This window comes from Diadema antillarum, unplaced genomic scaffold, assembly GCF_040938485.1.
Source record: "Diadema antillarum isolate AM-2024a unplaced genomic scaffold, OU_Dant_1.0 scf00000152, whole genome shotgun sequence".
In the NCBI taxonomy this organism is placed as follows: Eukaryota; Metazoa; Echinodermata; class Echinoidea; order Diadematoida; family Diadematidae; genus Diadema; species Diadema antillarum.
This window is the reverse complement of record NW_027271041.1, coordinates 585,731-833,177: the sequence shown is the minus strand read 5'-3', so window position 1 is coordinate 833,177 and position 247,447 is coordinate 585,731. Positions and strand designations below refer to the sequence as shown.

Sequence of the window (247,447 nt, the reverse complement as noted above, 5' to 3'; positions counted from 1 at the left end):
GTTAAAAACCTAATTCTCATATCCACCAATACTATATAATCCTTTTAAGATAAATGGTAAATCCTATCTATAGTTTTAAAAATCTATATAATATCAGCTCTATATGCAAGTGAAGGCATGCAATTCTAAGTGATTTATAAATCTTGCTTCATAACTCAGGGGTCGGAGTGGACGTATACATATATTTAGATCAGTCTGGGAGTTCGATGCTATACTTTTCCATTTAGTTTTACAGCATACTTCTGTCAATGTGGATGCCACACAGGCCCGGAGAGTATTCAACGTAGGTATTGTATACGATAGACTTGTACACTTGAATAAACCCTTTCTCATCAAGGATAGAAAATGTACGGTTGGGGCTGATAATTTCAACTTTACGATTTGCTGTAGCACAGGTAGTGTCCTTGTGGTGGGTGAAATCTAACCTCTTGTCAAAATTCACTCCGAGATATATTATATATAGACTCATAGTAGCTGCAGGAACGCCGCTTTACAACAGATACAAGCACGGATTATTCCTTCTATCAACTTAACACTGTTCCTAATTAAAAGGAAGCTATCACTTTCTTTTTGACCATGCAATCAGTCTGATTAAATCAGCTTTCAGATTCCTTCCGTTCCTAATTAAAAGGAAGCTATCATGCACTTTCTTTTTGACCATGCAATCAGTCTGATTAAATCAGCTTGCAGATTCAGGGCATCATTATTATCATATTACTTATCTGCTGATACAATTTAGTAGACCTAAGTCGTCCACAAAGGACTTTCACATCTAATATTCCACTGGGAAGGTCAACATATACCCACCACAGAAGTTAACATGTGCCCAGTATAAACTTGGGGAACTCCGCTGGTAACTTTTGATTGTGAAGATGAGACACCATGATTGACGACCATTTTGTTGTGTTCTGTGACTATATAGTTCAAGAGATTTCCTGTGATCCCATAAACCGATAAACTTCTTGATCAATGATCGCGCGTGGGGTACACATTAGCAAATACATTATGTTATATATAGTCTATAAAACAGCATGGCTTATAATTTTATTTGTGGATGATAACATATATCAACTTACATTATAGTCAGACAGCTAGTGCTGTTTGGTTTCTTTCTTCTTATCTCCTCTCTCTGACAAATCATAGCGTTCTCCCTAATGCATAAATTCGATTTACACCGGTACGTCTGATCCAGTTTCATATAATGACTTCTTTAACAAGTTGTTCAGTAAACTTGACTATAAGCTATCTGTTTGTGCACCATGGATCCTGGATTCTAAAACTAAGAACACTAAATATGTCTACATTCTTAATAACAGAAGCAAAAAGAGAAATGTAAAAAGTGTCCTATACTGTTTTATTTGATTTCAATTTGATTCATTTCTGCATTCAATCAAATGCAAATTGAATACCAAATTTCAAAAGCACAAAGACAAAGAATTATAAGTGAAGTGATATAAAACGATAAGAAACATAACACAAAATAGATACACATATATAAGCAGTTGCAATGAACAGTACTACAAAAAACATAAAATAAGATATATGGTATTTTTTAATAAAAATAACAGAGATAATCGCATGCAGGAAACCGCAATCGCAAGCGATTCAGCTCACGACGGCGGTGTCTGCCTTTTCTGCTATTCCTCTGTTTAGGTTTCTCTCCAACTCCCAAAATTGACTCAAATTTGGCTTTACTTTCACATACCTCCATAAACTCTTTCGGTTACAACTCTATAATTTTAGATTTCAGTTTACATTCAAAATTCTTTTTTGCTTCATATACTAATCTACAAAATTGCTTCATTACTTATTGCTTTTCTTGAGCCGCTTTGTGTCCTGTATAATGACTTCTGGACGTTTGATAACGATTCCTCTCCCCCCCCTCTCTCTCTCTCTGTTTGTTAAAAGCACAATCCTCTTCTCTACCAATACAATACTATCCCTCGTGTGCGAAATCGTTTATATGATATCTGCCCCTTGTACAGCAAAGTTCTCCCGATCAATATGCCTATTTGGTAACTTAAAATCACTCAAGGTAAGCAAACTCTTATATGCGACTTCTCTACTTCTTGAAAAAAAAATGTATAGAAGAGCTGTATCATTATAGCTATTTGGGCTTCTGTAAATACAACCAAACAGTAACTCTTCATGGTCATGCATACACAGAACTCCACACACTTTCTTTGAAATAAGAAAACACGTTTCCATTGAAGATTCTTTCTGCAATAAAGTTACATCTATATACGACACTTGGCAGGAAAAAACAATTTTTCACTTTCATGCAGTTTTAATTAACGCTTTCATCTATGATCAATCTATATGCATGGGGCTTATCTCTATATTCTATGCATAAGTTCAAGATAATATACATCAAGTGAAATCACTATATAGATAGAATTTCTTCTCTTTTATTTGCCTGATAATATTACCTCAAGGTCAATCACTAGTTTCCAGTCATCTTTTCACATTTATCACCGCTTTCGGGGAATACGGACCATGGACACTCAGGCTGGGGACACGCAGCCCCCTTTTTTCCGTGCCAAAAATATATTTTCTTTGCCCAATTACTTGAACCAGCAGCATTGACATGCGGTTGTTATTAGGGTAAGTGTGTGATCTGTGATTTGGTGCATGATACTGTTATTCAGACAAATCAGTCTCATAGACTATCTCCTCGTTATACGTAAGGACTTTATTGTTTATTTCTGAAATTTTATATGACAGCGGCATTTTCTTGCTGCAAAAATGAAGAACAAAATCAAGCTGGTAGCACATGTTTGCGTTCAAAACCCCTCGCCCCGGTCTTGCACCAATGCATCAACACATCGACAGTAATTATGTTATGATCTATTTTTGTATCAGGGCTATAAAGATAAAGCTGAGTTTACTCGGAGTCTCGATAATACCCAGGCCCGTACATTCAATGGATGTACATTTTCACCTGTCACAAGCTTGTAAACATCCCAGTCAACACAGATCAAACAGACGGCTTGCCGCCCTACAGCCAATCACGTTCGAGGGATTCGATATTTGCATACATAGTAAACAAGATTACAATAGCCATTCATATCATGGCGTCCCTTCCCGTGCCGAGGTTGCAGATAGCTGATAGGTGAGGAAAAACAACTCCCCAGTTTACGATTTAATCTCCGTTAAGCCACCCAACAGGATTCATTAGGTGAGTGTAACGATGTGACAGTAATATGTGAAGGTGAATAGCTAAATTTAATGTTATTTAGCTGGGGATTCGTGATGTTATAGAACACTTTGATGTTATTTTGATCCAGGTCATTCATTCCCTGGACTTGGCTGTGGATCAGCTGGCTGTGTGTGGGCAGGCCGTACACAGATGATCGCCTGTACTGAGTCTGTAGTGTGCATACACATAGCATTGCGTGTTTGTGTCTGTGGTGTGGGTGTACGTGAGCAAGAGCTGAGGTGCGATTGCAATGCCATCGACATCTGTGTGTACTGCACTCGTTAGAGGGATTACTTTCGTCCCAATAAACCCCAATGATTTACATAGCTTAATATAGCAGTATAATGAAGCACTGATGATTGAGTAGTAATGCATAAAATTAATTGAGAACAACATTTTATAGAATGCTACACCCAAAATGTAATCAATTTTAATATCATTTCTACTGGCTGCTCCAATCAGTTTCATTTGACGTAAATCCATCATATCCTTATCATACATACAATTAAAGACAAAAATCAATCTACAGTGTAGGTCTACAGCTCTTCAGTAAAGCGAGTAACTTAAAGGTGTAGGCATATACAGATTTAGACAACGACCCAACTTTGGCATGCATTTCAATATTGATAGCTCAGATGTATAAGCGCATGTATGATGTACCAGGGCCTGCAGTTGACCGAAAGATCGGTCTGTATCTGGTCGTCGGGGAATGTTCCATGGAGACTGCGTCTGGCTTCACGGATCCCCTCTGAAGGAGAGCGATAGGTAACGTCAAAAAAAATAAAAGACTCCTCCAGACAGACAGATCTATCTGTCTAGGCCTGCAGTATACAACTTTATTACAAGCCAACCCAAGTTGAATGAAATGGCATAGCTGTTCATTATAGACTATCCTCCGTCGTCCATCTCTGAGTGATGATGCAATGCCGTGCAGTGATGTCAGATCCTGAACCATAGCCAATGTCCATCTCCTGTGCTGATGTTAGAGAGCCAAAACTAAAATAATAGCCAATTTACTCCTAAATATTGATGAACTATGTACTGTAAAAGTGAAATTTTCGCAGTGTTGAAATTTTCATGCATTTCACGCAACCATACTTACAAATTGTAACGAGCGCAAGAATAAAAGCATGTGAATATTTTTGCTTGCCTTATGTGTATGTTCCAGTAGTTGATGTCATGATTCTTTGGAATTTAAAACACGCGAAACTCTTCTTACCATGCCGAATGCGAAAATTTTGTTGAGCAAAAATATCCACATTTACAGTTGTGCTTAAATAGGATGTAGGGCATGGATACATGCTTTTATCTGTTCTATTCTCTATTATGTCATGAAAGATGCACTTCATTTGAATGTATTGCTTGATACAGATATGTCTCAATTTAAACTTGAAACACAATGTATTACCCCTTTTCAATGTTTCTTTGTTCTATAGTATTGTCTTGTAAAATTCAGTGTAAAAAATATATCATTTAGATCCTAGGTCAATCATGACATGTAGACCTATTGTCACAGGAGTTTTAAGTTGTGTTGATAACCTTTACTGCATGGATATGTAAGGTTTAATTGATACTAAATGCAGACATTGCAATATGTATTTGTACTCTACACTGTAGGTGCATTCAATTCCAGAATTTGTTTATTTGAGTTTCTTTTTTTTTCTTTTTTCTTTTTTACTTTGATTCCATCAAGTTGATTAATGTAAAGTGCATACAATGTACATTGTACAAATATACACTGTACATGTCTCATGATGTGAACTGAACAGTACAAATATAATCCATCATGTACACCGTACATTGTGTACATGGATTAACAAAAGTGGAACTGTGAAGAAACATACTTTGTGTCAACATTATGTCATGGCATGACATTGTTAACTACACTGTAGCATGAGCATGTATCTTAGTGCAGACTGATTGGACATTTGAATAGTAGAAATTTTAATTGACTCATTTTGTGATGATTATTACACACAGAGATCGCCTGACTAAAACAGGATGATGGATGACAAGGAGTTGATTTCACACCCCCAGCTTCCCTCACTGGATCACAATGCAAATGGTAGGCCATTGTACTCATTGCAATGTGGTGGTAATAATTGTAATGACTTTTACTAATGTTCTAAACAAATGAAACTTCTAAAATTGCAGAGAAGGGTAATTCTCATGAATTGCATATACACTGATAATCTCTAAATTGAAAGTGTTTGTTAACCTAAGTGTACAATCTTCTCATTTTGTCAATTTTATAGGCATTAAGTTTGAGTGTGTTAGGATTGATTTGATGTTTCTTGAAATAACAAACATGCACATACACTGTATACATGGAGAGGAATGTATGTAAAGGGGATGGCTAGTAACTGCAGGGTGGTCCACAACTTGAAATTTTAGCATGTTGCAAGCTCAGAATCTGAGAATATTGCAGAAATTGAATATGCGCGGAGAGCACACGATGAGTACGTAGTACGCAATATTTTGCTGCTTACATGTATCTCTCTTTGTGCTGCTTACATTCAATGTTCTCTCTCATGTTTTGCACACAAATATCTAAAGTACCTGGTAGTTTGATGTTTCTTATGTTATGCACATGTTTTGCACATTATTGAATACTTTTACTTTGAACTTGTTGCAAATTCTTAAGGATGTTGCATAGCATGTTGCTGGCTTTTTAGGATGTTGCACAAGAATTTTAGCATGTTGCAGCGACATGCTAAAACCCCTCGTGGACCACCCTGAACTGATCAGTGGGAATGCTGGGGATGATTGTTCCAATCCTTGTGGGATTCATTTAAGAGTACATTATATATTTATTGTTGTGTGAAAATTATTTGCTTCAGAATGGTCTCATATTCAAGTAATGTGCAGTTCAATGTTTCCAGGTTAGAATGCCTGTACAGTGTCGGGGTGATCGTTAACGATCGCCCCTTTAAAGGCACTCAATCGTGGCGAGTGGTTTGTGCGGCACGGAGACGAACGCAACACGCTGCCTCCCCCATTCTGTATCAAATGTAGTGACCCCGAATGAGAATAGCGCTGGCTCAATGGGTCAGCGAACAACACGCTAACCTACAAGAGCTCAATGCTACAAATCTCCTAACCCAAAATGGCTGTCCGAGCGAGCCACAAGAGCTTCCGAATGGACGCACACTCTCAGTGCGCATGCGCATGAAGAGAGGCCAAAAGAGCCACGCGTCTTCTGGCCTCTCTCCTCCAATCACTGCAGCTCGCGGTGACAATGTTTGTGTATGATGCGTACACACACACGCACACACACACGTGTCTCAGTGGCAGCATTGTCCCACACGTTTATGGATATAGCACCGAGTCTGGCATTGCGCAATTGCATGCACAAACTTCGGTCGTTCGGAGTTTACGTACCATAAGGGATGGCGATCGGCTGCCTTTAAACCATTGTGCAAAATGAAGATATGACACGTGTGCATAGTGTAATGTACTGTATGTACAATGTATAATTTCTAACAAACTGTGTATAGACTTACAATGTAAGTCTCATATAGCTTCTTCTTGAAATCCCTTTGTAATATGAATGATAACAATTTACTAGTTTTATGTCATGTATTAATAATTACAATGTATTACTCTGATAGTTTGAAAATTGTTACCATCACTGCAATTGCCACTGCTATCTCCGTGATTTCTCATTAGGCCTACTATAATATAATAATTATGTCTAAGAGTATCTGTACACCTCTTCATGCATTTGTGCTATTCAGAGCCAAGCCCATCCCAGTGTCATGAAAGTAAGAGTAAAAGCATCCTGGCTAGTTCCAGTGGAGGTGAAACCACCATCACTGGCTCATCTGTGGACCAGTGTGATGGAGGCGGAGGGCAGCACTCCACCCTTGACTGGCTTACAGAGTTGGCCATCATTGCTACCGGTCCTCAGAGCCCACTGATGGAGTCCAGAAGGAGTGGATCCACCAGTGGCAAACAGAGACAAAGGCATCACTCAGAGGGGAGTGTCCTCCACAAGCAAACCAGGTCAGAGTGGTGATAATTGTACCATTATCATGTAATATTTCATATTAATATTTCTTTTTTTTTTAATACATTATTGCAATGTGATACTGACATTATGATAAAATTGCAACAAATGTTTGTAGTTACAATGTATATAAATTTCATTCATCCTTATGTTTTGGGGGGTTTTTTTTGTGTCGATTACATGTAAAACCAGTAATGCATCAACAAATGGTGAAAGCAAGAACCCGTGCAGTATCAGTTTGCTGAGTGAGGATAGGAATTGCGCACAAGTTTGCAAAAAAAAAAAAGAAGATGATCTCAGTTTCATATTTCAAGACTGATGTTAATCTTAAGATTGATGCAATTCAAAAAAGTTTTCCTCGATCTGCTGAAAACCTTGTGGTTGAAATCGTGCATTATGAAACAGATTTATGATCAATATTGTTGGATTCACTGTGTTATGCTTGATAAATTGAATGTAAGACCAATCATAAATCTTAAGGAAATTGGCCTCAGGTGTTGTGTCAGCACATTTGAAGAGCTTGGGTGTGGATAAAATCAACTTTTTTGTGTATTTTCAGTTTTATAAAAATTTCATCTGTTCTCTGAATCAGTAACAAGTGCAATGCCATCAGACAGAAGTGTAATATCTGGAAACCAATTTTCCTCTCAAAATTTACAAAAGTGTGTAATAATTGTAACATATGTCATCAATTAGCTGTATACTTTGATCATTTTTTTGATTTACACCTTACGTGAAGGGTGTAGGCTGAATACTATTGATTTCACAGCCAGGGTGAGAAAACCTTACTAAACTCTTATCAATATCACATGTGACTTTGCTTTGTTTTGTGAAGTTGTTTTTCTTTTTACCTGTTGTGATTCTGTATCTGTATTTCTAAATTTATTTTGTATAGTATTACATGTATATGTGTGTATTTGTGTGTAATACCTAGTGTGACAAGATATTTCTTGATTTAGTCTGGTTTCCAGACCCTTTGTCTTGTGTAGCCCTTCCACAAAATGCATCCTCTGTGGTGACTCAGCGCCTTTGCCAAAGGACCAGCCAGCTCACCCAGTTACGCCTTCTCTCGTTAGAGGACATTGATATTTTTGGAGGCAAAACTAGTCCTGTTTAGATGCACATAGATGGTCTGGAAGCAAGACTTGTCCAATGTCCCTGAAGATGCACAATCTTTTTCAAACAAGCTTGAATGTGTGTGATGTGATAAGTGCATGTACATGTACAAGTGCATACATTCTAATTGTTGTGCATCTACTTTTGTGTGTCAGACTGTCAGCAGCAGTGAACTCCCTGAACCGTGCTATCCATACCTACGCCAAGCCTCCACGAAGGACCCCATCTCCCCCACCTCTCATCTCCTCCTCCTCCAATGCTCATCCTCAGGAGGAGGATGACATCATCGATCCCATCGGCTCCTGGGCACCTGAAAGTGATGCCAGGATCACGTCCTCCTCACCATTTCCAGCTTCGCCAAAAGAGGCGGAGTCAGCGGGAGGCACTTGGTCACACCCTTGGCCCACGGCTGTGTGGAAGTGCTTCCTCAAAGGTAACCCTGAATATTTAACCCTACATTCCAATCTCATTCCTGTTCCATTTCATATTTCATATATCACATGTATATGATTGCATCAGCTCTGGTTCAGTTTTTCCTCATTTGCAGGATGACCTACCTTTTACAATTATGCAGAATTTGAATAAGTCACTACATACAAATACGGGTAGATGATTTTTTATATCAATTCATATCCATGGTGGGACCAGTATAAAAGTATCGACAATTGTTTACAACATGCCTCATGCAGTCATCTTAGGCTAGTTTTAGCCACAGGGTGGATTTGTATTTTTCCTCTACACCTTGAGTTATGGAATGTGAGAAGGTGATAGTTTATCTGTTGTATAAGCCTGTGACGAGATGACACATTGTGAATTCCTATTAGGGAACCTGATACGTTTCACCTCTGGTCCCCGTACCGAGTGGCGACTGGCCGAAGAGATTGGAAGCACCGAATTTCTGGCAGCTCAAGCCAATCTCCAGCAAGATGTCAACGGGCGTGGTCAGTCACCCAAGGCAGGTTTTGCCCCTCTTGGCTTGAGGTTGGTCAAGATTGAGGACCTCAAGCCCAGTGACCCCAAGCCAGCCAGGACAAACAGCGAGTCATATGATCAGATGAAGTTAACCTTTAACCCTGATGTGACGAATCAGCCATGCTTGGAAGCAATCTGTTCCACAGACCATCCCTTCTTTGTCAGAGACAAAGGTATGACATTCCTGTGTTTCATTTGTAATGCTGTATAATTGCTATAGTCGCTACCACGACTAGCCGGTCGGAGTAAATTGCCTGTGCGAACAAGCCCTGGAGTATCTATGACCTTACAAACCTTATACGACCTAGGTAAAACTTCCGGAGTCAAATGCGAGTGCATGTGCGCGTACAGTACAAAACCTAGTCGATCGTGACGGAGAAACTAGCGCTCAGAAATTCTCATCAACAAGAATGGAGAAGATAAATGCCGCTCGTAAAAAAACAATGGTATGGTCGACCTGCGCGGCGCTACCACTTCCAGAAGTTACAACGACCCTCCACGGTGATCTCCACGAAGGTCATGGTAAATTGGTCAGAGTTTCTTCCCGTCTGTGGACACAGGGTCGTGGTAAGATAAGCATAAATTTTCATTCTAATTGCTGCGCGATAAAATTTTATTCCGACTACAAATACATCTGAACATGGCTATAAACAGGCTGAATTCTGTGTCATTCTCCAATTTGTGTGATCCTGAAAGCATTCTAGCTACCATGCAACGATCAAATCACAAACCACGAAACAGTAACAATTAGCTTTTTAATGAAGCATTTCTTTTTCTTGCTTTCTGCTGTTACCACTGCACTTCTAGTGTATTAGATGTGGACTTATGCATACAAACAAAGAAAATCTTGGTTTTATTTAGCGGTTTATGAGTAAATTCATCTGAAGTCACCACACAGTCAGTGAAAATGAAACATAATTTATTGTGAGGTTCATTGATGTATCACTGCTATCCAAAAGAGGCATGTTGAATGAGTCTTATGTACAATCAATCAAATACTGCCTTCTCTACAGGTTGGTCATCATATATTCCTTGCCAAACTGTGGTGCGATATGGAATCCCATGCTCTGAGCTAGAGAGTGGTGATGTATGCCTGCCTCCATCTCATCCTGATGCCATCAGCTTCAAGGAGTCAGAAGTCCTTGAAAGCTTCAAGAGGTGAGTGCTACAAAAGTGTAAAACCTAATTGAGCAGACCTTTGCATGACTACAACATCTCTCTAGTCCCTTACATCTTTGTAAGCCTCAAGAAAGCCATGTGCAGCCATAGCTATACAATGCACGCTTTTCTCCACTACTTAGGTAAATATATTTTGTTTTCTTTTCAATTTCAAGCTATTTAATGTTTTTTTTACATCTTTAAAATTTGTGTTTCCAGCCTAGACTTTACTCCGCTGGACTCCTCTGCAGTTCTGGCCCTGAGCAGCATGGCCAAACACCGCAAGGACTTTGAGAAGAGCCCCACCCGCCCCATCATCTCATCCTCCTCCCACACCTCCCTGCCCCCATTCATCTTGTCACCATCAGGGGGCAGTGCCAGCGCCCCCTCCTCCCCCTCAAAGGGAATGAAGAAACTGCAGCTGGGTGATCAAGGCAAGGGGAAGAGACCCATGAATGCTTTCATGCTGTTTGCCAAGAAGTTCAGACTTGAGTACACTCAGCTGTACCCTGACAAGGATAACAGGTACTTACTGCCAACTTAGATCATTCCTGACTTTTCTTAAGCTCATCTGACATCAGAATCTTATTCATACTTAACTTTATTCATTCACCATGTCTCATCTTAAATGAAAGACAGTTTAGTGTACAAATTTTCTCAGAGGGAGAGACAGGCAGACTTTCAATTATCTATCTTTTCGTTTGAACAACACATAGTACAATGTATTTAACATCTGAAGTGATGTTATGCTAAATTTGTGATACTCATTGATACTTACGACAGTTAAATATTGGAAAGTCTCGAAACAACAATGATCCTGGGCATCATTTGATTTATTTTGCTGAGAATCTGTGAATAAATGAGTGAATGATTTACAAATGTACAAGCATGTGTTGTTCCATACACAGATATTTCAGCATGATCATGGATGACACAATGTAATACACAGGGCTCTATCAGTTATGCTGTGAATGAATGAACTGGTGAATGAATGACATCAATTATGTATCATGTTTGTCTTTACACAGAGCCATCAGCGTTATTCTGGGCAACAAGTGGAAGAAGATGAAGTTGGAGGAGAGACGTGTCTTCTCTCAGGAGGCCAAGCAGCTGGCAGAGGAACACAAGAAAATCCACCCAGACTGCTGGAAGAGAAAGCGGGCACACTCAACCAGCTCGGTGGTAAACCTCACTCTCCTATGATCATACTCATACTCTCGGTATTGTACTCAGCTATCCCTTTAAGGAGATTGGGGGGGGGGGGGGTATACACGGTAGATGAGTTGTAGTAATTGTGAATATAGTTTATTTGATCAATGTCTTTGTGCTATTTACTATTTACACGTACAATAGAGGAGTATGGTATAATATTTCTGTGTAATCCAACTTCATATTTCTTGATTACATGTCTATTTACAAATATGCTTTTTATCTTATCTCCACCACTGGAAAAACATGAAAAATTGTCACAGATGAAATTAGTGAAGAAATCATGCTGATAGATAGATTGATAATGCTATAATGTAATTTGTAAATTAGTTTTATGAGGTTTTTGAAAAGCAGGAAAGTCTATATTTCATCTATGTTATGCCAGTATTAGCCATGGAGCAGCATGTTATGTGTATTGTGTGTTGCAGAGATGCCATTCTACCAGTGGATATCACAGCCGTACATAGAAGACTGTCCATCAGTGCTCAGCTATACCTTTGAGCATTACTTTTCTTGAATGATTACAATGGTTGCATATATCTCACAGTATCTGACTCGAGAGTTTCATAACAGTATAACAATGGACAATCTTTTAGTGATTGCAAGTCATTTAGTTAAGGCAACAGCTGAAATGCTTACAGCTTCTGTGCTGATGCTAAGCTATTGTTGAGGTGGCTGCTCAAACCACTCTTGTGATTTTGACTGCCCCTGTCCCTTTCCTGTATCAGTGCCCATTCTGAAAAATCCTTTCTTTTTTGTCCCCCCCCCCCCCCCCCCCCTGACAGCAGCACTCATGACGCTTGGCCTGATCCACCCTCATGCAGCACACCAACCAATGGTGCCTCACTGAAGCAGCTACAGAACAGAAATAGCTTTCCTCAGGTCATCTAGCCTTCTTCGCGACAGAGGGCTCGTCAACCCTGCTGAATTTTGTATGTTCATCCGCCATCGTTCTTTGCCCGTGGTAATGACTCTCTGTTGCTTGTTGATTTTTTACGTAGTATTTTCATTGCTGTATCCCAAAGAAAGGTCGATGTCATGTAACCCAGTAATATAATGAGTAACTGCAACACATCGTCGGCTGAGAATGATAAGGGCGTTAAGTTGCCTCTAAACCCATAGTGTTCACGACCACTTAACGCCCTTCTCATTCTCAACAGACGACATGTAGTTTGTGTATTCAAGATGATAGGGAGCATATGATGAATATTCTTATATAAGTCATGCTAGTCTGGCTCTGCCTTGTTTTATTTTTTAACCTTGTTCATATTATGGAAACACACAGTATTGTCTGTAGTGCTGATATGATGTACCACAGTCTGGTATTCACAGATTTATTTTTGCCTCATAAATTCCCTTAATTATGGGTTTTGCATTCAAATCTACTTCATCATGTATAGAACACACTCTACAATGTCTTGTTGTCAGGTTTTGTTTTGTTTTTGTTTTTGTTTTTGTTTTTGTTTTTTATGTTTTTTTTTTTTTTTAAGAGTTCTGCTGCATGCAGGAAGACACATCATTTGTGTGCAGTACAAACATATTAAAGGCGTCATTCTGATTTCTCAGTCTTTGAGTCTCATCAGTCTTTATGCCTTATGTCATGATATGTATGACTTGTGAAAGACACTGACTAGCTTTCACAGAGAGTACTTTCTTTTTTTTCTCCTTTAAAGCAAACTATCTTTTCTTGTGAAAATTTTCAGAGAGGGAGGAAAGAGAGTTATAAATAGGTGTGACAAAATTACTTTTTTTTTTCCATCGTACATATATCTAGGTCTATGCATTGTGTGTCAAACTATTGCTTTTTCTTGACTGTAGAGTTAAATGGTATTTGCAGTGTAGAGATGTCTTGCCAACAGTTTCTTAACTCATATCAGACAAGATGCCATGCATTTGTTGTCTTGAAATATTTCTGTTATGCCACATTCGAGGAAATATTCATTATTTATTTCTTTTATTGTTGGTAAGGTCATGGATTGTTTCTTTTGTTGACTGTCATTAATTCAAAGCATCTTTAATACTGCAATATGTTGAGCCATGATTTAAACTGAGTCACTTTAATAGAAAAGGAAAAAGTACTGCTGAAGTTTCACATTTTTCATTCTGATTTTGTGAAATTTATTCATTAAAAGAATCCAGCAGCTGACAGCATTCAACATACAGTTCATGGATAATTTGGATGTTTAGTGCCTGTAGTAGATGTGAGAAATACTGTTTTTACTCCATCCCATTTATAAGTGGATAATCTGCCGTGAAGATAAGAGTCCTTCCCCTAATTAGACCTTCTGTTTAGAATTTCATGAGTTTGAGTTGAATTGGTAGTCTTTGTATTTCAGCCCTCATTCTTATCATGAAGTGGCAACTCACTTAGAAATGCCAAAACTGAGGCCAAAATCCTGAAGTTATACGCCTTTTTTTTTTTGAGTGATTTTTGGTTAGGGTACAGTATCTGTTTAGAGTTGCAGATTTGATTATTTATGGTTTTATCTCCCATCACTTCCCTGTCAAATCTGAGACATACTTTTCTCCACAGTTCATCATCTAGATACATTCACACAATATGCAGCAAATAAAAAGCAAAACAATACTTTCATGTGCATGCATTCTTTTCTTTCTTCTGCTGTAAGTACTATTTGACACCTTGATGTTTGTTTGGGCCATGTGACTAACAGAATCCTGATATTGGTTTTGGTTGGAACTCATTTAAATTCACTTGGAATAGACGAATTTCATTACAATCAGACGTGAAATAAGAATGTTTTGGAATTTTCACATTTCACATGTCTTCTCAAAACAGGGCAACCACATTTTCATGTAGATGAGATGGTGGCGTAATCACCTCACATAACTTTTTTCTAGACCTGTGCACAAATCCATACTAATTTTACCTTGTTTGACATGATATTAAGAAGGTTATGCTGTGGCATAAGGTCCATATGCTGTTATGACCATTATGTCCTTCTGCTCCTCCCTTCTAGGAGCTCTGTAGAGACCCTGCGTCATGATCATGATGGGTAAATTCTTTATCACTGGCGACTCTGTTATAAGTCCTCGGAAATGGCAGTTTTCTGACATTATATCAAAATTTTGTTATATCCGAACAAATAAAGTATATAAAGATAATAATTTTGGAACCTGGATTTTTACTCTGTTGGAACAGAACTTTGTCATGACTGTGTTCGTTTTAACAGGAACACTCTGTACAATCATCTGTTATGTTCACATTTCCTATCCTTCAGTAAGAGGCAAAGTGGTATGCACAGGTTGGGAGGGAGGGGGGGGGGGTGGGGGAAGGCAGGTTAGATTGAAATTATTCAAGTGCTGAAGCCACCGTTGCTAACTCAATGACACATCATGAGTGAAGTCATTTTCCTCTTTAATGATGTACATATGGTATCAATGTTCTTCTCCTGTTAGCTGATGTGATCAGAGGTTTGTGTTCACGTCTACATTTGTCTTATTTATGTGTTCACACATGGCAGCTCATCTTAACACAGATGTACAGATATTTTGCTTCCCCTTAAATATTTTTCATCCCGTCTTGAAACTAGAGATATTTTTCTTTATAAATGTTTTGTTTGCATATGCTGATTAAAAGTAAATGAATATTTCAGACATGTAACAGTAAATTGATTGTGGTTACTATTCATGTAAGTAGACTGAACTGTATTGTTTAACATCTAGTTACTAGTCTGTTTAATATGAGGGGGTTTAGAGAACAGTTGCTCATCATAAATCACAATAAAATGTATTATAATCACCATTAAAAACAAAAACCATAGACATGAATGTAATCTTTATAAAGAGAGTGTGTGCTTTCAGTATTGTCATTCTTTGATTGATTAGTTCTTTTAAAATTAGGAACTTCAGTATTTCAAAATAGATTATTTCTCTAGCACATGTTAGTTTGCATTATGATAGTCTTTTTTATATAATGAAAGTTCAGAGACTGTATTGGTTTGTTGGATTGCGATGATCTGTTTACAAAATCATACTTATGACTGTTCCCAATTGTAAATATAGAACTAGTGTATATTGCCCTGATCAGTGAGTTTCTTCAATGTAATCAGTGATTTTATATCACCAGCAAAGAGGGACAATCTACAGAAATAACATTGAACAGATAAGGGGATTGCATAATCCTTTTTTGGTCCTTCCCAAATGCAGATGCATGTATTTGCATCCGAGGCACCGTTCATGTGTGGAAATTTAATACACACATTTTTGCAGAATTTGGACAAATGACATCTACAGACTAATAAACAATGTTTACAAATCTTCTGCCAAAGCAGGTCTGTACACATCAAATTTTTGTGTGACATCTAACCGAATTCAGACATCAAAGTACATTTTCGAATTTGTAATCATCAGTAATATGATTGCCACTATTCATTTAGCAAAGGAGGAAGTAAAGAGAAAAAGACTTTATTGTTTCTTAGATATTCATTATACATTGTACATGTATATTGCAAGGATATATATTAGGAGGAGAGAGTGACCCAATGTGTAAAGTTTTATAGTCAAGATGTTTTTGGATGTTAGTATAATATTCCATGTTGCTCCTGTTGTTTTGGAATCATTATTTTGGCTGACTTTGCTAACATGGTTTATCATGATACGTATTGTACTTGTAAGTGGTTGATAGGTTTTGCGTGTTAAAATATGATTTATGAAGGACTGCATCAGCATTTCAGTTTATCAGTGCTAATACAGATCTGTGCAGGGATTTTAGTGTTCAGTAGCATATTGTTAACTGAATACAATATGTGACCCTGCACCTCAAAACAAACAAAAAGTCGCCAGACATGAATTTTTAGTTAAGATCATATTCTGAAAGAGCAGACTTTAAGCTTTAAAATGATGTATAACTCAATCAAATGGACTCTCCTAACCTATCTAAATATTGGAAAGAAAGCACAAACTCAGGAAAAGTGTGAACTGAGAAAAAAGGCTCTGAAGTACAATGTCTATTCAAGCGCTTAATCTTTACCAAACCGTGCTGGCTGTGCGATGAATGGGACAAAAAACAGGAAGTAAACCAGCAGAGTAACAACAATGAAGGGATTATTAGATTAAACTGAAATTAAGCATGCCTCATTAACACATTCTGTCCATAAATAATGCCAACTTTCAAAGCAGTAGCACTATCCTTTCAAAAGTTATTAGAGTTGAAAGTGAAGAGTGTGGACAAGGTTTTTCAGAAATGAAAAAGGGATTCCAAAGACACACCTAATCACACTATTCTACCAAAAATGTTCGAGATAAACTGCTAAAAAAACACACTTTCCTGCCCGTTTTATGACACCAAATTTTAGCATAATGTAAAAGAAGACCTGCTCTTTCAGAAAATATGAAAAAGTCAAGTTCGGCTGGGTTGACCCATTTTACTTATTTTCAGTCCTCACGCAAAATCAGTGTGTGCGACTTTATGTTCGTTTTGAGGTGCACAGTCACATATATTATACAGATAAATTTGTTAATGTAAGTCCATGAACTATTCCAACCATTGAGGGACGTGTTATGAATAAATGCCATGTAATTATTTTGAGCCACCATTGATAGGGCCATGTCATTCAAAGTACTATCAATAGTCACAGTATTATCTCAAAAACGTATTGTGCAAGCATCTTTTCCTTGGAATTCCCATGACAAATGAGGATGACTGTTTGGAGTTCATAGAAACTTCTTCTTCACAGTCCATGGATAGTTTCATGTAGACTAAATGGTGCGGTCAGCTACCAGTATTCACATTTTATTGGGAACTCCTGTACAGCAGGTGATTATTACATACACATCTTATTCAGTATGTACTGTATCAGTGATAATATGATACATGATATGGTCCTATTTTTTTTTTTTAATGTAAAGGATGTGTGTCTGTACATATGTGTTCATGCATGTATGTATGTGTGAATGTTTATGAGTGTGTGTGTGTGTGTGTTTGTTTGTTTGTTTGTTTGTTTTGTGTGGGGGATTTTCAGAAGAGGTGCAAGTTGTTTCAAAGATGTTTTCCATGTTTCACTAGTCAAAGAATTTACACTTTACAGTTCATTTCACATGTATTGTTTTTGTGGTGTTTTATCTTATTTAGTGTCCTTTCTCATGTTTTGTGATGTGAAAGTTGGAAAGAAATAATGCTTTTATAAAACATTTTATAAAGAGTTTATATATTTGTAAATATGTGATGTGCTTATTTCAAAGCATAGAATAAAACGGTCATTGCATAGCAATGTCATTTTTCACACAAACACCAAATAAGAATTTTCTTCTTTTGAGTGTGTATATGTCAAATTCCGTTTTGATGATATACTTAGTAGTACATTGTATTTGTGGTTTTTTTTTAATTTCATTGCTGCATTTTTTCATCATTCACTGAAAATATAGATGTAATATATATCTTCACAGTGTGTATATATATATATATATAGATACATATATATATATATATATATATGTATGTATATATATATATATATATATATATATATATATATATATATACATAATTATACATATATACTATTCTTTTTCCTTCTGTACTCATGCGCGTGTAAGGTATATAGATGTAATATATATCTTCACAGTGTATATATATATATATGTATATATATATATATACACATGTATGTATATATATACACATACACATATATATATTCTATTCTTTTTCCTTCTGTACTCATGCGCGTATAAGGTATAAGAAGTGTGCTTGAAGATCTGCATGAATTCATGGTGTGTATATTGTTTGTGGAACAGTGTGTGTTTCTATATCGGAAGACAAGTTCACTCTACGCGGTAAGATTTGATTAGATCGACTCGTTTCTACTATATATGAATTACAGTGGTGGATCCAGGGGGGAGCACACCGGCACCCCCCTTTATTTTTCGCCAAAAAAAAAAACAAAACAAAAGAAAACAATGGGGGGGCATGTACGCCCCCTTTAATTTTGTAAAGGCACCCCCTCTGTATGGAATTCCTGGATCTGCCCCTGTATAACCTGATGCCACTGGCCTTTGTGCACACAGGAATGCACACATGCACAGTCAGTGGATCACTCGATCAATCGATCCATAAATAAAACCAATCAATCAACCGATTAATCAAATATCAGTGTACATTTAGTAGCATATTCTATACAAATGAAGCATTTTGTTGTTATTGGATAAATGTGTCAGCATGTATCGTAGCGTAGACATACATCAACTTGATTCGCGGTGCATGAGCAGACTAGACTAGCGCCACCTATTGATCAACAGAAAGAATAATTACGCATGTGCACGCTAAAACAGACTACTTAGTATGTGTATATATATATATATATATATATATATATATATATATATATATATATATATATATATATATATATGTATTTATATATAAAATAATATATTATATTATATATGTATATATATATATATATATATATATATATATATATATATATATATATATATTTATATATAAAATAATATATTATATTATGTATGTATATATATTTATGTTCATCTTGGAATTTTCGACGTGTTGGACTTCGAATGTTGTAATTATCAAGTACGCCATGGATCCAACGATTACAATTTATATATATATATATATATATATATATATATATATATATATAATATTAATAATAATAATAATAATTCCAGAGACATCTCTCCGATCGAATTAAGACAACACAATTCACTATACGTATTTGTTTTTATAGACTCTTCTTGTGCTGTGCAGGTTATAACTTTTCTGCACAAGCAATATTTATATTAAATTATTTGTATAGCAATGGCTGTTAAACAACGAGGAAAAAGTTACATAAGCGTTCAACGCAGGGTCGGGCTTGCAGCGCGAACTCAGCCTCCCCCCCCCCCCCCCCCACCAACAAAACAACAACAACAACAACAACAACAACAACAACAACAACAACAGCAGCAGCAGCAGCAACAACAACAACAACAACAACCAAAACACGTAGCTTACACACACACCATGGAGCTACAAACGTTTGTAGCTCCATGCACACACCCACATCGCTCACGCAAAGCACACAAAGAATAATGTCAAGATAATAGCAACTAGGGAAAAAACATACATTTTGGTGAGGTTACTATTCCTTCTTTTTTTTTCAGTTTTTTGTTACATCATTAGGCTGTATTTTGTGACCGAAACCGCCATCGAGCAACACTGATAACGACAATTCACTTTTCCTTCTCGTTTTTCAGACCCACGGCGATCTTTCTAGATGCTTATTCATCTACCACCTGCGAGATCACGATTGTCCATATGTCCACCATACATCCACCATTCATGGTTATACCAGTAAACGTGAACATCAAAAGATGCGGTCCCACGAGCACACGTTCACACAAACGCACACATTAACACGCACTCAATCACACAAACAGTAACAGTGTCAATACAAAGAAAAAGAAAAGCAAAAGCCGGCAAATGCCCTGAGAGAAAATTGCTTTTCAACACCAGGTAAGAAAATACAGAAAAGGACAAGCCAGAGAGAAATAGAAAACGCACACACAAAATCAAATGAGCACACGAAAATTGGTTGCACAGATTACACTCAAGGCTTTCATCGTTCGTTTATCAGCAAGATGAGATAAGCACGGTGTCTATATTATAGCCATTTATCGCTTATATGCCTGTTTCTTTAATTATGAATTCTTTGAAAAGATGAAAGATAATTTTGTGCGTGTGTGCGTGTGTATGTTTGTGTGTGTAACCACTCGCGCGTATTGCTCGAAACTACTTTTCGCTCTCATGCAAAAAGGATGTCCAGACTCACAAAATGGTGGATTAGGCCTACTCATTATTGGTACCCTAATACTTCACCATCTTAGGAGAGTCTTATGATTTTATTATGCTGTTTTAAGAGCTACATTAAGTACTTGAAACACGGATAAAATAAAACTGGATTCTTGAAGGATGTTTAAGACAATTAGTATTACGTGCACACAAAAGCATGGTGTGTTTATCATGTTTGACAGTCTGTACGTCAAAGACTAGAAAATTGCAAAGTTGATGAAAAGGAGCATATTATACAGAAAAAAATGTATATATGATCACTCTAAAGATCATCATCTTATTCACTGCAATAACGAACAGTACTCAAAAATGCGTATACATGTCAAATATTATGTATAAGAATATATGCACATTTACATATATATGATATATATCAACTTAGTGGATTTACCTGTATAATTTCATAGACTTTTTAAGGATACTTAGTCCACATCTTATCAAGATCAAGAAACAGTAAAATCAACGAAGTAATTACACATTTTATTCAAATGTTATATGATGATGGTATACTGATAGCATTTTATGCCCCTACTCCTTTGCTTCAGATCATAAAAGATATCATAAGCTTTATAAACGAATGCTTCTGCATTGGGGAAAACCCTATTGATGACGACACTGAAAGAAAATTAACACAATGGCAAGTGAAATACATAGAATTAAGCTCTGTTTAAGACACGAATCATTCAAGAATTAAATAGTTATCATCAAAACAAGTGGAGAAATATATAAATTAACTTTGGAATGTGAGAACAAATTTATCAATGAAATTAAGCACAATTTCACATTGACAGTACTTTTCCTTATCTTAAATAGATAATCACTGTTTCTATATATACGTTTCTCTGCTAATAAGGATTATCATCTCGAAAATGTTAAGAAACATCATTCACATGCGATCATACCGCTGATATCGCCTTTCCTACAAAGAATGTGTTCCTTACTACATCTAAGTCTATGTCAAGTTTATATAAGTAGCCTACTTCGAGAATTGAGGTTATTCGTTGGGGGTGGCGCTGTGGCATCGTGGAGTGGGGGCGCTGTGGCATAGTGGATAAGACTTCCGACTCCCGAACGGAGGATCGTGAGTTCGAATCCCGCCCAGTGCTTACATCCTTGGACAAGATGTTTTTACCCACAATGTCCCTCTCGACCCAGGTGTATAAATGGGTACCTGGCAACGCTAGGGTAATAATAATAGCAGGGCCCTCTGGTAGAGCAGTGGCAACACTGAAGAGGCTACCCTGGGTAAATAAGACCGTATTATTATTATTATTATTATTATTATTATTATTATTATTATTATTATTATTATTATTATTATTCGTTAGGGATTACTTCACCGTCCTGGGAATTCCCAGGATCATGAAACATTTGTGTTAATATGTCCCCCAGTAAGACATTCAAAATGTTCTTACTGTGACTTATATGAGTGATAGTTTCTTATAACCATGTCCTTAGAACATCGTCGTATCGTTACATGTGACAATATGTTGTTTTCGTTGTATGATTATCGTTTTCTGATTTTTGATAGCTACCAATATTAGATTTGTGTTATCATCATATCATCTTAATCACAAAATTCTGTCTTTGCCATTATCAATATTAACATTATCTTTATCATTATCATAAGCATGAGCATAATCAGTATCATTGTTCGAATGATAATTACCTCAGATACATGTATCATCATTACCACTTTCCTTTCCATCATTATGATGGTACTACTAGCAATCTCGAACTTTCAATCATAGTCAGCATGCAACATTGTAAACACAATCATCGATAGGCTGACCTGTGATGAGAAGCTATTTCCAGTTTACTTGATTTCTCTTTATATCAATGCGCCACGTCTCATATTATGACCACTGTGGTAATACACACTCTTTCGCGAGTCATCATAATCGCTTACATGCACCACCACGGCGTTTCAGCTTAGCAACGGGGCATTTTGCCCTTTTTGCGCTATAATCAATCTTCAACTGCTTCCTCTCACACCACAAATATTATTTCCGTTGCCTGGTGCGGGTCGGGCTCGTCTGGGAGAAAACCCACCTGCCTCTTCTCTGTGTCACCATGACAACAACTCACAAACTGCTCTGACTATGTGGAGACACAAATTGAGGATTCTCCCCCTCCCCCGGATAACAATGAGTTTGGATTGGATTACAGCCAAACCAGCGGCTATACACAAGCCGACACTACCGAGAATTGGCAAAGACCAAGTTAACCGTACTTCTAAGATAACTACGGTCAAAGGAGACAGTTGCGTTTTCCGCCGAGAAATACACGAACATACGTCACCCTTTGGCCCCCTGGGTAGAGCGCCAAACACGCTCTGAGGTAAATCAATATCGTCTGTTTGCCGGCTCTGGGGAATTCAAGAACATGGACGCAGAGCTATTGAAACGAGAACCATCATTATAGCCTGTCTAACTATGTCCTTGTATCGCAAGTTAAGAAACCTTGATGGAAGGAGAAAAGGGAAATGGAAGCTTCGTTTTGAAGGAAATCAAAATAGAAATATTCCTTGGTCTTAAACCTCTGGACATATACACTCATATACACGCACACGCATACAAACACACGCAACTATATATTGGCAGCAAAACTTGCACAGAGACGTGGCTGATGTTGGGTTGCACCCCTTTAATTAAGCTTTCGCTTTCGGGCGAATTACCCTTCTTCAGAATCTACAATGACAACAACATATAAACAATGCGTTTGGCCCGAAAGCTAAATTAAAGGGATGCAAACCAACATCAGCCATGTCTCTGTGCAAGTTTTGCTGCCAATATATCTAACTGTCCTTGCACCGCCCCGCCGTGTTCTGGTTCAGTCCATTGCTGTCACTAATATATATATATATATATATATATATATATATATATATATATATATATACATATATATATCATATAATATATCTATATACATATTTTTGTGTGTACTTGCGATTTTCTATATATATATTTTTTTTTTTTACTAGCCGGGTGACATAAGGCATAATTATACATCAAGCTGTTTGTTAGATAAGTCATATTGTAAACTATCCCCTACAAACTCACATGTAAACAAAACATGATTTTTTTCAACGAAACACATGCAGGAGAAGAGGCAACTTAGCGCGATATTAACATACATTATCCGCAAAACTAGTAAATATTTCGTTTATCTCTTCTGTACATCAAAACCTCTTGATTACAGATAATTATATAGTAGAGACCTATTATGTGTCTTAAGAATTTTGATCGTATGAGGTTACATTACGGTCATTGATACAAACAAATAGCACACACTCAGATGCAGTTTACACAATTACACACACACACCCACAAACATACACACACATATATGTATATATATATATATATATATATATATATATATATATATATATGAGGAGTTTGTTCGCAAAAACCGATAAGTCCATTTTTGAAGATTTTGAAGTACTGTCTCTGTCATAAAGGACAATACCTTTTAAATTATATATTGGTCACTACATATAAAGGTACATTTTTGAAGTAATGGTCAAAAGAAGCAAAAACAAACTCTTCATACATGTATACGCACATACAAATACTCAGTATCCGAATGCACACAATTCTATACTTATGTGTGTGTATATTTGTGTGTACCATTGCTAGAGCGAGAAACGATTTACTGATACGTGCGATATTTAGCTTTATTGAAAGTTTCGATCTTATGTGTTTGCTAGAGAGAAAATTATTTGGCATTCAAGCTATGGAGGTCGCGGTCACATGTGGTAGGTTCTCACAAAATACGTTAAATGCGCTAAATTTACCACAGAGACAAGCACATTTCATGTGATTTGGTTCAAACGCCATCTACTACAGTACACAAATTCACAACGCATGTGCTTGGTTAATTTGAAAATCCATCCCAATTTTCCTTCGCAAGGTATTTTGACTGAGTTCCCTAAGATACGGGTGAAACAGACGGTGACATTATTCCGTATAGAGGCAACGTAGAACAATTCAAAATACAAATCTAGATGTGCATATTTTGCATGTGAATTTATTATGATTCATTACATGTATAATGTCATTATTCTCTAACTGATTAACTGACTAACTAAAACAATTATTATGGTGCAGCAATGGTATATACAATAAAAGTGACATTCAGTCCGTTGATCCTTCACTGAAAATTTGGAAATTATTTCAGAAATGCAGAATCGCAAGTCAAAAAGTTGCACTAAAATATTCAAAATAAGATTTTACACTTAAAGGGATAGTACAGTATTGGTGGAGATGAGAATTGGGCTTTTAATTTTTTGCGAGATACCAAGAAAACACTTATGATATAGTACAGAGCACACCATTTTAAGAGGAATTCAAAGTTTATTTGATGAAAATCGGGTTTGGAATGAATGAAACATCCAAAAACAAAGTAAAACAAAGCGATCGTAATAAAGTGTGGGTCCCACACTTTATTAAAATCGCCCTTTTTTTGGATATCTCAGCCATTTCAAAACCAATTTTCATCAAATAGACGTTGAATTCCTCATAGAATTACATGCTCTTTCATATTTCATAAGAAGTTTCTCATTATCTCACCAAAAAATGTTAGAAACCTGAAATTATGTCTCAACCAAAACTGTACGATCCCTTTAAAATCGCAAAATTCTCAATTGTAAATCATAACATAACATATTCTGAAAAGCGCAAAGTCAATACTGCAGTGTACACTTGGCATCTTTTCATAGTCAATTTCTACACAATCAGTATGCTTATGATATATGGAGTGCATACTAAGTGTCACCCCCTTTAAGTCTGTTGACATTATGTCCCAATAAGCGGCGCCCTCACTCACATCTGACACGTAGCTACCCGTGTTCCAGTTTGCATGAATGGGCGTCTCTTTTGCTGCAGAGCGCACGACGGGAAAGAAGGGTTGCAGGTGGCTTGAGCGATCCGCCGGTGACAATTCTGATGTGCCTTGCTTTTCATCCTCGCCTGTGTATCTCCTCTCGTTTCTACGGCGATATTGGATCTTCCCAGGCGCATTATTTCGGATAGTATGCAGTCGGGTCGTCACTGTTGATTCGTCAAGATCTGCCTGTGCCGCATTCCGGCATATTTTGGGGGATTTATTCGGAATGCCATCAATTTCCTCTTAACATTTATGAGAGCATCTTCGGGTTCTCACATTTTAGTTATAGTGCATTGTCTTTGAGGAAAAAAAGAAGAAATGTTTTGATATTGACATTTTCTGGCGCCAAAGCACTAAATCATGTATCTTGACGACAAGGAACTTCTGAAACAGACTGAAAATGGGTCGCAGTGGTGGAATGTTGGACTTTTGACACTCATTTTCTGATTTACGAGTCATCTGGAAAATAGAATCATGAATACAGCTTCCCAGGACGACGGGACGGTTTTCTCCAGAGCGACGACTCTTCACGATATAAAAGTAAGGAACGTAATACGTTCTTTTTCAGTAGCATACACTGCTCATTATTTCATAAAAAGTTGTATCACCCTTCAATCATCAATCATATTGCATCTATTCTATTCTTTCGGGATTATGTCGTATCATATCCACTGCAATATTTCTATCAAAACATTTCCCCTCTCTTTGTTTGCACGCACTTATATATAATGTATATAATTATACTTGAAGCAATTCAACTTTGACTGGAGGAACAATCAGATATACATATCGCAACATTACTATATGGTTTCGCAGGGCATCTAATTAGAACTCCTCTTTTTCCATCTAAAAAATGTGATCATCCTTAACTCTCCGCACGATAACTATGTAAATTAATTCGAAGCTACTCCCTTCATTTAATGCATAAATCTTTACATACATTTATGTGGAACACTTGTATAGCATCATGCCACATTAATTTTTCATAATAAGGATTATGTATTGAGATCATTAGATCACAACTACGCAGTAAATAAATAATCATATCTTTGCGATATATGATATCAATACCATTATAGTCATTATTATCATATAAATCTAACCTTAATACCACTGTTGAAACACTAGCGAATTACGAATATCATAAGTATGAGTCAAATTGCGACTATTAAATCATGAAAACATTTCAATCATAATGTGTTATGTCGTTTCTGTTAAGAGATTGGATATAATGTCCGTAGCAGGCAGTGACAGGAAGAGTGGAGGGCACAAGCCTAATTAGCGGAAAACTATAGGAACTAATGACTTCACAATGCAGACGGCTGACGCTTCTGGGCCCCATTTCATTGAAAAAAAAGAAGAAGAATTGACATGATTGCAACTCTTGCTGGAATGTCAGTTGTCATGGTAATGACAAGAATCCAGCGCCCTAATTGGCATGTTGATATGGGAAGTTGACGTTCCAGCAAGAGTTGCTATCCTAGCATCCTTTATGAAATGGGACCTGCTGTCTTCTTGAGATATGAAAATGTTCCATTATCGATCTGTAAAGTACTGTGACGACATCAAGATAAAGCTGAAGTTATGATAGCATGGTCTTGGTCTGGAAACGTTTTTAAGAAAATAGAGAACTCGAAGAGAATTTTGTAAGAGTGCCTTCATTCTTCCTTGTCAATTAATGCGCAGATTACTATCAACGCAATCAATTTCTGCTAATATGAAGTGTTTTGCATGCAAGTAGGCCTTATATTTTAGGTGGTACTATATCGTATATGATTTTTTTCTGCTGATACCACATTATCTTATCATGTGCTACATGGGGAAATGGGTTGTTTAAGATGAAGTCCTAACCTATCTCCGAAAATACAACACACTCGCTTTCACACTTTTTCCTTTCGATAATTCCACAATGTATAGACTATGCATGACACACATACATGTTTACTATGTGCATAAAATGTAACTTAACTTGCAACTTGTAAACATTACGTTCTATCAGCGAAGAAGCAAGACAATACGTAAACATTGATAACATATAGAAGCAAAACATAGGCATTTGTTTACTCACGGAACATTGTAATAATATGCAATGTAAAACACGTTTTAAAAGTGCAAAACTGAAAAAAGTAGTGTCATTCTTGGAGGAAGATGATAGAAGTGTCAGTGATGATAATTACGATAATTGTTATTATTATGAAACCGATTGAAGAGAGTGATTAGCGTTTCTTTGATTAACACAATTGTGAAAGTTGAATTATAAGGATGCCTCTTTGATTATCATGACTAGCATAGTATCATAATGACCACAAACACCGAAGCCAAATTATATTCCAGATGTAGCATGATTACACAAAGCATTGTCAAACGTAAAGCATGCATACATGCAGGACAAAACTAGAGAAAAGGATGCTAGCAACTTACGCCCTGTGCGCGCAATCACCTCTCCATAGGTGCACCTGTTCAGGAAATGGTGGCATCTCCGTGCCGGGGGAGTGCCATTAGGCCGATGGCAGTATATCATGTGACACGCCATAATGGGTGAGGCCCTTTACTAAGGATATACCCATCTCCCCCTTGTCGTGAGTTGATATTCGTTCAAATGGGATGGTAGCTGCATGCTTCTTAGATCTTACAGGATGCATCACACCTCCTTTCAACAATTATCCCCACCCATGAGTGGTACACCGGCCAGTGGCGTCATTTAATGTTTTCTTGTGAGAATATAATTATTATTATGGGTAATCCCATTCAGAACCATACAGGCCTACAAAAATAGGCGGCATATATTTATACGTTATAGAAAAACAAAACTAGAATAAAAATATATAAGAGTCTTACTTAGGCATTAAATCATGTCAAAGTAGTTGCATCAAACACAAATAATAATCCAGATTTTAGACATTCCACAGTAGATTATGTGTTATGCACTATAGGCTGCGTGATGGAAAGGGTGATGAAGTCAAAACGTATTGACTGATATCATTTGAAACGTTTCTCAGAGTTTTTATTGTGTGGGAACTTAAACGAACTGACGTAATTTAATTCTTAACCTTAAGAAGGAAACACACTAACGAACACCACGTTTTTAACGTGATAATTACTATTCCATTCTATTCAATTCAAATGAAATGTTATATCCAATAGCACTTTTTCCCCACTAAACACAGTTAAAAATTATTAAACTCAAAAGTGAATGAAGTGCCAGCTTTGGTCGATTAACAACTGAAACGAATTGTTTGCCATGGTAATTATTCGAACGTTAAGAATAACTTCATCTGTGCTCAGTGGCAACTATAAAGCCTGCCTGAGGTTCCTTAAGGGTGCCCCATGTATAGCAATTCTGACCATGATGGAAAAATATTGAACAAAATAGCATGATAAGAATCGATCCTTCTGCTTTGGCATTGGGTCAGACAAAGCAAAGGATTTTGAAGGATTCTATTACTCTGCTTATTCCTTTATGAAGCTGCTGACGTTTGCAACTAAAACAGGTGTTTTTGTGACTTGCGTCCCCGTGTATCATGTCATGTATCTTTTAGACGTGGATGTGAGTTGTGACAAATTTAGCCACAAATGTAAAGGACGAACGGTAATTATTTTTCATCGTTCGCGTTGGATTTGTAATAATAGGCTGTCTCTACACTTTGCAATCCACCTGTCGGCGAGGGATTGTATACGGCTTATACCATCTGCATCCATCTATAATAAGATTCAGTCAAGTGTAGCCCTTGTAAGGGTATAGCGCGTTCTCCCCCGCCATTGTATGCCAATCCAAGCGTTATCAATGCTTGTATGTGCATTTCGTTGAAATATCTGTTTCGCGGTTGTTCATGTGGAATGTTTTATAAGACCTTGTCATTACAGAATGGACATAACAGCATAATGTAATATTACAGTTCATACAGTAATAGAGTTTTACCCCCAAGCTCAGACATATATGTCCCCTAAGGAACCTTTGATAATTCTATAGTGTAAAGCTGTCCTTGATAAAAGCTATTGCTAGTATACGCCAATTTTCCCTGTATACGGCACATTTTTCTCAAGTTCATTTCCGGTGAGATGAAGCTAAAATTAACGATAGCAATAACATTGAGTATACTGCACCCTAGACAAACTACTACAATCCCTATCTACTGTGTTATTTACACAAATATAAAATGTCACTTTCTTCCTATGACTTCATCACGTATAAAAGACTTTGTGATGTTTCTGTTTTGTAACACAAACTTGAACCGTTTATGAATAACACCAGTACATTATTCTTGGCATCGTAGCCATTCTTTAGACTGAAGATACATGTACTGTTTAAGTCATTATCATTTTCTTTAACGGGCTCCAAACTAAGCTGCTCTTCACAACAAGATGTGTCATCACTATAGCACCATTTCACCAAAATACAGCACCGCAGTGGTTATCAATTACATTCAAACTTCTATGCAAAGACAATGGAACCTTTGTGGGCCAAACGTTTATTCGTGTTTCACAATTAGAATAATGAGTGATCATTTTTTAAGTAACTTGCATCAGTTTTGTAGGGAAATGCAACATATGGGTCTGACAATGATTAACGGTTACCCCGAAGGTTTGACTCTATTAACCTTGAGTAATCTTTTATCTATCACATTGCAAAACAATTTTGAGATTTATGGCAAATAATCTGCTCATAATAATGTCATCTATTCATTTCTCAATTACAAATAGCTTTCAACGAAATTGCTCAGCGTCCTCCAGTAGATCCAACAATTCTCTTGTATGCAAATTCATATTCCCTAAGTGCAAAGTCAGTCCATAATCTAGGTGACTTTCACTTATGCTTATATTAAAGAAGAAGAAGAAAAACAGAAATACACAAAGAAACAGGACCTTCATACAAGCCTACATGATATATCTTGTTTACAATTAAATCAACAAGAGTAGAATGCTTACTCCGTATCAAATTATTGTTGAGTTGTAAAAACTTAGCAATGATGACTTTCAAAGAGAGGGGTTTGTACCTCAAAGCGAGAGTTGTGAGGTGATAGAGTCATTTCTTCATCCGATTTGTATATTTAGTTGGCTCAATGACATTAATATATCCAGCAATTTATATAAGTACAAGTACCATGCGATCGATTTGAAAATACTGGAGACACACCTCTAGAAGCACCAGAACTTGTGATGAGTATATGCCCCTCAACACGAATGATATTACATCTCATAATATGCAGTATCATGGTAAATAGAACAGAAAAACCGAGGTAAGGACAAAGAGAGAGACAGAGACAGAGACAGAGGCAACAACAGAAACAAATACAGGGACACTGACATTGACTGGGACATCAATTTTGACCTGAATAGCACTAGTGATAATAGGGACATGGAACCCAACAGTTCAGTTCAGTTTCAGTTTAGTTTTATTCACCATCAATTTACGAGTATACAATGAGAAAGATACACAAAGATACATAATTATATAAAAAGTAAACAAAAACAAAGCAGAAACAATTAAACTTGATGGTGGGAACCCCAGGAGAAGCAGTGCTTATAAATAGGGGCCCCAGTAATGTTTAAATATTAATATACATGTAAAACAAACAAGCAAAAGAATTAATATACATTTCAAGGTTGTACATCGTGGGAATGGGAAAGCGAGCCAGAACAAATGTGTAATACAGAAGGGATTTTCGAGGGTGTTTGGGAAATGGAGCCTTTTATCATAGAGAATGGAACCTTGAGACCTTTCTGAAAAGGCTTTTTACTTTAGAATTGTGTAACTATCCGGTTTTATGATGGATTTTGGTGAAGATTTCACCGAATCTGTTCCATTGCTTTTATCCTGATTCTAAGAGTCGCTCCGAGCCTCCTGTGACACTTCATGTTAAATTCAAATCGTAAATATAATTATATTAGCTACGTGCAAAACTTTACATTGAAGAAAATTGCATAAAAACGTAAATCATCATCTTAACGAAATAGAAAAAAAAAATCGAAAATATGATTCGACCAAGGAGGATGACGATGATATGAAAAGATAAATGAATGACACAAGAATGCAATGGCTTCAAAAAAATATATGCCTCACGTGAATGTACGATGGTATTATTGAAACCGTAACCACTTTCAAAAATGGGCGTTCATCTCGAAATTCACACCGTCAGAAATGAGATAATGAGGGACATTAGTGATCAACGTCACGAGCTAATGGACAATCAAGCATATGAAGTATTATCACGATGATATAGCGTCCATTAACCAATCTTGACGTCACATCAGTGTTGGGACTGCGAAAATAAATTGGAAAGATTAGTCATTGCGGGCGATTTTAATTCCCAACATGACATGGCGTATCATGCGTCGCATAAGTGTCTTTAATCTGCGTTCTAATTGCTCCCTGTGTATGTTTTGTCGTTTTTTCCTCACCTAGGAAACGCTTCGGGCAAAGCCCTCAATTCTTCGCGTGGAGTTCGAGCACTGCGCGTGCGTCAACGAGGATGCAATCAGGGATTTGGTCGCCATTCTCAACCCGCGGTTAATGAGTCTTCGCGTGACGAGTATCCCGGAGTTTACAAACAATGCGGTGGCAATCCTCTCCGAACGGTGCCGTGATTTGCAGCACGTTCGTTTCGAATCGTGTCCGAGACTCGACCGCACGGCCTTGGTTCTTCTAGGTACCAACTGCAAGAACTTGAAATCGGTGACCTTCGCCAGGGGAGATGGTGTCGAGTGGAAGTTGGTAGACAATGCCGTGGACGCCTTGACCGAGCACTGCAAAGCTGCTCTTGAGGTGGCAAGTTTCATCAGTTTCGCGCGAATAACGGACAACGGACTTCGGTCCCTGAGCAAACAGTATTGCGCGAGTTTAAACACGGTCAATTTCAGCGAATGTGAGGCCATTAGCGATGATGGCCTTTATGCGCTCGCCGCTAATTGTACAAAACTAAAACACTTAGCCTTAAACAGGACTAGTATTTCCGACAAAGGTTTGGCGTATCTGGCGGAAAAACGGCGAGATTTGCTTGGCTTGGAGGTAGGACATTGCATTCGCGTTACAGATGCAGGAATCCGCAGTCTGGCTCGCTTCTGCCTCTCTCTGGAATCAATTAACGTGGAACATTGCCTGCAAATTACTGATGAGGCGCTAACAGCTCTCGCCCACGGCTGCTTCCAGCTCCAAACTCTAAACTTCAGTCGCACGGGTCTGACTTGCGTGCCCAGTTCCATCATCAGCCTCGGTAAGCTCAGGAAAATCGAAGTCCACATGTGCAAGGAGTTGAGTTCGCCGCCGCAGGAGATCATCGAACGCGAGGTCGATGGATTGGTGGATTACTTCTGTGAGAGGAATCTCGGCTATCGTCTGCGGATGATGGTGTTCGGGCCAGGCAGCGGCGGGAAGAGCAGCCTTGTGAAATCTATGTGCTCGGGCGTGGCTCAGAGGGTGGACACACCCACCGATGGGATGGAGATGACAATCTGGTGGCCGTTCCGGGGAACCAGCAATGGTAAACTACTAAGCATTCAAGTTTGTGCTGGCGTTAATCAAGTTTGTATTTTTTTTTTTTGCCATATCAATTTTTGATGTTGCTGCTTTGATTATCATCAGTGTTATCATTATTACCATCATCACATAAACATTGCTGTTACCAATGCTTCAACATTTTCTTACTTGTTTTTCGGTCAATCTTTTCTTTGATATGGTTATCATTGGCAGCAACAGTATTTAATTTCAGAGACGCCACATCCTTTGCACTATCGTCACACTCCCTTTGGTCTACCGTAGACATAGATGTACTAAAGCCCCAAGTCAGCACATAACCGCTTGGTATATGATTGATCAATATACTGATTCGTTTGTCGTATCAGTGAGCTGGTTATAAAACCCAACTCATCGTCATTTTCCGTAGTCATTACTGGTTCATGTTAACATTACTGTAACCATTGTCATTCAATCTCTTATGATGATTCATTTCAACTTGCTACTGTTGTGCTTATGTTATTTCATCCTTTTACACATCCACTTCTAAACATACGCGAAGAACTGCAGTGAACAAAGTTAGTTTTACTACATTGTCTCGTGTAATCATGGGCACACCACCGTTCTATTCTTTTATTTCGTCATCCTACAAGCTGTAAACGCCGCACTCACCATTAAACACACATACACGGCACACTTGTATACACATTTATGACAGCAACACACAGTATACACCCACAATTGCAATATCTCGATCCATGTATATGTAGAGTTAATTGACTTTAATACAACACGGTAAACGAGGTCACGCACGCCTTTGAGTATTTGAGACATGATGACATCATTGGCTCAATTTACTTCACCATTCGAGGAGGAGGGTGAGGTGGGACAATGTTTACCTGCAATCGATTCTGAGCGATGTCTTTTAATTAAGCACAGGAAAGGAGAGAGAGTGTCCGCTGTCCTTAGATCGCCGCCGGCAACGGGCATTATGAGGGTCGCCGCCGTGAATCGATCAGTTCTGAAATGCGCCATTTCTTAAACGATGAATTCAAAGTCCTCTTTTTAGGTGTCACAGCCAAATACCATTGACTTATGATATTTCAACAAAACTTGTATGATTATAAGGCGAAGCGTATAAAGACACTCAATAGCACTTAAAAGTTTTGATACAATGATGTCATTTTGGAAATGAATGCAATGAATATTTGTTTGTCTCAACACAAATTACAGTCATATAGATGAAATCATAACCTACGTAGATGTATTCATGCACATACATATCTATCTATCTTTGAACATCTATCTATATATCTTAATATTTTTATCAATTAATTCATTCATCTATTTATTCAATTATTCATTGGTTAATTCATTGGCATTGATTAATTTGTTCATAGCACATGTATAGCCCTTTTAACATAGTACATATTGAGTGCTTGTGTGTAAAGCGTGTTTGTGTATGATAAACAATAAAGTGTGTGTGCAACAGTTCTGTGGTAAGTCCGTAAATAGAGGCTTATCGGGAAATGTTCATGAAGCATATTTTTTCTTGTTTTTGCCATTATTTTGTGGCACAAGTGATATATCTTTCTCTCACTTTCTTCCTAAGACACCTTGCTGGATCGTAAGCTGACGGCTGGGGAAAGAAGTCTAGCGGTGGAAGTATGGGACCTCTCTGGGAGACCGGTAAATATCGACCAAACTGTGTTAATTTCAACATTTGTAAACGCCTATGTGTTCATGCATACGCATAACACACACTCAGATACACACACACACACGCACACATATACATGCATATCTACTTATGATCATATTTGTTAGTGTGTATTTACAGCACTCCACGATCAGCGTACGACTATTTTCAAGTTATTTAACCCATTGAGGACGAGTCCCGAGTATACTCGGGCAAGTGTCTATGGGAAGTACGTGTTGTAGCAAAATCAGTCAGTCCTCAACGGGTTAATACACAATTAAAAGAGCATGGTTATCAACCGATCATTGTACATCGTAACACGTAATTGGTACACATTTGTTTCCCCTTCGACCGCTTTAACAATACTAGCTATTTGGTTGCGATTGTACGGGATTATTAAACGGAGATAAAACATCTTTATTTGGAACTGATTTCATTTCTCCAAAGATTGAAGTAACCGTTCGTCGACATTAACACGAAGCTCACCTCCCCACTTACCCACCCCCGTGAATAAACAACCTCATTCAAAATGAACTTGTCTGTCAAACAATTTTTCTACGATGATCATTTCTTCTCAGGTTTGCTTTCTTGAAAGATCTAGAGAGGTTCAATTACAGACGACATGGTTAAAAAGATATTTGTAATAACGTTAATGTTGGCGTAAAACAAAGCAAGATGTAGATTCTCGAATGTCTTTGAAATTGTCATTTCCTTTGACCTCATCATCGAAAATTATGGTAATATACCATTATTAGAACAAACGGGAATAATATTGACGTCTGAAACAGTTTGAAACCTTCATTGCCAGAGATGGTCTTTTTATTTTCACTCCCATCTTGTGGCCATGATAAAAAAAAGGCCCTCGAAGTCATCACCGGAGCAGGTAGTTTCTCAGTTTGTTGAAGGAGAGTAATCATTTCGGATTAAAAACTGAGAAGCTTTAGACATTCCCTTGTCACAAGGCAAGACAAGATAAGATCGTAAAAGGACCTTCTTTTTCCTTCTCCCTCCTGAAGAGGAGGGCAAAGATTTAATCAGTGTTCGGGCGGCAGCAGCAGAATGAGAAATTGTAGAAGACGAGAGAAATACTAGTACACAAGTACAACAATCAGTGAGAAAATAAAATAAATCAGTATGCCTGGAAGTGGTTTCCTTCATAAGATGTACATTCAGCTTGGGGTGATTTTACTAATACAGCAGAGAGAACAATGCTGTGAAAACAGACAAAGACGTGGCTAGAAAATGAAACCCTGTTTTATGTGACTCCAAAAGAAAAGTATCTTTATTAAAGTTTGTATAATTCATCGGTGTCTAATCAAGCAGGTCATCGTATAATGTAACAAAGAAACTTTGAGACTAAAGATTAGATATAAAGGTCACCTGTGGTAGAAGAGATTGATATACATTTTAAGAGTCTGCAAAAGATTGAAAAAGATTTCTTTGTTTTTCCGGTTTTCATTTCATGATTAATAACATCTTGTTGGAGCGAGTCTTGACAAGAAATTTTACCTCGTTACATGAGTAAAGAAAATACGATATATATTTTTTTCTCCGACAGCTCAGCAAAAAAGGTTCAATACTATAATGGCTTTTAAGGCATCAACAAGCTTAAAAAATTCTTTCTTGCATCCCCAACTTACTTGTTGAGTGGGAAAATGTTACTATTTCTTTTCAGAGAACTCCGTCTTGGGAAATGTATCTCTCCTTGAAAGAGAGAATTGCTGTATAGGGTGATTCAAGATATCAATTTTGTATGCAAAAAAGAAGAAGAAGGAAAATGGTCTTTCTCTATACGCATATAAAAGTGTTCAATAATATAAGGAGCTCATTTAGTACAAAAATTGATGTGCGGGGAAGAGTTGATCATGTTGATTCAAAAGTGACTTAGCTGAACAGTCTGTTTCGGCCCAAGACTCATCAGCAACTATGTAATACATCAATGTACCTAATTGAATATAGGCTTGCATGCATATATTTATTGTATCAATATGTAAATAAAATGATGAATGGCATAAGGCATAATGTAACACAATGGCAATGATCGGTCTCTGTGTTGTAAGCAACCACCTAAACTATGGAAACAACAACAGCAGCATGTTCAGGGTGGTGTGGTCCTAATTATGACGAACTCCGGAAAGTGCGTCATTCGAATTTTGTATATAGTCGATACCATGTGTAGTATGCTTTAACTGTCATCAGGGCTGTTCTTGGCGCCATTCCCAAATTGATTCCGTGTTTTTCTTCTGCCGTTACCTAGCTCGCCGATTACAGGGTGTTAAGCAAATGACCTTTCTTTCCTTGAAAGCTTACGTTAAAAGACAGTGATGTACTCCTTCCCCCACCGTGTCGATGTGGGTTTTACCGTGACTACACGTCATTCCAAATAGACAACTGATGTAATCATGTTTCCTCTCGTTTAACAATGTTTACATGAGGAGAGCGAAAGTGGACACTATTCTGGATGTAGAGATCAGATAAATGTTAAATTTCTTCAGTATAGGGAGTAAACTAAATTGCCTGCTATGGAAAAATAAAAACCGAAGAAACATTATTGCAGTCTCTCAGAAAATAGCTACTGTAAAACCGGCAGACATATTCGTTTTGATTGCAGCAATCCAACGACAAACAATAAAGTAACCGGCTTGAAAAAAAAAAAAAGAAGAATTCCTCTTTTTTTTTTGGGAGAATACACCCCTGATTATTTCCTATCTAACATCAGGGCAGCGGTATCCAATATCAATTAAGTTTTTTTTTTCAGTATTATAGATATGAATACATGCTTGTTCGTTGTTCCGAAGGTAAAAGATAATTTGAATATGGACCTCTTCCCTATATGCTGAGGAAAGAGTAATTTCTAGATAGCAAACCATTCATACAGTTAGATAAGGGAGTTAAGTTGCCACTAAACCCACAGTGTTCGAGACAACTTAAAGCCCTTCTCATTCTCAACAAACGATATTATGCATCATGACTGTACATTATGCATAACATAGAAATATTTACCGACCTGTAGTACTTCAGGTGGATATTAGCGTATACACTCTGTGTATGATTTATTGCGTCATTCATCTTTGTTTACATCCTTGTACACGCCCACTAACAACACAACAACACCCAGGACCAGACCAATTAAACTCCGAGTGGCATCCGTAACGTAGCAACTATCCATTAAGTCAGTGTCGTCTGTTTACTATTTGGAATATGGCTTAACCGCAACCACTATCTTACTGATAAACCAAAGAATGAACTGTATACGTTGGACTTGCTCATTCACAACTGATCATAGCAAAACCCCTCAATCAAGTCTTTAATTAACGTCAAGTGATATGTAATAACTTTTCTTTTTATTATTCGCACAAGGGTATGATTAAATGGTGTTGGAATCTCTCAAAAATAAAGAAAAATGGACAGATATTACCATAGACAGTTATTCCTTTTAATCTGCTGACACGTGGTAGAATCTTGGCGTCCCGGAGTTCCCTTTGCGGGAAAATTTAAGGATACACGTCTTCTTATACGCTTCGGCGATAAATCCGTCTACGGTAAAGTGTTTGCCAACATTTTGGATAGACCGACCGTTAAGCACATTCAACACGCCATTGATACCCCCTGAACAAATAGTGACATATCTTGTACTCAGTTGCCATGCTTCTTATCCGTTCCGATGGGATGAAATCAGAGATGAAGCGATTTTTTTTTTCTTCTGGCATACAAAATGCCCCTGTGAATAAGTCACTTCGTATAAACCGAAGGCTGCTACACCTCCCATTTATAATATCTGGGAAATAATTTGAAGGTCTATTTAAGCGTATGAAGGGAAATAATATTGATTATTGAAGATGAAAATGCAACAAGATACAGAAACACTGGATATTTAGTTTGAAAACAATATGATTCTCATTTTGATGTCTATGCGATGGTATTGTCTAGTATCAAAAATAAAAGAGTGGAAAAGGATGGTAAAGGGCGGGAGAGAAATAGACTATCTTCTATCGATTTTATTCGAATGATGTCATTATTAAAGACATCGCCGTTTTACAAATATATGTGTGTACCATTGTTGCGAACTTTTTCAGGTTTGACACATCTTGTCTTAACATGAAGAGAATGTTGTCACGTGGAATTCGCTTATTTTCATGTTTACAGGAAATTGCAAGGAATGTGAATGGAACATCATTTCAAAGGTCTTCGCTTATAACTGTTTTTTATGTCCGTTTTCTCATCATCCGTCTCTGTATATTTAGATTCTGTCAACTCGCTTTGGTAAAGGAATGGGCTGCAAAATATTAGAAAATGATACGAACCTGAGTGTGGAATAACATTGTTATGAGATAGCAAGAAGCCGGAACACAGAGCAGTATACTTGTTTGTAATATTCGTGTGTAATGTGTATAAATGACTAAGGTTACCATGGTTACCTGACCTTCTGGAAGATGAAGTAGCATCATTAGAAGAGGGTGTGGCACCTTCATCGATAATACATCTTTCAAACAATTCTGTTCTTGTGAAATAGGCGTGTGTCTAAAATGCATTGATAGAAATTGACAAACATTTTCCGTCCTTGACGCTGTTCTAATACTGTGTTCTATTACTCTTTAAGGTATCACTGTTTGCTCATTATTGTACAGTAAGTTCTAAAGCAATGCCGTTCATCACAGCCAACGTCACACAGAGAAACCTTGGATTCAACTATCTTTTTTCCTCTATATGGGTGTTTGTTTGTGTGTGTTTGTGTGTGAGTGTCTCTCTCTCTCTCTCTCTCTCTCTCTCTTTTATCTATCTATCTATCTATCTATCTATCTCCGTCTATCACTCTTTCTGCCAACTCTGTCTTTCTACCAAATAGGTTTGTCAAAGATGCCTTCACATGTTCATCACCCCGGCAACCCTTCCACTTCTCGTCTTCAACCTGGCTGACTCGGAGAGTTGTGACGCTGTCGTGCAGTACGCAGACTTCATTCATAGCAGGGTGAGTTCGATTTTCCCTTCCTTCTCTTCTTTTCCTTTTTTTCTCCTTGCTCGTGATTCGATGTCGATCGTTGAATCGTAGTCATCACGCGCCAATTAATTTTGAGCGGGCAACTGAGGCGCGGTAAACAAAGTGCGGACGAAGAGGCAATCTTACCGTCAAACGTTTCCGTGGGAAGTTCATTCAGCCCTCCTCCTCGCTTTGGACAGGAATACACCTGCCACATCAGTGTGGTGACAAACATGAGAGAATGCTGAAAATGTTTTACCGAGGCAACACCATCGTTTAGCGAATAGCAGATTAATCTCACGAAAGATGTGCTTTCTTGGGATTTCCCCCTGCGATATTGCAATAACAATAGACTGAACCCCATCATGCTGCAGCTTTCTAAAGATTAAATAAAAAATCCTCACGTGAAGTTCAGTTCATTTTCACAAACAGAGTACAATCGAAGCAGCAGTATGGCTATAGCTTAATTAAAATGGGACAGAAAAAAGAGAGAAAGATAGTAAATTTGATCGTTTGATTATAATTCCTTGAAAGAGTAGTGATGAAAACAAGAGATTATACAAATTTCATTTATACAGATGGAGATGAATGAAATATTGAAGAAAACTCATACCCCAAGAATAGTAAAGCTGGAAACAGTCACATAGTTAAATTAGACAATTATTAGATAATTAGATAAGGTGTTATGGCCTCATGTGTCTCTCTGACAAATCTTCACTAACTATCCTAATTTTGACGAGATGAAATCAAGTAGAATATATCATATCCGTCACCTAGTGTTGTAATATGTAAGCATTCCTACCACAAGTAGCATTTTTATAGAGAGATTAGATAGTGGGAAAGAAGCAACATTATTGTGTTTCAAGAGATGGGATGCTTGTGAGACGATAGTATTATCGGTTTTTGTAACTTGCACATGCGATTCTGATGTGTAATTTCTACATTCTATAATTCCTTAAGTTTCGTCTTTCTTTTTAAATAAGAATAAACATTTCAATTTGTCAATTAGACAATTTGAGTCCGTAACTCTGTAACTTTGTTTCCCTTAAGAAGCCCGAGTGAACTCATCATGACTTTTAACCATAACTAAAATTTACTCCAACTCAAAGATCAAACTATTGTGTTCTCCAGATCACTCCAATACTATCACGACTATTGGGAAGAAAGGTCTTCGGGAGTAGACTAAGCAGGGAAGACTTGTACCCCTCCCACTAGTCATATCTTACCTAGAGTACAATGATAGGATGCACACTGTCCCTTCTTCAATGCTGACATAATCTATTTTGCTTTCTGCCCAAGTGCCCTCGCTGCTATGTCTCGCACTCTCCTACCTGTTCAAATACAACCTGTGTGATGTGCTTGGTACAATGCATTTTTTTTTGGCTTTGATTTGATTTATTCTTCCCTTTCATCAAATCCAGGGATCAAAATAGAGATCATAATTCATAAAGTGCTTTATAACTCACCTCTTGAATCAAATTTACGCCGGGTTTTTCTTTGGTTTCTATTTTCCAGTTTCACAGCATTATAAAATCAGCTTAAGTAAGTGTAAAACGTTCGAAACGTTTGAATTGAAGGTTGTACTATTGAAGTCATAATCATATCGAATGAATTAGGTGTGCTTAACTGATTTCATTTTCCTCCTAGAAAATATAGGATGACATAACTGAAAAAACTTGCTGTCTTCGTCAGTAATCCTATAACCGTTGTAAACTTAATCGTTGCCACCGGGAAGTACACTGCATGTCATGGGCCTTCAGAATTACTATTATAACGATTGTCAAAGATAATATTAGAAATTTGCATTTATCAATCTTTATTTCAGTTAATGAATAAGAGAGTCAGTGTGATATTGTGGATGAGGGCTTAATGAAGATGGTTGGAAGGCCGATGTCTCATTCAGAAAATATTTAGAATCATTGTCATGAAAGTATTGATTGCTTTGATCATTGGTGATTAACACATTTTGGTTGTAAAGTGATCTCTGCTAATGCATAGGCCTACTTACAAAGTATTATTTTAGACTCATGCACGAATACCCAAAACGCATATGCACACAGATACGTCTGCATGCATACATTATAGCGTATCATTATGTGTGCATGTATTTTCGCTTATAAACATTATTTTTCTCGAATGACAACAGCACTGCTGAAAAACAAAACTAAACACAATATTCTCAGAACATACATCGTGACAAAATAATGTCAAACTCAGCGCAGCAGGTAGAAACCATAGTTAGATTTTTGAGAGTCGTGTTGCGTATAAAAACTCAAATTATCATGAGTTTTTTGTCTTCTCATTGTATTCTTTGAACTGCTATGCTTGCACAGACTACGTGCGTTAAAAAAAAAAAAGTGGGGCACTAGCAGAACATTTGGCTCAGATGCAACCTAAATTTGTGTAAACCTGAGCCCGCCAAATACATTATGTAAAGTTCTGGCCTACAGGGATGCCTGTGTGTCGCTCATGGGCGTAAGACGAAGCGATATCAGGCGTGTGTTGTGTGTAGTGTTTTCGCCCTAACAGCATTCATCATACACTCCGCTTCGCGCTTTTCGAATATAGGCTTGCATGCATATATTTATTGTATCAATATGTAAATAAAATGATGAATGGCATAAGGCATAATGTAACACAATGGCAATGATCGGTCTCTGTGTTGTAAGCAACCACCTAAACTATGGAAACAACAACAGCAGCATGTTCAGGGTGGTGTGGTCCTAATTATGACGAACTCCGGAAAGTGCGTCATTCGAATTTTGTATATAGTCGATACCATGTGTAGTATGCTTTAACTGTCATCAGGGCTGTTCTTGGCGCCATTCCCAAATTGATTCCGTGTTTTTCTTCTGCCGTTACCTAGCTCGCCGATTACAGGGTGTTAAGCAAATGACCTTTCTTTCCTTGAAAGCTTACGTTAAAAGACAGTGATGTACTCTTTCCCCCACCGTGTCGATGTGGGTTTTACCGTGACTACACGTCATTCCAAATAGACAACTGATGTAATCATGTTTCCTCTCGTTTAACAATGTTTACATGAGGAGAGCGAAAGTGGACACTATTCTGGATGTAGAGATCAGATAAATGTTAAATTTCTTCAGTATAGGGAGTAAACTAAATTGCCTGCTAAGGAAAAATAAAAACCGAAGAAACATTATTGCAGTCTCTCAGAAAATAGCTACTGTAAAACCGGCAGACATATTCGTTTTGATTGCAGCAATCCAACGACAAACAATAAAGTAACCGGCTTGAAAAAAAAAAAAAGAAGAATTCCTCTTTTTTTTTTGGGAGAATACACCCCTGATTGTTTCCTATCTAACATCAGGGCAGCGGTATCCAATATCAATTAAGTTTTTTTTTTCAGTATTATAGATATGAATACATGCTTGTTCGTTGTTCCGAAGGTAAAAGATAATTTGAATATGGACCTCTTCCCTATATGCTGAGGAAAGAGTAATTTCTAGATAGCAAACCATTCATACAGTTAGATAAGGGAGTTAAGTTGCCACTAAACCCATAGTGTTCGAGACAACTTAAAGCCCTTCTCATTCTCAACAAACGATATTATGCATCATGACTGTACATTATGCATAACATAGAAATATTTACCGACCTGTAGTACTTCAGGTGGATATTAGCGTATACATTCTGTGTATGATTTATTGCGTCATTCGCCTTTGTTTACATCCTTGTACACGCCCACTAACAACACAACAACACCCAGGACCAGACCAATTAAACTCCGAGTGGCATCCGTAACGTAGCAACTATCCATTAAGTCAGTGTCGTCTGTTTACTATTTGGAATATGGCTTAACCGCAACCACTATCTTACTGATAAACCAAAGAATGAACTGTATACGTTGGACTTGCTCATTCACAACTGATCATAGCAAAACCCCTCAATCAAGTCTTTAATTAACGTCAAGTGATATGTAATAACTTTTCTTTTTATTATTCGCACAAGGGTATGATTAAATGGTGTTGGAATCTCTCAAAAATAAAGAAAAATGGACAGATATTACCATAGACAGTTATTCCTTTTAATCTGCTGACACGTGGTAGAATCTTGGCGTCCCGGAGTTTCCCTTTGCGGGGAAATTTAAGGATACACGTCTTCTTATACGCTTCGGCGATAAATCCGTCTACGGTAAAGTGTTTGCCAACATTTTGGATAGACCGACCGTTAAGCACATTCAACACGCCATTGATACCCCCTGAACAAATAGTGACATATCTTGTACTCAGTTGCCATGCTTCTTATCCGTTCCGATGGGATGAAATCAGAGATGAAGCGATTTTTTTTTTCTTCTGGCATACAAAATGCCCCTGTGAATAAGTCACTTCGTATAAACCGAATGCTGCTACACCTCCCATTTATAATATCTGGGAAATAATTTGAAGGTCTATTTAAGCGTATGAAGGGAAATAATACTGATTATTGAAGATGAAAATGCAACAAGATACAGAAGCACTGGATATTTAGTTTGAAAACAATATGATTCTCATTTTGATGTCTATGCGATGGTATTGTCTAGTATCAAAAATAAAAGAGTGGAAAAGGATGGTAAAGGGCGGGAGTAAAATAGACTATCTTCTGTCGATTTTATTCGAATGATGTCATTATTAAAGACATCGCCATTTTACAAATAGATGTGTGTACCATTGTTGCGAACTTTTTCAGGTTTGACACTTCTTGTCTTAATATAAAGAGAATGTTGTCACGTGGAATTCGCTTATTTTCATGTTTACAGGAAATTGCAAGGAATGTGAATGGAACATCATTTCAAAGGTCTTCGTTTATAACTGTTTTTTATGTCCGTTTTCTCATCATCCGTCTCTGTATATTTAGATTCTGTCAACTCGCTTTGGTAAAGGAATGGGCTGCAAAATATTAGAAAATGATACGAACCTGAGTGTGGAATAACATTGTTATGAGATAGCAAGAAGCCGGAACACAGAGCAGTATACTTGTTTGTAATATTCGTGTGTAATGTGTATAAATGACTAAGGTTACCATGGTTACCTGACCTTCTGGAAGATGAAGTAGCATCATTAGAAGAGGGTGTGGCACCTTCATCGATAATACATCTTTCAAACAATTCTGTTCTTGTGAAATAAGCGTGTGTCTAAAATGCATTGATAGAAATTGACAAACATTTTCCGTCCTTGACGCTGTTCTAATACTGTGTTCTATTACTCTTTAAGGTATCACTGTTTGCTCATTATTGTACAGTAAGTTCTAAAGCAATGCCGTTCATCACAGCCAACGTCACACAGAGAAACCTTGGATTCAACTATCTTTTTTCCTCTATATGGGTGTTTGTTTGTGTGTGTTTGTGTGTGAGTGTCTCTCTCTCTCTCTCTCTCTCTCTCTCTCTATCTATCTATCTATCTATCTATCTATCTATCTCCGTCTATCACTCTTTCTGCCAACTCTGTCTTTCTACCAAATAGGTTTGTCAAAGATGCCTTCACATGTTCATCACCCCGGCAACCCTTCCACTTCTCGTCTTCAACCTGGCTGACTCGGAGAGTTGTGACGCTGTCGTGCAGTACGCAGACTTCATTCATAGCAGGGTGAGTTCGATTTTCCCTTCCTTCTCTTCTTTTCCTTTTTTTCTCCTTGCTCGTGATTCGATGTCGATCGTTGAATCGTAGTCATCACGCGCCAATTAATTTTGAGCGGGCAACTGAGGCGCGGTAAACAAAGTGCGGACGAAGAGGCAATCTTACCGTCAAACGTTTCCGTGGGAAGTTCATTCAGCCCTCCTCCTCGCTTTGGACAGGAATACACCTGCCACATCAGTGTGGTGACAAACATGAGAGAATGCCGAAAATGTTTTACCGAGGCAACACCATCGTTTAGCGAATAGCAGATTAATCTCACGAAAGATGTGCTTTCTTGGGATTTCCCCCTGCGATATTGCAATAACAATAGACTGAACCCCATCATGCTGCAGCTTTCTAAAGATTAAATAAAAAATCCTCACGTGAAGTTCAGTTCATTTTCACAAACAGAGTACAATCGAAGCAGCAGTATGGCTATAGCTTAATTAAAATGGGACAGAAAAAAGAGAGAAAGATAGTAAATTTGATCGTTTGATTATAATTCCTTGAAAGAGTAGTGATGAAAACAAGAGATTATACAAATTTCATTTATACAGATGGAGATGAATGAAATATTGAAGAAAACTCATACCCCAAGAATAGTAAAGCTGGAAACAGTCACATAGTTAAATTAGATAATTATTAGATAATTAAATAAGGTGTTATGGCCTCATGTGTCTCTCTCACAAATCTTCACTAACTATCCTGATTTTGACGAGATGAAATCAAGTAGAATATATCACATCCGTCACCTAGTGTTGTAATATGTAAGCATTCCTACCACAAGTAGTATTTTCATAGAGAGATTAGATATTTGATCAATCATTGGGAAAGAAGCAACATTATTGTGTTTCAAGAGATGGGATGCTTGTGAGATGATAGTATTATCGGTTTTTGTAACTTGCACATGCGATTCTGATGTGTAATTTCTACATTCTATAATTCCTTAAGTTTCGTCTTTCTTTTTGAATAAGAATAAACATTTCAATTTGCCAATTAGACAATATTGAGTCCGTAACTCTGTAACTTTGTTTCTCTTAAGAAGCCTGAGTGAACTCATCATGACTTTTTACCATAACTAAAATTTACTCCAACTCAAAGATCCAACTATTGTGTTCTCCAGATCACTCCAATACTATCACGACTATTTGAAAGAAAGGTCTTCGGGAGTAGACTAAGCAGGAAAGACTTGTACCCCTCCCACTAGTCATATCTTACTTAGAGTACAATGATAGGATGCACACTGTCCCTTCTTCAATGCTGACATAATCTATTTTGGTTTCTGCCCAAGTGCCCGCGCTGCTATGTCTTGCTCTATCCTACCTGTTCAAATACAACCTGTGTGATGTGCGTGGTACAATGCATTTTTTTTTTTTTTTGGGGGGGGGGGGGCTTTGATTCGATTTATTCTTCCCTTTCATCAAATCCAGGGATCAAAATAGAGATCATAATTCATAAAGTGCTTTATAACTCACCTCTTGAATCAAATTTACGCCGGGTTTTTCTTTGGTTTCTATTTTCCAGTTTCACAGCATTATAAAATCAGCTTAAGTAAGTGTAAAACGTTCGAAACATTTAAATTGAGGGTTGTACTATTGAAGTCATATATCGAATGAATTAGGTGTGCTTAACTGATTTCATTTTCCTCCTAGAAAATATAAGATGACATAACTGAAAAAACTTGCTGTCTTCGTCAGTAATCCTATAACCTTGGTAAACTTAATCGTTGCCACCGGGAAGTACACTGCATGTCATGGGCCTTCAGAATGACTATCATAACGATTGTCAAAGATAATATTAGAAATTTGCATTTATTAATCTTTATTTCAGTTAATGAATAAGGCAGTCAGTGTGATATTGTGGATGAGGGCTTAATGAAGATGGTTGGAAGGCCGATGTCTCATTCAGAAAATATTTAGAATCATTATCATGAAAGTTTTGATTGCTTTGATCATTGGTGATTAACAAATTTTGGTTGTGAAGTGATCTCTGCTAATGCATATGCCTACTTACAAAGTATTATTTTAGACTCATGCATGAATACCCAAAACGCGTATGCACACAGACATCTGCATGCATACATTATAGCGTATCATTATGTGTGCATGTATTTTCGCTTATAAACATTATTTTTCTTGAATGACAACAGCACTGCTGAAAAACAAAACTAAACACAATATTCTCAGAACGTACATCGTGACAAAATATTGTCAAACTCAGCGCAGCAGGTAGAAACCATATTTAGATTTTTGAGAGAGTCGCGTTGCGTATAAAAACTCAAATTATCATGAGTTTTATGTCTTCTCATTGTATTCTTTGAACTGCTATGCTTGCACAGACTACGTGCGCAAAAAAAAAAAAAGAAGTGGGGCACTAGCAGAACATTTGGCTCAGATGCAACCTAAATTTGTGTAAACCTGAGCCCGCCAAATACATTATGTAAAGTTCTGGCCTACAGGGATGCCTGTGTGTCGCTCATGGGCGTAAGACGAAGCGATATCAGGCGTGTGTTGTGTGTAGTGTTTTCGCCCTAACAGCATTCATCATACACTCCGCTTCGCGCTTTTCAATGGGACGGTATAAAAAGCATGAAAAAACAACAACAACAAAGAGCTTAATCAAAACACCAATTTACAGGCGCCGCTAGTTCTTTCGCGTGGCAGAGGATCAGTGTAAAATAAATAGACTTCTAATGCAGTGATCTGTACAGAATACATTTGTATTTTCATTCACTCATTTGTATATTTTCTTTCTTAGCGTATCGCTCGCAAGTCCTCCCCCCGCCAAACACAATATACAAAATATATAAATGAAATATGTGTTTATATCCCTGCTTGCATGAAATTTGTCTGATACAAAATAAGTAATGTATGAATCCATAATATAATTAGATTATTTAGTTAAACGAGAGAAACAAGCAGAATTCAAGAGATACAATTATCACACACACAATATATATATATATATATATATATATATATATATATATACATATATATGTATATATATATATATATATATATATATAGATAGATAGATAGATAATACACACACACACACACACACACACACACACATATATATATATATATATATATATATATATATATATATATATATGTGTGTGTGTGTGTGTGTGTGTGTGACTCTGGATATGTATGTGCCTATGCGTGAATGTGCCATCATGTATATGATATTCTTTTGATTTGAATTCATAAGTGTGATCAGAGCTAGCAGTGCGTAGAATATTTCCCTTCCATCAACCACATCTTTGCAAATGCTGATAGCAAGTTGAAATGCGTCATACTTTGTCCATTGTGACAAAGGGTTTATTTATCGGCTCGAGCATCTATTCCTGATTGTAATCTCACCTTTTGAATGTGGAATATTGAAGGTCAATGCCATACCGTTAAAGGTGTGCCTTCCTGAATTTTCTTTTCCCTGCGCCTTGAAGTGAGAGAGCTGACTTTATGAAAGCATTCGTTGAATTCCTTGTTTTTTGTGGGTTTTTTTTTCCCAGTGGAAATTGAATGCATACACGCCACGGCAAACAGTGGGAAAATGAGGAATCCAGTGAAAGATAGATCATACACTTTTATAGTGATGTATACCTGAATTTCGTTCGATATCAGCATCATATTCACAATGATAGGAATATAAACACATAAGTAGCTATATTTTTCGAACTTGTGCTACTAAATCATATTTTTTTTTGTGTTAAAGTGCAGAGAAATATTTTATGCAAATTCATTGCATGAATACAAAAGTGATATAAAATTCTACACACACACACACACATACACACACATACACACACACACACACACACACACACACACACACATATATATATATATATATATATATATATATATATATGCGTGCCTGTGTTTTGGTGCCTTGTCTGCTATCGGTGGTTTCACGCTCTGCTGTACAGCATTGAACACTTTGCAATTCTCAATAAACTATATATTCCCGACGGATATATACCCAACGGATATGCATATATACGTATATATATGAATATATACGCATATATATATGAATATTTTGTTGGCCGAACATGTGAAATATCTATCTATTATTACAGAAGATACTTTCGCCAAAAGAGTCAAAGACATGAATGTCTGTCTTATTCCTGTTCTCACGCCCCTTCATTTCCTTGCTTTTCTCCTTTCAGACGCTACAATCACTTTTTTCCCCTCCACAACCATTATCTGTTTCTCTTGATACGCTTCTGTCGAAGATCGCTGTCTCTGTTGTGCATTTTCGTTTGCTATTTCATCTTCTATTTGTTCATCGTTTCCATTCCGTTTTGTCCCGTACAGCCTTTTCTTCAGTAGTTGTTTTGCTGTCTAGTCTTGTTTCATGTTTGTTCGCGTCTGTTAGTCTTGTCCATCCCGTTTTGTCCCGTACAGCCTTTTCTCCAGCAGTTGTTTTGTTGTCTAGTCTTGTCCTATGTTGTTCACGTCTATAATAGTAAGTGTATTTATCTGTGAATCTAGTTCTCAGTGGGCTTCCAGACTTCTTCCTCTTTTTTTTCCCCTCTCCTTTTGTATTTATGATGCTTCAATTAATCTTTCCATTGATGTTATTATTCCAGAGGGGCCCACATTCTACAAGCTCTGTCTTTTTAGTGGGTCTCTCCATTTTCGCACTTTAAGCAAAGTTATACATTATTGTACTTTATTTCGATCACTTCTGTTTTTTTTACTACATGTACAATGTATAATTACTATAAGGTCCTCCTCAATTGTTTTACATTCTTTTCGATACATAATGTTCTGTTTACCTTATTCTCTGTTGTCAAAAGAAGTGTAACTTATATGTTTTGTCGAAAAATGAAATAAACTTTGAATTGAATTGAATTGATTTGCAATTGACAGGAATGGCATCAGCTTATATTCATTGCATACAGTTCGTTGTATCATAAAAGATACCTTATATACAATTTCAGTAAGGAGTGTATTTCTGCGTTTTCAGGAAATAATAACTGATAGTTTACAGCATTTTACAACATGACGTTCTGCAAAGGAGAAAAATGTAGTAAGGTACAGAAATGACAAACAAAACAAAAATGAATAAATGTATTTTGAGGGCACATGGATATTGGTAATAACAGCAAAACAAAATGCAGATTGCCGCCATAAATGAGCATAATTTGACCTTGGCCTTTACCGGCTCACTGGGAACCATGTGATAAATACACTATCATTATTAGCTTATTGTGGAAAGTGGTGTATGCTGAGTCTGCTTTACCAGCTTGACTCGAATTTTACTTTATTCGAGCTTACTGCATACAGTGGCATATTACTCTCCGAATGCCGAAATAACCCATATCATGTAACTCTTCACTTCCGGCTATGACCGCGGGAAAACACACACACTTACAGATCTGTACGTACACACACACACACACACACGCACACACACATACACACATACATACACACACACACACACACACACACACACACAAAACATTCCTTACGAAAATAAATTCTTAACTGATTTTTGTCTGTAACGTACTGACTCCTCTGCAGGGCCTCGGCCTACATGTTTGCGTGTCCCCATACACCCATAATGTGGGTGTATGTGTGTATGTAAATCATCACTGTGCTCTAACACTCTGTATTTACACATTTATGCATGTATATTATAAATCGCGTCATATTTTCATGAGAGTCCATTTATCGGCAATAAAACGTCAAGGCTCCTCCTCCTCCTCCAACAACAACAACATCTTTACGAGTATTGTAGTGGCAAAAACAAAGAAACAAACAGACTTAAAGCCATGCGTCAATAAAACCCAAGGTTTGTTGTTTTGTTCCTTTACGAAAATATGAATCCAGTGTTTGTCAACGTCGTGCAGAAAGTGAAGTATGATAGGCAAGGACGAATGTAGGTAATGGAGTGCGTGCAGAACAAATTGCATTGCATTCTAAAGAGATACATGCGCTCTGTATAAATTTAATGTATAAAGAGGCATCCGCTATATGTCTCCTCTTGCAAAACCTGTCAAAAAGCATGAAATTGAGCGTCATCAGAATTTTTTTCAAGCGTTGCTGAGAGTGGCACAAGGCATGAAAGGCTAGACCCTTCAATCGCCTTAAATTCACGAAAGCTCGAGTCAACAGTGAATGAACGATTATGTACAGTACGTCAAAAACCCATCTTGTTGAGTTGTTTCATGCAACGCCTGAATAGACACTCGAATGGTCTTACAGAAGAGAAATACGGGACCTAGTGTTCCATGTCTTGCATCTGCAGGGAATTATTTTCTTCATTTGGCAGCAGTAAAAAAGCAACCTTTTTTTTCGATTCATCACACTGTCTTCTTACAATTTTTCTCAAGGAATCTCAAGGTACACGATGAAGATATAGTTATGCACATTTATACGTGTCGCGACAACGTTGAATTTGTGTTTACGCGGGGCTAACTCGACACTTCTATCATGCTATGGTGGCGCGTTTTGGCCACTAAAATGCATGTATATGAAATTTGGTGGCTTCCCCCCCCCCCCCAAAAAAAAGAGAGAAATGTAGAGTGGCCCCAAAAATTGAGTTAAAAGGACATAAACCTAGAATATTTCGAATTTTAGTTGCCCAATCGGACCACCAAACGACGGCCTTATTGGAAATTTGGTGGTGCGACATCAAGTTTTAGTGGCCCAGGGCCACAGAGCCACCGCTTTGTTTGTCGAGCATTGGTTTATGTATATAGTATAATACTCTTACTAAATTTGATATATTCCTGTTCCTTTCTCCTCATCTCCCTTTTTAAAATCTCTTTCTCTCTTTTTGCTTTGGTGTAAAGCGCCTTGAGCACTAATCAGAATGGAAAATGGCGTTATAGAAATGAGGCATATGCATGCAAGTTTATATATTCTTATATGTATGTATATATATATGTATATATATGTATATATATATATGTATATGTATATATATATATATATATATATATATATATATATGTATACATATATATATGTGTGTGTGTGTGTGTGTGTGTGTGTGTGTGTGTATCAGGGCTCGACACTAACTTTTTTGTTTGGTGCCCCGATGGGGCCACCAAAATCCTAAATTTCAAATTTTTGGTGGCCCGAGAGAAAAATTTGGTGTCCCGAAAAAAAACAATAAAAAACATTAAAAGTCCTTTTTTTTTAATGAGTCAAATATTTAAGTTTTATGATAGTAAGAATTAGAAGTTGGACATATCTTCTCATAAATAAACTTCAACAAACTTGCAACACTCACTCTCAGGCACTCATTCAGTCCTTTTCATCCATCCTTTAAACAAATTTAACTGCTAATTTCCGGCGCAAAAAGCTACGAATTTATTGACGTACTTTTCAAAAAATTTTGGTGGCCCGAGGCGGGCATATATATATATATTTGTGTGTGTTTATTTATCTGTTTGTTTCATTTCAATATTGCTCTAAAAAACGCTGTTAGTCTCAGGGCTTTTTTCAGTGAGTATACATACGCATATCGGTTTACAACATTAAAAACAATACATACATTACAAAATTATAACATTGTATATCATATTATCATATTATTGCCAACAAGAGAAGAACACATTGCCATGTTAAAGAAACAACAGAGATTAAGTTCAAATAAAAGAAAGCGTATCTACAGAAACAAAAAGCAAAAAGACTGGGAGTATACTTGCAATTATAGTCTGTTATTACTATTTATTATGTTACAAAAAATCATAATATTGAGCAAACAGAGTACAAAATTTGATATGTGATGCATGTAGGCCTACGTATATATGCATGATTAAATATGTGGGTATATACATGATATAACTTGATTATCATGAATAAACATTCAATTTATTTCCGGTCAATCTGCTTTCTGTGCATTCACAATAATGTTATGAATACAACTGAAAGGTTCATTCATAAATCTTTTTACAACTCCTTATGGCAAATTATTATCATTTTCCTGTTGATATCCTGAAATTGTGATTACGATGCAACTTCTGCACTTGATCTAATTCGTTTGTTAGTATTATTGTTATTGTTATTATTATTATTATTATAGGCCTATTATTATTATTATTATTATTATTATTATTATTATTATTATTATCATTATTATCATTATTATTATTATTATTATTATTATTATTATTATTGTTATTATTATCATCATCATTATCATCATTTGTGTTCCAGATTCCTGGGATGCCATTCATGCTGGTAGGAACCCATCTGGATGAGCTGTATGACGAAGAGAAGCGGAATGCCCAGTCCAGGCGGGTCCTGGAAGCTATGAGTACCAGGACCTCGCAGTACTCCAAAGTCTTCAGAGAAGAAATGGGCAACATCGAGTAAGAGTCCTTTTTCCTATACCGTATGTCCCCCCCCCCAAAAAAAAAAAAAAAAATACAACGGTACCCTCTGCAACAATAACTTTAAAGATAGTGAATCAATCCAAATACAATATCAGGATGTGAAACTATAACTCATTGCCCACATTTACAGAAAACCCCATTAGATTTGCTTCAATATAGTCCAAAAGAAATGATGAATTTTGTAGAGCATGGCAGGAACCTCTTCCCTCAAAGTTCTGTCTATAATTGTGTTCACACATAGATATGCAGTTCCAAGAGTATCCAAGTGCTAAACTTGGAAGAATCAGACTCATGACATGCTTTACAACAATCCACATTTCTCCGTGACTGCTTGACAAAATTTAATGGGATTTTCTGCAAAATAGAGCTAAGATCTTATGTTTTAGGACCCTGAAGTAGCATTTAGACAGCTTAATCATATTGGGTGTTATCAGTGCGAAAATCTGATTGTATTTTTTTAGGACACAATGTAGATGGGAGGGAGGATGTGGCACAAATCGGTAGAGAGAGGGATTTTACTACCCTGCAGCAATTCTTGTTGGACAACATATGTTATCAGAATTACGGGCTTCTTTTGTCTTTATTGACATTTTGTATATATTACATAATAGCAAAATATCTAAAAAGAATTAAGCCATCAATTCTGGTACAGATGTTCGTACAAGCGTGATTCTACCTCGAACGTAATAGATTGTCCTTTCCGATCTCTATTTTGATATGAAATGTAAACAGTTTTAGGGTAGATTTTATACCATTCCTCTTTATGCATAATTTTTATATACACAAAATTATATTTATATTAACATCCGTTGATTATACCCACAAGTAATTAAGATTGATATGATATCATCAAATGATATCAAAATATGTATATAAGTAGTCCACTTGTATTTAATTTATATCCATTTGGCTTCACCATGGTCATTTTGTGACTTTTTAAAAATTATTTTGAGACATTCTGCAAACTTTTGACCACTTGGAAATATGTCATGTATATACTCTGATAAACAGCTATCTACAAAGTTGTATGGTGCCTAATTTGTATCAACTCTTAATAAAAACGTATTTTGTTTTTTATTTAGTCCGTGCGTGCCTTAACCTCGTCTTGACAATACCGTCTCTTAAATAAGTAAATATCGTTTCTTTTTGTTGCACTGGGGGGGGGGGGGGATTACTGAGGTGATTTGTGTCCAAACTATTTGCTGAACGGGCCTCTTCTTTCATATATCATGTAACCGTCCAATGGTCCATGTACCCCTGTGAGTAATATCCACGTGACCTGAAAAGACATCGGCTTCTCATGCCTCACTAAATTTACTGAAATGTCCTCATTTTTACAACCACGTCGTCCAACTCCAGGGTTCGTCATGACTCCATTTGCCCACATGGTTTTAATACTGTCTAACTTGGTAATTTGCCATGCACACGTACATAATCATCCGTCATTCTAATACAGGCGCGGACGTACAGAAATACACTGTATCAAATAGACGTTGGGAAAGAGTATTGTTGTGTTCTAACGATGTGTCGTACCGTGATGTCAGGCTTCGCTAAACATTGAAATGGCGTTGTTAGTGTGTCTCAAACTGCCGAGCTGTATATACTAGACAGGCGTGGCTAATGAAAATTGATTTGTTTCGGCGCGAAGTCGCCAAGAATGGAGACAATGACGCATTTCCTGAAAGCTTAAGTCTTCTATTATCGAAGAGGCCGATCGAACAATGTAAACTGCATATAAATCTGCCGTACGTATCGCACTTAGAATTTGCTTTTGCGTAAACTATTATTCAATAGCAAAATGACCGAGAGACGGATTGCCATTAAAAATTCATCGTCAATTTATTTTTGCTTAAAGGGGAATGAAACCAAAATGCATGTAAATGTATAATAGATTGAGTAAATGCCTTAATACTAGTAGAACGAATCAGTGATCTCTGGAGAAAATCGGACAGCCAATTAAAAAAATATGAATTTTTAAAGTTTCGGTGTCGCCATACCTGAATGAGGAGAGTACATCCTACACTTCGTGACGTCATGCATGGACAACGACGTGAATATATTGTTAAAAGAATTCCTCAAGTATCATTTCTCAACGAAAAGCAGGCCTACACGTTCCCAGCTTTTGTTTCTGAAATCTTAACTGGTAATGTAATCCCCTCTATATTCTAAAGGAGGTAAGATAAAGTGCTTTTTCATTACGCTAGAAAAGTGGAAATATGTTGAATCTTCTTTATAGTTATTTTTCTCTGTACTTGGTTGTCTATGCGTGACGCCACAAAATGTATATAGGCAGTCTTCTCATCTTCTCATTCATGGAGCAACCGAAACTTAAAAACTCATAACATTGCCTGATTGTTCTCAAAACTACACATTTTGTGTTGTACTCGTATTGCTGCATATACTTAATCCACACGTAGCCCTATATACGGGTTTCATTCCTCTTCAATAATTTTGGATGACTTTGCCGATACCAGCTTTTCCGATACTTAACGACGTACATCGTTCATCAAAGTCCTTGATGTGCATGCACGAAATGCAAATCCATTGGAGGGATTGGTGCTTCAGATTATTAGTCCATCATTTTACGGTTGTATGAGCTTAAAAAATGGTTGACACCCATAGTGACAAATCATATTCAAAGGTACGCATTATTCTTGTATGCAGGCTTGTACGTAGCACATCTTCCCCGAAACACCTTCCCAGAAACCATTGTTCTAGTTGTCATTTGTATTGTTTTGTATCTATTGTGTTGTGATATTATGGTCTTATCGATGTTATTTTCTCCTCAGAAAATTGGCTGGAAAACAACAGCAGCATTCTAAAGATCGTCTCAGATATCTCAAGAAATGTTTGGAGAAACTTCCTAAAGGTCCCCCGCAGCTCATCTCCGTCAGTACTCTCACATCAAAGGTAACAAATTACTACACTTCCATTCATCGAGTGTAAGATTGTTGTACATGTAATACTTTCAAAGAATTTTAATGTTTGTATAGATTGAAGACAAAAATTAAAAACATCATTTACACAAAGAATATCCTCCATTTATACAGAATGCCTTGGAAGTTTCAGAAAAAGCCATACGCGATTTCCTTCATACAGAGACGTTACTGAATTTAAATATGTTTATGTATCTATGTTTGCATGTCATAATCATCGTATTCGAAACAATAAATTCATTTTGAATAACAATGTCATAATGAAGTCCGTCTGAATCACTTCCGCCCTGTTGAACGCTGGCCTCGCAATCGAGGCAATTAATGGAGAAACAAAAACACCCACAACCAAAGAGTAAGGCTTACACGTCTTTCTGTGTACGGGATGTATGCTTGATACAGGGGCTGGACGAGGCAAAGAAAGCGATCCTTTCCAAGATTCTGGAGAAGAAAAATTTCCCTCACCTCTCCCATGAGATCCGTCCAGAGACCACCAAAGTCTTCGAGGAGATCCTCACGTTGAGGAAGAAGAACGTCCTGCTGGTACCCAAGCACGAACTCGACGCCATCTTCAAACAAAATGGCGTATCGACGGCGTCGGAAGACACCAAAGAACACACGAAGTTCCTACAGGATGCTGTGAGTTCTGCTACTTTGAATAAATCAAAAATATTATTGCTTATCTGCTTTTACTTTTCAAACTTCATTTGTATTTCTTCCAAACGTCATTAACTATAGCTTATGAAATGGAACGATGGCGATCCACTACAATGACGTTCAGCAGCAAACAAAATCAAAGTTTTCTAAAGTGATTCGTTGATTTGTACCGTGAAACAATATGAAACAAAACAAATGATACCAGGTGATATAAGGCACGATCAAGACACTGGTGACACCCCAGCGACCAAGTATCGTGTTTTTATTCTCATTCTCAAATACTTAGCCAACAAAAAAACCAGGTCACAAATTTGTTTTATCTGCTGGTTTCATTATTTTGCCAAAACAATTTCAGCTGTCTGTATATTTGCCTTATTGTTAGTATAAATGCTAATATAAATATTGAGATTTTCCACAGGGTTAAATTTGTTCTGACAGCAAGTGCAAACTCATTACAGATACAATATATCTCAACATTGTTTGATTTCACCGGTTGTTGAATTTACGTAATATTAATGTGACGTTTAGTGGCATTCACGAATTCCACTGATGTACAGTAGCAATCTCGGTTGTTTCCCGTGTTGCACTGGCAATCTGCAGGGCGCGCTCTATCCATTTGCCTTCCCCAATTCGCGAGGCTCCGCCTACAGCGCTGACGTCATCTGCGTGAACCCGCCGTCATTGGCCCAGGCCATTCATTCCATCCACCTAGACAGCAACAACAAGGCCTTCCGCTTCGAGTCGAAGCGATTCTGGCCGAAGAGCGTGACGGCGAAGAAACCGACTCCGTCCGTCCTGGTGAAGGCGCTGGAAGAGGTGTGCACGCAGGGTCGTGTCAGGGAGTGTCTACTTCCGTTGCTGTGTCAGGTAAGATATATTAAAGGTATAATTTACCATTTGCAGATAAAACAAAAACCCAGCGTTAGTGCTTCAAAATAGTTCTAAAATGTGAGTTAGGGATAGAAACAACCAATGTAAAAATTTGAACCAGTGTAATCGATGTAAAGTATTGTTGAACGTACAAAATGTGAACAATAGTTATAATGAATATGCTTCCAGACTAAACCGTCTACAGTTATGGTTTAATGAGAAAAATGGTGATATCTCCTTATATTTTAGGCTTTATTGCAAAAATCTTATATTGCAGGATGTTTTGTAATACAACTGACCTACACATACGAATCAAAAGTGATATCTTGAATATTTTCTAAATCACTGCTCCCAAAGGTAAACAGGACCTTTAAATTCCCTAAATGTACCCGGGAACAACTCGTCACATTGCATACCTATCTGCAAATTCAAATTCTGATAAAATTTTACTTCCAATACCACAGTTTTACCCGATGCAATTGAAAAAAAAAAGAAGAATCAGTGTGAAATAGAAATATATGAACATAATTTGTATACAATGAAACTATTTGTTCGAAACCATTGTATTATTGGAAATAGAAGCACACATAAAAAGAAAGCACATAATACCTCGTTGATTCAGGACCTAAAAGTAAAATTGAGTCCAAGAGATTCTTGTTAGGTATGGCAAACCTTATTTAAATATTCAGAGTTCAATCATAACACTTCACTTTCTTTTACTTTTGATTACACGGAACAATACATGACGTCGTCCTCGTCACATCATTTTCTCCTTTTTTCCTTCCTAACTGTTTTTTTTTTTGCTTTGAATTTAATTTCATCATTATGATCACCAGCATCAACGTCATTATCATCCCCATCATCATCACTGTAATCTATAAGCAAGCACAGGGTATCGCCACTGTCATGTAATGATGGTATACCAATCTACAGAGTCGCCAGGGAAAACATTAGACAGAACCAACACTTAACACACTGTGTGAATTTTACGGAAAATCGGTCAGATTCAATAGACGAGGGCACATTGTAAGGTATAGTAGCCTTAGACTTGAAAATGTCATTGACACTGTCTATCAGGGCGTCTATTGTTCACACTTCAAAGACGTACTTACGTAAGCGAACTCTTAAATGGTTTAAGCGTTACTTACACGATATAGGCACCAGTGCACCGTTGTCAATGGTGTTACTTCATCAATGAAGGAGGTGGATCAGGGTATCCCATTGGGAAGTAATCTAGGGCCGCTTTTCTTCTTTCTATACATCGATGACCTTACGAAGTGCACGAAGAAGTCTCGCTCTACGTTGATGACGCGTGCATTTATTTCTCAGACAAAAACCCGCCCACTATAATTAACACTTTAAATGAAGATCTCAATTCAATGAATCTGTTATTGACCCAAAGTAAACTTGATCTGAATACAAAGAAATGTAAGTCTCTGCAGACTCTGCTAACAGGATCTAGAATAAGAATAAAAAGACGTTGTTATCTCTGATGTTACTATCAGATAAAACACAATAATAACCTGTTAGGAGAGTGAAATACGTGGGAAATACGTGGGAAATGCGTTTACAAGAAGGGGCACTTCTTGCTACTTATCGATGATCTATGCATAAACTTGTACTTGTTTGTTTTTGTAAACAGTCCTGGCTTATGTCAATGCTGTGAATAGAATGAGTGAATGGATGGATGGATGGATGAATGAATAAATGAATGAATGAATGAATGAATGAATGAATGAAAGCAATCAATGGATTAATGAATGAATGAGTGAATATATATTTTTGTTTCATCTCTACAGTCCCTACAACTAGACGAATCTCAAACCATTCACCTCACCGAACTGCTCACCAAACTTGGCATTCTCCTGAAAGAGAGTAAGAACTCTACCGAAGAGGAGTTTGGGTGCCTGGAGTTACCTAGCTACAAATCCCTATCTACCCAGATCGTCTACCAACTGCCTCTACTAGGTCTTGTGCCTCAAAATGGCCCGGTAAGCTTCTGCCATACAATCCCGTCGTGGCCTCGATTTGAGTTACCATGGGCTGGAAGTAAAAACTGTCAGTTCGGTTTTAACATTCAAATCAACTTTATTTCCGTTTTCGACAGTAACATAATGTAAATGTACATCTCACTTTCTTTAGTGACAGAAATCATGTAAACAAAACAATGTGGAATGAACAGAGTAAATGATAATAATGTAAAGTTACAAACGATGCATTTTAATGAGACTGAAGTAAAAAATAATGAAATAAAGTTATGAGCGTGGCATCGTCATCATTGTGATTATCATCATCATTATCAATTTTTTCAATTTCAGTTTATTTTCATACTTCTCAATGAAGGAATGTACAGCAAATATAATAAAAAACATAGTGAATCATAATATCCGGCTTGGATGTACAGTAAATTAATGTAAGAATATAAAACATATAGTGGTCAATCATCGTACGTTTGGTTCTATGTATAACGCTAAAGAAATATGACGGAACCTACTTAAAAGCGAGCTTGTTAAGCGTATCGTCGTCGCCATCATCATCGTCATCATCGTCGTCATCATTATCAGATATCATCATCATTATCAGTTACTATCATCATCATTATCATCATCATTATCGTCGTCATCGTCATCATCATCATCATCATCATTATCATTATCTTTAAATTCAAAACTTTTCTCGCCTTTATCCGATTAACAACATCTCCGTCATCTCATGCTATAAACTACACTGAACCTTCACTAAACTACCTACATATCCAATAATGCGCTTAGATGTGAAACGAAAACTGTTGTGTGGAATGATAAGTGATGACGGGTGAATGTTGATTACAAATTAATAACATGACATTGTCGCCGTAGTGGTAGTAACAACGATGACAGACCATCCAATGCATCTAGATGGGATTACAGTGCCACTTTACCCATAGGCTGTCTTTCCACACGATGAGCGCTTCTGAGCCAAGACTACTGCAGACACTGGAGATACTTGATCTTAAGTACTAGTACTCTTCTGATGGCTTGTACAGTTTTTTCACTTTCATTGGAGAAGTAGTAGGGTGTAGTTTCTGCAATGCAATGACTTCCTAAATTTCCAAGGGCTTTTTGGGAGCTTCTTTTACAAAATCATTCACCAAACAAGAATCGATCAAAGAGGGGACTACGTTGCAAATTAAAACAATAAACTGGTTTAATTCCTGGTGATATTGGTGGTGAGGCTGAAGTTCAATCACGAACCTACCCGTGACGTGTAGAACCACATAGTGAAATCAGTGTTTTAGTGGGTTTTTTTCCAAGGGAAATATCAATCTAGTACAGCCATGACTTAGATTTTGATCTTCTTACAGCACCTCTCATAGAGACACGTTTCCTAATTACCAACGCTAGCCTGCTTACCTTAATCTTGCTTCGTTCACTTACCCCCTTTTCTTAGTTGTTCTTACTCGGTATAATTCTACGTCTTTCTGGCAGACACTAAATTGGACGCCAAAGCCGTTCCGGGGTGATGTGCAGCTCGGTTGGAGGTACAGATTTCAGTTGGGCACACCGCCGGGACTGGTGGCTCAGCTTCTGGCGTTTTGCCGCTCAAGAGTCCGCCAGACTTCCTACCAACACCAGTGGCGATCGGGCCTCCTTCTCAAGTTAGGACAGGTGGGTCGGAAAGAGGTTTAAAGGGAGAATTCACCTCACGTTGACTGCAATAACTACAGTGTATATTTCGAATTCTGGTATTCATGATATCAAACTTGTCGATATTAGAATTCAGGAACGTTTATGGCTGCACAGCATAGTGATAATCTAAAAGTCACGTATAATTTGCTTACACATTCTCCTCCCCCCTCTGCCGTATTTGATAGATGCTGTACGTCGGGTAAACTGTAATGGAGGCTTGTGGACGGAAAAATGTTGATTTTGATGGCCCTTATGATTTATATAATTAGTGGTTTACGTTTTTGTTTACAATATTACTGTACAAGCCTAATGCGAAAGCGGCAAATTCTAAATCATTTGCGGTGACTTTCAGTGACACCATTTGACACTTCTCGGTACTTTGAGTAGTATTAGCTGCTTTTTTTCGCGCAATGATCTTGAAGATCGCTATAACGTTACATTCCGAAAATTTCACTTCGGTCATCACCGCACAGGCTCTCGTGAACGTCAACGAGCCCGAGGTCACCGAGTTCTGTCCCTGTCTGGACGTGGTTGGCCGAGTGACGTCGGACGAGGAAGGGGAGCACCGAGCGACGGAGATCATCTGGGGAGCCATTGCTAGGGTCCTCCTCATCACTGAGCAGTTTCTTCAGGAATGGCCTGGCTTCTACAGAATGGTAAGATAATGGTATGCTGATGGTTGCCCTATTCACGAGGAAAATGATAGTCAAATAACATATTATCATATTTAACTACCTGCCTTGTCAGCCTTGGACTACTCACATAACAATGTGGAAATTTCGTAGCTTGGGTATTTGTTCCAAGTTCATCGTGTAACTGCCGACAACCAGGGATAGCCTGGTGGTAGTGTCGCTGCCCGGAAAGCAGTAGGTGACAGGTTCGAGTCCTGTGGTTCCTTTTTTCCCCCGACATGTTTGTTAAATTACAGATCAGCAGTTGTGATCTTACAAATTTCATTTGTGGAGGGATACAAATTTAAGAAAATTCACACCTCAATTAGCTACTTCTTGTCACTAATCCCAGACCACCATTATGGGATGCAGTAAGTGTACCGAGATGCTCCTTGTACCAAAGAAGGTCGTTTACACAGACAAAGAAAAACAGATAAGAAGAGAAGGGAGGGAGAGAGATGAGATGTGTATTATAAACCTCTTTGTATTTAGGTGTAATTGAATATTGTCTCTACACATTTTACCGGTTATCTTTTCTCTCCCAGGTCACCATAACACCGTTCAGCACGTTCTACACTTGCAGCAGCTCGGAGATTGACTTGGCGCCAGAAATCCCGTTACAGCTGTGTCTGCACACGCTGCACGCGGGACACACGTCCATCAATCTGGCCCAGAACGGGGCTAGCTACGACATTAACCTGGGGCTCATGTTCCCTACAATTGGTAAGAACATTCGCAAGTTCCGTTCAAGTGGATGTTTGCATTTCGTGTATTAGTAATTATAATCATAATAACCATTATGCCCATTTTTTACACCTAATCAAGAAGGTACTTACTAGAGAAGACTTACTGTAAAATGTTTAGAATGACACCACACTGTTCAAATACAAAATGGCAAATTGATTTCGTGCTCCTCACATTGTAGGGGACCCGTCGCAATCGGTGAATGATTGGCTAGAATCGATGGCGCAATCGACGAGTAGCGACAACGATGCATGTCCGAGTCCAGTATCCGAAACGCCCTCTACGTTGCCCGACGCAACCAGGCTGTCGGACGAAGTCGCTGAGAGCTCGAACTCGACGCCAGAAAAGGTGAGTTATAGTTGATGGGATTTGTTTTATTACTCTTTCATCCAGTATAAGTGTCTCCCGAATCAATGTGAATTTCAAGATTTGAAAGACATGAAGACTATCACTATCCTTTCAAAATATGAATCTTGCAGGATGTTCGTCTGTGCTGGCAAAAAAAAAGCAGTGTTCAAATCGAATTAAGTCGAGGACATATCCTGTGAATTGCTATTTTGTGTGTTGTAACTGCATAAATTGAGAAATCTTGCACTCACCCCCAAATTACGGACTTTTCAATTGACAATTTGACGTTTCAGATACATTGTGACTGTTGTGGAATGTTTGGTAAAGTGCAGAGCAAAGCGTTATTTACCAACCCCATATCTTCCGTCCCATATAGGAAAAGCAGTCATCTAACGCTGATATGAACATGTTGACGAATATTATACTTCATTTTATTGCATATATTTCCATAATCTGATAAGACACATGTATATAGAGCAGAACTGATCAAAAAACTCAGCAAAATAAAAGAAAAAAGACCGAACATAAACTATGCACTCACTAAAACAGTCAAGAGAGTGGTGGAATCGACGGTATACATAAGTCTACTTTGCATAACCAAAATTCTTGGCGGAAACTACTGGATGTAACCAGGAATGTTGTGTAATAACTCACTGAATTGTTTTTCAATCGCACGTACACACCCACACATCTAATATCTTTGATAAAAAATTGTATCTATTATGGTTATTTTATGATAAAAGATTGTATCTATTATGGTTATGATATTATCCTGTTTATATTAATGTATAGTTTGTGTATGTCTGTGTAATTCGACATTTAGTCGCCCACTCAGATTTTTTGAATAAAAACCTGTCAATCAATCAATAAACTCAATCAATCAATCAATCAATCAATCAATCAATCAATCAATCAATCAATCAATCAATCAATCAATCAATCAATAATTGATTATTATCGACTCGATATTGTATTGTTAAAGGCTGGCGGAGGCGTAGAAGCCGAGACATACAAATCGTCGCCAATGGCGAAGGACAAGAAAGTAGCCAAGAAGAAGGCAGTGGAAATCAAATGGGATCTCACGGAAGAAACGACGACGAAAATCAGCAGCGAGGATGAACTCAAAGAGGCCAAAAAGGTACGAATCACTTCCGGGGCAGTTGGAAAATATGCGATGAAAATTGCGAGTGTAATGTGATTTCCGGTGAATTTCTAAAATAAAACACCCCACTCTAAGTTACAAATATTAATTATTACCTTGCATTTGATTTTTTTTGTTTCTCAGTAAAACGTGCGTTTACTTTAGAGCCGAATGCACAATGCCTTTATGATTTTACTCAATTGATTTTGATGAGTATAAAATCAAATTTCTTTCAACTCCATCGTGAGTATGCGACTCGTTGGAACTTGTCTTGGATCAATTCAATTGAATATTATTCTCTGGTACCAATTAAACCTCCAAGCTTGTGTTAGGGATTGATGTATGTTTGAATAGAGACAGGTCATTGAAAATTGACAGGTACGTTAAGGGAAGTGGCTCCCAGCTCAATGTACTTAGTATCCATTTTTTTAGACGCTTGATATGTTTGGTGAAGGTCACGGCGTTAGGCCTTTTCATAATGGGTGGCTACACTGGATCCATAAATTCACATTCTTGGCTAAATTAATTAAGTATGTAGGCCTACTCATGAACAGTGTCGTGAGATGAACCATAATTAACTTGTTTGTGTGTGTGTGATTATCAGATATAGTTTACTTGTTTGTTTCACGAGAGATTTGTAAATATGTCATAAATCGTTATCATCTATCTGACTCTTGTCCAGGTTGCCAAGGCTTTCGTAGCAGTGGTGCTAGCCGAAGCAATGGCTCGGTACATCGCACAGAGCGAGGTGACCACCAATGGACATGCGGGCAACAAGTCCGATGCCCGCCATGCCGCCGCGAGGGCTTCCGCTCAGGCAGCCCGGGCCGCACAGAGCGGGGACCCGGAGGCTGCGGCTAAGGCAGTCATCGCAGCAGTGAAGGCGGTTGAAGATGTCACGAACCCTAAGAAGAGCAGGACAAGGATTCGAAGCCCAGTCAAGAGCAAAATGTGCACTGTAATTTAGCATGGCCTAGTGTCAAATGGAATGTCATGGCTAGAGGCATATAGACTACACAACACTGCAAACGAGCCTACTGCAGATCTAGCCCTTGTATATATGATTACGTCAAGGATACAAACCACGGTTCTTTCGAAAGCAAAATAGCAAGAAACGTTGTAGTGTCCTTCTTGATTGTGAAGTAAATCAAAGGAAATGCGTTTCAATTCAAGATACGACTATTATGACATATAAAAGTCTGTTTGAAAATGTATTTTGCAATAGTAACATGCATGTCCGATCACTTGAATGACACATACTGGTTGTATATAATCATAAAGGTATGTACGTATTATAGTTATGTAGGCCCTATGTTTGGTTGTCATGTATGCATCCATGAACGTGCATGATTATACTAGTACATGTCTATATGATTGTATGTGTACATATAGGGCCTGCTATAAAGAGTTTGTCTACATAATGGGTCAGGCGCCAATCTTAAACATTTTTTTAAAAGTCCATCATCAGATAGTAGGGTCTACAAAATAAAACGTTTCCTATTAATGATACGTCGCTTGACGCATAACGAGTAATATTCTTATGGTGACAAAACTATTCCGTATGTTCTTATGAATACATTTTGTTGTTTTTTCAGCATGCAGATTTCATCGCAAGCCGAGATCTAAAATTGACATGAATGGAGTTAAGTCGTTTTGCGACCAAACTCTGTGTACATGTACACTGATATACATACACATAGATGTATACATGCAGACAGACATTACAATATTGTACCACTATGGGACTTCTTTATTTACCAGTAGATACATTTTTCATAGTTGTTGGACTGCTAGTGGCTTCATTTAAATGATAATTATATTATCAAGTCATGTTTTATGATGAAACAAAGAGTGTCACTGCAGCGTTTGCTGAGAACAGACCAAAACAACGTTTTCGTAAGAATGTATCTATTTCTTACTGTGCATCCCTTTGGGTCGTAATGGCTTTAGTGCAGATGAACGCGGTATAACAATCGTTTAAAAGTGAAAGCAATAATATAACTGTCAAAATTATCTGTAACTTTCGGTAGTATTTGTAAATTTAAAGGGAAATTTGGATGATTCAGATGTGAGAAAATATAAGGTAACATCTATCCCTTGATGTCTCAAAAATATACCACAAAATCTACAAAGATGTGGATGAATTTTGTAAGAGTATTTTTTCTGCGCTTTCGTGTTTGTACAATGTATAGGGGAATAAAAAAATGGGCGATTCATAGTTACGTGCGTGTGTGTTTGTGGGTGTTTGTGTGTGTGCGTTTGTTTGTGTAACTGTTTGCGCTCGTACCTTCTTAATTTGAACAGTTGAGTAATAATGAAATTATAGCGTCATGTGGTTGGCAATACAATTGCGTTTATCAGCATCGGCGAATTATCATCGTCCATTTCCCATGAAGTTTGTAATCACCGAAATAGTTTCTTTTACAATAAAACTGTTTCCTTTGTGTGTTTGTTTCAAAGCTAAAAAGCTTTGTATACATACACCGCGCATTAAAATGTAAATATTGTACATAAGGATTCATTTATATTTTATCAACGTCAATAGAATGCTATCTTAAATGAAACTTGAGTAAACCTTTTCATTGTCGGCAATGAAAGGAACTTTTCAATGATGTTTTTAATATGCGACGCTTTATCACTAGACAGTGATTACGAGATGAAATTAATGTTGCATTAACCTTGGTCTTTATGATAAATGATGATATTGCGTCATCTTATTTAGTTGCACTTTTCTTAGTTATATTCATGAACAGCAAAAATATAGTGTTAAATCAGCGTTTGTCCGAAAGGCAAAACTGCATTGAATGAAAATAGCCAAATAAGTGCAACAGGCCGGTTACAATTTGAGGGAAATGGGACAAATTATGATTGGGACTGTGGAATACCATGCAATGTCAGTTGGGTACAATGCACGGCACCCTGTAGGCAAATCAAGAGGATGTCTTGGTCACATGACTGAGGTCTCGTGGTTTTGCGAATTCATGTATCGTGTATATTTCTTTACACCACTGCCGAAATTTATAGTAGTCATTTTCCTTTCTCGTATATTTGCGGTAAGAAATTACTTTCACAGGGAAGAGAGGACATAAAGTTCGTGTCTCTGACAATAATTTTATTATGATGAAAAGATGTGGGATTTTGTTTTGCTTTTTTTTCCGGGGGGGGGGGGGGAGGTAAATTAGGTGAAACTTGAGTGAAATTTCGTGTCTCGTAAGAAATGGAACACCTAGCCACTGTTCATGTTGAACGTGGCCAAGATAATACTACATCTTATACTCACGGAATGCCTATATTTTTTGTTTATTCTGGCAAGTTTGGTGTGTATTCAAATGTAGTGACTATCGATAAACTGGTTAGATTCAATTTCATTATTTTTTATATCTGTTTCTGTTAAGATATTATTCTATTGTAAAATGTCCGTTTGGGGATAAACCCTTTCCGTGTCAGGGACTTGAAAGCGTGTACAAGACTGTAAGGTTTTTCTATGCCAGTAGGCACTCAAGGCACGCAGAAGACTAAATTCCTTGGACGAGTGACATTCTTCCGCAAACCTCAACATATCAAATATTCCCGACACTTCTGAGATTTTCTTTTTTTTATTAATATTTTTATTATTTTCTTTTTTTTTTGTTGGTTATGAGTAGTTCATAATGTAATCAATCTGAAGTACACAAGTGACTTCAAGCCGAATTGCAAGACACATGTAGAACATGGTGTAAAACAAAACAAAGGATTTATGTGTGTGTTTCACTCTCCAATGCTAATTTGGTCGAGAGTTAAAGAAGGAAGAACAGGCCCGGGGTTGAAAGGATTAGGGTGTCGACGTTGAATGATAATTATTGTTCTGATGAGAATGATATTGATATTTTGCAGTGGCAGGCAGTTGATATAAAGTACTCAGTAGCCCATTCTCCAAATAGTGCATGTATATGCATTAACAAAAAAGTTATGCCAAAGTTGCATTCTTAACAGAGTGTAGGTACGTGAGTACCAATCGCATCAAAATAAATTTCTTCGCACCTTACAACACCAATTCTTATTCCTCTCTAAACAACAGACCTAATATAAGATAAACTTCTAACTACACCCTATTTACCTATTCAAAAACACTACATCGTCAGATATTTTGAATATGAAGTTTGTCTCGGACATCAATTTCTCTATTTCTTTCTTTTTACTATTTTTTGGGGTGTAAAACAAGGAAAAGTATTGAGTTAGACGTCATTTCCCTTCACGTAAACGAGATTATTTTCTAACATAATTCTATGACTCCAATAAAAAAATCCTTCACAGTACAGCAGTGTCGTTTGAACTATTTAGCAGTGTGTTATGGTTGTTAGCTTTTGATGTTTCTGAGTGTCTCTGAGTGGTTACCTCTAATGACTCAAAAGGAAACATGAAAAACAAAATAAAACAAAAACAGTTCCTCTCTTACCAGTGGACACGAATCCGTGTATATTGATATCAAAGTTAATCTTTGTACCACAATCACTGTATGATAGCTATTATGCCTATATAATATGCATACATACACGTAATACATACAATATGTATCTACATACGCAGTAAATACTGTCATGTAATAAATTATTGTTAGGTTGTATATAAGAACATATATATATATATATATATATATATATATATATATATATACAGTGTGGATATATATATATTCATATATGTACATATTATCTATATATTCATATATGTATATATATTGTCTATATATTCATATGCACACACTTTTTTTGGTTTTTCAATAATTTTGATTTCTACAATTTCACATGACAAAAAATTCATCTTGAACGTATACACATAACACACACACACGCACGCACATATATACACACACATACATCTATATGTTTCATATACATACAAAGAGAGAGAGAGAGAGAGAGAGAGAAAGAGAGAGAGAGAGAGAGAGAAAGGGGGGGGGGGGAGATGATGACCCGAGCACCCCAGACTTGAGACCTACATTCCAAGGTTGACAAGATACAAAGTGTGGGAGAAAAGAAAATATGTAGACGGTGAAGCAACTGCATAGTAAATGAAAATATGGCATGACACATTCAATTTATTCTTGGCAAGGTTTATATTCTTTTATTAGATGTCTTTAAAATATATACAGTTTCTTTCAACAAATTTTTCTTCTTTCTCAAATCTAACAAATTGCTGACTAATCTATCAGAGAAAATATATTCCAAGGCTATGTATGAATTATGAAAAGCGGAGAGAGACATGAAGTGCCACATCAGAAAATTAATATTGCAATATTCATTTCAAATCTTGCTCATGAAACACAATTCTTTCAAAAGATATGTACATACCACTTCTTATCAATGAAAAACTGGACTGTAAAATATAAGAGGGAATAGGTGGGTATGAGGGTACTGCTGGCACCTATAGACATCTCCTTTTCAGATATTACCATTTGTTTCTTGCAATCTTGGGCAAGCATGAGGGAGGTCTGGGCTGTTGGCAGTATTTCGGAATAGAGACGCTCAGTTTGGTTTCCATGGAAACATGCAAGCATTTGTCCCTAACATGGGATAGAATCTTGATTATAATATACAGTCAAACCTGTCTTAGAGGCCACCTGTCTACAGTGGCCACCTGCTGTATACGGCCACTAGAAACAATTTCCCCCAGAGAAAAGCCATGTTAACAACCCTGTCTATAGCACGCACCCGTCTATAACTGCCACTTTTCTTTTCGTCTCAATTGGGTGGCCGCTATAGACAGGTTTGACTGCACATGGATTTGACTACGCTGGAATCTTGCCAGGCAAATTGAAAACAAAACTTCACTTTTATCACACATTAGCTCAACATCTCAAATGGAAAATATATAAAGGCAGAAAAACCACCTTCTGGTGCCAAACCCTGTTCTTTTCCATGGAAGCACATTGAACAACACGAACTGCACTGTTAGTCTGGTTTACTCAGCAAGGTGTATGCAATGAAGAACTTTGCTGTGTCCTTCACAGACTGTAGTCATAATCACTGATTCAGAGTGATAATAATCTTTAACCAATTTCTTATATTTCTTTCTCTTTGACATATCAAATACCAGGGAACCTGAATTTGAATTTTCAAACCAGAGGATCCATTCTGTAAAGCACCAATTTGTCTTCAAACTATGACCTCCCACAAAAAAGAAGAAATTCAGGACAAATGCTTTCTTTACATAAAAATTGACTGAATTTTTCATAACATTCCAGTGTGTAAAATTTCATAATTGGTGAAATGTTGACAAAGTATCACAATGGATGTTCACTTTGTATTCATTCTTAATTTTTTTTTTAATTGAAAAATTCTCATCGTAAAGTAAGGTGATATCAGAATTTATGCTTTCAGAATGAACAAAAGACAAATATTCTGTCCTATGATAAGAGTATCTATCTGCAAATTTTTCCTTTGACAAACATTTTTGAAATCTTTCTGAGACAGATATTTCTATCAACATAATGAATAAAATAGTCAGAGGCATACAGTAAAAAACAAAGACTGCATATCTCTTCAATTTCACATTGTGACATGCATGTTGCGCAGTGAGTGTTAACATTTCAACAATATTTCAGTGAAGGCTTACTTGGAGGCTCTCTCTTCTTGAAGTTGGCTAGTTAAGCTTCCCTATGAAGGATAAGAAAAATGACCACTATCCTATCAATCAAATACTACGCTTGTTTCTAAATTTCCAACAAAGTACACAGTCTTCCAGTATACTCCTTTATGCTAATCATGTCATAGCTTTAAATCAAATAAGGAAAGTCATATAAATGTGGTCTCTGTGCTGAATGACAGCTACCATGTGTGCTCGCTAAACCTTCACTCACAATGATTCATTTACTGTCAACACCGTGAAACAGAAAGGCCCATATATGAAAATTAATATGTAGCACCTATGAAATAGGAAGAAAATAATACATGGAAACCATATTCTATCAATTTGTGTGGAATGTTACATATACATTTATGTCTTAAAAGTACAGAGAATATATCAAGTATACATGTACATGAAAGTAAAGCATTTATTGAAAATGAAATTAATGCACACTTATTTCAAACCAACACCGAAGTTAGATTGTAAAACGACTTATGAAATTTCTTGTCAAGCTAATTACCTGACATAGCATATCAGGCAGGAACACAAGAATAGTTGATTGAATTGAGAAAATACTGAGTTCTGATACTCTTTCACGATATTTCACTGCACTTAAAGTAAAAAGAAGTACATAAACCTATCTAAGCTCAGTGAAAAGATAATATATCATGGGCTTTGCAAAATACAGGGTGGTTTTATCCTCTGAAAGTCAAACCTAATGGTCCAAGTTTACTGTTGAGTTCTAATATTCTTCTATTGTTACAAGATTGCTCAAATGTTCTGTGAGACACGGAAACACATTTCTGCATATATACAGATACATATTCTGCCAGATTATACATAATAAACCTAAGTACACATATTTGGACAAAAATGGATACATGTATATTCATAAAAACAAAAGAATAAACAAAACAAAGTCATATGACATTCTAGTTAAGGGCAGTGATATCTCCAAAATTAACCCTTTAGATTGTGAAATAGTCCTGGTCAAATGCTCTCATATGAAATAATTTAACTATTCTTGTCTTTTCTTACCATTTCTAATAAATTATTTGTTTTGGATTTACTGTTTATTCTTGTAGTTTTAAATATCTCAGAAAATATCAAAAACATTCGTTGACGGCATTCCGTTTTACCACTGTTTTCTCATATTCAAATGAATATAGAAATAGGCTGATTTCATCTGATTTGAAGGTGTACTAAATATCAACGTAAGAGGGATTCTGATTTGTCTTGACCCATGCCAGGTTGAGTGAAATTTGCCACTTCTCACATACCAAAGGGTAATAATCAGAAGGCAAATTCATGTGGCATGATAAAACACATAAAGCGGTAAATATTCAGGGTGATTAATAGCAGCATTTCGATGTCTGCATGTGATGTCCTCACAACACACCACTGTTAGTACCACTGTAGTTGAATTTAGGGATGTTTCTTTTGTAAATAGCCTGTAATGAGCTATTCATGCCCTAATTCCCTTGCATCTCTTAATTCTTTGTATGGAACAGGGATTTGGTTGTTTTCCCCAATCTGGAAACTATGCACAAAATTTGAATGCTATCTACTGATATGGCATAGAGTATACTATTTAAATGCCTACCTACAGATCATATTATGCACAGATTTGAATACATCAACAAACTGGTCTGTTGATAGCAAAAGTTTTACGGAACCTGCATGAGTCAATAGGAAAATATTCGCTAACCCTCTGCGTGCTACATTAATTATCTGTCCATAGGTTTGTATGTGAAATTTGACTAGCTGGTACAGAAAGGATTAAACACTGTTTTAATCAGATAAGATCACGCTGGTCAATCAATGGATGCTGCTCTGACCATTTCACAGGATCAGTGGTAATGAATGATTCTCATTACCAGACAAAAAGTTATTTCCTCTTTATCACAGCAAACCAGATTAATCCTACTATGCTCATCTTGGACATCACATGAAAATCAAGTAAAGTACATACAGATAGAAAGAGCAACTTTATTCGCCTCCCAAATGTCAAGGCTGGCAAAATGCATTGATTCCCTGCAAGCATTTCTCAACTGCTGTATTAGCATTGATAAGCACATCTTCATTGCATAATGGTGGGCAATTAATTGCAAAGATATTAAAATTTAAGCATACATAGTTTGGGACACGTTACACATTAAGTACTCAAAACAATCAGGACTCTGAACCAACAGGCCATTGCTAATATCTGGATTTACACACTTTTGGAAACATAATCTTCCGGCTGCACAAACAAATGCTGGCAAAATATTGAAAATAGAATGATTCAAAGAACTTTCCTTGAGAAAACACACTTTTTGCAACTGATTGACAAATTGACCTACATCGATGTCAATAAGCACTGAATTGATCAGTGTTTTAGTAGCCATGATAAAAAAATGTAGGGCAATTTGTCATCAGTTGAATGAAAACATCTCGACGGAAGAATTTCACGAATTTGAACGCATTTCTTGGACTGAAAAATATATATAACATGCATCATTCTTATGAAAGACAGTTACATCATGTGAAATTTATAATTGCTTGTGGCACTTCTGTATTCCCTTTATCCTAGAAGCAAGGTGAATATTGCTGATAAAGTAATTTTCAATAACACGATGCATTCTGCAGAAGTGACTGGGAACGTACACAACATAACTGGCCACACGGTTTTCTAAAACTGGGACATTGAAAGGTACTAAAGAGAGAGAGAGAGAGAGTTAAAAGGTGTTAAAAGGCATTCTTGCTTGTGTACAAAACTACAGTTAAACCTCTGCCTCACATTTGTATGATATTCTTTCAAGCTTTAACTGTCCATCACATGATAACAAAGTAATTGCTCTTTAACAATTTTAAAGAGCTGAATTCTCTTGTTACATTGCTTACACTTGCTTATACTTTGTAGGGTACTGTAAAAGTGGATATTTCCGCACGAGTAATTTTTCACGCCTCTGCCAGTTAAGATGAATTTTGCATGTTTTTAATTCCATGGAATTAAAACATTACATAGTGGTACATATAGTATCAAGCAAAAATATTCACATGGCCTTACATTCACGCCAGTTTCTGGTCGCGTGAAATGTGTAAAAATTTCTACACCCCGAAAATTTCAACTTTTACAGTAGTTGTCCACTCCAGCCAGTTTACCTAGGACTCATTATCTTTTTGTCACAAAGGTGATTTATACTACACCCAGTATGCCTGGGAAGTATTCCTTGTTTGACGCGAAGGTGGTTCTTATACTGCAGCCAACTTACAGAAGAAGTATTGTCTTTTTGATATGAGGGTGATTCAGACTATGGCTACATGAGAGTTGAATGAGAAAAAATTGACCTTTCCCTCTAGACTTCAGACAATACAATCCTTTGCCACCAGTGGCAAAACATCAACTTACAACTATGACATAATATGACATAAAGAAAGAAAGAAAGACGAAGCATGCATCTAGTATAATAAAAAAATTAGAAATCTTAATGCTGTAAAGCAATTCACGGATGGACTGAAACAGCCATTTCTCGCACTTCTAATCTTGAAATTGTGGTTCTATATGAAATCTGTGTGTTTGGCAATATTGGCTGTTGCTGAGCTGTTCAAGTTGGACAAATCGGAACCAAGCTTTTTGGGCTGTCATGGATAAACTTGGATAAGGAAGCATGGACTTGTGACTACATCACACGAGGGTGCTCTATCTGGAAAGACTCACTATGCCGGAATCTGGCTTCGAAGGCTACATGTATAACTGTGTAGTGGTGACTAGAAAGAAGGTAACCCTTTTAAATCGTATCCGGGCAATAACCCCCAGAGGGCAATTACCCCCCCCCCCCCCCCCCCCCCCCCCCCCCCCCTGGCTAAATACTGGTTAGTGGTAAGGTTAGAGTTAAGATTAGGGTTATGGTTAGGTTTAGTGTTAGGAGTTTGTGTAAGGGTTAGGATTAGGTTCAGGATTAGGATTAGGATTAGGGCCAGGGGAAGGGTCCGGGGTAATTGCCCAGGGGGTAATTGCCCTAGACCCGTCTGCAGGCACTAATTGCTTAACCTGTTCCTTACGGGAATGTGGTATACCAGTTTCCCATCGTGTCAACTGATAAACGGGAACCTGGCATACCAGTTTCCCAAAATGTAGACGAAGGTGTCTGCATTTATGGCCTTATTTTCATATTCATTTTTGTTATGTTGATGAGAAAAATGACTTTGATCGAAAGATTAGAGTTTCTTCAATCAATATCTGTTCTCTTTCTGTATCATAGCTATGTGAATTTTTGAATAATTTATCTTTTTCCAACAAAGTAGTGCATTTCTTTTGCTATAAAACTTGTATGAAGACAAACATAGCTTTCAAGGCTGAGCTCACCCGATTTTGACTTTCGCTTACCCTATTCAGGTGCCCTTACAGTGTATACCTAAAGCAATCGTGAGCTCATCAGCACATGCTCTGTTCATACCTTGTAATACATTCCAATCAATATTTTGCATTGTTTGATGGCACATGCAGTTGACCGTGGAAAGGGGATACAAGTACCTCTTTACTGCTTTCACACATATGGATTACAAACCTGTCTGTTCTCTGTCTACCTGCAAAAAGAATCTTGTTTGGGGGCATTGAAGGCTCTTGAAGAATTGTGGAAGAAACGTGTAAACTTGCCAAGCTCTTTCATCAGCAATCAGTAATCCTCCAAACTTGACCTCATTGTAAAATCAGCAAAGCTCACTCATGCGCAGCAATGTGCCTCAGGCCAACAGGAAGGCCATGACGCCTCAATGGGATTAGGGTAATTGGGATCTTTGTTCTCTTGACATCTAGCTTCCAGACATCTGTTTCAATTGGCAAAGAAAGCACTCCAGCATATGTGCCAATCCAAAGAGCACACTAAGGGTTAAACAACGGCCGTGGGCAGGCTACCTGTTCAGCTCCACGTAGCATGTGTCGCACACTCTCACTGGCTTCTTGGAGGAGGCCACTGTGGCCTGCTTTGAGGAGCAGTCGTTGCAGAAGATGTCGCCACAGTTTCTGCAGTGATGCTGTGAAGGTGGATTGTAGAGATACGAGGGAAAGGATGAAATTAATGGGGTGAAAACACGCACAGTATAACTGAAGAAAACTTGTAGAAGAATACAAGAGGATTATCTCTTCAAGTAGATCTCGGTTAACATCACTACTATAGTCATTAACGTTAATGTGCCATATTGCCGAATTGCATTTTATTGTTGTGTCAGAAGTTTGTGCCACTAGGGTGCCAAGACATGAATGACATAACTAAAACAAATACCATGTCAACTTGTCATCAGAAAATATTTCATCATCTTCAAACTGCACGTTTAAAACACAGCACATAGTGAATAAAGAACACTCATACTTTTGACACGATGTACTACGTAAGTATAATATTTTGTGAATTGGGACCAGTGATATAATTATGCATGTATTTTCATGCATAATCAAGTACTGCGGGGATGGAATGAGAAACTAGAAAAGCACTCAGAGAGTGCAGACCTCTGCCAAGCAGCTCATTTGTACCCACACATGTATGCTGAAAATCACTCAATTTCCCAATGATAAAGAAGCGTTGTGTTTACCTCATCAGCTTCTTGCTATGCCGCGCGCGGCGCACCATGCAGAGCTCGCTCTTTAGTGCGCATATGCAAACTTCAAATGCGCGCATCTTGAACTCCAAAGTTCACTGACCCTATTTGCCAAAAGACAAAAGAAAATCCTTCAAAAATTCATAAAAATTCCTGGATCACTACCAAAATTGAAACATCTGTTTCATGTGTCATTATCAACATTTCCTGCTTTAGTGTGTTCTGAAAAAATGTGGCCCTTCATCTATTTCATATCTTTGAAGTTTGGAAGCATAAAATTAAGTATGGGACATGCTTTTAGCAGTTTTTGTAGACCCAGTTTTTTCTCTTACCAATGTAAACGTTACCCAACCCCCCTCCCCCCCCCCCCAAAAAAAAAAAAAATATGGGAAAAATATTGGAAACAACTGCACTGGTTAATGCAGTCGTAGTGAGCCAGTAGAGTTATTTTTCTTCATTTTCTGCCTATAAGTATGTACAACTGATGACAAAACCCCTACAGACACCTTAAAGGTAGTCAGGGTAGCTTGAACATTCAAACATACAGTAATCATCAAAAATAGAAATGTTTCGAGCATGTCAAGCTTCACATCATTCTGACAATTCTGTCACCGTGGTTACCATAGAGTATCAAATCTCCAATCTATTCAACACACGATGAAGGGTGGGCAAAGACTCTCCACTTCCAAGCTGCTTTTATCCAAAGGACTATGGATTTTCCATCATTTGTTCTAATGGGTTAGGAACATCCAACCTTGATGAGATGCATGTCATTTTAAAACTGAGAATCTCCTTGTTCAGAATTAGACCTTATCATTACACACAGAAATTTAATCGGAGACTTTTCTTGGCTTTGTGACTCAAGGTCACATTTGTCCTTGTATATCATTTCATATTGTATATCACAGGTTATTTAGCAGTTTATTTGGGGGTAAGGAGGTCCAAGGGCCCAGTTAGGGATAGGGGTCAGAGGATAGTCCCAGGGATTACCTTGCGATTGGTGACAGAGAAGGCCTTGTTGCAGGACATGCAGTTGAGGACCTCCTTGTCGTCGGTCCACTTTCTGCTCTGGTTCTTGGTCTGGGTGATCTGCAGCGACTGGTTCTCCCGGCCAAGCTCATGCATGGCAGCCACGGCATTGTCCAGCTTCCGGCGTAGCTCGGCGTTGGTCGACTGCAACTTCTCAACATCCTTCTCATTGGCTAGACACCTGGAGGTTTAGGAAGATAAGTGGGGGAAGGGGACATGAGATTTGTAGGGGTGGTTAAAGTTACATTTCTTTCTGAATATTGCCCTCTGGAACTTATGCAACATGGCAAGTATTGTTCATTATTGATCATTGTTGATATTATACAGTGTAAAACCAACAGGTCAATATAACAAATGAGATATGTAATGCAACTAAAAAATTCCAAACATTTCATGAAAAATACCTCATCACATACCATAACAAAACTAAATATAACAGAGCAAAAATCTGCAAATATTTTTCCAACATTAGATTCTCTATTAGATCTTCAATACCAAAAGATATATTATATGATAGATTTCAATATAAACTGTGATATGAATACAAGCATATTCTAAACTTGTAGTTCTAGGTATCAAAGCACACCATGCATATTCCATGAATGATGTCCAAAGAACAGGTTAAGTCATTTATTGTGATACAGGATTTTGTGTTTTGATTTTGACTTACCTCTCTAGTAGAGCTCTCCTTTCATCCTGGCTATTTTGCAAGGTGGCCTCCATTACTGGCATCAAGAAAGAGAATATCAGTTTTATTTGTCTATTTCACTTCTGCACATTTCAAACCCAACAAAAGGAAAATAAACACAGATGCTCATATGCTCTAAGTTGTAGATCCATGTACATGTGTACTAGTGAAGGAAAAAATTGATGAACCATGTATCGCAGGATGTACATGTACAACCCATCTGTATGATGGCACTGTCAAAATAGTTTGTAGGCACAAACCCTTGTCGGTCATAAAGGAGTCTGCGCCAAAAAGACTACACACTGTACATGCACCACTGGCACTGTTCCATAGGACATGTACATTGTACTATAGTTGCTCGCAATTGAGCAGTTACAGTGGAGGGAATATAAAAGATGTTTTGGCACAGACTTCTCTATGACTGACAAGGGTTTGTGCTTACAAACTACTGTCAAAATACGGAGACAACCCATTCCTCATCAGATTGTAAACCCCCAAAAGCCTTTGTACAGATCCAACCAAGTTCATGCCGGCACTGAGTTAATTACATGTTTCTTCATACTGATCAATTCATAACTATAAGCTTTTGGCTGTATGATTACTTGCATAGCACCAAACCCAAAAACAACATGCTAATACACTTCTTGAATTATCCTCCAGGTTGCTGAATGGTAGTGAAAGACAAAGTATTCTATTACAAGAGAAAAAAGGGTGTCAGAATACATGGAGGATGATGATAGAAGTCTTCTGTCATAAAAATGAGATCCATGAGAAGAGAAGAAAACCCGTTGCAACCATAACCCTTGTAACCCTTTCTGTGCCAGAGACTTTGAACAGTGTGTATAAAGCTATGGAATGACATCTGTTCTGTGCCAGTCAGCACTCAAAGCACGAAAAGGGTTAAAGCTCTTACCGTGTTTCTCCCCCGTCAGGTTATCCACCGTCTTCTCAAGCTCCTTGCAGCGAGTGTCCGCCTGGATCATGTCGCTGCGCAGCGTGCCCAGGTTCTCGTTGAGGGCACTGAGCTGCATGTTGTAACGTTGCTCCTGTTGCTCTTTCTCACGTTCCATTTCGCCCTTGGCTTGCGTCTCCGCTGCCTGTATTTGGCATATGTAAATAATGTCCTCAATACGACTTGTACATTTCATACCCCCATTCCACAGAGATTTTTCCTCGTCGGTTACTCATTGGAAGCAAGACTGTTGTTTCCAGCCACCCACCGAAGTGTATTGGATCACACTCTGATGAATCCGACTTGGTTGGTCGAGTATCAGATGATTGTCAGACATGCCGCCTGTGACCCTCATCAGAAGATCTTGCTTAATTGGATCACCGCCCGACATGTCTGACATTGACCTGATAGTCCACCGACACAAGTCAGATCCATCGGACTGTGATTCTATACACTTCAGTGGGTGGCCACAAGCGATAAACTTAGCTTCTGATGAGAGAAATCTCTGTGGAATTGGGGTATAACCAACAAACCTGCCTTTGTATATGCAAGTTTGATACTAGACTTTGGCATAAGTACATCTGTGGTTTGTTGTAATCAAAACTCCATTCTATACTTTAAATTCAATCTACCAAGATAACAGTAGTTACGGCAGAACTAATGCCTGATTAGGTTGCCCATGCTTACCGCTACAAATACAACAACTACAAAATCAGAAGGCCACCCAAATGCTTGCTCAACTAAGCAGCTACCAAATGCATGCTAACCATTTTCGTAGGATTGAAATGCATTTAGTAGGAACAAACAGGGTCACAAACATTACCCTATCAAAATCAGAGGTTCCTCAGAGCAATCAAGGAGGTACATTGTACTTGTGTGTCACATTCATCAAAATAGGCAAAAATAAAGTTTTAGTCCCCATTCAGGGTGATTTTTATATTCTCTTATCCAGACACAAAGAGATATCTATGTTTCAGGAAGCCCCCAGCAGAATACAGGGTGGCGAGGTGGCTCAGTTAGTAGTGTACCTGCCTTTCCATGGAATGACTCGGGTTTGGGCGAGGATTTGAATCCAAAGGAGTCTTACTGAGTACTGTTGTGTGTAATCATGCCGTTCCCTCCAGTATGCAGAGGCAAAACACTTTGTCCCTTGGATAGGACACAAAATGGAGGTGTTGTGTGTGACAGAGTCACAACCCATGGAAGTAAAAGATCCTGCCTCATTCACTAAACGTAAAGAGCAGGGTGCAAAACCCTGTGAAGTGGTTCGCCCCAGCACTCAGAAGTGGACCCCACCGAAGAACAAGTTGTGCAGCTAAAAATAAGCTATCTCGCCACTTTGTCAGATGGAAAATGAAAAAGAAATCAAGAGAGATGTGGCAATTCTGGGGATAGGTGAATGACATGGCTTATGAATATGTCCCACAAACAAGTTCTGTATAAATTTGAATATATTAGTAAACCCATCCAGCCCACACTCACCAGCTTGGACTGCAAGGCGTCGTTCTCGTCCCGCAGCATGGTCTGCACCTTCTTGGACACCTCCTTGGTCTCCTCGTGGTCAGCCAGGGCCTTGGTCAGCTCATTCTCCTTGTCGGTCAGCTGCGACTGCAGTCCCAGCTTCTGGCTGATCAGTAGCTGCCTGGCTTCCTGCAGGGTGGCAACCTCCTGTAAAGGGGAGCAGCAGCGCAAAGAGCTAGCCTCGTATCAAGACTGATTTCACACTATGACAGTCATACATATTCTTCCCTTTGGAGGCAGAGCAGTCTCCCTAAAATTCCATCTGAAGATTGCATTTCACGTATCTTGATTTTCCATTTCAATTCACACACAGCACACACACACACACACACACACACAAAATCACAAAGAAAATGTCTTCGAAAGAATACCTTCGCTCGCTCATTTTTGTCAGTCTGCAATGTCTTCTGTGTTTCTTCCAACTCTGTCTGAAGATTATTCTTCCGTTCTCTCAGCTCTGCCGATTCTGCCTTCTCCTTTTCAAGCTCAGACGTAAGACTAGCCTGTGAATCAAGAAAAACAGGAAATATCCTTGCAATTCCAACTCCTCTTCAGAACTGGAAGTGACACTCCCTTCCGATTGAGATTTATGGCTTTAATCTTACTATCTCAACTCCTTCTCACTACTGGAAGTAAGACTACTCCATGATGAATTTGAGGAAGAAAACATGAAACCTAGAGATAGAAAACCAGCATATGAACAGCCTTGCTCAAATAATTCCTAACCTATTAAATTATCTTCTTCCTCACTTCAGCATATCTGAGTTGAAACAATGATGGGAAATGGGACAAAATTTCCACTAAACCTCCTGCCCCTTACTTAAAAATGTGCATCTCTTGGCATCTACTAGGTCTGAACTTATCCTGTCTATTTTCCAGAGAAACAGAGCCTCTGTGTAAAAGGGATAAATCTGTGTAATTGGAGCTTGTGTTATGTGAAGAACCAAACGCATCATAGATCAGAGACATTTGATAGCATGAAAGTCACAACAACATCAGAAGACTGAAGGGGGCAGAATCCAATTCCTATATAATGTGTCTGATCTTAGCACACAAATCATAAGGTTTCAGTAACTCAGACATAAGAAAGGATAATTTCTAGCTGATGAACAAAAGACAAAAATGAAGCCATCTCTTGAAAGCTGGTAATATATTAGGTATGCTTCATCAAACATGGTGCTTTCTATCACTTCTGACATTTAACTTTATGAAGCAGATTTGTACATGAAAAATGGTTGTTAAAGACAGTAAAATGATTTGCTTTCTCTTACCTTTTCTGCACTGAATGTTCTTTTGCTTGTTTCTAAAGATTCCTCCAAGGTCTCAACCTTTTTGTTTAGAGATGTCTTAATCTGAAAAAAAGAGAGGATATGATAAAATGGTGAAGCACCTAATTGCCACAAGAAATTGAAGAACACACACACTTACCATTTGATGAAATTCAATTATTGATTCACAATTAAGTCTGCATTTTTTTCTTGTGCGTGAATTTCAGGTTTAAGGTGTCCTCATGCTGACAGGAGAGGTAGGCAGGAATTACGTTGCCAATGAGGTGAAAAGTATGAAAGAGCTTTGGAATACGAGGCACGTGGTACCAGATAACTACTCTCCCGTTTAGTCCATGTGTGTCAACTGATGGCTCAGTCATGAGTTATAAGGCTTACTGGATTGTCCATTGGAATAGCCCCTTTATCCTTGGTGTGCTCTGAGTGCTAATTGGCACAGAACACTTCACATCATTGCACACACTGTCCTAAGACCCTGGCATAGAAAGTGTTTAACTGTCTAGTGGGCAGAGAAGTCAGATCTAGCAGCTGTCCAAGGTAGTTTAGACTAGTAATGAGGATTCCCACATTTGTTTTCCTGCACTTGCACTCTCATGAACTGAATATCAGTCATCAATTCAATTGATCTTTTATTAGAATCTGTCATTCATATTGGTTGGCAAATAGATCGCTCCTTGCCCATGTAGCAGCACTGAGTAATTTTGAAAGCACATAATATTTCTGTTGAATGTTTCATTGTATCTGCTAAGCATATTGATATTTTCTAGGGTCATGGAATGTCCCTATATCAAACTTTAGCACTATTATCATCTTTATCACCATTCTCTTGTGAGTGGACTGTCAACCAAAGCCACCATACCTCCTGCAAACCCTTGACACTGCTCATGAGAGATGCCTCGCTCCCCGACACTCTCTCCAGATCGGCTTCCGTCTTGGTCAGTGTGGCGTGGAGACTCTCCACCTCCCCCTGAAGGGCGGACGATTTGTCTCCCAGCTCCTGCAAGGCAGAAATCAAATGATAGAATCCATGGTATTGCATGTTGCGTAACGAAGGTATCAAAGTTTGGGCTCTCACCATTTCCTACTTTTTAAAGACCAAGTAGCGTGGAAATGCGTTGAATAGGAAGGCTAGCAATTTGGATATACAGTGCACTCCCATTATAAAGAACACGATTATACAAAAATTTTTGTCACAACGAAGTAAACGTTCAGGTCCCCAAATGATCATCTATATATCTTTCTATACTTTATTGTTCGGCTATAATGAAAGAAAACCGCCGGTCCAAACGACTACCTTATAACGGGAGTGTACTTTATTTGAGAATCCCTGTAAAAAATTGTGTGTAGCTTCATCACTGATCTCTATGCTACAGTACACGCACACCCGAAGGATCTCAACTGGAGTTGAATGACAGTGATGAGCATATGCTTCAATGCACATATTCGTCGATGGGTTTTTCTATTTTAACAGGCTACATTAGTCATGGATTTCAAATGTACCCTGGTGAGCAGCGAATAAAGATGGATCTATTTGGGCCACCCATTTCTCCCAATGCTACAGGGTCTTTAAGAGAGAAAGATTGCACATGGGATCAAATGAATCAAATATTATACACTCTCACCATTACATGATGCAAAACTTGTCCTCAATCATAATAACTAGAAAAGCACTCTGAGAGCGCAGACCTCCGCCAAGTATGCAGCTTATTTCCACCACTGATCTTGTTCTTCCATAGAGATATCATATGTACACACAGTATCGGTGCTGAAAGTCGCCCGATTTCCCAATATAGAAGCCTTTGTTACGTCATAAACCCTCAGCTGCACGGCGCGCCTCGACCCAGCAGAAACTAGAGCACGCACTTTAGTGCGCGCAGGCAAACCTCAGCATACGCGCAGCCTGAACTCCCAAGTTCATTGACCCTACCTGGCAAAATATCAAAAATCCTTCATAAATTCCCCCAAATTCTCGGACCATTACCAGAAGTTAATCGTTTGTTACTTGTGTCATTCTCAACCTTTCTTGCAAGTTTCATTTCAATCCGTTAACTACTTTTTGAGTTATTTTGCACACGGACAAACTAACTAACAAACTAACTATCTAACGAACGAACGAACAAACAAACCAACGGTAACGAAAACATAACCTCCTCTCTTGGCGGAGGTAATAATGTTCTTACTTCTGTCAGTCAAAATACTTTATTCAAATACTATGATCTCCTTGTGGAAACATAAAACAAGGTGCATTTGGAATCTTTTCAATTTGCAGTAAAGGACACATTCTAAACAGTACAGGGAAGGCTTGAGTGACAAGGAAGGTGTCAGACTGTTGCTAGCTTGCCTACCCTGATATTGGCCTCCAGTTTGATGACCTGGGACTCATAGTTCCTGCACAGTTCACGTTCCTTTGCCAATTCCTTCTCCAAAACCTGAAAAAAAAAAAACAAACACAAATTCATGAATATCAATATAAAGGAACATTGGTCTATGAAAATGATGCAGGAATGCACTGTAAAATCAAACATACACAGAATCAACAATGCACATAAATTGTGATATCAAAGTTATAAATTCATCTTTTTATTTTCAAGTTGAATCAACACAAAAAACCCTGCCAGCATGTAAGATATTAATTAAATCAATGGCACTAATCAAGGAACACAAGGAAAATGTAAGCTGAAATAATCTAATGAGTGACAAATAGGTGGACAGCAACTAGTCTTCTCAAAATAAAAAAGCACAATGTCATTTGTAATATTTTATACCACTTGGAAAAAATATACAAAACATGAACTCTGACACCCATCATTTACACTTACTTTTATCTTACAGCGTTGATTTAAACTGTAAGCTTGCAGGAAGACAAACCTACATGAGTGTGTGCATGAGAGTATGTGTATTTTCAAGCAATACTGATATTTCATGAGCAGAACAAGCTCATAAAAATGCTGAAAGAAGAAAGAATGACATGCCCCTTACCGCTATTCTCTGCTGCAGGTCTTTCTGGACACTCTCCTTAGACTGAAGCTGCTGCTCTAGCTGTTCAGACTTTGCAATCTATGGTGCAATAATTCAGATAAGGTTATTGTATCAAAGAATGGTGGGATAACTGACTCGCATCATTTGACAACTTCAGAGAAAGTCCTTTCATTGATGAACAGAAACATGTCAAATGAGGTACAGTGTATGTGTGATTCCCTTTGAAGCTTTGGTTCAGGACAGTATTTGAAAAGATAGTGTTTAGACTTGATTTGGATACTTGATTAGCTGGTGAATATGCATCACAACACACAAATACAGCACCATACAGATTCATATCAGTATACAAGCTGATGCAGAATATCACATAAAACTCAAAGAAGATGAAGTCGTTTAAAATTTGATTTTTCAACTGCTCTGATTAAATGGAAATTTCACAACTAATTTTGTAATCTTTACCAGATATTCCTCAATTCATCTTTCTTACAGTATCTCCTTGAAAGAAGAGAGAGAAGAAGGAGAATAGGAAAAGAAGAGAAAGAAAGAAGAAAAAGAATGAAGAAAAAGAAAGAAGAAAAAGAAAGAAGAAATGAAAGAAGACAAAGAAGAAGAGAGGAGGAGGAGGAGGAGGAGGAGGAGGAGGAGTAGGATTGGACAAAAAGAAGATGAAGAAAGAACTCACACTCTGAGCAATGGCTGCGTCCTGATCCTCTGCCTGCCTCCGGAGTCGTGACACCGTCTCTCTCTCCGCTGTCAGCGCCGCCTGGATGGAAATCCTGCTAGCCTCCAGTTCAGACACCCGGTCTGTGAGAGTCAGCTCCGACTGGGTCTTCTCAGCCAAGCCAGACTGCAGAAACCCATCCAACATAATAATAGTTCTTAAAAGAATGATCAACATTCCCATACCTACCTAATCACACGCTGGAAATGTTTTGCCTAATGCAGTCACACTTATGCATACTTATGTTCCCAGCAAGATTCATGTATAGGATGAAAAAAAGGGGAAAAGGTGGAATATGCATACCAATAATGTAAACTTTGAAAAGTTTGAAAAAGGAAAGGGGCTTTGTGGCTGTGTATGTATGTATATATATATATATATATATATATATGTATATATATATATATATATATATATATATATATATATATATATATATATCTTCAAGAAAAACTATAAAACATGCCTCTTTGGAGCAAGACTATGATCATCCACACGCTTGCTTTTACTAATACAGCCAATGATTCAACAAATTACCTTTGCCTCCACAAGTTGGAGTTGTGTAGCCTCCATGGCTGTCAATAATTCCTTAGACTTGGCTTCTTCTACAGATAGCTTGGCCTTCATCTGTTCTGTCAACTTTGCCTGTAATGAAGAGATGAGAAAATGCAGATATGCAGGATGCAGATAAACGTTTAAATGAAAATGTCATATATTAATTCACAGATAAATGAAAGGATTGTTGAGAACACATACAGGTACCATAGGGTGTTTAAGGTGCACAAACATTGAGAAAACGATCATTTTGTATACAGGAGTATGCAAACACCCTGAAAGTCATGACGACGATGATGACACGTAAATGCTAGCTTCTGATTCTAGGTTTTTAGCCAGGAATTGTTCCAAGATAATAGGACAGTTGCAGCAACATATAAAGCAGGAATCAAAGCAATCCTGGTCACTATGGCAACACCATACATTGATGTATGCTAACACGCAACCGAAAATAACATGTGAGACTAGGAATAAATATCACACACATGATGGAAATAATCTTTCAATGGATTGTACCTGTTCCTGAGTGTGTTTTTCGCCTTGTTGCTTGATGTATTCTTCCTTTTGTTGCAGCGAGGCTTGAGTTGTGTTCAAGGATTCCACAAGCTTTGTCTTTTCTCCTGTCAATGTGTCAACCTGGTGTAAGGTGTCAAAGTACAAGGAAAAAATGTTCATCTTCCCCTCGGAATGGAAATCTTCTTATGATGGTGTAGTAAAGTTTGCCTGACAATAATACATGATTATTTTGGACGAATTAAATCAGTATCACACAAACTATACAATTAGTTCACCACACTCATCATCAAACAATGTAACGAATTCAAAGACTGCACTTGCATTAAATACAGTGAGTGATATACAGCATGGTAGATGATCCTGAAAGAAACATACATTTCAAAATTGTTCTTACAAAATATTTGACAACACAAGAATTTGGAGGACTTATTAAAGTCTGCTGTGTCATTGGATTTACTGTGCAATTTAGAGAACACTTATATTTGGCAGAATATCTTTATAAACAGTGTTTTCAAGAATTAATTTCTTGTGAAAAATATTCTCCTGCTAGGTAACACATGCACAGCAGTCAATGAGCGTTATGGAAATTCTTCTGAGCAAGCTGGCAAAAAGTAGAGGACTTATTGAAAATTGAAAAAAGTAAATACAAAAAGAGTGTCGATGTTGAGACTCAAAGTTGAGTTGAAACATGAACTTAGATACATCCATGTCAGTTGTGTGATGAGGAATAAACAGGGATCAGGGATTGGGAAGGGGATGATGGGGGGGGGGGGGGGGGGAGGAGGAGGATTAGTGGAAGGGACAATGGGGGAGGATGTTGGAGAGGACTAAAATGATACCTTAGCTTCCAACTGCACTTTTACTTGAGAGAGTAATGCCTCCACTTCCTCCTTTTCCTTCTGCAACCTTGAAATTGTTGTCAAATTCTCTTGGTTTGACTGAAAAAGACAGAACAGTGCAGTCAAAACATTTTGAATAAAAAAACAAAAACAAAATCTCTCCTTGAAGAATGACATACTTCGACTTGCAATCATTCACATTTGACTGTAAATCTCGGATAGCTAAACAGTCCGATAAAACTTTGTATCATATAAGAGCTTAAAGACCAACACCTTGCAACATGCATCAAAATTTTTTTAAGATCCCATACGTTTACAGAAAACCTGTATATCATCTGATATGACAAAATCATCATTTATTATAGCTTCAGATATAATGCAGTATCAGTTTATGCGAAGATTAAATGCTGTCACTACAGTAACATTACATTTACAATTGGAAATGTTTATCTAGATATTCTACGACTACCTTTGTGCATAAGAAGTAGAAACTGGGTGAACTTAATGAGAGATAAGCACACACACACACACACACACACACACACTCGATGAATCACTCACTTTCTCGCTACTTGCTCGGAATTCATCAGCCTCCCTAGTCTTGGTGTCCAGGCTGTCTCTGGTGGACTGTAAGTCCTCCTCCAATTTCTCCAGTTGCCTGGTAGTGGAGGCTAGCTGGTCCTGACTGTTTTGGAGGGATAGCTCAGAGTGAGCCAGCTTCGTCTGTGAGCTCGTCAGGTCCTCTGAAGTCTGTAGAAAGAAGACAAGTGGCCAGATGATTATAACCATGTTTGACTTGAAGGGCAATTCTGGACCAGTTAAATGTTAGTCTAAAAAAAACGGGGAAAAATGAGATATTTCATCAGTGCAACAGTGGAAATGTGATCAAAATTGGATAAAAATGAAGGAAATTATGAAGCTGTCAATTTTTGGAATTTTTTACAAAACAGTTCTCCAAGTTGCTATGAATATGTGGATGAGTGAGCTGATGATGTCATCACCTCACAGTTTTCAACTGATTGTGTACAAAAAACTAAAAAACTAAAAAAAAAATCATTTTTCTGCTATAATAGTGTAAAAGCATAATGTCATTCCTGGTTGAGAACTTCAAAATAATTATCAGTCAGATATGTTAGGTTTGATGCTGGGGCATAATTGTGTTTAGAGTGCTGAACTTCAGTAAAGTGCTAAATGCTAATAAAAAGTGTTGTCACATCAAAAATCGCCACTGGATCCATTTTCATTTTTCTCAAGAAACTTCGGAGTGAATAGATGGATTGAGATTTAGAGTTAAGATTTAGGGGCCAATAAACCTCACAGTATGTACCAGAGATATATGACACTAAAATTGTCTGTATAAGGCCAACAAATTTCACAGAATGAAGTGAATCTAGTGCTCACAATATAAACATAAGAAATGAATTTCTCTGATCAACTCAGCTCAACTCTATTGATAGACTGTGGATGAATTTCTCTTTTACCATTCCGCAACATTCCAGCATCATACATTCATATTGATATTCCTTTTTACCCACAAATTTCTGCCCCTCACCTTCTGAAACTGGAGAGTGATTTGCTCCAAAGATGTCTGTCTGGCCGTCAGATCAGCCTGAAGGTTCTTAATCCTCTCCTCCTGCTCTGCCACCTGGGCAGCTTTCGTGGCTTCCAGGGTCGACAGCTGATTGGCCTTGAGTGCGGAAAGCAAAAGTTTTGATGCAAATGATGAAAGTCAGAGGTCAATAAAAGAAATGGAAACGCTTTTTTTCAGATTAAATTCAGATTCAGATTTATTCAACACTTTCAGTAAAAAACAAACAAACAGGAGAATACAGAAAATTGACAACACCATAATAACGAGAAAAGAATAATCACAATATTTAAAGCATCAGTACGAAAATGCAATACATTTGAAAGTGTTCGGAGACAGACAGAAAGGCTATGCCTCATATGAAAGTCCTGTCCCCATACTATTTCATTCATAAAATATTTAAGTATTAAATGAATACATTTCTTTATGAGTTAATACACACATACATACGCGCGCACACACACACACTGGCATATTTTACAAGAAAAAAGTTTATCACACTTTTATCAAAAATCAGAACTCTCAAAGCTTCATACTTATCTAGATATGGCTTGAGACGAAATCCTGACATATATGAGCACTACAATCTTATCAATATTACATAAGGTTGTAAACCAACAAGAGCAATATACTTGCAGCTAAAAAAATAAATAAATGTGTTTCACAATGAGGGGTGCAGTTCACCATTCAAAGCATTAGATAAGAGCAGAACACTCACACTGGATGATATCTTTGGAGTAAATGCTTTTCTAGTTCTTCCCTAATGGGATATCAAAGAATCAAAGATGAAATGTCATGCTTGCTGTAAGTATGATATTTCCATAAGTAACCTAGCACCAATCAGCAATAGCTGAGATAACCATGAAAGAATCTTCTTTTAACATCAACACTTACCTTGTTCTTTAGGTCTGTTTGTAGTAGAGAAAACTGGTGTTGACTGTTGGCTAGATCATCTTTGGCCTCTTGACCTTGACTCTCAAGAGTTCTGATCTGTTCTTTGGTTGCCGAGAGTTCATCTTTTGTCTGACAAAAAACAGAAAACACACTGTCAGTATATACATAATTTAGGCAGCAACCTCCTACACTTTCACTAAAACTGCTTAATATACATTTATCACATTATTATAAATGACATGCAGTGTGCAAGCTTTCAAGGATGTCTATCATGACTTTTGTGTGTGTGTGTGTGTGTGTGTGTGTGTGTGTGTGTGTGTGTGTGTGTGTGTGTGTGTGAAAAGGATAAAAGGAATATTTTTTCCGTCAATGCATGTCACAAATACGTAGAATATTTAATATTATCTTACTGTTGTTCTCTGCTGCCAAGTTACACTGGTTCTGTATGTGCACAAACACATACATTTGTACACACACACACACACACACACATAAAAAACAAAAAAACCAAAAAAAAAAAAACCAAAAAAAAAAATAACACTGGAAAGGTATGTGACATAAAGGCTCTTGCATGTACTCATATGCTCCAGCAACCAAGGAGGAACTCAGGCAAGAAACGAAAATATACAGACTGTGTATTTACCTGTTGGAGGAGTTCCTGAAGCTTGTCCATATCCTTCTGTTTGTCCTCCAGGGCGGTCTGAGACGTCCTAAGATGGCTCTCTAGGTCAGTTCTTTGTGTGGCAAGGGAAGCCTCCGCAGCCATCAGTAATTCATTCTAATAGGATTCATACACAAAAATTGCCTCTCCTTGTTAAATTACTAAAAATTCTATCCACAAGATTCTTTCATTCCCATTAAAAACTCCACACAAGCTTCATCTTCCTCCATCCCTTCATAGTTCAAAGTTAGATATTTTACAGCCTCCACACAGAAAACTCCCTTACTTTAAAATATATTCCACAAAAAGGCACTCACCTTAATTTTCTCCTCTCTTATCTAACTTACAATATACTGTTCACTACAAAATAAATCCAACAGTATAAAGATCTCAAAGCCGCGTTGGAATATCACTGCATTTCTCTATTCTATCTCAATCAAAGGCATCATGATCTGCATTAGTATATGGAAAGTTTCCCTGGTTTAAAAATACATTGCTCCACTTCAGTTGACATGGATAACCACAAACATAACCACTCAGCTTCAAACAGTGTCTACATTACCTTATCATATCAAAAATTTTCAAGAATACATACATACCAGTAGTTAATCTCTGTGACTTCCACAACAATGATCTACATCAACATCTACACTCATAACAAATCTCATCTTCATAACAATATCAATCTTTTCATCTTCTATCTAGTGATCGACACTAATACATACTCACACACCCGAGTGTGTGTATATGTGTGTGTATGAGCGTGTGTGAAACATTATTACTGTCACCCTTAAAATCCAACCTCTGTCTTCTATGAAAGGCATAAGTTGAAACTGCTCTTTTAAATCTTGTGTTCTGTCATCATTACTATTATTAACACTCATCTCACCTTAGCCTTGGCCTCCGCTTCCGAAGCCACAATCCTCTCCTGGGCAGTGGTCAGTTTACTGGTTGTGTCGGTCAGACTGGCATCTGTCCTCTCTAGGCGGGCCTTCTCAGTCTCCACTTGGCTCTTGGACTAATTGCAGAATGACCACAACAAGATAAATAAATCAATTACTAATAATCTTTTACCACTATGGGTCTGTGTATCACAAAGGGAAGAAGGGTGATATAGAATTGGTGGAAATGAGGATTGGGCTTTTAACTTTTTGCAAAATACCAGGAAACCACTTATGAAATAGTACAGAGCGTACCATTCTAAGAGGGATTAAAAGTTTATTTGATGAAAATCGGTTTTGGAATGACTGAAACATACAAAAACAAAGTAAAACAAAGCAATCTTTGTAAAAGGTGGGTCCAACCTTTTATTACGATCGCTCTGTTTTGGATATCTCAGCAATTTCAAAACCGATTTTCATCAAATAAATGTTGAATTCCTCTTGGAATTACGTGCTCTTTCATATTTCCTGAAAGGTTTTTCATTATCTCACCGAAAAATGTTTAAACTAGATATATCGCTACGGCTACTGATATGCCTCCGCCATAATGCATGGTTCTGGTCTATAGTACAATGTCTTGACAATGTGTGATGACAGTTTCACACAATTGGCAAAATATTAAAATGACAGGTTTGACACAAATGTGCTGAATGTTCACTTTCCTAGAACTAGGTTCAATTGGATGAATGATTAAAATGTCAGAGTGCAGGTATTTGGGGAACTGATGATTTTTACTTGACTTTTGACCCTTTTATAAGTTTATGCATTGAGTAATTTTCAAGGTATTGAGAAAAAGTATAATTTCAGTGTCAAATGGGAAAATAGCATTATCTAAACCTGGCCTTTCACCTTTGACCTCACAGTTCCAAAGAGAATCACTGTTAGGTTGAACATGCATGAATATGTAAGTTTCATGATGATACCTCGAGTTACTTTCGAGATATGGAGGAAAAAGTACAATTTAGCACTTTCACTTGACCTTTGACCTTTTGACCTTTGACCTTTTGGCAAGAAACTTCCCCAAAAATATACATTGGGTAATACATGCCATACATCAAGTTTAAAAAAAAAAAAATCTTCAGGCATATTGCATTTTAAGGAAAGTAGTGATATTTTGAGGAGTTGACCTTGATCTTTGACCCCCCTGACCTTTGACCCATGACCCCCAACTTCCCTAGATAATCACTGCCCATCGGTACAAGCATATATACTAAGTTCCATGAAGATACCTTGAACCATTTGCGAGATATGGAGAAAAACATGAAATTTCAATTTTTTTTTCACAAAATAACCTGTGACCTTTGACCTTTGACCCTGTGACCCTAAAATCCACACAAAGTATCATCCCCCAAGGATATACCCTCATACCAAGTTTGATGTAAAACCACCACACGGTTCTTGAGATATTGACAAAAACAAAACGGGACGGACGGACGTACGGACGTACGGACGTACGGACGTACGGCCATACGGACGGACGGACGGACGGACGGACGGACGGACGACCCGAAAACATAATGCCTCCGGCCACTTCGTTGCGGAGGCATAAAAAAGCGAAGTTAGGTCTCGACCAAAACTTTACGATCCCATTTAAAGATATGAGGGTATACTTGTAACCAATATTGAGACTTCAGCTACAGGAAAAGCACAATCACTGGCTAGATTCGGGTTGACGCTTGGTAGTCTAGTAGATGTGACACATGCCTAGTAATCAGGAGGTTGTGGGTTCAAATCCCACTGGAGAATGCATACCCATGATTTTCTTTTTTTTTTTTTTTAAATCATGGCTACCACTCAGACACTGAATGCAGGTGTTCATCTACACTGATGAAGTGCAACTGTCAATCAGTTGCAAGAAAAGCACATCTTTATTCTCCAAGGCATAAAAGACATTTGACAAAACTTGTACGCTCTGAATGATATCACTCTTCAACTGGGAGTGAAGATTGTTCCTTTGTTTCTTTCTTTTTTGCTTACTTCTTGTAGCTGCTTGTAAAGGAGCTCAGTTTTCTGGTGATGTTCCTCGGCCTGTGCTTCCTGTCTTGTCTTAAGGTCATTGACCTCCTTCTGGTAATCATCCTGAAAAGAGGGGCAGAGAAGTTACAAATTTTAATCATTTCTGGAGAGAAATTACCAATATTAATCATTTCTGGGGAAAAGCTATCAATATCTATAATTTCTGGGGAGAAGTTACCTATACTAATCATTTCTAAGAGAAGTTAAGAAATATCAATAATTTCCCAGGAAGAGTTAACAATTCTAATCATTTCTGGGGATGGGATATCAATTTTAATCACTTCTATGGAGAACTATCAAATTCAAACATTTCTTAGCAAAAAGAGTGGCAAAGTAGGTACAGAGATATTTTAATCCAATTATGAAAGGATTACTTTGAAGTAGGCATGTAATAGACACTGTACGAATCTTGAAGAAAACAATATCCCCCAGCAATATACGAGCCAACATATCACTTTGTAATATGGGCAAATGACAGCATACTAGTACATAGTCTGTTAGCAGACCTTCTGGTAGGCACACCACATTTGTGATGGATGTCTGTAAAGTTAAGTTCTTGACTAGCAACCAAAACTTTTTGTTCCACCTCACAAAAACAACAACAACACTAAAACACGAACAAACAGTATATGATATCCTATGAATCACAACTCTTTTGCACATTATCTTTAGACTATATGTGACCTCAAAACGAACATAAAGTCGCACACACTGATTTTGCGTGAGGACTGAAAATAAGTGAAATGGGTCAACCTAGCCGAACTTGACTTTTTCATATTTTCTGAAAGAACGGGTCTTCTTTTACATTATGCTAAAATTTGGTATCATAAAATGGGCAGGAAAGTGTGTTTTTTAGCAGTTTATCTCGAACATTTTTGGTAGAATAGTGTGATTAGGTGTGTCTTTAGAATCCCTTTTTCATTTCTGAAAAACCTTGTCCACACTCTTCACTTTCAGCTCTAATGAATTTTGAAAGGATAGTGCTACTGCTTTGAAAGTTGGCATTAATTATGGACAGAATGTGTTAATGAGGCATGCTTAATTTCAGTTTAATCTGATAATCCCTTCATTGTTGTTACTCTGGTGGTTTACTTCCTGTTTTTTGTCCCATTCATCGCACAGCCAGCACGGTTTGGTAAAGATGAAGCGCTTGAATAGGCACTGTACTTCAGAGCCTCTTTTCTCAGTTCACACTTTTCCTGAGTTTGTGCTTTCTTTCCAATATTTAGATAGGTTAAGCGAGTCCATTTGATTTGAGTTATACATCATTTTAAAGCTTAAAGTCTGCTCTTTCAAAATATGGTCTTAACTAAAAAATCACGTCTGGCGACTTTTTGTTTGTTTTGAGGGTGCAGAGTCACATATGTATGATATGACCTCCAACCCCTGCCTACCCTCTTCCCCCCAGAAAAAGAGACAAAAACAAAATCCAAACACATACCACATCCTGCTTGAGTTGTTGGATGGCAGTCTCTGCTCCTTCGCCAGCTTGGATCTGATAATTGAGAAGAAAGAGACATGCAGTTTTAATATGCCAGGGATATTTGACAATGATGTCTCATTCAGTTCAACGTTCCTTTTCTGTGGATATCAAAGACCTTATTAACCAGAAACTTGTTTGACAATCATTTCCAGGTTGTCTGTAGAATTTGCCAAAATGCTATATCTATTTCTTCAAGTTCAACTACAAAGTACTGCAAACATTTAAATTCAACTGCCCTGCTCGGGGGGATAATATAAATTATGTCTGTTTTAATACACACCTGTTCTCTTGATATGTAGTATATGATGGTCTGAGTCACAATATTTCATTGTCTGTTTTTCAAAGTACTTTGTTTGAAATATTATGATGTATTATGTGTTTAGATGAATAATTATATGTTTGATGCAGAATAATAAATATCCCAGTGGAAAAAGAAGAAGAAGAAGTCAGAATGATTATCAAGCCTGAGTCTGGATAATGCTGCAAGAGTCAGAGTCAAATGTAATATGATCTTAGTGAAGGCAACTCCCCCCCCCCCCCCCCCCCCCCCCCCAGTAATCACCCTGTGAAAAGATCATCCAATATACTGAGTTATGGCAGATATTATCCAGTTGTTCCAAATGAAAAAACAAACAAACAAACAAACAAACAAACAAAAAAGAAAACAAACAAACGAAACCCCACCACGAAACAATTAAACATGGTGCCCACGTGTATGAAATTGATTGCTGTATAATACAACAGGTGATCATAATATCTCATGATTTTGTCTTTTGTCCATTCTTTTTTCTCCTTGCCGTTACCTGAGAGATCAAGTCAGCTTTCTCTGCCTCTAACCTGTCGTGTGCCTCAGTCTGTCTCTGAACAGCGCCCTCTAGCTCCGATATCTTACTGTCCCTGAGGATGAATGCGTGAGCAACACATGTGACAATTAATTTCTCATTTTAACAGAGAGCAAATCTTAGTTCACAGATAATAAATACCTGTAAAGGCGGAGCGTAAACACTCACATAGGCTTTCTGTAGCAAAGAACTCTATATTATCTGAATAAAACACAGACATAAAAATGTTATATCCCAGAAATTGTACTGCACAACCTCTCCAAGGAGGAACTGCATATTCCAATTTACAAATACCACAAAAAAAAAAGAAAGAAAAGAAAAGTAATACGGTTACTATTTATCTATTTCACAAAAATGTCTATCACTTCACCAGAAGGGTTGCCAGCTTTTCCCTAACCAGTAAACCCTAGCTCTTACACCTTTTTAGATGGGTAATCCCAGTCTTTCTGCAGTTTACTCATCAATGTCTGGGACAATCTTCCTTTTGACAAGTTCTTGCACATGTTTCTAAGATCAAATACACACACACAAGAGCTTTTGCGATCTTGATAATAAAGTAAGTCTTTTTAGTTTCAAAAAAATCTTAGATCTCAGCCTACCTCAACTGATAAAGGATAATTTCTCATAATGACAAATTATACTGACAACATTCCACAGTTTTCATAACTAAGGTTAGAATTTTCGCAACCTTGCAATAATCATACCAGCGTACACAGTATTGCACAGCAAAAACAGTAATGCATAGGTTTCATCTGACAAAAAAAGAGAGAAAAAGATAATACCTGGTACTCACAGTGAAAAGGTTATATCCCACATACCTATCAGTCAGTAATCTGGATTGCTCCTCTAGCTGTGCCTGCTTCTCTCTCAGCTGTGACCCGAGGTCATCGCTATGGCGACTCTCCTGTTCATACTGCTGCTTGGCTGCATCCAGCTGCTGCTGTAGATTACTCACTGCACTCTTTTCCTCCCTCAGAGTTTCTTCCATCTGTTGTAGCAAGATTTCGTTATTAAAAAAGAAATCAATTTTGACCACCAGTACGTGACATTAAACACTTGTAGTACACGATGTTTGTCATACTGTGGTCATTTTCAAGACAGAATACTAAATTGTCAGAAAGTGCCTAATTTGAATGTCATCTCTTTGCTATGTGATAGAGGGTAAAGTTTTTGAAAAGAAATGAGCATGAAAGACAGTCCTCTCATTTGTATCAAGCATTTTCTTTTAAAAGACACAGCAATGGTAACAAGCCTTGAATGAGTACTGTGCTGAGCAGAAGTGGATGGAATCGAATGTAATTTTCTTATCTAGTTTGAGAGAGTTTTATCCATCTGTTGTCTTTCTAACACATGTATTCCCTTAATAGGAAGTTTTATGAGCATTTACAGACACTAATTAATCGCATGATCCGGACTTTGTTTGATAGAGACTTGTGTCTTGATCCAAGGGTTCATTTTTTTAAACACTTTACAACATCAACTTACATAAGCAAAAGTTACTGTATATGGCAGCAGCTAGGCCTCAACCAATCAGCTGCAAGGATAGTAAGTGTTACTATGGTGACTCAACGGGGTGATAATTACAAGTTTTTTTTTTTTTTTTTCTCTTAACAGTATCTGGGAACAGCCAAATTTTGGTGACCGATGCATTGGTCAGAGGGGTGAGGTGACCCACAAGGAGTTACTGACCTTGCTGTGCTCCAACCTGAGAGCTGTAAGTCTCTGGTCAGTCTGTCTGACCTGGTCCTCACTGGTCAAGCGAGATTCAGACAAGTCCTTCCTCATCTTCTCCACTTCCTGTTCCCTGTCCTGGACTACAGACTGGAGCTGAAAGGTCACAAGGAAAGGAGCCAATTCACATTTAGTACAACAACCCCAAACAACCATGGATCTTTAAAAAAGAATAGTCTATATCAGCTCTTTTTGTTTTAATCATGCTCCAACACAGAGGTGTTCCAAGAACTGCTTCTGCACCTACCTACCAGGTATACCGTATGAACAGAGGTTTTCATTTGCACATCTTCAGTGTACAGGTGTACATGTGCGCCATACCTACTGTAACAGGCATCAATACAGACTTGATGAAAATTCAGGCCACTTTTGAAATGGAAAGCTAGATTAATGCCTTGTCATGAAAATGCTTAGGCATTCATCTTACAATCCAAGAGACAAAATCAAACATCCATATACTGTAAAACACTATATTTTCGCTGCACGAAAATTTCGCGAATTGGAGCTGACGGTCTTTTTCGCAGCATGAAATTTTCGCCACCTGTCACTGGCATCCAATGCATATTGTGTAGGCAAGAACTTTCGGGTGCATTTTAATTTCGTGAATGTTGCCTTTCGCGATATTGGCGAAATTAAAATGCATGCAAACATTCCTCGTTTTACAGTACATCTGTTTGCATAGATCTGATCATAACTATATACCTTTTGGCTCATCTTGGTCATCTGACAGGGAAGAAAAAAGGTGCTCAATTGTCAACTGGTATCGCTTCTTGTTAGTATGGTTGGTTACCTTGGTGACTTGTTGCTCCAGTTCAGAGTTCTGGTTCTCTTTGCTTGTCAGCTGGTGTTGATGCTGCTGCTTGCTGAACTCAAATTCCTGCTTTAGCTTCTGGTAGGCCACCTCCAACTCCTGCATCTTGTCATTGGCCTACATCAGAGAAACAATAATTTGAAAATAAACCCACTGCAATGACTGCAGAACTCCTGTCTGTTGGAAGAAACTGTGACCAACCTTATCAAATGAACAACAGCAACAAACGATCCATTTCATACAATTTGGAAACTGTGTAACACACATTATCATCAGAGTCTTTATCAACTTTAACCCATTGAGGACAAGTCCCGAGTATACTAGGGCAAGTGTCTATGGGAAATGCGTGTTGTAGGAAAACCAGCCTGTTCTCAACAGGTTAATACTGACAGACAAAACCTTTTGAAAAGGTTACACTGTTTGCTACAATTAGTAGATGCATATGGGATTTCTCCTTTTAGTGGTTTGCAAAATGTGGTTTGGCACCATAATGCATGTCTGAAATAATCTAGGCTAGGGGCAAATTGGATTTTAGGCAATATTTAGTATGCTTTGCTCCGATGTCCTACGCAGGTGTGAGAGTTAGAAATCTGGCTGTGACCTCACCTTTGACATTTGAACCTGAAGGTCTGAGCTATGAGACTCCTTGGAACTAATGTCCCTTTGAAACTGCTGGCGTGTGAAGTCTAGCTCTTGCTGGATCTTTTCTTTCAAGACCTCAGATTCTCGGAACTGCCCTTGGACCTGAAAATAACACACGAAACATTAATATGAACTTCATTAAATAGAATATAAAATTTTCTTTTACTAAAAGAGGAAAAGAAAATGCTTTAAATAGAGGTGCCTTAAATACAGTCTTGATAGGCATACTCACAGAAAAGACTTTTGCCATACATCTGTAAAATGTTCTCTAAAAACATTAGTCCATTTGTGAATTAAATAAATCAATTTATAGTCAATGTATGAGACAGATTCAATGAAATCATATTTATCACTAAAAAAGGAAAACCTTCCTTTACCAATGACTTAAATATTCCCTCTGCCACAATAATATCATTACGATTCACACTTCAGATAATCTTTTAACGTGGTGCATTTCTGAAATGATAAAAAGAACACACATCGCTGCACAGTGCTAAGCCAAAAATATTCCTTCGCAAATGCACCACAATGAGGATAATAAGAATGAAAGCATGTGTCATCATTGTTGGTTGATTTCACTGTTGGAGTTCTTTCACCAGTCAGAACAATAACATACCAAATACAATGTATGCAGTGTATGAGTTGGTGTAAGTTTAAATTCCTATGGTACAAAGGTGCAGGTGCTAGAGTATGGGAATTTGGTAACATAGCACACCTACCATTAGGGCTTGGGAGAGGGGTGCAGGGGTTACTATTGTATAATCAAGAACAGTAACAGCTTCATCTCTAAGGTGATTGGTCAGTGCTATGGAGCTGCTTGGCTATCATTTTGTGTATTCAGCCTAATTAGTCATGCACATACATGAAAGAGTGTCTCCTCTAATTCACAGTCTTAGATCTAGCAGCTTATTCCTGTCTGCTTCATTTTTTTTTTTTTTTTTTGGGGGGGGGGGGGGGAGGGAGGGGGATTTTGTATCGTCCTCCTGTTAATTGAGCCCATACCTCAGTGAGTTTGAGCTGGAGTGCATTAGACTTCTCTGTGGCGTCTTTAAGTTGCTGCTGTAGGGCCTGGCTACTGGTGGAGGTTTCACTGATGCTAGCCTGGAGTCTGGGTGGGGCGATAGAGGGGTGCACCAGGAGTTGATGGGGGGGGGGGGGGGGGGGGTGGGTAGACAGTTGCAAGGGGAATTAATGGGAGTGAAAAGAAATGTGATAGTGGGGTGCATGGGATGTTGATCAGGAAGGACATAGGGGTAATAGAAGGGTGCACAGGAAGTTGATGGGAGGAAAAGAGGGGTAATAGAGGAGTGCACAGGAAGTTGATGGGAGGAAAAGAGGGGTAATAGAGGGGTGCATGGGGAGATGATGGGAGGGAACAGATGAGTGATAGAGGGGTACATTGCATAATGGATATAAAAGGGAGCAAATGGGATGACAAAGAAAGGAGCAGATTGGAGATAAGGTTTGGTGAGAGCGGATGTAAAGAGTTAAGGGAGGCAAAAAATGGGGAGAGGTAGGAGGGGAGGGAAAGGTCAAAGAAAGGGAGAGAAAAAAGACAAGGGGAAAAGCAAGGAATGCAAGTGTGGGGTGAGGGCAAAGGGAGGGGGAATGAAAGGGAGGGGAGCATGTAACAAAGGGGGAGGTGGAAATGGGGAAAAGGTGGTAAATACATATGCAAAGACATCGGTGGTGGGTGAAAGTCACATAGAGACTCATAAATACTTCTTCCAACCACACACACCACTCAGTAGATGATGATCTATGGCACTTACTAATTGTCAAAAATCGTACCATACAGTACCGGTACTTGATGCAGTTTGAAAGACTTACAAAAGAAAGTAGTGTTACCTGAAAGATAAGACATTAATACTTTTTTTTTTTTTTTTCATTTCCCTGACAGGTGATTGATTCAAATCTATTATGAGGTTTTGGAGGAAACTGTTAAATGAAAACACGCGTCTACTTTATTTTGTACCGAGATTCAGATAGCTCTGGGCATCTAAGTGCCATTAAAATGCCTGTGATGTTGCTGGAATATAATATCCTGCAAGAATTAAGAGAAAATATACATCAAGGTACAGGAAGGTAAATTCCTCTACAAACAAGATGAATTTCTTTTCATCACAGAATATCCACCACATTGACTAATGGCTTTAAACACTCACTTCTGCACTTCTTCTTTCTTGGGGGCACTCTGGAGCTGGTCTTGCAAATCCTTGATTTGAATTTCAGCTCTAAAGACACCATACAGAAGAAATAAAAAGGGCATATTGGAAACATTACTGATGCATCCATTACAAATTTGCATACAATATTTCAGTTTGTTACATGATTTTTACAGTATCCTGCTTCCAGAAGACTAGTTGAACCGTCTTTTCTGAACATTATTATTCATTTTAATACAAAAGGACGAAAAAAACAAAAACAGTCAGAACAATGATTTACATACTTGTCAACATGATAACTCCCTTTACATATTCACATCTACCACTAAAACTTCTAATGATACTCTGGGAATTCAACATGAAAATAGAAAATTTGTAGTTCTGGGGGAAATCACAGCAAAGTTTGGCATCAAATTATGGTTGGGCTGCAGTAATTTTTGTTACAATACATATGTCAGAGAAGCCCAGGACAAGCATTGGGCTAGCTTTCTGATCATAAGGAATAAGGTTTGCTAAAAAGATATCCTGGTAATGCATACAACAAAAATTTCATGTTGGTTGACTGGTTTATCGCATCATTTATTTGCCAGGTGCATGATGTCTGATACATTCTAATCATTCCAGTGAATGGAGCATGAATCCTGAGAGTCCAGACAGGGGAAGGAAGAAAGGAAGAAGGAAAGGAAAAAAGGAAAATAGAATCGAAGGTGAATATATAGAGCTACCAGATACAAATTGTAACCAAATGAACCTGAAAATGACACTGTCAGTGCAATGTTTGGCTGCTAATATAAGATCCACAACCCCCATCAGAGAAAAAAGAAAAGCAAATCATGTTTACAGTGTAGTTCATAGCAACACCTCCAGATTGGAGAGGTTAAAACTTATACAATTCAAATATGATTTATGCATCATTCATAGTGAGTGACACTGTCTGTGTTTGGTGGTAAAACTAAGTTCCATGATACACACAAGAAAAAAATAGTATTTAAAGTGCACTCAACAATTATTTGTAGTCAGCTAAACATATTTCTTCCATCACGTGCTTGTCTACAATGTAGCTTTAATAGATTCCCTATTTTTCTCTCTCCCCTTCCTGTTCTCTCTTACTTTGTCTTTCCTTTGTTAAGTGAATAATGCTATTGCATAATTATAGCCTACACTTAGTCATTCATTGATATAATGGTGCAAATACTAAAAAAAAAAAGTATAATAATAATTGTATTATTGTATAATTGTTTTTCCATTGTTGATGTTGAACTTTTACCGCTTGTCAGAGGGACTTTTCCACACAAGCTCTGGTTTTCCAAGGTTTCCTAGTCTTCCTTTTCTCATCAATATGTACAAAACATCGTAACTGTTGTACTGTTTGAAAGTAGATGCATGAATTTTATTGAATTGAGTTAAATGTCATTATTTCCAAATGGAAGTTGATCACAATTATAGAATTAAGCCATGATCTATGGGTCATTTATGGCAAGTGATGCTGTTTGCATATGGCTGCTATTAAAATGAATGCCATGACATGATAATCGGGTTTAGTGTTCATACAATTACAACATCATCAGACTACATCGGATCATGTTTGCAGAAGTCAAACACACATCAGGTATCCTTTGCAAGATTTATTTCATGAACTTAAGCTACAAATACTCGGCATATCTTAACCAATTAACCAATCCTTAACCCTATTCTAACGGGGGGTCAAACTGACCCCCCCCCCTCGACATTTCGCACCACAATTCTGCAACGCACAGAGATTTTGCCGCTTCGTATCATGACTTTTTTCATTGAAGTCTCCCGCATATTTTGAGACCAAATTTGCGACGTCCGGGTACACCGTTCTGAAGTTATGCAATGTTTTGCAGATGCATGTCAACCCGAAAACAGCTCAAATTCATGATATCGTGTGCACATCCAATGCAAATTGTGTTTTTTTGTTAAATTGATATAAATTAGATTATTTCAACTTTTAACCATTGAAATTAATCTATTCTAATGTAGATAAGCTTGAAAAAGTGCCTGCAACAAATTTTGGCAAAAAAGCAATAGAAAACAAATGGTCGAAAAAAACAGTAAAATACATAAGAAATTAACAAAACAATAAAAAACAAAAGAAACTGATTTTGAATGTACTATTTTTTTTACAAGAAAACTGTTTGATGTGTCTTGAGGAACTCTGACACAAAAATTTAGCAAATCCTTCAGTCTTTTTAATGGAGTTATAGGTGAAAATATGATTTCATGCGTAAATTTGCATAATTAATTTACGAAAAATAGAAAGCCAATATTTTTCTGTTGTATGACCATGTAATCTTTTAGTTGACATCCGGCTCTATATTCAGGCAAAATTTTGTGCCAATTTGTGCAATCAGCGGCCGAGATCTGAAGGGGGGGGTCAAGGGTCAAATTGACCCCCCCCCCGTAAAAACTTGGTCTCTAACTTAGCCCAGTTAAAATAGGGTTAAACTGGGCATGTGGACTCATCTTAATACATTACCTCCCCACCCATATGCAATTAAACAAAAAAAGAAGAAAAGAGAATCTAAAAAGAAAAATTGTCAGAAAATCAGAATGTGACCTACTCCTGGTTCTTGTTCTTGAGTTCCTGGCACTCCTTCTCCAGTGCGATCTTCTCCGCCTCAGCTTGGAGGCTCATCTGATCCATCAGGGTCTGAATAGTGACCAGCTCCTTCTTCAGGACAATGATGTCATCATCGCTTCTGCATAAGACAGACAAGTTAAAAGTGACTTTAGAACATTAAAGGAATGGTACAGTTTTGGTTGAGATTGGGTGTGAGGTTTCCAACATTTTTAATGAGGATTTTTTCAAATAATGAGACACCTTTTATCAAATATGAAAGAACATAAGATTCTAAAGAGGAATTCAAAGTTCATTTGATGAAAATTGGCTTTGAAATGGCCGAGATATCCAAAACAAAGTGATCATATTAAATAAAAGGTGGGACCCACCTTTTATTAGGAGCGCTTTGTTTCACTTTGCTTTGGGATATCTCAGCCATTTCAAAACCGATTTTCATCAAATAAAAATTGAATTCCATTTAGAATTGTATGCTTTTTAGCATTCTATAAAGTGGTTTCGAAGTATCTCGCAAAAAGTTAAAAGCTAAATTTTCACCTCAAGCAATACTGTGCCACCCCTTTAAGGCACCTCTGACATTTGTAACACTATCCCTCTACACTGGGGCAAATTGCCTCACTATTAACACTGTAGAAAGCACCTCGGAACATGATTATTTATTTCATACTGCTGGGTATCAACCGTCAGTTCTCTTAAAAACTGCAAAGCGAAATACTTGGTGATTACATCAACAATGCACAGCTCACAATCTGCTGACATAGAGTGTGTATTAACTTGAATTTGAGGATCATCAGATTGTGGCTTCATACAAAACATAACTAACATCACACAAAGTCCACCTTGATAAAGTTTTATAACCAAGACCTGGGATTGATGAAATCACCAGTGTATAGTATAAATCATGAAAGTTACATTGGATAAATTCTGCAGTACCACAATGTACACCTTCAACTGAAATACTTGTGTGACACGGTTGTCCATAACTTATCCACTCTTTTTTTTTTTTTGGACCAACAGCACAGAAACTAACTTTGCACTCTTAAGTCTTAAACTAATGCAGACTGTCAGTCTCCATAGGAGGTTCTTCTAACATTTGAACAGTATTCTCATTAATCATTCGACCATATAAAGAACATATTCATATCATAAACATTACAAAAAAACCCCAACAAAACAAAAACTAGAGTGAACATTAATACATTACAAGATGCAGCATGATTATTCACAAACACTGACATGAAATACAAGTCTCCCTCATTCAAATTTTTTTTTTTTTCAATCTATACAGTCACGTAACTGAAACTAACTGTCATAAAAATTCTTCAAAGTTGCAGGACAGAAATTATACATGCATACCTGTCTATGGCTCAATGTCCCGGAATGTTTACAGATGGATCTTATGTGTATGTTAAATTGCTGTATTAAAGTGTTTCATTGCACTAGCTTACCACAAAGGGAGTGAGCAATTTAGGGAATTGTACGTAAAGTCTACTACATGATCATATGTTCACACCCACAGAGAAGTAAATTTCGAAAAGTACATCTTTATAAGCATTAAAGCTGATACAATTCACTCCCTAGTATGAATATATACTAATATATATATAAATACTAATATCACTCTCACCTTTGCAGTGACTGTGATTCCATGACTTTGAGCTGGTTTTCTCGGTCCCTGAGTTCAAACTGCAAAATGACACAAAATTGAGGATGGAAATATACGATATGCTTTCTTTTGAAAGGAAAAACATCACTGTAAATCAATGAAGCATTACATGTTGAACCTCTAAGGAATGAAATACACTCAAAGTAAATTAAAGACTGCAACACCAAACATATCAATTGGTATGATGAATACATCACACATTGTAAATCACTAACTACCATGTAGAGCAGATTGAGCCAATAGCCCATTCATATCACACCGTGCCTGATTGAGGGATATTGAATAGAGGTCCTGTATGTGAGCGAGCCATAACTCATGTGTGCAAAAGATCCCATATTCATTGCAAAGAATAGGGAGTTAGTTCAGTGAAGTGGTCCACTCATCTATCCACGCCAGTAAATGGGTGAATGAAACCGAACCCTCATGGTTTACCCAAGGTAACTACCAAGTCAGTAAACATTATCAATTAGGCACATTGTGCCATACAAAGAAGATCGCTCTGGGAAACACCAAAAATTCTTAGCAACAGTAATGCTAATTTACTTTCACCATCACTCATCAACAAAATTAGGGCCTGTGTCTTCAAAACTGAACTGTAATAAAGTTATACAGAGACAGGATCTTCCCTAAAAGCTCAGCCCCCATGAAAAAAAAAGAAGAGAAACCACAGACAAAGAGAGAACAAAGTGCTGCAAAACCAGACATTTTTGCAGGCATGAAACTTCAGTGAATTTTGTGAGAAGCCAAGATTTGTTAAAGTAAAATGCTAGTGAAAGGTCTTGTCTTCCAGGTACCCAATGCATTGAATGCCAGTGGCTTTTTGCAAAAGTTTCATGCAGTGAATGATTCTGGTTTTACAGTACTGTAAAACGAGGAATGTTCGCGCGCATTTTAATTTTGCAAATTTCGCAGGTGCCAAGATTCTCGAAATCAAAATGCACGCGAAAGTTTTTGTCTACACTGTATGCATTGAACGCCAGTGGCAATTCGCGAAAAATTTATGCTGCAAAAAAGGCCATCGGCTCCAATTCGCGAAAATTTCATGCCGCGAATATATCATGTTTTACAGTATGCTACAGGGTAACTCCACAGTGTGTTGGTAAACTCACCTGGGTCTGTTCCAAGGTTTCTTCGAGAGCCTTCCGATGTCCTTTCTCTTCATCCAGCTCTGCTCTGACGGCTGCCATATCGCCGGCCTTAGCAATGACAAAATGAGGCACAAGTTTCAATTTCAAGCTTAAAATTCTCAAAAATTAAACCCTCACAAATATAACAGCTTCTACAGTAGTACAGAAGTTCCCTCTGATGACAAATGTAGAAATTCACTTGTTTCTTTCCTTTTCCTGTCTATGGTGTATCTCCTTTTCATCTTAATATTTCTATAAATTATACATGTGTCCATAAATCGTGCAGCCTTACGGCAAATTAGAGTAGCACCAGCCACTGCAAACATGATGAAATCTAAACGTCAGATTACACACTGAACTGCCGTGAATACCGGGAAGCTACATGCAGTGCCTAGGAGATTAACCATGTATTTATCTTTACCCAAGACGAATTGCTTCTGACTTACAAGAGTCGCTGCTTTTTGTTCCATGGCATCCTTGACAGTCTTGTAGGCATTTGCGTTTGCTTTGGCCTCCGCGAGGTCCTGCCTCAAGAGAACGATCTCGGAAGAAACTGTCACGGAGGTGGAGGATGTAAAGGAAGAGAGAATGAGTAGAAGTTTGGAGGTACGTTACCATGGCAACTCACTTTGGCAAAGTGCTGACTGTTGGTGAATCAGCCACGGAGGAGGAAATATACCAGGTTTGACTAACATGCATGCAACTACCATGACATCATATACTTACTCAGTAATTTTTCTTCCTTTCTCTTTGTTCATAGCACATACACGTAGTGATCACTTAACATTGTTATCTACCACATAAACGTATATAAAGCTTTGATGGGTATTCACATACTTCATTATAATTCAGAGAGTACACATAAGTTTCATTCGATTTTCTGATAGCCAGTGTCATATTTGTGAGAATAATACAAGAAAACATACAGGTAGATTTCCACTGATTCAAATAAAATGAATGTCTGTAATTTTTTTTTTTTCAGTTAAAAACAAATTAAAATCCCTACATTTACATCTCAAATTCTAGTTGAATAATTCTGCAGGATGTCTCTCAAAGTCGTCTTACAAAAATCCATCTGTAGTTTCAGCTCAGCTGTAGCAGTCAATGAAATCATGGACAAGTGATAGATAAAATTTAACTTTCTCAATTCCTCAGACTCAAACACTGAATGAACAAAAAATGGATAACGTGAAGCAAGATTGTTCAAGCAACTTACGGAGCGACCTGTTTTCCTCCGATTTTTTCAGCTGCTCCTTGAATACATCAGAATCATCCTAAAAACATGGCGGGAAGAGAGGAATACGATCAAGTTCTGTTAGATCCACACTGATTGCTCATCTACTGGAGCACCACCTGTTCAGTGATTGGCTTTAACTGTATTTACTAACGGCAACTCACCTTGGCTGAAAATATCATTTCATGAAATATCATTCCATGAAGTGCAAATTATTCACAAATTTCCTTGTTTCTGCTATTACGTGTAGCTCACAAGGGCCAAGAAATATTTTGGGAGGTATTGCAACGAGTTATATCATATAGAAGTACTTTCACGTGGAAAATTATGAACATGTAAATGCACAGACATTTGCCTTGCCTGGCTTTAGAATTAACAGTACAAAGGTTCCCATTTTTACAGTAATCGTGCCAATTTCTCAGTGTCAGCTAATATAAATAACTGCTGTCAACATACCAACACACAGCGTAAAAATGACAATGTTCTAAAGCACACGACGGTGGTGCTGTTCTTTGAAACAATAAGCCATGTCACCGTCACAATCTGTGCATGTTGATATAAAGTCAATTGCATTCTTTGCTTTAAATTTACCTGTAACTGAGGTATTTTAAAAACTGGATAAGTATAAGTCTTCATGAAAACTATCCCCGTTCCATATGGGAACCTGGTGGCCTGCGTGTTATGTTTATGGGCATTTCAGAATTCAGTATGGAACGGGCTATAGTCTGGGTGCCAAAGGCTGAACCTTGTTTTACCGTCCACCCAATGCTTTTTGATGGTTTTACCCTATTTCGGGGGTGCTGAATCCGAATCTGCATGATGCAACTTTTGCATCCTTGAGGGTTTTGAGATATTCAAGATGACCACCAAAATGGCCGCCCAAACCGGAAATTCCCATGTATTTCCTTCTAAATGGTGAGAAATTGAAAACAATTGGTGGTTTTACCCTATTTCGAGGGTGCTGAATCCGAATCTGGCTGATGAGACTCTTGCATCCTTGACGATATTGAGATATTCAAGATGGCCGCCAAAATGGCCGCCAAAACCCGGAAATTCCTATGTATTTCCTTCTAAATGGTGAGAAGTTCAAAACAATTGATGGTTCTAAGCTATTTCGAGGGTGCTGAATCCGAATCTGGCTGATGCGACTCTTGCATCCTTGAGGGTTTTGTGATATTCAAGATGGCCGCCAAAATGGCCGCCCAAACCGGAAATTCCTATGTATTTCCTTCTTAATGGTGAGTAATTGAAAACAGTTGATAGTTCGAAGCTGTTTCGACAGTGGTGAATCCGAATCAGGATGATGCAACTCTTGCATCGTTAAGGGTTCTGAGATATTCAAGATGGCCGCCAAAATGGCCGCCAAAACCGAAAATTCCCCTGTATTTCCTTCTAAATGGTGAGAAATTGAAAAATTGTTGATGGTCTTACCCTAGTTCGAGGGTGCCGGATCAGAATCTTGATAAAACTTTTGTATCCTTAAGGGTTTTGAGATAATAAAGATGGAAACCACAATGACCGCCCAAATTGGAAACTCACATGTAGACCCCCTTATTCCTTCTAAATGGTGTAAAATTGAAAACAAATAAATATTGATGGTTTTACCCTATTTTGAGTTTGCTGAATTTGAAGCTGCAAGAAACAGCTCTTGCATCCTTGATGGTTTTGAGATGATAAAGATGGCCGCCAAAATGGCCCCAAATGGCCGTCAAAAACGGAAAGTCCAATGTAGACCCCCTAATTTGTTCTAAGTGGTGTAAAATTGAAAACAATTGGTGGTTTTACCCTATTTTGAGGGTGCTGAATCCGAACCTGGTTGATGCAACTCTGTGTTTTGGGGGTTTTGAGAATTCCAAGATAACCGCCAAAATAACTGTCAATATTGAAATTTTTGAGACCCTATTCAGCACCCTCGACATTTTGTTGTTGCCATATTTGCATTCCTTAGGGTCTTCAGATGTCCAAGATGACCGCCAAAATAATTGGCAGAAATTGAAATTCCAATGTTGATATTTTTTGTTCTAAATGGTGAAAATTTGACAATGAATTGATGGTCTCACCTCATTTCGAGGATGCTGAAGGTTTTGAGATATTTACAAATGTCCTGTATGAACGAAAATTCCTTGATATTTTCTTATAAATTGTTCTAAATGGTGAAAATTTGACAATGAATTGATGGTCTCACCTCATTTCGAGGATGCTGAAGGTTTTGAGATATTTTCAAATGTCCTGTATGAACGAAAATTCCTTGATATTTTCTTATAAATTGTGAAATATTGTGCTTTAACGCGAAGCGAGGGATTAAAAGCAATAATCCGTATTCTTGAATTCAACTCGGTTGAGCAAATTTGTCACATCAGCCAACAATTAATGGCATCCAAAATGACTGTCACAATGGTATTGTAATATACTGAGATATTCCGATATGTCTCAAACGGAACTTTAACACGTAATGGAAAGAAAAATGATATTGACATCATACTGAATCCTATACAAACACAAAGATAAGACTGAATTTTTTTATGCACAATTGTTATAAAGTAATGCCTGTGGTAGCCAATAAGAGCTCTGCAGACTGATGTGAAGTTAATCCTTTTTGGCTATAAGAGTAATATCAAATTATGGCCTGCTGGTATTTGGTGTTGAAATTTTCTTGTATTCTTCTGAGTCTCGCCGCGTACTCTTATGAAACTTGTGGCATATTCTGATTACGTCACTAGAAATGGTTGCATCCATGACCACTATAGTAGATATCAATGTAAGGGTAATTTCAAAAGCACTCTGCGTGATTATGATATTCGTAAGTACTGGACTATCAACTATTACCTCACATGTTGTCGTTTGTTTGTTTGTTTTTACTGCGCGTTACCTGTGATTTTTCCATCCCCTCGTGTGTATATATGATATCGTCGCTTGGGCGACAAGACCCTGTACCTGAAATTTTAGCGAAAATAACTTTTTGGAATAAACAGTCAGATAATCAGTTAATGATGTCCTGTCCAAACCTTAGCTGTCTTACCCCCAAAATGAAGCTACCATGGCATGTATTTTGTTTTTCTCTCCTGAACATGTGACATTTTGTCGCCCTATTCATTATATATGATATTACATCATATTGAAGAAAAATTTGAAGCAGAACTATAAAAATGTCCAACTCTTGTCTTCAACAATGTCATCAAGACCAACAATATAAACCAATTAACCAATGTGAGTGTTCATTGATGAAACGATTAAAACTGTTCATGGATTAAAACAGGTAATGTTGGGAATCTCAGTAAACTTCTCTACATCACTATCACTATATGATCGAGATGGGTATGTCTTGTCCACTGATTGTTGGTGTTCAAAACATATCCATGATATGTAGATGAAACAGTGTAATCTTTCAAACATTCAACCGCTTCTGAAGTCTTGCAGGATTCATTCCTGGCACAGCTGTATCTTACAAACTCCAAGATATCCGGTAAAGCTGGTTTCACAGAACAGCAAGTTCAAACTGGGATGTACAATATGCGTTCGTTTATCAGCAGGGTATGGTTTGGCTTAGATTTTGCCATTGACGAAAACCTGAAAAAGGGTAAAACCATCAGTTGTTATCAATTTCTCACCATTCTGGCTAGCATTTTGGCGGCTATCTTGAATATCTCCAAACTCTCAATGATGCAAAGGTGGTATCGTCCAGATTCGCATTCAGCACAGTGATCGAAATAGGGTAGAATCATCAATAAAATTGTTCTCAACTGCGAAACATTAAAATTGGAATACGTGGAAATTTCCGGTTTTGGCGGCCATTTTGAAATCGAAATAGGATAGAACCATCAATTGTTCTCAATTTTGAACCATTGAGAATGAAAAACACGAGAATTTCCGGTTTTGGCGGCCATTTTGGCGGCCATCTTGAATATCTCAAAATTCTCAAGGATGCAGGAGTTGCATCATCCAGATTCGGATTCAGCACCCTCCAAACAGGGTAAAGCCATCAATTGTTTTCAATTTCTTACCATTTAAAAGGAAATACATCGGAATTTCTGTTTTTAATTGGCGGTCATTTCGGCGACCACATTGGCGGCCATCTTGAATATCTCAAAACCCTCAAGGATGCAAGAGTTGCATCATCCAGATTCGGATTCAACACCATCGAAATAGGATAAAACCATCAACTGTTTTCAATTTCTCACCATTTAAAAGGAAATACATAGGAATTTCCAGTTTGGGCGGCCATTTTGGCGGCCATCTTGAATATCTCAAAGTCCTCAAGGATGCAAGACTTGCATCATCCAGATTCGGATTCAGCACCCTCGAAATAGGGTAAAACCATCAATTGTTTTCAATTTCTCACCATTTAGAAGGGAATACATAGAAATGTCCGGTTTGGGCAGCCATTTTGGCGGCCATCTTGAATATCTCAAAATCCTCAACGATGCAAGAGTTACATCATCCAGATTTGGATTCAGCACCGTCAAAATAGAGTAAAACCATCAATTGTTTTCAATTTCTCACCATTGAGAATGAAATACGTGAGAATTTCCGGTTTTGGCGACCATTTTGGTGGCCATATTGAATATTTCAAAATCCTCAAGGATGCAGGAGTTGCATCATCCTGATTCGGATTCAGCGCCCTCTAAACAGGGTAAAACCATCATCTTTTTTTTTTCAATTTCTCACCATTTAGAAGGAAATACATCGGAATTTCTGGTTTTAATTGGCGGTCATTTCGGCGGCCACTTTGGCGGCCATCTTGAATATCTCAAAACCCTCAAGGATGCAAGAGTTGCATCATCCAGATTCGTATTCAGCACCATCGATATAGGGTAAAACCATCAATTGTTTTCAATTTCTCACCATTCAAAAGGGAATATATAGGAATTTCCGGTTTGGGCGGCCATTTTGGCGGCCATCTTGAATATCTCAAAAGCCTCAAGGATGCAAGACTTGCATCCTCCAGATTTGGATTCAGCACCCTCGAAATAGGGTAAAACCATCAATTGTTCTCAATTTCTCACCATTTAGAAAGAAATACATGGGAATTTCCGGTTTGGGCAGCCATTTTGGCGGCCATCTTGAATATCTCAAAACCCTCAAGGATGCAAGAGTTGCATCATCCAGATTCGGATTCAGCACCCTCGAAATAGGGCAAAACCATCAAAAAACATTGGGTGGACGGTAAAACAAGGTTAGGCCCAAAAAGTGGCTTTGGCACCCAGACTACTATCTATGTTCGAACTATTCATGAATGAACTAGGTGCATATTGGAATGCACAAGCCAATGTGCATTCTTTTATAACCAAATTTACAAAAGCCATTCATACAGCACTTGTATGTAAATTACGACTTTTTGTTACCTGTTTAAAACTGATCTTCTACTTGAAAGATTAATCCATGTTTTTTGAAAAGTCTGTGGTTCAGAGGCCACTACAAACCATTACAAACTGTGAGCTGGCTTGTAACACAATAACAACACCCACACGAACAACAACAACAGCATCAATAAGACGAAGAAACAAGAAGAAAATGGACAGGATTATAAGGCAAACACACAATCACTGGAACGTGACAGAAACTATGATATGATATATGCAGCTTAGTCTGGGCTTAGCACATACTGTACAAGCTGGTGTTTTTTGGGCTTTTTTTCCAGTGATTACTAGACAGTTCAGTGCAAAGCTTTTAGTAGGGTTAAGTTGACAGAAACACTCAATATCTATACATTTTGTTGTTTGTGCATCAAGATTTCTAATTATGTAGAAGTATACCAACGCTCTTCTCTTCCAATGTATGTTCTTGACTTATATTCTGTGTTTAGTATATCACAGACTGATCTACTGGAAAATGTGGAAGTGAAAGCATGAAAGACAGGACATGACATTGGTTAGAAAAAAGTACTCTTCAACACAAACACAACGCATCCAGGGTCCCATTTCATAGAAAGTAGCTATAATGAGAGCAACTCTTGCTGCAATGACAAACTGTGTCATGATAATGACAAGAATCCGACTTCCTGTTTGGCTGCTATCAGAAGTTACCATTTTATTTAGCAAAGAATTGCTATCATAACATTTTCATGAAATGAAACCCGGATACAGTATATTTGTATGTATGACTCATACAACACTCACACAGTCATTATGCACACAGCTCTAAGCATTTAAGACAGACAAATAACTGATCATTTTTGCTCACACACAAATGTTGAAATTTTCACATTGAGCTTAGTGCTATTAAAAAATCGACCATGTAAATTGACAGACCAGAGATGCTCCATTTATGCACTGCACTGTAAGTATCAAACCCAGTTTACAGCATCTCAGCATCTCAATTAATTTGTCAAGACAGTAAATCATCCTATTAGTAACCAAAAGTAAAATGACATTCTTTTTGTTGACATCAGCAGTAGCAGAAATTAACACACCATAACACAATACAGCATGCTTTTCCCAGACTTTATATTTGTACTAAAGCTCTAAAAAAAAGATAAGAGCTTCACATACTGCACAGATCATTTAAAATCTGAATTATTTACATAGTTTATTATCGATATATAAGAAAAATACAGTGATTCAGTAAGTAGCCATCAACCATTAACCCTTTGTCTGCTATGAGTACTGAATGGCACAGAAAACCCTATAATAGCATTGTAAATGCTGTCCAAAGTCCTGGCACAGAAAGGATTTAAAAAAAAATGAATAATACAAATCAGAGAAAAGACATTGCATTTTTAGCATCGCATTGTGGCAATGATGACAAAATGTGCAAAGACATGAATTCATTACAGTTGAAGCAATGATATGACACCATGATTTGCAAAATATGCTTTGAAACTGAATACTTTTTATAACATCCCATAAAAATTACTTGTCCATTGAGCAATAAAGCGCAGGAAAAGTGTCGTGAGGGAAACATCCACCAATACATGTGTGCATGGGCTATATAATGTTACCAAGTATTAACAAAGTAAAAAGACACAAGTGGTCATTCTCTATGAAATGTTCTCAACAAGTGGTTAATGTGGTGTAACATGGACAAATGGTGATGTATTATGGATGAAGGGTGAAGCGAGCAAAATTAGTGAATGGAAAGATGCTCACAATTAGTGCCGGCTCTCCACCTGTCTTTAACCTATCCACTTCCTTCTTCAATTCTGTAGAGTACCACTGCTCCTCCTTTAGCACAGAAAGGACAGGAAATGCAACATGAGCTGGAAACTGCGGCAATGTTTATTCCTTGTGATGTCAGCCCTTTCATCCATTTCATAATGAAGTTTTTCAATATTTGCAGCATAGAATATTCACTGTTTTCATAGCATTGAACTGAAAGACTGAAGGCTGATTTGTTGCTGCCATGGTTCTACACGTAGTTGTAACAGTTATTTTGAAATTACTGTTTGTTGCAAAGGCTGCAAAATTGCTCACAATACAGGCTCAACACACCACATTTCCACAGACACTCTTTGTGTTTTATACAGATTTCGGATTGAGAGGTAGAATCTGTCACATCTCCCCAGGCGATACACACCAATGTACGCACAACCCTCGAGTGAAGGTATTTCATAGTTAGTACTGTGTTTGTTACTGAGTGCTGGCTTGGCACCTACAGGGATCCCCCCTCCACAAACAACTAAATAACAATAATGAGTAAAGATAAATGATAATGATGGTAGTAGTAGTAGTAGAAGTAGAAGTAGGAGTAACTAGTAGCAGTAGTAATAATGATAATGAGAATAATAATAATAATAATAATAATAATAATAATAATAACAACAATGAAATACAGCCTGTACATGTATATTACAAAATAATTGCTAAAAAGACAGCAATATATATCACACACCAATAAAAAGACCATGTGTCTAGTTACTGGAAATCCTTTATTAAATTGTGTGCTTTTTTTTTATTATACATGAAAAAAATGTCAATAAAAGCAGATCCACTACATCCACTTCTTTACTACAAGCTAAATATTTGCCCCTCTGATCATTTTAAAATCATCTTGCTCTTCTGTTATCAGATGGAAAAAAAATCCCTTCATAAATAATAGGGAGCTTTAGACCCCGTTTACAGTGCGAGGCTCCACGGCCGAGCCCACCTTCATTTCAGTGTAAACGCGCAAAAGGCCAAATGCGAGGCCAAAATTGGCCTCGCATTTGACCTCGCTCTGGAGGTGGTCTCGGCCGCGGCCCGGCCTTTTCTCAGTGTAAACGCAAACTGGGCCAAATGCGCGGCCAATTTTAGTCTGGCTTCCAAACCCTCTGCCTGTATCTTTCGCTATTCAGGATATTAACCCCCTCAACGTCGAAAACTAATATAGTTTTGAAGGTGGTTTTGTCCTGCAAAGGATTTTTTCCTTCTGCAAAGGCCTTTGCCCGAACGGCGACTTTGTCGCCACGGAATTCAATTGGCAAAGGGTCTGAAAACTAGACAATACCAAATTGCGTTTGTTTACAAGCAGAGCGCCACTACGACAAAACATTGAAAGATTTGAATCAAAAGCGCGGCCGAGCCCTGCAGTGTAAACGGACAAAATTGCGGGGCTCGGCCTCGCAATTGAGGCTGGGCTTGGCCGCAGCTTGGCCCAGCACCTCACTGTAAACGGGGTCTTAGATTTGAGACACGGACATTTAGATGATTGCAATGGCCATTCTCCTCTTTTCATGCATTGTGTGGCAAAGTAGCTTTAGATTATGCAAGGATGCAGCCTATACATGTTAAATGGCGCCCCCATATGATCATTGCATCAAGTAGCTCTCTGTGTCGTGAATTTGAGCGGACGCTAGATTGACCCAGCAGACCGTGAAAACTCGGATGACGCGAGATCGATTTTGTTCAACAATTTTGCCAATGCTCAGAACAGTTTTTGCTTTTTTCCTCTGAATGTTCGCGTCGTAAATATCTAAACCTCCCTAATATGCATAAAATGAGGAGACTCACATTCTATGTTCACTTTAGATAATTCTATCAAATGAATTTGATATCCTACGAATTCATTTTGATATCATCAAAAGCTTATCTTTCAGTTTAAAGTCCCTCAAGATAGATCTCTTACGTGGATGTGCTGGTGGGGTATTGCTCTTACTGAGCTAGCTCTGTATTCCTTTCTACCATGGCACTTCCTATGGCCCTGTTCTGTGAGCAGCATGATTACATATGCTGGTACGATTGCTTGCCAAATAAGAAATTATTAATGACAAAAGGATCATGTAAGTTTGTGTCACAACGGTCTTTGTTTGCAATTGTCTCATTGTTGATTTATTTTCAATTAGCCAAATGTCACTGACAGCCTAGCACTTTACGACTGAGTATGTGAACATGTAAAAGGTCGATATTGCTAGTACTGTGGTCTTAATCTGATATTGCGTTTCATTATTGGAATGATCATGAACAAATAAAAACTGACTACTTATATTGTAATGATAGCATGCAAAATGGTTTACTTGTTCAATCTGCATAACATGCAATTGGAAATGTGGCAACAAAACAGCTACAAGGTGGCACTGTCAACATTAACTGCTAGAACACCTAGATACTTGCAGTTGTGTCCTTCAAATCATATTTCCAATGTATGGTTTCTTTAATAGGTTGTACGCCTGTGATTATTCATGTTTATTTTTCTGACTATGAAACTTTGCCTTTGTACAATGATCAAGAATCATTTCATTATTCCTTTAACAAAAAAAATGGACACATTTTTTTTTTTTCAATCAAGAACCTACATCACAGCTTACTATATGACATAGTTTCTGTATTCTGACTGGTATTTTTATGGCCTGACACACTGTTAACCCAAGATGCTTCTACAACAGTGCAGAAGCAGTTATATTAATGACGCATGATATTCCATCTTATCTTCAACAAAGTAACAATGCATGTTTAAAGGGAGCATTAAATATGTCCAATTCATCAATCCCCAACCTGCAGTTAATCTTGAAAAAAGACTTACAGTAATGTTATATCAGTGTTATTACTCTACCAAGTGAATATATATAATAATAGGATACAATGGATAATTAAAAATGGTACAGTAAGAAACGATTAAAGACTGTAACAATTTCCATGGTGTAATTGACAAAGAAAGTTAACAATCTAATATCTGTGATAACTATTTCACATATGAATTTTCCGTAGAAGAGGTAATTACAATCAGTACTTTTCAATCATAAACTTTAAGATGATCAGGTTTAACCGTTGAGGACGAGTCCCAAGTATACTCGGGCAAGGGTCTATGGGAAATGCGCATTGTAGCAAACTCAGCCCATCCTCAACGAGTTAATATAAAGATTTTAGAGATGTTACCTGCATTCTGCTTTCATAGGTGTTGTACACTGCATGACATACAAGACATCCAACTGCCACATGCTTACCTAATCAAGAAATTATCAAAAACAATTCTAATGCAGACAGGCAAGATAACAGCTGAGATATTAAAAGAAAGAAATGGGTTTACAAACCTTTAAAGATGTTCTCAACTCATTTATTTCCTGCCGAAGAACTTCAACACCGTCATCCCTGTCAAAAAGTAAAAAAACAAGCATGAAAGTTACATATTTCTTGTCAGAAAATAATATCGTGCATTCATTTTCACTTTGTACCTGCAAAGATTGCTGATGCAAAAATGATTGTAAAAAGTTGCCTTACGTTGAGAACAAGACTCTGTACAGTGTAGCAATCAAAGCAATAAGCATGAGTACAGTGTACAAGTAGGTAATCGATCGGACATGTAAACAACTTGCTGTACATTGGATCTACAAAGATTGATGTACAATTTGTATATTAAACCTGAGAGGGTGATGTTAAAGTTCAATATTTAAGCCAGGTATCAACAAATAAATGATTAATTTAATATCTTGAAGTGAAGGGGAAACAATGGTACCAGAGACAAAGGAATCAACAGAACTACACGTCAAGGTACTCACTGATGTGTACCAGTAAGAACCTAAAGTTACAACATGGATAAGTTCCCCCACACCCCCCCCCCCCCCCACAATGTCTGTATATTTGCTTTGCCCTGTGTTGTCGAGAAAAAATCAGAACAGATAAACGATAAAAGTGATATGTAGGTATAACTATCTATCAAAGGTATTCCTTACAAAGAAAGCAATTACAGTATATTCATGGAACTTCCATTTTCTAAGTAGAACTTTAAGACAATAAAAGCAGGTGACAAGACAAATATATTACTGGAATAAATACGTACCTACAGTATTTTCAAAAGATGAATGAAAAGTACACCTACATTGGAGCTACTGACTGAATAAGTACACTAGAACACCAGGGCCCTGTTTTATGAAGAGTTAAAATTGATTATAAAGTTGATTTCTATGATAAGTCTATGGCAGCCTGTGTGTTAAGGAAATTTAGAATCGATTTTATCTTTTGATAAAACAGGGCCCAGGACAAAACACTTTGCCAGAGATACACTGTGTGTATTTGAACCCCACATACTTTAAAGTGACTTACCTTGACTGCAGAATGATCATGGAGAGAAGGGAAGAAACAACGAAGGAAAGAAACATACAATTCATTAATTTGTCTGCTAAATGTTATCCTTCAGCTGTGAAAAACCACTGAACATGCATTTACAAATGCAAATATCACATTCTTATGATTTGAAAGTGATTGCAAAGATTAAAATTGTCTGTATGATTATTTACGTATAAACTACAATGTACTATGTATAACATGCAAAATGGAGAAACAACACATTTGTAGGAGCTGTACAATCTATATTGCTTTAAATTTGATGAGTTTTAACCCGTTGAGGACGGTTTGACTTTGCTACAACACGCATTTCCCATAGACACCTGCCCGAGTATACTCGGGACTTGTCCTCAACGGGTTAATACATAATTATTATGACCTCACAGCAAAATTACTGTGTCATGTTCTGGCTGATGTTGAAAGTATAAATGTACAATACCTGTATCTTTGCAGCACATAAACTCATGAAATACAATACTATGTGCATGGCATGCAACATTAATTTTTGTGCATCGGGCCACTACATTGAGCTTACATGAATAGAGTGAAGAAAGACAAAAATGACTGGAAAAGTTTCTACATCATCATAATTTTTTCTCCAATGCTTTTACTGAGGATCGAAGAACATTGATAAAGATGAGACTCAGTTGGATGAGAAAAGCCATGATTTAAAGTGTTTACATTATGAAATGTTTTTGTGTTGTTTTTGCCACAGGCATGCACATGTGCACACAGTGACAGTGCATGGTGACTTGTACAATGAGACAGTTACAGTGTTCAAGGTCTGCAGCAAGATCAGTGATTACATGTATCTGACATGACAACATCAAGAACAGCAGAATGTCTCACAGATTGGCAAATCTCTAGTATACTACTTAAGATTTCAACAATGAAAGGACAATGAATTATCACGTTTTCCATCAATATCATGGAATGAAATAAATGATCATATGCAAATACACACATCCTTAAATATCAGTAGCATTCACTTTGCCTAAAATCTGATACCAAACATGTTTTTATCATTATTAACAGAATTGATGTAGGGTGAGAAAGCTGAATCTCTGTCTGTGGGGAAAAAATAAATAAATCCAAGGAAGTTTGGAATTGGCTTTTGACAATCTTTAAATTTTGTTAAAATCTATGAAGCTCTTTTCACGACCACGTCTGGTCTCAAAACATGCCATTTGAGAGGCATCATGTTTAAACAATAGTGACACAACTTTAAACAATATGATCATTACCTGGCACCACATACAGCTTACACTGTCATTTCACTTGATGTTTTGACAATTTCTGATCAACTAATAATTCAGAAACTGGGGGCATACCTGGGTCTGATGAAGAGAGTTTGTATTTGCAGCGTGAGTGACAGCGCCTGGAGCTGCCACTATTTCAGGCTCTGGGCCAGCTGCCCCTCCAGTGATCTCAGTGTTGTGAACAGTTTGCCAGTGGGACTGGAGCTGTTCAGGTGAGGATAGAGCCACCATGCATGTTGGACAGATGAAGCCCTGGAATGTGATATTATTGGAACGGGATGAAAAGCATGACAGTGGAAAATTCAACGTGAATGTACTATGATCGTCATGCACAATGGGACTCCTGAGCAAAGCGTCGCTGTCTTTATGAATGATCAACTTCACCTTTCTGTCTCTCTCCTTGCTTGAAGTAAAGACATGTAAAGCACAAACATGCATAATGTTTTAAAACACAGCCATGTAGACATACATACACACAAACACACACAAACGCACAGAAACACAAACAACTGCAAGAAATATGACCATTATCATGAGTGTTTGTTGATGTAGATAAGTATACAGGTATGTGGTAGTTGTTGTCCCTATGTACAAAGCCATAATACAGTGTATTACAAATATGTGGTACCCCCCAAAAGGTAGACCCACTTAAGTGCATACATAATTTAAACATGATTTGGAGAATACTCTACCTATCTGAAAAGAAAGAACTTTCACTGCTGACCACTGTCCAAAAGTCTATGCACAGGTTCATATTTTGAAGGCATCATCACACACAAAAATATATTGTATTGTTTCTGCAGTATACCACTGTAGCTTTGAAATTACAGTGTAAATCTACAAATAAGAAATATACACATTTGTACCACAATTTCCCAGAACACTTGTAATCGATCATTCGGAGAAGTTCTCATAAAAAATTTTATTTCTCAAAACACATTTCTCAAGACATAGATCTGCTAAATTCATTTGTTCACATTCTGTAAACAGAGAATTGACAATGGACCTTTTCTATATAATTTGGTACCTTCCTGTGTAAGACATGACTGTTATAGATGTTGAACTGCCATTGAATAACATGCTTTACACCTTAGCAAATCCTACATCCTTCAGAAGCCACTTGAGGTGTACTACCCTATATATTCGTTACGACTAAATGGACATAACAACCACGGCAGTTCCACAGACAGCTTTCTGAGGGGCATACAATGTATGTCTTTCTTTCCTAGTGCAAGACAGGGTCAATATTTTTGTCTACAATTTTAAATGACAGTCTCTGCTTACTTAACTTATTAAGCTTTAGGCAATGTAATGACATGTGATACAGGCAGTCTGTAACAGTGCTTTGGATAAGTTTATATGCAGGTCTTATGATGCAGGGTTACAAAAGAAAGCAAAACATGTCATTTACTGATGTCATGAATTATGGAGTTACAAATTGTAGGTGCTGCTTGCCCCTGCTTGATACACCATGCAGTGTAATCTGAGTGTGAACAGTGTGGGAAAGCCCTGCCTACGAAATGCGTCAATCTGCAGATTTCCAGTGTGAACACGGTGTGCATGAATACGTGACATTTGAACAGATAAAAATGTAAGAACAGATCCATAATGCATCATTATTAAGAAAAACTAGAAATATCACTTAAGGTGATTAATACCCCCGCCCCGTGACGACAGTCTTACCCAAGGAATGATCTTTCCTTGATCTTCTGCCATTTAAATGCCGTTACCATGGCAACGCAGCTTCCGACACGTCCGAAAAATATGTCTTGCACATCTTCCCACCAAGACTATTGTGTGTGCCACATTTCATAAGCTTTTGTCAAAAACTGAGGAAGTAGTTCAATCCACAAGATCTTTCCTTGATCTTCCACCATTAATATGCCGTTACCATGGCAACGCAGCTTCCGACACATCCAAAAAATATGTCTTGCACATCTTCCCACCAAGACCAATGTGTGTGCCACATTTCATGAGCTTCAGTCGAATTCAGAGGAAGTAGTTCAATCCGCAAGATCTTTCCTTGATCTTCTGCCATTTATATGCGTTACCATGGCAACGCAGCTTCCGACACGTCCGAAAAATATGTCTTCCACATCTTCCCACCAAGATCAAGGTGTGTGCCACATTTCATAAGCTTTGGTCAAAAAACTGAGGAAGTAGTTACAATTTGTAAATCCGCAAGATCTTTCCTTGATCTTCTGCCATTAATATGCCGTTACCATGGCAACGTACTTTCGGGTACTGTCAAAAAATGCGTCTTGCACATCTACAACCAAAGGCACACATCTGTACCAAGTTTCGTGGAAATTGGGCAAAAACTGAGGAAGTAGTTTGCAACACAAAATTTTCCATCATTTTGGCTCATGATATGTGAGCTGTTACCATGGCAACATACTTTTTTGTCACTGTCAAGAAATGTGTCATGCTGACCTATATCCTAAGACAAACATTCAATATGAATTCCATGAGAATTGGAAGAACACTGATGAAGCAGTTTTGCCATGAAGCATTTTGCCCTATATTTTACCAATAACATGCCGTTACCATGGCAACGCACTTTTTGCCACTGCGGAAATATGTGTCTTGCACATTAACATATTCAGATGAACATCTGTACCTAATTTCATAAAAATTGATCAAAAACTGTGGGAGGAGTTCGCGACGCAAGATTTGTACCCATTTTTGCCCATAATATGCCGTTACCATGGCAACGTACTTTTGGGTACTGTCAAAATATACGTCTTGCACATCTACAACCCAAGGCACACATCTGTGCCAAGTTTTATGGGAATCGGTTGAAAATTGAGGAAGTAGTTCGCGACGCAAGATTTGCAACGGACCGACCGCCCGACCGCCCGACCGACCGCCCGACCGCCCGACCGCCCGACCGCCCGACCGCCCGACCGTCCGCTGATTCCTATATACCCCCTTCAAACTTCGTTTGGCGGGGGTATAAAAATTATGCTGTCAGAGTTTGTACATGAGAAATATCTATGTGAATCATGAGTAATTGATTTTAAAAAAAATCTTATAACGAGATACTCTCTTTTCCTAACTCCTAAAAGGAAATAGCAGACTGCATAAACAAAATATGCAGCCCAAAAATGAACTTCATTACTAAAATTATAGAAATTATGATAAAAAAATGTAATGATAAAATTAATATCAAGTACATTTTCATAGTATCACAGTAATCACATTCTAGGACTTGTTAAAATAGTGCCACTTTTTACAATTTCACTGTTCAAAGACTAGCATGGTAAGTTCTATTTCAGTGGAAGTTTCTGAGGTGTGGAAATTTTGTGCATTTCATGAAACAAGAAACTACCTTTAAAAAAATAAATAAAAGCACATTATATTTGTGTTTTCCTTGTTAAATGTGACACTATTTGCATGTTTTGATTCCGGGAAATTAAAAACATGCAAATTTTATCTTACCTGCCCTGGTGATGAAAATTAGTTTTTTGTTTTTTGTTTGTTTGTTTGTTTGTTTGTTTGTTTTTTTACACTACTTGCACTACAATTACTTTTAGAAGAACACTCTCAATCTGGACAATGCAATATAATTAACAGACAAAAGAATGAGCAATCTGCAGAGTAGATATTACATGTATGAGGGCAGTTTAAAGTGCACAAGATCATGCAAGTGATTTTGTTTAAAGGACAAGTTCACCTTCATAAACATAAGGATTGAGAGAATGTAGCAATATTAGTAGAACACATCATTGAAAGTTTGAGGAAAATCAGACAATCCGTTCAAAAGTTATGAATTTTTGAAGTTTTTGTGCAGTACCCGCTGGATGAGAAGACTACTGCAGTGTATGAATAACTTAGATGTCACATGCGTACAACAATATAAGGAAAATATAAAGAGAATTTCACAAAATTCCATCTTTTGAAAAAAGTACACATTCCCCTGACTCGTTACCGATAAATGTTATGGGTAATATTATTCCCCCTGCCTTTAGAAAGAGGCAAGTCAATTGCTCTTTTATCATGCGAAAAAAGTGAAAATATGTTGAATTTTCTTTTATATTTTCTTTATACTGTTGTACGCATATGACTCACAGGCTGTAGTAGTCTCCTCATCCAGCGGTTCCAACACAAAAATTTAAAAAATTCATAACTTTTGCATCGATTGTCCAATTTTCCTCAAACTTTCACTGATGTGTTCTACTAATATTGTTGCATTTTCTCAATCCCTATGTTTATGAAGGTGAACTTGTCCTTTAAAAATCCTTTCTGCATGCTTGATAAGGAAGGACATGTACTCACAGATGCTTCTTGTTCCTCATGACTCCTGCTGGGGCTCTCTGGTGTCGCTGCCTGAAGTGAATGAAAGAAGAAACAGGACGGACATGAAATTAATTACAGCCATATATTTTCTAGTTTGTTTTACTTCATAAGAGCAAAACTCTTTTGCACTCAAGTAGTCACCGAGGGAAGAACAGAACAATTTTAACTTGTGCATTTAAAAAAAACACAGTTATATTTTTGTGTACTATGCCTTGAGTCTCATGTCTGCTATGTGTGAGAGCCTACCAAATGTGCGAGTATACCATACTCTCTGAAGGTGCTGCACAGTAGGCCTACTACAGCCTACAGGAAGAAGAATCACAGTGAAATATCACTATAAATGAATACACCCTGTCCCTGGGTTAAGATAGAAATTATAATTCTAAAAACTCGCACCAAGGTTCGCCTTCCTGTGCAAATATTTGACCGCACACAAAAATATATGTATACTGTAACATATTATATACACTCAACCAAAAAGTAAGTTCCCCCCTATAGCATTTTTGGATATATCTCAAAAGTATTTTACCGATTTTTATAATTCAAACGGGAATGGATAGGGAATTTTATTACTCATAACATGAATGGCATATATTGCCACCAGATATCATTATCGGTGTGAAAAAATGCATTTTATGTTAAAATGCATGGGGAAAAGAGTTGCACTTAAGGTTATAAGAAGCATATTGTGTACATTTCCTATGCAAGTTAGCAAATGACCTTTTTAAATTGTTATGTAATTCTCAGGAATTTCTTCAGGTACAATGTGCTTCCCTACTAAACAGATGTTGTGCATACTTTTTAAACAATATTTGTAGGCCTTTTCAATATGAGAATGTTGGTTGAAGACATCATGTGGTTTTCAATTCCAATTTGGGTTGATCACATTAATGTGCTTATGGCCATTTTGCATCATGCCGTGTCTGCAAATTTTTGAAAGAGGGAAAGCTACAGCTTTCCTTGAAGCTGGGGTTCTGGTTAAGGAGGTGGCCAGGAGACTTGGGGTTTTGCCCAATGCCATAAGGAAACTTTGAGCAAAGTTTCAGGAAACTGGGGAGGTCAAAGATCTGCCAAGAAGTGGCCAACCGTGGGTGACATCTGTCAGGCAAGATATATGTCAATTATACAAATCACTAAAGTGCAACTTTTTTTTCCATGCATTTTGACATAAAATGCATTTTTTCACACCAATAATGATATCTGGTGGCAATGATATGCCATTCATGAATAAAATTCCTTTTTCATTCCCGTTTGAATTATGAAAATCGGTAAAATACTTTTTGAGATGCAATGTATATCCCAAAATGCTAGGGGTGACTATGCGTGGGTCCTGGTAGTAGGCACTCATATTTTTGAAATTATACTACTACACATGCTATTGTACGAGAGTGGATCGTATCACCCTGACAGGATGTTTTTTTTTCATGGCTTTGAATTCTGTACTTAGAGGATGAAATTTCAGCCACAAAATAGCACCAGTTATTCACAAAGTCCAGAAAATTATGAATTCTGCAAAATTATGAAAATCATTCTTCTTCTTCTTCGTATGTACTGTCCAACACCCCTTAGTAGGGGCCAACCGGACAGGGGGTGCGCTGGTGTTAAATTGCGCGGAGAGAGAAGTGTGGGGTCTAGTTGCTTTGCTCCTGGATGTATTGTAGGGTTGCTGCTTTAAAAGAGTCCTTGTTTGTGATGTTAGAAACTGTTGATGGGAGTGAGTTCCAGTCTATGATTGTTCTTGGAATAAAAGAGTATTTATAACAGTTTTTGTTCGTGGTGATTGGGATGGACTCTGATTTTTGTAAAATAGACTTCAAATATACCCCTCTCCAAAAAGTTGTCTTTTTGCTCAGTGTAAAATCGCATTATAATTCCAGACACAATTTTTGTAATGGAACAATTGATGTCTTTCACACCTTGTCCTTGCACCAGAACGACAATTCATACCCATGATTCACCATACTTCCTACCGAGTGGACGACAAAGAAAAAAATTGGCAAATGAGGCTCAAATTTTCTATTTTATGGTAAAACATCAAATTTGAAGAACATTTTGAACAGTTCACGCCATAAAACCTTGTGATACTGATAGTTTGTAAATCAATATCTTGTTCTAAAACTGTGTGAGGTGAAATCTGAATTTTTAAGCATTTTTACATCGTAGGCCTAATTTTTATGCCCCCTTTTTTTGTGTGATTTCGGTCCAAACAACACTCAGTGAGGCTAATCTACGAAGCGCATATAATGTACGCAGAATATTTATGTGCGCGTCCAGAATTACCATGCTGTCCAGTAATACCATACCGTAGTTATGGGTAAACTCGGCCTAGCGGGTAAAGTCGGCCGCCAGCGCGCACAGCACATAAAATTGTACTGTGCGCGCTGGCGGCCGACTTTACCCGCTAGGCCGAGTTTACCCATAACTACGGTACCTTAAGTATAGATATACATGGAATAAACCTCTGTTGTTCTAGTCTGTATCACATTATCACTCAGTATGATTCTAGAAAAGTGATTTGTGATAACAGAAAGTCTACCTATGTACATCTAAATTACCCTACTTATCTAAACACACAATTAATTAGTCAATTCAATAGAACTAGCTACAATCTTGATGAGATGCAAGATCAATCTGAAGTCGTCGTCGAGACAACCAGATGAGAAAGTTTACATTCCACCCTACTTTCAAAAAACGGGTAGGTTTCATTCCTACAATCCTAGTTTCTCTAGATAGATCTATAGTATAGGCCTACCTCATGTTTTGTTACTCGAATGTTTTAGGTTTGTGGCGTTACTCCGTTCGGGTTCTCTACCAAGTAACGTTACATTCCTAACGGTTGGGTTCCAAATTGTGTTCCTTTTTGTGAGCCGTCAAGGCCATCGTGAGAAATATTATACATAACAAGTTACGGGTAAGTTACTTAGTACACTTTACACCTCAACATCGCATCCTTAACCATACATGCATGATTACTAACAACACTGCATGAGCGATGAGCGTCATCCCATAAGCTAGAGCCTAGTCCCATTCATTTATTACTGTGTGATGTGTCATTGCAATAGTCAGTGTGCAAGTAGGCACGTAAAATACTAGTAAGTACACGAAAGCAAGAATGGCACTGACCATTGCTGACTGTGTGTCTGTGTGTGAGCTGTGTGAGGAAAGTAAAAATGTAAGAGTGCCTATAACCTTTCATGACAAAACATAATCTTCAACTTACCTTCACACTCTCTCTTGCCTTCCTGCCAAAACGTTTGATAGCTTCCATGGTGTTAAATTCACTTCACAACGCCTGATAATTAGACGACAAATCGAGGTTTACATTCCAATCAGTTTCTGGCAGACTTGACGTTCTTGGTTCCACCGCGTATCTTCCGGTGCACTTTCATGCAGTGTATGACCTCTAGCGGACAACCGGCCGCCGCCCGCGACGCCCGCGGTTGCTGATGCTGAGCTGAGCCGCCGATCGCGTTGCGTTGTTGTAGAGCGTGGTATATGCACTCAATGTTTTTCGATGAAGAAGGACGAAAGTACACGTATCTACAATTTTCCCGTTGTTTCTCCGTGGGGACACTAATTCTAACAGAAAGTATCGACCACAGAATTAATGAGCAAAATTCCTTCAAGAAAATCGAATCTGAACAGCGAGCTAACTAAACTGTGTCTATGACACGCCCACCCGTGACCTCCATCCCTAGCGAGCAGCGCAGCTGTACGATACCCACGCACGCGCGCGCGGGAGGACGGCCGGATCAGGAGGCGTTTGCTTTTCTGTTGTGTGTAATGTGTGCCCTATCTAATTTGTATCGACAATCCATTGGTAGTCGATGTCGACTGTGCTGCACTGTGTCTGTGCATGCTGTGGACTGTCATCGACATCGTGAGTCTCACACATCATGCGTCGATTCCAGATTATAATTGTGTTGGATGAGTAGAGACCAAACAGTTTTGATGTAGAGCCTATGGAGAAATCCAGTTGATGAACTGCAAAGAGCCCAGTATACGTCTATTGTTAGAATACACGAACGCATGTGAGTAATCAATGGCAATTTTAACGTTAGAGCTATGCAATCGCAGCAAACGGGACCTCCAATCACAATGCTGGAGCTAAAAATCAATGTGCAATGATCGTGGCAAGCAAGTTTTATCGCAAGAAGGGCAAGAAGTTCAGAAGTTCTAACCATGCCAACTGTTAACGTTAGATCTAACGATAACAGTTTAGCAACTTAGGGCCTAATTCTTGGTTTGGGAAATATGACGTACTGATGTGTGACACTGCAATTGTGTGTGTGTGTGTGTGTCCGTGTGTCTGTCGTGTCTGTGTCAGACTGTGACTGTGTTGTGGTATTGACTACTGTAAAAGTGGAAATTTTCGCAGTGTTGAAATTTTCGCGCATTTTGCGCAATCAGAAATTAGCACGAAAATAAAAGCACTCGAATATTTTTGCTTCAATGCTTGTACATGTTCCTGTGCGTGATGTCTTGATTCCGCGGAATTAAAAACACGCGAAACTCTTCTTACCCGGCCAAGCGCGAAAAATTAGTCGCGTGAAAATATCCACTTTGATGTCTTGACTACACGGAATTAAAAACACGCGAAACTCTTCTTACCCGGCCAAGCGCGAAAAATTAGTTGTGCGAAAATATCCACTTTTACAGTATGTGCCATCTATGAACTGCATTTTTCACCTGACCTTATTCAACTTGTCATTTATCTTAATTCCTTTTTATTCATTTATCTATTTATTTTTCATTTTTTGCTCCCGGTTAAATTTACTAGATTTGCCGCATCACATCAGACGGCTAACTTCAGTTTCAGACTGTGCAGGCAGCATTGTGATCGTTCGCGAAGAGCGAGTTGTTTTCAGTGATGACACAAAAGTCAACGTCGATATCAACGCTTGATCCCCAAAGACTGGGTTGGTTAAAATTTTTGATCACTTGACAATTAAATCATCAATTGTTGTATACATGGATATGAAAGTACATCTAGTGCCGCAAATTGCTTCTTGTCCATTCATGATTGCATTGTAAATGTCAATATTAGACACAAGCACTGTCCCGATTAACTGGGTGTAACCAGAGTTAAGTAAGTGAAAATCATAATCGGCCACGTATGTGTTTTGATTTGCATGAGAAAAATGCTTGCCCGAATTGGGCACGCAAAATGTTTTGAAGCCCCTTTTTTCACTTTTCCCCCCTTCAATCCCACAAAGTCAACCATACAGAAGTCTAATTATGCTATAATTTTATTATATTTTTAGACTTTATTTTTGGGCATAAGTAAAATTCATGTTCAGGCAAGTGTTCTGCAACAATTTGAAAATCTGCTTGGCCATCCGGGGCAAGTGGTCAAAAGTTATTTTAAACACCCCATATCGTTGCTGGGGTGACAAGACCTCATATTTCTACAAAATGTCAAATGTTCAGGAGAGCCAAAAAACATGGCTGCCAAAGCATTATATAGTGAATGGGATCCCTTTTGACATGCCATGGTGGCTTCATTTTTGGAGTAAGACAGTTGGATTTGGTCAGGACATGACTTTTCCCATTATTTGACCATTAATTCAAAAAAGTCATTTTCACCAAAATTTCAGATACAAGGTCTTGTCACCCCAGCGACGACATGCATCACTGTAATATATTAATCTCTACCACCAGTGAATTGTTGTTGAATATTGTAAGAGAGAGAGGGAGAGAGAGAGAGAGAGAGTGAGAGAGAGGGAGAGAGAGGGAATTTGGCCCGGTCAAGAATAATGTACCTCAGCCAATACTAATAGAGTAATCACAATGATACATATGGTAATAATATGCAGATCAAACCATGTTATTTTCAAAACTGTGTTTGTATATTATCCTAGTAAAATGCCAATTTAATATGTTGTTCACTTTGGTGATGCAAATCATCAGGGCTGAAAAAGGATTTTTGTCAGTGTGAATTTTCAATCACATAGTTCTGCAGTAATAATCAGCATTACAAGTGGATTGAATGAAATTAGATTTAGATTTATAAATGTAATTTTGTGTGAACTGTGTGAAGACATTACTCAAAGTTACCCAAATATTTTACATATCTGTGTTTGTCTGTTTTGCAGAAGTTGTGAGAGATCCTAACCCATGATGGCTGCCACAGTAACGCATGACAGCAGTCCAGTCTACGAGGGCTTCCTATGTCCAATGTGCCTTCAGAACTTCGACACAGTGTATCAGCTACAACATCACGTTGAAAGTATGTCCTCATGCCACAGAGCTTTCTCATTTCACATGACAAAAACTTATACATCTTGACACTGCAGGCACCCCCCCCTCCCCCCGAAAAAGAGAACAAAAAAATAGGACAGAGTACAGATTGTTCCCCCTCCCTCCCCCATTACTCTCCAGAGATGTCTTTTGGTGCTTTATTACCTCCGCCAAGGGAGGAGGTTATGTTTTCGTTACCATTGGTTTGTTAGTTAGTTAGTTAGTTTGTTTGTTTGTGCGTGTGCAAAATAACTCAAAAAGTTGTGCATGGATTTGGATGAAACTTGCAGGAAAGGTTGAGAATGACACAAAGAACAAATGATTAAATTTTGGTAGTCCAGAAATTTTTATCGGTTTTATGAAGGAATTTTGATATTTTGCCATGTAGGGTCAACGAATTTGGGAGTTTTCATGCACGCACTAAAGTGCGTGCTCTCGTTGCTGCTGGAGCGAGGCGCGCCGTGCATCTGAGGGTTTATGACGTAACAAAGGCTTCTATGTTGGGAAATCGGGCGATTTTTCAGTGGCAATTACTGATCTCTATGGAAGAGCAAGATCATCAGTGGAAAGTAACTGCTTGGTGGAGGTCTGCACTCTTAGAGTGCTTTTCTAGTTTCTCATTAGAAAGATATGAAAATCATGGCTGGAAATTCTTGAAAGGCAACGTATTTAGCAGAGAGATTGTTAGCTCAAATCAGACAAATGTTAAGAACACTGTTCAAGACAGATTGAATGTCATGTAACTTTGCTGGCAGCCGGGGGCCTTGTTTACTCACCTTTGTGACTTGTCTATGACATCATATTTTTGGGTTTGTTTGTTTGTTTATTGTTTTTGTTTTTGTGGGGTTTTTTCACAAAAAGCAGATCTATGCAACTTTCATTGAGAATTGACTGCATTTTGTCATAACAGAGGATGTCAAAAAATCAAAAAGAAATTGTTTAGAATATTTCGGAAAGGTATTTAATAATCACGACACTTCAACACAATGCAGTGCTAAAGTAGCTGTATCTAATGCTCTGAAATGGAATGTAAAATCACAGCTGTGTAATTGGAGACTACTTCAGACTGCCAATGGAAGGCAGTATTAATATCCAGCTAACTAACCTTCAGATGATCAGAACTTGCAGAATATGAATTATTATTTTTTTTAAATTTTGATCTCCATCTTTGTACTCTGTAACTTGTTTCAGGTGTCCATGCACTGCAATTCTTGTGTGTGTGTGCCAAGGTACAATGAGTGTTAAAGGCAGTATCTTCCTATTCCCTTTCACATGATTGTATTTGTTAGCGAAGCTTAATAGGCATGCATAATCCTTATTCCCCATTCAACTTAAAATTCCATGATAGTAATCTTGCAAGTGCCATGATATCTAATGATACATAATGTTCAGATATCTTGAAAGTGATACAAGAACAGTGCTTCATAATGTCTAAGAAGTGATTGTGCTGATGAATAGGAGAAAAAGAGAGCAAAAAAAAAAAACCATTATGTTGTTGTTGGTTTGTTTTTGTAGGTGCTCACGGGAGTGAAGACAAAGCTGTACTAAACCAGCTCAAGGGCTTCTTCGGGAAAGCCAAACGCCTCATCAGAAACAGGTCTGAGGATCCATTCCAGGAGGGTCAGAGGGGAGAGGAGGAGGATTTCTCTCCACCATCACAGACTCTTCTGGGTACTGACCCCTTTACGTGGGACACCCAGGACCTTGGTGAGAAATCAAACGACGTGTACATCGATATCTGTGGTACCGTACATCAGATCCAGACAGAACTTGAAAATAATTTCTTGAAGTTGATCATATGCTTTTAAGCACTCACTCATATTTTGTCTTGGTAATGGTAGATGAGAGAAGAAGAAACAGATAGGGCCTCACCAAGGCAGTGGAGTAAGGTTTGTTCATTCAGAGTTAGATGACTCCTGATGTCCATGTTCTGCATGATTTCAAGATTAGTGGCATATTTACTACTTTCACGTGAGCTTCTGCCTTCTCAAATGTTAAGCTGTGGAAAACTGAATGTGATGAAATGCATTCTGGAGAACAAACATTGTGCTTAATAGTGAGAGGTTACAGTTTTATATGCAGTTGGTGAAGTTTAATAAATTGACACTGCTAGTGTGCTATTTATAGTAAACGAACATCCTCCTGAGTGTGCCAAGACCTTGTACCTCAATTAGCATATTGTTATATTAAAAAAATGTAAACTAAATTCTGAATATTAAATATACTGTTTTGAGTTTCAAAATAGAACAATTATTAATGTAATCCAAGATGACAGTATTTGAAGGCAATACTGACATATTGTTCTGTGAAAATGTTGCTCAAATGGAAAAGTTTTTTTCACTCTCCTGAAAATTCATGATGTTGAGATGCAAGGTCTTGTCACCCCAGAGACGACATGGGAAGCGGATTTCTGCTTACTCCATCTCATCTTTGTCTAATGGCAGGGGCATCCAGGAGCCATTTTGAATTCTTGAGGAGCATCAGGAGTGACAGGATAGACAGGACATTTGTGGAGATCAACAAGCTGGTCATACGTCTGGAGAAGTTGATCAAACAGGGACCACCGTGGAGTGACCAGGCGAAGAGAAAAGGTAAAATTGAGATCTTTGTCATCAAACTGAAATCAGTGCCCGAATGGAGAGATGATACTTTGGGGAATCTCCAATTCTGAGATGGATGATGACTCGTTGACACAGTTTGCCTGTTGTCAGATCCATCAATTTATTCCACTTTCATTAGCTGCAGTGGAAAAGATTTTATTTGTTGCTTGAATACCAAATGATTGTGCTTCAGTGGTATAAAGTAACTTGAAAGAAATTGGTGAATTTCCAATACTCTGCAGCCAAGACAGGGGGCTATGCTGAGGGTGGCTAGCTTCACAGTGACTCTGGCCTCTATTGTTAATGCAGTCAGTTGTTTCTTTGATTGCTGTCCAGTGAGAATGATCATTTTTATTCTTTGCTGCACGTAAGCCCAGGAGGATTTTGCACAACTAGTTCAATAGTGGAAAGTCGTATTAAAGCAATGGGCTTCAATACAACATCTTTTAAACCTTTAAGTGATGAGAAAATATACAACCTTAAGCTCTCATTCATTCTCCCAATCTCCGAGCCCTCAACAGAAAGAAAAACCAAACAAACCAAACAGAATGAGCAAGGAAATTGGGTATGAACAAATTTTTATTCCGTCCAATTTAATTTTATTTTCAGTTTATGAGCGGACTGTTGTGCCTTGGGTGGAGGATAGTGATGTTCCCATTTGCTTGTCCTGTGGAAACAAATTTTCTCTGGCATTACGTCGGCATCACTGTAGGCTGTGTGGCAGCATCATGTGCAACAAGTGCTCCAAGTTTGTTGATCTTGACTTCTGTGGTAAGTTAATTTTGAAAGTATAACCAAAATTGATGTTTAAATATCGTGTACATCAACTAAGCAACTGAAACTAAAGTTGGTTGTATAATTTGCTTCAAAAATCATACTTCTCTCATACTTCTCTCAGGAGTATAGCACAGATTACAAAATGGAATAATAATTTGTCCCTTGCTGGAAGTCAGAACTCAGCATTTGTTTTTTGTTCATTTTATTCATAAAAAAGTGTATCTGTAAAAATGAAGAGGAGACAACATTCATATTTTCTTACTAATTTAGAAATGCACATGTTGTGGGGATATGTTTGTAACGTGACTGTTGTCATTCTCTAATAATTTTTTTTTTTTATAGAATACATAATGCTGGAAATTTTTACTTCTGTTGTGCATAAATCTAGGTAAATATAGATTCATAGTGAAATAGCTTTTTAGGGTAACTTATGGTGTGCTTTTATATTTGTTTCATCACGCACATACAATTTTTCGATGAATGCAACAATCAAAGAGTTGTCTGAAGTACATATGATCTAATGAGAGTTTGATGAAGAAATTGGTACAGGGGCCCAGATATCTATGAATACATTCATGCCATTATTCATTTGTGGAGGTATGCAACATGTCTAATTTTGCCAACTGAAATTATGGTCATAGTTCTTGATATGTCCATATGCCATTAAATGCTGTAACTTGGTGATGACTTGCAGAGCAAGTCTTGAATCCAGCTGAGGGTGTAAGGAAGGTCAGACGAAGAGAGGTGCAGGGGTCACCGAGCAAGAAGTCGACAGAGATAACGCTTCGAGTCTGTCAGCACTGCGTGGATATCATGGAGAAGAGACTGAGCATGGTGCGGGAACGGATCACCAAGCCGGTCATTGTCCAGCTCTATGAGGTAGGCTAAAAAAACAACAACAAACAAACAAACAAACCTCCCCCCCCCAAAAAAAAAAAAAAAAAAAAAACAAAAAACACCACAAAAAAACAAACAAACAAACAAATAATGAAAGCTGTCTTCCAGTTTGGGTTGAAGAAACAATGTTTGTTTTTCTTTCATTTCTGTCTTTTTCTTCTCCTATGGCGTCGTTGCATAAACACACTTACTATGTTGTGGATGAAAGTGCAAGTTTCACCATGGTTTTAATTTGTATGGAAATTAAAATTTATACAACATTGTGTTGTTCAGATTCATATCTGCTAAAAATGCCATCAGGGATATGGCGCATGGACTAGCAATCTACTCATATTATTCTCACCAATTACAAAGCAGTTGAACTTTTAGTGTCAGTGCTTGTTAGATAGTATTTAGCACCCCCACTGGTCATGGGGGCAGGAGCATGGTGGTAGATAGTGGATTTTTCATACTTTAAGGATAAAATGAAGTCCTGTCATAGAAGAATGCAGATATTTGAAGTTTGATGGAAAAGACATTTGGAATAAATAGATGTATGCTTTTCATTTTCTATGTATACCATGAATAAGTTTTGTTTTTGTTTTTGTTTTTGTGTGTGTATGGTCACTATGTGCAGAGAATCAGTCATAGATGAAAATATGTATAAAGCTTTAATGACAATTTTATCTATTGTAATCCTGTGCGAGCCCAGGTAGTCTTGTAGTTCTGAATTTACACTGATAAAAAGTTGTTTTTTTTTCTCTCTGCAACCAAATAGTAAAAAATTAAAATGGGTGCAGCAGTTTCATCTGAGCAGTTTGTCCATTTAAAAATCAACAACATCAAGAACGTGAAACATAACCTGGGAAGCTGAGGTACAAATGTACTACTGCAATTTGTTTTGCAAGTACTTTCATGTGAACATCCTCTGATAGAAGAATTGGAAAAGGGAATTTCCATTGTGATGAGAAGAGGATAAGCTGAGATGCTAATTTTAAGTGTCTGTGTTCTGCATTTATTTTCCTTTCCTATCAGAAACTGATAGAGATCAAGGCACAGATTATGAAGCAGTTACCAGTCTACGAACGTATGGCCGAATCATTGTTGTGAGTACCTTTGATCAGGGGGGCATTTCATGAAGGAACTTGTCGGATAAAATATCTGACATGTCTCTTTTATCCGACAAGTTTTGAGAAATTCTTTAGTCTGATTGGCTGATTCCTCTGAACTTGTCGGATATAATTGACTTGTCGGACATTTTATCCGACAAGTTCCTTCATGAAATGCCCCCCCGGGCACAACCTTTCTCCTCTCAACCCTCCTTACCATCAATGTTTATATCCTAAGTATCAACTTTTCATTATTTCCTCGTCTCGCACCCCCTCACACGCCTTACCTCGCCAAGAATTATTGGGAGTTCAGACTCACGGTATGTGGCTATTCCCCTAAAGTTTAGGTCTGTTAGCTCGCCACTACCGAGGTGAGGGTCGAGTTAACAAATAAACCACAGAAAAAAAAGAGAGAATAATTTAGAAAATTAATTAGTTAAATACAGTCAAATAAAACAGTTTGTGGAAATTAATTTGGGATCACGATAATCAACTTTATTCACCCGCCACCCAGGCGTGAAATATCAATGACAGACAGGTTGGTATAAATTATTTAACAAAATGTGATCATTTCAATACAATAACCAAACGGCAGCTCATCAATTCTCACACACATCACACTCTCAAACACACTGACCTTTTAGTTGTTTCTATTCGGGGAAGGGATAGGGAAAGTTAGTGGGGAAATGAAGTTAATATGTGTGGCCACTTACTTATTATTTTTGTTTGACGCGAGTGTCCAAATGTCCGAAGTAATGTGCACACAATTTAACATAAACGCGAAGGTCCTCCTCTGACGAAGCGGGTGACAGCAGGGATGGGGCGTCTCGACTCCGGGGATGGTGCATCTACTGCAGGGAGGGGGCGTCTTCAGGGATGGGGCGGCTCTGGGAGTGGGGCATCTCAGGAACAAGGCATCTGCTGGGCTGGATTTCCTTTGCTCGTTGTATACACGTTTAACACGGGCGTTGCCGATTGGGGTTCTTCTTCTTTGAATAGATGTATTAAATTGATGAAGGCGTGGAGTTTTGATAAAATAGTCCCGTTGACAAAACTGGTATTATTTTGTTGTTCCGGATGAAATTACTGGCGTTCACAAGAGTCCGATTTTCGTTGCTTAGGTTTCGAAGGAAGTTACTGATGTTGATAATTACAAGTTCAGTTTCCAGTCGAAACTTGGACTATGTTTCAAAGATATGCAGCTTCGGAAAAAATTAGTAAGTTACAGATGAATAGTGGAGATGAACGGGAACTGGAATACGGGAGCTGAGATAGGGTTGGAGTTGGGGCTGGGACTGGGACTTTGGCCGGGGCGGCTCTGGGACTGGTCTCTCTGCTTCTCGACTCGACTCGACTCCACACTACTGACTCCACTTAGGATTTTGGGGTAAAGGCTGGGGATATATAGGTCATTACACATTCATTAACACACCCACTACGACATCTCACTTCACGCCCACATCACTCCTCATCTTAATCTTACTCTTTATATTTCCATCCCATAATGATTACTTTTTTGGGGAGGTCCTGAGATTAGCTAAAATGATTGTCATCTTGGATAAGTCATCTCATTGGTCCTAAGTATCATGATCCGCCTACAAGGGATGACAGATTAATACAAGAAATGTTCCAGGAATTAACCAAGTTGTCTTGGACATTTAAACCACGAGTCATTAGAGGGCTCCATTGGGATAGTGGTCAAGACAGATGTGTGGCAGGTTGGGAGACAGTCGACGCCATCACCACTCAATATGGAACAAAAATTTGGCAGAAGTTTCCTCTTGGAGTTTGGGATAATTTATCTAAATATCAACACTTTGGGCTTTCAACATTGCCGCTTGCATCCGACGGTGGATGACTCACAATGGCTGTTTCTGGCTAATGTTATGATCACTCCGGCCAGTCCATCTGAGCTGCCTGTCTATAAATCAAAAGGGTCTTTGTCTTGGGGAGTTACGTATAAAAAAGGGCAATGACTGTCGAGGGTCAAGAACCTGCTGGCAGAAACTTTACCCTTGCACTATTAGAATTGGGGAACTAGTCTACAAATTCAGACACAAGAGAGGGTATATGTCTGTCGCCTTACACTGGCATTTAGGAGTAATGTTATAAATATTTTGTCAAGAGCTTCAGTCTTACCAATATGAAAATAATTTAGTTGTACATTCCCTATTTGGTTTAATAGATCTTCCATTTTAAAAGGAAATGAAATTGTGAAAAATCTGTGAATTCGATGAGCATTTCTATATCTCCTCGATGTCTCCAAATTTGATGATGAGTGTGGATATCACTTTCCATTTCCAATAGAGAGTAATGTTACTAAAATTCATGTTCAAGTGTTTTTCCCTCTTTGCAGCACATTTTTACGATGGAGCTTCATAAACTGGACTCTATCATACTAAAGTATGCTATACTTTAAGGGAGAAACTGCAAGAACATAACTAAGATTTCACTTTTTATATGCACACTTGGAGATATATGTTCTATGTTTATCAATCATATGGCAATTAAATGTTCCAAGTTTATCTATTGTACTGAATGTTTTATTGAATGTACTAGGATTGTTCCTCTCTTGTTTCTAGGGCTGGAGAAGAGCAGTATTCTTATGAAAGAGCGGAAAGAGAGAGGACAGTTCTGCTGAAGTACTTTGATGCATTGGACATGCTGAGGTAAGACTCATGCTATCACTCGTATGAATGCACCCCTGTATTAAATCTTACCATCACATGGCTTTCGGTAACTGCATAGTTCTTTCACAAATGTCTGTCAGCAATTTCCTTCTTCAGCAGTGAAAAGTGAAATTGCCTGCAACTGTATATTATTTCTTTGATAAGTTTGTAAAGCTGATGGTGATGACCTTTTATGAGGGGTCAAATTTCTCATCTCATAGATTTTACTCAAAGTGGTGTAATACTGTACATTAGTCAATTGCTGCAGCAGGGAAACTGTGTCTAAGATTGAGTGGAGGAGAAGCTAGTAATGCATGATACAACCTAGAAGCAAGTGAGATGGACACATTTGCTACTCTATGCAGGGTTCCAACTCCACACCATTCTTGTTGCAAATATCAAGAGGCAAATAATCACAAAAAGAAAATAAGTTTGTGGAGATGATATTCCTTCAATGTGCAGTATCTAAAGTCAGAGTTTTCATGCACCATATCATGTAGGCCTTTAATTAATACATGTACCAGTGATGTTAATTACTTGAGTGCTGCCACTGCTGTGGTTTGTGTGTGTGATGCTGTGAATACCATTATTAATATCTAATCCAATATTGACTTCTTGTTCTCTGCAGCAAAAAGATCTTTACTCTGGGATCGGGGTCTGACAAGACTTTGTCACCCTCCCAGCAGAAACTCCGGAGGAACGTCCGGTCAGAAGCAGTACGCTTTCTCCAGGACCACATGCTGGGGCTTCAGCCACTGCCCCCTGAAGAGGAAATCATCCGGCTGCAGGAGAAACGCCGAGCTGCCATCGCAAGAAGGCTCGAGGAGGAGCGAAGGGCTCGGGCCCAGCAGATGCAGGCAGAGGCCAAGGCCCTGGAGAGAGCTTCCCAGAAGGCCCAAGCTGAATCAAAACACCTGGAGAGCCCGAAAAAGGGCCACGAACGAAAGTCCAGCTGGGGACTGCTGAACAAGATCAAAGAGCAGGCCCAGGAAGTCGGGGCAGGAATGATGGGAGGGCTAGGGTCAAGCGAGGTTAGGAGTCAGCCTGTGGCTCCATCAGGTTGGAAGCCAAGTGCGGTCAGCCAGGAGTCAGTACAGGCCCTGTCGGACGATCCTCTTATACAGCAGATGAACATTATCAGCAGCTACCTGAATCAGGCCCAGGAGGCCGGTCGGTGGGATGAGGTAACAATGCTGGAAGCAAATCTCAAGGACCTTCAAATGGCATACAGGGAAGAAGTCAGTCGCCGTGCTAAGCAGCAGAATTTATGACCACCATGAATGCGCCCCCACATCACATGTCACACCTTCCAAACTCGCCATCTACCATAAATCCCCACTAGAAATGTAGTATATGAAACAGTGATGTTTAGAAACAAATTGTTTGCTTGGATTGATTTTAATTGGGCATCATGGATACACTCAAATGCTAATGAGTAAGCAACCATGAAACAAATTGTTTTCCTGGATTAATTTCATGTGAGCATTATGGAGACATTCAAATGCTTATGAGTATTAAAAGTTACCATGGGACTACAAATTCCCTCCACATGACTAGGCAGTGAGGAAAAAGTGCAGTGCACAGGGGCACAATTGCTGCAGCCAGGGGGACTTGAACCAAGAATCCATGATTGAGAGGCCATGGAATATCCACTGACCCACAACAGCTGTAATTTGATTGTTAAGAACATATTTGTAGTGTGTTTGTGTTTGCATTTAAGAAATGAAATATACACAGACCAGGAATCACATACAAGATATAGTAACATTATAATTAACCTTCAAAAGAAAGGCCCATGTACATTGTAGCTGTATCACTAGTAATCCCACAATGATATATTTACATAACTACTTATATCAATGCCTATTTGATATGAAATGCTTGGTTTTATTTACATATTTATAATGGCAGGGTCAGGTCTTTCTGAAACACTAGAATTACAGTGGTCTGTTAAAAACTAACCAGATATTATTGTGCTATGAAATTGTTATGTAATAGGAAAATAATTCAATCATCACATGGCTTTGTGCCTCTTACATTGCTTACTTTTTTTTTTGCACACAACATTATCATTTTAAAACAGTATTCCTTTTTTCTATTCGCACCCAAAAGGTTCCATATGGAAGCTTTTATTGGCATCTAAACGACATACCTGATATATTGTAAGCATATAATCAATCTGAATTACTTGTTCCTTTTGTTAGAACAGGAATACGTAAAGAGTGAAGGCCATGTCTGTGTCCTGTTTTGTCAACAATCAACAAACAAGGTCTTTGAAATGTGCCTGAAGTTATACTGATTTTGATCCTAGTCTCCTGCAACTTTTTCTGCCTTCAGGGAATCCCTGTTAGAAAAAAAAAAAATCTCAAAAATATGTACTGCTTTTTTAAGAAGGTGAATTTGGTGGTTCCAGTTTTCTATTACTGTGTTATAGCTTGTCTCTTTTTTAGTATGTTTATGAGTTACCGCTCATAACAAGGTAAAATTGGCGGTCCTGTCAAGCTTGTTTTATCAGGATTTCCCTGTACTTGATAAAAGAAAGATTCCATTCACACAATTACATAACGTCACTGGGGTGACAAGACCTTTTATCTGCAATTTTGGTAAAAATTACTTTTTTGGATTAATGGTCAAATAATGGGTTAAGTGATGTCCTGTCCAAATCCCAACTGTCTTACTCCAAAAATGAAGCCAACACGGCATGTCAAAGGAAAGGTTATCCCATTCGCCACAGTGCTTTGACCGCCATGTTTTTTGGCTCTCCTGAACATTTGACATTTTGTAGATACGAGGTCTTGTCGCCCCAGCGACGATAAATTGATTGTGTCTTGATGAACTTTACAGAAGCCCCATGCGTGTGACTGATTTATGATATACAGTAACATATTTTTCAAAGAAGTATCGCTATAAGCTAAATGCACAAAGTCACTATTATCTTTTTTGTCATCAAGGGATTTTGTTTTTAGTGCCAAAGAATATGATCAAGGTTGGTAAAACAAAGCATGCAGCAGGCTGATATTGCCTTTACATTTAATCATTAAACTTTCTGTACATGAGTAGATATGCCTTACTGTAGTCAAAATCAGGCCATAATCTAGAAATTGAATTGTCTTCCTGCTTGTGCTAAGTTCTTCTTGTTTTACTCATACACTTACTTTTAATACTCAGGAGCAGATAAGAACACTTGTAATTTGCAGGACATACACCATACCACTGAGAAAACAACTGCCGTTTACTGGATATTTGATTGCAGTCAAATAATAGTTGATTTTAAATTGTTTACATGCAAGGTGGATACATGTAATGAGTTTGATATCAGTCGTACCACTGGTGGTACTATGATGAATAGTAAGACTGGTATCTTCATGACAATGTGAATTTCACTGCCTCTAATGGTGGGTGTGTGATAAATAGTTTTTGTAGATTTACTGGTTTCAAAGCAGAACAATATTGCCAAAGTGAATACGTGGTCGTTGCTCCCTATGTAATTCTGTATTCCACTCTGTACATATTGCCATGACATTTACCGGGTAGTTGTGGGTCTGCAATGAAGTTAATTGTTTATGTTAACACATGCATTCCATTGCACTGTTAAACAAAAGTTATTATGTATGGTTGCAGCTCAGAGAGACTAACATGTCCACTTGTGTCATTCTGACTGGCCAATACATACCATTGCATATCAAAATTTCTTCTGCTTTTCGTCGTCAAGCAACAGACCTTCAAAAACTTTCTCATTTTTCCTCCTGGAGCATGTCCTCTGTATTTTCATACCCTTTCTGCTCACAAGACTCCCTCAAACTTGATTTCCATTTTTGATGAGGGAAAATACGCAATAGCTAATATTCAAAACTGAGTATAGTATACATAACAAGGTGATGTAACAGAAAATCTACAGCCCCTTTTCATCAAAAGTTTTGAAAGCACTTTATAACATAACACTAACCCTATATGGTATATGAACAAAACGTTGATAATTTGTTTTTCATAAGATGCCTAATTTTGTAACTTTGTGGAGGGTCCTTACCAGGGAAAATTGTTTTGTAGATTTGCAGTCCAGCTAAAGTGGGGGAAAAATCTCAATATTTAACTCAGATACAATGTAACATGTACAAGAGAAATGAAATTATTTCACCTTGATGTGGAAAGAGATGGCTCGTGCACTGAAATGAAGTGAGAGGATGTTTGAAGAATGTTTGTTATTAATAACTGTCGGTAGTTTCATTTTTGCTATATGTGCAGGATCGTAGATATGAGGGCCTTCCAGCTAACTACTGGGAGAAATTAGATAGCGATACTGTAAAAGTGGATAATTTCTTGTGAGTAATTTTTCACGCTCGGCCGGGTAGGATGAGTTTTGCTTGTTTTTAATTCTGCATAATCAAGACATCAACTACAGTAACATATGGCATGGAAAAATACTTCCATGCTTTTATTTTCGCGCTAATTTGTGGTTGCGCAAAATGTGTGAAAATTTCTATATCGCAAAAATTTCCACTTTTACAGTACATGTCCTAGGATGACTGCCAATAGGGGCCCTACTGGATTTTTTTTTTTCCAGTGAAAGGAGTGAGAATTCACTGTGATGTGAAGCACAGAAGAAATTCTGGCAAATTTAGAGTAATGTTTTCTTTGAATCTATTTTGCAAATGACATGCTGGGATTTTTAGATGAGAATGTTATTATTGAAGGGGGGAAAAATGCATGATCGATTGATATGAAATATGTTTTTAACCTGTTGAGGAGGAGCTGATTTCGCTTTAACATGCATTTCCCATAGACACCTGACAGAGTATACTCGGGTCTAGTCTCCAACGGGTTAAAAGTATGTACTCTTGTGAAATGTATGATCAGACCTGCCAAGCCGCTTTGATTCTGTAGTAGGCCCCCTTACATTTCATGTTTTGATGAAGGAATATTAAAGGGATGGATAGTTTTGCTTGATAATTTTGCTTTTGGTTTTTAACTTTTTGTCAGATAATGATATAACCTCTTATGAACCATAAAGAGGCTTTAAAAGGATAGTATAGGTAGAAAAAAAAGCTTAAAAAGTAAAAAAAAACAACAACCAAGGTTTGAAGAAAAGGTGGGACCCACCTTTTATTAGGACCACTTTGTTTTACTTTGTTTTAGGATATCCCTGCCATTTCAAAACCGATTTCCATCAAATATACTTTCAATTCCTTTTAGAATTGTATGCTCTTTAATATTTCGTAAGTGGTTTCTTATTATTAGTGGAAAAGTGAGCAAAGAAAATGGGATTCCATCGGGATTCGAACCCGAGACCTCCGGATTGCTAGACCGGTGCTCTACCGACTGAGCTATAGAAAGCCCTAGTACAGTGTTCGTCCCAGAAACCCTTAATTCTCAATGCTCGGGTGGTCAGAAGCTATAGCAGTGTGTTTGTGTGTAACACACACGCACACACTTGAACCTGGCATAAACCCGAAGGATAATTCAACTTGGGGATAAATGCGAGGGATCACCGAAGTGATGCAGCTTTTTGAGTTTGTAACAAATAAAGACAGAATAAACTGACCAGAAAGAATATAAATTATTAGTGGAAAAGTGAGCAAAGAAAATGGGATTCCATCGGGATCTTATTATCTCGCAAAAAGTGAAAAATCTGAATCCCCCATCTCAACCAGAACTATACTATCCCTTCAAAGCCTCTTTAATTTGCATAAATCATTCATGATGATACAATAATCAACACACAAGTATCTGTCTGATAGCTCTTTGAAACCTCACATTTTTTTTATATGTGAATTGGCAGCCCTGATGATGAAAACATAAAATGAATTTATGCTGTTGAGGAATGTTATTCGATGCAAAAATACTGAAAGATTGGACTAATCATTGCTTGCTGAGAATGATAGTGCAATGTAGGATTAGATTTCATGTTCAGTCAGGTCGTCATTAACCAGTGTTGAAATACAAAGCAAGCATAAGATGAAAAGCAGTTCAATCTCCACATTGTGAGTGCTTTGACCAGCAAAGAAGGTATGTACCTGAAGATGTTCTTGCCAGCCATTAAAATTTGTTATCGGAAAACTGTATTGCACTGAGTAAAGCATACTAAACAAAAAAGTCAGATATGGTACATTTTATGTACATATATGGTACTGAATAAATGCCGAGGATCAAAGTGAGCAAACTGTATCGTCTCATGATTTTAAACAATGTTGGTGAAGAAAAAAAAACAAAACTTGAATATCAGCTTTTACCGGTGTGGATAAAACATTTTTTGTTTTCATCTATAGGTACCGGGTATGTATAAATATTTATACAGAAAGGTGGAGAGTAATAGAGTGCATGCATCTTATATTTGACAGGAATGTGATGACTAGATAACTTTGATGGATAATACAGTTGCTGAAAAAAAAAAGGATAACGTTCAATTAAGAAAATATCAAGTAAAAAATTGGGTAAGCCTGTGCTGTGAGGGTTAATTAACATGTTGACACCTAATAGGCATCACTCCTCTCGATTTCTTTATTCGCTCTTTGTCACTCTATCTTTTACAAAATAAGAGAAAACCTTACCCCAAGAGTGAAAATAAGGTGATGAAAAGTAAGGCTCTGTACCTCCAGTAACAATTGAGGCAAAGAATGATCAGATTTATCAATCTGCAATGTATCACTGTTTTGTATTTCAGTTTGTTGCATGATATCATACTGTTATTCTTAAATTTTGTTTGAAAGTCACAAACTGTTTAATAACTTAATTTTTTTTTTGGTTTTTTTTTTGATTTTTTTTTTGATTTTTTTTTGATTTTTTTTTTTTTTTTTTTTTTTTGGGGGGGGGGGGGTTATGATTTGGCATAAGATATATGTTTGTTTAAAGATCATTGTCTCATGACACATCCCTATAGGGCCTACAGACCAGATGCATTCATTTTTGTTACTGGGAATGTCTTTATAATGCTCATCTAAATACAGAGCTTGCCATTACACTACATGTACATGTAGTATATGAAAAAGGTTGTGAAGTCTTGTGAGAATTAAAACCTATTGCTCCAGCAGGGTGTCTTGCTATTTTAATGGCCTTAAATTCATTATACTATTCTTCTTGGGTATCAGGTACTTGTCTCTAAGTCATATCGAATTCTACTTCAAATTCTGCTGATCTCGTTTGACTTGCACAATTAAATGCAATGTTTTGTTTTGTTTTTGAGCTACTCCAGAATTAATGTCCTCAATCTTTTCGCAAAGTTGATTATTGGGACAGTAATATCTTACTGATAATTTCTGTGTCATCCAAAATTACATTCTGTCATTAAAACATATGCCTGTTCATAAACTGGAGGTGAGTCTGGCCACCAAGTTCACCAAATTCAAGTAGTATTGGTGCAGATCTTTCTTTATGATTATTCTGTCACACTCACAGTAATACATCTTACATTACATGTACAGACTGCTAGTGCACATAATCACTTATATTTTTGTATTCATGTATATTATTGTAAATATGTTTGTAGGGTCCTACTCTCATAACCCGAGAGGGGGTCGATAGAATCAATAAAATCTTACAAATCTTACAAAATGCACAATATAATAGGCTACATGTACAACTAAACTGTATACTTCTTCCACGCAATACATGTACAATCATATATTCGCAGTTTCCCCCGACAACATTTTGTGGCATGCAGGGGACTTTTTTTTTTTTTTTTTTTCGTACTCGGGGAGTCATCTATCTGCTGCTCATTGAACCGTAACGTGCGATCCGCGATACACCAATCACATCACACATACAAGCGGGAAAGACAAGATGGCGGAAGTTGGGTTTGCGTGTTGTTCTGAAGAAGACCGGAACACGCCCCACAAACTTACGTATTCGATACATAGTTATTCGAGTTGTACGGCGAATTATTCTCCAGAGTGAGTATTCGGTTGATTTCTACACTTATTGCGCAGGAATTACACATATTTGTATTTCGATACGAAACTTCATTCCTTTTTGGCGACGTCATAAGAAAGATATTTGAAATTATGTGTCCCCACATACTGATATCGGTGTGCTGTACTTGGGTAGTACTAGTGGCTCCTCTCTGCTCTCTGCCCCGCTCCTCTATCTAACACTGTCTATTAAATTGTGCCGTCACGTAGATTTTCTACATCATGTCATGGTTGTGCTGATAATCGGTGTTGTTGCGAACCCTACATTATCGTGACAAGATATAGATGTACTGGTAGTGGTAGAGCATCAGCTCAATAAAAAAAAAAAAGCTTTAACAGCTGAGCAGAAATCTAGAAAATCCAGGACCAGATCGCCGTGACCGTGTGTGTGTGTCTGTGTGTGTGTCAAGTGACGGTCACAGTGTGCGCAGCAACGCGAATGCAGCGGCAGATCTAGCCCGACCAGCCAGACGCCGTGCTATTTCAGCGACTGGGCTGTGTATAGTCACGGCAGATCTAACTGAGAGTTCAATAGACTAATGTTAGATTTCTAACACTGACAGATTATATCTAGATTAGAATCTAGACTTCAGTCATGTCAGTGTAATCAAATCATGAATGTAAAAATACACACCATGCACCCCATCATTCCCTTGCATATAAATTTATTATAAGTTGTCACTACAAATAACAATTTCTTATGGCCATCAAAAATGTTGAAAATAAAGTAAATAGACCATATCTGACTCACTGAGTAAAAAACAAAAAACACTAACGTCAATTACGGTATGGTCGCCACTGCGGTAAGGTCGCCAGACATTCACATCGCATGTAGTAACGCGCGCCGCGATCGGAGATCAGGTTTGGCGACGGATTTTCATCACTCTCAAAATACATTCGTAATTCACCTCTTTTTCCTCCGTAAAAACACAAATAATTGTAATCAAAGTATATTTTACCATACAAAATGTATGTAACAGGTGATAAAACCATTTTTAATGCGAGGATGTTTTTGATTTAGAATGGATTTCAGGTGGCAGATTAAGGGAGATTTTCAAACGCGGTGACCGACAATGCCTCCTTCATTGAAGCGTACAATATGTATTACACACACGCTAATAATATGTGGCAGGCTATTGGCGGCGAACTAATTCAGTGCCGATATTAGTTCGCCAGCCCGGACGTGCATAAAAATTACACACAAGTGGCGACCATACGGTAATTGACGCTAGGGGCCATATTCTGAGGGCTTAATTAGCGTTTGATTAGCACAAATTAGCGAATCGGTATATTCTGAGAGCTTAATTAAGTAGGGGGTTTATTAACTACCATGACAACAAACATTTTGGCGGGAAAGTCTTTATTATGCCCTTGGCCTTGCGGAAGTTTCGCGTATCAATGTGCGTACACCTCTGAGAGGACTTAATCACAGAGTTGATTACAAATTCGTATTCTGAGCGTATAATTGAGTGTGAAAGTTAATGGAAAACTTAATGATACCAAAGAGTGTCATTAACTACCATGGTATCAAGCATATATACAGCGTTTTTCCTTAGCCACAACGATGCTTAGCGTCTTCGGTACGGTAACTGAGGAGCGGTTGAATCTTGTTGTCATGGAATCTGTAAAATTCAGAGAAAAAGGGTGAGGGGCACTTTTTTTTTTTGCACCCATACATAGGAATACATAGGCAGGGCTCAACACTAACGGTGGCCCGGGGCCACCAAAAACACACGTTGGGCCACCAAAATTTCAGAAATGAAGAATTTGGTGGCCTGATTGGGCCACCAAAAAAGGTCGGATGTTTGCCTTTGGGCCACCAAAAATAAACGATAGTGTGGAGCCCTGACATAGGGTCACCACATTGGTCCCCCCACTTTTTTTTTTTTTTTTACCCCGGAAGTGGCAAAATTAGGATGAAACCTTTGAACGCGGTAAGGTTTTTTTTTTTTTCTTCTTCTTCCTCTTTTTTTTGCTTATCAGCTGAAGAAACCCGGAAGTGGAATGAGAAAGATGTGCTGAAGACCTTTTTTGTTGTTGTTGTTGTTGTTGTTTTTTGCCTGTTAGCTCATGAAACCCGGAAGTGGGCCTCCACACTTTTTTGAAAATGTGGCGCTGGCCGTGTACTAGACTTGAGACTGTCTGAACCTCATCAATTAGATCTACACTGTTATACAGTTGTTCATGTCTTAGAAACCAAATGACTGTCTCGGCTCCATCCCAGGTGATTTAATGGTACCCTGTATAGTGTAGCTAGGCCTGCAACTGAAAGTGTATTGTTCATGGCACCTTCATGATACCTTCATGTTCGTCGACATGGAAATGAAATTACAAGGTGAGGAATTCCGCACGGTCTACTGACATGATATGTTGTAGATATCCTTTTTTTAATGTTCTTTTTGTTTGCAGAAACATTCTGGTGGACAAGCCAAGTTCTCAGTCTTCCAGATGGTCATCTGATAATAACTGTACAACTCAGGTACAACTGTATGTAGTCATTGTATGTACAAGTTTTTGTATGATATGATAAAACTGTCAGTACTTGTATTTCCCTTTCTTGCTTTGTTTGTTACCACAAGATTAAAAGAACAGGGGAACATGCTTAAAGTCCCAATACATTGTGCACACTCCGTCAAGGACTCACAACCAATGCATATCTTGTAGCTACACGACACACACACAAACCTACAGTAGTGCAAGATGTGCCTCATCACACACAAATGTGAGAAGTAAGACTCACTTTGTGTTGTATAAAAGTTTTATGCTTATTGCATGTGGTAATACAGTGTGTTATTTAGTTTTTTTTTTTTAAATGGTTGTAGGAGAGGGTATGATTGATTCTTTGCCTGAGATACATTGTAAGTGGTTTTGCTGTCCCCCAGTGGATGATTGTATTCATAGAAAGCTTGGTATTGAAACAGGAAACAAGTTGAACATTCTCTCTCCCCCTCCCCCCCCCCCCCCCCCCCCCCCGTCTTTCTCTACACAATGTGAATATTTGCAGACCAATGAAGGATCTCACTTGGAGTTTGCAAATACACGCAGGGGTCGCGCTTAACTTTTTTTTTTAACTAGCCAGGCGGACTACTTAGAATCAATTTTGACACTGAAGCAATATTTTGGCTAGCCAGATGGACTAGTAACTTCAGAGTTTTACGATTTTTAGCTAGTCCCGACGTGATTTCGGGTGGCCAATGACCAGTGGACCATCGCCAATTTCGAACCCTGACACATTACATATTTACAAATTTACTTTTTTCAAATACTCTGTATATGACACAAACTAACATACAAACGTGCGAGCTCTCTCACATACAAGTACACTTTTAGGGCTAAATTTTCAGTGACCATCAGTAGCTCTACAAGTATGTTTGTATGTAGCAACCTATGGGCATCCATTTGTAAGAAATTTCATTATAAGAAGAAAAGTCTTGCTGTCCCAAGTGTCTCATGATGGGGTTCACCTTCATGTTTTGAACTCTGTAGGTTCTAATAAAACAATCTTTTACCACAGTCTTTTCTGCATTTTGTGCTGCATCAATATACCAGGGCCCTGTTTTATGAAGAGTTTAAATTGATTATATGGCTGATTTCAGCTGTAAGTCTATGGCAGCCTATGTGGTAGGGAAATTTAAAATAGATTTTATCTTTTGATAAAACGGGGCCCTGGTAATACATAGTTTTGTTTAATGTCCTTTTTGTTATAAACTAGTGACTGATCTTCACTGATGCTTGTATGTAATATTCAATCCTTCGCAGTTTATCATTCTACGACTTGAGAAGTGCTCCCTTGTGGACAGTATCACCTTCGGAAAGTATGAGAAGTCAAATGTTTGTAACCTGAGGAAGTTCGTCATCTATGGAGGGCTGACAGTGGAGCACATGGTCGAACTGGTTTCCAGGTACAACATGCTTGTTAATTCTGCAGGATTGACATTGTGGGTGCTACAAACACACCAGCATGCTTGACAAAGGCAACTAAAACTCATTGATAAGCAGTTAATAAGAATGGATATTTAATTATTCAAGCATGATGCCCTTGCCCAAATGTAAATTTTGACAAGAAGAAGAAATCACTTTTGTACTGCCTTTGCCTTCCTGGAAAATTCTGTTTGCAATGATGGTATATCATATTAAGGATTGGTGAACTTCACAGTGACGTAAACTTTTATCTGTGAATAACAAGATGTATTTGCTTGTATTCATATTTATTTGCAGTCCTTTCATGGACAGTGAAGTCACTTTTTCATATAGAAAATTTGTTGCTTTAGGGTCCTGAGAAATGAGATATAAAGCTTTGAACTTTTGCAAAAGAAAATTATTTGTCATATTTATATACGGTGTATGTAGGTGATCTTTTCAATGAGAATCCACTGTGCTTAGTGCATGTATGAGCCAACCATTTGAGATTTCATGTCATCAATGTTTTCTCATTCTATTCTCAGTTGTAACTAATATAAAGAAATGTGCTCTATACTGTGCATAGAGTATTTAGCTTCATTGACATGAAATGTACTATTATCTGTTGAATTGCAGGTGCTCAGCATTTCCACAATATTTTCAATCTAGGCATTAAATCTGTTTTGGATTTCTTTACTTCATTGCACAGGAACTTGCACACTGCACGATATTCCAAGCTTATGGTAGGCTCCATTTACTAAACATATGTTTTTTATGCTGTTGTATTTACAAACAGTGGCTTGAAGAATGATAGTGCAAAGGAGACATTTTCAGTGAAGTATGTTGTGAATGGAAACCCTGTGCCTTGCCGGTATATCAAGATTGGTAAGTCCAGTCATAGGTGTGACACCTATGAAGTTTGTAAAATCGTTTTCAGTAATCTGAGTACACTTCTCAGGGTGGCAAAGAATGAGCTTAGCAAAAAAAAATAAAAGCAAAAACAAAACAAAACAAAACGACAAAAAACAAACCCCCAAAAAAAAACAACCAACAAAACAGACCCATAGAAGTGAACAAAAAAATCATGACATATTTTTACTGGCTGCGAAGAAGTTTGTGTGTGTGTGTGTGTGTGTGTGTGTGTGTGTGTGTGTGTGTGTGTGTGCGCGTGTGTGTGTACTTGCATTTGTAATTAAATATAGTTTTAGTAGATTATGTTTGCCATTGCAGTTCAGTACTACGTTTTGTTAATTTTGTAGAAAGTTGATAGGGAAGGTTGGGAAGTGGTCTATTTGTGTCTCTCTCCTATCAAATATTGAGTGCATGCTAGACTAGCTACTTTCAGCCATTAAAGGGAACCCAAACCCAAAGAGCAATGTGGGCTGAGTGAAAGCAGCAATATTAGTAGAACACATCAGTGAAAGTTTGAGAAAATCAGACAATCGATGCAAAAGTTATGCATTTTTAAAGTTTTGGTGTTGGAACCGCTGGACAGGATGAGGAGACTACTAGAGGTTGTGACGTATGAGTGGACAACAACATGAAGAAGATAAAGAGAAAATTCCACAAAAATTCACTTTTCTAGCATTATGAAAGAGCTCTTGACTAACCACTTTCAGAAAGCAGGGGGAATAATTGCTACCCTTAACATATGTCAGTATCAAGTTGATGGAATGTGTAATTTTCATGAAAAATCAATTTATGTGGAATTTTCTTTTTATTTTCTTTATATTGTCCACTCATACGTCATGACCTCTAGTAGTTGCCTCATCCAGCGATTCCAGCACTAAGACTTCAAAAATTCATAACTTTTGCATCAATTGTCTAATTTTTCTAAAATTTTCACTTTTAATGTGTTCTACTAATGTTGCTGCTTTCACTCAATCCACATTGCTCTTTGGGTTTGGGTTCCCTTTGAATATAAATTTCCCTGCAGTCAGTTTACAAGATTGTGTGAATAAGGTTGGAAACAAAGCTACTATCACTCTTCTGTTTTGGCAGCTGGTAAATGTAAGCTTTTGTTTATTATCAGCCTTCAAAGATGGTGTAGGAATATCTCTTGAAAACAAACCAAAGTATCAACAAATAAAACAAGCGAAATGAGATGACATATTCTCCTTACCTCACAGCACAAACCACTGTAAGAAATTATCATTTGGGATCTAACAAGGTCAAGTGTTAATGAAAGAACTTAATCTTAAAATGTTTTCTTCTTGACTATTTCCACACAGTGCCTCTGCAGTCCTGGGGGCCTGGCTTCAGCTGTAGTATATGGTATGTGGAGCTGACTGGAATTGATGATCCAGATATTGTGCAACCTTGCCTCCTCAGCTACAATCAGGTATGCACCTAGCACTCGTCACCTGTGTGCTTGAGGCCACAATGGAACTGCATCCTAACCACAGCCATGTATATACGCTAATGCCCTGGCTGTGTTAATAAGATTCTGGAAATTATGTGTCCGTTACACATTGCAAACTTGTGAACATGAAGAATAATTCACATTATGAGACCCAAGTGAAAAAAAAAAAGGTAGCCCAATTAAAAGTCAGGAAAATATTGTTTACCTTGACATTTCATTAATGGAAGGCATAAGTTCTTCGGGGAATATGTAATACAAAGGTAGAGACCATTCAAATGATTTAGTTGGTCATGGTAAAAACATATGAAGTAAAGATACTCGATGTCTGTTTCTGGCAAGTAAGTGTTAGAGTAAACACAGGCCCAGAATTTATATGCTGGATGGCAGCATATGCTTTTATTGTTCATTTTATTGCTTGTTTTTTTTTTTTTTTTTTTTTTTTGTGTGTGTGTGGGGGGGGGGGGGGGTGGGGGGCGGCATACTATTTACTACTAGTAATCCCTGAAATTTGTTATTAGGTGCTCTGTATGGCTGTTTTTCATGATATTACACAGAATATAATGCAAACAACTTCAAGAAAATATATAATTTATTTATCAAGTCACAATGCTGATTGTGGTTAGCTTTAATCAACAGATTCACTTCAAAGCCATTTGCCAAATCTTAGAGCTGGCCACCGATGGCTCCTTGGCACTTACCCACCGTCTTGTAATAGTAGTGCCTGGATTGGAGTCATTTTGCTTTTTACATGTACATTCAGACAAATGCTCATATTTATGCAGAGTTGGGTTAAGATCACATTAAAATGGACCATTCCTTGTAGTGTAACCAGTCTCTGTATGAATCTTTGCTCCTCCTACAGCACCGTGAGAGCCAGGCCATCAGACTGTGCCTAAAGCACTTCCGCCAAAACAACTACCACGAAGCCTTTGAGAGCCTGCAGAAGAGGGCAAAGGTCAACTTGGAACATCCTCTCCTAACAGAACTTCACTCCAAACTGGTAAACCTTGCTCATTTTTTATTTTTATTATTGTTATTATTTTTTTGGTCATCTTTTTCCGTCCTTTTTTAGTTGCTGCCTTTTGCGACTTGGGGGAATATTGATGCGTTGATTGTCTATATTGGCTTATGATTGTAATTATGTTGAGTGACATACAATACACTTTTCGCTGAATTTGTAAAAATGTAAAAATTCTCGTAGTTTAAATTCATACTCTTTCCCTATTTTGTGCTCTGACTGGGCTGAGGATAAAAGATAAAGAATGTATCACATACTTCTTTCTCCGAAAAAAAAGAAGAATGAATTAACAAACATAAATGCTGCATAACTTGTATTACATATACTACTGTGCATGATAAGTTTTCATTTTCGGCAGCAAATTGCCTATAGACAAGTAGTCCTGGATGATTTGCAAAGTGACATGGAGATGTGGCCTCTTAATTACTGTCTATCCTTCAAATGATAATGTGTAATGACTTGGATGCATTGGCTAAAACAAAGTAAATTATGTGTGTGTGGTAGTATATCTGTGATGTATTAAAGTGCCAAATATACGTGAAGTTTTGCAGTTGTGTGGAACCGTGAGATGTTCATTGAAAAGGCAAATTCTTGTGTGTCATGCCCACACACTTCAGATAGTGATGATATGTTGTCATATGAGTAATTCCATAAAAAAGGGTCACATCGATTAAATGCCCCTGTGGCATAGTGGATAAGACTCCCGATCGGAGGACCCGAGTTTGAATCCCGCCCAGTGCTTACGTCCTTGGACAAGATGTTTTAACCCACTGTGTCCCTCTCGACCCAGGTGTATAAATGGGTACCTGGCAACGCTAGGGTAATAATAATAGCAGGGCCCTCTGGTAGAACAGTGGCAACACTGAAGAGGCTACCCTGGGTAAATAAGACCTTATTATTATTAGTTTCTTCATGTCATTGCTTACAAAGTACAAGCCCTAAAGTAACTTTACTCTTGAGTACCCTTATTCAGGTAAGTATCTTGTTCCTTTTTGAATCCAAAAAAAAGGGGAAGCCGTGAGATGTTTAATGATAGATTCTAGTGTGTCATGCAGACACTCGTCAAATAGTGATAATATGTTGTCATGTATAGTAGTGTGTCTGTTCTTGACATTTTTCCACAGGTAAGACAGGGAGATTTTGAAGGCTGCGAACTCATCATGGACACAGCGCTACGAGATGGCCTCTTCTGCTTCTACATCTCCAATCAGGACTACAAACCTCTGTGGAGACTAATCTCGCCTCTAACAATGGCTGAAGATGAGACTAGGCCTGGCATGAGGGGCGGTCACCAGATGTGTATGGACATCAATACTGGTAAGCATTACCTCTTTTAATACAAAATAAGGGTTTGGAGAACAAAATACTGTATATGCCGCATATTTCACAAGGATTTCATTTTCATGAATTTTGCGAGTCAGGTGCTATTTGCGAATTTAAAGACACAAGAAAATATTGGCTCTGATCCCCAATATGAATGTGACATGCACAAAAACATTTCTGCGTTCAGTACTGTACTCCATGATTGCAAATTAAACACTTGCAAAATCGTCGTGAGGTCTCGACGCATGAAAATTTAGACTTGCTAAATATATGGCATATAGTAAATGTGGATATTTATCAAAACTGTGTGTTATAATTTGGATAGATTTCTGTTCTGCTGCAATGAATACAGGTCCTGGAACACTTAAAACAAAAAGGTGTAACTATTGTATGCAATGTGTGGAATTTGGGGCAAAGCAAATGTCTGTACCAGTGTAGTGCTTTTAGTTGATATTTCTTTGCTCTTGTTTTCCAGAAATGATCTACATGTTTGGTGGCTGGGATGGCACCACAGACCTAGCTGACTTCTGGGTGTACAGCGTTCAGAACGACGAATGGACATGTCTGTCTAGAAACACAGAGCAAGAGGTAAGAGTGAGACACTTGGGGAAACATTGCCAGCTGTTTAGGAGTAGATTTAGTGCCTCAAGGCTCACTTTCTAAGAGATACAGTTTTGATGCTTTCAGAATGTCAGCTTTGGAGAATCACAGTTGGAATACCCTTCTTCCATCAATCAAGAGTAGTAAGACTTTAAGTCAATTTAAAAGGCTTTATAAAAATATATTTTTGATGAAATGTGCTTGCATAAGTATAAGTATGCATTGTGTCCGACTCTGCCTCTTTTCTTCTGTTTTCATTGTGTCTTCTACCTTTGTTTTGTCAATTGAATTTGTCTGATAATTGTTCAGTTGAAATGTACATAATGGTTTGTAGGGGATCATTTCCAACAAGCCTCTTGTGTGCTTTCTATGACCCCTCCATTCAAAATGTATGAATAGTACCAAGGCAATTGTGTTTTGATTTTTGTAAATGTCATGTTTTGATATGGAAATGAATGAATGAATAAATGAATGAATGAATGAATGAATGAATGAACAGTTTACAATATTCTGTTACAAAAAATACCAGGGATACCTAGTGTTACCATACCTTTGGGCAGTATTTACTTCTGTTGTGTTGTTTTGGTTTGTTTTTATTTTTGCCCCAAGTAAAGTGTAGTTCATGGTTTCTCTAGTGCCATTTCACATGGTGCATGATTTTCAAATATGTACAAACTCGCCATAAATATTTCACAATCTAAACACACTTGCAGCTGAGTTTCCAAAGTCTGGAAAGTTAATGGAAAGTAATTTTTATGTCTCCGCAACGAAGTGGCCGGAGGCATTATGTTTTCGGGTCGTCCGTCCGTCCGTCCGTCCGTCCGTCCGTCCCGTTTTGTTTTTGTCGATATCTCAAGAACCGTGTGGTGGTTTTACATCAAACTTGGTATGAGGGTATATCCTTGGGAGATAATACTTTGTGTGGATTTTAGGGTCACAGGGTCAAAGGTCACAGGTTATTTTGTGAAAAAAATTGAAGTTTCATGTTTTTCTCCATATCTCGCAAATGGTTCAAGGTATCTTCATGGAACTTAGTATATATGCTTGTACCGATGGGCAGTGATTATCTAGGGAAGTTGGGGTCATGGGTCAAAGGTCATGGGTCAAAGGTCAAGGTCAACTCCTCAAAATATCACTACTTTCCTTATATTTATGCAATGAATGAAGGTTTTTTTTTTGAACTTGATGTATACATGTATTACCCAATATATTTGATGTATACATGTATTACCCAATATATATTCTGCTGGAAGTTTCTTGCCAAAAGGTCAAAGGTCAAAAGGTCAAAGGTCAAGTGAAAGTGCTGAATTGCACTTTTTCCTCCATATCTCAAAAGTAACTCAAGGTATCATCATGAAACTTACATATTTATGCATGTTCAACCTAACAGTGATTCTTTTTGGAACTGTGAGGTCAAAGGTCAAAGGCCAGGTTTAGATAATGCTATTTTCCCATTTGATACTGAAATTATACTTTTTCTCAATACCTTGAAAAATTACTCAATGCATAAACTTATAAAAGGGTCAAAAGTCAAGTAAAAGTCATCAGTTCCCCAAATACCTGCACTCTGACATTTTAATCATTCATCCAATTGAACCTAGTTCTAGGAAAGTGAACATTCAGCACATTTGTGTCAAACCTGTCATTTTAATATTTTGCCAATTGTTTGAAACTGTCATAACACATTGTCAAGACATTGTACTATAGACCTATTAGGAGAGCCATGCATTATGGCGGAGGCATATCAGTCGCCGTAGCGATATATCTAGTTTTTCCTTTAATTTCTACTACACGTGCCTATTACTGGAGAGGTATACTGTCTTAGCCACCGAAAATACACCTTATTAGCCATAGAAGACTGCAATGCCATTTACAAAGTTGGCATCCCTTAACCCTAACCAGGCCGGGCTTTTTTGGGTCTTCTGTGGCCGGGGAGGGGTTGATTCAAACCCCCTCCCCCCCCCCCCCCCCCGCGAGATCTCGGCCGTCGATTGCGCAATCGCCATGAAATTTGGCACGTGCATTACCTGCAGCGTAATCTACCAAGCTATACAAAAAGAAATGGAAATTTTTGTCATGATAATTAATTATGCTAATATATGCATGAAATCATACATTTTGCTCTAAATCAGAAATTAAAGCTCCTAGAATCCTAATTTTTGGTGAAAACATTCTGTGTAGCATTCCTAACAATGTACTTGAAAAAAAAATTTGGTATCAAAATCAATTTCTTATGTATTGTATTGTTTTATGAATTTCTTATGTATTTCCTTGTTTTTTGACCTTTTGTTTTATCATTTTTTTCGCAAAATTTATGACAGAACCTATATCAAGCATAATTATGCTAACATTGATTAGTTTCAGCCTATAAAAGTGAAAATAATCATATCTTTATGAATAAGAAGAGAAAACTCCATTTGCATAGACTTTATACACAAAATCACGTTTTTGAGCCATTTTCGGTCTGACAGGCATGTATAAAATGTTATGCAGCGTTGTAACAGTATGCATGATTTTCGCAAAAATGGTGTCAAAAGATGCGCGAGACTTGAAAGTAAAAAGTCAGCGAACGGCGCGGTCAAAAAATTTCGCGCGGCGGAGTAGTCACGAAAAACGTCAAGGGGGGGTTGATTCAAACCCCCCGGCCTTTTTAGGGTTAACTAATGTGTTTATGATTCACTACTCCTTCAAATCAATGTGTATATATTCATTACAAAAATTATTCTTGTCAAAAAAAAAAAGAAAAAAAAATCACTATAATAAAAAAAGTTGCATGTGTAGAGTTCCTGGATAAAGACTAATTTTTTTTTTTTTTAAACAATTTGAGTTGTCTTGCAATGGAATGCATGCTTTCTCAAGTTATTCCTTATTATGGATGTGAACCTATAGAATATATATGTACTAAGCATGTAATTGCAAAGTTAGTTACTGTCCAATCATCCTTCAACAATAATGTTGCTTGTTCTTCTCTCTAGGGAGGCCCGTCAGCCAGGTCATGTCACAAAATGTGCCTCGATCCATTCCGGCGTCAGATCTTCATCCTTGGGAGGTATATGGACCAATCCATGCGCAATACAACACCGCTGAAGGTGGGTGAACCATTTCAGGTCTTGTGTATTAATTTTTATATGTGAATAAATATTTATATGCCTGTAAACCATTTAGATACAGGCAGTTATTAAATTCTGGTGAGCCATTAGTTGTTCGTCATTCACCTAAGTCAAATTAAATGGAGAAGACGGTCACAAGTGTGAAATGATCCGTTACATTTTGGGCATTCATGAAGTTTAGAAATGCAACACATATTCTTGGTGAATGCTGTCAATTTCCACAATAGCCATACTCCTTGAAAGTGGGGATGGGGAATGAAGTACAGGTATCTCACTGAGGGACAGAGGTTTCTGTTATTCATAGAAGTTATTCTAATCTGAACAGAGAAGGGGGCTTTTTCCAAGGTCGTCACCATAATCTTGATGTGTGCTGCGATCCTTGTTCTTACATCACTAGAGTGACTTCTACGTATACGATATTGCAACTGGGAAGTGGACACTCATCTGTGAGGACACAGGGTCAGAGGGTGGCCCGAGGTTGATCTTTGACCATCAGATGTGCATGGATTCGGACAAGTCCACCATTTATGTCTTTGGAGGCAGGGTGCTGACCAGGTGAAGAAAAAGTCAAGAGAATTTAAATCAAATGCCAGGCTTAGTGGAAAGAAGCTACAAGTTCTGGACAAACCTGATGGAGAGATAAGATGCCTCCATCTACATTTTGAAGCATTGGGGCAGTCTACTATTTGCATGAATATACTCATTGTTAAATAAAGTTTAATATGCAAAGTATGTTTTTGTTTACGCTGCACAGGAGAAATGACAACATGCAAATGTAAATGTATGCAATTGCTTTATAGAGGAAGGGAATTTGTCTCTATTTACTGAATAAGTCATAACTTTGTTAGTTTGTGACAGCACTATGCTGATAATGAATCAAGTATTGCTATGACATTGTATGGGTAGCTGGGATACTTGCCCAAAATGTTGATTCACAATTGTTTTGATCACACAGTTCTGCGTCAGCTGAAGAGCGCCCCAGTGAGGGCTCATTCAGCGGACTGTACGTGTACCACATCCCGACCAACACGTGGCAGCTAAAGAGACCAGACTGCAGTGCGCGGCTCCACCACCTGCATGCACAAGAGGGGCTGAAGCGTCCTCTCAGGGACATCAAGTCTAGGACCGGCCACTCCATGCTCTTCCATCCAGTGAGTTTAACTCCCTCAGTCTTTGACATAATGTATTGATTACAGTGGCTGTAGTATGTTCAGTGGTTCATGAAGTCATGTGATACTGCGCTTAATTTTGCAATCTACTTGAAGACATGTGAATGTGAATATGTAGATTCCAAATATGCACCTGTAGTGTGTCAAGTGTGTCTTCAAAATACTGTAAAAGCCGTTGTTTTTGCGTATTTCGCGAATCACTGTTGGGCTGTGAATGAACACACAAAAGTATTGTCACCTGATATTCATAGACAGGCATTAGTGCACTTATGATAGCCTTGGTGTGAAATTGCGAAAACGACATCTTGCGAAAATGTCTATGACCTCATTTGCAAAAATATCTGTATGTAATAATAGTAGCCTTTACAGTAAACAGATTATGGCACGCAAATTTGATAGTGTTAAGATATAAATGTATCCAAATTCCAACTGATTGGCAAATTGCAGTACATCAACCCAAATGAATTCATTAATTTGAATAAATGTGTCCTGCTGTATCACCACACTACTGTAATATTTCCATCATGGATCAGATGTCACCTTGATCATAATTGTGAAGATGTTCTCTTGAGTACCTAGATACAAAGTAATCTGTGTACCCAATTTTGCCCACCGGAACAGGAGTCGAGGAAACTGTTTATATTTGCTGGTCAGAGGGGCAAGGAGTACCTAAGTGATTTCTTCACGTACAATGTAGACACCGATGAAATTACCATCATCTCAAAGGGCGGGAACACTGGCCAACCAAGTGGAGGTGAGTGGTTTAGTGTTTGTTGAAAATTAAGCGTAGTACCACATAGCAAAGTGATAACTAGCTTTATAGAAGTCAATGATGACAACCATCATCGTTTTCACTATTTTAAGTCTATTTTTAGGACAAAGTCAACACGTTTCTGTTTTTTATTCCCCCTTGCTGTGCCCATGTGCTCATCTGCAGTCCAATATAGGCATATTTGGTGCAAATGGGTATTTCCACAGTAAAAAATACCCTAAAGAAGTACCCTTTTATAGTGGAAATACCCAAACGTCATGTTATGACTAAGAGCCATCTCTTGGGGAAGGGATAGGGAGATAATTCTTACAAGTGAAAAAAGTTTATGGCATACTGCAAATAGAATAGCTTTAAAGGACTTAAACAGAGAGAATATAACAATAACATGTATACCTAGATTTTCTTCATTGAATTGGGAATGATTGCATTGCACCAACAGGAAGTTTGGAAAATGGAAAAAGCAACTACAACTCTTTTTGTATCAAATGCATGGCAGTTACAAGGGGAATTAATGCCATGGTCACTGCTATGCAGTGGAAAGAAAACTGGAATGCTGCCTGAAATGAATGCTGAAATAATGATAGATACCTTCTTCTTACTTTGTGATCCCAACCAAAGCGATTCTTGATTTATGTGAAAGTTTGACAAAACTCTTTAAACAGCCTGCTCTCTCTCATGTGGCTGTCATATTATTGCTGTTGAGTACCCTGTTACATTTTGCCTTTTGTCACTGAATTGGATATTATATGTGCTCTGTTGTACAGTTCCTGTGGCTGGGTTCACTCAGAGGGCAACAATAGATCCAGATCTCAATGAAATCCATGTTCTTTCAGTAAGTATTTAGGAAGTGCCATTCCTTGATAATCAGCATCATTTTGCTTAAATATTTTATACTAAATATTTGGGTTATTGAGTTTTGATGGATATAAGAACTGATGCTATATTTTGTAATACTGTCTCCAGCATATGTCTGTTCACAAACTGATCACTTGTATGTTAGTTCTTGTGTTTTGTTTTGTTTTGTTTTTTGTTGTTGTTGTAATGAGATGTGAAGTTGTTGTTTCTCCTACATTATAATTATCACCCAGGTGTAGTATCTGCTTTTATTTGTTTATCCTAGTTACTCTTAACAATACCAGTGTATGTCTGAAGCGATGTCTGCTGTCTTTCCAATGTCTTGATAAGGACATGGTGCCATCAAAGCAACTATAAGCAATAATGTAATACAGTCGCATAGAGCCAACAAGCGTCCATGAAATGAACATTCCTGTTTGGATCTTGATTAAATGATTTTGATCTTCATTCCTGCTTACAATCATGCATGATCTTTTTGACTGCACTGAAAGGCATTTTTGTGCATCAGTCAGAGAGCTGATGATGTTTTCTTGTGAAACAGTCAACCTCCTGTAAGTCAAATAACTTTGAATCAAAGCAAAATGACTTGAGTTCAAGCAGTCTTGACAAACAAGTAAGCCAAATATTGTAGGACGCAGGTTGGATTGCCCTCGAGCCTTGACTCAGCAGAGAGGTCAACCTTCTTATATGAGATAAGAGAGAGGTGAGCTGACCTATAAGAGAGTAACTGTGTGTTTTGTTGCAGGGTTTAAGCAAAGACAAAGACAAGGAGGATGCAATGAAGAACTCTTTCTGGGTCTATTACATCAAGCAGGGGAGATGGTATGTAGACCATACTAAGTACGGCAGAGAAAGAAGACTCATTCAAACCTTTGTGGATTAATCTGTGTTATTTGAAATTCACGTAAATCGCCGAATGTTATCCATTCCCCTTGGATTTGACTAAAAGAAGAGGCTGATTTTGATATGAAATATAAACAAAGGAAAAATAGATGGAGATATATGCGTATGAAGTGTATTATACAGTGCAATATATAATGTATGAGGTTGTTGGGGTGTCTGTTTTATTTGTTCGTAGGTTTTTGGTAACAATTGTTTTACTATTTTAATCTTTGTTTAGTGATAATAATATTCTTTGCATTGTACATTGAATAAGGTAACTTCACGTATTTATGTATAATTTGTTTTGTAAACGGGAATTATAAGTCTGCGGACATTTCACCCGTCTGTGTGTTTTTGGGATGGCAATAAACCTGATCAATTTCAATTTCAATTTCAAAAAATTCATGTGCCTACACTTACTCGTACAAATGTTATATGTGATGACAGGCAAGTGCCCTAATTTTTTCACTCGCCCAGCACTGGCTCTAGGTTGTCTCAGGCTCGTGGGTATGTGTAGTTTCAAAAACAGAGTGACATAGTTGCCAAGTTAACAGTCTGTTTGTGCAGAAGCTCTGCCTGTCTGCCGCGATAAATTGTATTACTTCGATGCCTTGTTTGTGATTGTACTTGTAGCTCTTACCCCAATTATGACAAGCACACTAGCAAATCATAAAAATCTATGTTGGCATCTCAGGTTTCTTATGGATTATATTTTCCCACTAAGAGTGAAAAAGTTAATCAAATTCCACTCAAGGGCAAATGTACTTATTATGTATGTAGTTGTACTCCATTCACATACGTAGATGTACCAATTTGCAGCATTCAATTGTATTTGGGAACACACTTCTCTGTCGTGCACCAAAAGGTCCTGTGTCTACAAGAACGAAAACAATGACCAACAGTACTGGAAGCAGCAGCAACATGTGGAGCCCTGTCCCCGCTACGCCCACCAGCTGGTCTATGACCACCTCCACAAGAGACACTACCTCTTTGGGGGGAATCCCGGCAATCACAACAGGCAGCGCCCTCGCTTGGACGACTTCTGGTCACTCGAGGTATGGAAGATTTTGATGGCATCGTGGCCTCTATTACATCCTCGGCAAATTCAACAACTACTTCTGTCTATATTTGTATTGATTGTTGATGTGAATGAAGAAATACTGTCATGCGTTTAATAAGGTGAGTGTCACATATGCTAGCATTTGAAATGATGTAGGAAGTGATCCGCAGACAAATGAAACTTACAACATGTGATCTTGATGCGTTGATGAACATTTCAGAGACAATATCATCACTTTCTTGAAAGGGTGTTGACAGATGGTGATCTCCCTAAACTGTAACCTTTGCCATTGTGACTTTCATATGAAATGCAGCTTTGTCGGCCAACCAAGGAGGAGTTGCTACGGCGATGCAAGTACCTGATACGTCGTCATCGCTTCCAGGAGACTGCCATGTCCAACCCGATGATGGCGCTATCTTATCTCCAAGGTGACCTGGCACAGATGGTCAACCATGAAAATGCAGAGGAAACCAAAGAGGTGAGTGTTGAAAAGAAATAGTTGTGTGCCATTTTGTACAAACATTATTTCAGTACTAACTCTGGATTACAACTGTTTGGAAATGCATCATGTAGAAGAATCAGTTCCTGATAAACCGCTATTGAGAAATGTGGTAGGTGACAAGGCTCATGTGCAGATTTATGACTGATGACTTTCTGATGTGCTATTACGTGTTTGTTTGTTTGTTTATTTTTTTGTTCACTTCTCCTCTCAGTTTCAGCTCCTTGCCTCCAGACTGTTCAGCCCTGGTCTGGAGGTACCAGAGCATCTTCTCATGGGACAGTGTACAGAAGACACGCCCCCTTTTTATGCCAATAGAACGCAGGTTAGTATTCATTACCATCATGCTTGCGTTTAGGGCGGACGTCCACTTGGGCGCGGACAAGCCCCGGAAGGGTTGCGGAAGCAAATTTTGTCATTTCGGCATCCTGTCCGCGACAGACGCGGAATAACTTTGTGAATCGGCTTGTCCTGGGACATTCCTAGGACTGTCCGCGGACTGTCCGCGGACAGTCCTAGGAATCACTCCGGAAGAGCGCGAAATACCTCGGAATATGCTAATCGTAGCCGGGCAGCGCGGAAACATCTAGGATTACACTAGGAATGAACGCGGACAATCAGGATGCCTTCCGGACAACATAAGTTAGACATGCGGACAGACTGCGGACAATACCAGGAAATGGAAAGGTATAAATTTGGCGCTGACTTTGAATTTTCCTCATTTGACAGCTAGCCGTCATGGAGATCGCACCAGTCGGAATTCAACTTGCGTTACTGCTTCAGATGCAAGCTGAGAGAGATGCTCAGCTAGCACTTGTCCTGGCCCTCAAGGGAAGGAGAAGGAGACGTCACAGATGGTGGGTAAAACCATGGTTGACAGTAGAAAGGAGACTTCAGTATGGCCAGTATGAGACACTCATGCAAGAACTTAGAGTCGAAGACGTACGTTCTTTTAAGAGGTACCTGCGTGTGACACCAGACATGTTTGACGAGATTCTTCAGCGCGTGACCCCCAGGATCCAGAAAAAGAACACTAGATTTAGAAGTGCTATCCCTGCAGGTCTCAAGCTAGCCGTGACTCTCCGATACCTTGCCACTGGTGATACTTACACATCCATAGCGTATGACTTCCGTACGGCATCGGAAACAATATGCCACTTCATCCCGAAGGTATGCGATGCTATCGCTGATGAATACAAGGAAGAGGTGTTGTCTTGTCCTCTCACTCCTGAGGGCTGGCTTGAAGTCGCAGACCAGTTTGAGAGAAAGTGGAACATTCCCCATGCCGTAGGAGCTTTAGACGGGAAGCATATAGCAATCAAAAAGCCGGCGAACTCCGGGAGCCTTTACCACAATTATAAAGGCTTCTTCAGCATCATTCTCATGGCGCTGGTTGATGGTGATTATAAGTTCCTCTGGTGCGATGTGGGGGGACTAGGTCACCAGTCCGATGCTCAGATTTTCAACAATTCTGAGTTAAAAGACTGCATAGAAGACAACACAATCGGTTTCCCAGCTGCGTCACCACTGCCCAACGACGACAGGCCAATGCCTTATTTCGTACTGGCGGATGATGCTTTTCCCATGAGGCCAACACTTATGAAGCCCTACAGGCGGTCTAATCTCACTCATCGACAAAAAGTCTTCAACTACCGGCTCTCCCGTGGCCGACGAATTGTGGAGAATGCATTTGGCATCCTAGCGTCTCGTTGGCAATGCTTGTCAAAGACAATGCTTCAAACGCCTAAGGTGGTGAAGACCGTGGTCACAGCTTCCATTTGCCTGCACAACCTCATCAGAATGAGGTACCCTGCTCTGGACCGTGGCAAGATGGATACAGAGGATGACACTCACATCGTTGTTCCGGGGGCATGGAGGGATGAAGTGCACATGGACGATGTTGACCAAGCGGTAGGACGAGGGAACATTGACACTGTCGCGGGGAAGCAACAAAGGGAATACCTGAGCATGTATTTTTGCAGCGAGACGGGTTTAGTGCCGTGGCAGGATAAGATGATCTAGAGACCCACATTCAGCAGGAACATGCTTTCACGGACTCTCTGATATTGTACTTTCTTTCTCGTCACGTATTTGGAAGTCTTAGTCATGCATACTGATACTCTGTTGGTATGATATTGCCTAAGTTGAGCGAGGGTATTCATAAATGATGAAAGTATCTTGTCTGCATTGTTTCATAATATTCTTTTTGCAGGTTTCCTCATTACTGGTTTTACACTTCTGTCAATGGGGGTGGGGTGTCATCTTTCGAAAAAAAAAAATACTCTGTGAAAATGGAGTTCCTCATGACTCATGAAATTATGAGATCGTCATCCCCAATTCCACATTGAGTTTTGCAGATATTGTGTAACTTGCATTGATTATAAGATAATTTTCTGTAATACTTCTTGAGTGTGATCATCTAGGGCTTAATATGAGCCATACACTTCACTCCTTAGTAATTCCATTGCATCTGTAATATTTATCCCGTTTAATGATACTCGAACATTTCTAGCTTGTTCAAGTATTGGATTAACTCGTGCGATGATTTCGTCACTCCGTTAGCAGAGCATCACCAGGGTGTATTCATTGATGTTTTGCTTTGTTTTGTTAAATAATAAATCTTTTGTGATATTATGACACGTATACACTCCTTGTAGTAAATGTTTCTTGATAGTTCCAAATGAGGAGTCACCCTCCTTCTTTCTCTCCCATTTTTCTCACCTTCCATTATCGCTATCCCTTTCTTCTTTGTTTTCTTTCGTAGCATCACTTGTGTACATGAACATGTCTGTTTTTGCTGTGTGAAATAATCTGTTTTTGTTGAAGTTGGTGTGTTGATAGTTTGTTGAAACTGCTGATTGATTTCTTGGTGCATTTGATGAGGCTCCAATGTAAAGCTCGGCCTACTGGGGATCTTCTTGTATGGTACTTTGATTTTTTTTTCTTTTCACTATATCTCTGTTCTCTGTCACTATGATTTCTTATAATATACCTTTTATGTGTAAAATCAGCCATGAATAATGATGAACCATGGGTATATTTTCGAAAGTGATTTAGTCAATGACATCTATCACACAGAAAAAAATATGATGAAAAGAAATAGCATTTATTATTACAACTAAGTCGCAAGTTCAAAGCATTCACCTAATATACAGCACAGTCTTGTCTAAAATGTTCACATGTCCATATCTGTTTTGCCACAAAATAGTTCTACATGTTCTTGAGTCGTTGAAAATAAACAGCACTCCTTTATACACATAGCATTACTCCAACTTGCTCATCAGTCACTGAAATTACACCAGAATTATGTGGACACAATATGGGAGACCTCCGTTCTTTATTTCAAGTCATTTATTACATCAGCTTTTTCTTTGATGAAAAAAACAACAACGAAAGAATAATAAAGTCATACAGTCATCCTAAAAGAACAAATATACAAAAACTGCGTGATACATAAAAAACCCTTTATGATCATACATTCAAAGGCGCACAAGATATATGAAACAATGCAAATATTTTGAAAAGCAAATTATAAGTTATTTAAGTTGCAGAAAAGAAAGTTCACTCTTCTCCATGATCGCCCTGCTTGCTCTACTGGTTGTCATCAGGGGCCATCACTCTGAAAGTAGAAATGGTTGCACTAGCAGTGGTGCTGGGAGCTGTTGCCATGTCAGCAGTCGTTGGAGGCGAAGCAGAAAACAACTGATCATCGTTGAGCAGGCTTGAGTTGCGCACTCGAATGAAAGACTGCTGGGGGATACGCGATGCGGAGGTCGGCTGTTGTCGCTGTTGCTGCTGCTGTTGCTGTTGCTGCTGCTGGTGGTGGTGGTTGTACTGAGTCATGTAGTCACACCCCTGGCTATGCCAAATAGAGCTGGCTGCTGGCGGATTTGGCGTCCAATTGGATGGATGCGGCTGCCACCCAGGTTGGGTAAAGGACTGCTGTGGCTGCTGGGAGGGAGTCTGACGAGGAAGAGGTGCAGGTGCTGCCTGACCTGTAATAGCGAGTAAACATAGATGTTCTGTTTTGTGAAAAATATTGTTGCGAGGGGAAAGATGAAATGAAATCATAATACATATCATTGTATTAAAAAAAAGACACACACACACTCGGACCCGACAAAACCACGCTAAATATCAAACACTTACCATCAGAACGCTGGTGCGCAATGGTCCTGTAGTGAGTCGCCAGCCGGAACATTTCTCCCTCACATTGCTCGTACAGGTCCTGAGGAAGTTCCTGCAAAAGACTGCCACACCACAAGTTGAATTGGTGGCGATCCTTTCTCTGGCCAGCCTGTTGCTGCTGATTTCTGAGGAGGCTCTCCGACAGGTTGATGAGTTGGTGGTGCCTTTCACTGCTAGCTACCAGTGCTTCCATAATCTGGTCAACGCCGCGAGACTGCCTGCCAGACTGTGATGTCGTGGACGCCGGAGTAGAGCGGCAGGTGGCTGTCTGGTCCCCTGTTTCGGCCTCAGCCTCGGAAGCACCGTGAGCTTGCCCACCCTCGAGAGCAGCGTGAGTTTGTTCACCCTCAAGATCAAGACTCTTTGCAGGTGCACTGGACAGTCTACGGCGGAGCTGCACGCAATTATGGGACAAAAAAAAATAATGATTTAAGACTACAAAAGTTGAAGACAGAAGCGTGGACCTCTTCGATTCGTGTTAAACAAGAATTGCATCAACAAAATAGATGAGTTGCATTAATTACATAATATTTACACTAACAACTGGTTCCTGAGATTGGGTATTGATGTGTGGGCGAAGGAAATGCCATCGTTCCCAGAACTGAAGGTCGGTCTCCTTCCATGTATCCTCGAGAGATCCGGAGCCAGACTTGTTGGCGAGCATCTTCAGGCGGCCCAGGCGCCTTCTCTGGGTCTCATACCAGGTGAAGATGTCCTTCCAGTCGACCCCCATAGCACGCCCTTGCTGCTGCCAGAGCTCATTCTTTTTGTGGGTCTGCTGCCAGAGCTCCCTCTTCTTGTTGTAAAGCCCCTCGTTTCGGATGAGAAACTCGATCACCTCCTCTTTCTGCTCGTCAGTGAGTAAAACACTGCGACGCTTGCCTGCCTTGCCTCGTCGCTTGCCACCAATTGGCTGTGATGCTCCCGCTTCCTCTTCCTCCTCCTCCTCCTCCTCCCCCTCCTCCTCTTCCTCTTCCCTCTCTTCATGGGCACTGTTGCCAGCAATGGACAGATCAGGCATCATCTCTACGTGGGCAGCGTCCCTGTTCTGTGCCAAGATGTCTGCAACCTCCTCGTCTGGAGTCATTGATGCTCCTTGTTGTGCTTCCGTAGTAGCTGCTGATATCATATTGATATGATTGGTCAATTTTACAAATGTGACCACCAAAAGTCGAAGAATAGGATTGTCTGCTCTTGTCGGCTGACGACCCATTTTTTGTTTAATTTGTCTCATCTGGGAGAAAAATCTTTTGTCTACCTATAGTCACATGGAAACTCAACCGAAACTGAGATATTCGCAGACTTTTTGAACCATATAATAAATGTATATATATATATATATATATGTATTCTTTATTCCTTTTTTAGACCTGTGCTTTATCCATCGAGAAGTACAAGTTTTGTCTGATACTTCTGCAGAGTATGCCAAAATGATCTTAATCTTTAATTTTGATTTTCTTTCTCTCATTTTTAATGAGTTGTGCATCTCTAACTATCTCTCATTTTGATCACTTTTAAACAGTTTGCAATGATTCAAGTCCGAGAAGTTATTTTCTTTTATGCTGACTGCTTACTTATGTCATTGTGTAAAAATGGGGAAACATTTTTAACCTTTTGGGTTTTTTTTTTTCAGCTGGCCTGTCAAATTGGACAATCCAGTTTATTTCCAACTAAAAAAAGAAGAGAAGATAAAATCATTAGGTAATAACTACGAAAATCATTCAGGTAAAAAATATTTCTGATATGATTTGTGATGCTTAGAGTGTACTTAGATATATACACTCGGCAAAAAAAGAAAGAAAGAAATGAAACACTTTTTTCGAATTCATAATTTTCATAGAAAATCTTGATGATAATTCAATGTTTGAACATACCGTATTATAAAGGGTAATTTAATCGGCTATTTAGCTAGTAGGTCAATATAACACAAAACCTTCCGCATGAGTGGAAAATTCGTATGTGTCCTCCAAGGCACAAAAGTAAACATTGCAAAAATTGACGTATTGCCTTTCATTTGCAAATGCCCTTAAAGATAACAATGATAAGAAAGACCAGTTTAACACAGTGAAAGACATGAATGAAATAGCAAAAATAAGATTTCGTTCTCTTTATCTCTTTATAACCTCAAACAAAATGAAAGGGGGAAACTAAAGGGAAATTGATTTTTTTTTTGACAACTCAAACTTCAAATGGCATAGAGAGTAAGGGCACATATATGATAAATGAACACAATACAGTCCTTTCATTCATTCAGTTTAGTTATGTAAGAAAAGATGAGACAAATTTAAGAAATGAATAATTTAAAGGTTTCCTTATTTGAGAAATCAATTCAAAACCCTACCATTCATGTCTATATTGCTTTTTCTCTAATTTCACTTGGATTTTGATTTGACAAAAATTATTTACTTTCCTCCATTATCTGTAGCTTTCGTTGTTATTGTGGGCTTCAAAGATATTACATTGTAATGAGACCATAGGTATAAATTTGTGCAACTGAATCCATGCTTTTTATTATATTGAATTTGTCTTTTGTTCTAATATATTGTATCATAGAAGAGCATTTAAGTATGATTGACAACTTATTCATGCTCATATAATACATTAACATTTAGCCAAAAATTCTATGAGAATAGTGCAAACTTGAAACAGTTTTTACATGCCCTTTTTTCTGAGTGTATTTCTCCTACTTTTGTGCATATTCAACTGGGCTGTCACATGGGACAACATAGTTTGTTCGCAAATAAAAAAAAAGAAAACAACACAAAAAAATGTACCATAGTAGGTGATGGCAACCATGAAAGTCATTCAGATGAAAAATAATTTCTGAAAAGATGAAATCAACATAAACTTACTAGGAGGTGAGGGGGGCTGATTTCTCTTCTTCCTGCTGGTTCCCTTCTTGCTCATTTTCCGTTTCATCGGCATGACGCTCGCGAGACGTGTCAATGCTTTCGTGTCTAGACCACAAAATGTCCGCATCGGTTCCGGACACTGTCATATACAGATCCGCATTGGCTCCGCGCTGTCCTAAAACATTCCTGGTGTCTTCCGCTTTCATTCGCGAAGCTTCCCCACACCGCAAGATTCTTTCCGGAGCGTGTGCGGAAGGCGCGGAAGGGTTCCGGACAGGCGGGACATCCTCAGGACATCGTCAGGACAAGTCGCCGAAGGTGTCAGGAAGTTCATTTCCGCGTCCAAATTTTGGTCTCGATCAAAATTTGGACGCGGAAATTTTTCTCTCTCCCGAAGGCGCGGAAACGCCCGGACATGTTTAGGACAGTGAGCGGACACGTTCAGGAACGTGCGGACAGGTTCCCGAAGGAGTGCGGAATACCAAATTTGCATTCCGGGGCTTGTCCGCATCTTGTCCGCGCCCTAGTGGACGCCTGGTCTTAGTAAAACACCCAAGGAAGGAACTGTTATATTTTTATATATCATCTTTATATATATATTATGTTATATTTTTAGACCCTGAAATAGCATTCGGTCAGTTTAATGATATTGGACGTTATCAATGTGAAAATCCGATTGCAATATTTTTTTCAACATTCTGTGTATATATATAAAAAATGGTAAGTTATTTGAAAGAAAACTGCCAGTCTGGAGGACTTTGTTTTAACGGGAGTCACCTGTAAAGTAGGAGTGCCAATCCTGTCAAGCCAACTCATTTCCACAAAACTTGTGAAAACCTTGCGAAATAGCGAAAACTACAAGACAACCAGAAGATTGCTTAGAGTAGCAATCTAGATTTGTAATACCTCTATTGTAGGGTCACAATTAAGAAAACATCTAACTGGCTAGACAAATTTTGATGATATTGATATGATATGCATGTAGGCATGGACATTAATCACATTCCAGTGTAAATTTATGTTAAGTTTTGCAGAAAGTACATGCACATGTGCCTATAACTCTTCCAGGCAAGTTACATTTGTTCTTATTTGATGCACCATACTTTCCTTTCTGCCACTAATTTAAGTGTTTACAAAGTTTTACAAATATTTTCCTCCTTGCAGCTGTTTGATACACTGGTCAGTTTCTTCCCAGAGGACATGTCGCAACCAAAGGAGAATCTCATCGATTGTATACTGTGACATTGTGTTTCCATGGCAACTGGAGGAGCACAAAGTCCTTGACTGCAACACGTTTCCCTTGTTCAGTTTTACGGTAAACATACCATCAAAGTGTCAACATTTACACATTCACTGTGAAACTCCAACTCTCCGTCAATACTGCTATTAAAATGGTAACGTGAGAATCATATAGTATTATAAAGCACTGGTGGCATCATATGATATTGTAGTAATATATATTTAAACATCAAATGGTACCATTATTGAAAGACACCAGGATATACAGTACCCTGCAAGTAGAGATCTTTTTTCATTGGCTTTGTTTTTTGTTTTTTTTTTTGTCAGGGGAGTAGAGCTCTGTCTTGTGTGAGCTTTGTTTTTGCTATTGAGGTAATACATAACAACTCCTGTCTTGCACGGCTCCTGTTGAGAATATTTTGCACCTTGCAGTAATGCAAAAAATGCGTGTCAAGTGTAATTGAATAATACAATGCCAAACACCAATATACTGTCAAAAGTCAAAAGTCCCAATTTGCAAAATTTGTGGTATATCCTGTAACTGCACTTACTGACACCTGTTGCATTTATTCCTTTGCGTGCTTTGGGTGCTGAATGGTAGACAACCCCATAGCATTGTACACACTGTCCAAAGTCCCTGGCATAGACAGGGTTAAGTTTGGCTAGTTGTAGCAAACTGTGGTGGCTCTCCTTGGAACAAACTGCATGGATGTCATTCTCAGTGAAATTCTAGTGAGTTGCTGCTGACAGTGGAATCTGAACATCTTGATGATTTTTAGTTTGGCTTATCTTTTAGGTTTGCTTTACATCATTATGACTGTCTCAGGTTTGGTACAGGTGAAATAAAAACCTAAGTATTGTCAAGTATCACATATTATGCATTTGCACATTTCTGCAAATCCGAAAAGGACAAACCATGAAAATATTAAAATGAGTCAGTAAAACCAGTGAAAATTATCCTCCTCGTCACAGTTGGGCAAAAAAGGCAGTTGTGTAACAATCCTGTAGTGAAACAAATTCATGTTGCAAGTAAGTGCCAACTTAGCTGTTTTTTGAAGCTCAATGTAGCAGAATTTTAACGTCGGATACTTGCATGATACATGTATTTGTCAGTTGAAAGTCTGAAGATTGTAGTCATATCCTTTTTCACAACCAATATCAACTTTAGTGCTGGCATAGCACATTTAAATTTGAAAAGAAGCATGTCATGACTGCTTCAGGTCACATGTTGCCCAATGGTAGGAAACTTTTGCTTATCTTGCCCAATGCTATTAGCTATTCATAGGCTCAGTATTTCCACCCTCTTATTCCAGAAGTTCAAGTTTGCTTGAGATGTTTTTATTGTTTTTTTTTCCTATCATCTGTCAGTTTGCCCAATTGTTCCAGGTGTATAGTGTATGCAGTGAGTGTCAAGGTATTTAATGACATTCAGTAATTTTGGCAACAGGTCCTGAGGAAAACTGGACTATCTGTAGGTGAGATTATATCAAAAAAATAACAAACCAATCTGCAGTGGTCACAGCACCTCGTCCAAGGTCACATGTTGGAATATTATTGTTTGCACAATGACCACAGATGTTTGGGACCTGATTTCCCTGAACTTGATACATGTACACTGATGTGATAAACATTACAAGTCAGTGATTATACTAGGTTGGGGGGGGGGGGGGGGGAGAGCTTTAGATACCAGAGTCAAGGCCAAATGTTTAAATTTCAGTGTTGGCTTCTTCATGTTATTCAACAAAACAAGTCACAGTGGAAGAGTAGGTCCGTTTCTGACATTTCACTGTCTATGAAATATCTGTTTGCTCACATTGTAATTTTCATCAGTCTTGTTATCAGGGCCAAGTATTAAAGGGCTCACAAAATTTTGGGCAATTGCCAAGCTTGTTAAGGATAAGCCATTACATGTATTTCATCTCATGCATGGAGTTTTACAGGGTAGTGAACAGAATAGAAAGTAAGGCCCCCCCCCCCCCCCCAAAAAAAAAAAGAAGAATCGTTCAAGTCATTATGATAAATACACTATTGAAATAGAGATGAGAGTGGTATGAAGAGAGGCACAACAGTGAATATTGGGATGCCTTGTTGTCACATCTCCAGATAATGCATTGTTTTTGCAAAATTTGCTATAATGAAGTAGTTTGACAAATGGTGCCAGGTATGTTCATTTCTTTCTTCTTCCCCTTTCCTCATATTTCCTAATATACCTGTACAAGTGAAAATGTTCACACATTTTGCTCAACATGAAATTAGCTTGAAAATAAAAGCAAGCACATCTTTTTGCTTGTTTTATTTAATACTTTTTCATGTTTTGATTTTGTGGAATTGAAAACATGTGAAGTTCATCTCAGCCGGCATAGCTTAACCCTAAAAAGACTGGGGGGGGGGGGGGGGGGGGGGGGCCTAAAAGGCCGAGATCTTAAGGGGGGGCCCTTTAGGCCCCCCCCCAGTCTTTCGAGCTACCAAAATAGCCCAGTCTTTTTAGGGTTTAAAAATTACAGGAAAATTTTTGCTTTTACATTTAATAGCACCAGACAACATTTGTCAAAATGAGTTTTTATAAATAAGAATTGTACTCAAAGGACTGTTTGAATGTAAAAGTGTGTAATATGTGTACTAAACACACAGACTAACACTGTGATCAAGCTTATGACATACTTGTAGCTGTGTGACAAAGCAGAGATTGCTGTTCAAGTATCGTGAGAGTCACTGTTGCTTTGGCATGCTAAAAGAAATTTGACCATGTGACTGCCTGCAGCCGTTTGGATTTCAGAGTACCGTTAATGCTGCCCTCTGCTGTTGCTGATGGAAACTTATGATGGTGATTGTTTGCTTTATATGATGCTGTGTAGAAGGATACGACAGAAAGCAGAACTGTCACCCAATGGCAATGTACCAGTTTTGTATCTATTTTGGTCCAGATTATGAACAAAAAAATAATCCAGTAGACTAAAAACCCTCCTCCCTCACCTTCCCCCACAAAAAGAAAAAAAAAAGGGGGGGGGGGGGGAAGCAAAAATTGAAGACCAACAACTTCGATGTACCTTCCCACCTATAATCATAATGAGACATCTGATATATTTCCAATTTTTATTCCTTTTGCAGAGAAAAAAAAAGTCAAATCACTTGTGCCCCAAAACTATTCCCTTCCTCCCCCATATGTTCAAATAAATAGTGTCAGTATCCCAATGAAGGAATTTACATTATGTGTATTTAGTGTACCGTATATTCACCAATCATGAAAAGCAATGTACTTTTCAAAAGCAGACAAATAAACAAAGGCAGCTTTTACTAGGAATTCCTGTGAAGGTTTCTGTCATGTTGAAATCACATAATATCATGTACACGGTTGAGATGAAAGAAACAAGGTGTTATTTCACACACCCATTTTGGCATAATCCTATTATTAGACAAGGTATATACCTGCTGAACGAGGGCACAGACTGGAACTGCAGAGGAAAAGCTGGTTAAAAAATATAAAGGGGTGGGACTGGAATAACAATGCTGGATATATTCATGACAGCTTTCAAGTCCTCATGTCCCCCTTACAACCCCAATGGTTGCAGGATTAAGTGAGTGAGGGAGTGAAGGCCTATACTGCCTAAGCTTGTTGGATCTCACAGACTACTCCACCAGGGGTATGTTGTTTTGATGTATTGAAATGGTCACAAGTGGTAACTGGTATACTGGCTGTGATGGACCGTAGAAAAGTGCCACTTGCTATCGTGCCATGAAGATGTCAATGTGTGCAAATGTTATTTGTGGTACAGGGAAGCCCTGTCACAATGAGCTGGCTTGCGAGATATATTTTTTGGTGAATATGACGGTCTTGATTTTCTGTGAGTGTATTCATCTGGTCTCTTTTATAGTATGTTGGTAAAATCGGCATTCCTTGCTACCTTGACATAGCAAGGTTACTCTGTGCTCCTTTTCAAATGGTGTGATTAATGTCTGAATACTGACAATTGAGGCATTTATGGGAAATGCTGCATTTTAAGAAAACAAACTGCAAGAGAAAACAAAATTGTGAGGATATTTCTTTAAGAGCAGCGTGGATAAATGCAAGTTGAGCTTCATGAGATATTGGTACCAATTTGCATTCGGTGATGTTATAAATGCACAATCACATTTATTGTAGGGTAATCAGTCAAATTCATGACCTATGCTATACAAGGGATGGAGCTCTTTCCCCCAAATTTGTGCTTGTGTTAAATCCTGAGAGATGTGCAGAATCACCTAGACATGTATTTATGCATAAATTGCCTTCTGCAGTCAAATGAGACATTCAGATGCTTTTAGAAAACAAAGTGATCCACAGAAAAATTAATAATCATTGAAAGTTTTATCACAAAGTTGGCTTGAAGTGTGCTTCCTTATTTGATAGTGTCAAGAGTACATGCATCGCTGTCAGAACTTGAAGTATATTGTATCGTTGTGTATAGCTGCAGCTCAAAATGGTCACCAAAGTATTTCTCAGTACACAAAAGATGCCAAATATATACATATCTGTGGCATGATGTTGTAGAAGAGTATATTGAAGTGCATCTATTCAAAAACTGTGTTATGATACATTTTTGGTTTTCTCTTTGTTCAGTTATGATTTAGTAGAGCAGATTTTTCTGAGATTTCATAAACTGAAACTACCAAGTGTACTGAACAAGACGTCACCATTTCTCAGAATTACATGAAGTATGAGAAATCTTGTGCTATGTTTGCCATAAAGGGAGATGGGTGTGTCCATGCTCTGGCTATGACATGTTGGGAAGTGTGCTCATCATTAATGTGAAACAATTCTACAATTGGCTTGCTTTGATTTTGGATTGAAAAAAAAAAATGAAACTTATATAAAGTTCATTATGTACTCAATGTACACCTTGCATTGAATTCACAATATTTTTGTTTTGAGCCAAGATTATGCAATTACATGTACAGTGTATGTGTGAAGACAAACCAACAGAGTCAGTGCTAGTGCTGTAGTTTACTCGATTATTGATTGCTGGATCAAAAATGACTGCAACTTGCAGTTTGACAGAGTGTATCTTGCTGCTGTAACAAGGTAAAGTGATGACTAGAAGGGCATGCCATCATTTCAACCGCCTTGGAATGCAGGGAAAACTGATCCTTGAATGTGTGAATTTCTGTATGTCCAGATATTTAGGTGGTGGTGGATGTGAGGCCAAGCCAAGATGGAACTAACAAATAAATAGCAGTACTGATATTTTATCACATATAAATATTCATTCCTTGCTGTTTTCTATGCGAGAGTGAGTGGCCTGGTTGTGTATTATGTGTAGTGTATTGGCAAGCCGTATTTTCTTTTTCATGTGAAGGAAAATATGTAGATGTCAACCAGTCTAGCAGCTTTCTGATTCATGCTCTAAATCAAGGGTATTTCAAGTAATCCAACTACATGTAGCAGCAAAATACAAATACAGAACTGTATTCTGCAAATTAAAGTAATGTGATAAAGCTAATGTTTCTTCAACATTAACTCTCCCAAATTGTGTTGGTATTGGTAACAAATCATACGATGCATGTATTCTACATTCTAGACTGCTTTATGCATTCACACTACATGTACACATGTATAATTACATATAAAGCATAATCTGAAGGACCTGTCCATCAGAGATTTTAATGCACATTTTATTGCACAGATTCTTGGAGTTACACAATCACACTGCATCAATCCTTCCACTCTGGGTAGTATTGCCGGCCTGTGTGCAGGTTGAGACCTTTCTAAACTCCTTAGCATGCAGTGTGTACATGCAGTGGACATTCGTTTCTCCCAGAAACAAGAGGATGTACCAAGTAGACGGCAGGCATCACTCTTTTTATTACAATAAACATCACTAATTTTCTGACATGCACACACACAAAAAAAAAAAAGGGGGGGGGGAGAATAAACACCACATCAAACACAACATTAATTTGCATTCCTTGAGAAGTCCATTCAAACAAATTTGAAAAAAGGACTGTAGAGAGCCAGTTGAATTTATTTTATTCTTCAAAATACATAGCAATAAATGAAATTACAGCGGACTCCCACATTAACAAAGTCCTCAGGACCGGCAGATTTCTTTCGTTATATCCAAATTCCGTTATTAAAGAAAACAAATAGACAATAAAAACACATGGAGCTGATAATTTTGCGACTTGGATTTTTAATTCGTTATAACCGGAATTTCGTTATAAATGTGTTCGTTATTTAATGGGAGTGCACCATATAAAAATTCTGAACAAATCACTCAGCATCTGGAACCTCAGACAAGGAATATCATCATGACATGGATATCAAAAGTGAGCTCTATTTCATGTACATACCTCAAGAAATATTTACAAAAGCTTTATTGACAAGGTGATACACATACACATGGTATGCACTTTGCATATCATTTTAAAATGAGAACTTTTAAATGCAGTCCTGGAGCAATAGCTGTGAATATTTCTACTTAGCTCACTCTTCAGCCTCTATCAAAACAATTTACAGTTCGACCTCTATTATCCGGCTTCCTTTTATCTGGAAATCTCCATTATCCCGACGCGTCCACGCAGTGAAGGACTTTTTTTTTTCATCTAAAAATTGAGAAAAAACAGTGACTTTAACATCTTTTCATGGATTCTATTTCACTAATTTCATAAGATGTGCATGATAGGTTTCTCGATATCTAATGAGGTAAAACATGTTTGATTTTCACATAAAGATATACTTTACTTTTGTGAAGAAGGGACTACAATTTTGCGCAGGCTAGCATAAATTACACCACCATTGCGGGGTATGCTACCTGCCTAGCTGCCAGTGCACTGGGACAGCAGCTTGGAAGGCAGCTATATACATAATCATTAATATTGTGTCTCCCATATCCGGCCAATTCGCTTTCCAATCCGGATGAGCGCCGGTCCCGACACGGCCGGATAATCGAGGTCGAACTGTACATATGGAATGTTACTTTGTTTATCAAACAAATAACATAATTTTGGGTCCTGACAGCTGATACAGGACATAAGTGCAAAGTTAAATGAAGGTGGCAAACCCCTTTTGCAAGCACACATACAGTAGATGACCATGAGCATCAGAAGAAAGACACAGATGTACACTACATGTACTTTGTTAGGCACACAATATTGTAGGTGTACAGGAGAATTTGGCAAATGCTTATGATGGACATCATCATCATTAAACACTCACCATGATACTTAACTGAGTTTAATATCATATGACAGCAGCCTATTACACTCTGAACATGAATTGGCATTGAGTGCAGCAAGAGGTGTGCACGACCGTTGACACAAATACTAGTGTACATGGAAAGGTGTGTAGCATGCCACGGTTTCTTACACATATTGAACCACCATGTGCAGTGAGTGTGTAATGCAGACACCAGCCTACACTTCATTATCTAAAGATACAAAAAGGTCCATTTGTATTCCACTGAGAAAAAACAGCGGATGAAATGTAACCACCCAGCTCAAAACCAAAAAAGGTTGCAGATTAGGATTCTCTGCAATGCACCAAAATATGCCATATGGATTGCCCAACTCGAATTGTCTCACCTGGAGCATATAAAAAAAAAAAAAAAAAATCATTTCTTTTCAAACAGGCATTGCTTTACAGTGAAACAGAACATGTTTTCATTAATACAGCTGCACAGATTGAGCTGAGTGGTCATAAATGTAATTTCTGTGCAGTCAAAGTCTGGTTTAGACAAAAATACACATAAATATAAACTTAACCATCATGTGTGACATCTTAGAAAAGAGGACATTTTCACACTTGCCCAGGTAAGATGAATTTTGCATCTTTATAATTTTGCAGAATCAAGGATATGAAATAACATTACATATAAGTAGAAAAAAATCAATTAAAGAAATGAATGACATCTGCATGATTGTTTAAGAAGATTTTAGAAAATTTGTGATGTAATTGAGAAGTACACCTTCTTGATGGGAAAAATTAATGCAACCTACATGTACCTGACTGCAGAACGAGATTTTTGAGAATTTCTGCAACCTTTAATAGTCATGATAATTACATAGATAATACTCCTTGTTTTATGATGGTGATGACAGTGATAATTACCGGGTACAGTAATAATGACACTAATAACACAGAGAATAAGAATCTAAAAGCACCAACCTTATCTCGTAAGATTCTCAGGGAATAGATTCAAGTTTGAAATCTGAAATTGACTTTTACAAAGGATCATTGAACCATTAAAGCATGCATTCAAATTTATAAGTAACACTAACTGTGATGATTACAAAGCCTTTGCTGCACATGTTATAGAGCACCATTTACACAGGAAGCACCACTGGAAATCTCACACAGAATAGCACACACATGATGAAAGCCTTGCTTTTATTAAGTAGAAAATTCTCATACACAAGCAATCTTATTGTAGCAATTATTTACAAGTTTCCTCATGTGACATAATTCAGGTCTACGATACACAGTAAATATGCCATGACTGTGAACCTACACAAACAAGTCATTAGCATTTCAGAAGCAGTATCTATCAGCACAAAACGGACAGTGTTGCAAAGTTATAATCCCCATGGTTCTCCCCTCACAAAGAAACATCTTTTTCAAATTGAGCTAAGTCAATTTTCTCTCCTTTAGAAGCTCATAAAACTTCTCATTTCTCAAGACCTTGGGCACTTTAATCTGCATGGTGGATACCTGGGATTGGTCAGCGATGACTGACCGAAGGTCACCAAAGGCATTCTGACCAACCAGCACCAGGTCAAGAGGGGAAATGCTGCCATCGGCACGAAGGTTGTCATAGCGATTATCCAGACGTCGGAGGATGGCATCCAGCTCTTCTGTCATCTCAGGTAAAAGCTGAGGCAGAGGTCATTTGAATCGAGAGCGAGAAAATAGTCAAGTCACATCTTCTCTACTGCATTGGCTGGTAAAAAGGCTGCACTATTTTAACAGAAGTACACAGTGAATTAGAGGTGCGGACTACATGCCACCACAACAAAATCATGGTCTCTGCAACCCAGAGGATCACCTGCTTAGCCAACATGCATAATCACGTATTAGGACTATACATTGTGCAAATGAGCAATGCTGTACCAAGTAATGAATCAATCAATCTTTACCAACAACGCTATGATCTGCAATCAAGTGGCAACTTATTTTTTATCATCAGCTACTTACTGCTACTGTTTTCACATAGTCCACAATACAAAGCAAAGTGTGAACAGGTACCGGTAAGTGTGCACAGCCATAGCGGCAATTGCAATAAGCATAACCTGCCCTGCATGCATTCCAAAATAATGCTATGTCACGCAATAAATCAGCTTGGATAGCAAGCTATTGAAAACAGGAAACAGGGGAATGGTTACTGAACACTGCCACTTGGTTGTTTTCTTACGAGGTTTGATGTAATAAATCATGTATTCAGCAAAACATAAAATACTGGTATCACAACAGAACACAGTTGAAGGGAAAGCAGACATGAAAATCAGCAGCTGCACAGGAAGCCATTACCTGATACTTGAGTTCTCAAGGAAACCCAATGTATCTATGCTGTTCACAACACATACTGAATCATTATTAGGATTGTCATACTGTGATGAAATGTGCACCTCTTAAAGCACAACATTACATATCATTGAAAGTTATATATTCCCTGTAGTCAAGAAATAGATAAAACAACAATCACTATTTTTGCAACAGATACAAATGACACTAATTGCTGAAATAATAATTGGGAAACATACCATTATATCATATCAGACTTGAGACTCCTTCATCATGTTATCATTTTATTACCAAAATTACATTCTACAAGAATCAATCCTCATTGTACTGAAAGAAAAGAGGATCATGTCATTGTTTTAGAGGAATAAACTGTATAAAAGTTTTTTTAAATTTAATGTTTTGTAATATTTTGTTTTTTTTTGTTGTCACAATTGAAATGCATACTCTGTTCCAACAAAACAAAGATCTAATAATTTCGTACAAAAGATCAAAATATTACTTTGCTACCCAATGTTTGTTGTGCACTCGATCAATAAATTTAACACTCAGTAACTATGACTCACCTGCTTCAAGTTGACATCTTCAGTCTCTACCCTATGTTGCAGCTCATCAAATTCTGCTATCACAGTGTAATAGCCCTTGCTACCTCCTGTTTCCAAACCTAGGTGGGAGAGAAACAATGCAAATAATCAATATACTGCATCTAGACATTTGTGATGAATTAAAGGCAAAATTAAGATTTATCTACATACAGCACTGCAAAATAATTTGCTCTGGTAGAGTACAAAGGAGAAATATGAAGTCACATTTGAATTGATGCATTTCAGATCTAAGTAGAAGGTGGGGGTGTTCAAATTAATTACTGTCATTACCCTCACTGTCAAAACAAACTCAGCTCATGGTGAGCATCCATGTGTAATCAAATGGTTGCATGTTTTGGATCATGTTTTACAATGTGGAGAGATCTCATGCTCAAATCTCAATACGCCTTCACTCAATTCAATTCCCTTCTAAATTCTACTTTGGTGACTGTAGCGCGTTTGCAACATCAGGGGTTCCACTGCACACCGCTGTTTGACTCGTACTGAACACATGATTTCCTCACGGGCATATAGCAAGAACACTATGATAAAACAGCCCAAATACTAGCATATTACAATGTATTTTTTCTCATCATCCCTATAAAAACAGATAAAGCCTAACACACACAGTGTATTTCAAAGTATAGCACCACAGATACTGCATGTGCAACCCCCAAATGGGGATCTGCCTTATAGGTAACACATCAATATGAAATTCAAGACAATAAAGAATCTGTAAATCTGTGTCTTGACAGATAGCTGTCCAGAATGTAAGACAGGGAAAACACAATTTATAATTCACACATACCAAAAACTATATCAAATGTGTGTAGTACTTTCTAATTAATTATGACAACTCTAATGTACATTTCAAGGGCCAGCTACCTCCCCCCAACCCCCGCCCCATCACGTCCCTAGCACCTCATACACATGCATCTGCACATTTTGTATGAAGAAAGTTTATTATAGATTTCTTCCAGAGTTGTCACGCTTATGCTTTGCTTTTTGTGTCAACCCCTGACAAAACATTCCATTAAAAATATGATTTACGTTGCCCATTGATAATAAGCCTGTGTTGTATTTTACTCAATTTGTATCACTAATGTATCACAAAATCAAAATGCACCCCTAGTTTCATCATGTTTCGAACATTTATTTTCTTTTTAAACTTTTGTTCCTGAAAAAATTGCAGAAACCAATAAATGAAAAATGAAAATGAAAATCATCTTTTAAACTCACTGTTATCTTCTGCACCAAGACTGCATCCTTGAGTTGTGTAATCTACCAGCAGCATCCTCCTTTGGGTAGCCAGTATGTGGAGAGCTTCCTTGATCAGAGTCTCTGGAGTTTGTTCACCTGCCACATCCAGTACATCAGCTACCCTGCATAATAAACAGGCACAGTCTGATTTTGTTTAGTTGATTTTCTCACTAATTCAGAGACTCCAACCCCAAGCACCTTCTGATCTGGAGATTCTCCCGCCCGAAACCCCTAGCAAACGGGAGACTCCAAGTTGATGTGTGAGAAGCGCGAAGTTCCTAGGGTTCTAGATGTTCTCTGGCGCTATCTAAGGCTGATTTTTTCAATATACGATAGCAATAAGTAAGAAATCTTTTCAAACAGGAGACACAGATCCAGGGCGGGAGAAATCAAATCTCAAGCGGGAGAACGGGAGATTTTGCAAAAATGCGCTTTCGGCGGGAGATCTCCCGTCGAAAACAGGAGAGTTGGAGTCTCTGCTAGTTTTATAGGGTCACCATGATTCATGAAGTGATAACTGATTACAGCTCTGGATAAGGGCTCTGAACTATGACTTAGGGCTAGGTTATGAAATACCTTAACCCGCTGAGGATGGTCTGAGTTTGCTACAACAAGCATTTCCCATAGACACCTGCCCGAGTTTACTTGGGACTCATCCTCAACGGGTTAATTGGGCGAAATAACAAGGTGAATTGAAAACTTGAGTGACATCATTCCCTTGCCCCCTCATTCTTAAATAGATTGGGGGTGGGGTGGGGGAGGGGAGGAGCCAAGTTGTTCTTTTTTTAAATTTTTTTTTACTTTCTTCTTTCTCTCTTTCTTACCTTTTGGTCAAGTCGAGGCTTGAATGATCCAGGGAAGGGTATCTTCTGACAAATGAAATCACGTGTGTGTGTGTGTGTGTGTTTGTTTGTTTGGGGGGGGGGGGGGGTTTGCTACAAATATCCTATGACCTTTCTCCCCTTTTCCCACTGCATATGTATTGGAGTGCCATGCTTTGCAACCATTTTCAACCTGAGGTAAACTTTGGCTCTTCAAAAGTTTTTTTTTTTTTTTTCCAGCTCAGCTCAATAGAATACTAATATTTTGTCTACATCTTTGGGCCGACATTGTGACCAATCTGAGAGAGCTTTGCAGTTTACTAGATGAGAAAAGTGCAGCTACAGAGAACTTGCACTTTCCCATTTCTCCTTTATTTCCTTCTTTTATATGACACGCAGCACAAACACTTATTTCCCATGTTTCATTAACTATGAAGCAAAGGGCTTTCCTGTTTTAATTGTTGTTGTTTTAAACACAAAAAGAAAAGAAGACAGAAATTAAATGGGACCCCATCGAAAAATTATTTACCCCGAATTCAATGACTTACCAGTCAAGACAATAATGAATCAAACAATACATCACTGACCTGTATTGGTATTCTATGATGGGTGCTGTGTTGTAGAAGCCGGTCACCTTCACGACATCTCCCATACGGTACCGATACAGGCCATCCATCGTAGTGACAACTATTTCATACAGGGCCCCCTCTTGCACCTCCTCTGCAAGAAGTGTGTTTGGCTGATCTCCCTGGCTATAAAGGTATTTAAACATAAAGATCTATCTGTTATATTACTTTATAAGCTGTTATTTTTGTGAGGATTTAATTTTCACGAACTTCATGAATAACAATTGAATTGCAAATTAATCACTTGCGAGAAATTGTTGCCATGCGCTGGGGTAAGAGTACATTTTCCATAGTGTCGGTGCTGATGCACGAAAACAACATCTCACACAATTGTCCGTGACCACCTCATTTGCGAAAATATCTGTACATGAAAATAAAAGCTTAAAGAGTAACAGAAGGTAATTCCTCCAACATGTGGCAAAAGAATTTTCTCACCCCTACAACCAACATGGATTAACTTATCATTTGCATATGAAGAACTGTGGTACACTGCACATTCACTGCTTTCTCCTACACTCATACATGCATTTTAAGGGACAAGTACACCTTCATCTACATGTGGATTGAGTGAGTGCAACAATATTAGTAGAACACATCAGTGAAAGTTTGAGGAAAATCCGACAATCCGTTTAAAGGTTATGAATTTTTAAAGTATCTGCATAATCACTGCTGGATGAGGAGACTGCTACAGTGTATGATGTCACATGCGTACAACGATATAATAATGAAAATAAAAAGAGAACATCAGAAAACTATACTTTTTGAATAAAGTGCACATTTCTTTGACTTGCTACTGACGCATGTTAAGGGTAATATTATTCCCCTTGCCTTGTGAAAGAGAGAAGTAGAGTGTTCTTTTGTTACGTGAGAAAAGAGAAAAGTGAAAATATGTTGAATTTTCTTTATACTTTCTTTATATCATTGTACACATGTGACATAACAAGCTAAAGTAGTCTTCTCATCCAGCCGTGACTGAGCAGAAACTTCAAAAATTCATAACTTTTGAACGGATTGTCTGATTTTCCTCAAACTCTCAGTGATGTGTTCTACTAATATTGCTGCATTCACTCGACCCACATGTCTGTGACGGTGAACTTGTCCTTTAAAGATACACCATGTAGCGGTTTGCTGGTAACAACTAACAGGAAGTTTGTTTCTGCAAACAGGAAACAGCTGTCTCATGTGATCTTCACAAGAGAATATAAGGAAGGGACTATCTTGGCCAAGCATAGCTACCTCACCAGTACTTCAAGCACCGTGCACAAAATGACTCTCTGCCGTCTTAACAAAAAAAAAAGAAAAAAGATTCATATATAATATTCTACGAAGACTGCTTCATTCTGACAAAGTAGAAGAGAAAATGAAGGAGAGGATGACTAGACAAAAGAAAAAGAAGAAAAAACAAGAATCATTTATTACCAACATTTTTCTTTGTGATCCAATTTCTCTTTGGAAACACATGTATTTAGTCCCAATTACAAGGCATTACAGGTACAAAAGTGTACATTTTCTTCTTCCTTTTTCTTTTTTTTTTTTTTGGCGGGGGGGGGGGGGGGGGGTTGGAGTTAAAAAGTATACTGTGTCTCACATCTCCTTGATTTATATTATAATGACAAAGAAACATGATGTGTCAATATGTAGACAGAGAGAATGAGCAGGTGAAGAAGAGAGAGAGAAAAAAAAGAAGCAGAATATGAAAAAGAAGTCCTTCACCAGTACCCAGGAGCCACACAGGAGCTTGGAAGCCATCAACTCACCTCTCCTCAATAGGTATGAACTCGTAGAAGACGTCCCCTGGGAAGGTGATGTACTCTGTTCGCTCCCCTTTACCATGTAGGACGCCCAAGAGACCCTCCGTAGAGTTATATATCATGGACACAATGGGTAGGCCTGCATATAAATGAGGAGGAGGGAATAATTACGGGATTCAGCATCATCCTACCCTAAAATCTTTCATTTCTCAGATGCTTTGAAAAGTCATCATATTCACATGATTATCAAATCCTCTCTGCAGTTAGTCTGTTGAGAAAATATGACATTTTAAGTGCAAAAGTAAGCCCTCATTGTAAATCATTCAAATGAAGTGGTACACGGTAGAAACACTACTTAGACTGAAACTTGCATTTCTTAAAATGTTCATATGTTGCAAATGGTGATGGGCATTGGACAAATTATAATTGAGTAACTTCCATGGATATACAAAGGGGTTTTGCGCATAATCTTGAAAATAAACTCAGCTAAATGAACTGTAGGAATGAGTGATGGTACATTGTACATCATTCTGCCAGCAGATGAGGCAACTAACACAGTGGAAGAGCTCATTTCCAAGAAAAAGGAAAAAGAAAATTGTCTTGCCTTTGGTATACTTTGCTCTTAGAATGTCTGCATAGACAGTCATGGACCCCGACGTCACGCCCCACAGGCTGTTCATTCTAGGCCAGATACGCCCCACGATGTTATCAAAGCCTTTCTGAAACTCCCTTTCCAACTCATCTGCTCTCCTGGGATCAGGAAGCAGCTCCTTCTCCAAGGTAGCCTTGATGTCATCCGCAAGACCGATGTGGTCACTGATGCGACCCCCTCGAACGTCCGTTATCAGGTGGGGCCAACTCTCTTCCAGGGTCTTGAAAGCATAGTACAGTGTGGAAGCAAATATGGCAAACAGAGCTTGGATGTCTTTGTCTCGCAGAGCAAAGAGAAGGTGCACGTAAACGGCTTGCTGCTCATTAGTGAGACGCATCCCAGCTGGTGGTGTAGAGTACTGAAGGCGATAGAGAATATCCGGCAGATTGAGCATAGTTGTGGGTCCAAGGACACATCCCCCTGATGTATGACTCGGGGTGGTGTGAGTGTACAGATAACAGGTCTTCAGCAAGGGAGAGAAATTGGGAATGAAGTATGAGCGCAGGATGCGCTGGCCGATGGGAACAAACTTGAAGATGAAGAGCATCACACGTTTTTTGGACTGTAAGACCAACTTCCGCTCACCAGTGGTCCCCGATGTCAAGCTCATTCTCAGTGGCATGCCTGGAATGACCACATTCTCTTCACCCTTGGCGATGCGATCCATGTAGGATGCAAAGTGAGGATAAGTGGTTACCGGATGATGCTCACGAAAAGCAGCAACAGACCGCAGTGAGTCGAAGTTATTGTCTTTTCCGTATGCCGTCTCTGCTCGCTGCGAGAGAAGAGTCAGCAAAAACTTTTCTTGCGACGTTTTGCAATTCCTTGTCTGGTCCTCGTGCAGTCGGGAAAAGTAGATACCAACGGCAGTCATGAAGTTATCAAAGAGGTACTGGACAACAAGAATACGTGCAGGGGTAAAACGGCAAGCTGGTATGACAGACATGTGGAGTGTCAGGATTCCCAATATGACAGATATTACTGTCACAGTACCTGAAAGATTTAAAAGAAAAACAGAAAAATAAATGAACAAACATTGCAAATAGACTTCATGGCTATGGTACTGATCCACTTGAGCTTGTAAGGTGGTAGCAACATTGATCCTTGTCTTCCTTGTGGTATATGCCATTAATGGACTTGAATACCGATTAACACTGGAGCAAGTGCTAGAAAGTGTTTGAGAATTACCATTGGTACAATCATCTTTGAGTACAGGTGGGGCCTGTTGCATGAAATGTTTAACCTCAGAAAAACTCTAGTAAGAGTTGAAAATTAACTCAGGCTAGCATAAATCTGCGACTAACTTCAAACACAGGAAAAATTCTGTTAGAAATCAACCCTAGTCATGCAGTTTTTCAGTTGTTTCTTTGAAATCTCAAATCTTTTACTGCATGATATTCTTCAATATTGGTGGTTTTATACAACACAAGTACAAACAAGCAACCATCTGATGCAATACATGATCATAGGTGTAAATAGTCAAGGTAAAAAGTTTTCCTTGGACCTGCACACAAATCTTTAATGTCCTGTTTAGTAATAAATGACAAAAACCCCTGCTTTTTTCAAATAGATTGTTGTGTGCTGTTACCCAAGTAATGATGACTGTATATGGGATTAAGGTGTTGTACAGGGAAAAACAAAGACTACCGGTATTATATTAACAGACCAAAGGGAAAGCTGTGAGGTGATCACATTATGACTTAATCTAACTTGCATAACTTTAGGTCTTTGAAACTTCTATCATTGTTGTCTGGAAATTTTGTGTGCAACTTTAAAATTCCAAACATTGAAAAAACAACAACAACAACAACAACAACAACAATGTCATATCTGATTACGCTTCTACCATGCTTTTCTATTACCATGGTTATCAGGCTGTTCAGGACAATTTCACCATGATGAATAGTAACAGCATTGTCCACTGGTAAGCACAAATACACCAGTAAAAAATTTAATCATTTACTGTACCTTTCACCATCAGCCACAACCATGTGCAGTCACCATAGTTCCATCCATTGCTCCAATCTTGGTAGATCAGAGACAGAAATACCGCCCAGCACATTCCTGACACCAATCTGATCTGGTCCTGGCCATTCATGGTGACACTTGGTTTAGTTTTCCTTTTTCAGCAGATCATGAATTGATAAGGCTGTTGCTAGATAAGAATTGCAGACAGTACAAAAGGTACCGGTAACAAATCTCCAACATGCTTCTCCTTGATATGGGTGGGAATTCATCGGCTAGAGACTGATAAATATGCCTCTTGAACTGGACAGTCGGTAGTACAGTCGGCCCCTCCGACAGTATTACTAACTGTACAGGTAAACAAGAGGCCACTGAACAAGAGGCAGATTTATCTGTCTAGAATTCTCCATACGGGTACTTATGACCCGATGGAAGGGAAAGTAGGTCTACACATTTCTCGAATCAAACAGCATACAAGTGATTCCATTTTGAAAATTTTGCAGAAAAATCTGAGACAGAAAAGCAAGCACGGGCATATATAGCCTACTATATTATTATTCTGAATCTCAGTTCCTCAAAAGGAAACATGTATTTGTAATTGTAGGGACAGGTCTACCATGGGTCTACACAGATCTGCTTGTGTTTGGTTTGTTTACAGTACTATACTGTATTACTTTTCAAACAGGATAGTCACATAGGCCCTACATGAAAAATACACACCCTACCAGGAATTGCCATCAAAATAATCTCTCAACAGACGACTTCCATCTTTCTAGTTGAAGCATTTAATTCATTTGCTTAACTTTGATCGATGGAGGCCTAATTAGTAAACAGAAACTCAAAAAGATCATCCTGGGCTGTATTTAAAGTTTCAGATATGTTCTGCGGAGACTCGTTTACACTCGTATATCTCAAATTCCTGGAAAGTGGAATCCCTCTTCGGGCCCGGAGGCAGTGGGGAACTGCAAACGCAAGAAAATGATATAAAAACTCTACAGAATTTCCTGTCTACCATGTATAATGCCAGCAATGGTAGGCCTAACATTTGGTTACACAATCATTTCATAACTGTGCATAATTTAACAAATGATGGGCACATCACTACATCATCACATGGGTACCTGGTATCAGTTCTATAAACTTATATTATCGGGTCAGATATCAAACATGGCTAGAATAGATGGCTATAGCTTTGATCCTCTCGACCAAAAGATTGGTCTGTATCTGGTTGTCGGGGATATGTTCTGCGGAGACTGCGTCTGGCTTCACAGATCCCCTCTTATCATCATGAGAACGATAATGTCAAAAAAAAAAAAATTTTAAAGACTCCTCTGGACATGACAGACGTCTACGGATCTTTCTGTCTATGATGACCCTCGTGAGCCACGACCCTCCCTACTACAGTTGACCCATTAAAGTAACATTTTTGTAATTAGGCCCTACAGTGACAGTGTGTGTAAAAAAAAAAAAAAAAAACTAATCCAACTTTTTGATTACCGTAAAACGGGGTGAATAGGGACAAATTTAAAGTTCTTATGATTGTATTTTTTTTCATGCAGCCCAGAGACTCAATATTATGTGGGGATTTTATGTCCACCTAAAATACCTTTAATTTGGTATTGTGAAAAAAAAATAAATATTTGGAGGAAAAGTATGTTTTTTGATAAAATGACACTGTCCCTATTGACCCCAAATTTGGGGTCAACAGGGACAACACTATTTTTTATCCAAAAAAAGCTGTTTGGAGGCATTTTTTTTCAATCCATCCAATGAATTGGATTAAGGGAACAACTACAGAGTTTAAAAATGATATACAAACATTTAAGAGCAATCTATTCCATTGGTAAATCAATCTTTAACAAAAATTGCAACAGCCCAACAAAAGGAGCTGATATAAAAAAAATGTGACCCATTAGGTCAAAGGTCAAGATTGAAAAGTAGGTCAAAACTTTACTAATCCATTGAATTGCACTCAAATATTAACCCACTTCTTCTTCAAGAGGCAAATCCTGATGTATAATCTTATTTATACACTCTAAATTCAGTGTAACTTGACTCTTACAATGTCGGGGATATTTTGGGAGTTCTTACAGCAATTATAAGCTGGCACCTATAGTATAAGTCTGACCCAAGCAGATGTGTTATTGGCATTAAAACATGCAGAAGACTGAGAAAAGGGTCATTAAATACAAGTGGAAAAGTCCTAGCCTGTCTTAGGCAGTGAAAAAAATTGCCATGAGGGTGGGTGGGGCCGGGGTTCCCAGACCCTTCCTTCTCAAGTTAGGGTTAAGACAGCAAAGTTCACTCTCATCTATGTATACAAAAGTGAAGCCACATATCCAAAGATCTTATTGCTCTCTTGTCAAGAGATTTAGAATAAAAATTCACACTTTTGGAAATGGCTGGACATAGCAGACATTTCAGAGCAATTTATGACATTATAATAGTTAATCATACAGAAAATTTAAAGGGCCAATCAAACGACACCATGGTGTCCCTATTCACCCCAGTCTAACTGATTTTTTGCCCAAGAGAAGAAAAAATGTCCTGTCACAAATTCCTGTTGGAATAATCATTTCATATTTAAAGGCGTGTTGTAGGACCTAATAGGCTAGATTCATGAACATTTTCAGCGAATTTCATTAATCAATGGCCACAGGAGCAGGAAAGTTTTGACCGCCCTGATTTTTTTGTGATTTTTTGAAAAATTTTTATTTGGACCTCCTGTACCCTTTAAAAAATTTTTCACATCAGGAGGACCACTTTCTGGACACTGTTGGATGGTCCTTCCATCCTGTGATAAAAATAAGAAAAAAAGTTCAAGCAAATATGAAACATGCACATTCAAAAAACTTTTCTCGGTTTTGTCCCTATTCACCTCGCCGTCCCTATTCACCCCGTTTTACGGTACCTGGGGTACCGCATAGTTATAGACCTAGTAACAGTTAGTTAGAGTGCGATTTCGGTTGCAAGGAAAGCTTTAATAGGGGAAATCTTCGTTCCTCTTTCCATTGGTAGTCGTCAATAATGGTAGATATGGTACCTAATCTAGTAAACTACACCGATACTTTAATTGTGTTCATCTAAATCATGGAGGCCTATCATGACAGATCGAGCACCAACAACAATTGTTGATGATGCGCGATCAGTCATCTACATCGAGTACATGATCATTGATGAATTATTTACACTTTGTGCTGATTGTTTGTTGATACTTGTAGCACGGCGTCTGGTCGGCCTAAGCGTTTAAGGAACACTGAAGTGGATGAGATCTGCATAATTAACTAGAAGTGGTCAATAAACAGGACTAGCCAGTCTGCACAACTTTCTTTTAGGTTTGTAGCTCTAGACCTATTTAATTTATATTCGACAGTTCTACTGACGTGTTTACTTACCTTATTGGGTATGGTCCACAATTGCACAACCTTTTACTTACAGTTAGTAATATAGCCACCAGTCCACCAGGTCATAACTCCCACAGCACGACATAGCCTAGGTCAACAACTCTTAGCAATCCTGGATTTTACGGTTCAATTATCCGGCTCTTGGAGTCTTGGTCAGTAGTTCTGCTGTAACACTAACAGATTCCCAACACCCAGGTCAGAGTGCCAACTAACCGCAGCAGCGACCCCATACGGACAAATACGTACCGTAAAGGGGTCGCACAGCAAGGCCTATCCTGTCACGGAAGCACCTGATATGGCTTAGCATTTACGTGACCAGAGACCAAAATACAGGGTTTTATACTGAAATTAGTAGCCTTACTCTTAGATAAGATACTTACAATCACAGCAGGCGAAGTCGATTTACAATATGATCTGTTTTGAGAGCCCTGTGAAAGAGTTTATCCGAGGGTTTTAAAGTCCTACCGCATTTCGTATTGTGGTACGACTTACACAGCGCATGCGCGAATATGGATAAAACGTAGCACATACTATAATACGCAATGTATGCGTGTGGAAAATAACCCGGACGGCTCGCTGAGATCTGAAATGAATATTCATGAGATGTAACAAAAACAGAACGCATGCTGGGCGCTGATTTACTATCGGGCCTACCGGCACTTATTAATTTCGTTTTTAAAGCACATTTTGAATGTGTGGTTCATTATTTATTTGCAATAAAGGAAGTGCACACATAATGAACATCTGGAGATATGACGGATTAAGAAAATAACAGGTGATTTTCATGATAGAGGGTATGTTTGTTTCTTTGTTTGTTTCTTTATTTGTTTGTTTTTTAACAGTCTGCAGGGGCAATGTCCCAGATGTCTCATCTATAAATCAAGTTTCCTTTCACACTGTAAAATGTTGTACATTCACAATGGGCTACACTCACAAGCTCTGCTTCTTGGGGACTCATATTCATTTTTGCTTCATGTTTATTATCTGCTGTGATTTGATTTGAATACACTTCTGTTACATACATGTCTTGTCTATTTTCAATGTTTCAGGATTGTTTGATTATTTATTAAAGAGACCTTTCTTTTTTCAAAGAATTCCACCGTATGGGAATCCTTTCCTGTCTTTTTCTTTCGGGCATGTCACTTGCTGTTTGATTGTGTGTGTGTGTCTGCACGCATGTGTGTTTAATGATTATTTGTGTGTAACAAGTTGGATGAACTGGAAGCTAAATTTCTATGTACTGTGATATACAGATCAATAAAGTTGACTCTGAGTAGTCCTTCATTTTCTTCATTCATTCATTCATTCATTCATAGCAATGGGACAAGAAGTGTCTTCCGAAATTTTTATATCAGAATGTCATTATTTCCTTTTTTTTAAAATCTGATTTTATCATTTTTGCAGTGTTCTCCTGGATTTTTTTTTTCATTCTCATGAAATATAGATAAAGTTTTAGACTGGCTTTCATCTTAAAGGTATGATGGATTGGTTAATGAAAAACTAGAAAGTAACCCTTTCAGATCCATCCATATGGTCATGGGGATTGTATTCCACTGCTCCCTATGTCATTTTCAAAACATTTAGTGTCTTTTTTTTTGCACTATTATCGACACTATATCTAATAACACTATAGGCCCTACACTCAATTATAGCTTCATATTGATATTGTTATTTATACATACGAGTGTGTGATACACCTTTTATGTATTGGTGATGGTAATGTACAAGCATATTCATACACTTATTCTCTTCCTTCTCATTCGCATTAGGAATAAAATAAGCACTAAATTATTATGTCATGTCCCTAGTACTCATTCTCATGATCGTGATACTATATACCTGGGGAGGGAAGGTGACAATAATGCAAGCCTTTCTATTCGTGTTCAATCAATAATCATTTTTCCTTATCTCATAACCATGCTTGCTTTAATTGATCGATATTTTAATATTATTAATATGTCATCAGAACCTGCCTTGCTTGATAAATTATATAAGATTATGATAGTGATATAATGATTATCATTATCATGATTTGAAATATCTAATCATAACTAGTACCCTGTATGGCTTCAGTTTGCTACTTTCACTGTACTTATTGATGCCATTGCATACTCACTTTATCCAAGATTTGGTGATGGAAACCAAAACAAACGCTCTTGCCAAACCCAGTTGGCAATATCATTAAGGTGTCCTTCTGTTTCACTGTGCTTTCCATTATTTCTACCTGCTCCTCTTTAAACTTAATTCCAGCCTCCTCCTCTAATTCCTTGATAGCATCTTTGAACTCCATGATGATGATACTGATAGCTATGAATGGTCCGAGAACTACGAGCAACATTGTACATATGTACATATATGGCAGATGACGTAAACATGAATATTCATTTGCGCATGCCCAGATCAATTTACTTACGTGATATTTTCAAAATGGCGAGCGGCAGTGTCGATAGTGTCGAGTGGGGTTCCAGCAAAGATGATGGCGATTTCTCTTGTTTTCGGAGGTAATGGTGAGTAATACATAGTCGGCTAAAATATTCAACATTATGGTATTACAACATGTGGCTTTTTGTTGCGAATCCATGTGTCGTTTTGAACGGTGAGTTTGTGACAGAATTGTACGCGTCGCAGTACTTCCTAAAAATCGCATGGGATGCTTCGGGGCGCTGTTACTGTGTTACAGCGCCCCGCGACGGGGTTAAGTGCCAACATGCCTACAGTTCACGTCAGGAAGCGCGAGACACGAATACGAATGCAGTGCACAAGTATTGTACAGTACATTTTGTACTTGTATGTAACGTGTTACACCAACGAGTTTTGTAATCTCTTCGGAGCACACACGTGGTTGAGTGCCTTTTGTGGGCGGGGCTTCCAAGAAGTCGGCTGGTCGCCGCATGCATAGTATTGTGTCCGTTGGTCCGTAGGTTGTCAATTTTGTTCAATAGGAGCGCGGGTAGGAGCGTAATTTATTTTATCGTCGTTTCTTTTCGTGAAATCAGGTGAAATTCCCTAAAATCTAATGTTTTACTTTATCCGAAAGGACATTCTACCTTAGATTTTACAAATTAGTTTTCCAGTAGGCCTACACGCGTATCAAATGTTTCTGTTTTGGTTCGACATACGAAACATCACATGAGCTCTAAAACCGTCACGTTTTATACCCTGTAAAATACTAGTAACAATTTCAAATTGGGATAGCCGCATGCAAATATGTTCTTCAAAATCATTAAGGTAAATGACAAACAGTAAGGTAAGATATTTTCACCTTGTCTAACTCCTACATAACAAGTGACAAGGTCAGACATCGTACATTGGCTAAAATACAAGACTTCGCACTTTTATAGAAATATTTTGAACAACATTTAGGATATTGCTATCCACACCTACACTTTAGACTATTAAAACCACAAAACTTCCTATCAATAACAACATTAAGTGCTTTTTTATAATCAATAAAAGCGCAATATAAACGTTTTCTTTTCTGTTAATAAAAGTTGATATAAAAGAAAACGATGGCAACCTTGTCAAGGGATTAAGTTTTTTTGTTTTGTCGTCAATTTTGTGTTTGTTATCACATTTGGCACGTAACGCTTTTCTGCCCGCACATGATGACATTCTTATGTGCCTATTAATATACAAATATACTTGGCCTTGAGAGTTTCTTGTTAAAACTATGGGCAGAGGTGACTCCAAACTAGTACTATTCACTGAGGGGCGCAGCCCCGAAGTGAATAGTGCTAGTTTGGAGTCACCGAGGCCCATAGTTTTAACAAGAAACTCGAAACTAGGCAAAGTATATTTGTTTTATATTTTGGATCAAAAATTTGAATAAAAAGTGAAAATCATTATAAGCTTAGCCTAACCCCGGGACGCTCCGTGTACACAGTTACACTGCAACACTGCGTGTTGGGGCTGGTCGCAGTTAGGTTTAGCCGCACTGCGGCGGCAGCGCAGCGCCTGCAATACGCAACAGTGCGAGAGACCGGAAATTGAAAAACGTAGCAGCCGTGGCACCGCCAGAGTTGCCCGTCGCATGTATCCAAGCGCTCGTATGGCCGCTGCAAACCTGAACACTAGAATTCGGGACCGGACGTGGACGGACCACGTACACTTGATTGTAAAGAAGGGTGATTGTGACATCATTTTGCAAATAGTATATACTATTTGCAAAATGTCGTCATAAAAGTGACGTCATTTTGCAAATAGTACTTCATGGAGTGTCAAACACACCAACACTCTAAAATAGTTCAAAATACCTATAATCACGTGAAGGTCTTTTAACCAATCAATGGAAGACAAATTTTTGATCCAAAATATAATATTTACTATTTGGAGGGCAACGCATATCATTACAAGTTCTGCAACTTTTAAGCTTTTTCATTTTCGACATTTTCAATAGGGTCTATCACTTTGTAAATATCATGCATCTAGACATCACATATTTGTTTGTTCATGTTCTTTTTTTATGGATATTATATACAACATGTACATTGGGGGTTTTTGTGCTTGATGCTTAGTGAACTTACATTCTTTGCTAAAATGAAAATGAATATGAAGCGAAATAAAATGAACTAAAAATCATAACTTAGAAGATCGTTTCCGTCACAAACATTTGACAAAGATAATCTATTTATAGCACTGATCCCAGTAAAGGCCTACTCTCTAAAAAAAATCGACTGAAAATATCCACTCTTCAAGGAGTGAATACAAAAAAGAGTGAATTAAGAGTGAAATTGGAGTGAATGTTGACTGAAAATGAACATTTTCACTCAAAATTCACTTTTTTGTATTCACTCCTTTAAGAGTGAATATTTTCACTCGATTTTCTTTTAGAGAGTATATTATTATTTTGGTCAAAATAAGGAGGTGGGAAACCTCACTGGTTAAAATTTAGTCATTGGGTTTCGCACTGCGGCTAACCTTTACGTGAAAGTCTATCATAACGATGATCTATGATGGATAAATGATATCTCACTTCAATTCCTTCTTGGATGCTCGCTTTTTTGGTTGTTGTTGTTGTTCTTTTTGAATATTTATCCGTATGCCCAGTTTCTGTTGTGAAGCTGTGTGATATTGCACACATACACACGTACACACACATGCACATTATCTGAGCCTATCACTGCAAAGCATGATTGAAGTCGCTTATTAACGATATACACGTAGTCAAATTGGACATAATGTGATATTGCTGGATGGACACACCCTGATATAGAGTATACACGATGATAACATTGAAAACACCACCATCACATTTTCAACATTAAAAAAAAGTTTTACCAGTGTTGTAAAACATCTGTACTGTTTTCCAATCATTTTCTGACATCTGAATTCAGAAAAAGTTATAGTTAAGTCAAACTTCCCATTTTTAACAGTTTTATCTTTCAATATATAGGGCCTATAATAGCCCCAAATCTTACAGTAATCTCTGTTTTGATCAGATACGATGTCTTACCAAGACATTTTCACATAAGCAAATGAATGTGTGAACTCCGAGATGTTTGTTTGTTTGTTTGTTTTTTAAGACAACTGCTCAGCTTTCAAAATCATATCTTGCACATTTCTGGCATTGCTGCTGTATAGATACGGGGATGCCCTTTGCACGTAAGGAATGTGATACCGTTTATTAATCCCTCAAACACACAAACTCGCAAAACAATATACGTATAGCATGCATACATACATAATATACAGGTGCACGTCACGAGACCGACACCCACGAGTCATACAGCCCACGAGTTATATACAGCTCACAAGTCATACAGCCCACTAGTCATACAGCTCACGAGTCATACAGCCCACAAGTCATACAGCTCACGAGTCATACAGCCCACAAGTCATACAGCTCACAAGTCATACAGCCCACGAGTCATACAGCTCACAAGTCCACAGCCCACTAGTTATACAGCCCACGAGTTCGACACTGAGTAAATAAAGCCCATGAGTTCGACATCAAGTAAAATAAGCCCACGAGTTATACAGCCCATGAGTTCGACACTATATATACGCACAAAAGGCTCACGAGACCGACACTAAGCAAAGAAAGCCCACGAGACCGACACTACGCTTAAAAGGCTCACGACACCGGCACTAGGTAAAAGAGGCCCACGAGACCGACACTAGGCAAAAGAGGCTCACGAGACCGACACTAGGCAAAGAAGGCACACGAGACCGACAGGATGAACATGCGCCACCTATAGACTAATCAATTGTATAGGGTGTCTAAATAATGGCATAAAGAAGGTATAAGAGATGGAAAAGGAGAGTTGCTAAGGTATTACCTCGTCAATTGCCCTCCCTCACCCCCTGAACGGTTCAAGATCTTTAATTGTGTTTGCGTATGTGAGTGTTTGTGAAAAAAGAAACAAAATTCATTAAAAGTGCATGAGATGTTTCAACATTGCTTTCGAAAATGCCAAAACACCCTCGTTTCCCTATCTGAAAAGCCCATGCCGGTATACACCTTCTTAGAAAAAAAATAATAAAAATGATGTGGACTTTCAGATCAACCAACTAGAAAAAATACTCAGGCATGAAATGAAGTTCACTACAAGAAAATTAGTCACAAAATGGTCAGTGTTGAAACGCACACCTGCTTTACATGATATGGGGGGGGGGGGTAGTCATCTGTAAAGGCGTTGAAATGGTACAAATTCACAGAAAATAATGTACTCGTCAATTAAGGCAGCGTTGAAAATTCGGAAAAAGAAGATGCATCCATGAAAACAACTTTCCTATTTCATGAAAAATGTACCGTTTTGAGAAGAATAGTTTTACAAACACAAGCCACTGAAATCGAGGTGAATCGCTGCGATTAAAAAAAAAAAGTTTTCATTCGTTGAATTTCATACATCATAGTTAAAGAGAAAATTACAAATTAAACTCTAAGCAGGCCTTTATAAGTAGACAGTATAGGATATCTTATGACGCCTACATATCTTAAGCGAGAAAGAAAAAGGGCGAAAAAATATTAGATCCTGTCCATCGTCAAATTAGAAATTAGGAAAGCCTATTAGATATAGCACGATGGCATCTAGAATTAAACCATTCATCGTTCTTGTCCTATATCATTTTTCATAAAAACGAAAAAAAAATTGGTAACAATGTTGCTCCCCGTAGCGTGACAGAACTGTCCCCTAAAAGCCACACGTGTACAAATACATACTTAATGTCGTTGATATGTAGATGGTGATGTTATCAGTTACAATCTCTCGCTCGACAGCGTAACGAAATTGCACCCGTCAGTATGGTATGTAATTTTCCCCTTAATGGAACACCCTGTACAGGTACATATTTGTAATTGACATGTAGATGGCGCTGTTCATCATGTCGGTCTCGTGAGCCTTCCTCTTTGCCTATTAGTGTCGGTCTCGTGGGCTTTCTTTGCCTAGTGTCGGTCTCGTGAGCCTTCTTTGCCTAGTGTCGGTCTCGTGGGCTTTCTTCGCCTAGTGTCGGTCTCGTGAGCCTCTTTTGCGTACTGTCGGTCTCGTAAGCCTCAATATTTATTGTGTAGTGTCGGTCTCGTGGGCTCTCTTTGCTTAGTGTCGGTCTCGGGAGCCTTTTGTGTTTAGTGTCGAACTCATGGGCTGTATGACTCGTGAGCCGTATAACTCATGGGCTGTATGATGACTCATGGACCTACTTTTTATGTTTGTGGACCGTATGACTCATGGGTGTCGGTCTCGTGGGATGACCCCTAATGGGGATATATATACATTGTACGCACAAGTAAAAACACAAACAGGTGAAATTTTCATATTTGACAATCCGCATGGACGAATTTATCTGCGTATAAATATCATAGCGTTATAAAGACAAGTGGTATGACTTGTCTACACCGTCTCATAAGTTCTGTGAGATTGAAATGCTTAGTCAATAATCCAAGTACAAACTTTCCTCAATACGGTTACACCGTTAAATGCAGCACAAATTCCGCGCCATCGTGGCTTTCCAATACATGTATTAGACATGATAAGCAGCAAGCATTGTACACAGAAATAAAGACACAAACAGGTGAAAATTCCATTATATCTATAGATAACAATCAACATGCGCGATTTTATCTGCGTAACATAGCGTTATAAAGACAAGTGGTATGACTTGTCTGTACCGTCTCAAAAATTCTGTGAGATTGAAATGCTTAGTCAAAAGACCAAGTCCAAACTTTCCTGAATACTGATACACCGTTAAATGTGGCACAAACTCCGCGACCTCATGGCTTTCCAATATAATATAATAGGCGTAATAAGCAAGCATAGTTGTAATATCCTGACACAGTCGCAACCAATGGGATGGGGGGATGATCTAGTTATTGCTCTTAAAAGTAATAACAAAAACAAGAACTGTATAATGTTATGCTTTCCTTTACACATACAACAAACACACCATCTCGTAAAACGATCTGGCAAACATACAAACAAAACACACAAATATAAACACAACTATTAACCAACAGGTTAAAATTTCATACATCTAACAACCCACATTGACACATTTATCTGCGTAACATTTACATATTGCTCAGATAAAGACAAGTGACATGACTTCTGCACTGTGCGCCTACTATGAAACATGAAGGTCTCGTCATGTTGATAATAATCTCATAAACTCTCCCGATGTTTCAAATTTTAACCATCCCCAGTCAAGAACTATACTTTCTCGACATGCAAAATATGCGTCATACAAGCTAAATAATTGGCGAGTAACGGTGAATAAGCGCACCATTGTACCGGTAAGAAATACTACGTATAAGCTCTCTTATAATATGAAAATAATCCAAACAGCTCTCTCATCACCATGTGATAAATGTTATATGGCGTTCAACGTGTTTAACATTTTCTCGTTGGGTTGTTCAACTGCTTCCGAGTATTCTATATATCATAAAGAAATAACGAATTGAATTTTTATTTAATATTATTTTCACTATGAAACATGAAGGTCCCATCATGTTGATAATCTCAAAAACTCTTCAACTCTTCAAATGTTTCAAATTTTAACTACAGACAAGAAATATACTTTGTCGACATGAAAAATATGCGTCATTATTCATACTTATAGCTACTTTACTTGGTGAGTAACGGTGAATAAGCGTACCATTGTATCGGTGATTAAAATGAAATATAGGCTCTATTATGATATGAAAATAATCTAAACTCCTCTCTACAACCATGTGATAGATATTATATGGCGCTAAACATGTTTAACATTTTCTCGTTGGGTTGTTCAGCTGCTTCCGAGTATTCTGTAATATTACAAGTGTATTATCATAATGAAATAACGAATCTTTCACATATCCACTTCTCTTCCTGTATAAGTAACGATACGGTACTGGAATTTTTTCCATTTTTACGAATCAATTTCTTCGTTTTGGTAGGGCGCCCTCGGTACTCTTTCTGGGAGAGACCTCTCCACGCTATCGGGGAGGAATCCCTGCGAACTCGAGATGTTGCTCTGCTCAGCATTTCTCTCTCTAGCAGACGGGAGGAGTCGTCCAGATCTATTCTTGAAAGTTGAACTGGTGTCAGAAGTAAATCCGAAGCTGGAAGCCCGCATGGACTTTGGCAAACAGCACTGGAATTGGCTCTGCCAAATTCTACGCACTTGCGGCTGTCGCACGCAGTATAGCATGAAGATGAAGTATCCCTGTAGCGAGTTAAGCACGGTGAAGATCGCAAGAACAAGCAGGCTCGCACGTTTGATGATGCTCAGGTAGCCGAGGGCCCAGGTGAGGCCCATCAACAGCAGAATGCAGATGGCGTTTTGGAAGCGTCGGAGGCGCTGTCGCTTTTCTGTCTCGTCGATCATTCGACCTTTGACCGTTTTGTTCAGTCGTCTTATCACGCGCACGAAGATTACGAGGTTGAACATCATGATTAGGGCTACAGGAGCTAGCACGCCGCCAATCAACGGCCAAAATTGCAAGAAGCAACTGCAAGTCCAAAACGGGAAAAAGTAAAACAATATCATTTTAACCTCTTCTTGAGAAATTTATTGGCTCAGATACGTTTTCATACACCGGCCCTATATTAGATTTGGGAATTCATTAAGCTGTGAAATGATAATAATGATAATACAGAATCTCCATCGTTATTATACATATATATATATATATATATATATATATTTATATTATATATATATCTTTTAAATTATTCTTTTAAGCATGAGTTGAAATGTTTTTTGTTAAAGGAGACCTCCGGGTGATTTTCAGATTTTTACATTTGAACAACTATAAATTAGTTATGCTGAGGACAGAATTTTAGAATTTGTGATAATTGGGATGAAGAATAAGAATATTTTCAAAATTTAGAACATATTGCAATGAACATGGATGATGAGATGGCAGGGTCACCACAAGAATGCATGAGTTGGGGCTCAAGGAAGCAGAACAAAACAAGAAGGCATACATAGATTATACACAGGTGAACTCGCAAGCAAGTGGTATTGTAATGGCATTACACTGCTACATTTCTGAAATAATAGTGAACCTCTATGTCATCATCCTTGTTCAGTGTAATTTGTTTAAGGTTTTTCAAAGTATTGTTTCTCTGCTCAAGAACCACAATAAATCCCAAAAATCCATACATGGAGTTGTCGATTTATATACTACATGATGTGAAATTATAAAAATCGTCTGGAATGTCCCTTTAAATTTTCGCTGCAATATCTATTTTCATTAGCTAGCTCACAACAACCTCAAGGTTCATCATCACTTATTGAATTCATCATTACGTAATGGAAATACGCCATCTAATTATTTGTACTATACCCTTGCTAAGCCACCATTTATCTTTCGCTCAGCCAAATGTATGCCTATGGTAAAATTTCTGAATTATTGTATGTTATGTTTTGTTGGGAATATGAATGATAACAAAATAAATTGAATTGAACCTTTCAAATGGATGCTGTTGTTTTTGTGTTGGTATTTTGTTTTGTTTTGTTTTTGTTTTTTAGTTTGCATAGCACCTCTTGGCTAGTGTGAGCTTGAATGTTTCCCATAACTGATGTATCTTGGTGGTGTTTCAGTCATATCGACAACATAAGCCTGATTCAAACTACTGACTGATAATGACATTAATTTGTTTCACAGAAACTGATTTTGTCAATCGGTCGAAGTAACCCATACAGCTATACGCCTTTTTATGCATTCGTTGATCAATGTGGAAAAAGGTAACTTTTACTGCCAATGTCAATTATTTTCATTCCCTGATCTACAATATGGATAGGCAAAATGAAATGGAACGAAGGTTTTGCTTGGTCGAGTGGTATTCATTTTTCCTAGGCATATAGAAGAGGCTCGGTGATAAAGTGGCTTAGGCTTCGGATATCCTCACAGGTTCGATTTTCGTCCGATGCTTTCGTTCTGAAGACGTACTATATACCGATGTTCAGCTCACCCACGATGTCCCCCTTGACACCGGTTCTTCACCGATATATTGGTGCATTACGTGTTCTTAGTGGCATATTACTGGGGGAAATTATAATGGCAGGATATCCTGGAAAGACCACTGTTCAAACTAATAAGGTACCATAGCTAAAGCTAACCAGACCATTTATAGCTGATTTGTTTCCGAAGTAGGCAACCAAGGTGGTCACAAAGTCTACACCGATAAAATCAGAAAGTGCCAAATACTATTTTGTAGGCATGAATAAACTTACTAATCTGTCTCAGCATACGTTTGACGCGTCACTCCAGCAGTTATGGCAACGATAAGAAGAGGACACCCTGGATTGAATAATCAAAACGTACTTTGTCTCAGTTACTTTTAGATCAATGTTTTTGTTATCTATGTTAACTGCAAATTAGAATATTTTCTTTTGATTTGTCCAGCATCGTCTACGGAAAGAAATTACACCTTTATTATTCATTTTTTGCACTTTTATCTTATTTCATATTTCATTTTATTTATGTACTTATGTATACTTAGAAAATGGTACGGAAACAAAACTCAGCTACATGCATGAAAAAGGCATAATCAGAATAGTAAAAAGAATCGTTATAATCCCTCTATGTAATTATCACAACAATGCAATCTGGGCAGGGCATAAACTTAATTCATCATAAACTACATGGGCTGAAGCAACATTCACAATTGTATTATGTAATTTCATTAGTGTGCCTATGCTATACTGCATGGCTCGACACTAACTTTTTTGTTTGGGGGCCCGATGGGGCCACCAAAATCCTAAATTTCAAATTTTTGGTGGCCCGAGAGAAAAATTTGGTGTCCCGAAAAAACCCAGTAAAAAACATTATAAGCCCCCTTTTTTTTAATGAGTCAAATATTTAAGATTTATGATGTAAGAATTAGAAGTTGGACATATCTACTCATAAATAAAATTCAACAAACTTGCAACACTCACTCTCAGGCATTCATTCAGTCCTTTCATCCATCCTTTGAACAAATTTAACTGCTAATTTCCGGCGCAAAAGTTACGAATTTATTGACATACTTTTCAAAAAATTTTGGTGGCCCGACTTTCATTTTTGGTGACCCCGGGCCACCGGGCCACCGTTAGTGTCGAGCCCTTGCTACAGGTAGACATGAAAAATTATGTTGAAGGAATGCAGACGTTCATTAATGTTAGCCTCACCCCATGCAACCAGCGACGCTTTCCGTAGGAAGTAAGGCAGGTAAGTGTTGAGCACGCGCACAAACATGACGTGCATGTTGTAACCTTCGACCCCCATCCAGAAGAGGGACGCCAGCATGAAGTAGTGGAGAAAGCCCGCCAGAATGGAGCATGGGAGAGGCTCGACCTCTTCCACCCTTATTTCCGTGTCAAAGGTGATCATCACCACAAAGGTCACATACAGACCAAGGAGTGCGCAGCACAACGAAATCAGAATTTGATTTGGTTTGCGATCTCGTAACTTCCTGCAAGGCATAAAACAGTCCCCAAGGAACTATGTTAACTCCTCTTCACGTACAATCGCCGTGTATTTGACAAATCACATCTCAACGTTAAAGGAGCTATATAGACAGGTGGATAGATATGTGATTTAAAATGGTTTCGATACTGTCAGATGTAATAACTTCGTCAAACTTAGATGTATTTATCAATCATCTTTCATTCTGATTTTTATGTGACAGCGTATCATTCACACAATGCACAATCTCACCATGTCGTTGTTACCTAATACTGTATGTATCACCGGTATATGACACTAAAACATTTAAGTCATGCAAATGAATTAGAATTCACACATGCTGGGACAGACAGACACTCATACACACTCATATTACATTTAACACGCCATTATCATGTGTGAGTACATGGGCGTCACCAGGGGGGGGGGGGGGGGGGGGCAGAGACTCCAACCCAAAGCACCTTCTGATCTGGAGATTCTCCCGCCTGAAACCCCTAGCAAACGGGAGATTCCAAGTTGATGTGTGCGAAGCGCGAAATTCCCAGGTTCTAGATGCTCTCTAGTGCTATCTAAGGCTTATTTTTTCAACATACGATAGCAATAAGTAAGAAATCCTTTCCAACGGGAGACACATAGCCAGGGCGGGAGAAATCAAATCATAAGCGGGAGAACGGGAGATTTTGCAAAAATGGGTTTTCGGCGGGAGATCTCCCGTCGAAAACGGGAGAGTTGGAGTCTCGGGGGGGGGGGGGGGGTGCGTTGGGTGCGAACGCACCCCCCTTCAGATCAAAAAAAAAAAAAAAAAATCAGTCTGCGAGCGACCTCAACGCCGGACGCTAAATAATTATTCTTTTCTATTTTTTTTTAAATATTTTGCACCAGGGACACACACACACACACACACACACACACACACACACACAAAATTGCACCCCTGGTTCTGGCGGCACTGATTTTATACATATCTATTAGTATTCTACAGTGTTTACTATTTATCGACCGTACTGTACATCCGTACCATACGGAGCACTTATACACGTTTGCATACATGTACGTGTGCTACTTACAAGTACGTGAATGCAGGGTCTATGTACGTAACTTCTGACCAATCCATATTGCCAGCCCAAGAGCGAGCCTTTGTCATAGCCTCATTAAAAAAAAAATGAAGGGGCAAGCATATTTTAGTGATGCCCCCCCATAATTAATAATTCCCGAAATTAGAAGATTTTCTTGCTTTTGAAAGAAAACAAAAATTTTGCCCCCTTAAAAACATTGGAAGGCAAGCGCACTATTTGCCCCACCCCACATAATCATAATTTCCCGCGATGAAAAGATTTTCTTGCTTTTTTGTTAGAATTCAAGAAATCTGTCCAATTATTTCACCCAAAAGTAGTGGCGTAACTACGGAGGGGGGGGGGGGTGCGCCCCCCTCCCAATCCGCTGGTTTAAAAAAAAAAAAGAAGATTTACCGAAATAGTAGTTCAAGTGTTAGTAAACTGCTTTTGAATGAAAGGGTGATCCAGAAATAAGATATTTTTCTATGATTTCTTTTAACCATAACTAAATAGGTATATAGTGTGAAACATTGTTCAAAAAGACTGGCCCCCTGGCCGACAAAAGATTGTGATTCCTGGTTGGCATTCTGCATATAAGCAGAATGTGCGTAGTGTACTCAGTACATCCGAACGAAGAGTCGCTACAATGTTGCGCAATGTGACGTAGAATGTACACCATTGTACCTTACGCTTCGTTATATCAAAGCTAGATCATTGATTTTGCAGTGTTGCTTTACATACTAGTCTAGGCTATATAAAAATGTCTTGCATTGCCAATAAAATGACTTGACCTGGGCTAATTCCTAACTTTTCCATGTATATAATACACACACACAAACAAACACGCACAATTAGTTTAGGGGATGCTCTAAAGTGCAGATTTTGGACATCCTTTCCCCGCTTGGTCACTTCGACGCCACCTCGCTGGTCATACCTCCCCCAGTCATGAACATAAACCCACACCCTTGACTACCAGTGGCGGATCCAGGGGAGGGGCGCACCGGGCGTCCCCCCCTTTAATTTCCAAAGCAAAAAAAAAATAATAAAATAGCTGCAAACGGCAGTTTTTGGACAGTAAAATGTCAAAATTTTCAAGCTCGCTCGCTCGCTCGCTCGCATTTAATTGTTATGCAATTCTCCTGATGTTGCTGCCAGTAATTACTGGCAGTTGCGCCCGTTGCGCCCCCACCCCTCCTTTATTTCCAAAGCAAAAAATATGGCTCAAAATGGCAGTTTTGGGACTGTAAAATGTCAAAATTTTCAAGCTCGCTCTCTTCGCTCGCTCGCATTTAATTGCTATGCCATTCACCTGATGTTGCTGCCAGTAATTGCCGGCAGTTGCGCCCGGTGCGCCCCCGCCCTTAATTTCCAAAGCAAAAAAAAATATGGCTACAAATGGCAGTTTTTGGACTGTAAAATGTCAAAATTTTCAAGCTCGCTCGCTCGCTCGCTCGCATTTAATTGTTATGCAATTCTCCTGACGTTGCTGCCAGTAATTACTGGCAGTTTCGCCCGTTGCGCCCCCCACCCCTCCTTTATTTCCAAAGCGAACAAATATGGCTCCAAATGGCAGTTTTGGGACTGTAAAATGTCAAAATTTTCAAGCTCGCTCTCTTCGCTCGCTCGCACTTAATTGCTATGCCATTCACCTGATGTTGCTGCCAGTAATTGCCAGCAGTTCCGCCCGGTGCCCCTCCCCCTTTAATTTCCAAAGCGAAAAAATATGGCTAAGAACGGCAGTTTTTGGACTGTAAAATGTAAAATTTTCAAGCTCGCTCGCTCGCTCGCATTTAATTGTTATGCAATTCTCCTGATGTTGCTGCCAGTAATTACTGGCAGTTGCGCCCGTTGCGCCCCCACCCCTCCTTTATTTCCAAAGCAAAAAATATGGCTCAAAATGGCAGTTTTGGGACTGTAAAATGTCAAAATTTTCAAGCTCGCTCTCTTCGCTCGCTCGCATTTAATTACTATGCCATTCACCTGATGTTGCTGCCAGTAATTGCCGGCAGTTGCGCCCGGTGCGCCCCCCCCTTAATTTCCAAAGCAAAAAAAAAATATGGCTACAAATGGCAGTTTTTGGACTGTAAAATGTCAAAATTTTCAAGCTCGCTCGCTCGCTCGCATTTAATTGTTATGCAATTCTCCTGACGTTGCTGCCAGTAATTACTGGCAGTTTCGCCCGTTGCGCCCCCCACCCCTCCTTTATTTCCAAAGCGAAAAAATATGGCTCCAAATGGCAGTTTTGGGACTGTAAAATGTCAAAATTTTCAAGCTCGCTCTCTTCGCTCGCTCGCATTTAATTGCTATGCCATTCACCTGATGTTGCTGCCAGTAATTGCCAGCAGTTCCGCCCGGTGCCCCTCCCCCTTTAATTTCCAAAGCGAAAAAATATGGCTAAGAACGGCAGTTTTTGGACTGTAAAATGTAAAATTTTCAAGCTCGCTCGCTCGCTCGCATTTAATTGTTATGCAATTCTCCTGATGTTGCTGCCAGTAATTACTGGCAGTTGCGCCCGTTGCGCCCCCACCCCTCCTTTATTTCCAAAGCAAAAAATATGGCTCAAAATGGCAGTTTTGGGACTGTAAAATGTCAAAATTTTCAAGCTCGCTCTCTTCGCTCGCTCGCATTTAATTGCTATGCCATTCACCTGATGTTGCTGCCAGTAATTGCCGGCAGTTGCGCCCGGTGCGCCCCCCTTAATTTCCAAAGCAAAAAAAAAAAAAAAAAAAAAAATGGCTACAAATGGCAGTTTTGGGACTGTAAAATGTCAAAATTTTCAAGCTCGTTCGCTCGCTCGCTCGCTCGCATTTAATTGTTATGCAATTCTCCTGACGTTGCTGCCAGTAATTACCGGCAGTTTCGCCCGTTGCGCCCCCCACCCCTCCTTTATTTCCAAAGCGAAAAAATATGGCTCAAAATGGCAGTTTTGGGACTGTAAAATGTCAAAATTTTCAAGCTCGCTCTCTTCGCTCCCTCGCATTTAATTGCTATGCCATTCACCTGATGTTGCTGCCAGTACTTGCCAGCAGTTCCGCCCGGTGCGCCCCCCTTAATTTCCAAAGCAAATAAATATGGCTACAAACGGCAGTTTTGGGACTGTAAAATGCCAAAATTTCCAAGCTCGCTCTCTTTGCTCGCACGCATTTAATTATTATGCCATTCACCTGATGTTGCTGCCAGTAATTGCCAGCGGTTGCGCCCGGTGCGCCCCCCTCCCTTGATTTACAAAGCAAAGAAATATGGCTACAAACGGCAGTTTTTGGACTGTAAAATGTCAAAATTTTCAGTCGTTAGTCGTTAAAGCGAAAAAATTAGTCGTTATGCCATTCTCCTGATACCGCTGCCAGTAATTTGTCGTTTCACACCGTCATTCCATAGTCCATTTATAGGAGGTGCAACCCCCTCCGGCACTTCCACACCCTCCCCCCCCCCCACCCTTGCTCGCTCCCTCGCATACTATATACCCCCCCCCCCCCCCAAGATGAAATCCTAGCTACGCCGGTGCCCTTTCCCCGCTTGGTTTCCCTCAAAAAACAGTAAAAGTCTAGGGATTGAGAGCTTCCTATATTCCAAATGTCTGTCCAAAAAATCACGTAAACATTTAGTGTCAAAACGCACCCCCCTTGAAAAAAAGCTGGTGACGCCCCTGGAGTACATAGCGAAGGGAGATAGTAAGGTATTATGAAGTATTCATATCTACTGCGTATTTACTATAAAGGCCTACATTTAGCGTGCAGAAGCAGAGATCTGATGAGACAGTATACTTCAGTTTTGCATAAAATATCTGCATGCAAGCCTTCCTAAGTGATCAAAACTTCCCAAATTCCAAATTTCAAACATGTGGATCCTGTGCACTGACGAATTGAAAGGAACTTTTTACAACCTATCATACTTTGATTTTAAGCGTTGTTGATATTACAAGCAATTAATAATATGATAAACTGAATTTTTAACTTCACTTGTGATATAGGTTTTCCCGGCCAGTTTCGTAAGTTAGAGTCCAATGAGTGACTTTGACCAAACGAAGTCATGTATCCTTCTTTTTTTAAATATTTTTTCTATAGAAAACAATTCTAAAATCAGCACTTGCAAAGTTGAAATTCGGATGTACATGTAAGCATTCAAATTCGCGTTTTGCATGAATTTCCGAATTTGTTCATTCAAATTAGTTCGATGGGCGCGGGGTAAGCACTTCATCTGAAGCATTTTCAACTTTCCTTTTTGATCAATCATTTTTCACAACTGAGCATTCAATTTCGAAATACACATACATACACACAGAGGCTGTTTCTATCCATCTAATCATTGAATAAGACCGACTTTGTAATCAAAATCATCACATTGTTTGTAATCTTCATTTTATTTCTCGAGCTCAATATCGAGAAGTACCAGACAAGTCAAGTCACTTCGACGCATTACTTGAGAGCCCGCTCTGGTGCAACGTCATATATTCGTTATGTGTAATATGTTACACCAACGTACAACATTTGTCACTGTCGAAATGTTGCTCTATATTTATGATATCGGAATCAATATCCGAAATTACGGAGGATTGCTCAAATAAAATCCCCGAGCGAGCCAAAGGCGAGCACGGCAGTGGACAAGAACAAACATGGCGCGATACAGCGGGAAGCCAAAGGCAACACGGTCTGCTCTTTTGGTCCTGCGAGGAAGAAGTCGCACTCATCCGGCTCCGGTGGGGAGCCCAAGGCAACCCACCCCACTAGCTCGGTGGAAAAGTCAAAGACTAACCCATCGAAGCCACAGTCAAAGCCACAGACCAGCACAGTGGGTGATAAGAACATTCATCTCGATCACGAATGGATAAAGGTGGAAAACACGATGGACAAAATGGCTGAAGATGTAGAATTTCATTTTCAGGAGAATAACATGTGCTCACCATAATCAGCCACAGTGTCAGAAAGCGTCCGGCATTTTTCCTCATCTGGATTGAGTAGTGAGTAGTCAAGCTATATAGAGATGTTCAATCCTCGTGAATCGCGATCCCACCACTATCACCACACATAGATCTCGTTTATGAACACTCAGCGAATTTTGTTGTTTGGGATAGCCCGCATTATGCCAAGCAAAATGTGGGAGATGATGCTCTTAGCATGGCTAGTACATCGAACTTCAGGAAATCACATACATGTCATCAAATTATACCTCCATCCCTGCAAAAATCTACGCCTCTGGTATAGCCAAATCCTCACTAGAAAGCACTAACTGAGCTATTTGAGTCCATATGGATCACCAAGAGGAAATCCCACAGGAACTGAAGGATACTTCTATCGTCCTTTTGTACAAGCGCACACAGGAAATCGACATGCGTGCGAACCATCGCGGCAACTCCCTACTTTCAGGGAAGATCCTGACATGAGTCTTGCTGACCCGCCTGATTGACCATTTGGAGGAAGTTTACTATCTGAAAATCAATGCAGGTTCAGACAGGGTCACAGCACAGTGGATATGATTTTCGCAGCGCGTCATCTCCAGGAGAAATGCCAGGAGAAGAATATGTCGGTCTCTACACTATACCTTTCGTAGACCTGACTGAAGCTTTCCACATCGTATACCGAGAAACACTCTGGAAGATCATGGCCAAGTTTTGCCGCCCTATATAGCTGCAAAATTCATCTCCCTGGTCAGACAGTTCCATGGCGGCATATGCAAGTTAGCACGCAGGATGACGGTGAACAATCAGAGACTTTACCTGACTTCGCCCCAACCTTCAAGCTTCAGTTTGATATTCCCAACCATGCTGACAAGTGCTGACAAGTGCTGTAAAAAAGTCGATTTTGGATTCAGAACTATGATGAAAAGCTCTTCAACTTATGACGGAGACTGCAGGCAACATCGAAAGTCAAGGAGGATATTGCTTGTGACTTTCTCTTTGCTGACGACTGTGCCCTGAACGCTAGGGGTGCTGTTCGTTATTCCGAAGGTTCGTTAATCGGAAACACACAAATTCCCTATACCTAGAGGTTCGTTAATCCGAAAATGAAAAAGGGTTCGTTAATCCGAACATTTGTGGCGTTATTCCGAAGGTTCGTCATTCCGAAGATGAAATTCGGAAAAACGAACCTTCGGAATAACGAATCTTCGGACTGAAAAGCCTTCGGAATAACGAACCTTCGGAATAACGAGCTGTAACCAATGCTAGTTCCCAGTCTGACATGCATGAAAGCATTAACCAATTCGCCAACGCCTGTGACGACTTCGGTCTGACGATTAGCACAAAGAAGACTGAAGAAATGCATCAGCCAGCTCCTAATATTTCCTACACAGAACCAGTTATCACGGTCAACGGCAGGAAGTTGAAAGTGGCAGATAAATTCATTTACCTTGACAGCACACTGTCACAAAATATCAGCATCGACGAAGAAGTCTAATACACAATTGCCAGGGCCTGCACAGCTTAAAGGCCATATAAATTATGAAACTGTCCTGAAATACATCATATCACGAATATTCCGGGATAGTAGCTATTGATTCTCCCAGATTTTTTTCTCCGATCCATCTTGTGTGGTACTCTCTGTGGTACCAAGGTAATGCTGTGCGGTACTACCCTGTGGTAATGCTATGTAGTACTTTCCTGTGGTAATGTGTGGTACTACCCTCTGGTAGTGGTGTGTGGTAATAACCTGTGGTACTGTCCTGTGGTAATGTCCCAAAATACCACAGGACAGTTCCTGTGGTATATTGCCCTGTGGTAATGTCCTGTGGTAAAGTCCCAAAATACCACAGGACAATTCCTGTGGTACTGTTCTGTGGAACTTGTCCTGTGGTACTGTCCTGTGGTACGTCCCAAAATACCACAGGACAATTCCTGTGGTACGTAAGATTGTAAGATTGTAAGATTTTATTGACTCTATCGACCCCCTCTCGGGGTATGAGAGTACAAACATATTTACAATATATGAATACAAAAATATAAGTGATAGTGTACATGTACATGTGAAAATAACAGATATGAATAAATATGTTTACAAAACAAGGCGTAAAGGACGTTTAACTACTCTACCACTACGTGTACAAACATTCCCATCTACTTTACTTTCTACAAAAATACTGTCTTTCTTCTTTGGTGTTGAAGAGAACTGAAACATAATAATTCTGACAAATTTGGCTAGTTTTTTCAAATGGCAAGCATTAGTTGAATTGAATAATTTGGCCATATGTAATGCACTTGGTCCACTTGGTCTACTGTCCTGTGATATTGTCCTGTGGTAATTACCACAGGAGTACCACATGACTTTTTTTTTGTAAGGGCTAGTGCCATTCTAGTCCTACATAGATCTCATATATAATTCATCCTATCCCTAGTTATATATATATATATATATATATATATATATATATATATATATAGGCCATCTATTCGTAATACATTAAGGCATGGTTACTAACTAGATGATACTTTATTATCAAGATATGAAATTGCACTTTCATAACAAACTTCATAACAATGGGAACGAACATAACATTTTAATAAAGTTCAAAGTAAGTTCCATCATAAATACTTTGAATGTTGAAGTCTTTCATGTATTTTCTAAAATCTAGATTTTTTTAAATGAATATACATGAGCTATGTAAAAATTTGTACAAAAGGAGTACCACAGGAGTACCACAGGGGTACCACAGAAGTACCACATGAAGTATCACATGCTTTACATCAGCACTTTCACTTAAAGGTAATGCTGTAGAGGACAGGTTAAGTAATGCAGGATCAATTGCTATAGTTCACAGCATAACTCATCTCTCTATTAATTGTCGAATATGTGCTTTTTGTTTTTTATTCCAGTTGGTACTGCCTTTAAATAATCAAGATTTTTCTGCGTGGTACTCCTGTGTGGTACTGTTGTTTGATATTCTCCTGATACAAGAGCCCGGATAGAGAGTATCATGTTCAAGTGCTCCCAGCTCGGGTAGGGCATGTACTTCGAATGTCCGACGAGCGTCTGCCAAAGGAACCGCTCTTCGGTGAACCAAGGAGCTCCCTGGTTGAACTAATGGAAGGCAAGTGCTCTCACGGAGGTCAGCGGAGGCGCTAGGACACATTAAAAGCTTCCATGAAATGCTGCAGCATTAACTCTGACAAATGTGAAGCAGCGGCACAAGACCGATCTACCTGGCGATCAGTGGTCAGCTCGATCTGGTTTATCAGGCTACAAAGTGAGGCCAAGGTTACGAAGCGGCTGTTTGGAGGCGACCACGGAAAACAGGTGAAAGAAGTTCAAAACGAACATGAGAGAGTTGCTGGATGGTGAAACAGAGGTACCATCCGTACAAGAAAAAAAAAAAGCACCGATCCTTTTACGCTCGTCTCGGTAAAACTGGAAGAAAGGAATGTGACTGATATGTGCTCCCATCAATCAGTTGAATTTCTGTCAAAGTTTTGCTTTTTCTAAATGCCACAGAAAAATGGGGGTATTCGATTAATCCTCGACTTTTCAGAGTTGAACAAAAGCTAACATTACGGGCACTATTAAATGGACAATACTTCAGTCTTGCCCCTTCTATCCAAGGAGCGCTTCATGGCTCCACGCAGAACCCCTCCGAGACGCATATCATACTATCCACACGAAAATCACGTAAATATGTATAGGTTACGTGGGAACAAGAGGCAATTTAGAGCTCTGTCCAGTGGGTCGTCATCTACACCTAGGCTCTTCACAAAACCTCTGTTTGCCTCTTTGAGACAAAAAGGACACATACATATTTGTAGGATATACTATCACTATTTGAGAAACCAACTGGCAACAAAAAAGGCTTTTATAGCCACAACTGAAGTTTTGGGTACGCCAGACAACCAAATAAATCAGTCTTAATGCCAGCACAGGAACTTTCATATTGATGATTACATCAAACATTGAGCAAGACAAAGACGTTCATATGAATTGAAAGACGACCGTGATGATAATGAAATTAAGATGAAAAAGTAAGAGTTATATCCAAATGATGAAGTGCACAACATCAGTTTTGCTTATGTGTATGACGAAACTGAATGCTCGATTGTGAATATCAATCTCTCAAAAACTAAATTAAATGTTTTGAAGAACTTATCCCACCCATGCATTAAATAATTGAAAGCGCAATAATTTATGTGGAATTACAAGCCCACCACAAAACTGAATGCTTACATCCGAATATGAACTTTGTAATTGTTAAACTCGGTGCCTAATACGAACTTGAAAGCACTTAACATGAAATCAATCATCATTGACTAAAATCACTCCACAACTTTAAAAAAGCAAAAAAAAAAAAAAAATAAAATAAAATAAAAATGAATACACATGAAATGAAAATGGTTGTTAATTTTATGAAATTGGCCGGGAAAACTTATCGTATGTCTGTATGAATCACTACTGTAATGACAGTTATATAGAACTGTCGAAAGCACATGTTATACCTGTTCAAAAGATAAGTTAGAATGGTGACTAGCAGCCCCCAGATCGACATGCAACATCCCACGTAACTGATGACTTTTAAGATGAAGTCAGCTTGGTCCGAGATCGCACGACCTCCGCATATATCCTGGTATATGAAGGAAAATTACAAAGTAAAATAGAATTGAGCGAAGATTTCATCCTGAGATTTCGTTTGATGTGACACGTAAAGCAGGAGTAATTTTGTTTTGCAATAGTCAGTTATGTTTGTTTATTCATGATATCATAATGACTATCAACATCACACTCATTAAACATCAACTTTATCATCCTGCTATGACCAAAGCCATTGCATCTTTGTCGTACAATTCCACGATTTTCCATTCAACTATACAAGAGTAGTATTCTAGTCAACTTTTCAATTATGCACAGCATTTTCGGTGTTATTCTATTTCATACTAAATGCGATGGAGCCATTGTGTTCTCATAGAGGTAAAGGTACACAAAGTGATTAAAACGTTTTTGTTGTACCAATCGTGTTTGATCTCCCTCCATCAAAAAAGTTGCGTCAATTATATGAAAATAATTGTGTGTTGGCAGTTGATTTTACTTATTCCTCGTACACATTCATTTGACGTTATCTGTGCTGAATGGAATGATCTGTCTGGATAGTGATGTATAGGTCCAACACGAAAACGTCATTGTCTCTCTGTGGGTTTATTATCGTTATCATGGTTGTCATCAGTGTAATCATCATCAACAACATTTGACTCACCATGAGAATACCAAAATTTGTGAGATGGTCACATTCACAATCCGGTCGTTCAACGCTGCTGGAATTGCTCAGTCGACAACCTCTGGTAGACCAGTTACCCGTGCCGTTGTTAGCGTCAAAGTCCCAAAACACACAGATCGGATTCGAAGCATTCTGCGTGATTTTAAAATTCGCATCAAGAAATCATCTAAGGTTTGCAAACCGAAGAAATACACCAAGAGAAACTTATTCCTTTAGTCACAACTGCAGCAGCCTCACTACTAAACCACAGGACAAGTTTGAAGGGGTGTGACGAAGAAGTATCTGCAATTGAAGATCTAGTGCAGCGTTCCACCAGTCGTTTGCATGTTACCATTTCTCTCATGCATGACTCTGTTGAGTACTAGACGTTAATTTGTCTTCAATTTGAAGCAACTCACCCATCTTATCAAAGAAATATTTATTCATCTTTGATAGGGAATAGGTGGAAGAGATGCAAACTAAATCTATTTTGATTTAATTTCTCTTCGTTTTTTAACATGTATTACGACTTCCTTTTGTCTTTGCTGAATCAAAGATAAGATAATAATGACATTAATAGAAACAGAACAACGCACTGCCACATCAAACCAGATATGAGAGGGACTCTATAATAACCGCATTAGCTTTAATACCTGTATGCGTGGTCTGAAGGAAACTCGGACTGGCTCTTCCAAGTTTTCTATCACCTGATTCCCGATAGACGCCGCTATGATGCGAGAATTAACGGTCCTGTTATAGTCGCAGAAACCATTATTTCCACTCCGGAATGAGGACGGAAAGAGAGACGGGTCACGGAAACCGGTAACAAACACCCGGGTTGTACCCGCATTCTCAACAACCTCACTCGGAATAAAAATGCTTGCTTCCAGCTCATCGCTTTGGTTCCTTTTTGTGATATCTCCCTGCTCAAGACGAAGATCATCGGTTGTAATGGTATCATCAACACCTGTCACTGTCAGAAGAACTGAAAAACCATCCTGACTTTCTTCCGGCTCAACATCATCAACCTTACAAGAAAGAGAATTAAAGAAGTGGATTAGAGAGAGAGAGAGAGAGAGAGAGAGGGAGGGAGAGAGGTATCAACCCAACGAAAGCTACTACACCTAAAGCCATTATGGATTCATCCTTTTCGAAAATCAAAAAACATAGTACAAAGTATACATGTGATGAAATATTGTTCAAACGTTTGCATAAGATTCATGTAATATATATACGAGACATATTATAGAACAACATAATTATAACATGTACAATATTTAGGAAAACACTGTATAAATACTTCGTGGGCGAGCGGAAAATAAATTCGATTATGGAAAATAGTGATCCACTAAAAAGCATAGCTTGTCGGACGTGGATCGCTAGACAAATAATGAGTAAATTATATACTATTCTATAACAACATACATGTAATTATTTTGAGATACACCGGTTGGGAAAAAATATAGAATACCAATGCTAGTGCCCGGACACTGCTCACTGAACCACGTGTACCGGGAAAATATGACAAGGACAACACGTTCGTACACACATTCAATTACCCACACGTATACACTGTAAGACGCGAGACAGTACCGAGAGGAGAGAAGACGGTAACAATACAAGTCTACGAAGAACAAGAGACAGGAAAGGGTTAATGGTAAACTGCATCATTAGTTTGGTAACTTGGTCATAAAATATTTTTTTCCCTTTCATATGGCTACATATTGTCAATACTTCTCATAAATATACACATGACTTGTAATTCTTAGATTTTTTATTTTTTATACAACATATGTTGTATCATACTAGTATACAACACAGCAAACACACACAGGTAACTCATTATAATGCTCCATGGAAGAGAAGGTTTTTTTTTTTATTCTATTTTGCAAAGATAATGATCTGATTAGTTGTAGATATAATTCATATGATTTGGACAAACATGTGACATACGCATGCTAAACCAGTGCTGAAATGAAATTTTGACTGGTGAAGAGCTCAGAGATCACATGGCAAGTATTTTCTGAGAGGCACTTTAGTATAGTGTATAAGACGTTTGGTTTTCCACTGGAGAACCCGAGTTCGAATCCCGTCAAGGAGGCCTACCTACGCACAAGACGTCATCACCCACCATGTTCCTCTCGAGCCAGGGGTATAATTGGGATACCTGGCAACTATATAGGGTAATAATAATGACAAAGCCTTGTGAAAGAGTAGTGAAAATAATGTAGAGGTTACTCTAAATAGATAAAGAAGTCAGTAAAGATTGCCTGACTTTTAATATCATTTTTTTCTCCGTCTATCCCAACTTCTATTTTCTGGATCTTCATGTAATATTTTTCACCGAACAGGTAGATAAGGTTCTCACTATCACAACACTGAATCACCAATGTCTTCACAATGAATGACTTACCACTGCGGCTACGTTGGGCTCCGTCACTGTTAGCGGTTCGTCTTCTGGGAGTTCGACATTAATCAACTGTTCCTCCATGGATTGCACTACTGTGCTGACAGCACCACTCGCCTCTTGCGCCACTTGCAGTTCATCGTCCGATGTGTCTGCCAAATTGCTGACAATATCCACCACCAAAACCGTCACCTGTTGAAAAATTAAAGCACTTGCTTGATACTTTGCACGTTGACGATGGGATCAATTCTCATTACTCTATATTGGAGATGCGATTTTGTTTTCAAAGTTTAGATCAGAGATAAAATTTGCACGGATGTGGACACACATGCAAGGAGCATTGTCGGTATCTTTTATCTGCTGACCAAATGCGTGTCATGCAAAATGTCAACTTAGTCTGTTAGTTCTTGCAACATCACACTGAGTATGCATAACTTCATAATTATATAGATTGGTATCTCGACAGATATATATATATATATATATATATATATATATATATATTACGCCGTATTTCTTTTTTCAAAACGTGTCACAGAACATCAGTGTAAAAATGGTAACCTTTGCTTTTAAGCCTTAACGTACATTAAAAGTTTTTTTTTTTTCTTATAGCTTTATCGTTTGAGCTTCTAAAAAGTCAAATGCTGGTCTTTTTGGGAACCAAAGGATATTTGCTAAAGCGGAAAAGTGGGATGGATTGGGGCTACCGGACTGGAAATTCGCTTGTCAAGTGGATTGAAAATATGTTTTATATAGACTTTTAGTCCCCTCCCCCTCCCGATTAGGCGTTCCATAATGCGTTTCAAGACATGCGGCACCCGACGCCACGTTTTTAGAAAAAAAAGGGGGGGGGGGCAGTTTATATTTTTGGTGCTACTTTCGGGTTTCATCAGCTAACAAAAAAAAAAGAAGGAAAAAAAGGTCTTCAGAGCAACTTTCTGATTCCACTTCTGGGTTTCTTCAGCTGACAAGGAAAACAAAAAGATGCCTTTCGATCCTGCGCTCCCACTTCCCGGTTTAATCAGTAGGTTACCTCCCCCCCCCCCCCCCCAAAAAAAAAAAAAAAAAAAAAATCACTCTGTACAACTTGCAATCTGCAAAAGCTTAAAGGAAACCAAAACCCAAAGAGAAATGTGGATTGAGTGAAAGCAGCAGCACTAGTAGAACACATCAGTGAAAGTGTGAGGAAAATCGGACAATCGACAAATTGATCGATGCAAAAGTTATGAATTCCTGAAGTATTGGCGTTGGAACCGCTTGATGAGGAGACTACTAAAGGTTATGGCGACACGAGTGGACAACAATATAAAGAAATTTTAAAGGGAATTCCACAAAAATTCATTTTTCATGAAAATTACACATTCCGTTTCAACTTGACTCTGACATACGTTAAGGGCAACAATAATTATTCCCGCTGCTTCCTGAAATTGGTTAGTCATGTGCTCTTTCATTATGCTAGAAAAGTATTTTTTTTTTTGTGTGGAATTCCCTTTATATTTTCTTTATAATGTTGTCCACATATGACGTCATAACCTCTAGTAGTCTCCTCATCCAGCGGTTCCAACACCAAAACTTTAAAAATTCATAACTTCTGCATCGATTGTCTGATTTTCCTCAAACTTTCACTGGTGTGTTCTACTAATTTAATGTCGATGCTTTCACTCACATTTTTTTTTTCTGGTGCCACTTCCGGGGTAATTTTTTTTTTTTTTTTTTTTTTGGGGGGGGGGGAGAGGTTACACCCTATGTATTCCTATATATTGTGGCAAGGAAAAAAAGTGTGGGGTGGGGCGCTCGGCCCCCACACTTTTTGAGGTGCTAAAAAGTCAACCCCCCCCCCCCCGTTCCGCCGGTCCTGTTGCTGATAATCATATACCTAGAAATATAACAGAATGTCTTTCTTGCACAAGATGAAAAAAACGGTTAAAAGGTTATTTTGTTGTGAAATACGCATGACGTACACATGGGATTATAGTTTACCAGGCAAAACACTAAACAAAAACAAAACAAAACAAAACAAAACAAGACAAAAAATACTTGGAGAAATGTAAGCAGAAGACTGTAAATACCTCGACCTCGACGGAATCTACACTAGCGATATCCTGGAGAATTTCAGAAACGGTTTCAAGCCCTGTTGCGGTGAGAGTATCCGTGTTTTCCGTTATTTCAGCAGCTTGAGTGGCGACCATCTCAGCATTTTGATTAGTCACTTCTTCCTACAGACAAAAGAAATAAGACATCACAGTTACTGATTTATATGGATTGATAGAATGCCTCCACATCACGTACAACGATGATACTAAAAATGAAATGCATAAAATGTTATAGTTTTGGTATGAGACCACAGGTTTTTAATTTATATATTGGGTGAGATGAGAAACCTCTTATGAAATATGAAAGAACATGTTATTCCAAGAAGAATTCATTTATTTGATGAAAATTGGTTTTCATATGGCTGATATATCCAATACAAAGGGATTCTAATAAAAGGTGAGACCCACGTTTTATTAGGATTTTCATCAAATAAACTTTGAATTCCTCTTAGAATAGTATGCCCTGTAACATTCCATAAGTGGTTGCTTAGTATCTCGCAAGAACAGTTAAAAGCTCAATTTTCATCTGCACCAATACTATACCTTTTTATACTTATACTTTTTTATCCCAAACAAATCTGCATTCAAAGTGTTGCCAAAATTCAAACATGCAAATTAAATCTAATTGAGCTAATGTCATTGCTGTTAAATTCTAAATAGCAAAAGACTCAAGTTCAAATTTGACTTACAAGGACTGCTATTAGGCTCTCAAAATGTAACTTTGGTGTGTTTACCGTTATTATGCTGACATTATGTAAGACATAAAAAAAGACCTCGCATGTGTGGTGTTCTTTTCGTGTCTTACTGCCATGAAAACACAGAAACAGATATTAGATAGTGCAGAACAATTTAATCAGAATAACAATGAACTTATCTGAGTGAGTGTAAAGTCATGACTGGATTTGGCATTAAATCAGTTAATTTCTACACGGCAGACAGAGAGAAAATAAGATATCATCTCCTTATAGAAAGACTTCAATCAGGGAGGTTAGAGCTCTCACCTCCCTGCTTCAATTCATATAAAAGGAAGATACTGTTGATGTTTAAGAGTATTTCAAAAGAGGCCAGAGGTACTCTTTATACCTGCTGCAGGATTTCCAGGAGCTCATCGGCAGTGAGGTCTCGCCCACAGTTATCCTCCTCGACCCAATTACACGGTGAGATCGTATCTCCTACGCACGTTGCAACAAGGATAGGCTGTCCACCTAGGATCAATAGATATTCGTAATCTCAAAGCTAAAAATGTCTTATTAAATCTCATGCACTCCCAAAGCTTTGAACGTGAACAACGAAAGCAGTATATAATAAAGACATAATACTATACGCGTTATATATCCATATAAATGCTTTTATCAAGGACAAAGATAAAGTGATAGACATAATCTCACGTTAGCTGCATTTTTTTTTTATACGTATACATTTATGAGATTATTCATTGAAGATGTGCTTCTGCAGACTATAGTGGCTGGATATCACATCAATCTTGCAACTCACCACTTTTCGTTACTGTTATTTTGGTCTTGCATTGTCCTTATTTTATTGCGTTTTTTAGTTTTCTTGTATAAATCTCACCAGTGCGCTTAGAAACACCCGTATATACCCGTATATTATCATTATTATCATTATTACTATCACATTTTCGTGAGTACTGAAGAGTAGTGAAATACCATAAGACTATCACATTATTTAATTCTATGTGTTTAAGAAGATGGCAGATGACAATACATGTACTTACGATTGATTTTGGTGTCTGGACAGACTGGCCCAACTGTCGCATTGATTCTACTGCTAAGGTCACCGGACGGAAATGATGCATTTCCGTAGGGAGTTACAAAAGTCTTCGGAGGGCATGTGACTGGTTTATAAGGAGATGCAATACAAGGTCAAACATGGGGAAAATATTATGCTGAAGGACTACAGCATTTGATGTTCCTGAAACATGTTATTAAGTTTATCGAAATTTACTCCTGGAACAGTTTTATTTTTGACAGCTGAATTAAACTAGGGTACAAACCTAACAATCTCTCTCTATAAATGAACCCGGGGTAGATGTATGAACTTCATGGCGTAAAATGTAATCACTGCAAGTACAGAAAGCTGTGTTTCAAACATGTGCTTTCTTATTGCCTCCTATATAGTCTATTTTTCTCCGCAACGTTGTAAGGACTCAAACGTCAAAATGCTGGTTATAAAACGGAATGCACATTTATTAGATTTCCTTTTATTCAGCCCAAACATAACTAGGATAATCGCACTTTAGTGTTCATTCTTATTAAGTATAATGATGCTTCGAATCTCGATAGGCTTCACCTGACACTTCATATCATGAACTTATGAGGAGTGAAAGGAAATAAAGGTGTCATTCTCTCTTCTCAATGCAGAACCTTATTCTGAGGAAAATCTTTCAAATTGATTTGTAAGAAACGAATGATACGCACACACACACACACACACACACACATGGCTTAAGTGCCATTTTAGGTTTTTTATCAAATGCATGCGTGTGTGTGTGTGTGTGTTTGTGTGTGTATAACGTAAATAAGTGTAAACATTGCAACAAATAAAAGGAATATATTAGTAATTAATCTAATTTCTTACCAGTGCTTAACACTCCAATCGAGTCGGGGTTAATCAAACCACCGGAGTTTTCGGCATAATCGGTCAGTATGGAGCCAATGTCTGCGAGCTGATCACCGTCTGAAGTTGTCCCATTATAGAGATAGATCTGATAGTCTGCCACAACGCTTCCTTCTGATAACCCGTTGATCGCCACCGATACTTGTTGGGGAAGCCCGTTCTGAATGGCCGTCTCGAGCTACCCAAAACAGAATAATACCAATGTGTGAGCGTATGAAAAAGAAGATGTGTATGTATCTCTTAAGATAGTTGTACACAATTGTAGCTTTAATTTTTGCACAAACAACAGACACTATTAATTTCATTCTTTCGCAGACGCATACGCAGTAGGCAAAAGAATTTATTCAAATAATCGACCTTGGTTTGACATGTTTGAGTGCAAATTCCTTGAAAATAATTTGAAGGACAATTCTGGATCAGGCATAATTCAATTTCAAAACTGACATGTAGTTTACATGCACAACAATGACAAAGTCGGATTCAAAAGAATGAATTCATAAAAATGTTTATGATAAACAAATTGCCCTCCCCCCGCCAGAAGTGTACTTTTGCTAGTCCGAAAAAGGGGAAAAATCGGAGGAAAAAAATCGGGAAAGAAATCACAACACCTATGATTTTAATTTTCCCAAGATTCCGCCTTAGATTCTCCCCGTCTGAGCGGGGGGTCTTGACTTAGACACCCCCGCCTCGGTCCTGCAGCCCCCACACATGCACACACTGAAAAACGTTCCGCGGACCCTGCCGTGGTACTACATTTCTACAAACTCTGCAAAAAGCGCCACAGAACGGTGGCGCTGAAATGTAGTCTTCTCTCTTTAATAGCACTTTAAAACTTTTTCTGATTTTCAATGCCTGATGTTAGGAGGATAATGTGAAACGACCAGGAAAAAGAGAATAAAAGAAATTTTACATGACACACTCACAGTATTTTGAATTAACGCAGAAGTTTGTTGGTACTCTTGTGACAGCGGGTTTAAGAGTTCACTGGTAAAGTTCAAATTGAAAGTCGTAGAAGCGACATAGGTGACAACTCCTGCAATTGTAAACGAAGTTGAAAGACATTGCTTTAATAGGTATCGACAAAGAATACACACAGGTATAAACTGACACTCACAAACATTCATGACCCAGAGCATTTGTGTTCATGCGCTCATCTTTCGCTATCTTATAGAGGTTAGACAAATCCAAAATTTTAAGAGGACAATGATGAATTTCTGGAATATCTGTGCATCTGTCTCCCAGAGTAAGAGAGAAAATGAAAGGTGGTTGAATAGTGGAGCGCACATGACTTGAAGAGCGTCTAACACAAAGCCATGATGTTATCCCTATTATCTTTATTCAAGATGTGGGATCTCTGATAAATCGTAATTAGGATAATTAATAATTGTCTAAAATCATCCATTGTTTTGAGCAGTCTCGTATATCTCTACGTGCTTTGGACATACTTGTCTAATGTCTAATAACTCGACCCACCTTTCACAGTCAATAATGCTTCACTCGTTCTCACTGTTTCTTGATTAGTCCCAATTCCTTGACAGAAATAGTAGCCCTGATCCTCGGCAAGAGCTGGATTGATGACGAGTGGGGATATATTGGTGTTCCCACTGATCACTGTGGTTCCCTTGAACCAGTCGAAACTATCCACATTCGCAAAGGAGCAGTGCAACTCTACCCGACCCAATGCGTCAACTTCTTTTGATGAAGGACTAGTGAGAACTCTGGGTGGCTCTGAAACAAATTAATTTTAAACAGGCACATTCCTGAATACGAGCAGAAGACGGGAAATAAAATGTAACTGTGTTCTTGTCATCTTCTCAGTTATTGTGATATATACACATTCATTTTTTTTTAAACTGTGTTCTTGCGATCTTCTCAGGGTATAGATATGATATACACACGTTAAAAAAAAGAGAAAAGAAGGGAAATGTAAATGTGATCTTGCAATTGTCTCAGAGTATAGTATGTACACACTCAGAAAAAGAGAATAAACAGAAAAACAAAACGAAAGTGAAAAGCTTTACCAGTTCATATTTTTCATAAAAGATTTTGATAAAAGTGGGTACATTATATACCATACGAAAGGTAATCTAGTTGACTACCAACCTGACAGGTAAATACAAGAGAAACTTTAGGCATGAGTGAACACATTCTTTTTTGTCGTCCAATCTGAGTACAAATATTACAAAAAAGAAAGAAAGAAAGAATGAATGAAACAAACCATCAGGAATGATTTCTGTATTGCAGTTGATGTCAGTAAACGACGCCGGACAAGTGCAGGAGTAGCTGGTATCATCGGTGGACGGGTTGCAGTTACCACCATTCTGACAGGGCTCCGATAGGCAAGGGTTCACGGCTGGTAGAAAATAAGAGACATTGTAAACATAGTGACATGTTGGGAAGGGGACATTCTAATAGACCCAACCGAATATTTTTGTATCAAAGTCATATAGTTCAAGTCATATATTAAGTTCAAACCAATGGAATGATTTGTCCATCAAGAAACCAATAAACCTAGTTCACCATACATGTACACGAACATTAACTCACTGACTGGTGTTTAGGTATAAACCCAAATTATATAACAGCTGCATATCAGGAAGATTAAGTGTCATATTTTTACATATTTACCTTTATTGCATCATGTCACTGTTTCAAAGAGCTTCAGGAAGAACTATGTATGATCCATAGTCCTTTCAGTTACACATATTATATCTGTTTTCACACAATTCATGATATATATATATATATATATATATATATATATATATATTATATGTCCTAACGAAGTCCTCAGGACCGTCGATTTTCTTTCGTTATAGCAAAACTGCGCAATAGGTGAACAGTATAGAGGTGATAATTTGAGTGGTTGTTGTATCACCCCTGAATGTAATATCAACGATAAATGTAATATCGACCCTAAATGTAATAACAACCCTAAATGTAATATCGACCCTAAATGTAATACTTTTTAACCCTAAATGTAATACATTTCAACCCTAAATGTAATATCGACCCTAAATGTAATACATCTTTACGCTAAATGTAATATCGACCCTAAATGTAATACATTTTAACGCTAAATGTGATAACAATCCTTATTGTAATTCATGTCAACCCTATCAAATGTAATACATTTTGACGCTTAATGTTATTACGACCCTAAATTTAATAACCTCATTATAGAGAGTGTAACCAACCCAGAATATTGAGCAAAAGGTCAGGGGTAGGGGATATGACGAAACTTTCTATAGCACTGAGAGCAGCAATAGTTGCTTAGATTTGTTGTTGTTGTTTACCCAGGTAAAAAATCACACAGTCTTATTAATTCCTTTGTTTGCTGCAAAGTTAATTAGGTCCATGTGATATTGTGTTTTTTTTTTTCAGTCTATTACATTTATCATTCAATCACACAAACATTTTGTATTCCAATCTTCATTCAGTGTTCATAATTGTTTACAGTTTTGTTGAAAAAAGAAAAAAAATGGGCACAATTTTTTTTGCAAGGAAATCCTGAATATGAATAATATTGCAAGAGAAAAAAAAAACATATGCCTACTGATGATAGAGCGATTAGATTGAGAAAATTAGAAATTAGAAAGATTTAGAAAGATTTCGCAAAACTTTTATGAACCATCATCTATAATAGTGTTTCAATGACGAAATATCTGTCACACATTGACATGGCAGCAAATCACTGTCCGAAATACAAGCCTCATGACATTGTTCATTACTCCTGGCAATCACTACTATATTTAGTGACTCGTGTATCACCCCTAAATGAAATATCAACGCTAAATGTAATATCGACCCTAAATGTAATACACCTTAACCCTACATTTAGGGTTGAAATGTATTACATTTAGGGTTGTTATTACATTTAGGGTTAAGGTGTATTACATTTAGGGTCGATATTACATTTAGGGTTAAGGTGTATTACATTTAGTGTCGATATTACATTTAGGGTTAAGATGTATTACATTTAGGGTCGATATTACATTTAGGGTTAAAAAGTATTACATTTAGGGTCGATATTACATTTAGGGTTGACATGTATTACATTTAGGGTTGTAATTACATTTAGGGTTGACATGAATTACATTTAGGGTTGTCTCCGGTTACTACCATATTACATTTAGGGTTAAAATGTATTACATTTAGGGTTGACTCGATTATTACATTTAGCGTTAAAATGTATTACATTTAGGGTTAAGGACTGTACATTTAGGGTCGATATTACATTTAGCATTGATATTACAATTAGGGGTGATACAACACGAAACTGGGGCAAATGGTCGTCGGGAAGGTACACGAAATATATTAAAAAATGCCCGTAAAGCAAAAAGAAATAGATGTCTTTTTTATCATCTTTGAGTCACCATTTGTATTATTGACTTTCCTATGATATATGAATGCATGAGTAAGACAAACTGACTTTGAGCAAAGTCTAAACTGTCAACAGTTCAGACTTCGCTCAAAGTCTTGCAAAGAATTTTTGCCCATTTTTTTCTTTTTCAACAAAACTGTAAACAATCATGAACACTGAATAAATATTGGAATACAAAATGATAGTGTGATTGTATGATAAAGGTAATAGATTTAAAAATCAATGTCACATGGATCTAACTAACTTTGCAGCAAACAAAGGAATTAAAAAAACCATGTGATTTTTACCTGGGTAAACAACAAAAACTAATCTAAGCAACTATTGCTGCTCTTGAGTGCTATAGAAAGTTGCGTCATATCCTCTACCTCCTGACCTTTTGCTCGAAATTCTGCGTTGGTTACACTCTCTAAAATGAGGTGTATTAAATTTAGGGTCGTAATTATATTAAGCGTTAAAATGTATAACATTTAATAGGGTTGACATGAATTACATTTAGGATTGTTATTACATTTAGAGTTAAAATGTATTACATTTAGGGTTGTTATTACATTTAGCGTTAAGATGTATTACATTTAGGGTCGATATTACATTTAGGGTTGATATTACATTTAGGGGTGATACAGTTGCAACTGGTGAATACAATATAATATTATATATATATATATATATAATATTGAAACAAGGAAGGGGAAAATGACCAGAAACAAATTTGAAAACCCATTTTCTTTGCTCAAAGTTTTCACTATATATTATATATATAATTATATATATACACACACACACCCATATATATAAACTGTATATGTATATATCATTATTACTAGTGCTCTGAAATGCAGCAGTGACATACACTTACCCTCGCAAAAAATTCCGTTGCCTTGGAAACCGTCGGAGCAGGTGCACACAAAACTTCCAGGAAAGTTGTTGCATACGGCATTTACGTCGCATGGACTAGGATTTGCGTTGCACTCCTGTATGTCGACGCAGGAGTAAGTCACCGTCCCTTCGCTCTCTGTCTGTTGTGTGGTAAAACCCGCGTTGCAGTGGCAGGAGAATGAATTGAACGCACTGGTGCAGGTGGCAACGGTCGGGCAGGGAGAGAAAGTCTTACAGAAATCGATTTCTGACGAAAATATCGGGAAAGGAATATAATATTTTGTTCATGCAGTATAACTTTTTTTTTTTTTATAACGATAATATGCACTAACGAGCTCTCAAAGGGCATACCGACTCTACAAAGACCCAGTCATTTTAGACTTCGCAGTTCTTACAATCTCTCAGCTAGCGCTAGCAATTCAAAATGGCTGCTTTTTTACTTTTGGCCCCCAAATATTGTAAATTTTCATATGATTAAGACATAACATATCAATTCCAGTGACTAGTGAGTTGACTTTATGCTAAATGGGGGAACGACCCCAAACCCTGTGGCTCACCAAGGTTAGAACTGACGAAAGTAAGCGCACAGGGATATCAAGCTACTATATGGCATAATGCTAATTAGAAACTAATGAGAAACTGAAATTTCCACAGATCAACTACAGAAGAATCGGGCAGCCACACGTTTCAGTTAGGGGAATTTAAACAGTAAGTATATCCAACGTAGTTGAATGATTGTGTACAAGCAAACAAAATTAAGTTTCATTATTGAAACATGACATGAGACATGTAAGAACTTTAATATCTGTATTTCACAAACATATATGCCTTTCACTGTATGGAGTCAGCACGCGTTGTATTTCTCTAATCTAATGTAATGATGCATCTCTGGTTTCTGCAATTCATTTCATAACATGCAGTATATGTCTTCTGTCCCACAAAATATCCCCCGTAATGTTAGAATTGGTTAAGATGCGGATTGAGTTCATTACTAAAACAAACAAAAAACAAAAAACCCACAAAAACCCCACAAAAACCCCACAAAAAAAAACCAAACAAACAGAAGAACCAAAACGGACTGAGCTTACCTTCACAAACAGGCAGCTCTGCTGACAGCATAGAATCTTCTTGACATCGTACTGTTGGATTGCCAACAAGTTCATATCCGTCCTGACAGGAATATTCACACAAGGTGTTGTAGTTTATTTCAGAATATTCCTCGCAACCAGACATCGCAGTGGTAAGATTTGCAGGGAATGATGGGATTGAACACGTCACGACTGTGTGAAAGGTAAATTAGTACACATTGCATGGTGAAGAAAAGAGTGAATGGATGCTTGTATTATACATTGATGTTTCACATGCAAAAACAAACAAACAAACAAACAAACAAATAAACAAAAAACCCTGTTCAAACAGGAAGAAGAATAATGACATCAATTTGCTTAAGGACAAAAATCCTTTGTTTGGTTTTATCAGGAATGACGCAAGTAGTTGTTAATTTCGCAGTTGCGCAGTCAAGCCATAGCACCAACAAACCGTGGCATAATAATTATGTTGGTTCAGTCCGCATCGTATTAGGGATGACTTACTTGCACATGTTGGTAGAGACGACGAGAAGCTCCCGTCAGCTTGGCAACGTAATGTCGAATCACCGATCAATGTGTAGCCCGTTTGGCAGGAAAAGCTACAGGTTGTGTCGAAAACCACTGTCTGCCCCTCCGAGCAAGACGATGATATAAGACGCGGGGGGAACTGTGGCATCACACAGGTTGGCACTGTGCGGTACAAATCAAGAGATTCTTAATTTCATGTTCATCCATTAAAGTTTTGTAATTATTATACGGCTGGAAGCTCGAGCGCTCTTTGTGTGTGTGTTTTTTTTTTTCGTCCATTATTAGCAGAAAAAAATATCGCGGTAAGAGCATACACTCACACGAATCTTAAAATTCATCATCCAAAAGATACTTGTCACTGGGATTTTTGAAATTACAATTAAAGATGTCAAACAATATGTCATTCTGTTCAAAGATCTAAGGAAAAAAAGAAAAATGTTAAGAAACAAAAAAAAAGTTTAAGGTATTCGAGAGCTTCGTCGAAATTTCTTTGGTAATTAGTTTTTGTGAGGAGTTTTTTTTTTAGATATGCAAACACAGGGTGATTGTGAGATCAAAGAGGACTGGATTGGAAGTAAGGGAAATATTCCTTTGTCTTTGAAAATTGAAAGTTTACACGATTAATTGACGAAAAATATACTTACTTTGATTAGAAAACATATTTATGGACGTTATGTAGATATAATCATCCCGTTTGATTTGTAGGTAATATTGTTGAATGTTCTAATTACCACACAATCATCTAATACTTGAGAATATGTGAGCGACCGGTAATATTTCAGGAGTGTTTGCACACTCCAACTACACTGAAAAATAGTACAACACTGGGATGTCACGGGTTCTCGGAGGAGTTTTACAATATTTTTTTTTCTTTTTCAGGATCGAGGAAAATTTTGGTAGATAGTTTCAAATTGTCCAATGTGGTCGATTATCCGCTGATCAGAAGATAGCTGTCATAACTCTCGTGCAGAGAAAAACAACTTGGAGACCGATTTCTGTACTGGTTATATCAAAGTTGTTAGCAAAATGCGTTGTAATCACTAATAAATGGTGATCAAATTGGTTTATAAAAAGGAAAGAATATTCGTTCTGCCATCTGCAGCAATGATACAATTGCACTAATTCCGGGAAAAAATGTTACGAACTAAATCGGCAATCCTTGCCAGTACTTTGAAGAGAGCTTTGCAGTGCCATTATTTCGGTATACCTCATTTTAAGGTATATGTTGCATGTTGGTTGAAGTAGTACTAGCCTGTTGGAATCGTAATTGCTTTACTATGCGCTGGAGTTGTCGATATTGGTGGTGTCGACTGCGTGATTGCAACTCGGGTAGTCCCTTCTGATGTTTGAAAAACCCACCAAAAAACAAAACACAAAAAACAGAAGAACCAAAACGGACTGAGCTTACCTTCACAAACAGGCAGCTCTGCTGACAGCATAGCATCTTCTTGACATCGTAGTGTTGAATTGCCAATAAGTGCATATCCGTCCTGACAGGAATATTCACACAAGGTGTTGTAGTTTATTTCAGAATATTCCTCGCAAACAGACATCGCAGTGGTAAGATTCGCAGGGAATGATGGGATTGAACACGTCACGACTGTGTGAAAGGTAAATTAGTACACATTGCATGGTGAAGAAAAGAGTGAATGGATGCTTGTATTATACATTGATGTTTCACATGCAAAAACAAACAAACAAACAAACAAACAAACAAACAAACAAACAAAACCCTGTTCAACATTCACTTCCTTGCCTGTCACAAAGAACACTGCCGGACAGCAAACAAAACATACCGACAAGACACAAACCTGATGAAGAATAATGACATCACTTTGCTCAAGGACAAAAATCTTTAACCCTAAATGAATGACGCATGTAGTTGCTAATATGGCAGTTGCGCAGTCAAGCCTAACATAGCACCAACAAACCGTGGTATAATAATTATGTTGGCTCAATCCGCATCGCCTTAAGGATGACTTACTTGCACACGTCGGTAGAGACGCCGAGAAGCTCCCGTCAGCTTGGCAACGTAATGTCGAATCACCAATCAATGTGTAGCCCGTTTGGCAGGAAAAGCTACAGGTTGTGTCGAAAACCACTGTTTGCCCCTCCGAGCAAGACGATGATATAAGACGCGGGGGGAACTGTGGCATTACACAGGTTGGTACTGTGCGGTACGAATTAAGAGATTCTTAAATTCACGTTCATCCATTAAAGTTGTGTAATTATTATACGGCTGGAAGCTCGAGCGCTCTTTGTGTGTGTGTGTTTTTTTTCGTCCATTATTAGCAGAAAAAAAATATCGCGGTAAGAGCATACACTCACACGAATCTTAAAATTCATCATCCAAAAGATACTTGTTACTGGGATTTTTGAAATTACAATTAAAGATGTCAAACAATATGTCATTCTGTTCAAAGATCTAAGGAAAAAAAGAAAAATGTTAAGAAACAAAAAAAAGTTTAAGGTATTCGAGAGCTTCGTCGAAATTTCTTTGGTAATTAGTTTTTGTGAGGAGTTTTTTTTTAGATATGCAAACACAGGGTGATCGAGAGATCAAAGAGGACTGGATTGGAAGTAAAGGAAATGTTCCTTTGTCTTTGAAAATTGAAAGTTTACACGATTAATTGACGAAAAATATACTTACTTTGATTAGAAAACGTATTTATGGACGTTATGTAGATATAATCATCCCGTTTGATTTGTAGGTAATATTGTTGAATGTTCCAATTACCACACAATCATCTAATACTTGAGAAAATGTGAGCGACCGGTAATATTTCAGGAGTGTTTGCACACTCCAACTACACTGAAAAATAGTACAACACTGGGATGTCACGGAATCCCGGAGGAGTTATACAATATTTTTTTTTTTCTTTTTCAGGATCTAGGAAAATTATGGTAGGTAGTTTCAAATTGTCCAATGTGGTCGATTATCCGCTGATCAGAAGATAGCTGTCATAACTCTCGTTGCAGAGAAAAACAACTTGAAGACCGATTTCTCTACTGGTTATATCAAAGTTGTTAGCAAAATGCGTTGTAATCACTAATAAAATGGTGATCAAATTGGTTTATAAAAAGGAAAGAATACTCGTTCTGCCATCTGCAGCAATGATACAATTGCACTAATTCCGGGAAAAAATGTTACGAACTAAATCGGCAATCCTTGCCAGTACTTTGAAGAGAGCTTTGCAGTGCCATTATTTCGGTATACCTCATTTTAAGGTATATGTGGCATGTTGGTTGAAGTAGTACTAGCCTGTTGGAATCGTAGTTGTTTTACTACGCGCTGGAGTTGTCGATATTGGTGGTGCCGACTGCGTGATATCAACTGGGGTAGTGCCTTCTGATGTTTGAAAAACCCACCAAAAAACAAAACACAAAAACCAGAAGAACCAAAACGGACTGAGCTTACCTTCACAAACAGGAAGCTCTGCTGACAGCATAGTATCTTCTTGACATCGTACTGTTGGATTGCCAACAAGTGCATACCCGTCTTGACAGGAATATTCACACAATGTGTCGTAGTCTATTTCAGAATATTCCTCGCAACCGGAGATTGCAGTAGTAAGATTTGCAGGGAATGATGGGATTGAACACGTCACGACTGTGAGAAAGGTAAATTAGTACACATTGCATGGTGAAGAAAAGAGTGAATGGATGTTTGTATTATACATTGATGTTTCACATGCAAAAACAAACAAACAAACAAACAAACAAACAAATAAACAAAAAACCCTGTTCAAACAGGAAGAAGAATAATGACATCAATTTGCTGAAGGACAAAAATCCTTTGTTTGGTTTTATCAGGTATGACGCAAGTAGTTGTTAATTTCGCAGTTGCGCAGTCAAGCCATAGCACCAACAAACCGTGGTACAATAATTATGTTGGTTCAGTCCGCATCGTATTAAGGATGACTTACTTGCACATGTCGGTAGAGACGACGAGAAGCTCCCGTCAGCTTGGCAACGTAATGTCGAATCACCGATCAATGTGTAGCCCGTTTGGCAGGAAAAGCTACAGGTTGTGTCGAAAACCACTGTTTGTCCCTCCGAGCAAGACGATGATATAAGACGCGGGGGGAACTGTGGCATCACACAGGTTGGCACTGTGCGGTATGAATTAAGAGATTCTTAATTTCACGTTCATCCATTAAAGTTGTGTGATTATTATACGGCTGCAAGCTCGAGCGCTCTTTGTGTGTGTGTTTTTTTTTTTTCGTCCATTATTAGCAGAAAAAAAAATATCGCGGTAAGAGCATACACTCACACGAATCTTACAATTCATCATCCAAGAGATACTTGTTACTGGGATTTTTGAAATTACAATTAAAGATGTCAAACAATATGTCATTCTGTTCAAAGATCTAAGGAAAAAAAAGAAAAATGTTAAGAAACAAAAAAAAAGTTTCAGGTATTCGAGAGCTTCGTCGAAATTTCTTTGGTAATTAGTTTTTGTGAGGAGTTTTTTTTTTTAGATATGCAAACACAGGGTGATTGTGAGATCAAAGAGGACTGGATTGGAAGTAAGGGAAATATTCCTTTGTCTTTGAAAATTGAAAGTTTACACGATTAATTGACGAAAAATATACTTACTTTGATTAGAAAATGTATTTATGGACGTTATGTAGATATAATCATCCCGTTTGATTTGTAGGTAATATTGTTGAATGTTCCAATTACCACACAATCATCTACACATGTAATACTTGAGAAAATGTGAGCGACCGGTAATATTTCAGGAGTGTTTGCACACTCCAACTACACTGAAAAATAGTACAACACTGGGATGTCACGGGTTCCCGGAGGAGTTTTGCAATATTTATTTTTTCTTTTTCAGGATCTAGGAAAATTTTGGTAGATAGTTTCAAATTGTCCAATGTGGTCGATTATCCGCTGATCAGAAGATAGCTGTCATAACTCTCGTTGCAGAGAAAGACAAATTGGAGACCGATTTCTGTATTAGTTATATCAAAGTTGTTAGCAAAATGCCTTGTAATCACTAATAAATGGTGATCAAATTGGTTTATGAAAAGGAAAGAATATTCGTTCTGCCATCTGCAGCAAATGATACAATTGCACTGATTCCGCAAAAGAAACTACGAACTAAATCGGCAATCCTTGCCAGTACTTTGAAGAGAGCTTTGCAGGGCCATTATTTTGGTATACTTCATTTTAACGTCATCTGTTTGTTGGTTGAAGTAGTACTAGCTATATACCTGTTGGAATCGTAGTTGTTTTACTACGCGCTGGAGTTGTCGATATTGGTGGAGTCGACTGCGTGGTTGCAACTGGGGTAGTGCCTTCTGATGTTTGAATAGGAGTGACAATGCGGAGCTATTGAAATGTGTTGTATTAAACTTTTACTTGTGGTGGTGAATGCTCCTTCATACGCACGTTTAGTAGCATTTGTACAATTCATTTTTGTCGTTACATGTCACAATCTATACATAATAAAGTGACCATCTTTAAATGAATGTATTTGCAATTAGGATGATACTGATTTTGACATTGCAAACACAAACAGTCGGTGTTGGCAATTCAACATTGTTGTTATTTTTTTTTGTTTTCCACCTGTAATATTGATGAAATGGTAATAACATTCCATACAAACTGTACTAATTAGATAGGCAATCCATGAGAGTACTTTGAATAGTAATTTCGATATTACCAAAATTTTGCTGAAATTACTCTTTACCTGTATACCTTCTTTTTAAGCATCTCCAATGGAGCAATACAATGGTAGACCTACAGTAGTAAAGCTTTACTAATACAGTACAAATAAATACCGATTAATACCGATCATGCTGGTAGACCATCCATATGGCAGGTATGAGTACATTCTTCAGTTACTGTGGAGTACCGAAATTAGATTCAGTATTGCTTTATTTCGCTATACCTTACTTTTAAGCATCTGAAGTGATGTAGTTCTAGCTTTACCTGTTATCGTAGTTATGTCAGTTGTGGTTGTCAATTTTCTTGGTGTCGACTGGGTGGTTGCAACTGGAGTAGTGCCTTCCGATATTTCAATATAGGAGTGAGAATACTGAAATATTCAAAGGCTGTGTGTAATAGACTTTGCAGTAGTGAATGTTCAATTATACGCACTTTTAGTGTAGTATTCGTATAATTCACTTCTTTTCTGTCATTGCAAATAATTTATACATAGAAATGAAATAATGGTATTTACAATGATGTTTGCAAAGACGATGCAACTGAACACACTGATTAGTAAGTGTGATCAATGTGACAGTTTTAATAATATATAATCCCTGTCTTGCAACCTGCAACTATGACACTATAATTGCTTAAAGGCCGTGTACGATTTAAATAGACAATTCATGATAATACTTTGTAGCACTAAAATTGTGTTCCGTATTAGCTTTGGGGGTAAACCTTATTTCTTGACATCTTGGGTAATGGAGTACTAGCTATACCTGTTTTAATCGTTGTTGTTTTAGGACGCGCTGTGGTTGTCGTTTCCGTTGGTGCCGACTGTGTGGTTGCAACTGGAGAAGCGCCTTTTGATGTTTGAATAGAAGTAACAATACGGAACTATTGTAATGATGTGTAAACCCTTGATTTGTAGTTGTGAATTCTCAATCACAATATGCATTTATAGTTGTATTCGTAGAATGCATTTCTGTCTTCTCAATGATATATAAATTCTAAAGTGATAGTTGATTTCACACAAGATGATTCAGATTTTGATATTGTAAACACAAAACAGATTGATAAGTTAGTATCAGCGGTTTGACACCTTTTAACATTTTTTCCCTTTTTATCACCTGTAACAACGATTCAATGATAATAATTCTGTACAAACAAGTACGAATTAAAAATAATATCCATAAGATTACACAGTTTAGGACTTTAGGGGCACGGAATTACATCCAGGGTATTTTTTGTTTCGCTGGTATACCTTACTTTTTTAAGCATCTGAAGTAATGTAGTTTTACCCGTACCTGTTGTTCTCGTTGTTGTTTCAGCTGTGGTTGTCGATTTAGTTGGTGTTGACTGGATGGTTACAACTGAAGTAGTCCCTTCTGAAGTTGGAATAGGATTTACAATACCGAATTACTATTATTATTATCATTGTTATTATTATTAGTCTGATCGGCAGGAGTACATTTCTGTTACACTATCCAACGCCTGTTGCACAAGGTTAAAAAGAGGGCAAACCGGTGGTCATTCAAAAAACATTTCCCTAATTATGTATTCCGACCAGATTTACGCCAGATGTCATGGTTTTATTCCCCTAGAAATGGATTATTATGCAAGACTAGGTATTTGGCTTACTACAGATGAAATATCAGAAAAGTGTCGGTTAAAATTTTCGTACGAAATTAATATCGATTAGGTGTCTTCATCACCTAAATTTTCTCCATGCCTTTTACACTACGAGCATCGCGTGGCATGGTGGGTATTGTCATTATAATATTCATGATAGCAGAAATCGGCGCTTTTCGACAGGTGCAGTTTTCTGCGCCTGTGCCTGACTGTAGTTTGAACCGTACTTGTTGTTCTCGTAGTTGTTTCAGCTGTGGTTGTCGATTTAGTTGGTGTTGACGGGATGGTTACAACTGAAGTAGTCCCTTCTGAAGATGGAATAGGATTTACAATACCGAATTACTATTATTATTATCGTTGTTGTTATTATTATTATTATTATTATTATTACTATTATTATCATTACTGCTTAGTGAAACTCTGACTTCTATATTGTGGTGAAAGGTGAATCAAACGCACTTTTAGTAGTATTGGTGCAATTCAGTTCTGTCGTTGCAAATAATCTAAAAATTGTGAAGTGATGGTCTTTACGTGAATATGATCGCATATATGTTGATATAGGGTTGACACTGAAAACTAAAAACATACTGATAGGTAGGTGTAAGCAATTTGTCATTTTTAATCATTTTTCCTCTCTCTCTATCTTGTCACCTGCAACGATGATATTACGGTAATAATTGCGTAAAAGCAGTGTATTAATTAGATAGACAATTTATTAATGACCATACTTTGGACGGAAGTTTGTAGTACGACAATTGTGTTCCGTACTAGCATCGAGATATATATCTCATTTTTAGGCATCAGTCCATGGGTGAAGTAGTAATAGCTATACCTGTTTTAATCGTGGTTGTTTCAGCACGCGCTGTGGTTATCGATTCCGTTGGTGCCGACTGCGTGGTTGCAACTGGAGTAGTGCCTTTTGATGTTTGAATAGGAGTAACAATACGGAACTATTGTTAATAATTATACGGAAAAGTAGGCCTACGATTAAGCAATTTGACAATCTTTGAACATTGTTAATCTCAACAATAACACAATGATACTAATTCCGCAAAGGCGTTGAACGAATTAAATAAATTTGCTATGACAACACTTTGAATGATTGTATGAAGTACACGTAAATTGTGTTACACACTAGCTTGGAGGTATACCTCATTTCTAAGCATCTTAAGTAAAGGAGTACTAGCTATACCTGTTTGAATCGTGGTTGTTTCAGCACGCTCTGTGGTTGTCGATTCCGTTGGTGCCGACTGCGTGGTTGCAACTGGAGTAGTGCCTTTTGTCACAAATGTACACACAAGTAGTTATGTACATGTATCAAGGCTGTATGCATGGTTGTTTTAGTGTGTATGTACACGGGGTGACCAGATTAATGGAGAACATTCTATTTGGTATCTATATAGTACATACAGGCTGACCAGATCAGTGGAGAATTTTCTAGGTGATATACAATGTAACTACAGTACATGCATGTGACAGGAAATACATTATAGCTCACTCAGTCTAGAATGATTTAACCCATTCCAGAATATTCTAGGAAGTACTTACATATTTGGCTGAGTGAGGCACTGTCCTTGTAGCCCGATGTGATTGGTAGTTATTTTTGGTAGGCTGTTAGGCACATAGTTAGGCAGTGAGTCATCTAGGATTTCTGGAACAGTCTTGGACTTGCTAGTATACAAGTATGTGGCCCCAGGTTGGAGAAAATTACAGAATGTACTAGAAAGGGGTGAATGGATAGTATATAAGCCGGAGAAATTCTGAGGTAGGTAGAGTACCTAACACCACTGCTCTGAGAGTTACGTCACTTCTGGCTCTGAAGCGAATTGTTATAGTCAGTCCTGTGTTACATGCAGACCTGTTACGTTTGTGGAGATAAGGCCTGGGAGACATTTTGCCCGCAGAGAATTAATTTGCCTACATTGGAGATAGACTCCATATTTTAGTGTCAACGGACATCATTACAGCAAAGCTGTGACGGGCTGGATTCCTTGCTGGACATTATAAAGTGAATCATCATTCAACGCCTCGCCTGGACGTGGTCATTATAACGTTGGATTCTGCGCATTTCGCTGTGAACATTATACCGTGGACATATAACGTGGATTTTACCCCGGATCTATACCTTGGACTATCGTAACCCGCACCTCTGGATTTACGTCGAAGGTATCATTCATCGGTGCATCGTGGATCATTCAATTGTGCATCGAGCATCGTCTTTGGACATTTCCAGGGATATTGCATGTAATACGTGTAAGTGATTCCATTACCGATTTGTAAATGTTTCTATTGATCATTATTGTACTGATGTGAAAACCGGTTACGAGTCTGTACCCACAATATCACTTTTAATAAACCGCCTGAACATTAGTTGATTGTTTCTTTTGTGCGATCATTCTCAGAGTGATTTTGGTCGTAACACTTTTGATGTTGGAATACATAGGAGTAACAATACGGAACAATTGTAATGATGAGTAAAACCTTGATTTCTAGTTGTGAATTCTCAAGCACATTGTGTGTTTTTAGTTAAATGTATTCGTAGAATCTATTTCTGTATCCTTAGTGATATATGAATTCTAAAGTGATAATTCATCGAAAAATATGTTTGCACACAACATGATGCAGGTTTTGATATTGTAAACACAAAACAGACTGATAAGTCAGTCTCAGCAGTTTGCCATCTTTTAACATTCCACTTTTTTTTTTAACCTGCAACAATAATTCAGTGCTAATAATTCTGTATAAACAAGTACGATTTGAAAATACTATTTTTCTCTGTACCTTACTTTTTTAAGCATCTGAAGAAATGTAGTTCATTGTAGTTTGAGCCGTACCTGTTGTTCTCGTAGTTGTTTCAGCTTTAGTTGTTTCAGCTTTGTTTGATTTAGTTGGTGTTGACGGGATGGTTACAACTGAAGTAGTCCCTTCTGAAGTTGGAATAGGATTTACAATACCGACTTATATTACTATTATTATTATTATTATTATTATTATTATTATTATCATTATTATTATCATTATTATTGCTTTGTGAAACCCTGACTTCTATAATATTGTGGTGAAAGGTGAATCAAACGCACTAGTAGTATCCGTGCAATTCAGTTTTCTCGTTGCAAATAATCTATAAATCGTGAACATGGTGAAGTGATGGTCTTTAAATGAATATGATTGCAAATATGTTGATACAAGCTTGGCATTAAAAACGAAAAAAAAATACTGATAAGTAGGTGTAAGCAATTTGTCATTTTCAAACATTTTTCCTCTCTCTTGCCACCTGCAACGATGATATTACGGTAATAATTGCGAAAAAGCAGTGTATGAATTAAATAGACAATTTATTTTTGACCTATACTTTGAACGGTACTTAGCAGTACTAAAATTGTGTTCCGTACTAGCTTTGTGGTATATATCTCATTTTTAGGCATCCTCGGTAAAGTAGTACTAGCTATACCTGTTTTAATCGTGGTTGTTTCAGCACGTGCTGTGGTTGTCGATTCTGTTGGTGACAACCGACTGGTTGCAACTGGAGTAGTGCCTTCTGAATTTGGAAAAGGATTAACAATACGCAAGTATTATAATGCTTCGTGAAACCTGGACTTCTATATTGTGGTAAATGCCCAATCTTACGCACTTTTAGTAGTATTCGTGCACTTTACTTTTGTCGTTGCAAATAATCTATAAATCCTGAAGTGATGATCTCAAATGAATGCGATTTCAAATTATGAAAGGCTTTGACCTTGGAAAAAAAATAATTATACGGATAAGTAGGCCTACGTGCAAGGAATTTGACAATCTTTGAACATTGTTTATGTCAACAATAAAACAATGATATTAATTCCGCAAAGGCATCGTACGAATCAGATAAATTAGCTATGACAATACTTTGAATGATTGTATGAAGTATACGTAAATTGTGTTACATACTAGCTTGGAGGTATACGTCATTTCTAAGCATCTTAAGTAAAGGAGTACTAGCTATACCTGTTTGAATCGTGGTTGTTTCAGCACGCTCTGTGGTTGTCGATTCCGTTGGTGCCGACTGCGTGGTTGCAACTGGAGTAGTGCCTTTTGATGTTTGAATAGGAGTAACAACAAGGAACTATTGTAAAGGTGTGTGAAACCTTGATTTTTAGTTACGAATGCTTATTCATGCGCACTCTTAGATGTATTCGAAGAATTCACTTCTGCCTTTGCAAATAACTCATGAATTTTGAAGCGATGGTTTATAAAAGAATATGTTTGCAAACAGAATGATTCAGGTTTTGATATTGTAAACCCAAAAGAGACTGATAAGTCGGTGTCAGCAAGTTGACATCTTTTACCATTTCCCTCCATTTCTTCTCACCTGCAACAGTATGGTACTAAATCTGTACAAACACGTCGGAATCTAATTACTACTGGTACACCATCCATATTAGGCCTACTTTCTTTCGCTATACCTTACTTTCAAGCATCTGAACTGATGTGTGGTAGTCGTACCTGTTGTACTCGTAGTTGTGTAAGTGGTGGTGGTCGATTCTGTAGGTGTCGACTGAGTGGTTGCAACTGGAGGAGTGGCCTCTGATGTTTGAATAGGAGTAACAATACGGAAGCATTTTAATAGTGTGTGATACTTTGACTTCTAGTGGTGAGTGCTTAATCATATGTCATTTTAGTAGCATTCGTGCAATTCAGTCCTGTCGTTTATCTATACGTAATGAGGTGATGGTCTTTGTAAGAGTAATATGTTGCACAGAGGACGACACTGATTTTGACATTGTAAACAGATATAGATACAGACTAGATATTCGCTGCTAGATATTCGGTGCTAGCAATTTGACAACTTTCAACATTTTCCCTCTCATTTTCTTGTTGCAACAATGATGAAATGGCACTAATTCCGTACAATGTACGAATTATTGACAATCCATGAGAGAACTTTAAGTACTAGTTTGGGAATTGGAGCAGTACAATATTCTTTACATGTGGAGCAGTGCCATCGAGAGCTGAAATAAGATTCAACCTACCTAAAAATTGGAATGGTGCTTGAAATTTTCATTTCATATCTGTTGTCTTTCAATCTGTCCATTTTCTGACCTCTTGTCTATCAGTCAGCTTGAACAGTCATGTAATGGAGTATTAGTGTGCGAGGTGGAGAGTGTACATGTGCCTTCATTAAGGCATAATTATAGTCTCTTTCATTTCTTATGTTGTTTATTGGTATTATTTCCCAGATGAACTCTCATGAATACAAATAAAGAAATTTACCTCTACACGTTGGTAGAGTCAACGGCCCATCCACTTCACAGGTCAATGTAGAATCACCAACGATAAGAAAGCCTTCCTCGCACGAATACTCGCAAACGAAATTTTCAAAAATTGTTCCAGGGAAGCAGTCAAATAATGTTGTGGTGAGATGTGGCGGAAACGCTGGTATAGTGCAGGTAACTATGAACCGTAATTGAGTGAATTTATTTAGAATGTGGTCATTTCGTCGGTATTATCTACGAGAGTGTGCTAAAGGAATGGCTCGAATAGATATTCATACTAAAACAACATGGGTGTGAAGTATATTTCTGCGTTAACTAGCCATACGCCTTAGATATGTTATATTCTTCATGCTCTATAACATTAAGTTACAGTTCGTAATTTCAAAACCAGAATATTTTTTTTCTTCGAACAGACATGTCGCCTGCAACACTTAATTTGTTCAGTTATTTCTTTGCTTACACATCTATATCCTGTCGTTACCTACATTTTTTAATTTGACAGAAACCAATTTTTCATAATTTAGAACGTCTAAAAATTTGTTCCTGAGCTAGAAAAGGTAACTTGCAGATACCTTTGCTTCAACTCAGCAATAACATATCCATACGAAAATCAATTATTAATCGATAAATTGCGTACTCATCATACGGATTAGCTATGTCATTGATAGGATTTGCATCTTAAGACATCTGCACTCATCTTTTTTTTTTTTGTAGGGGTCAACTGGCGTTAATTGCGGTCTCCTTTTTTTTAAAATGCCCCGATTGCTATTAAACATAAATCAAATCAGATTACCTGCGAATCTGTAAACATTTTGTGTAAGTTGCTATAGCCCCGACCTTTAGCCGAAAATGTCACAAAATCAAAATCGAATAAATTCGATCAATTCAAGGCAATTTTTTTTTTTAGAACTACTTAAGATTTTGATGTTTTTTTGACATATCGATGGTAAACTGTACAGGTTGTTTGTTCTTCATTTTTTCATTCTTTCTTTATGACATCGTTTGGTAAAGTCATGCTACAAAGGGATGGTATAGTTTTGGTTGAGGTGAGGATTCAGCATCTAACTTTTTGCAAGATACTTAGAAACCACTTTATTAAGTGTTAAAGAGCATACAAGTCTAAGAGGGATTCAAAGTTTATTTGGTCAAAATCGGTTTTGCAATGGCTGAGATATCCACAAAGTAAAACAAAGCGATCTAATAAAAGGTGAGTCACACCTTTTATTAGTATCTTTTTAAATATCTCAGCCTTCTCATTCTAATTCTGATACACTAGGCCTATATGCTCTTTCATAAATCATAAGAGGTTTCTCATTCTCTCAAAAATCATCATCAACACGTAGGAAACCTGAAGCCCCATGACAACTGGAACTGTACCATCCCTTGAACATAAAATGACTATAATGCTTTGAGATGAATGATTAACATCCTTTGACGGGGTAGATCAACAATACCTCAAACAGTTGCAATTTCCTTTCAATTTATGTTTACTCAATTTAACCAGGGTTATATCCTGACCGATAGTTGAATGGAAAATTGTGAGCATCATGGTTTGTGCAGAGCTCTGTATTCCAACTGCATGACCCTCTTTTGAACAAATTATGCTTTAATTGGTGTGGTTTAATTCTTAATATATATGTGAAAGACCTTAGTTTTGTTATTATAAACTCTAAGAGGGTAGAAAGAAAAAAAAGTGTTCTTTCGCACTGGGGCGGGGGGGGGGGGGGGAGGTGATAAACAGGTATGAACAGTCTTAGAGTTCTTTGAATCGCAATTGAAAATAGTAACATATTGTGTAATGTACCTTATTACTCACTGTACTTAAAGGCAAGTTTAAATTAAGTAGCACGAAACATACCTGTTGCAATCGTTTCAACTGTGGTTGTCGGTTCCGTTGGTACCGTCTGAGTGGTTGCAACTGGAGTAGTGCCTTCTGATGTTTGAATATGAGTTTGAAAAGGAACTACCAAAAGGCTGCATGAAAATTCAACTTCAATTCTACACACCTTTAGCAGTATTCCTTTGTTACAAATAATCTATAAATCAAAAAGTGATGGTCCAAAGAGGATAATACAGCTTTGCATTTTCAACTCAAACAATACTGGCTAATCGGTCAAAGCAATCTGACAATTTTTTACATATTCCCTTCATCTCCCTACTGCAAAAATTTGTATGTTGATACAGGCTTTGACATTGAAAACAAAGACATGTGTAAGCAGGTTGATATCTTTGAACATTGTTCCTCTCAACAATAACACAATGATACTAATTCCGCAAAGGCAGTGTATGAATTAAATGAATTAGCTATGACAACACTTTGAATGATTGTATGAAGTTAGTATACTAACTATATAGCTTTGGGGGCATACCTCATTTTTAGGCATCTTAGGCAATGAAGTACTAGCTATACCTGTTTTAATCGTGGTTGTTTCAGCACGCTCTGTGGTTGTCGATTCCGTTGGTGCCGACTGCGTGGTTGCAACTGGAGTAGTGCCTTTTGATGTTTGAATAGAAGTAACAATACGGAACTATTGTAAAGATGAGTAAAACCTTGATTTCTAGTTGTGAATTCTCAAGCACATTATGTGTTTTTAGTTGAATGTATTCGTAGAATTTATTTCTGTATCCTCAGTGATATATGAATTCTAAAGTGATAATTCATCGAAAAAAATATTTTTGCACACAAGATGATGCAGGTTTTGATATTGTAAACATAAAACAGACTGATAAGTCAGTCTCAGCAGTTTGACATCTTTTAACATTCCCCCTTTTTTTATACCTGCAAAAATAATTCAGTGCTAATAATTCTGTACAAACAAGTACGAATCAAAAATAATATCCATAAGATTACACAGTTTTATAGTAATTTGGGGGTACGGAATTACATCCACTATCTATTATTTCGCTGTACCTTACTTTTTTAAGAATCTGAAGTAATGTAGTTTTAGCCGTACCTGTTGTTCTCGTAGTTGTTTCAGCTGTGGTTGTCGATTTAGTTGGTGTTGACTGGATGGTTACAACTGAAGTAGTCCCTTCTGAA

The 247,447-nt window shown here is 38.1% G+C and overlaps 7 protein-coding genes across 7 annotated transcripts; 4 read left to right on the top strand and 3 right to left on the bottom strand.

The window, feature by feature from the left end:
* The first annotated feature begins 3,079 nt into the window (after window positions 1–3,079).
* LOC139721922 (HMG box-containing protein 1-like) lies at window positions 3,080–12,551 on the top strand. Its single transcript, XM_071633248.1, has 9 exons — window positions 3,080–3,178; window positions 5,180–5,264; window positions 6,937–7,204; window positions 8,480–8,757; window positions 9,149–9,469; window positions 10,310–10,454; window positions 10,674–10,979; window positions 11,483–11,636; window positions 12,452–12,551. The coding sequence occupies exons 2-9, from the start codon at window positions 5,201–5,203 to the stop codon at window positions 12,458–12,460; spliced, it is 1,545 nt and encodes a 514-aa protein (XP_071489349.1). The 5' UTR covers window positions 3,080–3,178; window positions 5,180–5,200; the 3' UTR covers window positions 12,461–12,551.
* Window positions 12,552–32,686: 20,135 nt separating this feature from the next.
* LOC139721941 (uncharacterized) lies at window positions 32,687–65,477 on the top strand. The gene is made up of 15 exons (XM_071633265.1): window positions 32,687–32,849; window positions 34,434–34,510; window positions 39,367–39,489; window positions 44,958–45,080; window positions 53,300–53,454; window positions 56,268–56,388; window positions 56,814–57,050; window positions 57,669–57,935; window positions 59,738–59,929; window positions 61,406–61,585; window positions 62,080–62,262; window positions 62,823–63,000; window positions 63,203–63,369; window positions 64,352–64,507; window positions 65,193–65,477. The coding sequence occupies exons 1-15, from the start codon at window positions 32,711–32,713 to the stop codon at window positions 65,475–65,477; spliced, it is 2,583 nt and encodes an 860-aa protein (XP_071489366.1). The 5' UTR covers window positions 32,687–32,710.
* Window positions 65,478–75,920: 10,443 nt separating this feature from the next.
* On the bottom strand, window positions 75,921–128,568 carry LOC139721920 (uncharacterized). The gene is made up of 38 exons (XM_071633246.1): window positions 128,432–128,568; window positions 125,191–125,241; window positions 120,974–121,164; window positions 118,624–118,681; window positions 115,268–115,342; window positions 108,165–108,222; window positions 107,395–107,501; window positions 106,931–107,017; window positions 105,783–105,841; window positions 104,139–104,276; window positions 101,554–101,622; window positions 100,391–100,496; window positions 99,353–99,490; window positions 98,726–98,863; window positions 97,894–98,031; window positions 97,023–97,192; window positions 96,166–96,259; window positions 95,321–95,374; window positions 93,841–93,942; window positions 91,812–91,940; window positions 90,905–91,039; window positions 90,262–90,390; window positions 89,332–89,466; window positions 88,341–88,529; window positions 87,780–87,878; window positions 86,941–87,060; window positions 86,407–86,514; window positions 85,831–85,995; window positions 85,149–85,226; window positions 84,515–84,598; window positions 83,029–83,166; window positions 82,155–82,235; window positions 81,255–81,386; window positions 80,845–81,030; window positions 79,324–79,507; window positions 78,393–78,447; window positions 77,684–77,903; window positions 75,921–76,132 (listed from the first exon to the last, which is right to left on the bottom strand). Exons 1-38 carry the CDS (start codon window positions 128,477–128,479, stop codon window positions 76,010–76,012), a joined length of 4,371 nt encoding a protein of 1,456 aa, XP_071489347.1. The 5' UTR covers window positions 128,480–128,568; the 3' UTR covers window positions 75,921–76,009.
* Window positions 128,569–129,204: 636 nt separating this feature from the next.
* On the top strand, window positions 129,205–140,753 carry LOC139721940 (rabenosyn-5-like). Its single transcript, XM_071633264.1, has 9 exons — window positions 129,205–129,242; window positions 131,307–131,440; window positions 132,967–133,158; window positions 133,896–134,042; window positions 134,661–134,822; window positions 135,523–135,707; window positions 136,740–136,810; window positions 139,396–139,482; window positions 140,111–140,753. Exons 2-9 carry the CDS (start codon window positions 131,329–131,331, stop codon window positions 140,751–140,753), a joined length of 1,599 nt encoding a protein of 532 aa, XP_071489365.1. The 5' UTR covers window positions 129,205–129,242; window positions 131,307–131,328.
* A 6,502-nt stretch (window positions 140,754–147,255) lies between these two features.
* LOC139721939 (muskelin-like) lies at window positions 147,256–166,955 on the top strand. The gene is made up of 18 exons (XM_071633263.1): window positions 147,256–147,365; window positions 149,793–149,862; window positions 151,143–151,285; window positions 152,080–152,168; window positions 153,515–153,624; window positions 154,508–154,645; window positions 155,788–155,980; window positions 156,462–156,574; window positions 159,562–159,675; window positions 160,094–160,251; window positions 160,652–160,847; window positions 161,487–161,619; window positions 162,402–162,469; window positions 163,238–163,314; window positions 164,240–164,429; window positions 164,748–164,912; window positions 165,148–165,258; window positions 165,663–166,955. Exons 1-18 carry the CDS (start codon window positions 147,256–147,258, stop codon window positions 166,953–166,955), a joined length of 3,471 nt encoding a protein of 1,156 aa, XP_071489364.1.
* A 1,569-nt stretch (window positions 166,956–168,524) lies between these two features.
* On the bottom strand, window positions 168,525–190,505 carry LOC139721938 (uncharacterized). Its single transcript, XM_071633261.1, has 10 exons — window positions 190,365–190,505; window positions 188,349–189,389; window positions 187,751–187,883; window positions 185,955–186,119; window positions 184,526–184,668; window positions 183,269–183,366; window positions 181,896–182,057; window positions 169,663–169,968; window positions 169,083–169,515; window positions 168,525–168,592 (listed from the first exon to the last, which is right to left on the bottom strand). Exons 1-10 carry the CDS (start codon window positions 190,492–190,494, stop codon window positions 168,525–168,527), a joined length of 2,679 nt encoding a protein of 892 aa, XP_071489362.1. The 5' UTR covers window positions 190,495–190,505.
* A 12,602-nt stretch (window positions 190,506–203,107) lies between these two features.
* Window positions 203,108–226,498, bottom strand: LOC139721937 (adhesion G-protein coupled receptor G6-like). The gene is made up of 13 exons (XM_071633260.1): window positions 226,463–226,498; window positions 225,913–226,022; window positions 224,951–225,167; window positions 224,088–224,207; window positions 223,436–223,557; window positions 222,329–222,475; window positions 220,266–220,451; window positions 218,506–218,880; window positions 217,853–218,005; window positions 217,101–217,225; window positions 206,357–206,640; window positions 205,421–205,487; window positions 203,108–203,690 (listed from the first exon to the last, which is right to left on the bottom strand). Exons 6-13 carry the CDS (start codon window positions 222,446–222,448, stop codon window positions 203,108–203,110), a joined length of 1,893 nt encoding a protein of 630 aa, XP_071489361.1. The 5' UTR covers window positions 222,449–222,475; window positions 223,436–223,557; window positions 224,088–224,207; window positions 224,951–225,167; window positions 225,913–226,022; window positions 226,463–226,498.
* Window positions 226,499–247,447: the final 20,949 nt, after the last annotated feature.

Coding starts and splice junctions, on each gene's coding strand:
- LOC139721922 (XM_071633248.1), top strand. CDS start 5,201: ATGATGGATGACAAGGAGTTGATTTCACACCCCCAGCTTCCCTCACTG. Junction 7,205..8,479: donor GTCCTCCACAAGCAAACCAG/GTCAGAGTGGTG, acceptor TTTGTGTGTCAG/ACTGTCAGCAGCAGTGAACT. Junction 8,758..9,148: donor GTGGAAGTGCTTCCTCAAAG/GTAACCCTGAAT, acceptor AATTCCTATTAG/GGAACCTGATACGTTTCACC.
- LOC139721941 (XM_071633265.1), top strand. CDS start 32,711: ATGATGGTGTTCGGGCCAGGCAGCGGCGGGAAGAGCAGCCTTGTGAAA. Junction 63,370..64,351: donor CGAACTCGACGCCAGAAAAG/GTGAGTTATAGT, acceptor GTATTGTTAAAG/GCTGGCGGAGGCGTAGAAGC. Junction 64,508..65,192: donor AACTCAAAGAGGCCAAAAAG/GTACGAATCACT, acceptor ACTCTTGTCCAG/GTTGCCAAGGCTTTCGTAGC.
- LOC139721920 (XM_071633246.1), bottom strand. CDS start 128,479: ATGGAAGCTATCAAACGTTTTGGCAGGAAGGCAAGAGAGAGTGTGAAG. Junction 108,223..115,267: donor GTGGAGAGCCGGCACTAATT/GTGAGCATCTTT, acceptor CCATGTTTTTAG/GATGATTCTGATGTATTCAA. Junction 79,508..80,844: donor ACGCCTTGCAGTCCAAGCTG/GTGAGTGTGGGC, acceptor TGCCAAATACAG/GCAGCGGAGACGCAAGCCAA.
- LOC139721940 (XM_071633264.1), top strand. CDS start 131,329: ATGATGGCTGCCACAGTAACGCATGACAGCAGTCCAGTCTACGAGGGC. Junction 134,823..135,522: donor TGTTGATCTTGACTTCTGTG/GTAAGTTAATTT, acceptor GATGACTTGCAG/AGCAAGTCTTGAATCCAGCT. Junction 139,483..140,110: donor GATGCATTGGACATGCTGAG/GTAAGACTCATG, acceptor TGTTCTCTGCAG/CAAAAAGATCTTTACTCTGG.
- LOC139721939 (XM_071633263.1), top strand. CDS start 147,256: ATGGCGGAAGTTGGGTTTGCGTGTTGTTCTGAAGAAGACCGGAACACG. Junction 152,169..153,514: donor TTGCCGGTATATCAAGATTG/GTAAGTCCAGTC, acceptor ATTTCCACACAG/TGCCTCTGCAGTCCTGGGGG. Junction 159,676..160,093: donor GCAATACAACACCGCTGAAG/GTGGGTGAACCA, acceptor TTACATCACTAG/AGTGACTTCTACGTATACGA.
- LOC139721938 (XM_071633261.1), bottom strand. CDS start 190,494: ATGAATGGCCAGGACCAGATCAGATTGGTGTCAGGAATGTGCTGGGCG. Junction 186,120..187,750: donor TTCATACCTATTGAGGAGAG/GTGAGTTGATGG, acceptor ATACCTTTATAG/CCAGGGAGATCAGCCAAACA. Junction 168,593..169,082: donor TGCGCACCAGCGTTCTGATG/GTAAGTGTTTGA, acceptor ACATGGCAACAG/CTCCCAGCACCACTGCTAGT.
- LOC139721937 (XM_071633260.1), bottom strand. CDS start 222,448: ATGGTCGCCACTCAAGCTGCTGAAATAACGGAAAACACGGATACTCTC. Junction 220,452..222,328: donor TAGATTCCGTCGAGGTCGAG/GTATTTACAGTC, acceptor ATTTTTCAACAG/GTGACGGTTTTGGTGGTGGA. Junction 217,226..217,852: donor CAAATTTTGGTATTCTCATG/GTGAGTCAAATG, acceptor TTCATATACCAG/GATATATGCGGAGGTCGTGC.